The sequence below is a fragment of the Micrasema longulum genome, unplaced genomic scaffold, assembly GCF_059751315.1.
Source record: "Micrasema longulum isolate JH-2025_06_02 unplaced genomic scaffold, ASM5975131v1 h1tg000454l, whole genome shotgun sequence".
NCBI lineage: Eukaryota > Metazoa > Arthropoda > Insecta > Trichoptera > Brachycentridae > Micrasema > Micrasema longulum.
Window position 1 is genome coordinate 78,664 of NW_028277653.1, and position 288,358 is coordinate 367,021.

General features: G+C 32.8%; 6 protein-coding genes and 1 long non-coding RNA gene across 8 annotated transcripts; 3 read left to right on the top strand and 4 right to left on the bottom strand.

Annotated features, from left to right (window-relative positions):
• Positions 1–4,700: 4,700 nt before the first annotated feature.
• Positions 4,701–204,626, bottom strand: fz (frizzled class receptor). Of its 2 annotated transcripts, none has more exons than XM_088226668.1 (2): positions 202,939–204,626; positions 4,701–5,984 (listed from the first exon to the last, which is right to left on the bottom strand). In XM_088226668.1, exons 1-2 carry the CDS (start codon positions 204,113–204,115, stop codon positions 5,467–5,469), a joined length of 1,695 nt encoding a protein of 564 aa, XP_088082794.1. In that variant the 5' UTR covers positions 204,116–204,626; the 3' UTR covers positions 4,701–5,466. The 2 variants fall into 2 exon arrangements, with proteins under 2 accessions (XP_088082794.1, XP_088082795.1); XM_088226669.1 differs by lacking the exon at positions 4,701–5,984 and adding an exon at positions 70,775–71,183.
• On the top strand, positions 14,070–14,681 carry LOC148281475 (uncharacterized). Its single transcript, XM_088226654.1, is given in 4 exon segments — positions 14,070–14,125; positions 14,264–14,373; positions 14,376–14,420; positions 14,503–14,681. Coding segments are annotated over 4 exon segments (390 nt in total).
• LOC148281476 (uncharacterized) lies at positions 193,350–195,885 on the bottom strand. The gene is made up of 2 exons (XR_015822348.1): positions 194,631–195,885; positions 193,350–194,056 (listed from the first exon to the last, which is right to left on the bottom strand). It is a non-coding gene; the product is annotated as an uncharacterized LOC148281476 (long non-coding RNA).
• Positions 204,627–206,602: 1,976 nt separating the features above from the next.
• On the bottom strand, positions 206,603–218,138 carry LOC148281477 (2',5'-phosphodiesterase 12). Its single transcript, XM_088226670.1, has 8 exons — positions 217,261–218,138; positions 216,115–216,238; positions 213,561–213,700; positions 213,231–213,393; positions 212,611–212,899; positions 208,608–208,728; positions 206,831–206,982; positions 206,603–206,726 (listed from the first exon to the last, which is right to left on the bottom strand). The coding sequence occupies exons 1-8, from the start codon at positions 217,946–217,948 to the stop codon at positions 206,619–206,621; spliced, it is 1,785 nt and encodes a 594-aa protein (XP_088082796.1). The 5' UTR covers positions 217,949–218,138; the 3' UTR covers positions 206,603–206,618.
• A 2,514-nt stretch (positions 218,139–220,652) lies between these two features.
• Positions 220,653–230,493, top strand: ida (anaphase promoting complex subunit 5 ida). The gene is made up of 13 exons (XM_088226672.1): positions 220,653–220,984; positions 221,075–221,157; positions 221,242–221,458; positions 222,867–223,000; positions 224,189–224,298; positions 224,451–224,610; positions 225,436–225,632; positions 225,995–226,250; positions 226,898–227,048; positions 227,534–227,725; positions 229,565–230,008; positions 230,087–230,247; positions 230,338–230,493. Exons 1-13 carry the CDS (start codon positions 220,849–220,851, stop codon positions 230,455–230,457), a joined length of 2,361 nt encoding a protein of 786 aa, XP_088082798.1. The 5' UTR covers positions 220,653–220,848; the 3' UTR covers positions 230,458–230,493.
• On the bottom strand, positions 230,481–242,483 carry IntS2 (integrator complex subunit 2). The gene is made up of 8 exons (XM_088226671.1): positions 242,024–242,483; positions 240,901–241,283; positions 239,972–240,186; positions 235,927–236,156; positions 234,501–234,625; positions 234,264–234,336; positions 232,607–232,790; positions 230,481–232,530 (listed from the first exon to the last, which is right to left on the bottom strand). Exons 1-8 carry the CDS (start codon positions 242,302–242,304, stop codon positions 230,602–230,604), a joined length of 3,420 nt encoding a protein of 1,139 aa, XP_088082797.1. The 5' UTR covers positions 242,305–242,483; the 3' UTR covers positions 230,481–230,601.
• A 13,074-nt stretch (positions 242,484–255,557) lies between these two features.
• LOC148281480 (uncharacterized) lies at positions 255,558–273,800 on the top strand. The gene is made up of 2 exons (XM_088226653.1): positions 255,558–255,702; positions 273,260–273,800. Exon 2 carries the CDS (start codon positions 273,450–273,452, stop codon positions 273,798–273,800), a length of 351 nt encoding a protein of 116 aa, XP_088082779.1. The 5' UTR covers positions 255,558–255,702; positions 273,260–273,449.
• Positions 273,801–288,358: the final 14,558 nt, after the last annotated feature.

The window sequence follows — 288,358 nt, forward strand, 5'->3', positions numbered from 1 at the left end:
AAGTTTTATTGAATCCCCAGGGGTCTTTTGTCTACTAACATTTTAACAAACTCACAATATTGTAACTCAAGTTATGGGTTTAAAGTTCAAAGGTTTATGATTTGTTTGCAACTGAACTTTTTAAAAATATTATACACATAAAAATACTTTGTGTTTTGTTTTTATGATTATATTTTTTACACTTTGTTAAACGCATAAGCCGTGGAGACAATAAATAAATAATTATTAACAATTATTTTTAACCGAGATGGAAACCTTATTAGGTAGAAATATAGAAGTACATGCACTCACGTATCATCGGTGGTTTAAATGATTACTTTACACACTGTGTAACATTCACCTCTCTACTTACGTTAGGAAATGTCTGTTTTTATGTAAACTAACTAAGCTGGGCCCCGATTACAATGGAAAGTGAACATTTATCTTCAATTATATCTACAAAGTGAAATTAAGTTTTCTGCGTGAAAAGCAGAATATGCTTACATTTTTTTCTTTTAAACGTGTTCAATTGTAGGTTACCGATGAAGATACTTTGAATATACTCATTTTCGTACACAAGTATTGATTTTTCTTTAGAGAGTCGAAGATGACTCTGTTACCTTCCCATTGTAATCGGGGCCCTGAAACCTTTATAAGTGTAGGTGAAAATTTATCGAATTTAACCCCACTGTATTCGTTGTCCCTTTCACTGTGCGTTTGGCAAATTGTATGGAAAGCTAGCGTTGGACATTTTCATTTTTCCATTATTTCCTTTCAAATTCAAGAGAGATTTTTCCGAAAAATAGTAAAGTTTGTTAAATTTTTTGTAGACAAAGACTGCTTTTCACCCCCCAAGGAATCATAGGCTGGAGCAGATGGAAGAAATATGGATGTTCAAACATAGGCTTGATACTTAAACCAGCCAATGACAGATAATAAGTCCTGTAAATACCTATACTTCTATATTCCCTCCTTAAAAGTGTTCTCTATCTCTTTTGTAAAACATCAATAATTATTTTTAATTTACGAAAAATAAAAGGCAATATATTTTACACAAAAATGTTTATTAGCCCTAAAATTTGTACGCTGACTAAACAAATTAAAAATAATCCCCACTTTATATTACCACAGTAGGACACGGCACATTCATCATTATAAAACTCATTCTGAAATTTAACATGCATACAAGGATATAATATGTAGTTTATTTATTATACAAGTATAAACATTCGGCAGAGTAACTGCCTTTACCAAAGATCAGACAACTTCAGCGTCAAATACAAGTAAATTTGTCTTTATATTTAAAAATAGTATCTTGTGACATTATTCTAGTTTAATTTACAATAAAATACACATTTATTTTATGAATTTTTAATTTCTTTTACGATTTAAAAATTATTTTTGTTGGGTGGTTGAAAGCAGCAGCAGTGAAAAAATCATAAACATATTTTAGACGAATATCTTACTTCTACGAATAATATGTTCTTATATTTAATTCAAGGTTTGAAAATGTTTATTTTAGGATTCATCAAAAAATGTAAAATCGCATTGTGTGAACATTTAAATATGTTAAATTGTTTTCTTATTTTTGATTCTGATTCTGGAAAGCTACGATTTTCATATGCAAAACCTTATAAATTACTGAATGAAAATAATAAACTTAAAAATACACTGGACCATCTTTTCACACGGTTTCGAAATAACAAGGCACAAAAATACTGAACATTAATTTAACAATGCGTAAAAGTTTTACTAACGAAATTAATTTTGGAATTCTTTACATTGCTCTTTTACTTACTAGGCGTATAAAAATGATAGTGATAGTTCAGTAGAATTACATTTTTTCCCCGATTTTTAAAAGTAATTTGTCATGCTATATTTTTCAATAAAATTAAAACAAAGTAAACAATAAAATGTTTAATATATTTTTAAATACCGATTTTGTTTTTATGCAAGGTATACTTTTTCACACGGTACTGTGTGGAATGTATAACTATAGTAAAAAGAGGTTCCGGTGCATATTAAAAAATGACAACATTTGTTTTTTTTTTTAGTAATAAAAGATGTTTAGTTTAAATAAAAAGAGTTTGATAACTTATTGATTTCAGTTCTAAAGGTTTAAGTTGGTAAATAAAAGGTATTTTTATACAAATCTTTGATTTTGTGAAATTCTGTTTACATGAAATAGAAAAAAAAATGGATGCATTCAGTGTTGTGACAAAAGCGACTGACTTGAAACAAAAAGACTAATATTTTTTAAAAACAAATTTGCAATTTCTTTTGGTAAAATTAAAAAGATAACTATTTTTGTGAAACGCAAATAATTAGATAAAAATATACATTATTATATTGTAACATAAAACATAATACTACATCATAAAGTAACTGTGTGATTATATTGGAAAAATACTAAGAGTAAAAGAGTATTACAAAAATAAATTTAAAAAACGTAGAGAAAAATAAAATTAACTAAAAATAATTTTAAAAATGTGAATAGAATAAACAAGCCATAAAAAGTACAGTATTTACTTTTTATCTTATATTTTAATTTAGTCAGTTTTCATTTTAATCAAACGAAAGCATTACAATGGATACACAATATTTCTGGTGAAACAAAATATGAATAAAATTATATCCGTGAATATTGTTTGAAAAAATGGCATATTTTAAAACAAATGAATTTGCGAATTACATGTTTAAGTATGATACACATTATTACACAAAAATGTATACCAACTAGGACAATATTGAAAAAAGGTTTCCGTGTTTTTTTTTTTGTGTTTAGCACAAATAATTTGGCACATAAAAAGAACTATTTCAAGAAAACGAGAATTAAAAAAATATTGTTTAAACCTACTTTATTTACAAAAAGAACATATTCTTAAAAAGTAAATTGATTTGCAAATCAAAATAATCACTAAAATTAACACGACGACTTGTTTTCTTAAAGATTACTATTTACAAATAATTGGTGTTCTATACAGTGACAGAAGATAAAGGAAAAAATAGAATAATGCTAAATAATTATTAATATAGTTAGATATTTAAATCACTAAATTATGTAATGAATATGTTAGATAAAATCTCAGATGGTTGAAACTGTGGCAGTCTACTTGTAAAAAATATGTTTTATAATTTACAAAGTGATAGATTATTTTATGAGATGGGATACAATGATCTAAAAAATCTTTTTTGAAATGCAAATTAGGGACTGGTATTTATTTAATATACCCCCTGCAACACATTTGTATAAATACGATAATTCAGTACTATATTTGTATCAAAATCTGCATTGCAACATATTAATAATAAAGGTTACTATATTTTATAAACAAGAAATAAAAATAATACTGTTCAAGTTTGATGAATAGTTTCTCCCAAAGTATGTATTATTTAATTAATAAGCAACAAGTTGATAACTATAAATATGCCAGATTCGCAACAAAATTAATTGGGGTTTTTTAAAAACGTTGCAAATATAAATATTTTTTATCAATTAAAATTGACAATATTATAGCAAAGCTCGAGGATTTCACTTCAATGGACGTCTAATTCATATATAAATATCTATAACTTACAATGTATTGTACACTTTTAAGCCTAATAAAGATTTAAAAATAATTATACATTTATTATTTGGATGAACCCATTTCAATTGATTATTTTATTTACATCTATGCACCAAATACACGGTGTAGTCTTTATTAATTAAACTTACGAAGAATTTGGCCACATTCAATGGAGTAAAAATTCTTCAAAATATTTTTTAATAAAACATTGGTTAGTAAAAAAATGACTCGATAGCACTTTATTATAATGCCTACATATAAAATTGTTATAAAATATAAAAAAAGTTTGTGCGGGGGATAACGTTTTTCGATAAATAAGTATGTATATTATATACTATTGTCAGTTAAATGCTCGTAGCTGTCATGACAGTAAGGTAATTGTAATCAATTCTTGAAGTAATGATCAGTATCAAACCAAAATTTAAGTCGTATAGTAAAATGTTCCCTTAGTGAATTTCGACAAGAGTAGATAATACAATTTTGAATTTCAGTTCACTTCGCTTTTACGTAAAAGCAGTCAATAGCCAAACTGATTTGACTGAATTCAGTCTTTCAAAAGAGTAAACGAATATGACTTTTTGGACAAACCGTTACTCTTAATGATTCGTGGAAATAATACATATTTACTTCGAAAATATATTTTGAATTGGACAAAAAAACGATCTGTGTATCTTTAAATACCATGCCACCATTTGCTGTAAAACATCTCAATAACCATAATTTTTAAAGGCATTACAAAGCACAATTCATTTTCGATGTCACTGTCAATTTATTTTCAAAATCGTCAACAGTCCGTATTTATTTACACTACAATATCGCCTCACTTTACTTACAATCGCAAAATGGCAAATATTTTTCACAAACAATATTAAGTCACAAAGCACCTCCATAGAGAATCGGTATGAAAAATGCACCGCCAAAAATATTTTATGAAGGTAAACAATTTGTATATTACAATAACAAAATAAAATAATTTAGCATTTGCGAAATCGTCCATCACTCAAATATTTTCCTTAAGTCTTTTATCTGTACGAAACTTCGACGAAACAAACGCATTCGTTTTTAGTTTCATACCAGTAGAAGGGTACCGAAAAAATGGGCTACTTGTGCGATCTGATGATTTAACACGCTTTCGTTAAATTATTTGATAAATTTGTTATTTTTGTTCAACAACAGTTCAATTACAGTAGTAAAATACAACACAAAATACCCAGGTTTGAAAAAAAACACTTTTATTATTGTGATCGCATCGAAAATCAAATCCGAAACCCCTGTACGTGTGTCTAAGCCATATATGAACTAACGGAAATCATCACATTTACGAAAGAGTGTGAAAGCAGTACAATTAAATTAATATATATGAATCATCATAAAGTACTTCAAACTGGCATTGCGACCCCGGGGGATTTTTTTAAATATTAAATTAAAAAAGGGAATATTTCCTATAATATTTCAATTTGAAGGGCCATTTATAACGAGCTAATAACTCATTATTAGAAAATATGAACCAAGTTGTGGCCGAGGGGGGTACGAACTTTGAACCGCTGATCCGTGAGTGCGCGACATTATTTATTTATCTAAATTTTTAATTACAAAGAACAAGTACTTTGGCGGACTTCTTGCTGAAAGCAATTTCTTTCAGCCAACCGAAGTGAGAGTAAATGAGTGACATTCGTCACGGGACCACAATTTAAGACGCCCGCATAACGCAAGGGACTAGCTTCATTCCCGGTTATATAAATAAACTAATAAGATGTTTCTCAATAATTTGTGTTCTATTATATCATTCATTATTGTTACTTGATCCGTCGAGGTGCAAAAAAAAAATTGCGGAGGCTTATTATTTTATGCTTCTGTTTTTTTTAACATTACAAGTGCGTGGATAATTTCATTAATAAGATTATTTTAGGCACCAGAATCATACGTAAGACTCCACCCTTCGTCCCTGTATCCTGTCGAAGAACTGCCTCCAGGAGACGATGGTCTTCCCCGAGCAGATCCAGAAGCTGGACGTGATGCCGACGATCATCGCCATGAGGTACTTGATCATGAAGACGGCGAAGATTGGGCGGGAGGGGGGCGCGCTTGACGAGGGGCAGGGGATGCTGTAGGGGGAGCGGGAGCACATGTCTCGGTGCCACGTGGCCATCCAGCCGGCCAGCTGCGCCTGCTCGTAGAACAGGCACGCCAGCACGACGAGCGCGGGCACGGTGTACAGCACGCTGAAGATGCCGATGCGGATCATGAGCTTCTCCAGCTTGTCGGTCTTGGTGCCGTCGTGCTTCATGACGGTGCGGATGCGGAAGAGGGAGACGAAGCCCGCCAGCAGAAAGACGGTCCCCAGGGCGAGGTACACGCACAGCGGGGCCAGCACGAAGCCTCGCAGTGCCTCGGCGTCCCATAGCCCTACGTAGCACACCCCGGACAGTATGTCACCTGCAAAGGTAAAAACAAAACTCAAATTAAACACAGTAGACATTTTTTATTCGAATTCACTGTACAGTGACCGGCCGAAACAAGATTTTCAGTCGAAACCGAAACTTATTTGAGTGAGTCGGAAGTCTCACCAAAACGCCCAAAATTAGGCCTTAAAATAACATTGAACATTGAAACATAAGTAAATATATCGTAAAAAGGTATACTAAACAATTTTTTCAAATGTCTCTTAACAGTTCTGTGAGTGAAATAGCACTAGAATCCTGAACGAGTGTAAAATCGACTCCATGGTAAAAATATTTTTTTACTACTTATTAGAAGCATAAAAAATATTTTTTAATTTATAATTTTGAATTCCAACGAAAACGATCATTGCGTTGGCCACACACCTAATGCGTCACGATTGATGTAAATTTTAAACTTTGTTTGTGAACGTTTAAATTTAAATAGAACATCGCCAGAAATCTTGACGTCACAATTATCAAGCGCAAACATGTCGCGTTTTTGTAGGGACATAATCATTTCTTTTTAAAAGCTATGAATCGAAACATTTCTTCATAATATCCATATTGATTTTGAAAAAACAATTTATTTTTCTAAATCCATTTCATATATTTATATTATATGATAAGAATAAAAAAAAGATAAATACGAGTGTGGTTATTTTAATTTCAATATATTTGAATTTTGTGCTCATTCATTCGTGAAAATTTAAAAACAGTGCAAGATCAAAATAAAAATTAATGAAGTCAAGCATTTGGTAGCGCCGAAACGTGAAATTGACCTTCAAAAGTGAACGAAAATACTTAAATAAAAATAAATACAAGAAAATCTCCATCAAATTGAATAGATGTGCATTAAAAACAGAAAGGAGAAATAAAATAATCATAGTTATAGTTAATTTTCTCAAGCAAAGTGGTATTAAAAAATATATATATATATTATTATTATTATTATTATGGATAACTTATATAGCGCCATTTTCGTAATAAAATATCTCAAGGGCGCTTTACATAGTGATTTTATTGTTAAATTAATTTAATTGAAGCTTTTAAATTTGTAATTTAATTAAAATAATTTATTTTGTTGTCACATGCTACGGATTTATTCGAATGATTTAGAGAACAGGTGGGGTTTTTTTCAATATGTTAACTATAGACGCACGCAACGATCCATGGAAAGACAGGTGCTCGGTGTATGTCTAAGAGACGGAATAAGAAATGAAGAAATAAGGCGCCGAACCGGAGTCGTGAATATCATGGATCTTGCAGCGAAATTAAAATAGCATTGAGCAGGACACTTGGCGAGGCTCAATGATGGCAGATTGGCCCCACGAATAATAAAGTAGAGACCATGGGCAAACAGAAGAAGTGTTGGAAGGCCACAGAAAAGATGGGTCGATGGCATTTCCTCGATAGCCGGTAAAACATGGATGATGAAAGCGGGTGATAGGAAGGAATGGAGACGTTTGGAGGAGGCCGCCATGCAGCAGTGGAGAGAACAAGACTGAAGAAGAAGAAGAAGAAGAAGAAGACCTATAGATACAATTATTCAGCTGAATCACATGGGTTGGTTTATTATAAAATAAACAATGTTATCCTATCAACTGAGTTATCAGATTGTATACAGTCATCCATCAATTAAAAATATTATTCCTCTTCAGTGGTCGTCTCCCCGAGAAATGTTAATTACGTATTATGTATGTTATATGTTGATATTATCCAGTGTTGACTGGAGATCTAATTGGTAAAACTCCAACTATCCGGATTAATGAGTGCAAGATTTTATTGCTTTTAAAATAATACAGCGAATTGGAATCACATTAAACACTTACAAACATGTCCTCCAGCAAAGTTCATTGCGCAATTAAATTAAAATGAAAAACATCTCCTTTATTTTTTATTCTCTGATAACGATTTGGATACTTGGCAATCCAGATGACTGGAGTTCGGATAAAGGGAGTTCTACTGTACATAAACCTAATGTATAAAAATGTAGATTTAAAGAAAGGAAATGTTGATAGTCAAAGTTGCAATTATGCCGTTTAGTTTAGTTTAGAAATAATAATGCAGATTCGTCAAGGAATATCTATAATATGTAATTTACAATTTTAAAACCAAATTTTAAAACAAATTTAGGTAAAACTCATATAACACTAGATTAATTCATTATTATGTATGTCACAGAAATATATTTTAAACAATACGTGCAAAATAAAAGTGTTATTTTAAAAGCAAATGTGTAATTTATTGCAAACCAATATGTTTCTATGATAGAAAAAGAAATTTTTTATCAAATAAAAAAAAACAATTTATTTATTTATCAAAAAAATTAAAATATTCGCGTTCCCAAATATTTCGATTTTGAAAGCCATTTTCAACGAGTTATTAATAACAAAATAGGAATCAACTTTTGGTAGAGTGGGGTTTGAACCTTGGACCTTTAATCCGTGAGTCCGCGACACTAGCCACGGAACCACAAACCGATTAAAAAAAAATATTGAATATGTTTTATAGGCAGAAATACACAATGCAAAAAGTACAAAATAAAAAACAAAACGATATACCACACCAAAAAAGAGACAAGATTTTGTGTTTGGTGTGGGATTTTTAATAACGTTGTTATTTATGGACTTACGATTCAATAACCGGCTAGCATATTTATGAAAACTTTGTTGGTACATTATTTATTTTAGCTGAACATTCATTTTCAACGATTTTATCAAAGTATTAAGTAATATGAATCAAGTCACATCTTTGGAATTAAAATATTACAAAAATAAATGATCGACTTGAGCATTCTGCATTCTGTGAGTAATAAAACCCCATCAAAATATGAAACCGAGGATGAGAGTAATATTGTATTACGGAATTATACGACATGGCTCATTAGTCGGATTGTAAATAACGTCCGTTGAATACATCGCGGAATACAAGCGACATTTGCAAGCGTGTCGATTTAAATAGTTTTTTTACGCGAAAGAATCTCGATCGAGATAATAAGGAATAAATTAGCATTAATCAGTTGGGAATTTATTGGTAAATCGTGGGTTGGCCTGACGTATTATTTAAAACTGTTTTTAAAAAACGAATTCATTCGTATAAATTTTCCAATATACCAAAATGTTGCCAGTGAAAATACAAGCCAAAGACTTTTCTTTCCTTTATTAGGGCCTTCTACCAAAGTATGATAACATCGACCAAAAAAAGTTACATTAATTTACAATAAACGTAAGAACAACACGAATAACAATAGACAACAAAAATATAAGTACAAGAATAATATAAAATAATAATTGAAACAATGAACATATAACTAAACTAACAAAATTCCAACATAAATTGAAATAGGCACTAAAAGAAAAAACCCACCAAAAACCTGATAGCGCCTATTTAACAGAAAAGAGAAGAAAAAGAGAAAGAAGAACTTATAGTTAAATACAATTAACATTTTCACATTCAAAATTTTGACAGCTACCAGCTAATGTTTACCTTCTAGTCCTATTTCAAATTCTCAACTCACTCTTTGATGCGCCTGAACTACTGAGTTCAATAAAATTAAATACCCCAACTAGAAACCTCAGACAAAGTTTACTTTTTCATACCGATAACCATAGAACTAACAAGGGTTTTCATTCCCCTAGGCCCAGAATTCTTAGGTCTGCCAACAAACATCCCAGTCTTGATTTCCTTGATAACAAATTGTCTTCTTTCATATGATCACTGAATCAAATTCAATTATAAATACCTCTCTTCCGCTTCCACTCCTACAAAGTCTACTATATACCATTGTGTCTTTCTACTTTCTTTTATAATAATTTTATATGAATACATATGTCCTTAAAATTGTCCACTGGGCGTATATATAAATAAATCAAATAAAATAAAACAAGTATACAGAAAAAAATACAAACTGAGGAAATTATCTCTTTTTCACATCAATGATTGCATATGTATTGTGATTTGCCATCATTTGTTTTTTTTTCGAATTATCGAAGACAACGCAATATTTGCTATGTATCTTAGATGAACATAGTAAAGGAATAACGTGTCGATTTATCATGTCATTGTATTAAGGAAGGAGTTTTTTTTTTCCTTTACCACAACAGGCCAGGATGCCCAATTACAGTGATGAATTACAGCACAGAACACCCAAGCTTGAAGAAAATCACATTAAATATTTGTGTTCTCACCGGGAATCGAAGCCAGAACCTTCCGTTTGTGATTCAAGCGTCTTGACCTCTACACCACGGAGGCCACCAAGTTTTCTTAGTTTTACACTCAAGTCCTTCGAGAACACTCAAAAGTTAAAATCGCATTGCGAGAAGAGCTTCCATGAGACATGAGACTCGAGACATTTCCAATAACAAGACTCTCGAGATGCTAGTATCAAAATTTCGGAATCGAAATCGAAAACGCTATCTAGGGGGTAAATAACGCGTTGCTATCACGTAATTTACAAACAAATTAAAAATATAACGATGCCGATATCATATCGTATAATATTATTATGAAAATGAAGGCAAAATTTGAACATCTTAGTGATAGCGCAGGCAACACTAAGGATCCAAAGCAAGAGGCACTCTCACCAGGTCAAACCTGCCTTTTTTAATTAGACTGAGGCCAAATCAGTGCGGTACTGTTCGAATGTATGCTATAACTGCATATGTTTTCTCTAAGCTCTGTCTGAAACATGATGGCTGTTGATTGCTAGCCGACTTTACTCTTAACTAGTTTTTGATTTAACAAAAAAAAAAAAGTTATTTTAGTTAGTCTATTGTGATGTTTAATGATATAGGAATAGTTGGTTGGTATGTTCTATATTCATTTTTAAAAAAACATTAAAAGTATGCTATGTTGGGATTTATTTTCTAGATGCGCTATTTTTTTACACGAATTATCGGTAGTATCGAATAGTCTAGAAATTTCGAGACTTGGTCTCCGAGTCTCGTCTTAGTCTCGAGACTCAAATTTGTGTCGAGACTGGAAGCCCTAGTCATACGCATTATGAAAATAATATCTTTCTCTCTCGAGCTCAGACGCGCTTATGAGCGTGACATAGACAACTATTGCTTTGTTAGTTGCGAATGATATGGTAATAAAATTTACACAGGATGCTTCTGCGTTCGTCTGAATTTTGCTGTGATTCTTAATGGTAAAAATATAATAATATGTATTCGATGTATATATATTCTATGGATTAAAAACACTCGATTATCTTGTGCTGGCTCTTTCGCAAAACTTACAGAAAAACATTTTTAATATACAGAATATTGATTTTAAAAAATCTTGATATTATATTGAATGTTTTTAAAAATCTCTTTTGGATTAGAGCGAAAAAAAACAATCATTTTAAAAAATGGCATATATTTATTTATTTTTAAACAAGCTTGTTTTTTATTTAATATTTTGTCCGCATTATAATAATAATTAATACACTAATTATAGTGTACAGTACAAATTATATTGGAGAAAATATGCGTGTATTTATTTTTATAAGTATTTATATTTGTATTATATTTTCATTATTAACTTTATACACTTGTTGAAAACGGTTATTGGTTCTGAGTTTATACACTATATCTGTTTGTTAACTATAAATATGTATATAGACATGTTGGTTTCCCAAATAAAATAAAATAAAATACAGACTTATTGATAAACAATAAAGATAGCACATTTGGTTAAAATTTAATAAAACCTTTTTTTTATCATCATCCTGTAGATTTTAAATGCGTTAGTGTGAGTTTTGCGAACGCGCCAGCTTTAGTTAAACAACCAGTATGCTACGTACATATTTAAGGAGTTATTGTAGTACGGTGTATGGCGAACTGTCCTCTACAAACAATATCCGCGTGATGGTCCAATGGTTTACTATCCATTGAATACTGTTAAAGAATCATACGTTTTAGTTTCGAGTCCCCGGAAAGAAATTATATTGCATAAAATATGCTTCCCTAGCCTAAACGAGCGAATATTCGTGATCGTTTTCTGCTGGATTGTACGCAAGAGACAAACGCGTCTCACGCTTGCTCAGCGTGACCGGCAAAGCTTTCTTTGTTGTTTCTGCTGTGCCAAATCCCTAATAGGATCTCCATAGGAACGTTCCAGGGTCTCGATTATGATGGAAAGATAAAGACGTCATACCTTCACCTTGAAGGTATAGTTGAAGATACATTCCCTCTAGCGATTGTAAAAATATACTACCGACCCTCACCTTTAAGTTTTGGGTAAGTACATCGATATGAATCAAGAGGAAGCGTACGTCACGGTACACATATCTACGCTCTAAAATGACATAGATTCAGTATGACGTCATAGTTGAAGATAAAAGTCTCCCGTCCGACTACAAGGGTATAGTAACCATATATAGATAACCATCAAGTTTTGTTGTAAGTACATCATTTTATACCGACGGGTCTAGAACCCTTCGATACGTTTATCTACGCATTTAGTGTCAAAAATTTTGTTCCACCGAGGAATTTTTCCTTTAATTGTGATTTATTAAATTTTTTAATCGTTTTGAGGTTGGCACTTTTTTTCTTGAAAGCCTATTAAAAATATGAGAGAGAAACAAGCGAGTTTTAAGTTTAATTAAATTCCGACATAACTGTCACTTTAATAAAACGAACGCCTAGATATGAAAATAATGTCGCTAGGTTCTGTCTTATTAACAAATAAGAGTATCTAGGCGTCAGACACAAATTATATGAGTCAAAGAGTTACCAGTCTAAAAACATAATTTAGTTAATATATTTTTTCCATCTATTTTACAATCTTTCCGAGTGTATGTATCGAGACGTTAAAGGAGCCGGCTTTGTAGTCGATCGGTAGATACATACAGACGATCGTTAAGCGTACCGTCTAGGTAATTTCCAAAAGTCATGCAAAATTCATGTTCAAGCGAGCATTTTTTGCTTGAATCGGGATTTGTTGGAGTTTATAATTGCTTTAAAGTGAGCACTTTTTATTACAGAAGCCTATTTAAAATATAAATGAGAATTATTTTTAATGTTAATGACGTAAGGAACGCGGACTAATTGTTTGCGGTCATTCCATTGGCTTGTTTCGATCATATGATGTCTTTATGACAAGTAGGAAGAACATACCGAGGTAAGATACAGATAGTGCAGAAGTTAAGTATACCGTTTCGATATATACAGATGAAGATAGCATTCATAATCGAGGCACAGGTGGCGGAAGACTGTCTACGCACGAGTCGTATCCGGGCGTGATTACCTGAGGCATGGACGAAGATGAAGATTTTTTGACGAGTACAATACAAATATGATGCACGGCCTCACAATATTCATTTTCTTAGATTCTCTAACAAAACTATTCGTCACGTCTGAGTATGATGATCACGTGATGAGTCCGGGTATGGCATATTTCACACCTCAGTAAAAATACACACTGCACGACAAAATAAAATGAGGTGGATTGATATTTATCGTGTTATAACTGTTTTGTATAAATGTAAAGGAAGCGAGGTCTGTATGTAAAGACAGAGTGATATGGGCACTGGCAACACCAAGTACCGAGCCCATCAAAATACCGACCTAACAAGACACCAACTGCGGCGAAACGGAAACGTAAATCAGGTTCTCTCTGTTCAAGCTGAATTTTGCGGGCAGAATGGGCCCGTTCAGAGTACAGGCGCAATCAGTTATTTCTAGTCTTAAGAGTAATAATTTATAAGATGGTCATTGTTTGAGAATGACCGCGTTCAAAAGTTTTTAAAAAAGTTAGTGTGTCATAAAGCTATCAACCCGTCAAATAGTAAATCTAGAATTCTGTCTTTTTTTAGCATGTGATATTTTTTTTAATAATTTATTTTGTATACTAAACGCAAAATCTATTTTCTGAATTATGACTATTTTGTCGGAGGTGTATGCGTTGTCATGTGTGCTGACATTTGTGATTATACACAAATCTTTATCCATGGTTATGTTATATTTTTTCTATTTTTTATGTCTTCTGTCATTCTGTCTTCTTCATTATAATATTATCGTAAATGTTATGTTTTTGTTTTCATGTTTAACTTAATATACTAAATTATTTATACCAATAATCTAAGCTATAATACATGGCCAACAAACGGTTACTGCGGGAATACAAGCGCTCCCTTAAAAAAATTCAAACGCATACAAAAAGTCTCGGTATAAGTGACAGTGAATTTGAAAACATCTTCGAAAATTGTTTAAAAAATGTAACATCCAAAGATAGCCTTAGCATTTAAACTGTTTTGAAGAAATATTTAATATTGCGGCTTTTGTGCAGTATTAGTTTTATTATTTTGTTGTTTTACTCCATACACTTTCCGTTCGATGGTAAACCATTCAGCTTATTTTTTTGTGAAATTACAGAATTCATTTATCCAGGTTTAAGATTGGGATTATATCAATACCAATTATATACGCTTTTCCATCCTTGGCGGGTTAATATCTTTTGATTAAAATTTACTTAATGAAGTAGTGATATTACAACAAATTAGTTTAATATTTTTTTACTATTTTTAGAGCTGTATGATGAAACATGTCTCATACAAAATCCTTATTTCCATATCACAGATATGAATTGTTGGCCATGTAACTCCATATCATATGTCGCTGAGCTAAGAAAAATTGATTCTGATCCGAATTCATCACCTCCGTTCTTATTATTATTATGGATAACTTATATAGCGCCATTTTCGTAACAAGGGCGCTTTACATAGTGATTCTTTTAAATGTGTAATTTAATTAAAATAATTTATTTTATTGTCACATGCTACGGATTTATTCAAATGATTTAGAGAACAAGTGGGTTTTAAGTTTTTTCCGAAACATCACTTCACTTTCACAGCCTCGCACCTCTGCTGGGAGAGCATTCCATGCCATAGGGCCTGCGACCGCAAATGCGCGTTCACTAAATTTAGTGCGCTGTTTGCGTAGAGGTATAATAACTTTTCCTCTCGCCGTAGACGTAGCTGATCTAATCGTTAGACGCCTGTCAGCTAGTTCATCTTATACAAGGCAAGTGGAATTTAATAGTAATATTATTGAATATCTTTTTATTTTATATTAATATATTTTTTGAAACAATATTTTTTAAGAGTCCTCCTCACTGTTTTGGGGAGGACTGTAGTGTTAAAAAATAAATATTTTATGTATTTCATGTCATTAATTTTTTTTTTCTTCTATCCTAATTTTCTTCGTCAATATTTAGATTTCTTATTTTAAATATTTATTTATTATTTATTTACGTACTTATTCAGTCCATTTAATGATAGTACAACACATTCCCTTATAATACATACAGGTGCAATTGAAATAAAATACATCTATAGAAAATGAAAGTTTTTATTGTTTGTTATCTGTTAACTCAACTTTATGAAGAAGCATATTAAAGAATTCGGCAGCAAAATAATTTTCGGACCTTTGTCCAAATGTTGTATTAGAGGGACGAATATTGACCATGATATTATTTCTTGCCCTTGTTATATCTATCGATAGGGACACGCCGACTAAAACACAACTGATAAAATGCCATACCCGTCAACCAATTTTTTGTTGTTCGTTTTATTCTTCAATTGATAGACTTCTTTTTAATTGGCCACCGTCACCACCTCAACGTCCCTCAATTTTCTCTGGGCCTTTCACCGCACCCCTGAAGGCCTTCAGCGTCCACAAAGGGGCGTTGTCGCCCACTTTAAGAAATCCTGTTCTAGTGCCGTAATCAAGAGAGAAAATACGAGAATACGTGTATATAAAGACCACACATCCTCTTAAGTCCATCAAATATGATAATAAAACTTCGAAACAGATTTATGCATGTTAGTTTCGTATTCACCGGGCGAGTAAAAAAAAAAACGGATTCAACATTCGACAAAGCAGTTAATCTCACGCGAGTTTAGTCGGAATTATTATCTAATTTTCTACGGTGTCAAGGTCGATTATATCTAGCATAATATCCTTTTAATTCAAATAAATAATATGCAAGTAGATGGTGTTATTATAGCTTAGGTAATGCCTCGGGCACTTGGCTAAATACAAGTGGCGTATAGACAGAATCGAAGCGATTAATTTGAACTGGTTTCGTGAGAAATAAGTTTATTTAAAACTGGCGCTGCGTTAGTGCGGTCATGTTTGAGTAATCGATATAATTGGATAGAATAATGATTGGGAAAAGAAGTGTTAGTGTGTGAGAGAAAAACGGATTGAGATAAATCTTTTGCGTAAAATGAAATAAATTACAATTCACTGTAGATAAACACTATAAATATATATATACTTTCCGCCTAGGCAGTGTAAAAATTAACACGTATTAGAGAAATATCACGTTTTTTAAAATTACATTTAAGTAATAAGGGTCTATGAAATACTGTCCAGTATTATTTTTTATTATTTGTTAATGTAATATTTCTAGAATTATTTTGTTTATTCTGATTCTGCTTTATTTTTATTATCGTAAGTCTACGGTGAAAAATGTTGAAGTCAACGGAATATAATTTAAAGATAAATGTATTCGATAAAACCTTGCACATAACAAAAGCAAGGTACAAATAATTTGCAACTACAAAAAAAAAAAAAAATACTGTCCAGTAAAAAAGATAAATAAATGCTACTTATTAGTAGCATTAAAAGTATTTTTAAATTTGTGATTTTGAATTTCCGCAAAAACGGTCATTGCATTGGCCACGCCCTTAATACGTCATGATTCATGTTAATTTTCAACTTTGTTCCTAACCATTCAAACTTTTATGGAACATCGTCACGAATCTTGACGTCACAACTATCAAGGCCAAACATGTCGCGTTTTTCTAGCTATATATTTTTTTACAATTTCTTTTTAAAGTTATATATGAAAACATTTCTCCACAATATCCATATTGATTTTAAAAATGCAATTAATTATTCTAATTCCATTTTATGTAATTCTATCGGTATTCGTAACATGTGATATTTCCCTATGTGGTTCAGTTCATATCTTAATGAGAGAGAATATGCAGTTGTGTTCCAAGGTAAAAGCTCAACCAACTTTCGGGTGTCTAGAGGAGTGCCTCAAGGGTCAGTACTCGGACCACTCCTCTATCTCCTTTACACTAAAGATATGGAGAACATTATCAAAGAATGTGGATTGTGGTCTCACTGCTACGCAGATGATACTCAGATTTATTTTTATTACAAACCAGGCGAGAGAAGTGTGCTTGTCAATTTAATTGATGGATGCATCGAAAAAATAGCAAACTGGATGGCTGAAAACAGACTAACATTAAACCTATCAAAAACTGAACAACTATGGGTCGCTTCAGCCAGACGACAGAATTTGATCCAGGATACAGCCCTACCCAATGTAGGGAGTACCGCTTTACCCACCGTTAAACTACTGGGAGTTTTACTCAATTCTGACGTTTCTCTTGACGCTCAAATTAGTAGAACGATAAGTTCATGCTTCTACCAGCTGAGACAAATTAAATGCATACGCAAAAATTTGCCGGTTGATGCCGCCCGTCAATTAATAAATGCGTTTGTAGTGTCTAGAGTCGATTATTGTAATGGTATCTATGCAGGTCTACCAATGAACAAAATGACTCGCCTACAATCTGTATTGAATGCCGCAGCGAGACTTATTTTCGGAATTTCTAAGTTCAGTCATATCACTCCACTACTTCGGGAACTACACTGGCTATGTTTTCCACAGGGGGTCGAATACAAACTCTGTCGGCTTATGTATAAGTCACTGCACAACTTTGCTCCGGAATATCTAAGGGAACTATGCATTCCAGATGAACTAGCTGACAGGCGTCTAACGCTTAGATCAGCTACGTCTACGGCGAGAGGAAAAGTTATTATACCTCTACGCAAACAGCGCACTAAATTTAGTGAACGCGCATTTGCGGTCGCAGGCCCTATGGCATGGAATGCTCTCCCAGCAGAGGTGCGAGGCAGTTAAAGTGAAGTGATGTTTCGGAAAAAACTTAAAACCCACTTGTTCTCTAAATCATTTGAATTAATCCGTAGCATGGGACAACAAAATAAATTATTTAAATTAAATTACAAATTTAAAAGAATCACTATGTAAAGCGCCCTTGAGGTATTTTGTTACGAAAATGGCGCTATATAAGTTATCCATAATAATAATAATAATAATAATAATCTAAAATAATTTTGAATTCTATAAATTGTTTCTATACATTAGAGAACGTTTTCTTCACATAAACTATTTTTTTTTAAAGCCGAAGCAATAATGAGGAAGTTCAGTGTTTTTTCAATTATTTTTTCATTCATTAACGGACTATCATACTAAGCAATAAAAAAAAGGTTTTTTATGTATTATATTTGCAATTTGAAATTACTCCGCCCGTGGTAAAGTCACGAGTTGTCGTCGGTGTATTGTACTATCATTTCAAAGTAGAGCCTCGCAGCGTCAAAATACACTAAACTTCGGTAAAAATGGCTACCCGGAAACCGGAAATCTATCATGCCACATAAAAACGCTGTAATTGATTGGTTGATTCACATAAACTTGTGCGTCGTTCAAAGTGCGTTAATTTTTATGAATTTTTCATACATTTTTGAGAAATTTCACCGTGGAATTAAATGCTCTAATTTTTAACGCGTGTAAGAAAACATTTATTATATCCAATTTCCCTTAGCACCAAAATTCTGAATTGTTTTAAAATATATAAATTTAAAAACGGAAATAAAATTGAGTCGAAGCGGAGTTAGCTTTGGCTCAAATGTTGTTAAGGAAAATAGTACAAAAATTAGATGAATGTATATTTTTCAGCTTTTTTATGTCAAGGTAGTTTATTGTATTATCTTAAAAACAATATTTTTTTTTTTAAAAGAAAAAAAAATATTAGCGTTCTTATGATTTACCCAAATATTTCCATTTTGGTGGCCATTTTCAACGAGTTGTATAACTCACTATTAGAAAATGGAAATCAAGTTGGGGTCGAGTGGGGTTCGAACCTCGGAACTCTGATCCGTGAGTCCGCAACACTAGCCACGGGACCACAACCCGATTTCAATATTTCCCGTTTTTGACAGTTGACACTGTTGACAGTATTGAACATAAAAAAAATATTGGACGATTCGACTTTAGGTTACCCCGATTACGATTATCTTTTTTAAAAGTAAGTTTGCTAAGTTAATATTACTAAATTATATGTGTTTTATAATAATACTGATTTAAACATGTAATTTTTAATATCTTTCTACTTTTGTTGAATATAAAGCTAAATAAATTTGCTTAATATTATCATGTGCCTATAACACAACATATGTGTATTTACGATTATTACTATTAACACTTATTTTTTAAATCTTTTTATACCACGGAAATAAATTTAAAATGACTTTTAATTAACAAGTTTCCAGAATCAGAAAACAACATTCTCATTAGTACAATTAATTTCGTTTTCTAAATCGTGCAATACGGAAAGTAAAACTTGATTGGCCGGCAAAAAGTAATCAATATGAAACTTGTATTCCTTATGTAAAAAAAGGAATTATCAAATGCCATTTGCCATCAGCCTCTCATTGATATTTATGTTACAATATTTATTTTTGTATTTTTAAATATTATGTATGTTTCCAGTTTCCATTAGGTTGTATCCCAACTCAACATAGCGCTTTTTGTCTCATAGAGTTTGGGATACGTTACTATTTTATGTAATATACGTAGGAACTTTGTAATACATTTATAAATAAATAAAAAAAATATGTTTAAGAATGTGTTAAAGCCTTTAGCATTAGGCTATCATACATGTGGTACCGGGTTCAATTCCTGACAAAGCCGACATGAAATATTGATTTAAATAATATTTGGGATATTTTTCTTTAATGAAATGAACAAAGATAATAAAAAGTACAGTCAGGAATACAATATATTTAAGAAAGAAGTAAAAAAATACATCTTTAATTCTTTTTTATGTAACACTGTTTGAAAACATCGTTAATATCTTTTTTGTAATTTATATATGTTATTTAAAAAATATTATTGATTAAAATAAAATAATCTATTCTAAGACGTCACTCCCCATTATGTACACAAGAATTGTTTATTTCTTTTACGTAATGGGAAACGTTAATGTAAATATATGTATTTGATTATTGTAAAAAATTGTATTTAGTTGTAATATTGTATTTTAATTTGTTATCAATAATTTTTTTTTTAAAAAGAGCCCCTGCAATGGATTTGAAGTATAACCCTAGTGAACTTGATATCATCTAAAAATTGATCGAGATACGTTGTAATTGGTGTATTAATTGAGTTCCTTATGCACCGTTTGCAGCGGATAAAAGTAAAAAGAAAAACAAGTTCTGTGTCTGTGCGTATTAAGAATAAGAATACAGTCCTATGTGTGAAATAGAACCAGGATCCAGGACGAGTGCTTTCGACTCGACGGCTACTATTAGGAAAAATCGTGAATACTAAAATCGACCAGAGATAGATTCGCCTCGTAGTGTGGTGGTTGGCGCATTTGCCTACCATGATTGAGGGCACGGGTTCGATTCGTCAAAGGTCAACATTAAATATTGATAAGAAATGTGTTTCTACACACCAACATTTTATGTTCCTGGAATGACACTTGAAGTGCAAGGCTGATCAGCTTACCTCTATGCAATAGATTATTCATTTTAATTTTATTTATATAAACTGCACGTTGTGCCTTTTACATGTAAGATAAAAATCCATGATTGGGTGTGATTGATATACGCGGCATTTAATGTACCCATGCAGTGCCCTATGCACCATCGGGTGTAGACAGAGGGGTATGATGATGATGATTTTTTAAAAAAATTATTTAAAAACTAAGTCTTGACATCATGTCGTTTTATTAAGGAATTATCGCATTGCATTAAACGAATATATATTTTGTAACGACAAACAAACAAACAAACCATCACGCCGTTTCCCCGTAGGGGTAGGCAGGGATGATAGAACGCCAAATCACTCTGTCTTTGCATACAGACCTCGCTTCCTCTACATTCACACATCTTCTCATGCACGCACGCCGCTTATTTCTATTCTTGACAAGTCCATCTTTGAGTATTTGATGGACTTGATCGTGCTATGTCTTTCTCGGTCCTGCTCGTTTTCTGCATCCATCAAAATTCACATCTTAGATCCTTTCAGCCGTTCTTTCGCTGTCCATTCGCTCTGCATGTCCAAACCGACGCAGCACCCCTTTCTTAAATCTGTCAATAGTGCATGTCTCAGCCTTACACAGTTGACGGCTCTCGACATTTGTGCACCTATCATACATCGTTTTACCGCACAGTCACCCGAGGGATCGCATTTCGACAGCATTTACCCTACTTTCATAATTATTTTTCCAATTCCATACTATTCTAGTTCTAGAAACTATTCACAAAATGCTTATCTTAACATCAAACTACATAAGAATAATTGTCTTCAGAGTGTTCATTGTAATTGCCCAATATTGGATAGGACAGACAATGTCAAATACTTAGGAGTTAATATTGATATAAATTTAAAGTGGAAACAGCAGATTGAAAATATTACTAACAAACTTTAAAGACTAACGTATATATTCAAAACAATTCGAAGTATAAATAATGTACAGGAACTTTCAAAGATTTATTTTGCACTGTGCCAATCAATTTTGGAGTACGGTTTAATCGGTTGGGGTGGTGCGAGTGACACAGTTTTAAATAGTATATTTGTTGCACAAAAATCCATAATTAAAATAATACTCAGAGTCCCGATACAGACATCTACTGAAGAAATATTTAAAAAATCACAACTTATGACACCAAAACAATTATACGCTAAAACAACACTCACTTACAGATTCAAAAACTACTATTACTCAAATGAAAGACATTACCCCTACAATACATCACAAACAAATAATATAATCACTAGATCCTCAAACAAATAAAAACTAATACCACTTTCGGACAAAGGGATTTTGAGTATTATTTAATTAAAATCTATAACCTACTTCAACTATCTATTAAAACAATTAGTAACGAAAAAAATTTTGAAAAAGGCTATATAAAATGGATAGTGAAGCTAGGTAGAAGTAAAATGGATTATCTCATTCGCCCAAACCAATTTTGAATCGACCGCTCCACAAGCGAATAGCTTATGTTAGGTTTTTGCTATTTTCATTGTGCGTTTTGTAATATTAATAATATATATGTACATATATACCTCGTTTTTAAAACTGTGAATATTTTGTTAATTATCTCTGTTTATTAAGTTAGTCCTCTTTGTTTATTCTCAAAAAAGTATATTGTTAAGTGTCCTCGGCACGGGTAACCCCACTGGGGTTACATTATTTTTATTATTAATTAAAGTTTGTAAGAGAAAAATATGAATAAATACATTAAATAAAATACTTCGCTCTCATACATTAGAGTTGGCACATGAAATAAATATTATGTATCAAGTAGGTCTCGTTGGTAAGTATGTAGAAATGCGGAAACACTAAATTACCACGGTAAAAAGATAAAAAATCTTTCAGAGAAGATGCTTATATATATTACACATTTAAACTAGGTAATCGAAATGATAGGTGGGCAAGTATATTAAAAATAATAGTGTCAGGCTAACTAACTTGTTTTTCGTGCGTTGATTACAATCTTTGTGCCGATTTTATGTTACATCTCATACATTCCACAATTCAATTTAATGAGTTTCATTATGCCTATCATTAACGCTCCGGTGTAAAGCGTTAGGTGTCCGATATATTCTAAACTGGGCAATTAAAAGTAGTATCAGAATGAATTAAACATAACTAAAATTAATCATAATTACAATTAAAAACTGAAGAGAGGAAGCCGAAGTCAGGCGGTCTGATGACGTTTCGTGAACGAAACTAATATAAAGATTTACACATTTTTTATTTACCTTTGTGCCATTTTTATTGAAAATACTAACCTATGAATAATATAATTATTAAATGTATAATTCAAGTTTATATTCAATTTTATATACTTAGATTTTGAACACCTCAAGTTGGATTTTACATATTTAAAATTATTACATAAGTAGGTTTATAAATTAATTTGTAAACTTCCAAGGGCCAATGTAAGATTCCGTTTCTTTTTGCTTTTAAAAACAAGGGTCAAAATCTATTTTTTTGCAACAGAGAGTAATAACATTTGTAAGAAGGGAATATGTAAGTCTAGGCATTTACAGGGCTTATGACTTGTCATTGGCTGGTTTAAGTGGCCACTTAACACACTGTTTAATATTCACTATTGTGCCTATGTTTAAACATCCCCATTTTCTCAACTCTTCCATCAGTTGACTTTTTTTTTGGACTACAACAGGCCAAGAGGCCCAATTACAGTGGTGAATTACACCACGGTACACCCAGGCTTGAGAATAATTACATTTGAACTTTTGTGTTCTCACCGGGAATCGAACCCGGAACCTTCCGTGTGTGAGTCGAGCGTCTTGATCACTACACCACGGAGGTCGCGTGTAATCAAAGAGCTGAAACTGTTGCTGGTGAGATTCATCCGGCTGAGTTGAGGAAATGTGGATGTTTGAACAAAGGCAGAATAGTGAATGTTACACAGTCTGTAACGTGGCCAGTTAAACCTGCCAATGACATGTCATAATCCCTGTACATGCCTAGACTTCCATATCCCCTTCTCAAAAGTGTTTTCCCTCTCTGTTGCAACAAATTTAGATCTAAATAACTCCCTAGGGAGGAAATCCAGACAGTCTGCAAACATTTGGACATACTCAAAACATTGTTGATTTAACATTTATGATTTCAGAAAAATGCAAAATGTTGGCTACGAGCTCACCCAGATGCTTACGGGTCATGGTGGCTTCATGAGCTACCTGCATCGCTTCAAGCTCTCAGAGATCGACAGCTGCCCATGCGACGATGAAACTCCTCAAGATGTCCCTCACCTGTTGATGCATTGCCCCTTTTTCAGCTTTCAAAGACAACAGCTGGAGGCGCGATGCAGAGGCCTGGGTGAAGATCTATGCGACATCCCATCGGTGATAGGTAATAAAGAACTCACACGAGAGGTAGTATCATACATGATAAATATAGCGCAGGAAATTGGTAAAATAAAGCAAAGTAGGGAACAAAATGCCCAACACTCCTCTAGTGGAACGGAAGGCCTGTTGACTACTGCCAACAGGCCGGCTTCTCCTGAAGAGTTTTAAGTGGTTTCCTCTCCACGTGAGCAAATGCTGAGAAGTTCCTGATTAGCCCACATTAATATATCCCTCCTGATCCCAATAGTTTAGATACATTTTAAGATATTTAATTGCAGAAAAATCCACTTTTTGAAATATAAACCTTGTATATTATAAGCAAGGTAAATAATAAAGCAACTCCCATATAAAAAAAAAAAAAAAAAAAAAAACATTGTTGAGGGTCAATATCAATTAATTAAAATATAGAACGTATTTATACTTTAAGTAAAACAATTTTTATGTATTAATTTCACCAAATACCAAATTATCTCCATCATTCCTTATCCGCACCTAATGGTGCATAGGATACTGCATTGGTACACAAACCGCAGCGTATCTTGATCATTTTTGTTACATGGCGGTAAGATATCAGTCTTAAGTTTCAGGTGCCAGTCTAGGGACTAAGTATTTCAAGTGCAAAAGCACCTTTTTAAATAAATATTTCATGTCAACCGCGTCGGAAATCGAACCCGAGACATCTTGAATGGTAGGCAAAAATGCGCTGACCACTACACCGCGATGCCGACATACCAACAATGCCATAAAATAACTTATATAATACTCTCCTATACAGTTTTTTTGATTGGCCCTTTTTATGACAAAAATCTCGACAACGGATATATAAATATTTTAGATAGATACTAGGAAAATTATAAATATTTAAAAATTAATACTTACATAAGTCATTAATTTATTTTTAAATAACCTCTTATAGTTCAACAATGTTTGATTATGTCCAAATGCTTGCAGACTGGCTGGATTTCTGCTGGGCTGGACTTCACAAAAGTCAACAGATGGAAGAGTTGAGGAAATGTGGATGTTCAAACATGGGCAGAATGATGAATGTTACACAGTGTGTAAAGTGGCCACTTTAACCAGCCAACGACAGGTCATAAGCCCTGTAAAAGCCTAGACTTCCATATTCCCTTCTCAATTTTTTTTTCTCCTCTCTGTTGAAATAAATTTAAAACTCTTATAGTGTTTATGAATATGTAGTATACCATTATTTTTGTTCAGTTTCTTGTACGTATGCTTCTTCATATAACTGTGGTAATTGGCTTAGACCGTATATATAATAAATAAGTAGATAAGACACTTTTAAAAAACCAAAACATTCATATTAAATTCACCTGACTGAAGACTTTTATATGAATATTTGTTACACGAAAGTTATATTAAAATAAAGATACCTACGTATTAAAAAAATATTGCTTCTTTTTTCATAACGAATTACATAATACATATATTTTTTTAAATGTTATTATTGATATAAAACTTGTATATCTTAATATGTAGGAATTAATAAGTAGTTTGGTTAATTCAAATGTGTTGCAACAAACACGATTTCAAAATTCGTAATTTAATTAAGTTTCTGAACAAGTTTATCAACTAAAAGATAATAATATAAACAAGTGATTATTACTGATGATAAATTTTGCTGTTATTCAATCAACGGGGCAGAGAATAAGGTCAGATATTTCCAATTAAAAAAGTAAAACAAATCTACATAGTTACATACCTGGTTAGTATATCACGTGCAAGTACAACTCACGTTGAGTAAATCGTGTTTTGCCAAGAAAGAAACTTAAAAAAATATCTTATTTCTCGTAGTTCACGGGGGAAAGTTACAGTTACGTGTTTTTTTGTGAGAATCAACGTTGATTGCAATGTTTATTATGTCACCCGGAAGTTACGTCATAATGTCGTATTAGAATGTATCATTTAAGCAGATTTCACTATTTAAAATATCTTACTAATTACATTTATACTAACTAATTTTACATTTATCTACTTACCTAAAATGGTGCATGTAACATGGTACATCAATGTAAAAGCTTAGTAAATTGAGTTTTTTTTACTTATTTCTCTTGGTGGAACTGCATTTAAATTCTAATAAATTAAATACGTAAGACTTTATACACTAGCTTGAAGATGTCGGTCGGTGACGACGAAACCCGGTCACTGGTGAAAATTATAAATAAAAGTGGAATTAAACTTAATAGTATTTTTATAATAATAATTATTGAAAGCTTGGTGTTAGGTCTACGATTTCTTTTTAGAAAAATACTGTTTCATTTTTAAAATAAAATTTTAAATGACAAAAACTACAAAGACAGTAAAATAAAATACTAAAGTTAGTATGTGACCTACCCTATCTAACAGCAACTAAAGAACTTTTTAAACAAACTAAACAATTAAATGTAACTGAACTCTTTAAACTAGAATCCTTAAAATTTATTCATAAATTAGCCACTGAGATAATTGTACACGAAGAACTAAAACTTGAAAAAAACTGTAGTAAACATGAACACAATACGAGAATATCAGAAAAATATCATATACAACATTTTAAAATGAGAAAAGGACAATCGAGACTAATAAACCATGGACTGAAATTATACAATAAACTACCAGACAAAACTAAACAAAAGACTTGACAACCTTTACAAAAGATGTTAAAAATATTATTATTAACAGTAGAATGTGAATTTTAAAAGTAAAAATATTTTGTTAAATGTATGTTACCCGTAAGGGTTTATCAATGAAAAATAAAAAAAATACATACGTTTTGCGGATATATATATTTTTTTTATATACTAAATCCCAACAAAAACATTTATAAACTGCAGAGCATCTTATTTTAATAAAGGCGAAGTGATGAGTTTAACGATACAATTTAGTTGGAAAAAAAGTCAGTGTTCGTTCGTATGTAGTGGGAACAAGAGCGAAATACGATTTTAATTGCGTTAAAGTGAGATACATATACGAGATACGAACATATTTACGAAATGAAAGAGTGACAAGATAGGGTCACAACCGTAAACCAAGAAAACAATAAATTGTTATGCAACAAATTACCCCTGGTTCGAATTTCGATTCCTAACAGTAATGAGCTAGATCAGTGTTTTTTTATATTGGTTTTATTTGTTAATAGAATATCAAACTAAACGAAACTTTTTTTTCTCAATATTTGTATGTATAGCATTATCAGCGATGTGATTTTTTAAAGTTTAGTAATTTTTAAATTACTCCGCCCGTGACGTCACAAATCCTTGTTGGTGAGTTCTGCTGACTGGTGAGTTGGCTTCCCGGATACCGGAAATATATCACAACTATAATCGGTTAATTCGGAAGAACTTGTGACGTTTAAATAAGTATTTTTTTCATGCATTTTCGAGAAACTTCACCATACAATTAAATATTCTTATTTTTACCGCGTATAAGAAAACATTTTTCAAATCCAATTTCCCGTAGCACTGAATTTCCTGTTTAGCAGCCCGATTATGGGTGAATTTGGGTACCATTGGCGACACATGTATTACATTTTGTTAGAAACTTCGTCGATAAAATATCCGCAGATGAGTTCATAATAATTTTGCCGGATTGGAATCTTACTAGGGGTGATAAATCTGTAATTAATTTTAATTTACGATTTTGCATCAATCCAATCCGATGTGAATAATAAATGTCACAGAGAAACCTAATTCTGTCAGGTAATTAATTAATTTTACTATCGAGATTGTTAGGAGAATGAGGCCATCGACGACTCCAAATAATTGACTCTTTATCAGATAGTAAGTATACAACCGTTATTTTGGCGCGGATTAAGATGACCTCGTGAATCGGTTCCTCAAAGTACAAGGGGGACATGTTCAAATTATTACATTTCTTAGATTTAGTTTTGGTTTGACCAACCACTTTGAAGGATCAATAAAATTATAATTCATTGACTTCAAAAAATATCTATCGAATATAATTCATTGAATTATTGAACACCGTATGTATTAATAATGAGGAAGTTTAGGTGCTACGGGAAATAATATACATTTTTTTTGCACGCGGTAAAAATTAGAGCATTAAATTGTGCGGCAAAGTTTTTCGAAAATGTATGAAAAAAACAATAAAAACGAACTGAACAATGTTTGAATATGTCCAAATGCTTGCAGACTGGCTGGATTTCCTCCCTAGAGAGTTATTTATATTTTAATTTATTTCAACAGAAACGGTCACTTAAGTAGCCACTGAAACCAGCCAATGACAGGTCATTCTCAAAAATGTTTTTCCTCTCTGTTGAAATAAATTTAAAAACGAACTGCTTTATTTTTTATTTATTTTAATACTTCACAAGGAAATATTATATAATTTAATTAACAGTGTATTCCTCATTTGGAAAACCCATGCTGAGGAAGACATTTTACAATTTCAGTGTGTGATTTATAGTATGTATATATTTTTACTATATTAGATAGTATAATATATATTTATTAAAAGGTAAGTGATAATATGTATTGAGAAAAGGTTTTCTGGTATAGATGTCTTGAATACTCAGCTTTAAGGCTACCTAATATTCCCAAATGCTCGAAGTTTGCGCCCGCGGCAAGGCGATTAGGTGTCCATGTTCGTCATGTTGAAAAGGCTATAAACTGTAAAGCTAACAGCATCCACAGCTGATACAATCGCCCAATATTATATATAATTTCCTCGCCGCCAGATCACAGAAAGTGATTAATTCAAATGACCAGCATTTTTATACAATTATTAAAGCAGTCGGCATAATGGAGGAGAGGAGTGACGAAGTTAAATGTTGATAGAGATGGGACATTCGGCCAATGTTCGGTGTTTGCACTGTTTGCTCGACTCGCGGTCACATAAATTAAATAACACAAAAAACACAAATACACCGAGGAAGACGTTAATATAAAAAAAGATTTTTATATTTTGACACCATGCAGATTAGTTAATAATTTATGTGCACATTTAAACTGTCCAATCGAAAAAATAATGTTAAGAGTATACATTTGGGTATAGATTCAGCGTCAGAGAAAATGTGTTTTTCTTGTAAATTAAGCATTTCAATAATATTGTGTGGGAGGTAATCCTATTTTTCTTACAAACATACTTGTAAAATAACGCCAATATATTATTTATCTAAATATCAAAAGCTAACTGAGAACTCTGATAAAAATGAACTACGAATTCTAAAAGACGTGAATAATATTACTTTTTGAAACAATTATATATTACAATTCGATATGCCATGCCTAATAAGCGCTGGCCGCAGCCGGCAGCGTCACAATTGGAGGTGCTAAAAAAATGAAACAGGTATATTTCCAAAACAGTTTCACATAAAAAACTGTTATTTTAAAACAGCTATTTTTTTTAAGGGCTTAAAATGTTTTTATAAACATATAAAAGAAAAAACTAAAAAAAACAGTTCAGAGCAGAGTGGCTTGTAATAAGTAACAGTTTAATTATTTTTTATGAAACTGTTGCAGATGCTTGTACTAGGTTTTATATCGACGTCGTTCTAAGCTGTTATTTAGAAACAGTTTTGCGAAACAAATTAATTAGTGAAACAGTAACAGTTACCGCTACTCCTATTAATTAACCAAAACGCACATATCTAATCACAACGGATCTGAGTAATAATACGCCGCAGCCGAAAGGACGGCATTGCGCTCTATTGCATAGAACAAAGGCGTTGCAAATTTTTGGTTTAACAGACGTGTAACGGACGGATTCTCGACCCGAGTACGGGCCGTCGTTTTGCTGTAAATTATAGCTAACTTTGTGATTGATAATCCTAGAATAATTGTTGTCCGTCTGGGCGGCTCTGCGGCGGTAGCGCCTTATTACTCTGTGCAGCGTATAGTAATTACGTCATGAATTCAGTAATCCGATGGACAGCTCAAACAGCTCAGTCAAATAACCACGGAAACAATTGCGTGATGGAATGGATGGATGCAGGGAATTATCCGAATGGGAGACATTCGTGTGCATCTCACGTGTCAGTGGAAATTGCGCGTCGCAAAATGCACAGACATCAGACGTGTCAAAATTCTTGTTAATTTAAAAATGAGCGCACCTTTACAAACCAAACAAATAATGGACTTGAACGAGTTTAGAAAGATACTTACATAATAAATATGTTTAAAGTAAGAAAACGTTAAAAATCAATCGACTTGCGAAGAAAGAACGCGTAATTAAACAAATATATATCGAATCTAAGTTCGATCCGTAATAATTACTGATGGTCGACATCGAAGGCATTATAATATTTCCCTTTATAGTCGGATAATATAACTGGAAGATTTTAATAAAACGTAAATGAAGGCTTTTTACATATTATGTAGATACTTATAAGATAAACTTCGAATTCCATAATGACCTTAATTAGAAATAAGTCAACCCTATTATGAACATTTAAAGAAATAAAGGATTACTTACTTTACATTACTTGTAAATTGCTGTAATAAATATGTAAAAAAAATATAAAAAATACAGTATTTTTTACCTAGTTTTATATTCATTGATCTTGTCAAAATGAGCCATACAAATATCACGAGATCAATTGAAGACATGAGTTGATGAAGGCGTTATGTCGCAAATAAAAAAAAAAGTACTTTCTTACGTGGGTGAAGAGTTTATTTATAAATATTATTAATAATTATTACTGTGGATAATATAGCGCAATTTTTGTGAAAATCGCCTCAAGGGCGCTGTACAATAAATGTCCCAACACATAGTGCATGGACGGTTAGGATTTTAGTTCCTCATATTTTTAAATATAAAACTAATGCTTGCCAAAATTCTTATATATGTAGAACTTGCAATCTGTATAACAATAAATTTAACCATATTGATATTAATAATATAACATGCAACAATTTTAGAAAAGTAATTGAAAATCAATTTATGTTTCACTAATTTTTTTTTATTTTTTATTTTTTTAAAAATATGTTTTTTAATATTCTCTTATATAATATCTTATTTAACCGAAATACCTACCTGTGCAGTTACATTGTGTATGGATATGTACATGTGCATGTGTATGTGAGTTTGATATTTGGTTAATTATTATAAAAACTTTATTTTATTTTAGTTTTTGAGTTTTTTATTTTATTTTTTATAATTATTATTTTCTTCAATTAAGTTGTTCTTCTTATAAGGCTCAATAATTATCGCAAATGTTATACTCGCTGCATATGTATGTATACTTATTATTATGTTATCCGCACTGTAAAATGTACATACATATCTAAATTTAATATCTATTCTTAACTTCTTATTAGTAATATTTATCTTTTAGCTTACGAGAAGGCCTGTAATTGGATCTTAATATATAATTTGACCTACACTGTAATTAATAAATATTGTAATCTGTTGGCTTTCCAAAAAAAAAAAAAAAAGTTTCCAATTATAATATAATTTAATAATAGATAAAAGATAGGAGCTAGATTACAGCACGTTTTGCAGCTACATAGCGTATGAACGATATGAAACCTAGCCCAATTACATTTTTTTTAAATTGTTCTTTGGTATTTCGTTTAATTGAAAAAGTTTATAAATAAGAGCTGGATATAACACATCCTGCAGATACAGAGCGCACAGACGATTGGAATTTTAAACCCGATTTATGAATTTAAAATTTGGAATAATTTGTCAATTTATGACATTTACACACAGAAGCTAGTTTGACGAACGTCTTGCAGCTATAAAGCGCATTGACGAATGTCATTATAGAAACCTAACAATGATTAAAATAAAAATATATACATTAGGCAGAGTTAAAAGTTATCTAAGTGTTCACGATAAAAAATATAAAAAAATAACACGTAAAGCCCGATGATTGAAAAAATAACACAGGTAATAAAGCACTGTTTTCACATATTATATTACTGTTTTAGTATTTGAAATTTTAACCCGACATATTTTTGCTTTTCGTTTTTGTCACACAACACTTTTTTCCACTCATGCCTTGAATTATTTTGTTTATAATTTAGGGATATAATTTCAGAAATTATAGCGAATATGAAATAGCTCTATTTAAAAAAAATAAACGCAGTTAATTTCAAAAGATTATTTTTTACAGCCGGTAATGACAGTGCTTGGGAGGATAAAGGTACCAATGTTTATAAAAATGAGCGCTCAGTAAAAGGATACTGTTATTGAACGTAGTTATGCAGAAAGCAGCCAGCCATAGAAAAGTAAAACTGAGATAATAGCACTTTTTAAAAAGAGTGAATAATCAAATCTACACAACAGTCGGAATATTTTTTACTTTGACGAATGATAAATAATATATACATTCGTTTATTTTTTTTAATGCAAAAAATAATTTAATTATGTATTTTCTTTTAAAGTTTTAATGATTTTTAAAGTCTAGCTGACCACACGACCTAAGATGTGCATTTTGCAGAAAACAGACAGCCCTAGTAAAAGTCCGATGTATGTTGTGTCATTTTGTATTATTTTGTATTGAACATGTTATTTTATATTTATATCAGGGTACTTAATTGTATAGAATCACTTAATTTATTTGTAATAAACATTTAAAACAATTAAATTATGTGTCAAAGAAATTTTGGTAATATTTTTAAAGTCTGGCTGACCACACAACCTAAAATATACATTTGGCAGAAAACGGCCAGATCTAATATTGAATTATGATGCTTTATTCAAACTTTGAATGAGGTGACATTTTGTATTGAATTTTTTTTTTTAAATAAATGAATTTATAAAATTAAAATACTAATGTATTAATCCAGGCACCGTGGCTAAAGTATAAATGACAGGCGCCGTGGCGCAGTTGGCTAGACGGCCAACTGTGAAACTGGCGTCGCGGGATCGATTCCCGCCAGGTGCAAAAAAAAATCCAAAAAAGATTTTTTCCTCAATTGGTCTGGGTATTTTTAATTACTTCCCTCCATATCCCATGGATCCCAACTGCTGACAAGCCTCAAATTTTAGCGAGTAATTCCTTTAAAAATAAAAATCCACTTTAATTTATTTAAGAGAACTAGATTTCTGGGGGTATTAATCTTCCCATCAGCATCTACATCTACCTGTAAGATTTTTCTAACGCTGAGGGTGTTTTCTGCAAATTAAGAAATTCCATTTTTGCGATCAACACAATTTTCAGAAGATGATTAATAATAGATTGATTATTGGAGTTTTAAGTATGAAAGCTGTCTGGCTGTTTTAAGCAGGACATAGAATCCGAAACCCTCGTGGTTAAGTGAACAGCGCGTTTGCCTACCATGCAAGAGGTTTTTTATCTCTGTTTAAATCACGTCTGAAGAAACATCTCCTTTCTCTTCCTTAATCTCTCCTCCTTTCCTTTTTCCTCTTTTTTCCTTTTTCCCATTGAGTAATAGTTTTGATTTAAGGTAATTTATAAACAAAAACGTTTATTCCTATTTTTATAAATCTTTAACTTTTTAATCTTTTTTTTCTATTGAATATGTTCTGTAACTTGAATTATAAAAATAAAACTTTTATTTTATGGGTTGGCAATAAGCCCGCCAACGTACAATTAACATTATGGACAAAAAGTTAAATAAAAAAATAAATAAAAAAGAGATATCGGGTTCGATTCCCGACACGGTTGACATAAAATAATTATTTTTAAAACTGTGTTTTTACACTAGAATATTTCCTAGTCCCTGGACTAGCACTTGGGGTGGTATTCCGAACGTAGAAGCCCGCGTAGAAAACGCATTTTGAACGCGTATTTAAGTACTAAATACACGCTAACCGAGCGATCTCTTCGCGAGCAGTTCCGTTCAGAATACCAGCCCTGTGCCTCGATTATGAACGCTATCTTCATCTGTATATATTGAGACATTATACTTAACTTCTGTACTATCTGTATCTTACCTCGGTATGTTCTACCTACTTGTCATATCGACATCATATGATCGAAACAAGCCATTGGAATGACCGCAAACAATTAGTCCGCGTTCCTTACGTCATTAACATTTAAAATAGTTTTAATTTATATTTTAAATAGGCTTCTGTAATAAAAAGTGCTCACTCTAAAGCGATTATAAACTCCAATAAATCCCAATTCAAGCAAAAAATCCTCGCTTGAACATGAATTTTGCATGTTTTTTGTAAATCACCTAGACGGTACGCATAACGATCGTCTGTATGTATCTACCGATCGACTACAAAGCCGGCTCCTTTAACGTCTCGATACATACACTCGGAAAGATAGTAAAACAGAAAAAATATAATAACTAAATTATTTTTTTAGAGTGGTAACTTTCTGACTCATATAATCTGTGTCTGACGCCTAGATACTTTTATTTGTTTGGACAGAACCTAGCGACATTATTTTCACATCTAGGCGTTCGTTTTATTAAAGTGACAGTTATGTCAGAATTTAATTCGACTTCAAAACTTACTTATTTCTCTCTCACACTTTTAACGGGCTTTTACGAAAAAAAGTGCCAACCTCAAAACGATTAAAATTTTAATAAATCATAATTAAAGGAAAAAATTCTCCGTGGAACAAAATTTTTGACACTTTTAATGCGTAGATAAACGTATCGAGAGGTTCTAGACCCGTCGGTTTAAACCGATGTACATTCATCAAAACTTGATGGTGGGGGTATCGGTACTATACCTTTGTAGTCGGTGGGGAGACTTTTATCTTCAACTATGACGTCATACCGAAGCAATGTCATTTTAGAGCGTAGATATGTGTACCGTGACGTACGCTTCCCCTTGTTTCATATCGATGTACCTATCCAAAACTTGAAGGTGCGGGGTCGGTAGTATATCTTTATAATCGCTGAAGGGAATTTATCTTCAACTATACCGTCAAGGTGAAGGTATGACGTCTTTATTTTCCCATCATAATCGAGGCCCCGAAGCGTAAGATTGATTATTTTACCTTCATGTAAAAAAAAATGATCAAGATACGCTGTGATTGGTGTACCAATGCAGCGCCCTATGCACTACTGGGTGCGGAGAGGGAATGATGATGATGTATCCGAAAACACAATTTTGTTTTTTCAAAATTGTGGACTGGCTGCTTTCTGTATAACCATGTTTAATTCCTCCACGAGTCGCACCTCCAATTCAGTTCATTTTATGCATGAATATGGCAGTGCGTGCAAGTCACAATGAATCTCATAATACTAAACATTATTCCGCTACTTAGAGAGACTAGCAAGTAGCGGACATGCAACGCTGAAACACCGTAAGTATTTATATCATACAAATCACGCAAAAAAGGAAAATGTCAGTCTAAAAGGGAAACCAAACACATTGAAAGTAACGTTAAAGATGTTTGAACTAAAGAGACACCTTTCGGGGTTAACACGTAGGCAGTTGTGAGTAATATTTAGTCGTATAAAGGGTAAATGTCAGTCTAAGTAAACTAAAATACATCGATAGTAAAGTAGTTAAATAATGAGGAAGTTCAGTGTCTTTTTTTTCTCTTTTGTTTGTTAATATTTTTTTTAATTTTTGTATTTCTGAAAAAACTCCGCGTGTGACGTCAGAGGTTGTTCTTTGACAGTTCTTTCGATTGGTTCGTTTACGGTGACCAAACCGGATATCCTTCAAAGCTCTCATATCATTGAATAGTTCGTATGAACTAGTGACGTCATTCAAAGTAGTGCGTTTTATTAAAATATTTATTCTTTTTTACGTACTTTTTCAAGAAATTTTGCAGTACAATTAAATGCTCTAATTTTTACCGCGCGCAAGAAAATATTTTTTGTATCCAATTCCCCGTAGGGCTGAAGTTCCTCATTCGTTCGAACCAGAAGAAACCTTTTGGGGCGTGTTAACATAAGCGATGAATTTTCAGATTTTTGATATATAAACGTTATATTTTGTCGACCACGTAGTCAGAGCGTTAGCCTGCCAGGGTCTCGGGTCGAATCACGACATGATAGACATAAAATATTTATTTAAAAATATGTTTTTACACCTGAATATTTTATAGTCTGACGCCTGAAGCGTAAGACTGATAATCTTACCTTTATGTAACGAAAAAATCACGATACGCTGCGGTTGATGTACCAATGCAGTGCTCTATGCCAGGTGCGGAGAGGGAATGATGATGAATATTTTTTTAGAGTATGTATTTCCAAATGTAAACCCCCCGGGGAGTTTATCAACATTGCTATTTTGCAACAGCCTGCAATATTGCAATTTTATTTTAATTGCAATATTTTTTATTTTAGTTTATAAGTGAATTTTTAACAAGATAACAATACAATATCACTTCAACTTGACGAAAATCAAATAAAAACTGTGAGATAAAGATAACTGTAGAAAAAATTTAATGAAATAATATTTTTTAAATGTTATCCCACCCTACTTACGTCTCATACTGACGTAAGTAATTTTATTTTATTACTGAACAAATGCAGCAATCAATAGGTGAATACCACTGACTTGTTGTAAGTTTTTTATTTTAGAAATCAAACACTGATTTGAGTCTACTGAAAACTTTATTTTATTTTTACAAATATAAAAATAAAAACTTCGTGACAATTGTTTCGCCTTATTAGGGCATTTTCAAACGAATGTCATTTTCAAACAAATGTCATTCGTTTGAAAATGCCCTAATAAGGCGAAACAATTGTCACGAAGTTTTTTTTTTTTTTTTTTTATATTTGTAAAAATAAAATAAAGTTTTCAGTAGACTCAAATCAGTGTTTGATTTCTAATATTATAAGTTTACATATCTTAATCGTTCGTCAATTGCAGTATGCACTTTATATAAAAACTAGCGAATACTGTGCTAATAAATATTTTATATCAATCTTGTGTTTAATGGAATTAAATACAAGATTGACGACATAGACAATTTAAGTAAAAACAAACTTAATATTTTTCAAAGATGTTTGGTGTTAGCACAACTTAAAAAAAATGACTTTTTAGTATGTATCATTGGATTTACACAAATCTTTTTTTCAATTTATGTTTTTGATTATTAACTTCGTATATTAAATTGTATTTCGTTTGGCTAAAATCATTAACTAAATAAGACAATATAAACTAGCCACTAGGTTCAAACATAACGCAACTTATAGTTCAAATTTATTGTAATTTGGTGGTAATAGCAGCAAATATAAAAAAATTATCTAATCATCTTACTCCAAAAATTACGTACATTAATTAACATGGACATCATTTATACGGGGTGTTCTTTAAACCCTAATACATCCGAAACGATGATCAGTATAGGCAAAAAGACATATTAGCATATTTAAAAAAATATTTAGAACGAAGATAATTTTTAAAAATAAAATATTTAAAAAAAACAAATGGTTGCGTACTTCTGCAGGGGAGAAGCGAGGGGGGCGCGGCCGTGCGGATGACGGTGCATCAGACTCCCCCCTCCCCCCACCTCGTTTCTCCCCTGCAGAAGTAAGCAACCATTTGTTTTTTATCTATATTTTATTTTTAAAGATTTTAGTCGTTCTAAATATGTATTTTGATGTGCCAATATGTATTCTTGTTCATACTGATCATCGTGGATTCGGATGTGACAGGGTTTAAAGAACATCCTATATATGAAGCTGCAGTAAACATCGGATCATTCACTTCAATTGAAATGAACTGAATAGACACGTGTTTCGATCGCAATCATACCATTGCCATTCGTAATAGTGAGTGACAGGAGACAAGGACTCGTGCAATTCGTTAAACAGGACTTATGTGGCAACACTTTACTTGCCATTACCGAGGAAGCATACAACCGTAAACAACCATTTGTAGAAAAACGATTTGGTAACATAAAACCTCTCGATCCCAATGAAGAAAAAAACATATTATTGTGTGGATAAATTAACTTATAAAACTTATAATTTTACGAACTATTAATGAGTTTAAATCATTGGGTAAATAATATTGACCTTATAAAAACGCACTATTTCATTAAATGGATTGGTTGGTGTTAGCTAAATCTGAAGTCAAATTATTTTAAAAACTCAAGTAAGAATCCTCATTTATAACTCAAGTTAGAATTCTCGAGCGCATAATGCGTAGAGCATTTATTGCACCGTACGAAAATTGGAGTCTATCTTGATCATTATGATGAATCAAACGTCATAAAATAATCCCGCGAAATATCTATATGAATTGAATAATAATAAAAAATGGTTCCAGCTCATTTTTAAAAATTTATTTTTTATTTTTATTTTTATTTATTAAGGAAAAACAACAATTGTTATATGAGAATACAAAATATACAAAATATAAAAAAATAGTACATACATCCAGTTAAAGTTTTTCACAAATATAATGAGAGAACATTATAAGACATCAGAAAAAAAGAGCTCGTAAGAAGGTTAAGGGGTGAGTAAATAGAGTGGAGGAGAGGGATTTTCATAATATAGTTGACAAATTTTAAATTTTGATATTATAATAAAATAAACACAATTAAAGGAACATAAACTTATAAAAATCAACAAATAGAAGAATTGAAAATGTAATGTCCAAATTGGAACGGTGGTGGATATTACAGTGTGTAAATTTATTAGCCAATTACAGAGCCCTGTCATTTTACAAAAACATAGGAGCCTTTACATAATGCAAAATCTGGAACAATATTACATATGAGCCCATTGCAAGTGATATTTTAAAAGTGAAGTAAACCCATTACTTATATTACATTTATAAAATCAGTATAATTAAAATACCTTTTTTTCTGGTCTTTATGAACAAAACATACACGTTAATTCATCAAAACGGTTTAGTAAAAAAAATAAGGCGAAAAGCTCAGAGTTAAAACTTAAAATTTTTAGAATACAAAAGTTTGACCATTTTGTCAGTTAGTTCAACATCACCCGCAATCCTGCAATGGGCTTATATAATGTCTCGACTCTCGACGTTCTGTCTCAACTCGATCATAAATAGGTAATCAAAATATAAAATAAACAATCAGACATAAAAATAAAATAAAATCATAAAGCATCCATATAATTCAAAGAACATGAAACAGTTAAGAGTGCCATTATTTGTATTGAGTATTGGCCATTGGAGGTGGTTAATTATTGGTGATACACATCCCCGTTACGCAACTCCAGATGAATTACATCCTCCCAAATATGGCAGTTCCTTGACTTATACAGTAATGGAAACGCTGAAGAAGATACAGAGAAAAACTTGGCCGGTATCCACTAGAACCATTACATACATAAATAGGTAGGCTGGGAAGGTCCGTTTCTTTGTATCACTGGTCTCAATGGTCGAGTATGCGATCTATCCGTTATCCACTCGAGAAATAATTAATTTTATGTTATGATGATTGATTTGGCGTGTGGCAGCATGATTTTTTACTGTATTCACTTCTAATGGCACATAGTGCACCGCTATGGAATAATGAACCATTTTAGTGAAAGTGGTATTATTCACTTCTTCTCATCTTTTTAATACACTGTCATATAAAAAACTCAGAAACAGGTTTTTATTTTATCAGATGCCTCCTTAGAACCTTAACCATGCTTGATGTCCACGCCTGACAGTTCATGTCTGAACTACGGGACGCGGACCTGACTTGAGAGGACACAATGGAGTTTACTGCAGATAAAGCAGCTAAAGTTAACTCCAGATAAAAGCAGCCCGAAAAAATAAAGAGATTCCGATTTGTCTGAAAGGGAAAACATATGAATCATGTTTACTGCCAGTGACTACATACGCATTAGAGAGCATGGCCCTTACAAAAAGAAATGTAGAAAAACTTAAATGCACACAGCGATCCGTGGAAAGATCCATGCTCGGAATAAGCCTAAGAGACAGAATAATAAATGAGGAAATTAGGAACAGAACCGGAAGAGCGGATATCGTGGATCGCGTAGCTAGACTGAAGTGGCAATGGACGGGACATGTTGCCAGACAAGACCCCACAAGATGGACCCCTAAAATTTGATGATTACTTTGGGAGAATAAGAGAGGCATCGGAAGACTTAAAAAATATGGTCCGACGACATAGCCGCTGTGGGGGGTAAAAATTGGCTGCAAGCAGCAACCGACCGAAAGAAATGGAAGGATCTGGAAGAGGCCTATACCCAGCAGTGGAGGACAGAAGGTCGAAGAAGAAGAAAGAGAATCCCGGAGAGATTTCGTGAATACCAAGTGGTATCCACGAGGAAGCAAACATGGATTAAGAAAGTAAGTCAAATACAAAGGCAAGTGGGTATATCGTCGCTTCAGCTCGTTTTTGCCCAACAGACCAAAACAAAAATCTGCAGAAATAGAGCTTAAAGGTTTTTTTTACGAAATTGGCATAAATAATGACCACAAATTAAGACAAAATTCGTTAAAAAACACCTTAAACAATTATTTTTTAAAAAAACATTTTAATTTGATAAATAAAAGCTTTCTTAGACCTGTACACTTAACTCAATTTAGTTAAAAATGGTCTGTTGGACAAAAATGAACTAAAGCAACGATGGTATTTTATAAGAATTAACGTATTAAAAAGATTTTAGACATAATATTATGTACTGCAGTTAGAGAAATATTTTTTATGAACCATTTTTCTGAATTCAACATCGCTTGTCATTATTTGATTTAAAACCAGTCAAGATATTATTTGACTTTTTATTGGCTGACAACTGAAAACTGGCCAGAGAAAGAAATGACAGTGAACTTTAATACACAAAAAATACTAAGTAGATGTGAACTGATAAAAATGATATAATCTATTTGTCGCAAGATAATTTCATGTCTCTCTTGTAGATGGTATAATCGGATGTATGCGGAAGATTATCAAAAGTTATTTTGTTGGTTGGATGGAACTCATAATCGATAATAATCAATGTAAACCAGTAAAACGAACCTAGGATTATATAAAAATAAAAACACGAGTTTAATACTGATAACAAGGAGCATGAAAACTTTCAAGAATTATCCATAATCAGGTCTAGAATACGAAGTGTTTTATTATTTATTTGACCTAAATAACATGTTATTCCACAAAATAAATGCCACAACAATAAATATACGTGAAAGTCAAAAATATAAAAATTGTTCATTCAAAACGGTTTACCTTTAAATTCCACGATTATATTCATTATTTTTTATACTATTTACCTTTTGACACTTCTTAAATATTTGTAAATAATTTTTGGTCCAACTGTTACTGTTAATTTATTTTTTAAATGCTATAATTGGACTAAAAACTAAACTCTACTTACTTGTATGTATATTTAATGATGTATTTTCACTTTAATTATGTAAAGGAACACTAAGTGCCGTTTATTTCAATTCCCTTCCTATTCTCTTTTCAAAAATGTTTTCCCTCTTTTGCGTAAAAATCAGTCAAAATAACTCCCTAGGGGGGAAATCCAGCCTGACTAGAAACATTTGAACATACTCAAAGCATTGTTGATAAAATTAACTGGTAAAAGAAAAAAATTTAAAATTTAAAATTTAAAAAAAGTTTTCAGGCGTTGCCTAGTCTAACCCACGATAAAGGTTTAAGCTCTTTTAGTTTTTATTTCAGCTCGTAAAACACACTTAATCACTTAAACCAGCCAATGAAAAGTCATATATATATATTTGGATAATTTGTATAGCGCCGTTTTTGTGAAAATCACCTCAAGGGCGCTGTACAATAAATAAATATCCCACCACGTCTTGCAGCTACAGAGCGCATGGACGGTTGGGATTCTTGTTCCTCGTCTCCAATTATGATGTACAGGAGCTAGATTACAGCACGTCTTGCAGCTACAGAGCGCATAGACAATAAGAAATCTAGCACCTATTCACATTTTTTATTTGACAATAAAGTTTAGAGATTTAGTGATATTTAATAGTTAATAACGTTTACCTTAACACAGTAGAAATATGGGATTTCCTGTTGTTTTATTTAATTCTAAAGTTTATCTTAATTATTAAAAGAATTTAGTTAAAATTAATCAGATTGCCTTGTAATATTATGTTGAGAGGAAGGGGTATATTTAAAAATGAAAGGGTGCTTGATTAAAATTCCCATGTAGGTTTTATAGTTCTTAACAATTAAAGGATAACAATCCTTATAATTAAACAAATATTAAACGCATATCTTAAATTAATTCTTAATATTACGAACAAATATTAAACGTATATTACGGACATAAGCCCTGTTAATGTCTAGACTTCGATATTCCCATCTCAAAAATGTTTTCCCTCTGTTGCAACAAATTTAGATAAATGAAATAATATAATATTACTGATGATATAAACTTGATCCTAAAACTTTTATACTGACAAAGAAATTGCTAAGGAATACACATGGGTTACACACATACGTAATAATTATTAATTTGATACAGATTACATAATATCTTTTTTGAGGAACGTATAAAAGGCGTTATTTCGTACATAATCTGATGCATTTACGTATATTAGATATAAATTGTATACGTATTGTGAGTGTCTTTTAAATATTTCTCGAGTATAAACTCTAACGTCTCTATTAATTTGCATTCCTTTTTAAATTGCCTCTTATTGTAAGTCTATTATGTAAAAGGAAGCCTCCATTACTCCTCATGGTGCCCGAGACAACTTCCTTAATAGTCTAATTAATTATTCCGACAGTATTCACTTTAAATTCTCGGATTATTTTGCTAAGCTGGACATCGCAAGACGCGAGATATTCATTTTCCTCTAAGTAAAAACAACAAGAATTTAAAATAGTGATTAAAAGTAAAAATAGAGTTGCTAGCAGATTCACACATTTTCTTTTTCTTAATTTGTATTTTTTAGCAACCTTAACTATAAACGAACAATGTATGGCGTTTCAAAGTATTTATTTAGCGCAACTTTGAAGAGTAAAAAATAACTCATCTGAAACTACATAAAATACCAAATAATCGATTAATTCGAATATCACTATTTTGTTTCATAGAAAAATGTCAACAATCGCTATCTAATTTAAATAACGATTTGCTTAAAGGTACCAAATTGCGTTTTTTTCTTAGATGATAGAACGGAAGCAGTATTTTTTTTACTATGCCGATCTTGAGCTTTTATAAAATGCTATTTAATAAAGTTTTTTTTTGTAAATAAAAAGCTTTAAAATAACAGTCGATCCGTTTAATAAACAAAGGAAATTATATTTTTATAGTTAATGTAAACTTTACGTGAAAATAAAGTAACAGATTACATGTTTTTAGTAAATTTTATGTCTTGTTTGTCACTTTCCGCTGTTCCCATTACTTTTAAAAGAAGAAGATGTGTTGTAAAATTAAATCGTTCTTACAATATATCTGTACCTCAGAGGCAGACGGATGCAAATTCCGAATTCGATGAAACGACATTTCGAATTTTGTATCCAGTTTATGATAATGTGCATTGATTTTGAAGAAACGTAAGTCTTATAATGAAAGAAACAAAGTGTTAAGATTCTGAAAATTCAAATTCATGCTATAAATTATTAGAAATCACTAAAAGAAAGCAGATTCTTTAGGCATGTTTTGAACATTTGACGTTTGGATTTGCATCCGTCTGCCTCTGAGGTACAGATATATTTTGTGAAAATGTTATAGGGCATATTCTGTAGAAAGTGAAGAAGCGAACGATGGTATTACCAATATGCCATTTTGATCCAAGACATAGCTTTCAGATCAAACGAAGACGAGAATTGACTAAATGTTATTGAACAACAACCTTTCACGATTATTTTAGAAATTCAAGTCGAATTAAGATGTTTACACGTGATATAAATATATTTCTACAAAATAAACCTTATTTTATAATTAAATGCGCTTTTTAATAATACAAAAGGTTCTTTTAAATGCACGCTTTTACTTTTTAATTACATTACAACAAAAAATAAAGATTTTGGAACACAAAGTGCCTTGGTGGGATTTTAGTTATAGTATAAGTGTAATGTGTATCTTGATGCTGATCAATATTTTTGTAAAAAAAAACTGTTTCTCTGTTAAGAAGCTATCTACATATTATTACAGATGTACTGTATGTACTAAATAAAGTCACGAAACTATCAACATTCTAATTCTCTCAAAATATTTGTAGATCTCTTTATCATGCTCACTGCCTGGCTTAAATGTGACACACTAGATCATGCTGACCATACATTATATTGTCCAAACTTAGCCTAAACAACGGTTTCTGAAATTGTTAAGTTAAGATAATATGAGGGTCATTCATAAAATAAGGTTTCCATATATTTTTTTAAATATACAGCTTTATTGTTTTCCTTAGCATTATACATCATTTTAAAACTTACTCTATTTTAAAATGTAATTTCAAAAAAAGAAAATCAAGTTATGATGTTGCGCCTTAAATCCGCAGCCTATAATATGCAGGTTATGTGCAGTTCTGTATGTAGCCACATAATAAATGTACACTGTATGGGTAACTATGGTTGTATTATATATTATAATGTGCAACTGTGAGACCAATATTCAAAAGTAGATATATTTTTGATAATATGTATTACATTTACATTTTTAGTCAATTATAAGTTTTGTCTGATTAGATATTTTATGTTGTGTATAATTTTGATGTGACAACATTTACAATAACAATATTATGTGGAAGCCTCTAATTGGACTTTATGATATGTATTTATGATATAATTGAATCTTATAAATGTCTGTTGGCTTTCCAATGAAATATATATTTTTTTAAATAAATAAATATTGAATGCCAATCCATAAGGGCTTTGTAAGCCTGTCAATTGAATTTAAAAGAACAGTAGGTACCGCAATATTTCACTGTTACCGGACTCACTGGACAGGCAACTGAAGCGTAAAACTGATCATACCTTCTTGTAAAAAAATATCAAAATACGCAGAATTTAGTGCACCAAAGCAGTTCCGCACGTACAATTAGGTGTGGATAAGGTATGATGGTGAAGATATGTCAAAATACGTGTTTTTATTTTATTTTATTATTTCTTAACGCCCATAAGACTTTTACACAATATAAGTTATATAATACATTGGTACAAAAACAACACACAAAACAGCACAGTAGAATAGTGACTATTATTAGGTCTAACTAAAAAGTTTTCTAATTTTACGAAATCGTAGACGAATATTATCAATTGATAAAATCATATAAATTATTTCGAAATTCCGTCAGTATTTTCATTAACATCTATTGATTCCTGAAATAAATGGCCTGGGTGGTCCAGAAAAGTAATTAATTGATATAAGTACGTAATGTAATGGTCGTAATAATAACATATTCAATAGAGATATGCCCATATTTTTTGCCAATTCGGATTTATATAATATGCTGCAAATAATTGCGCGTAATCATGAATAATTAATTAATATTCATAACTCGTATAATGAAACTGTGATGAGAAAAAGCGTATTATTTGTATCGTCCTTTTGATATCCGCTTAGGAAATACGCCCGCTTAATAATACGGGTAGTATGCAGGTGCAGGTACCTGAGTATCGGGTACCGATTATGAAGGAGATAAAAACATGGTAATATATTGGTTCACCGAGCCCCTGAGCTCCATATCATAGGCCAACATTGGGCTTTTAATCCCATGAAAATAAGTAGTAAGTGACTAGGATATACATTATTTTACTGCAGGAAATTTATAAGAAAAGCCGTCTACAATTCGATAACGGTGGGTCACTTAAGCGGCAACATGACCTATCTCTTTTTTGCACTTTACAGGGAAGACAAAAAACTGAAAAAGATATATATACAAACTAATACCACTTTCGGACAAAGGGATTTTGAGTATTATTCAATTAAAATCTATAACCTACTTCCACTGTCTATTAAAACAATTAGTAACGAGAAAATGTTTAAAAAGGCTATAAAAAAATGGATAGTGTAGTGGAGCTAGGTAGAAGTAAAATGGGTTGTCTCATTCGCCCAAACCAATATTGAATCAACCGCTCCACAAGTGATATAAATAATATAGATGTACATATATACCTAGTTTTTAAAACTGTGAATATTTTGTTAATTATCTCTGTTTATTAAGTTAGTCTTCTTTGTTTATTCTCTAATGTAAAAACATTTCAAAAAAGTATATTGTTAAGTGTCCTCGGCACCCAGTGAGGACACATTATTTTTATTATTAATTATAGTTTGTAAGAGAAAAATATGAATTGTCTTGAAAATTTTGATTTGTCATGTTAATATGAGTCGATTTGTAACGCCTCTAGTGGGAGTTTGTCAAAACTGAGTATGCAGATGCAGGTCGATTCAATGCTTTTTACATACTTATCTCAATCTGGTAAAAACGTGAGATCGGTCATGTTGCGGCTTAAGCGACGGGTACCTTAGACTTAGATAGTGATGATCATCATTTTCATTCTGTGTTAAATGTTAATGAAACAAAAATTCACTCCTATATAATATTATTTCTGTTGTTTTATTGTTCACATAAAACTATATTTACAAATAATGTATGTTCAATTGGAAGAAAAAACATGATTATTTTTTCAAGTGCCGTAAATACATCATTCTGATTCAGTGCCGACAAGATCATCCTTTATTTTAAATGAATACATATTTATTCTTACAATGGGGAAAACAAAAAAGTCAAAAGGTACACAATATAAATGGTAATAATGAAATATCACATACTACGAATACCGATAAAAATATATGAAATGGATCAATAATAGTGATTTGTATTTTCAAAATCAATATGAATATTATGGAGAAATGTTGTCATACATAAATTTAAAAAGTCATTTTTTTAAAATACGTCGCTAGAAAAACGCGACATGTTTGGCCTTGATAGTTGTGACGTCAAGATTCGTCACAATGTTCTAAACAAATTTGAATGATCAGGAACAAATAAACATGAATCGTGACGTATTAGAGGCGTGGCCAATGGAATGGGCGTTTTTGCGGGAATTCAAGATTACAAATTTATAAATATTTTTTATGCTACTGATAAGCAACAAAAAATATTTTTTTTTATGGACAGTATTTCATAGACTTTTATTCCTTTAAAAATGTAAAAAAAAGTTATATTTCCATATTATGGTTGCTATTTCACTAGGTATAACCTGTTCAGAGATAGCTAGCATTATTTCGATTATATTTTTACAAAAAAATACATTTAACAAATAAACTCCCAAGATACGATACTTACAAAAACCAATATAAAACATGATTTTAATTAGTTTAAATAAATTTCCGCCAAAATTTGAGAAACTTAAAATACTGTAAGGCAAAAAGCGGAAGTTGTTCAAAAGAGGGAAAATAATGTTATCATGCATCATTCTTATACATGCCCTTCGATTGGGTCTACTTTTGAGAAGGCAGACTTGAGATTTTGGTTTACGAAAGTTAGTACGTATTTATCTACATATTAACAAAAGTATTTACATATATTCGTCCTATAATTTGCCCAAATTTTTTTAGGGACCATTTTAAACGAGTTGTAAATAACTCACTATTAGAACACGGGAATCAAGCTGTGGTAGAGCGGGGTGCAAACCTCGGACCTTTGATCGGGAGTCCGCGACACTAGCCACCGGACCACAATCTGATTTTGCACAATCGACACTTTGCCCTTTATATTACTTCAAATTTCAGCCGAGAATATAATACAAGAGTATGAAAAAATCTAATAACGTTTCAGAATAGGTAGATCAGGGTGCATTGAGATGTATCGAATAAATTCGGTTCTGTAATAAGACGTAATTTAAATAAAGTATAAATAATTATTACTCGTACTACAGTGTAAACGGTCAAAGGATGTTTCAATAGTTTTTTCAATACAATAAGTATGGGTATAGACAAAAATATTCCCTGCCCACTGAGAATGTTCTAACATAGAAACAAAATAATAAGCGACCTATTAATAAAGCGTATTAAAGATAGGTATCTAGTTTGAATACCGCAATTTTTTAGATCGGTTTACAGGGAACATAATTACATGTATGGAGACAGTGATTAAAGATCTGTTTATTAGTCTTTGACCGAAGGGAAATACGTTTTTTATGCTTTGGTAACATTTTAATAGCGCATTTTTTAATTAGATACAAAAACATGTCTACCTCCGTGACCGCAGCATCCACATAGTACAATAAAATTACATAGAGTGGATTGATTTTTATTGTATTAGGTATTTAAACAAAGTATATAATATAATGGCAGACAAACGCAAAAACCAGAGACCGAGTAATTTCCACTGGATTTTTTAAAAAAGTAGTAAGTATATAAATAAAATTAAAATAAATTGTATTAATTCAACCCTGCCGTGTCGATTTGTACAACTGGTGTGAAATGGACCAGCGGGCACTCTCAATTAAAAATCCTAAAAAAAAGAAGAGATTAGTCAGGTTCGTTTTTGATTCCCGATAAGATTAACGTGAAATATTTATGTCAAGTATGTTTATTCAAGGTAGTATTTTAGTCTTTGGGGTAGCACCTGAAGCGCATGATCATTTTGCCTTCATGCATATATGTAACAAATAATGATCGAGATACGCTACGTTTGTAGTGCAAATACTGTGAATGCAGTGTCCTGTATATTCTTTGGTTGCGGGTAGGGAAATGAGCATGATAATGAACCAATTTGTCAATTATTTGTTGCGTTCGTTGCCTAGTATGTGAAATAATTCAGTCAGACGAATCTCTTCACAACAATAAAGGTTTCAGCTCTTTGACTTCACTAAAATCAACAGATGGAAGAATTGAAGAAATATGGATGTTCAAACATAGGCAAAATGGTGAATGTTACACAGTGTGTAAAGTGGCCACTTAAACCAGCCAATGACAGGTCATAAGCCCTGTAAATGCCTTGACTTCCATATTCCCTTATTTAAGGTATTCTCCGTACCTGTTGTAATTTGTTAATTATTTAATATTTCATGCAAATGAATAGGTGTTTTTCCCGTATCTGGGCCTCGATTATGATGGGAAGATAAAGACGTTATACCTTCACCTTGACGGTATAGTTAAAGATAAATTTCCTCTAGCGATTATAAAGATATACTACCGACCTTCAAGTTTTGGGTAGGTACATCGATATAAAACAAGGGGAAGCGTACGTCACGGTACACATATCTACGCTCTAAAATGACAGAGCTTCCAAGTAGTAGGCCTTGTGGAGCTTCAGTATGACGTCATATTTGAAGATAAAAGTATCCCGACCGACTATAAAGGGTACACTACCGATATTTCCACCATCAAGTTTTGATGTAAGTACATCCGTTTATACCGACGGGTCTAGAACCCTTCGATACGTTTATTTACGCATTGAAAGTGTCATAATTTTTATTTCACCGAGTAATTTTACCTTTGATTATGATTTATTAAAATTTTTAATCGTTTTGAGGTTGGCACTTTTTTTCTTAAAAGCCTATTAAAAATATAAGAGAGAAATAAGTAAATTTTGAAATCGAATTAAATTCCGACATAACTGTCACGTTAATAAAACGAACGCCTAGATGTGAAAATAATGTCGCTAAGTTTTGTGCTATTAAAAAATAAGAGTATCTAGGCGTTAGAAAGTTACTACTATAAAAAAATCATTTAGTTATTATATTTTTTCCATCTGTTTTACTATCTTTCCGAGTGTAAGTATCGAGACGTTAAAGGAGCCGGCTTTGTAGTCGATACAGACGAGATACATACAGACGATAGTTAAGCGAACCGTCTAGGTGATTTACAAAAGTCATGCAAAATTCATGTTCAAGCGAACATTTTTTGCTTGAATTGGGATTTATTGGAGTTTAAAATCGCTTTGAAGTGAGCACTTTTTATTACAGAAGCCTATTTAAACTATAAATGAGAACTATTTTTAATGTTAATGACGTAAGGAATGCGGACTAATTGTTTGCGGTCATTCCATTGGCTTGTTTCGATCATATGATGTCAGTATGACAAGTAGGTAGAACATACCGAGGTAAGATACAGATAGTACAGAAGTTAAATATACGAGGCACTGGGGTGCTATTCTAAACCGCTCTTGCGGAACGAGAAAACTTTTTTTCTCGGGTGTTTTGTGTGTAAATTATGAGATAATACGGCCGCGAGGGTGTTTGGAACACCAGCCGCGGTCTCGAGTTAAAATTCTGATGTATAAAATTGAATCGAGTGAAGATTAGTCCACCTCTCTTGGTTTACTGGTTTAAGATTTTGCCTGCCATGCCTGATGCTCTGGGTTCTATTTCCGGCAAGGTCGACATGAAATAAGTAATGATGAAAGAGGCGATTTTAACTGTAGTATAGCATATATGTATAGTAATACTGATTATCTTGCCTGTATTTAATAAATTATCAAGATACGCTGGACAATTCAGTAAAAAAGTATGATATACTTTTAATTAATTAAAGGTGATTTACATAAAAATAGTGTACTTGTGATTCAGGCCGTGTGTTAAGAAAATTACTGTTTCTTTGATCTTAAAATATGAGCGATTTTATATTATATACCTTTGTATGGTATACCCTTTTGATAATATAACTGAGAAATGGCTTGAATGACAAGACAATAACTTCCAAACAGTAATAATTTGTAATTAGAGTATGAGAAAAAAGTGATCTTAATTCAAAATGTCTTTTTGTTAGTTAAATACTAGTGTAATTATATACTAATAAGGCTCCTATGTGAATTATGTACAGTTTAAATTTATATACATTAGCTAAATAAGACAGGTAATAAAAATATTTAATAATTAATATTGTTTATTAATTTATAAAAAAAACCAACTAAGTTTAACATATAAAAATATGAAATTCAGTCTTTTGTCTATGAACATTTGGACAAATTTAAATATTGTATAAATATAACATTTTAAATAAAATAATAAGAAGTAACCAGGAGGAACTTCAGCCCTACGGAAAATTGGACACAAAAAATGTTTTCTTGCGCGCGGTAAAAATTAGAGCATTAAATTATACGGCAGTTTAAATATATTCAAAAATTTAAATATATTTTAATAAAACTGAACTACTTTGAACGACGTCATTAGTTAATTGGAATTAACCAATAATAAGAGATTTCCGGTCAACGGTACGTCAACGGACCAATCGGCAGAACCGACTAAGAAGAAGCGGAAGAGAACTTGAGACGTCACACGCAGAGTAATTTCAGAAATACAAAACTTTAAAAAATCATAGCGCTGATAAAACGACACATAAAAATAAAAGTTTAATAGTCTTAACAAATAATAATAATAATAAAAAAACACCGAACTTCCTCATTAAAACTAAAATAAATAATGCTATTTAAAGTTAAAATAATACTTATATTATTACATATATTAAAACATAAGTTATTATAGGACACAGAGCTCTTGGTCTCTTAGAGTTAGAGATACGTTATTATATTTCTTGTAATATGTATCTTTATACGAATTAATAAATAAATAAAAAAAAATATATAAATATATATATAGAGGAACTTCAGCCCTACGGGAAATTGGATACAAAAAATGTTTTCTTTCGCGGGGTAAAAATTAGAGCATTAAATTGTATCGCAAAGTTTCTTAAAAATGTACAGAAAAAATAATAAAAAATATTTTGATAAAAACGCACTACTTTAAATGACGTCACTGGTTCATGTGAATCAACCTATGATCTGAGAGCTATGGAAGATTTCCGGTCTGCTTGTCGCTTCTGGACCAACGGGAAGAACTGAATGAGAATAAGCGGAAATGAACCTCTGACGTTACACGCGGAGTTATTTCAGAAATACAAAACTTTGAAAAATCGTAGCGCCGATAATACGATATATAAAAATTAAAAAAAAAAAAATTGACATAGTTTAACAGTCTATTAACAAATATTTTTTTTTTTAAAACCACTGAACTTCCTCATTACAATGGAATTCCATCGACATTTGTTAATTACGAACTAAAATCGATAGTTATACTATTTTTAAAGAACAGCTAAAATAAACATTGTAAAATGAAGATTAAATACATCACCATAGCTTTCCACATCTAATGATGCATAGGGCACTGAATTGGTACGACAATTGCCGCGTATCTTGATCATTTTGTTACATGAATGTAAGATGATCAGCCTTACGCTTCAGATGCCAGTCCAGGGACTATGAAATATTCTAATGTAAAAACACATTTTTAAATAAATATTTGATGTCAACCATGCCGGAAATCGAACCCGAGACCTCTTGCATGGTAGGCGAACGAGCTGACGACCACATCACGACGCCGTTTAAACATCCACATCCAAAAAATGTTTTCCCTCTCTAGGAAAATCCAACCTGTCTACAAGCATTTGGACATGCTCTAAACATTGTTGGAATATCATGGTATTATGAATAAAAATTCATTTTTATTATAATGTTTAGTATTAACGATTCATAAATGTGTCTATTTTATGGGGTTATTTCTTTTTTTTTAAATTAGTGGATATCGAGAAACGTTTAAATGTGTATGAAGTTATAAAATCAAATTCATTGGTTAAGATATTTTGGTTACTAACAATCGAAAAAATGATGAATTTTTTACACGGTGTCACAATACAAAATATTGTTGATAAAAGAAATAATTTTTTTAATGTTTTGTTTCCAGGATTAAATTTGTATGGGATTGCGGTCACTTTTCTTCAGTAAATTACTGTCTCAATAAAGCTTAGTTACATTATTACAAAGCCATTATTATTGGGGAGCCAATTTTGTGGTCAGCGTGCACAAATAGACAATAAATCAGAAACTCAAAATACTGCAACTGATTTCAAACGAGTTGATTTTATGACTGTTGATTACACACTGCCGTTTGATCGTGGAGTAATATAAACTCAAACGTATATGCTGGATACATACTTACTATTTTATGCACTATAAGTTCAGTATTTATTGCCTTGTTAGTATAAAAACTTATAAACCTGGCATAAAGTTACGTCTAGGCATACTGGTAGAATAACGATGGTAATACCATCCTTATTATGGTGGTGGAATAAGAATGGTATTCCCATCTTTATTCTATCACAATGCCTAGGCGTAAGTTTATACCAGCTTTATAAGTAAGGCCCCAAATGTTAAAGAGATATAATATTAAAACTAACATACATTCATATGAGGACCCTAGTATCAAAGTCGGAAAATCGTCTTTTTTTTAATGTTTTTTTTTTTATTGGTTATGATAGAAAAAAATATTTTCTTTTCACCAAACTAAAGATCATAAGCCCTGTAAGTGCCTAGACTTCCATATTCCCTTCTCAAAAATGTTTTCCCTTTTTGTTGAAATAAATTTAAATATGAATCTTTTGTCGAAATTTTGCAGGATTGCACAAAGGTGGCTGAATTTCGCTGATGCAGCCGTCAATTTCCTCCTTCTGGGCGTAGGTGGTCGTGAACTTGTTGGCATAAACCTAAGACTAAAAAAACCCTAAAGAAAATAGTCCAATGACGTTAAATCGCATGATCTGGGCGGCCAATTCTGGTAACTAAAACGGGAACTTAAATATGAATAACTCCCTAGGGAGGAAATCCAGCCAGTCTGCAAGCATTTAGACATACTCAAACATTGTTGCATTAACTACCTGGTAAAAGAAGAAGTATAAAAATTGGAAAATTGTTTTCAAGCGTTGCCTAGTAGGTGATTTGGTTCAGCCGGATGAATCTCACCCACGTGATAAAGGTTTCAGCTCTTTTACTTCACAAAAGTCAACAGATGGAAGAGTTGAGGAAATGTGGATGTTCAAACACGGACAGAATGGTGAATGTTACACAGCGTGCAGGTCATAAGCCCTGTAAATGCCTAGACTTCTATATTCCCTTCTCAGAAATGTTTTCCCTCTCTGTTGAAATGAATTTAAGGATACGTACACTAAAAATTATTTGCGTAATATCAAACGGACATTTACTCAAAAGCGTTGAATTCACAAAAAGCAGAGAGGATTAGGTATAAGAAAAAAAAATTATATCGAGTATAATGTAATAATTCCCGGACCTCGGTTGATATTACAGCTCAAGACGCAGACGCCTGCGGTCGGCCGACGGCCAGCGGCCAGCGGCCATCGGCCGCGCGACAGACATTCGACACTTCCCTTCATATAGTTACAAGTTACGACCAATCACCTACATTCTGGGAGTAGACATTACATTTTGCATTCACCGTATCGTATCGCGTAACGAGCTTGCCTGGTACTCGACTCCGTAAAGCACAAAATACGTACGTCGCAACTGACGTGGGAACCCGAGGTGGAACCTGCCGTTATCCACACCCGTCATTAACACGGCTTCTTGTAATTTCGTGGTAATTTAACACCACCAATCAGGTATGGGTTTTTTCATACATAAAAAGTGTAACAACTCGATCACTGATCAGGCGTGAAACAAAGGCAGGAATGTGAACAATTTTTAGGTTAATATTATATGACAGAGGGCTGAACCACATTCATTTTCATTTCATTGTTAGATGCAATTTCAAGGCAGAAATTTAAAACTAATTTACTAAACGAATATCGTTTAAAATTATTTTTCATATAATTGAATGAATTAAGAAGAATTTAATCTATTTATTTGTCCTTATCCTAAGTTGAGGTAGAACAAACGGAATATTTGGACGGATTGTTGGATATGGAACTACCAAACACTTTAATCCAAACTTGAAACGTTTCATCCCTTGGTATTAGAATTCACATTAAGATGCGCTTTTCTCTTAACAGCACAAGTAATAGTCGAATATTGTAAAACGAATGTCTTCAGCATTCTTTACCAATATAATAACCATTATTTTATATTTTATTTATTTGTAAGTGTGTACACGGCATAAATGTCTATTATAAACATACATACATTTAACATAACAGTGTTTTATTACATAATTATGAAATAATATAATAACAATATATCTATACATATTACACAGTTGTTTTATACATTTTTCTATATAATAACTTTGGGATTAAATACTTAACATACTTAGGTAACATATGTATATTTTTTAATAATAATAAAAATAAAGATAACGCGGTATATTCGAAATAGCAAAAATAATAAATAATTGATTTGTTGGTATTGTTGCAATGTATATTGAATGCCCTAGGTATAAATTTATTAACCGAGGGGAATTTTCTATTTATAGAGGTAAACCAGATACATTTGAAATAAAGTTGAATTTACAAATATAACATACAAAACAAAACAACAACAGAGCTTTGACAAAACATTTTCTGACGAACTAACTATGCATGTTTTTTACCTAACCTATGGGATAAAAAAAACTGACATCGATTTTGTTATTTTTTACTACCCGACATCGGATGGATATACCGGATCTCACTTTCTATTTCATTTAAAAAACAAATGCTGATTGTTAATGTTAAAATACTTTTTAAACACCATTATTAATTATAAAATTAGTATGCTAAAATTTTTGGTACCATATGCATGATCGTTGAATGCAGCCCTGGTGTAAATAAACAACCTTAGTAACTATGGGTAAGTTTTCGTGTCACTACTTTTAAAAATATTTTACTCTATAGGGCGCGTCTATGTATAATTATGTCAATGGTAACAGGATAGAGATAGTGATATGGCGTTCTATCCTCTCGGCCTACCCCCACGGGGAAACGGCGTGATGGTTTGTTGGTTTGTTTATTTGTTTGTTTGTAACCGGATATATTTGATTTCTATATATCCAGATATTTCTATATAAGCTATACTCCTTGTTCAAAGAAAGAAATGATGAAAAATACGATGAGAGGAGATTATGTGGTTAAACCACCTCAATTAACAGCGATGAAACGTTAGCTGAAGGCTGAGCGTTTGGCTTTATATGGTGTAAAACAGTTTCTAGAGAGATGTGAAGGCAATGTTCAATGCTTATGACGATTTTGACTGAATGTACCTTAGGTATTGCAGAATTCTCTTTGAGATTTTGCGTAGTGTGAAAAATGCTATTGTGTATTTTACATGTCTATTGAGTGTGAAAATTAGTATGCAGATAAGATTTTGATGGGCTTTATTTTACGTCCAGCAACAGGACGTGTTGTAATTTGAGATATAATGGTGGTTTATTAAGACAGAATCTCGTTTCGAAATGCAAATAACTACCTACTATAATTTTAAATATCTACTTTAACAAGGGGATAATTTCAATGAAAACAGAGTTTATAAAATCAGAAAAATTAGCACTTAAGCATATGTAATTTTCTAAATTTTCTATTCAAAACAGTTTCGCTATCAACATTTAAATATGTATGTGTATAAAACATGCAAGTGTATGCAATATGTATATGTAATATATAGTATCTGTGCATTTTCCCGGGCAATAAGAAAATCGATACTGCAACACCCTCCCCCGTATCAATAGGTAAAGTGACTCCCTGTCAAGGGTGGTCAACGAACGACGTATTGCGATATTATTATTCGATGACCAATAGGACTCGAGCAAGCCTCCGAGTTAGTGATATAAACAGATTGTTTAGGCAAAAGCGTAGATTGTTACAGAAACAAAATTAATTAGTACTTGATAATCTGTATCATGAAGGAAAAAAATAGGATCCAGCACAACTGTGCGTGTTTTTTTTTTGCACCACAACAGGTTGGAAAGCCTACAGAACACCCAGGCTTGAAAACCATATTATTTCTTTGTGTTTTTACCCGGAGTCCAACACGGAACCTTCCGTGCGTAGGTCGAGTGGCTTAATCACTACACCACGGAGGCCATGTTGGTAATATACTAACATATATGGAGATGCATTTTTTTACGACCGCATTTTGTAAGACGTCAGTTAGTAACACAATAGACGCAGCGATGCTGTCTGATCGTATCTGCGTCTCCGGTCATACAAACGTAACGAAAACAGGGCGGCACATAGCAAAGGATGTGGAGTTTATCTTATGGCAAGTTAAAAAAATATATACGAATAAAATGGACGCTTTTGCTCCAGACCAGGTTTTTTGCGGACCGATTTCTTAAGTTTCTGCGGTGTCTACTTCCACCCCACCGGTTGGCCGTCACCCATTGTTAGCCGGCTTCCTCTGATGGATCCAGGTTATGGCTGTGCAGCTCGGCCGAAGAATCATTTGACCTTGTTACGACAATACAATGTAATGAAACCGAGAGATATTCGTTGCAAGAATTGTCATATGGGGGGAATTGATCAAAATCTCGGAGCTATTCAAGAACGAGAAAGACACAAAGCACACATTAAAAACATTGTTACTGGGGAAAGAGTTATGTATCGTCGCCTTAATTTAAATACAACGTATTTAAATTTATTTCAACAGAGAGGGAAAAAGTTTTCGAGAAGGGAATATGGAAGTCTAGGCACTTTTTCCCTCTCTGTTGAAATAAATTTAAATACGAACAACTCCCTAGGGAGGAAATCCAGCCAGTCTGCAAGCATTTGGACATAATCAAACATTGTTAAATACAACGTATTTACGCCACGAAGCCGACATTGATATACTCATACTTACATTTTAGTATTGATATACTTACGAGTTTATATACATATGTATACAATACTATTTTGAATTCATAAACTTTTCTGCTCACACAAATTTCAAATACACATTAGGTCATGATATTCACAACTACAAAACGCGTAACTCTGGGAATCTTCATGTATCTAAGTTTCGCTCAACGAAATTCGGCAAAAGGTCTCTGGAAAATATTGACCATTCCGAATTTAATAAACTGCCCGAAGAGCTAAAACACGAAAAGTCAAATAGCAAATCCAAAAGTGTCGCAACTAAAAAATATTACTTAAATCTTTTTGATAGTGATAGTTATTAATGTAATTTATGTAGATGGTGTAAAGTACTGTGTTTTATGTTTCTTATATTATGTTTTCTTAATATTTTGGATGTATTAACTATGTATGATATTATGTATTGTCACAAAAATATTTTTTTTTTTTATGTACGGTTCCAAATGAGTTTTTTTTATTTACTCCCGGGAGTATAAAATCTACTATATGTATTATATGTTTTAATTATAAAAAATACATTTTTTTTTTTTTAATATATTGAATGACGTTTTATAAAAAAAATCGCCATTAAACTACGAGATTGCTGATTTCTTTTCAAAAAATATAATTTGACAAGGGTGCAATTATATAGACAGGAGTATTCGACAAGGGTGCACTTATAGACAGGTTGGTTGTAACACTCCGAAGGTAATATAAAAAGGGAGATAAAAATAAAATAAAGTTGACTCTCGAATCTGTTATTGCATAAGCCCATGAGATTTGTAAGTGTCAGGATTGTTTTGATGTTGGTATACCCTTTTATTCAGAGTCACGAAAGTTCAGTAGGGGACAGGATTCAGTATGATTCGTTCATGGAACAGCCTTAACAGGGTCAGGCGCGGCACCGGGAGATGTGCAGACATGATGCACAAATCGGGGAATATACCCTCACCGGCCTAGATCTGGACCTCTAAATTTTATTTAGTTTTTTTTCGCATTTTCATGTTTTTTATTTCCTGTCATGCACTAAATAAAAAAGTAGGGGATAGATCTCGCACGTGGCTACGTTGTACCATTAAATACCACCGAGAATATTCATAGTGATTGCCATTCCAATGGGTGACTGTTTGGCCTATACAATACCTATACAATGTTGCAAAGCAAGAGTCATTTATGGTGATCCAGATTACATGGCGCTTTTCTATTTTAAATGCAAGGCCGAGGAACAATAAAAATGTTAACTAGGTCCATATGGGGTGAGTCACCATAACACCCTCCAGAGGGGATGCACCCCCGATCTAACAACATTATCCATTCGCCTCGAGGGGTGCACAATGGGATTCCTCAACATTCGATATTTAAAAAAAGAAGCGAATCTAAAATTGCGATCTTAAAAGGTTTTAAATAACGTGGGCATTAGAATTGATTTGAAACTCTAAGGGTCATTCTATAATAATTATTTCGAAGTATTGTATTTTTCTATAGCTATGTATGGCCTAGCACATGTTTAATTAATTTTAAAATGTTTTTTGTTCCTTGAAAAAGCTTAGTAAACTATTTTAATTAGTACTTTTTACAACAATGTTTTGATTAGGTACGTCCACATGTTTGTAGCCATGCTGGATTTCACTCCCTAGGGAGTTATTAAGATGTAAATTTATTGCAAAAGCAGGGGAAAACATTTTTAAAAATGAAAATATGCAAGTCTGTGAGCACTGTAAATGTCTAGACTTCCACGACTTAAAAATATTTTCCCTCTCTGTTGCGATACATTTTATTACTTTTTACGTCCACTTGTAAACAAATTCATGAGTTTTTTAAATATTTTTAGATCTCCTGTTTCATGTACCAATAAGTAAAACATCGTATGTTAAAAATGCTTTTTTTCGTAGGACTTTTTCAATGTACAATACAAAATTTAAAAATATAGATTACACAAACATCACTCTGTCAGATTTAAAATTCACACTAAAAATGTATTATGTAACTTAGTAGACATTATAATAATAAATATGTACATCTCTCCTCCCCTCCTTATCCTCTCTTCAAGCATTTTTGTCCTTATCCCGCCCAATTTACAGTAACTTAATGTTCTTAAAATAAATATTAAAAAATCTTTGATTATTGAGTACATGAAAATAACATTTTTATATGCATAAATTGTATGTATTTATTTGATATGTAATATATTTTCTTTACTAACTTTGTATACTATGTGGAAATCTTATAGTTATTAGTTCTGAGTTTATACACTATATCTGTTTGTTTACTAAAAATTTGTATGTAGAACTGTTGATTTCCCAAATAAAATAAAATAAAATATTGTTTTTACTGTTTGGCATCACATCATCAGTAACATATTTTTGTTGGGTTGGGTCTATTAATTTCCATAATTTTCAAATAAATTCATTCGTATCATAAAATAAATGACTTATTGTACACTTACACGTATCTTCTACCTACGAATGTGCTTTGTATGGTATGAAAATAATAACCCGGTAATAAAAAAAAAGTAACAATTATTTATTCTAAATGAATATGAGAAACACTGTTTTAATAGCGCTGACGCAGTACAATTTGCACCCCAAATAGCTGAAATAGTTTGAAGATATCAAATTTTCTTGGGGGCAGATTGCAGCCGAGAAAAACTGCAATTTCTCAATAGCAAGTCGGGGGCGAGGGTGCGGGTAAGAGGCGGAGCGATTCGCAGACGCAGTGACGATACAATAAACATTGATTAAATAATATATATTACTAGCGGATCCGACAGACGCTGTCCTGCCCGAACGTTGGCTTGCCTGTTATTACCTTGGAAAAATACTTTTTATTGATAAATAGGTACCTAGGTAGGTACTTGTTTATGGTTGAATTCCAAAACATAAAATAATTTATTTTAAATAAAGAATTATTTTTGCAAACGTCAAACTCTGCTCTTCTCTGCACTTTATTCATGAAAAATGTATTTAATGTCAATATTATTTTAGTTAATATTATTTTAGTTTTACCAAAAATCCAGTAAAAATAAATAAATGGAAATTCTTTCCTCCGGGGCTCAAGTATAAGAAATGTAAGGAAAGAAACTGATTGGGATCCATAAAAAGCGAATGTTGTTCGTAAACATTCAAAAACAAACTTTTTTTAACACAAAAAAATAACACCCTTCAATTTTTTTTAATATGCATTCTCGTCAAATGCAACCCCGGTAGGTCGTTGAAAAAAATATTTATGCTTCTAACTTTTTTTTACAGATTCGATAGAAAATTTAAATATCTACGAACACGCGCGGCACAAAGCTCTACATTTCGCTGAAAATTGCACTAAATCGGTTAAGCAGTTTAGGAGGAGTTCAATGAACCACTTAGTGCAGATATGGAAATGATGATAATGATGAATGAAGCTTTGTATGCCTCATATTAAATACATTCGGTGTCTAATATGATGTATGTGTATGTTTTATTTGAGAATAAACCTGCGTGGTCATATTTCTCCCTGTTCGGTCGAGTTTCCATTTTACATCTCGTCGAGTTACACGCTGGCGTTGGACACTCAATATGGGGAACGTGTCTTGTGTCTTGTGTCTTGTATACGTTGATGGTGGGAAAAGTGTCGTGTATCTAAAACTCGCAACTCGGATTTAATAACGCCGAGCGAAACGTTATATAAGTGTGTCAACTGAGACACTGCCGTATTAGCAACGTAATACATAATAGCCATGAGAACTTGGCGCAATATAAGTGCATTCAGTTTACACGGGTAATGTGACAAATGACTTGTGTAATACCGATGGCGATGGATCAGTAAAGTTCCTCTTCTATTTGCAATAATAGATTATTATAAATTACAACTTTCCTTTAATTTGTTTCATTACATTACATTTTTTACATTACATTTTTTTGCACCACAACAGGCCAGGAGGCCTAATTACAGTGGTGAATTACATCACAGAGCACCCAGGCTTGAAAAAATCACATTTAAATTTTTTGTGTTCTCACCGGGAATCGAACCCGGAACCTTCCGTGCGTGAGTCAAGCGTCTTGACCACTACACCACGGAGGCCGCCAATTACTTGCCCCATTAGGTAGCCATGTATCGAGCCAGGAATTTTTCTTTTTTTCAGTTGAGTCAGTGGGTATTCAATACACTATATTATTAATGAAGTTTTTTATTAATTGCTCCGATAGGTCCACAATCCATATTTTTATTTCTATTTTTTTATCTTTTAATTCCCTGGGCTTTTGCGGCAAGCCGTTGAAGATCCGAAGACCTCGTTTTCGTTTGTATGTAAGTATGCTTTGTTTTATCTTTTAGAATCTGAAACAGTGACTTTTAAAAAGTTGAAATTACTGTTGAAAGCTTTATCGACGAATAAAGACGATAAATAAAACGAAAAAAATATTTGATAGCAACAGTTTTGAATAAAGCTAACTTATAAGATCAGTAACAGAAATGTGCATTTTGCATCGACAAATTACATTAAGGTTTTCCGGCTTCGCCACTATAAAAAAATGAAAGATTGCGTAATGTATAGCATATACCTACTTATTATTTTTATAAACAACCATTTATGTTTAATTTATTTATTATCATATTGTATACTAAAATTATACATTTATGCAACGTTGCTTTGACTATCTAACTAGGGTTATTTACCCCGTTCTAAGCCAGTCAAATATATATATTATATAAGAAACAGTAATCATTACATAGAAAAATAAGTAAAGGTATTAGACATTGTGAAAAACATAGTAAAATACATGGTTAAAAAAACAGTAAAAAACATGGTTAAAAAAACGTAGTAAAAAAATTAATAAAGTGTTTTAAAACTCAGTAAAATCTATATATATAATATAATATAATACAAATAAATAAGTGGAAGTGTACAAAGTGTTTTTTAATTCATATATAAATATAAGTTATTACATCATTATAATATAAGGATTTTTTTCAATTTTTGATATCTATCGTATTCTTCCAGTGTTTTTTTTTTAATGTTCCACTAACAGGCCATTCCTAAGGGCCGATTGCATCGACAAAAGTTAAGTTAAAGTCAGGGCTAAAGTCAAATAAAAGTTACTTTTATGTCAAAATGCGTTGCATCAAAAAAAGTTAACTAAATATTAACAAAAAAGTTACTTTTATTTAACCGGCCGCTAGGGGGCCGTTTAAAGTTAAGTTTAAAGTTAAATGCGATCTGCCATCTGTCAAAAAAGCGTCGTGAGTGTTGAAATCCATTGATCGATCTGTGAAAAGTTGCACAAAATGTCAATTTTATCTGATTTTTCGTCTTCCGATGACGAATTAATCATCGAGTGTATTCTAAACCGAAAAAAAAACTGTTCAAACCACGAACGGACCATTTTTTGTTGGAAGAGTCCGACTTTATCGCAATATTTCGAATGTCAAAAAGTAAAGAACTATTAATTATTTGAATTTTTAATTGTTAATTATTTTTCAAAACACGGGACTTGATCATCAGCGGGCGTGGTGTAAAATAAATCTAAATCATCACTGTATTTAAATGCTGTTTATTTATTTTTAAATAGAGCTAGATTGAACTCAGCTAACTCTTTCTGGGCATTTAAGGCTGCCATAGTTGCTCGAAAAATGTCATTTTTTTGCTCTATTTCTAGAGTAAAAAGTTCTTCATTTTGTTTTAGCTTTTGCTCTTTTAATTTTTTATCTAGTTCAAAAAGGACGATGTCCCATTTGTTCTTTTCTTCTCCGAATGCGCAGTGTTGCTTCGCCCTTTCGCACACACTGAAAATTGGAACGAAATTTAAACGTTTGTGCCCAAAGACGCGTCGCGGGGCATGTGTATTGATACATGTAAATAAACAAGTACGTGCTTGCGCAAAAATCCCAACAATTTTTAGGGTGAAACTTGAACCTTTACAGTGGCAACATTCTTAACTTTAACTTAACTAAAATAATGTTGATGCAATGGAATTTTTCAGTTACCAGATTTTGAGCCTTAACTAAGTTTAAATATTTAACTTTAAACTAAATTTATACCAACTTTGATGCAACCGGCCCTTAGTGAGGTTTTTGTTTGTTTATGTGATAGTGTATTTTGTATTTGTAACATTTATGGTAAAAAAATACCTTTTCAAATAATAAATAAAATAAAATAATAAAAATACTCAAATTAATTTTTAGTAAAATACGTGCTTCATACAATTGAACATGCTTTATTGGTGATGCTATATTGAGTCTCCAGATTTAAAGTCGTGTATAAATAGTAACTAGGTAGTAGGTAGATACTAGATAGCAGGAAAATCTTAACACAAATTTGAGTTAGTCAAATTAACCGTACACCTTAAATTTAAATAAAATACTCGTCTATTTTCTCAACTTATCTGAAGAGTAACGTTAGAAGCCACCATGCATTGGAAGATCATTGCCTCGAGGCAGCAGATACAAACGTTGATTTATGACATTATTTCGACAAACGGATGTAGCGAGTTTGGGCTGGGGATTCTGTTAAATCCAAGAGGATATTACAACGATTTAATTATGGATATCGTAATTTATGACACGTTTTCTCATTACATGTTTACGGGTGCGAAAACGCCTAAATATATGAATGATTCGGCGGAAATGTTTAAGCTCATCAGGTATAAAAAATAAAGCTAAATAGATAAACGGTGATTATGGTGAACTTAAACTACCAATCGGAAATAGCCAGATAAAAACGCACGTCAAAACACAGTCGAACCTGGATATGAGAGACTCGGGCTGGTACTCTGAACGGTGTAGCGCGCGAATCGCTCTGTTAGCGTGTATTAAGCACGTAAATACGCGTTGAAAATGAGTTCTCTACGCGCGCTTTTGTCTGAATCTTCTCTACCCCGAGGGAGTGGTAAATTTGGGGATTTTTATAATGCGACGACATTTCGCTTCATGTAATTGCCACACTGACGATTAAACGTCAAATTATGTGTAAAAATGTTTAAAAAACGGGTAAAAACAAATACAGTTTGGTCAATTCAACCTAATTAAGTGTTATAATGTTCTAAATGAAAATCATCGCATTTGATTTCTAGTGTTCATATTTATTTGACGTTTAACTATCAGTGTGGCCAGATATGAAGGAAAGTGTAAACGCATGCAAAAAATAAATATACCTAAATTAATAATGTTTCCAATAATCATGTGTTCATTGTACTATACGACATTTCTTAGGCATCCAGATGTTTACTAACTGAGATGGATATGTTCTCATCATCACTATGGCAGCATCATCTGCATGGGATGTGATGTTAATGAATCTCCCTTAGTAGATTCACTACTTTTTTTTATTTTTATAAGCGTTTTATATATATATTTTTTCTGCTTGTGTAAGAAAAGGTTTTAGGCGTATATATTGTTGTGATATATTTAGTTATAAAGGTGCTAAACTTGCTTTGTTTCTTTGTTGTTCTCAATATGTGTTATTTTCTAAATGTTAATATTATTTATTGTCCCGAATTGAGTTGTTGTAACTCCTGGGAATGTAATTCAACGTATTATAGAGAAGATATAGAATACCACCCCTAGACATGAGAGGTACCTCTTCAAAAGAGAGCTGGGTTAAGGTCCCGTCTCCGATATGTGGTTCGAATCCCGGTTATATTGCTATAACTCAATGTAATTTTAACGCCTAGATATTCTGTGACATAATTTTACCAGCCGCGATTTTACGAAACAAACTACATGCACGGATTTATAGTACAGTTACGAAAAAAGGAAAAGTACGGTACATAGTAAATACCTACCTGCCTACTAATTGGTGATACTCAACTAAATATTTTTTGTGAGATTTTTTAATTTCTGAAGGCACGTTACTTAGAAAGTCGAAAATGACTACACGAATTGATACGGTACTGTAATGGAGTAAACAAAACAAAAAAAAATCAGGAGCCACGCTGTGTTCACATAATTATTGTAGCTGACCGTACAGTACATGTAGGTACTCAATAAAATTAAGCTTTTTCAAATTAGATTCGCTCGCCAAAAGTGGTACAAATCATGAAATTAAAAATAATTGCCCATAGCAATAAACAGTTTCCTCAATATGGACATTTATGATTTATGGTACGACGTCATATTGAATTTTCTCGTAATTAAAGATCGAGTGAATAAATAAAAAAATAACCATGTTATAAATTGTTACTGGTGATTTAAAAAACGTGTCGGTTAATAAAATTTATGGCTCTATACGAGATGCAACGGTGATTAATTTCATATCCCCGAGTCCCGTGTGGTCAGAGTGTCTTACTTGAAGTTTCCTCATCATAATAGGGTATTATTAACTACCCTTACTCCATATCCGGGCACAGGGTTGAGCAGACACAATGGATTTCGTCGAAATTATAAAAATGTCTATATGCTCATAAGAAGACAGTTCTGTGTAGAGATAATTCATTAGAATGAATCAGGATATGGGCACTACCATCGATGACGGGAACTATTTTCGCCTATCTCTATTATTAATGTAATACTGGAAATGTATGATTCATTCAATGAATTCATTCGATTATTTTCATCCCTAGTTTTGTGTGTGAAATAGAACCGAACCCTGGACGAGTCCGTTCGACTCGATAGCTGATCTCAAGTAAATATCCGGAATAAGGAAATCGACTGGAGATGAGTCCACCTCGTAGTGTTGTGGTTGGCGCGTTCACTTACCATATTTGAGGCCGACATCCAAAATTTATTAAAAAAAAGATTCTACAACGCAATATTTCATGTTCCCGGACTGATGCCTGAAACGTAAGGCTAATCTCCTTAGCTTCATATAACAGATGAACGATATACGCTGCATTTAATGTAATACTGCAGTGCCTTATGCACCATAGGATGCGGACAGGGGTATAATGATATGCTTAACAGTATTAGGTAGGTACACTAGGTCACACTTAACTACTACTACTACAAACATCACGCCATTTCTCGTAGGGGTAGGCAGAGAGAATGGACCGTCACACACGTTTATCCTGGCATATATTCCTAGCTTCTTCCACATTCATACATCTTGTCATACATGCCCTTCGGTTATGCCTGCTTTTGACATGACCAGACTTAAGATTTTGGTTTATCTGATCATGCCACGTCTTCCTTGGTCGTCCTCGTCTCACGTTACCGTTCAATTTCGCCATATATACTTGTTTTACCATTCTTTCGTCATCCATTTGTTCTACGTGACCCAACCATCTCAGAGACCCTTTCTTAATATTATAATTTACATTAAAGCATTAAATTTTAAAAAAAGAGATATGGTATCTTCGTCCTAATGACTTACCTACATACTTCCATTTTGAGACCATTTTCAGAGTCGGAAACAAAACAAACAAACCCTCACGCCGTTTCTCCGCAAGGATAAGCAGAGAGGATAGAACGCCACATCGCTCTATCTTTGCATACAGATCTCGCTTCCTCTACATTCATACATCTTCTCATGCACGCGCGCCGGTAATTCCTACTTTTGAGATGTCCATCTTCAAATATTTGTTGGATTTGGTCACAAAAGTCTACGATGTATGCAGGGGAAGAGATTTGCTGATGAATGTTGATAAATCGAATGTGATGGTTTTTGAAAGAAATAAAAGTATGACTAAATGTGAAATCACTGTGAATGGGACTAAAACAGGTAGAGACATTTGTGTATTTAGGAAGTATGTTTACTAAGGATGGAATGACTGAGAAAGATATTGAAAAGAGGGTGAGTGCCGGGAACAGAGTAAACGGTGCACTGAAATCAACCCTGGCAAATAAATGTTTGTCGTAAGAGGTAAAATTAGCCGTTCACAATTGAGTCCTGGTCTCGACTCTGATGTATGGGAGTGAAGTGTGGACCTGGAAAAACAGGGATAAAAGAAGACTGAATGCTGTCGAAATGCGATCCCTTAGGTGAATGTGTGGTTAAACTATGTACGATGGCTGCACATATGTTGATATCCGTACATAATGTAAGGCTGAGATAAGCATTATTGACAAAATCAAGAAAGGAGATTTGCGTTGGTTTGGATATGTAGAGCTAATGGACAGCGAAAGAACGGCTAAAAATATTAACAATGCGAATGTTGATGGATGCAGAAATAGAGGAAGACCGAGAAAGACATGGCATGACCAAATTTGAGGTAGAGCGGGGTAGAAACATCGGACCTCTGATCCGCGAGTCCGCAGCACTAAAGAATTATTATACCGTTTGTAGATAATGCGCAACAAATTTGCCAACCCTGAATGTGCAGCAAGCGTCATATTATGTAGGTATGATAATGAATAGTAATATTTACAGAGACGAACTTATCTCGATGGGAGATGAATAAGAATGCTGGATAAATTACATCTGAGCACGACTTTAAAGCCTTACAAGGAGAATAGAAACAATTAAGAATAATGTTTAAAATAAAAACATTAAGTGAGCTTTTGTATATGCCTTTAAAATATTGCAATTTGATCGCCATTTTAAAAGTAAAATGTAAAAATAATGTTGTTAATTTTTCGATTAGCTTTTCCAGTAAAGCGAATTTAACGTACCCGTTAGGCGCGTGCGGTGAATATTATCAGTAGGGATGCTGACAAAAAATGTCTTTACTTTTTGTAGGCATGATAGTACATAGGTATAGTAAAGGTAAATTAATGCTGTCAGTGCTAAAAATCATTTTTATAAAATTGATACTTTTCATTTTTTTTCAAGCAAGAATAACATACACGTATTCTGAAATTGATAGTAAGAACTTAAGAAATTTTAAATAAATGACCACTTTCTGCGTGACTCGTTTCTTTTAAACAAAAAATCGAAAGCTTAACAATAGGAGCAGGTGAAAACTTTTTATGTTGAGAAAATTGCTGAACATTTGTGCGGGAACTATAAAGATAAACCGGGAAAATTAATAATTCATCGTACCCATTGCAATTATTAACATTACTGTCGTTAAAACGCAGTTAACTACGTAATAATGTCAAACAAGAAAACTACGCGACTTCGAGATGGATCGTTGCCAGTCCATAAAATAATCATAAAAAAAGCCAACAACAACAACAAACCATCACGCCACATCGCCTTATCTTTGCAGACAGATCTCGCTTCCTCTACATTCATACATCATCTCGTGTACGCGCGCCGATTTTTCCGACTTTTGACATATCCATCTTCGAGTATTTGTTGGATTTGGTAATGCCATGTCTTTCTCGGTCTTCCTCTGTTTCTGCATCCAACAACATTTCCACTGTAAATATTTTGGCCGTTCTTTCGCTGTCCATTCACTCTACACGTCCAAACCGACGCAGAGCTCCTTTCTTGATTTTGTCAATAGTGCTTATCTCAGCCTTAGATAATTTATGGATCTCAACATTTTTGAATACATCGTTAATTGTTTTACCACAAATTCGCATCGCGTTTCGACAGCATTCAGCCTACTTTCATTCCCGATTTTCCAAGTCCATACTTCGCTCCGGAGTCGGGACTGGTACTCTATTGTGAACTGCTAATTTTGCCTCTTGCGACAAACATTTATTTTAATAAAAGTCAATATAATATAACAAATCTATTTATGTTCGCAAAAAGTTTTTATAAAAATAAAATAATAAAAAATCTTCAACCATCCAACACAAAAATAACGAAGCATGAAAACAAGCGGATATTTCTTGCTTTTTCATGTCGCTTGGTAACTTTTTTCTTTCCACAGACGATATGTTCATCCAGGATATTGAACACTCAAATTTTTAAATAACAAACGGATAGTCAAAAATTAACATTTTGATACGTATATTATGTAGATTGTATACCATGCGATCGTGGAATAACGCTTGTATACATATTAGTACGAGATATTCTGATGAAGATACCAGGAAGCTGTAATTACCCTGATGGACAGGTACTGTAGTTATTAGATAATCAATTATATTCTGAAATGAAATACGTAACATGTCAAGCTGAGGCATTGAAAATGGTGGCCACATTACGAAGGTTGTTAGCCAGATTTATTATACTAGTCGAATCGTAAATAATATTACAATTTATTACTAAAATTAAATTTCAGTATCAAAAAACCAGTTCCATGTTAAAAGGTTCTTTTAATCAATTTCAATAACATTTTATTAGCATATTATATTATATTTACACCAGTATCAGTTTAAGATAGAAATTATTTCGAATAATTCATCTTGGATACATTTAGGGTCAGTTGCACCAAAAAACATAGTTAAATAAAGTTTAAAGTTAAATAAAATAGTTGCGTTTTCGTCAATGTAAAATGTCGGTCTCGTGCTGTAATGGTCAGCGCGTTTGCCTACCATGCAAGCGGTCTCGGGTTCGACTCCCGACATGGTTGATATAAAATATTTATTAGAAGGGGTGTTTTCACACTAGAAGATTTCATAATCCCTGGACTGGTACCTGAAGCGTAAGTCCGATCATCTCACCTTCGTGTAGCAAAATCGATCGAGATATGCTGCGATTGGTGTACCAATCCAGAGCCCTATGTACCATTAGGTGCGAAAGGGGAATGATGTTATAATGAAAAACGTAAAATGGGTGGCATGAAAAAAGTAAAATAACATCACTCATTTTTCCCATTTTGACGAAAACGCAGTAATTATTTAACTTTAACCTTTATTTAACTTTAACCTTTATTTAACTTTAACCTTTATTAAACTTAAGTTTTTATGGTGCAACTGGGAATGTTAAAACCAGCAGAAAATAAAACTATACAAAATACGTCTGTGATCGATTGCATTTCATTTATATGTCAGAGTTACACTGTACCGGAGTTGGGTTGACACGTACAAGTAATAATATTGAAAATAATATACGAGTCGTTTATTTCCAAAACCAGCTATTTATTTATTTATTTGTTGTGGATAACTTATATAGCGCCATTTTCGTAATAAAATACCTCAAGGGCGCTTTACATGGTGATTCTATTGTTAAGTTAATTTAATTGAAGCTTTTAAATTTGTAATTTAATTAAAATAATTTATTTTGTTGTCACGTGCTACGGATTTATTCAAATGATTTAGAGAACAAGTGGGTTTTAAGTTTTTTCCGAAACATCACTTCACTTTCACAGCCTCGCACCTCTGCTGGGAGAGCATTCCATGCCATAGGGCCTGCGACCGCTATCTCCCTATAGCCGTCGTAGTTTTGGAAATAGACGACTCATATAGAGAAATTCACGAGCGTCATATTGATTTTATACTCGTATCACACTATCACACACAAAGTAAAAGTTTGGGAATCAATATAGTAAAACAAAAGATGATTTTAGTTGGGATCTCTAAGTAGTTATATACAAATATTAACTAACGTTTATTAAAATGATTGGCCACAAATTTAATGCTTTAAATAAAAACAACGTGGTCGTTATTCATTGCTCAAGAAATTATACATTTCATTAGAAATTTAAGTAAATAATAATCGGATGGAAAAAAAGGGGAATTTGGAGTTGGGAAGCAGTTTTTAATCCATATGCTCCACCTGTTGGGGGAGTTATCATTTTTATGTTTTTCCACAAAAACATATATTTTTGCGTTTTTTTTTATTTTTTATTATTTGGTCTCAGAGTCAATATGATAATAAAACGTATTAGATTTTTATCTGGATTTTACTGTTTTAGGCTGGCAGTGACCGTGTGAAGTTTCGATGAGTTTCGCCAATTTCTATCGAAATTCAACCAGGCAGCGTCATAACACAATACCACATTCCTTCCGCGGACCATGAACGTAGACTCCGTTCATAGGTACGTGCGTATTACGTACATTCTTATTAGATCAATGGGAAAACACATTTTTTATAGAATTTACCTAATGTAATTATAAAATGTAAAAATGGAAACCAAAAGAATGAATAAGTACGTAAATTAAAAATGTTACCATAATCCAATTGTTACTTTTGTGACTGCCATTCACGATGAGAAGTTTATCAACACAACTCAACTTACCTGAAACAAAATACAAAAAAAATATTAATAAAGACCACTTTCAGCTTAATTTATTACATAATATAAAAATATCATATAGGTAATGTTAGTTATAGTTAGGTTCAAATACGTATTTATTATGTGTGAATTCTACGTTTCATTTTTTATAATGACAATACCAATAACGTATTGTAGGTAAATTTACCTTATTTAATACAAAAAATTACACGACACAAATTTATAATATTATTTATATCACTACAGAGATGGGTAGAATTTTTGTTTCAAGATTATGGATATTCGAGCGTTTACAGGGCTTATGACCTGTCATAGGTTGGGTTCAAGTGGCCACTTTTATGTAGAATTCTACAACATTCCCCATTCCGCTTATTAGCGAATATCCATATCGGTGACATTTTTGGTTTTTGTATATATGTCATGAAACAAGGAAAGCTTTCGCTAGCGCGTTTGGAGCGCCATCTACTGTGATTGTGAATTGTGTATTGTGAAATAATATTGTGTAAAGAAGATCTGGTCAAAAATTAAGTAAAAATAAATTGCAGAGTCATCTGCAGGCGATTACTAGTAATTAATTTAACTCGGATAGAGTCTTAGCTACATAAATAAAGTAATTTGCTTTAATACTTAACCTCAATATCAAATACATAGATGGCGCTCCAAACGCGCTAGCGAAAGCTTTCCTTGTTTCATGACATATATACAAAAACCAAAAATGTCACCGATATGGATATTCGCTAATAAGCGGAATGGGGAATGTTGTAGAATTCTACATAAAAGTGGCCACTTGAACCCAACCTATGACAGGTCATAAGCCCTGTAAACGCTCGAATATCCATAATCTTGAAACAAAAATTCTACCCATCTCTGTAGTGATATAAATAATAATATACCTACTCCCCCTTGGGATAAAACCCAGAATTGTGTGTGTATAAATATTTAAATATATATACACATACCAAAAATAATATTGTGCAAATTTATAATATTTAAGTTTGGTTTTTGTGAACGATAATAATTCGTAAAAGATCAATGTCTACATATTGACAAATTAGTTAAGTACCAAAAAAAGTTTTAAAAAATCCTTTATTTCACGGGATTTATCCTATCCGGCCGTCCTTACGAAGAGTGCCGTAATCTAGCATTTTGGATGACATTTTGTTAAATACATATTCGGAATCACAAAGAAAAGATATTTATTTTAGTCTTACAAACGTATCAATATCCACCAGGAACCAAGAAATTCGGGAAGCAAAACTGCAGTAATCAGATTTTCAGTTCATAATTATCTTGGTTTCATTTAAGTTTAATTATTCTTTATACGAAAACCAAATTAATATCTTAGTTTTTTCCCTTCTTTTGAAACATGGGATAATATAGTGATGACATGCATAGTATTAAAACTACAACAAAAACTAAATTATAGGTCACCGCTTTCGTCATCTTGTTTACCATAAAGCTAGGGTTTCCTAGGACAGCGGTGCCCGTATCTTAACGGCCGTAGTGAACGGTGATGCGGTGGACTGCCGTTTTAACGGTGACTAGAGTGTGGTTTCCTAGGAAAACAGTGTTAAACGGTGTTGATAACACCGTTTTCATAGGAAACCACTCTCTCGGCACCGTTACGACGGTTATCCACCGCATCACCGTTCACTACGGCCGTTAAGATACGGGCACCGCTGTCCTAGGAAACCCTAGCTTAAGGGATGCTATCTTTGTTTAGTTTCTTATCGTTTACTTTTTGTGCTGTTGCATGCTCACTAAACTTGCTAGTTCTTTGCTCGATGTATTACTATTGTATTTTTTTGTGGTAAACTTTGAAAAATCATTTTTATGTGTAAATTTGTTGCAACACAGAAGGAAAACATTTTTGAGAATGAAATATTGAAATCTAGACATTTACAGGGCTTATGACCTGTCATTGGAATCTCACCTACATGATAAAGGTTTCAGCTCTTTTACTTTACAAAAGTCAAAAGATGAAAGAGTTGAGGAAATGTGGATGTTAAAAGAACAGGCAGAATGGTGAATGTTACAACCAGCCAATGACAGTTCATAACCCCTGTAAATCGGGTTGTGATCCCGTGGCTAGTGTCTCGGACTCACGGACCAAAGGCCCGTGGTTCGAATCCCACTCTACCCCAACTTAATTCCATTTTCTAAAAGTGAGTTATTTACAACTCGTTGAAAATGGCTCTCAAAATTAAATATTTGGGTAAATCATAAGAACGCAAATATTTCTTTAAAAAAAAAAAAAATACCTAGACGTCCACATTCCCTTCTCAAAAATGTTTTCCCTCTCTGTTGCAACAAATTTAGATAGAATTTAGAAAATCCAGCCAGTCTGCAAACATTTGGACATAATGAAATTATTTTTTTATTGCTGGAATTCCACTTGTCGATGCGATGCGCTTTGGAGCAACAAGACTTTATGTGATGCTAGCTTTCAAATTATATCTAAAATAAAATTAAACTGTAAAAAGGGTCTAGATTTTTAGCCGCCCATGCGGCTGCGGGACATGTAATCTAGGTTAATTTTGTAAACGATTATTTATAAATAAAAACACTTCTTACTCATTTGTGCAGCGTAAATGGGGGCTAGATTTCTAAACGTCCGTGCGCTATGTAGCTGCAAGACGTGTTGTAATCTAGCTCGTGTATAATTATTATTAAAATGTAATATTAATGGAAATGGGGGACTAGAATCCTAATAGCCTATGCGCTTTGTAGCTGCGAGGCGTGATGAGATGTTTAATGTACAGCGCCCTTGAGGTGATTTTCATAAAAATGGCTCTATATAAATTAATCTAAATAAATAAATTTAAAAAAAAATTTTACCGCGTTTTTCTCAGAAACATATCTGACTGAGTTATTGCGCTCTTCATGCGGAGGGCAGTATTGGGTTGGAGATCCTTTTTGACCACATCCTGTGGTTGCTAAGGCAAATAAGATCACGTGCAACGTGCAACCGACCATTCACAAACATCATTACGGCTACAAGTTTGTAAAACTTATTAGGTATCGGCTATGTAAGACGATCTCTTATCTGGGAGATTCAGTCAACCGAAAGATATCAAACAAAGATATATTCGAGGCAAGTTGATTCAACATGAGAAACATCGGATAAAAATTAATAAAATAAATATATTGATTCTCGCGGTGAACGCTACGTGCTACCAAAAATAAAAGCAAACTGCACAAAATACAAACGCTGCTTTTTTAATTTATGGCTTATGACAGAGGTCGGCAAACTGCGGCTCGCGAGCCACATGCGGCTCTTTAGCCACTTGACCGCGGCTCTTTAGCCACTTGACCGCGGCTCGCACGGCGCAAGTTTCACCCTTATTTCATTAATTTATTTCGTCTACCGGTTTGTAAGAAGAACTTTAAGGATTATTGCCACTGAAAGTTCCAACACGTGGCGAGAATATTGCAAATGCTGTCATTAAATGCATGGAAAAACATCATATTAAACTCGTTAAAATTGTTTTAATGATGCAGATGGGGCAAAATGTTTTTTTTTTCAAAAATATTTACAAAATAGTCTTAAATTAAAGTCCTGCTGAGTTGCATACATACAACTCGTCAGCAGGTTCTTATAAATTGCATCGATTATTCACACTTAACCTACATTAACAATAATTTTACTTGAAAAACATTACATATTACGTTATCAAAAAAACTATCACTAAAATCCTTAAAATATAGCTTGATTAGAATGACAGGTGTCAAACTAATTTTATTAGTGATGGGAAATTACTGATCACTGATCAAATCGATTTTATCAGTTATTTCATGCAATCGTGAAACTCTGTTTCCGAAAATTGATATAATAAACGCAAAAACAAGCCTATTATAGTGTGTTTAACACAATTATTCACCAAAAAATGAAACATTTACACTTTTTTCATAAACAACATCAAATGAATTATTTCTTTATTAGATCAATTTACATTGATAAATTTGTCCCATCTCTAATGTTTTTGCAAAATGATGTAATCTTGTAAGAACGTCGTTAATAATTAGGTTTATTTGAGTTTTCTTTTAGATTTAAAGCTGATTTTATAAATTAATGTTGATTTATGTTTCAAGCATTGTATTAAAAAAATAAATTATCACGCCAGATACAAATGATTTTTCGCATGTCAATATAAATAACTCATTTGACGTTACTACAAAGTTATGTCGTCACTTTTTCTGACAACTGTCATTCTAATCATTTTAGATTTTAAAGACTATGATACAAAAAACTTTTTTCTATTAACCATAATTTAAGCAAACGTCTCACTCCTGTATTAAACTCAGTATTTTTAATATTGTTTGGTAACATGTTCAATATTTTTGGTAAATTGTAGTGTCCTTTTGCCATATTTATTGCAATATCTAGTAACAGCTAGCCCTTTCATACTAGTAAACCTGGTGTTGTAATCATGTACCAACTTGTGTTTATACTCGGAGCGCGACGCATGCTGACAAATTAACTGTACCAGAGTAGAGCCCTAACAGATAATTTATTTACAGATTTATACATCAATGATATTGAAATATTGTGACCCTGGCGGTATACATCTTTATGTAGTAGCAATTTGTTCATAGAATTTTGCAAAGTTTGAATAAAATTAATATTAGTTTCACTTGATAACCCCCGGGAAGTTATAGCGCATCGTATAATTGATTCAGAGAGAGATAAATAAATAATTCATAAAGTATTAACAGAGACATAATATTTTAATATATACATTCTATTACTTATTGCTCTTAATCGCTTACACAATTTTCTAATATGTACATCCCATTTAAAATTATAATCTATAGTTAAACCTAAATAAACATACTGCTCAATATTTTCACACATGCACGGTTGCATAATATAACTATGGATACACGTATAGTTATGTGATAAGATTGACGGTGTTGTGTGAGTTTTGTGATCTTATGTGCATAAGTTTGGTTTTCTTTGAGTCAATTATTAAACCTGCGTCATGGGACCATTTTTGCAGGCTTAAAAAGTCTTCTTGCAATAATTTCTATGCAGTTTTGAGATCCTTGTGAGACACAACTAAAGCAGTATCATCGGCGTATACATAGTGTTTGACTTTGTTAAATAGTCAATGCATGACTGTCACATATATTATATACAATGTAGGGCCCAATATTGATCCTTGTGGCACCCCCGAAGAAACGTGTTCTGTTTCACTTTTTTCATCTAATACTTTGACACATATTTTTCTATTAGTTAAATATTTTTTGAAAAGTTTTGAAAGGTTTCCTCTGATTCCAATGTCATTTAATGTGTCTATTAATTTTGAATGGTTAATTGTATCAAATGCCTTTAAATTATCGATAAATAGAACAAGGGTGTGATATTTTTTATTTAATTCATTATTTATTCCATTTGAAAAATCTTGTAATATCAATTCCGTACTACTTTTCTTTTGGAAACCATATTGATTTTGATATATTATAGAAAATTTTGATAAATAAATAATTAATTTTTGAGCTGTGTATTTTTCTTTTGCTATGTATTTTTTCAATAACAGGTAAAATACTTATTGGTCGATAGTTACTAATGTCTGAATGTTTACCACTTTTATATGTGGGTCTGACTATACTATATTTAAGTAATTCTGGTATTTCCGTTTGGAGTATAATGCAATTAATTACATGTGTTAATACTGGTCCTAATAAAATTAAATGTGATTATTATAACTTGCACATTAAAAAAAGGTTATTATGATTAAATATATATATAAGGGTAAACAAGGTGAATGTGAAGAGATCAAGTGTAATTACGTTGAAGAGTAAAAAAATAAATTACGTTTATAACAAGACACACTTATAATTAAAGATCACCCTTAAATGAGTTAGTAAATGTACGCACGAGTACATAACGTAGTATATTATTTATAAATTTGTGTAATTCATCACACTTGCATATATTAAACGAAAAAGGGAAATCATCAATCATTTTAAACACTCATATAAATAATATAACATATCATCAACAACATTTCTTATATTTTATTAACTTGTGGAAACGAGAAATAATTGTTAGATTGTAATTGCAAAAATCGATGAGAAAAATGCGTGATTTTTTTATCTCGACAGTTAGGAAAATATACCAAGCATATAATATCTGTACCTGTGAGGATAAACCACTTTTTGCTGTTTTGAAGTTAAAAATTCAGAAATTATCGCAATTAGTTATTTTACATGTGAATAAAACACCCAAGTCCACTTTTGATATAAATGCTTTTTTAAGTTGAAATAAAAATCAATTGACCACTTTATTTTAATGCAAAAAACACCAATCGTCTCAGATACGCTATTTTAATATGTACTATTATTATCAAAATAATTATCATTTTACATTAAAAGCTCTGCATAGATTGAATTTTTTTTTTTCGTTCAAAAGTTATGTTTTGAAAATCGCACAATCACAAAATCTTGTTTTCAGAACATTTCGTTTAATGTGACTGCTGTGTTTTATCATTTAAGGGACAGATATAATATTATTATATCAACAAAATTATGAAAATAATTTAAGTCCTCTTTGCGCTAAGTAACAAAAAATCTTATGACCCACAAAAAATTTCCATCTGCGAAACGAAGAAGTACTATAAAAAGTATTTCACCATAAATCATTGTAAAGAACACCCACACTATTATTTGTCATTTTGATGTATGGGACGATAATAGGTATGCAGATAGTTCTAACACGCCTTAAAATATGTCTTTATTATTTAGCGAATAGAAAATGTTAAATTTTCGAGAAATTCTTTTGTGTTGTAATGTATCGAGTTATGATACGAATGATATTTTATTGGTAACCACTTCTGAAGCTCGATTCTAAAAGTTAAAAAAAATATCGAAATTTTTCATATATCTTAGTATTTTAATGAAATTGCATATAATTTTATTTTTATTTAAAAAAGAAACGTACGTCAACAATTTGCACCCCCCCCTCCGTCTAGAGCGCCACAATTTAAAATGCATAAAACTGAGAAAAATGACTTAGAAGATTTTGACATTTGCAAATTTTGACCACAGATCAATATAAAACAATGTACTCAATATAAATATACTGTAATATATGTATTCAATAACAAAAATAATTTATAAAAAAAAATGTTACGACTATAAATAAATATAAGGTTAGAATGCCATTATGCACACGTATGCGGTTTTAATAAACTTTTTAGTTATGACAGTTTGGTACAGTGTTCCAAATTCTATTAAATGTCGTACTTAACTCAAAAAACGTTTTTTTTACGTACGGCGCCCTTGAATGGAGGAGGTGCGAATTATGTTAAGTTTTTGTAAGAATAAACAATGTTTTTTTTAATCTTATTTGTAAAAAAAAACTTCAGTGGTTAGATTTGTTTTTAAGAAAAAATATAATTTTTTAATGATAATTTTGCTAAATTATTTACATAATGTAACAATCTTAAAGTAATGACCTAATAGGGTCGCCCATATGGAGAAAAGCCTATCTATGATTATTGAGCATGAAGTTAGCAACAGATTACAGCAATACAACGAGCCGGGTTGAGAATTGCAAGCGCTAACCAAAACCATCCGTTACACGTTTGTTGTTAAACTAAAAACGAAACTAATACCAAACCAAAAATTTGGAACGCTTTTGTTCTATACAATAGAGCCTAGGAGCTTCTCTAGAGAATTATTTCTTTTCGATGCTGTGCGAAATAAGTGCAAAATTAGTAAGTGCTAAACACGGCATAACAACCCGAAATACAACTATCTTTAGATCATATTTTCTTATTGGATATTTCTGTTGACTAAATACGTAAAAGTATAATCGATGAAGGAAATGAATTAATACAATTTGTTGGAGACATTTTAGCTGATTTTTACATGTACGAGTATACATTATCCAACATCTTCAAGCCACGTGCTTGGAATGCTCGATAAATGCAGAGAATGTACCGGCCATATTGCAATAACTCAGACTTTATCACTTGTACAATGTTTTAACTACTCAGCGAAGTGTTTCTCGAAACAAGTCCTTTTCATAATGTGTGCTGGTATCTACTTAATAAGTAAAATAAAAACAAATTCTAAGCTACGCTCAAGATTCCCGATGGCGCAGTCCGTTCCGCTTGCCGAGTTCGCCTTTCGGTTGCTGCGGCAGGTGGGGTACCCGAGTAGAACAGGTTTGGCCCCCTTAGGACACATCCTCAACATATCTTTACCTACCTATCTGACAGCCATTTAAATACTAAATCAGATTTAAGCGCGGGCTAGGATAACCGATGTTTTCCTCAAAAAAAATATAAACACGAAGCATTCAAAAATAATAAATATGAATCTGTACGTGGATCACAGATTTCAGAGTAATTGTTAGTTATAATTTAAAATATATACGTTTCTAGTATATAATTGGTCAAAACGAAATGCCGATTATTCAACTCTTGTATAAAGCTCAGAACACCAAACTTCTGAGTTTTGAGAGTAAGTACTCGAGGAGAATATTAGAAGTCCGAGAACGGACGCAGCAGCCTTTGGACCTGGCTCGGACACGTGCTGCGCATGCCTAAGGAGAACCTAAACTCACGTTGCCTATTCTTAAAACCTGCGGACTCACGCCGTTCTGGAAGGCAGTCAATGACGATCTTTCGACTTTATTCGGCGGAACTAAGGGGCGCTGGATTGACGTGGGAGGAGGCGAGAGTGCTGGAGGTAACTGGTGATGTCCACATGCTCCAGTTTGAAGTGGATGTGGAAAATAAGAAGATAATTTGAAATATACCCTCGACCTGATGTAGTTGGTCAGTAGTTAGTGCGCTAAGGGGGAAATAGAAAATGTTGGTATTTCATTACCAAATTATTGCATTATATCTAGTAAACGACCGAAATAAGATTTTCAGGCGAAACCTAAACCGAATTTCGGCCTTGTTCTAGTTTCGGCAGAAACCGAAATTCATTCAATTGAATTAAAAGCCAGTTAAAAACGGACAAAATTATGCGTTTTTATTGTTAAAAGGTGTTAAATAAAATACACAATGAAATAAAAGGCAAAAATTCAATGATTCAATTTGTTCATTTTTAGCGCTATTTGGTTCGCCGTTGTGTTGTACATATAACTTATATGTAACAGATCTTTAACGTACGCTATAAACTTATTAACTATAAAGGAATGACAAAAATATAAATCTAAAACTTCTTAGAACTCACGAGAACTTGTCACGAGGCCTTAGATGCATCCGAGTGCAGCCGACCGTAATCCGACACATCCCGACCGCAGGTTTCGGCTGAACCGAATTTCCGGCCGATTTTTGACCGAAACCGAAGCAGAAACTTGTTTCATCGGCCGAAACCGAAACTTCGGTCGGTCACTAATTATAGCCCTAGGATTCCAAAGCAATAATTGACAGATCATCTTTCCTTCTTGACTAGTCAATCCAACAAGATAATCCAGCATTAACTGCGGGTAAGACTAAACAGATATTTATAGCAAAAATATTGCCGCACCTAAAAATGAAATACTCGTAATTACAGTACGTACTTACTTCTATATTCATTAAATGAATTTGATTACACAAGTTTTTAGAAGTCAAAGTCAAACCCCGTGACAGGCGTTAAGCTTTAATTATTATGGTAGTCGAAAACATAACAATGAATTCTAGCACCCACTCGAAATAATGTGCAAATACTTTCATTTATATTCATTAAAAATATGCAAATATTATGCGCCTTAACCCTTTGCTCCCTGAACATAGATTAAGAAGAGGATTTTCTTTTTCTTTTCGAATCATGTTATTTATAGCTTGAAAGCGATTACATATTTTACTTGTTTTTTTTCAAAATATGCACAAAAAAATAGTGATACAAATTTGTACAGGCAGGAAATTGCAATACTAAAAGTTATTATTTCTCCAATACATTTTTTTAAATTTATTGTTTTTATATGGGAGTTGAATTATCTTTTACCGCGCTTATAATATACAAGGTTTATATTTCAAAAAGAGGATTTTTCTGCATTACATTACTTTATTTTAGCTCAACTGTTGGGACCAGGAAGGATATTCTAGTGTGGGCCAATCAGGAATCCGATACATTTTTTTTAATAAATGAAAAACTACAGAAAACATTAGAAAAAGAAGAACTTAATTGCTATCATAATTACAATATTGAAGTTTGTGAAGGAGTAGTAATTTTACACAACGAAGCGGGTAAAAGCTCTACGCAAAACTGATGCCTACATTCCTAGGAGTCATTTTTTGGAGCTAATTACGACTTTTTCGTTTTTTTAATGGCCTTTTCACCCCTCAACTCGGGTGTTCGGGCCAAAATTACGTGCTTCAAAATGGCCGTAACTACTTCAAAATGTCAAAATATGTACCGACAAGATGCATCAAATACAGTTTAAAAACGAAAAATATATGGAAATGAATACTAACCAACGCAACGTTAAAATCATAAAATAGTAAACTGTTAAGTTTAAATCAGAATTTTGTCAAAAGGTAAACAAGGTATACCAATTATTGCGCATATTGATCAACGAGTTGATAACAAACATGATTTGTGTTCGGTTTCCAGTAACAATATTACAATAAACAGTAACTGTGGTCTAATAAAAAAAATGTTTATGATCGGATATTGGGAATGATCACATCGCTACATTAATCAGCTACATACTAACTTATTCATGGTTATAAATGGAAGAGGCAGGGGGTTCAAGTAATTACGTTGAAGGAAAACGAGTAATGATTGATACAGGTAAGAAAATAAGGATGCGTAAGGTAAATTATTTGAAAGGTGAAAAGATAAAGAGCCATTCTATTTGGAGTGATGATGAATGCAACGTAATATTTTAGAAGGAACTGCTCGGGCTTGGCTTATTCAAGAAAAAATCAATATTACATATATTATTACATAATAATTCTTTCGTTTTATTCGTAGAACAAATTGCCATAAACGAAAATATTCATAGATGCTCCACTAAAAGAAATTTAATAATAAATCAATCTCTGACACCAACAAACGGTAATAAAAGGGATAAAAGTAGAATTAAGTTTAACGCAAAAAATATTATTATTATTATGTAGAGGTAAATTGCTTAGTAAGTATTATATTGCTCCAAAAATGTATAGTTTATATAATATAAATAAGATAGGTAAACATAAATTAAATATGTATAAACGTAAATACGTAGCGTGTAAAACTGTCGGAACATTTTTTTAATTATCTCTGTGTATAGTCTTCTTTGTTCATTCTTACATGTGAAAAAATATATATTTTTAATGTATATTGGTAAGTGTCTTCGGCACGGGTAACCCCAGTGAGGTCACATTGTTTTAATTATTAATATTAGTTTATTAAGGAGAAGAAAAAAAAATACAAAATAATAAATTAATTTAATTGGGTAAACATGAAGATTTAATACACTAGAAGCCAGCCAGCAAAACAATGCCGATAGGTATGAGACCTGCGTACATTCCGCATCTGCCGACCCGAATTTTTTACCTAATTTTGCAGTTTTGATAAACTATGGATACGTGTGCTTGACAAAACATTTCAGGTTGATAAATTTAGATCGTGCACAGATCCCGACATAAGACCCACGTTCGAAACACATTATAGAAATTAACATCCAGATGCTGCCAAGGCTTATGACGCCGCGTCTCGTGATTTTAAAACCTAAATTTTAAAAAAAAGTTAAGATTTTTGTTCTACTAACCGAGATAGATATGTTCTAATCATCATGAATTGCCACTGCCACTATGGTTGCATCATCTGTATAGCATATGATGTTAACGACTTTATCTCCCTTAGTTTTAGATTTACTACTTCCTTCATCCTTAAAGGGGTTTTTATTTATTTGTTTTGTTTGCGTAAGAAATGGTTTTCGACTTTAATGTTGCTGTTTTATGTTTAGTCATGCTTAACTTGTTTTGTTTCTTTGTTAATCTTAATATGTGCTTTAAAAAAAAAAGTAATATTATTTAAGTCCCGAATTGAGTAGTAGTAACTCCCGGGAATGTAATTAATATGTATTATACTTTTTAAAATACTTTGTACCGTATGATTAAAAAATAAATAAATAAATAATTAGGAAATCTTTTTTATATGCCATAAATACTGACGGTTTATACGTGATTTGTTGTACTATAGTTTTTGGGAGATATTTATGTTATTATAAAAGAATAAACGTGTTACAGTAATAACAACGTTTTTATTTTATAATGAATCATCGTGAAGCACGTAATCAAGTTCACAAACAGGATACTTTTTTATACATTAGCTATATATGTTTTCAACAGTCTGCAATTGAATGCCCCGTGACATGATAATCAGAAAAGATCCGCTCGTCCTTATGAAATACACCAGAATCGACGGGCGGAAGATATAATCAGTCGCAATGTGGTTTAAGTGCAAATTATCTAACTAAACTGCTCAAGAATAGCCGAGGGTACAGAAAACCTGTTACATTGAAACTGTACTACGGCTCGGGACCGTTACCACTCATTTCGGTATCCGATAGTCGTAATTAGATAAGTAAGTACTCGGAGTTAATTCGCGAAATTGTAGTTTGGTGTAACAGATTTTCTATCGAGAATTGCCGAGAGGGGGTGGGCTATACGCTATACGCTGTACGCTATACGGTACCACGCGTTAATGAGACAACAATCGACGAGTTTTCTAATCCGAATCTTTCAATCACTCAGTACGCATAATTAATTAATGTGTAGCTCGTTAAAACGTACATAACTATCTGTGAGATTTTTTCAGAGATGATTCAACCGAGCCACAAATAAAGCGTTCAACAAAACGTGGAGGTAGATACTTTATACATTACGAATAGAATCTTATTTTTTCCGTCTGGGTCTATCCATTGCAGGATATATGCATGTAGGTGTGTCTCAAGGTCGGTAACTTGCTTCAGTTTGTTGCTATTTAGATCTAAATCTTGACTTGACAAAATCTTGACAAAACCGCTCATACACGCGTTTGTGTAATATTCATGTAAAAAAGTGAATTGAACAGGAATGTTGCGTCTCATAAAATGAAATAATACGGACCAAAATGGACACCGAGTCGTTGGAACAATAGTCCCCCAGTCTACACACGTGCGTTTCCAGAAATTATCAAGCAGCCAGTGGACCACATGGTGACGGTATCTACCTACTGTCTACAAAAGATTCTCTTCGGACATCTATCTCCCTTTGTTAATCATGGAGTTGATACAGTGCTATATTTATTTAGTTTTTTATTGCTTACTTCTTGGCATGAACACTTGACAAACTTACTACTATGCTCTATTTTTGTAAATTTATTGATATCATTTTAACTTTGCTGGAATTCCACTCGTCCATGCGCTTTGAAGCTGCACGATGATTGGTTATCTAGCTTTCATGTATCAACTTTAAAATACCTAAATTTTGTAAATGGGGTCTAGAATCGTCTATGCGCTTAGTAGCTGCAAGACGTGTTGTAATCTTACTCCTTTTTCATATTTTTTTTTTAGTATCATTAATACACTAAATTTATTTGTCAATTTTTAAAATGTGTAAATGGGGGCTAAATTCCTAACTGTCTATGCGCTCTATAGCTGCAAGACGTCCTGTAATCTAGCTCCTATCTGTTATAATTTTTGATTGATCTTAATTGAAAACGAGGAACTAGAATCCCAACCGTCCATGCGCTCTGTAGCTGCAAGACGTACTGGGATATTTATTAATTGTACAGCGCCCTTGAGGTGATTTTCACAAAAATGGCGCTATATAAATTATCCAACTATATATATATCTCGGCAATATTTTTCCAAGTCACTCTATGGCATCTTCAGACATACGGGCTATAGATTTTTGTGGTGTTTCTTTATCACATCCACCGCAAAATTTAGAGCAATTAGTGACTTATGGATAATTATTTCATAAAATAAATTAGGTTTAAAAAAGTAAGGGCGTATTTTGTATTAAGACTACATAATTTCTAATACTTTTGCGCTGGTTGGAATTTACAGTGGTTGTAATTATTTCCGAACTTTAGTTACGATCGGTAAAATCTTTTTAAAAAGGTTTTTTTTTTAAGGAATAACCCGCTAAGCCTCTATTTTGAGGCTTGTCAGCAGGTGGGATAGAGTGGATATGGAAGGAGGTAATGAAAAATACACCACAACACCCAGACCAATCGAGAAAAAAAAAATTCTTGGATTTTTTCTTGCAACTGGTGGGAATCGAACCCGCGACGCCAGTTTCACAGATAGCCGTCTAATGAACTGTTCCACGGCGCCTGTCTTAACCATCTCTATAGAAATATCTATAAATCTAATATGAATTTGTTCATCTCTCTAACGTAAAATTGTCTTGCGTTTACATAATCTATTATTATTAAAACTAACCAGTTTGCTTTAGATTAAGATATTTTTCATTTATGAGGCGGATCGTTGGGTTTAAAACACTTCCTGGATGGGAGCATAATATTATCTCATTACTGGAAATCCCGGAGCCGGTTCTAAATACGGTAACAGTTATTGTTGGCTCGTGTTATGCCTCCGGAACTACCCCAACCTACAATATCAAATTACGAAACAGGGGCATGTAATGATAACAGACAAAGTTAAATAGGTAGTGCATTCGGGTACGCAGAAAATTGATGTCAATTCTAATGAATAAAATATATTTTGTTAAAGAAATAGCAAATAAATTTCCCATTAACATTCCTTGCTTTTTTAATGCGGTAGCAGTGGCGTCTTTGATACCAAATTTTAAGTGAAGCTCAAATTTTAAGGATAAGTATAATATGCATAAATATTCAGTAGGTACCTATAGTAAATAAGACAGTACGGACCATGTTTGTAGGCATCTTTGAGCATTTTTATATTGGTTGCTAGTTTTTTATCTTCATAATGTGTTGTTATAATGCGAATTAAAATACATATTAGGCACTGGTAAATAGCAATAATTTCTTAGTGAGGCTCAGTCTCACTTGCTTCATATGTTCCTTCGTCCCTGTGCGGTAGGGTTGTTGTTGTCCGGTATTATACGTGTATATGTCGGAATTTGGGCAACTGTTTCAGTGCAATTTGTTATATAAATAACACATTTATAGTTTCGGGAAAGTACGTTTGCTATCGATACGATGGGTGTCAACCAGGGCTCCGATTACAATGGGAAGTTATCAGAGTTATCTTTGACTGTCTATAAAGAAAAGCCGATATTTGTGTACGAAAATGAGTATATTTGCATGAACATTTAAAGTATCTTTGTCAGTAACCTATAATTGAACATGTTTAGAAGAAAAAATGTATGCATATGCTGCTTTTCATATGGACCACTTAATTTTACTTTGTAGATAAATGTTAACTTCCCTTGCAATCGGGGTGACACTATGAACCGCAATAAATTACAGTTTTAACACCCTATATGGGATTATAACGATTTAATGAATAAAAATAAATTGTTAAGAATTTAATTTACAGCACAATTAGCAGTTCAGCCCTAGACTGCAGCACGTATTGACGAATGAAAATTACTTAAAAACATAAATGTACAATTACTCAATCAAATTAATTTATTGATGAATGCATTTAACTGGTGCATATTACTGATACACCATTATGCACAATAATGATTGGAATCTGATGCAATAAATTAAATTTACTTTATTTTAGATCCATGCAACATCTAATGGACAAGTTCTATTTAACTATTGAATTTAAAGTTATCCCTAGCGGATTTATTAGGTTTAGAATAAAGCTCCCAAAAAAATAGAAATGCGCCGGTAATGAAACAAGCAAAATATAATACCTACAAATTATTGCAAGGTACTTTAGCGGGGAATCACGACATCTTATTACGGAACATATAATATACATAATGAAGAGTATTGTTTAATATGATCATTGCTATTAATCAACTTTCTCCAAATCGAATTGATAAGTCAGAAAATACTTCAAGCCAATCGCAATCTATTGATACACATCTGCCATATGGACTAGGAATAGAACAGAGAAACGGCCAGAGAGGAAGTAAATGATTGGCCAAGAACCGAGAGTAAATGAGATCACTGACCTCAGCATCCGTCTGATTAGAGTATTGTTACTGAGAAAAGGGATAAGCGAACTCTCTCGTGACCCGGCCAGGTCGCGTCACCTTTCATTCTAAGGATTTAAATTATTTGTGTATGGATATTTGCAAAATAACGCAGAGCTTGGTACTCTATTAACTCTTAAAAGACTGTGGTAAATAATCCCTTTGCGCGCGGTGACGTAACATCGTGTTACTACTAGTAAAAGACGGAATATTCTTAAGTTCAGACATTTGAAAAAAATGAAAAACATGGAGAGATACTGTTTAATAATTCCTTTTCCATAACCAATGCGAATAAACATATAATTTAGCCCTGTTATAGCAAATAAATTAAAAATCACAAATACGCCGCTCATGTTACGCGCGTGCACCCCCCATCATTGTCATTAACCGACTGAAGGCTAACTCTGTTTTAGACGACACCCACCGCAGAACAGCGTCTCTGTCTTCCTTGTTACAACTTATATCTTCGTGCTCTCTCTTGTATAAGGTATCTGTATAGATGTGTTGCTGAATTAGCGGACATTTATTCTTCGCGTAGCAAGGATAAATACTTTTTGTATAAACATTAAGCATAGTTATATAAAATTTACTTTCCACGTCGGGTGTGAAAATGTCCATTTGAAGATTACAAAAAATACGAATTCATCATTCAAAAAAATAAGAGAGATATATCAAGTCTTGTGTCTTATGTCGACTAGTGTGACATCACAGCTACACAAGAGATAAGAAAAAAATACGCAGGCGCAATGAAGAAGTTCAGCCCTGCGGGACATTGGGTATAAACAATGTTTTCTTTTCGCTGTAATAATTATAGCATTAAAATGTACTGCAAAATTTCTTGAAAATGTGTGAATTTTTAATTAAAAAAATAAAAATTAAAACGAACTACTTTAAACGACGTCACTAGTTAATACGAATCAACCAATAATAAGAGGGTTGTGAAAGATTTCTGGTTAACGGTACGTCAACGGACCAATCGGCAGAACTGACCGAGATGAAGCGGAAGGGAACTTGAAACATAATTTTATTTTACTTTTTATATTTACAAAAAAGTAAAGCATGCTTCGTTTACATTTCTTGAATTTTGCTTATTTTTTAGTAATAGACTGAATCAGTGGCCCTATTCTGTAACTAATTCGTTTCGTAAATTCATTCGTATCGCATGAGAGAGAACGAGAGCAAAAAACGATTTTGATTGCGTTAGACTTAGGTGGATATACATATGATGAAAGAACGAACTTATGAAACGAAATTGTGGCAAAATAAGCCTGCTGAAGCGAAGACTGAGCATCTTGCATTCATGCATCAAATTATCAAGATACACTGCAAGTTGAGTACCAGGGCATCAATGGATGCAGACAGGGAAATGATGATGATCTTTGATTATTTTAACATGGCTTGATTTTTGCCATAAATTGTTATCTTATATATAAGATTTAGAAAACCTACAATGTATCTTTATTGTCGTTGTATTTTTTCTTTCTTCCAAATTTATAACATTTCTTGACTTAAATTTTAACAAAAAGGTTTCGAAAGTAGGTATAAACTATTTTTTATTGTTTTTAAAACCAAACTTCTTACCAAGCTTTTTCCTGTACCCCTTTCAATATAATTACAAGTTTAAAATTTTTATACTTACGCACCCACACACACGCACCCTCTCCCTCATTCATTCCCACACACACATGTACCCTCTCCCTCATTCATTCACGCATACACACATTCACATACACACATGAATACAAACGTTCACACATACAAATACGTAAACTCTTTTCTTATTTATTATGTATTATTAGATTTACAGTGGATTTTTTAAATTGGCTCTAGTATTGTTAAAATATTTCTAATTCCCAAAAAATCCCAAATAAAATAAAATAAAATAATTTATTTTATAATATTGTTCAAAGAACACTGTGATAATGTATGAAAATATTACTATGCTTGAAAAAATATATTTGAGTTGTGTATACCATAAAATAAATAAATAAAATAAAATTCCTTTATTTATTTATTTATTTTTGCACCACAACAGGCCAGGAGGCCCAATTACAGTGGTGAATTACATCACAGAACACGCAGGCTTGAGAAAAATCACACTGTAATGTTTGTGTTTTCACCGGGAATCGAACCCGGAACCTTTCGTGTGTGAGTCAAATGTCTTGACCACTACACCACGGAGGCCGCCAAACGAGTACTATGCTTCGACGAAAATTGATTGGTATCTTTAGCTTTAATACCAAATACCAATACACTCGAATCAAAGCAATTTAAAAATAATGTTTTACTATGAAAAAAACAATTGATTTTTTTTACATCAGACGATCAGACATTAGAGGATTAGCGTAATACAATCAGTATTTCCTTAAATGCTAATGAATTATTGTACAAGAAAAAAATACCTCATAAGAACCAAGAATAGGAAATAAACGCCATTGTTCATTGTAATAAGTACGCCAAGCAGTTTTAAAATTAATATAAAATCTATTACATACTATTATACAAAGACCTATCTCCGTAAACCCCGTACACAATCAGACATATTCATTTGGAAGCATGTTTGTTTTTTTTTTAAGACATAGAAAGTTACGATACGACGAATAACCTTCGGTTCGATACATCAGTTTTTTTGCAGACAAACTTGTAGAACGAGTTTAAGTTGGTTTCTTTAAAAATTTCATAAGACTGCGTTGTTGAATGAACAATAGCATTGGGTATGTTTGATAGAATAATGTTGCTTGTAATGGGCTGTGGTTAAAGGTAGCAAACGCAGAAAAGTTAAGTATCCCTACGATATGGTGTGGGGCCAGGATGCTACTAAAGTGCGTGCTAAGTGCTGAACATGATACGAAATGATAATGTTAACCCATAAGTTTGTTTGAGTTGCCAGATATTCCCAGGAGAACATCGCGTGATGTTAGGATACGATATTGCTTTAATAAAATGCAAAACATCACGCCTTTAGAAGTGCGGTGATAACATTAGGTCCTACGCCTTACTAATAAAATTGTTTGTATTGTACTATAAATAATATCTAATTATATCAAATGGTTTTATTGCAAAATTTAGATAAGAAACCCATTGACTTATTTACAACAGGTTTATGGAGCATTTAACAATATGTAGGTTGATACCGTGACGCGATAATCTGATAATTACAAATTAAGCTAAATCATTATAAAAACGCATTCTAATAGTACAAATTAAGTTTACATTTATGTTGATCATGCGAAATGAAGGTTTCCTGAATATAATATTATTGAAAACTTTCAAAAGTAAAGGAAATTCCAGCTAAATCAACTACGTTCTTTTTAAGTGTATAGTTTTACCAAGTTTCACTTCAAAGAAAAACGATAAAGGAAGTTTGAACTCGTTACAAAATCAGAACACTTAAGATCAGCTACGAACAACCGACAATCAGGCGAAAACTCCTTTCAGTGTCTTGGGCGGCACTCATCAAACGAATTCAATCACCCTTAATTACGGTCGGATCAGATCTATCAATTATGGCTATCGACTATCTACAAACAATGATGACGAATCGAGAAAAAACACGACCGCCGTACTCGACATCGATAAAGTTTAATGGGTAAGAGAATTAGGAAAAAACTAGTGGATCATTTATGAAGGAACGATAGGATATCAAATACTTGAGCGGCATGGGTACTATATTTTTCTACTGTGTTTTTAAATACTGTATGAGCTTTCTTTTATTTATTTATTTAATTAAACGTACAACACAGCCAACAGCCAAAAGGAAAATATCACATACTACGAAAACCAATAAAAACGTATGAAATGGATTTGAAAAATTAATTGTGTTTTCAAAATCAATATGCATATTGTATAAAAATGTTTTTATACATAATTTAAAGAGAAAAATTCTTAAAATACATGTCTTTACAAAAACGCGACATGTTTGGCCTTGACAATTGTAACGTCAAGATTCGTGATGATGTTAAATTTTAATTGAAACGGTCACAAAGTTCAAGATTAAACCGAAGCGTGGCGTATTAGGGGCGTGGCAATGATCCGTTTTTGCGGGAATTAAAAATTATAAAAAAAAAATTTTTGCTACTAACAAGCACAAAAAAATAATTTTTCTACTCGACAGTATTTCATAGACCCTTATTAATTTTAAATTGTTTAAAAAAGTGATATTTCACAAACTGAAATAAAACAGTAACAATGTGAAAAAATAAACTTAACTACAATACAAACAAATCAGTAATATAAATTATGATACATAGTTAGAGAGGAAGAGTCTAACACTGGTTATCCCAGCATAGAAAAGATCCACTTCTCTCAGTAGGCTGTTCAACAGACCAAACATCCTCCTTATATTGTATTTCTTTATGCGTAAAAGTTTATGAGCGTTAAAATGAATAAAAGTAAAATAAATACGTGTGTATATATAGCTAGTCTTAAATATTTATTCGATTCGTAGTCGTGTAATAAACAATAGCAAATAAATAAAAAAACCAAATATAACATATTATACAGGACTTAAATATAAAATAGGACCATAACTATCAGTACAAGTAGTTAATGTTTGCAAGAAATAGTGTTCTTATTGCGTGGCGCAGTTAGTTTGACGGCCAACTGTGAAACTGGCGTCGCGGGATCGATTTCCGCCAGTTGCAAGAAGAAAAAACTAAAAAAGATCGTTTCTCTCCGACCTGCTGCCAAGCCTCTAAAACAGAGGCTTAGCGGGTTATTCCTTTTTTAAATGTTACAGACTGCATAAGTTATTTAAGTAAGTACAGCCTTTAAATAAATTGCATGAGAATTAGTTTTATAAATCATCGGCCTATTTTTCCGCTTTTATAAGTTAGATACTCGCAGAATTCTCGTTGGTTGGTTGGAAGAAATTTCCATTTAGCAGTAAGCTCGCCAATGTACAATTAACAATATGTACAAAAAGTAAAAAAAATAAATAAAGGGATACCACAATAATATAAAAATATATTATATTTGTTATCAAACCATCACGTGAACTATTGGTAATAAGTAATACAAAATAAAGCTTTTGGAATATGGGGAGGCAAAATTTTAAAAATACGTTTATTGTGGAATTTACTGTAAAGGTCAGCCAGTGGCTTATACTAGGTGAAACTAAGTAGACATCTTGAGTCGATGCTTGATTGCCGAGATGTATTGCAAGAATGTGAAAGGTCAAAACGTGTGGGTGTAAATATTATACACAATGGGAATGAACAGTTTTTTTTATCTGACAGTCATTCTCATAATCAAATTGATTTCATGGCGCGTTAAAAAGCGATAAAACTTTAGACGCAAAATATTACATAAAACGCAAATCTGTAAACGAAGTGTTTCGATACAGATTAAACTGTCATTCCTATTTTCAAAAAAATCATCTATTCAGTTCTTAGTTTCGTATTTCTTAGATCTGTTAACAGTTGATTGAACCGAGAAATGATCATTTATGTTGAGAATTTGTCATCTGGATAGCTTTATAGGGACAGTTAGAAGGAGGCTGTAAAGGATGTTTTCCCGTCAAATAAAACATCCACTGGCCAGTTAGGTTCAACTACATAATACTTGTGTGTAGTTTGATAACAGGGATCCACAAGGAAAGAAATTTGCTCGCTTCTGCGTAAGTTGTATTTTTGCATTAGCATTCAGGATGTTTTGATCAATGTTCATACGCTCTTTTTAGAATTTGTATTTTCTGCGACAAGCATGAAATTGGCTTATTTCGGTTTAAATTTCACGGAATATAAATGTAATTAGTAATTTATTTGTATAGGAGTAGGAAATATCAGCTGCTTTAAACTCTTTGTCAAGAAAGGAAATAACTGCGAATATATACGGCTATCACAGTCCCGTAATTAAATGAACTGTCTGAATTTCTTAAAACAATACGCTGAAGATCTTGATTATTAACCCTTCTCTTACTGTGTTTAAAAAAATCCATGCGTTCCGGTGCTGTTAGTCCACGCATAAAAACATAAAAATGAGGGATTTAAAATCTGAAAAGTGGAACATTCACAGGTAATTGCTTTAATTTGCATATTTGAGTCAAAAGTAATAATATTTCAAATATATAATCGGGAAAAACATGAAAAAACCATTTGCTAACGCTGAAAGTGCGAGCAAGCGAAGCTCCGAGAGCAACTGTGTTTTAAGGCAGTGGTACAGGCTAACGTAACGCGTAAATTGTCTCTCGCTCACGAACATATCTATGGCACCGATAGTGAGACGTAAAGAGTGTTTGAGAATGTCGTATATTCGATACTCTTTTACTTCATCGCCGCGACAATGTGACACATTGGTAAGCTTTTGATCGTATAGGTGATTTATCTCTAATTTCTGAAGGAAATTTTTTTTTTCTGTGTCAATAAGCACATATTAATAATTAATTATTAATCGATACGTAAATGCATAACGAAGGAATGCCGAAAATCTTAACCCAGCATTTATAATATTTACAGATATGTAAAAGTTATCAGATGCTATTGTACTAGCTACACGTCACTGCGAGGGAGATCTAATGAACACGGCAAGAGAGTAATCAAGAAATATAATAAACAATTATTCGACTTAAAATACTTATTATGTTCACGTGACATCAACCCGATACTCAAGAATCTACAATTAAGGTTCTAATTGCCAATACCATCTTCCGTTATGTCGCTTGCAAACGCAAGGAGCAGGAAATAAAAATATAAATACTATCATATTGTTGTCTCTATTTACTAAGCCTAAGAAAAAATGTGATCATAGATAGCAAATAAAACATAGGTACATGAGACGGAAAATAACGGTTATGAAAAAAAAACCACCAAAATCCGTCACCTAAATTTACGACAGAAAATGTGCTATCGCTTACTACATATTATGATATGTGCTTTATTTAATGTGGGTAATAGGAACAAAGTATAATATGTATGACTTTTAACATGGTGCGTGTTGTCTGGAACTCTAGTCTATACTCGGTCAAGACGAATTGCCGTTTATTCAACTCCCGTATAATGCCAGTTCTCCTATATGGGTGTAAATCTTGGCACCTTACAAAAGCCCAGAACACAGAACTTCTGAGTTTTGAGAGTAAGTGCTTGACGAGAATATTAGGTATAAGGTGGTTCGATTTTATAACTAACATTTAAGTCCGAGAACGGACGCAGCAGGAGGATGCGGATGCGGCAGTGGAACCGGCTTGGACACGTGCTGCACCTGCCTCGAGAGAACCTAAACTCAAGTTGCCTCTTCTTTAAACATGCGGGCTCTCGCCGTCCTGGAAGGCCGTCGATGACGATCTTTCGATTTTATTCGGCGGAACAAAGGGGCGCTGGATTGACGTGGGAGGAGGCGAAAGTACTGGCTGGCGACAGGGTCTCCTGGAGGCAACTGGTGATGTCCACATGCTCCACTTAGGAGCGAATGTGGAAAGGAAGAGAAAGAAGAAGACACCATGTATTTGAATTACACTCTGAATATTGAGATTTTAACACAAAATCGATAAAATGTTCAAGGAATTGAAATGTACAAAAACCTAACTAAAGGTTTTGATTTTGGAAAAAAAAGATGAATACTCAATGATCAGACAAAAAGATGTTCCACAGATACCTGATATATGAACCCGGAGGCGTTGTGGGTTCATATATTTTGCAATTTGCAGTCGATGTATTTATTATTTTTATTAATTTATTATTAGATTGAATATAAAAAGGAACTTCCCACGGAAGATCTGCTCTACTGCAGACTCGGCACCTCTTTATCTTTACGAGTTTACAGCACTATATAAAAGAAGTAATAATATTAAAAAGATACAGCTTTTATATGAACTTGTCGATTCAACTTTGGATTGGATAAAATAACGAGAGGCAACATAAGTAATGGTTATTAATTTAATTAGTGCAAAATGGGGATTTATTAATGCAATTCAATTGTGTACGGATAGATAATATATTTCTTTCAAATATGCAGTTTCAATTTATTTCCAATATTGCTTACTAATAAATGCCGTTATAAATATTTAAAGTTTTTATACTACGTAATTAATGAGAGCGATGTATTTTCCTTCGTGGTTTAATAGGAGATTTATTTATTGTGTATGCAGATAATTTGTAGAATCCCATATTAAAATTTGGTAAGGTACCCAAAATAAAACACTTTTTATTGCATTTAATTCTACTTTAATTTTTTTAGTATAATATGTGATGCGTTTCGACTTGTTAAAATCTATATATATCCCTTTATAGACTCAATAACTACTGGACCAATTAACATGCAATTTTCGAAAAACAATCTAATTTACGTGAATTTGTTTGTAAATAATAATATCTTCAATATGTTCATCAGAAAAAAGTTAGGAGCGAATATGTGTTTTTCATCGAACTTCCAGGGTTGCATTCGATTAAAAAGCATATTCCATAAAAATCGGAGGATGTTGTTTTTTTGTTTAATCAAAAAGTTTGTATTTTAACGTTTACAAACATAAATGATTTTTATTGGACACTGAATTGATTGATTTCCTTACAATTTATTAATTTCTACATATTAACTTATTTTTAATGGATTTTTAGTAATGCTTAAATAATTTTAATTGACGTTTGACACATTTTTGAAAAAACGGGTTCATACACAAAATGCACCACCGTTGGTAAGTAGCGCAGAGTTCGACATTTGCAAAAAGAATTCTATATTAAAAAATAATTATTTTATGTTAGGAAATTCAACCATAAAAAGTACCTAGTTATCTAATTAAATTCAATATTTGAATATTTCTAATTAATTTTAATTTTTTGAATTCAATCATAAACAAGTACCTTGGTACGTAATTATCAATAAAAGTATTTTTCCTTTTATCCGGACAGTTTTTGCACGCCTTCAGGACACAGTCATTTTTATCTTCTTTTGGTTTCGAATTAAATGTCAAGCTCACGTCAAAACAAGGCTGGCGATTAAATAATGACTAAATTTGTTTGTTCTATTAAGTTTGGCATGGGTTGAGTGTCATAATTTTAGAGGGCTCAGGGTAAATCGCGCTCTGACTTATCTTCATTAGCACGTTTTCTTGTATTTTTTCCTTGGATTATGGCACTAGAGCCGTGATTTTGCACTTTGCACAATTTTGATTTGAGCACGGCGAGGCCTCTTAGCCAATCACACGAGGAGATAAAACGAAAAACGAACCTATATCACGAATACATGAATAACTCAAAAAAGTCCAAAATAAATAACGTGTGTCCTTATTTACGAAAAAACGTTTGTTCGACCAGCTAATAGCAGGCAAGCCAACGTTCGGGCAGGACAACGTCTGTCGGGTCCGCTAGTAATAAACAAATAAAAGTGTTTTTACTAACAAGACATGTAAATTGTATAAAATTAAACAATATGAATCACTTCTAAATTAAAACGATTAAACTAAGAATATAGATAAAATAATGTTATACTCGTACATACTTATAAATCAACGAGAAACTAAAAATTGAAGTTAAGCACTTATGGAAGTTCAACATTTTTATCTATAAATGGTGATGTATCCAGCGTGTGTAAAATGTAAAATATAGAGTAAATAGAAAACCGTCATTCATATTAATACAAGTTATTAAATAATTCATCGATGCTCTGATAGCTTTCTTGCGAGAAAGTGCAATTTCCGTCAATGGTAAGAAATTATATTAGAAATGATACTTGGCACGTGACTTGCATTTAATAAATGCTAAACCTAGGACGAAAAACAGTTAGCAGTAATGACATGGCCTAGTGGTCAGATAAGTGGGTGAAACGGCATATCAAATTCATTATTCTATGGTAAATTACTAATTATTTTAATTGTGTTGGTCGAGTCGTGAAGAAAGAAACCAAGATTAAAGCGCGAATATCTTATCCAAGTAGTTAGACTCAATTGAGTTCTTTTTAGTGTTGAACTTATGACTAAAATAGCGTGAGGATTCCCCATTTACGTTACAAATACTTTTATTTGGAAAAAAAAAGAATACACGAGTTCTTATTATTTACTAAAATATTTAAATTTTCAGAGCATTTTCTAAAAGCCGTAAAAAACTATTGGTGAAAAAATTTAAATCGAGTTGTGGTAGTGATATTTCAACCTCAGACCTTCGGTCCGTGAGTCCAACATACTATCACGGGACCACAACCCGGTTTAAAAAATATATAATTAGATAGTAATATATAAAAGCGGATTTCTGCAAAATAATAAACATAATATCATTATTGTACCCTCGGAGTACTAATTCACTAAAGCTTAAATAGAAGCCCTTTCGCTCTATTGCAAAGAACACGTTCCAAATTTTTGGTTTGGTTTTTAGTTTAACAACAAACGTGTAACGAACCGTTTCGGTTTGCGCTTGCAATATTCGACCTGAGTACCTACGGCCCGTTTTATTTCTGTAATCTGTAACTAACTTCGTGGTTGATAATCGTAGATTGTTTTCTGTACGTGTATGGGCGACTCTATTAGCCAGTGGCGTATTATTACTCTAAGACTGTACCCTATATAAATTATTGTAGTAGTATTTTATTTTCGGCTAATGAAGAAGAAAAAAAAACTTACTGTTCTACAAAATAAAGCAATGAAAATTATTTTATGAAATAAAAGATGCACAAAAATTAATGCTAAGACAAACAAAAACTATAAAAGTACCAGGCTCGTGCGGCGAATATCAGTAGGATGCTAACAAAAAAACATGTCTTCACTTTCTATAAAGTGCGTATTATATTACGAAAAAAATGCTGTATAAGTTTTCTACAAGTCCTTAAAACTCGAGATGTTCTTCAATTTTGGCCAAATTTTAATAATCTACTTAATAACTCTAATCTTTAATAAAACTAATAACAACGTTTTATTTTCTTAATAATTTATAATGAAGTGTTACGAAGTGAATGCCGATTCAATTAACAATAAAGTTCCTTGTAATCAAAAATACGTTTTTTATTAATATTTTGAGTTACAGGTGATGTACAATCATAAAATATTTTTTATTTAATAGGATGTCTGTCCTCCTTTTGCTTTTATAACAGCCTTAACACGTTTTGGCATGAAATCAATTAAACTTCGGCATTTTTCTTTTATTCTGTCATCTCGAAACCACATCTGATTAACAGCTCATATCATCTTTATCTTAGTGGTGCAGTACAATTTTTGTATCGTAGATTAACAAATCGCCCACAAAATTTCTATAGGGTTAAGGTCAGGTGAATTTCCAGGCCAGTCTAAAAGAGTTATCTTTATATCATTGAAATACTTAAGCATAAACTTCGATTCGTGACAAGGAGCTAAGTCCTGTTGGAATACAACCCCACCATTAGGACAACATTTACTCAGTTCTGTAATCAAGTGCTGCTCCAATAAAGCTTTATACTTTAGGTTGTTCATCATTCCTTCTATTGGTATCACGAGAAAGTGGGTCTCAACTGAAAACGGCACCTTCCTCCAGTCTTCTACAGTCTATTTGGTATATTTTCTAGCCCAAATGAGCTTTTGCTTCATCATACGTGCCGTCAAGAGTTGTTTCTCCTGTGGTCGAATGGCTTTTTTTTCCAGATGCAATGAGTCTTCTTCGTATTGTTGAGTCATGTATCATCATCCCAGTGGCTGCCAAATCTCGTTGAAGTTCGTAACTTGTTTTTCTGGGGGTTTAACTTACTATTTCTGATTAAAGATATTTCATCTCGGACATTAGTTTTCCGGTTTCTTCCACATTTTCCGATTCTCTTTGCTTTAACTGACCCTGTTTCTCTTTTCTGCTTAATAATCTTGCTGACTGCTTCCTGACTCACAAAACATTCATTTGCAATCTCCTTCTGAGTCATTAATGTATGTTCACTTAAGGTTATAATCTTTTCTCTTTTCCTCGGCGTGATATCCATGATTTTAACCAACTTAAAAACACTGTTTAATATGCAAGCAATTTATAAAATTAGTCCTTTATTGAAAAAATAAAAAACAATATTTTGTTACCATCTGTGGTACACCAACAAACACCAATATGAGCTCTCAAAAGATTAATGAACTGTAAGTCATAATTTTTGGCACTAAACAACTGCCAAATTGACATATGAGTGTTGCTATATGTAAAAAATGACAAAAATTACTTTTATTCCATTAATTCGCACAATATTGAATTACCAAAGAAGATACTTCAAACTTTCATACAAATGTACACATTTTTGTATATTAATATCGATTCTACTTTACACTGTCGCGCGGCCCTGGACGTTCACAAATTGTGTATGTACTAGGCAAATAAATATGTTTAGAAGAGAATCGACTGTCGAAGAAAATATTTCATTTTACTTATCAAAATATTGTATTAAAAAATCTTGATTCTTGATTATTTATTTAGTTGTTGTGAGTGTGTTCCCAAACAGATTAATGTTACCGATTCTCGAATATGATCTCAATCGCAATCTTATTTATTGGGAGCCATTAAGTTAGATGCGGTCATAAAAGTCGTCCGCACTCATCACTCATGGTGAAATTACTGTGCCTAAAGGTTATGTAGGCAAAGCTGATAGCTTCAAATGCATACATTTTACGCGTTATAAAAAATAAATTTCAATCAATGCTAAATGGTGCGGTGGTGAGTTAATCGACGTTAAGCCTAACCATTTATTAAATACAATAATACTGTAATATTATGGAATATCAGGTCCATCTAAAGTAAGGCTAATTAAGCAGATCTCTAGTATAATTTGATATCAAATTCAATTTATGTTTCCTAGACAGAATATTTTTTTTAATAAATTATGCTATTAAGTTGCTCTACGTACAGGCGAATTAAGAATAGAGTTCTCGGCATCCATAGCCAGGAGCCCCGAGATTGATTCCTGGAAAGGTTGACACGAAATATTGATTGGAAAGGTGGTTCTACACTGCAATATTTTTATGCTCCTGGACTGGAACCTGGAGCATAAGGCTGATCCTTACCTTCATGTAGAGCCCTACGCACCAACAGGTGTAGACAGGAGTATACCGATGATGATTATGTTGCTTTGAAAATACAATAATGTAAAGAAAAATAAAATAACAATAAATTGATCATCATTAGAAAATAACTTAAAAACACATTTTTGACGGGTTTGTTGGCGGGTTGCTAAAATTTAAACACCGGGGTATTAACATTATCATTTTCTTAAAGGTAAACAAAAAACGAAGTAATCACGGAATTCGTGACGACACAAGTAAAAGTAATATGGCCAATAGTCACCTACGAGCATAGTGCCAATTTCATAAAATGTTGTTGTCTCAAAGGTGCTCGTAATGGACTTTTTATCTCTGGCTCATTTGCCATCGTTGGCGCGGTCGACTCGCAAAAAGAATTTAAACGATTGTCGCATTTGGGTATAATACACTAACAAGGGGGCCACTCTAATTCGCGCCACGGAGCTATCCGTTGCGGGTTCGATTACCCGTGAAATACGATTACCCGCCGTTCAAACGCGAGGCAGGCGGAAACAATAGTAGCGCAGCCAACGGCGGATCGAAGGAACGGATAAGCGGGATTCGAAAGCGTTCCACTGAAATATTATTACGAAATAACAAATTGAGATTATAAACAAAGGACGTCGAGAAAATTGCGTTGAAATATTTATTTAACACTTTATGTACATGTTTTTATTTACCTTTTTTATATTAACTTTATATGCTACCACTCTCATACTCTGTTTGAAACAATAAATTTATTGTCAGGCGGTTTATGTTAGGGAGGTTCTAACAAAGAACATCATTCACACTTCGTACAAAAAAAACCTAAGAAAAAAAAGGCCGGCCAGTAAAAAAAAAGTTTGTATCTTGTAGATAATGACATTTTGAACAAGAGTTACTGTGGCAACAAAAAGCTACGAGTAATCATCGAAGTGTTATTTGATAATGAAATAATAAAAATTGGGAACGACTGGACAATTTTTTCTTAATTACTAAAGAAAAAATATATAAATAAGTACAGATATGTGCTTTCAGGGATAATACTAAATATATATATGTATATATTTAGTATTATACCACTAATCCTACTAATATTATTGCTACTAATGTAACGACCCATGTTTTGTATGATCGTGAACAGACAGGTAGTAACATATTTATTTGGGAGATATTTTAGCGTTGTTTTTCTTGATAATTCAACTAGTATATTTATTTTATTTTATTTTATTAGGTAATTCAACAAAGATACATACTAGAAAACATACAATTTAAAAGCATTCGTCGAAATAATTTAACATGCATGTATATCTTCAATTATAGAATTACACAAAATAGATTTATACGTTAAGTTGTAATACAATTTTTTAAATATTTTTGTTTATACAGGATACAATGCAATAAAAAATAAGTTGTACGTGTGTACTTATTGAATAAGATTTATTCCTAAGAGATTATTCGCAAAAGCTGAGAGAGTATAATGAAAAATGACAATTTTATTGTTTCGGCAGTATATATTATATTCCCGACACATGCGGGCCATAGGTGTGTGGTATGTAGCATTATTTGAAAACAAAGGCAGTTTAAATATTTCCCGATGTCTGAGTGTTCTCAATCCTCCATTTATTTGTATTTTATTTAGAAGGTTAGTATCTACTTTGTAGTTTAATATTTTATACAGAAATTTTATATCGAAAACAACGCGGCGTTTATGTTTTATATGTAGATGATTTCATGATTTATCCGGTTTTTAACGTAAAATAAGATTTGATTAGTTAGTCGTAGACTTTTGCTGTCTTAATAAAACATGTCCAAGACATTGTTTGCCACAAAATATATATATTTTTTTAATGACCGGCACTTCAATTTTTAAGTACGTTTTGAATGATCTCCTTTTTGGTCTTCAGTAAAAAAAAATAGAACCCAACAAAATATTACAACAAGATGTGCAATGAGCATAAACTTTAGGGTACCTCAAATCAGATCTGCCTTTTTTAAAGGCATTTTACAGTTTTGGGCCCCAGGGTTTTTAACATCTTGGACCCTGACGTAGGGGCGTCTGTCAGTTACAATGTTTATGAAAAGATGGTGAGCAGGTGGATAAAGAGTAGACCTTTTTAGATACTGTAAATTATACTATGACAATAAATTGTGTTTTAATTTTCAAACATCTCGTTCGTTTTATTTATATTTTTGTTTTTGTTTTGCAATTTACATTTGTTTTTATTTTCTTATCATTATTAGTATTTACATTTAAATTGGATTTTTTTAAAAATTTTTAATAAAAGGAATATTTATAATTTAAATTTATGCTTAAAATTTTGTTATTATCGGAATGTTTTCTAGTTTTTAAAAATTATTATTATTGATTTAAATAGTTTAACTCTTAAAGCCCGCCGGGTAAAAAACATACGCACGTGACAGTAGTGTGTCAGAATAGAGCCAGTTTTAAAGGTTGCCTTTCGGGCATTTTTTTGTAAGTTGTTTAGTATTATTTTACCATCGAAATTTAACAAAGAAACGTGTAATTAAGTTTAGTGTTCGATTTTTCAGGATTTTGTAAAATTAAAATTTTATATATCTGAGCGCACCGAAATGACTTTTTACGTAATCAATAAGTTTCAATACTACTAGGACTAATCGGACCCATCTACGATGGGTATGCGTTAAGCATCATTTAATGAAAAAAGAACACGTAAAAAAGAAGGTCCTGCCACGGGAATTTCCTAGCTAGTCAGGATCTGAAACAATGAACCTCTGTACATTTTAAAACTGTGAAATAAATAAATATACAATTTATTTACATAAAAGGGCGGGCATATTGCCTTAAGACAATTTCTTCCTACCTACCGAAACCGTTCAGTTTGAGAAAATAAGAAGTATGTGGACATACGTCATATTTAAGGTATTAATACAGAATCTTATAATTTTATACAAAATTTGAAACAAAAATAAACTAAAAATCTACACTATACTATGAAGAGAAGAGAGTGGATGGAAAGGAACGGCGAAGGAGAAAGGAAAAACTCAAAAATTTAGATAGCGACATTTCAATCTTGATTGACATTAGTGGGTACTTTACTCCACAATCGAGCAGCTACTATTGTGGCAAAACATTAGAGCGGTGAATGGGTATTAAAAGGGTTATCTCGTTACTATTGTGTAGTTATAACATGTTGCATTCGATCTGCGCGATCTACCGATAATAATCAACACTCGACACTGCACTGCATTAGGTCGGAGGAGGGATTGGTGGGAATAACAAGAAATCGTGATAACTGATCATACAGCATGATATTATAATCGAAGGATTTTGTTCTATTTTGTTAATATTTTTGGTTCATTTACACCAGTGGTGGCCAGCATTTTGTATTTCATGGTATCATGATGGTGTTCTAGTTTGCTTTCATGTTTTTTTTCGAAAATTCTGTATAATTTTAGAGTTAATAATTGTATATACAAATGTCACGGACTTGTAAAATATTGTTGTTTGTATATTTGTTAATTTGTTTAAATTTAATGTTGTGCACACAGTGCTATGTTAATATAAATCTAGACAATATTACGAACAAAAAATAAACATATTCTAAAGGCTTTGTTTCTGTAACATTGTCAATTTGTTTAAGTTTTCTTAGTACGTTACTCGTATAAAAATCAATACATGATTTTTTTTAAAAGTTTGTTATTTATTGTACCTTACATTTATTAAAAAATAAAAGATGACAATAAAATACTTAAAAAATCGTAACAAAGATTATTCACCAATAGACAATAGACATACCCGTTTCCGCACATTTGGTACGACATCACGTTGATCGCTTGAGGTATCCAAGGCTGTTATAATATTTCCATCCAAACAAAAAAAAAAACATTACTATTACGATCATGTTTAATTAATGACAATTTTGAAAATCTTTTTTAATGTACTGCGCTATTTTTAAAAATGTGTAAAAAGAGGTTCCGCATACTGTCATTTAATTTTATTCATATTTTTTAGTAAACATGTTATTTTCCTATTATTTGTTTTATTATTTATTATTACGAAAACCATTTTCAGGAGAGGTGTACAATTTTGGATTTTGTCTAAAGGAAGAGACCATTGCAGGAGACTGCTGCGAGACGTTGAATAGATTTATATATAGTACTATTGTATATATTAAGCGTGTTGTCAAGATGTGTATTGAAATTTATGTTTATGTAATAATTTTTATTTGTAGTATTCTTTAATTATATTCATGCTTCCACTTTCTATTTTTGTTGTATCCGTACTCAACACGAAGCTCTTGGCTTCATAGAGTTAGGGATACGTTAGTATTTTTTTAGTAGACTGATATGCATTCGATTTTCTTTTCGAGGATTTTCACCTGAGACTAGCCACATAGTCGAAAACACTTCTCGAGGGTTCTAGTTCTATTTCATACACATGACTCTATCATTCGTCCGCCCGGACATGGAACAAAACATCAACCCAATTCAAGGTGAAGAATTTTTCCAAAAAAATGTATTAAAAAATGCACTACTAGTAAATTAAGAAGGAAAAAAAAACAGTTATCGATTTCATGGTATAATGATTATATCCTTTTATTCCTTGTGTATATTTACGTAAATAAACGCTACAGAGTAGATATAAAAAGGCAATTATTATGTAAATAATTCAAAAATCATTCGTGTTCAGCACGTTTATAACGACAAAAAACACAAAGTAGCTTAAGTCGATTAGGTATGTGGTTAAAGTATGCTCTTTTGTCCAATCGTTAGTAGCTGAGCGGAAAGACAAAAAAGTCATAATCTGTAACGAAACAGTAGATAAAAAAAAGCGGTTTTCGGACGTAAATCGACCTAAACGGAGTGTTAAGTAACGTATTGCAAATTATCACAATATTGTGTTTGAAGAGAAAAAAACAATACCCTTAATCGTTTTGAAGTGACCCATAGAAAAAGTCCACAGAAGCATATTTAAAATACGAGAGCGAAATACTTTAATTATAATTTAGCATTGAACGCGAAGTAAAGTTTCAATCTCACTTATTGGTTGAACTCGATGATATGAAGTCTGAGATGACGTAATGGAAACGCGCATTGACATGTAGGTAGATCAAAATTCACCACACCGAGGGAGGTAGAGATAGTGGAAAAAGTTAAATATACTGTCTCGGTATGTACCGATTAATACAGCGTTTGTAATCGCGGCTCAGATTACATTTCACTCGACTGCTATGTCATGTTGCTTATAATAATATCAAGTTGTTCCGTCTGTGTTCAGTTCTGCGTGTGAAATAGAACCAGAATCTTGGACGAGTGTTTTTGACTCGATGGCTACTCTCAGGTACGATTCTCGGAAAATTGTATCGAGTGATGAAATGTCTGCTTCGCAGTGTATAAGTAATTGGCACGTTCGCCTACTATGATTGAGGTCGAGAGGTCGTTTCCTGGAAAGGTTGATGCGAAATATTTGTTTTTAAAGGTGGTTTCCCACTGGAATATTTTACTGGCACCCGACGCGTAAGACTGATCACGTGATAACTTTACCTTCATGTAACATATGATTCAGTGCCTTGAGCACCATCAGGTGCGGACAGGGGCTTGATGATGTCATGTTTCATCATAGCACCTCTTGCCGTAAATTTTTGGCAGAATTTTTTGTAACGAGATTAAAATCTGTTGAATTAAAATAAGAATCGGGTTGTGGTCTCGTGGCTAGTGTTGCGGACTCGCGGACTCGCGGATCAGAGGTCCGAGGTTCGAACCCCACTATACCCCAACTTGATTTCCATTTTCTAATATTGAGTTATTTTTAACTCGTTGAAAATGGCCACCAAAATTAAAATATTTTGGTATATTATAAGAACGGTAATATTTAAATAAAATAATCAAAAATATACATATTATACGATAAAAGTAAATCCACCCTATGTTATTTTATCGGCCCGGGTGGATTCTTTCTGTGGTGCGAAAACGGCCATACGGTTTACATTGATAATATGTATGGCATCGCGTAATATTGATATTGTACTGACGTCATTGGGTGGGGGTAGCTGGGCAAAGGTGCACGTGGAGAACACGTGATCTGCTGATAAAAAAGGGGATTACGAAGAGTAGTGGATGCTCATAGTTACAATAATTACCCCCTAGACCGCGTATAATCAAAATTATGTAACGAATCTAATCTAGCAGTAAGGGTTGCGACAAATGACTAACTAAGCATTATTTAAAAAATAATTCAGAAAGCAGAATTTTAAGAACAATGACCTTTTAAGTAAAAAAAAGTCTACAAGAGTTGACACAACAGCAGAAAACCAATAAATGAATAAAATAGAAGGAAAAATAAATATATACCAAATAAAATCGTTGGTTTCCAGATTAATAAAGCTGTGTCATGTATTCTGCTTACTTAGGAACATCTTGGACATTGGCACTCTCAGAACTGTGTATTTTGATCTTTTCCAGTCAGTGGCAACCTATGGTATAGTGGGCTGGGGAGGTTGCTTTGCGTCTACCATGAACCCCCTAATAAACGTACAAAAAATACTACTAAGAGTGATGCTGCAATGTCCCCTCACTTTTCCATCTGAGACATTGTTCCAATTCATGAAGGTACTGGGCATTAGACAATTTTTTTTAAAAGAGACATTTACACTTTTCTGGTCATGCAGCTACAAGAGTAGATCACAGCAGAATGCTCGTACGAGGTTTTACTGAAATTTGAATTATTTAATTCCAAAAACACATACGACGTTTACTCAGAGGAATTTATCTTTTGTGGCCCCAAGAGTGTTCAATGTCCTGGATGACCATATTAAGTTCTCCAAAACGAAAGCCATTTTCAGAAAGAGTGTACAAGTCTGGATTTTGTCTAAGGGAAGATACCATTCAGGAGACTGCTGCGAGATATTGCATAGATTTATATACTAATAAGCGAGTTGTCCAGACGCCCTTAATATATGTATGCTTATGTAACAGTATTTAATTTTGCTATTATTTAATTATGTACGTTCTTCCATTTTCCATTATGTTGTATCCCAACTCAACACAGGGCCCTTGCTCTGATAGAGTTTGGGATACGTTATTATTATATTTTTTGTAATATGTATGTATTTGTTTACATAAATATATATTTTTTAAAAAAAAAATACAGCAGTTCTTCTTCTTATGCATTTATTGGCCTTTTCACCTCCCTACTGGCGTGTTTTAGAGCACGGCCCGCGACTTATATTTGTGAGGCCCGCAAATAGCCACTTTTCAACACTCCTCAGTTGACATATTTTAGTTTCAGGTTCAGTGCCGAAATACGGCGTTTAATGGCAAAAAAAAGAAAATACATGCATTTCTAAATAATAAAAAACAAGTATTTGACATCGAATTGAAATGCAAGAAAATAATCATGGCAGCTTCACTAGATACAAAAATACCTGTTTTAAACATATTTACCTAGTCGCATTAATGCAGTACATGAACATTATTCCATAATTAACATAGGGGAAAACTTAAAAAATACATTCTAAATTACTATTGCTGGAAAAAAGTGATTGGATGCGTCGCAATTTGAAAAAGTAGGTGTAAGGAAGAATCCATCATCCATAGACATACAAATAAATAAATAGATAATAGAAATCCATTTAAGGCGCGTTGAAGCGGAACCTTGTCATATCCTGAGATGATTTATGGGATAGACAGGGTACATAATCATAAAATAAGTTACGTAAGGAAGGGATTTATTTAAAAAGAAAAGATGAACTAAGAACTGAAAAGAGTTACTGCGTCGCGTACTGTTTAAGTTCACGGGATGAATAATGACAAACTATCGGATATGTTAAGCGATGTTCGTGGAAATCGAAAAGTAATGAGGTGAGTCTGTCACCTAAATTTAGACCTAATGCCTACCTAGGCCACATGACCACAAAAACCACGGTCTTATACAGTAATTAATGATAATAGAAATTCAAAGGAAATAATTAAAATCACAAAATTACACGTTAGAGCATAGCGTGTCGTAATCTGACGTTACAAATAATAATTTATCATTTATAATTAAAGTGTTTTCCCGCGAATTCCTTTTTCTAATATTAATAATGTACAATGTCTATTACAAACAATTATATTAAGTACATTTTAACTATCTGAAATAAAACAATTAATGATTGAGTTAATATTATTTTATGATATGTACCCAAGTTATTGTAAACACGTATGGGCGATTATGACAAATTACTTATAAATATGTAGGAGTCAAGAGTCACTGACATTTTTATAATGAAAGTATTCAAAACATCATGTTGTATGATATTCGAACACATTGTCAATAAAACTGTGTCAAAGTGTAGGTAGATACGTTAGAAACAATATAATCACTCAAAATCACTAAGAAAAATTGTTTACTACACATTGTTTTTTACAAAATATGTGACAGGTTATAAAATAGATTCTAAACTATGATTACAAACATAGAATCAAGAATAGTCCAGAAGGAGCGTAGAATCATATTTAAATACATCGGACTGTGTCCAAAAATCCCCCCACTTTGCCACACTTTCGCCGCGCGCATTCGTGAAGTCGCTGCGTAATGTTGCCAGATGGGAAAAAATATAAACAAAACACAAATGTAAGGTAAAAAAAGAAGCAATTTGTTCATTTTTCTAAAAATGTATTGTGCACGCGAAAACATTGACAGAGTAGATAAGTAAAGGGTTATTTAATAGGAGTAATTGAATCAATGAACTTTGGACTTTAAATGTAAAACAAATTTTATTTTACATAAAACGGATATTTTTATATCATATTAAATAATATTTGATGTTTTAAAGATAATGTTGGTCAAATGTCCACCACGGCGTTGTTTAATCCAAAGTCCAATTTTCATTAGTTCTCTCATTAGATGAGAAAAGTAGGGTAAAACAATTTACTACCCTGGCAACACTAACGAAATGTCATTTTTTTAAATGAAATTTTGGATGTAAAAATAATTCAATTTTTAAGTAATGCATTTGCTAATTTTTGCACATAAAATGTGATCCCATACGGTTTCTTAAAGATCCCAGCAGTATTTCTATACTTTAAAACGACACAACACGGCATAGTTGAATTCAAATTGAGAGTTGTGTACCGAGCGACGTCTACAAAGTAACTAATGGGTCAAAACGGAAAACTACTCGTTTAATAGTAGTTGAGTCGCCTTCTGTTTGATGCGTGTATGTGGCTTCTGGACTATTCTTAATTCTATGATTACAAATATAAAAATACTAATTTTCTTAGATTACTGAAAGTGATAAATCAATTTATATTCATGGAATTCATTTGCTTTCACTTTAACGAGAAAAATGAAGTCCGATATTCGCAATTAGTCGATAGTAAAACTCGCGAAAGATCGTTAAACGCACTTTTTTCTTTTTAGTTGTCACATTCCTTTTGCATCAGTTCACTGTTATCCAGGACTTGTTCTAAACGCAAATGGCGACTGCCTGAAAAAATAGAATTAAATAATTGCTTATGTAAATAAAGAACTGAAATTGCAGATAATGTTAGTTTAATAGTTATTAATTTTGCCAAGCTACGCAAGCGTCCCGCTTCTCTACATCTCCACTGGCAGTCCATAAAAGTCACCTACCGCAGTTCCTTACAAGGCCATCAGAACATCGTTAGTCAAGTTGGTGTTGGAATTGTTATTTCTGCCGATACTTTTAGAAGTCGCGTGCTCGAGAGCACTTTGATATAAAGCCACGCCACTTTCTGCGATCCTGATACATGAATTCCTCTGCCTAGGGTAAGGGATAGGTAAATTGAATTATTTTCATGCAAAAGTGCAGTATATTTCAATATGTTCGCCGTTCCATAATTATTAAGCATGGAATTTCATTAAAGTGGGTAATTTTTTTTATTTTTTTTAATTAGCTGGGTAATACGTAAAAGTGGTGTCAGTTGACTGTTGATTGAGTTGTTGATTGGGACGCCAATCTTACAATACAGGCTTACGGAAGGAAATCTTTAAAAAAAAAAAAAACAACCATTATCAAAATAAAACAATAAAATTACAATACTGTTGATTGAATCGGCATTCACTTCGTAACACTTCATTATAAATTATTATTAACATAAAACTTTGTTAAAAGTTTTACAATTTTTTTATTTTTTTACAAGAAGATCATGTTTTCATATCTACTTTAGATAACTATCCATATATATGCTAACACCTAAGATAAGGATAAAAAAACCCCCCGCTTTAAGTTTCACCGATTAATTTTTTTTTTTACTTCTACTATTACCATCACACCATTTCCCCGTAGGGGTAGGCAGAGAGAATGGACCGCCATACACGTCTATCCTATCATACATTCCTAGCTTCTTCCACATTCATACATTTTGTCATACATGCCCTTCGGTTCTGTCTGGTTTTGACATGACCAGACGTAAGATTTTGGTTTATCTGATCATGCCACGTCTTCCTTGGTCGTCCTCGTCTTACGTTACCGTTCATTTTCGCCATATATACTTGTTTTACCATTCTTTCGTCGTCCATTCGTTCTACGTGACCAAACCATTTCAGAGACCCTTTGTTAATCTTATCAATTATACTTGACTCAGATTTACACTCTCGCCTGATTTCATCTCGCATGAATAAAAATTGTGTTACACTAATAAAATTTTTCATAATAATTTAATAAAATTACATGTTTTAATCATTTAGCTGTAAGAAAAATTGCAGGTACGCGAAATCTACGTACCGTCAACTAAATTATCAAACCACTCAAAAAAACTATTTATTTTATAGTTTATTATATGGTAGCTTATGTGTAAATATTTTAATATTTCATATATTTTCATGTATTTCAAAAATAAATTTATACATTATTACTTGTACTATATACATGTACATTCTGATCTTTCCGGCTGTTCATTTTTATCTGTTATTCATTGTTTTTATAATGTAAATAATATTATTAAGTTAGTATAAACATAATCTTCACCAACAAGCTACAGAAAAAAGCTTGGTCGGATTTTAGTTTTAGTAAAAATGCAAGTGATTTTTTTTTTAAATTGTAAAAATGTATAATTATACTTTTAAATAAAAAAATAAAAAATATTAAATAAAAAAAAAAAATAATAAAAATTTCTTGTAATCTACCAAGTATTTCGATTTTATAATTGTAGTTTCATACCTCTTTATTTAATATATTATTGAGTTTTTAAATAATATAATATAAAGCATTTTTTACCGAAGAAATCTCTATTTGTGAAATGTTTACATAAGAGGTTTTAGAATTTAGTTAAAGATATATGCTTGTAGATTTCACGTACCTAATTGATGGGTAGAATTTATGTGATTAGATAAATAGACGTTTGCCATTTGAATTCCAGTGTTCCATATATCTAAATACGTACAGTAACATTGAACGATTCTCGTTCTGGTTGAAAAATAACCATGAAAACTTATCTAACAATTGTAATTGGTCTGCAAAGTCCCGTGGACCGATTAGTTAGAACGGAGAAAATAGTACGCTCTTTGAGAGAGCAAACCGAGACGAAGAGAAAATTGTCGACTAACCACTTAGAGCGGTGTAGACTTTTCTCTTGAAACTTGGGGGTGATTGACAGGATAGTGGAGCTAACAGTAAGAAAAATCCGGTCTGTATGCGATTTATGTGCGCACTGGACAAAGAGGTGCAGAAAAAATTAAGACATACTATCTATAGGCAATGGTGCGAGAATGAACTCTTTTGCAATTGGGTTCTCTTTTGTTTATTTAATTAAAAATAATCTTTATATCCTGTCAACAGTAATTATAATAACACTAATAATAATAATAGACGAAGAAGAATTCTTTATGTAAATACTATATCCACAAATGTATCCAAATTTTTACCAAATAATATCAAACCTGCTTTTTATACAAATAACAATATTGGTTAATTATTGTTTAATAATAAAGACCAATTAAAATGCAATTCTCGTCCTTATGTTTACGTTGGAAGAACATAAATAAATGTTGATATTCGTGTTAAAGAACATAATATGAGGTGTCTTCACAATAATAATTTCTCTGAATTCGCAAATCTTCTAATCAATTTAAATCGCGACTTTAATAAAAATATAGGAGTTAAAATATTAAATACAAATAATAAAGGGTTAAAAGTAAATAATATGGAAATATTTCACATTAGGAAAGCTTTAAAAAATAATGTTCCTTTGATCAATATAATAATCAAACAAACCTTCAATATAGTATTTTATACGATGTTCAACTGTAATGGTCACCCTATTAAACCTATTGAGCTCACCTCCTCCCTCCATCCCCTCTACCATTATTCAATGATTTCTCAAACAAAATATAATATTTTCATAATTTAATCAGTGCACGTGCTTATTAAAATGAATGCCGTGTTGGTTTTATATTTTTGTGCAACAACTATGGTGAAGGTGTATGGTGGGTTTTGCATGTTGGGTTAATTGGTGTCCTGACGAAGAGACGGGCACGTCTCGAAACCGGTAGACATAGAAAAGTCGGTAAGTGGTTATTTAAAAATATTTAATAACATTTAGTAAAAATAATGAATACTGCTTCGCGTAAGCATTGCTAAATATATTTTTAGAGTATTTAAGTAGATTAGTAGTACGTACTCGTAGATTATTATTTAAACAAAGTTATATTGCCTATTTCACAGGTAATATGTTTTCAGATTCAATAATTTAGCACACAGTTTATATATTATAGGGCACAATATTGTCAAAGGATATTGACTATCGTATTTATACAAAAGTTTATAATGAAATAAAAAAGATGAAAATTATTGGATTTATTGACTGTATTTTCTTACCATCTATCTCTGAATAATTTGGGCGTTACCTTGCATCGCCAATGTATGACGAGTGACGAGAAACAGACCCCACCTTCGGTCCGTTTGAAGAAGTTATCCCTTTGAAGTTTGTATTTGTATTTACGAGATGGAAATAATCTTCCTCACCGCGGGCGCGGTGCGCGGCTCAGTTCAAGGCGAGTATGCGGGGTGATAATCATCGCACCAGCTCAACTGGTTTAGAGGAATAACGACAGGGAAAACAATAAGACTGCGACACGGTATCACTTCAATCGATGAAATATAATAGGTTTGATTTATAATGCGTAATAATTCGACGAAAAGGGAAAAGCGATAGAAATTGTTTGAATATCATTTCTCTTCATTTTTAAGTAGGAACATGTACATATGTACGAGTATGTCTGAGTTTATGACGAATGAAAGCATGGGACTCAGGCTATAGGTAAGTAAATACAAGAAATAAGTATTTATTCCATCTGCCAGTCTGTAGCACTAACTATGCAACACTCTTTCCTCTATCGTTCTTGCTCTAACTATAATGCTTTTTTTTCATCTATTGATATTTTTAACACGCCCCTTAATTTATTTAAAAATAAATTAAGACTCGTTCTTTCTGGCTGCGATACGATCCCACTTGCCATTTATTAATGCTCACACTTACACACACCTGAACACTTACTCCCACACAAATACACCTAAACACTTACTCCCACACAAATACACCTAAACACTTACTCCCACACAAATACACCTCTACACTTACTCTTATACAAATACACATAAACACACCCTTTTGTTGTACCACAATTTAATATGTATGATTTTTATTTCGAAACTTCACTGGTCTGTCTTAAAACCGTATATTTTTAATGTTATTATATCATTGTCGACTGTTTGTTTCTGTAAAATAAATAAACAAAAAGAACGTTTGGGTATTTAGCAAAGAATTGTGATATTTATATTTTTTAACGGATTTAAATTGATATTTTTTTTAAAATTTGATTTATTTATTCATATAAAGATACATATTACTAATAAAATAGTAACGTTACACTAACTCTATGAGGCGAAGAGCCCTGAGTTGAGTTGGGATGCAACAAAATAAAAAGTGGAAGCATGCATATTATTAATCATCATCATTATTCCCTTTCCGCACCTAATAGGGCATAGGGCACTGCATTGGTACACCAATCGCAGCGTATCTTGATATTTTTTTCGTTATTCGAAGATAAGATGATCAGTCTTACGCTTCAGGTACCGGTCCAGGGCTATAAAATATTCTGGTGTGAAAACACCCTTTTGAATAAATATTTCACCCATTACAGAGAACCATTACACCACGAGACCGATATTATCAAATAAAAATTATTACATAAACATCTGGACAACACGCTTAATAATACTATAAATAAATCTAGGCAATGTCTCGCAGCAGTCTCCTGCAATGGTCTCTTCCCTTAGACCACATTCAAACTTGATGGGGACTAGATTACAACATGTCCCGTATTATTTTGAAGTAAATAAAATCATTTCCGATACTGTAGTTTAGCAGTATAAGATCTGTTTTAAAATTTGTCCGTAAACTGTGAATCAAATGCGGAAAAAATAAATATGAAATACAATTTTACAATTATAAATCATTTTGACAATTCGGTGGGTGATAATATAAATACAAAATTAATTCCATAGAAATATACAGATATAAGTGAATTATTTAATGATAGTGTCACCAGAAGTCAAAATCTGCTATTTATTAAACCTTCTAAGAGCAACTTTTGTTTTTATGTCCAGAATGTGTAGATTAGTCAATTCGTCACACGACTTGGAATTCTTTGGGATAGATCTTCCGGCTTTTCGAAGATCTCTTCGCGACTAAAACAGTGTGGGATGAAGTTGAATTGACATGGTTTAGCTCAAAGTCTTATGTCTTTAGTTTTTATGAATATATTGTTGTGTTGCCCTTGTTTTATGTTATTTTTGTTCAGTTTCTGGTACTTTTGTTTCTTTATGTAACTGTTGTATTTGACTTAGGTCGTATATACAGGGTGTTCATTAAACCTTGTCACATCCGAATCTACGATGATCAGTATGATCAGGAAGCGCATTAAAATATTTTTAGAACAAATATATATTTTTTTTAATATATAAAAAAAAGAAATGGTTGCTTACTTCTAAAGGGCAGAAACGAGGAGGGGGAGGGGGGAGTCTGATACTGCGCCGCGCTCCCTTCACTTCTCCTTTGCAGAAGTAAGCAACCATTTGTTTTTTTAAATATTCTATTTAAAAAAAAAATATTTGTCCAAAATATTTTTTTATATATGCTAATATGTCTTCTTGCCCACACTGATCATTGTGGTTTCGGATGTGACAGGGTTAAAAGAACACCCTGTATAATAAATAAATAGTAAAATTCGTAAGTCACCAAAAAGTTGTAAATAATACTGATGATTGGAATACCCCACAGATGAATCTCAAAAAATTCACGAGTGGTGCAATAAAAATAATCTGTTTCTCAATATAAATAAATGCCAGGTTATTTCCATTATCAAAACTAAGAAACCTTTTATTCAACAATTTTAGAACCATGCAAAAATTTAAAGAGTTTATTTTATTAAGGATCTTGGCATAATTTTTAATGATAAACTTACATTTATCAAACATATTGGCAAGATCTCAAACGAGGCGCTAAGTATGTTGGGATTTATCTGCAGGGCTACTAGCAAATTTAAAAATATCACACCAATCAAGTCACTTTATTGCTTCCCGGTTAGAAGTCGCCTAGAATAATATATATTTCTCTAGTCTGGTCGCCCCATTAAAGCGTACGAGTAGATTCTGATTCACCCGAGCGCATCCAGAAGGAATTTCTAAAATATATTAATTTTATACTACATATTCCAGCAGCTTTATTTCATTATAATCAATTGTTATCTTTGGCAAATAATTTTAAACTTTTCGGTAGAAAAAATCTAACAGACCTAATATTACTTTATAAAATTATAAATTTATTTATTGACTGTCCAGATTTGCTGGAGTTGGTGTGTCTACATACCCACCACAGATCTCCTTTTTGTTCTGCAAGTTTTAGAACCAACTATCACATGCACTCGCCTCCGGCGGCCTCCGTGGTGTAGTGGTCAAGACGCTTGACTCACGAACGGAAGGTTCCGGGTTCGATTCCCAGTGAGAACACAAAAATTAAAAATGTGATTTTTCCCAAGCCTGGTTGTTCTGTAATGTAATTCACCACTGTAATTGGGCCTCCTGGCCTGTTGTGGTGCAAAAAAAAGAAATAAAATGAAAAAAAAAAGTCTCTAGGCTCCACAGATATGGAAATCAGTATGAAGATACGGCTGATAAATATATTTGGTTCTGGACTTGATAGTCATAAAACGAGTCTGATTTCTTTTTTTCTCGCAATATAATTCATGAAAAAAAAAATAACGGTAAAAAAATAAATAAAATACAATACAATAATTAAATAAAAGCAGAAACAGGATATTCATTCGTATGGATTGTAATTTCATGGTGAAGCAATACAGGTAATTACAGATCACGAATATAACCTCAAAAAGTCGATGATCTATTACAAAAATGATTATTGTACTTTTTTTTCACGGTAAAATTACCATTCATTTAAGTGAGTACTTACCAGCAGTTGCTGCTCTTATTATCAGCGTTTATTTAAAATACGACTTGATAATGGAGAATTGATAATTGCCGAGATTTGCGCGTGAAATGCCAATTTTGAGGCTTCACGTAATATGGTTGCGAACTAAATAAGTTCATATTTTACAGAGTCAATTTTTACTCCAAAGATGAGTGAGTGGTCAGGCGTGTCGCTTTTACGAGTAAATACTAAATACCAAGACGCAAAATATTTTTACAGTACTAAATATTTATATATTTAGTTAAAAAACCTACTAGGACAAGACGATGTCAGGTAAAAATAAATGAGAATAAGTTAGTTAAATTATCATTTTTGACCTATTCAACACTAGAATTTTTCTTACTTCTTTTCTTAATTGCGAATGATTTTTTAGTTTAATATTACAATATACTTGAATGTAAAAAATGAATAAAAGACGTTTTTCCGAGTATTCGAGTGTTTCACTAAAAACCGGAAGCTTCTCACAAAAAGCTTGTTTACCATTTTACAATAATTTATAAATATACGCATACTAACGTTCGTTAACGTGTATAGTAATGGAAATAGTTTTAAATATTCATATTTACCTAAAACATAAAAAAAAACAGACAAATAAATCAAAACTTCGTGAGTTTATTTTGGCACACGTTTCAGAAGGCAAACATTGATCTTGCCAAAATAATCTTGAGTGATTTCGACAAAGACCCGTATTAAAATGAAAAGTATTACGATAAAGAATTTAATGTAAAATGTATAAAGGAAATTCAAATAATTCAAAAGATAAAATAATTATGTTGGTTATTATCTTAGAGCAGTGGTCTCCAAACTCAATAAGGATGTGGAGCTTCTTTCAGAGATTGAACTTGTCTGGTGAGCTACCTATACATATTCCCTGTTTATAGTTTTTTATCATTGGCCCTTATTTTATTTTATTAGGTAATTCAACAAAGATAAATACTAGAAAACCTACAGTTTGAAAGCATTCGTCGATACAATTTTAAATGCATATATATCTTCAATTTTAGATTTTTAAAGATGTAGTACATTTTTTCTATACATGATACAATGCAAAAAAAAAAGTTGTTCGTGTGAACTTATGAAATAAGATTTATTCCTAAGAGATTATTCGCAAAAACTGAGAGAGTATCATAAAAAATGTCAATTTTATTGTTTCGGCAGTATATATTATATTCCCGACACATGCGGGCCATAGGTGTGTGGTATGTAGCATTATTTGAAAACAAAGGCAGTTTAATTATCATAATATATTTAAATTAGTTTGAATAAATTAGAACATCAGATTAACAATAAAACATAAAATGCGTACATTAAATATTTATTTATAATCAAAATAATACTTGAAAATAGGGGTGAATAAAAATTAAAGTTAAAATAGTTAAAAAGAATGGCATTCACTTTCCTCCACCTTGTAACTCCCATCCGAATGCAATTATTAAGATTTAAATCTGTGAGTCTGTTTCTATATTTACTCTTAACAACCTCCATAATGCAAAACGTTGACAGCAACCTTTAAACCATTTCTTTGAAATTTAGCACATTTTTTATTTATTTTCGGAGCTAAATAATCAATTTCACTAGGCAAATTTAATATTCTACGCGAGCCACCGAAAAAGCCTCGGCGAGCTACCGGTAGCTTACGAGCTACCGTGTGGCGATCACTGCCTTAGAGCAATAACACGCCACTGGCTAGAGTCGCCCATGCGGAGAAAAACCATTCAATGATTATAAACTAAGAAGTTAGCTACAGATTACAGCAATACAACGAGCCGTAGGTACTCATGTCGAGAATTGCAAGCGCAAACCGAAAGCGTCCGTGAAACGTTTGTTGTTAAACTAAAAACCAAACCGAAATTTGGAATGCTTTTGTTCTATGTAATAGAGCTAAAGGGCTTCTCTAGTGAATTATTACTCTGTGGTTATTATGTTACCGATGGCAACTGAATATTTCACACAAATAATTCAAATTTGAGATGGAAAATATGAGGAAATCTCTTGCCTTCCCCTGTAAATTGAGTAAAAATTTTGATTTAAAGTAATTTATAAACAAATACGTTTATATATCTTTCACTTTTTAATCTTTTTTTTCTATTAAATATGTTCTGTAAGTTGAATTATAAAAATAAATTAATAAATAATAATAAATAATAATTTTGATTTAAAGTAATTTATAAACAAATACGTTTATATATCTTTAACTTTTAATTTTTTTTTTCCTATTGAATATGTTCTGTAAGTTGAATTATAAAAATAAAGCTTTTATTTTATTGGTTGGTTGGAAGAAATTGCCAGTTGGCAATAAGCCCGCCAATGTACAAATAACACTATGTACAAAAAGTTAACTAAATAAATAAATTAAGAGACAGTTATTTTATTTGATATTCTAAGACATGGCAGGACCAAATAAAGATGTAATACTTGAAGGTGGACATATTAAAGGCGGAATAATCATCGTGCGCGCATAAGGTATGAAGAGAACCGATGGCGATGGAGACAGTGGTGTAGCGTTCTATCCTCTCTGTCTATCTTTGGCGTGATGGTCTGTTTGTTTGCTTGTTCAATTATGATTCTAAGTATTTTTTTTAATGCAAAATAAATATAAAACTTCTCTTAATATTGAATGTAAAAAATTTCATCATGAAAAATACAAGTTTTTCAGGTCTCTACTGCATGCAACTTCGATAGGGTTTTAAGTGATTTTCTAGCCTTCGGCCAAGTTGACACTAAGTGTGAAGGTATGTCCGCCGTGTATATAATTCAAATACTTACACGTACAAATTGTATGGACACGAACGACATAATGTAGCGCTTCGTGTTTACTAAGCAATCTCTAAAAAGCGAATCGGGAGCAGAAATGGAATCCATTAGAATCCCTTTAGAGAACAGTTGCTTTATTTTAAAATTATGCAAGAACGTTAATTTGAGACTCGCGAGGATTTTGCAAAAAACTAACCGACCACAAAGGAACCTGTAATGATTATTCTCGGCTGACTGATGTCCGTAATTGGGGTAAAGGTACGGCGACATTAAAATAACTATTTAGTCGGCATATTTAATCAGAATTTATATTATCAACAAGTGTGCAAGTACAAACAATAAAAATAACAACAACCAACCGTCACGCCGATTCTCAGTAGGGGTAGGCAGAGAGGATAGAACGCCATATCACTCTGTCTTTGCATACATACCTCCGCTTCCTCTACATTCAAACATCTCATGCACGCACGCCGATTATTCCTACTCTTGACATGTCCATCTTCAAGTATTTGATGAACCTGATCATGCCATGACTTTCTCGGTCTTCCTCGTTTTATGCATCCATCAACATTCGCATCGTACATCTTTTCAGCTGTTCTTTCGCTGTCCATTCGCTCTACATGTCCAAACCAAAGCAGCATCCCTTTCTTGATTCTGTCGATAATGCATGTCTCAGCCTTACACAGTTCACGGATCTCACATTTGTGCACCTACCATACATCGTTTTACCGCAAATTCGCCCGAGGGATCGCATTTCGATAGCATTCAACCTACTTTCATCATTATTTTTTCAATTCCATACTTCGCTCTCATTCATTAGAGTCGGCACTAGAACTCCATTGTGAACTGCTAGTTTTGCCTCCTGCGATAAACATTTGTTAGCCAAATTAGATTTCAGTGCACCGTTTACCCTGTTCCCGGCACTCACCCTCCTTTCAATATGTTTCTCAGTCTTTCCATCCCTAGTAAACATACTTCCTAGATACACAAATTCTTCTACCTGATTCAGAATATCTCCGTTTACACTGATCTCACATTTAGTTATATTTTCATCCCTTTCAAAAACCATCACTTTCGATTTATCAACATTCATAAGCAAATAGCTTTTCTTGCACACATCGTAGACTTTTGTTACCAAGAATTGCAGGTCTTTTTGCTGCTAGCAAGAAGCACGGCATCATCAGCATACCGAAGACAGTTAACAATAACAATATTTTATTATTATTAAATGTGCATCGTATAAAACAAGACACCCTTAAAAATCCAAAAAATAATTTAATTTTTAGCACCTGACGTTGCAAACATTTTTTCTCTTAAAAAATAACCCATGCATGTTTTTTGTCAATATGGTTAAAATGGTTGCATTAAGATCGAACGACCCGTTTTATCAATTTTTACGAAAATGCAAAAAATATCTTTAAACTTTACTTTCTGCGGTGCAAGGGGGGCCCTTAGATTCCTTTAGACGAGGGTTTGGGAGGGAGGTAGAGGGAGGAGACACCAGCTGAAGAATCGTTACATGGTTAGAACATCAGAAGTCTACACCAGACGTGACTGAAATAGCCAACTCACCGGGGCGGATTGGAGACAGGGACAGACGAGGATCTGTCTGGACACTGTAATGCCGGTTCACAATACTTATTCCTGGACCACTTGGGTAAGGATTGAAAAAAGATATAAAAAATATCGACATATATTTCAATAGACACAGACAACTACTTGTAAAAGTGTGTTTACTAGGGATGGAAAGACTGAGAAAAATATTGAAAGGAGGGTGAGTGCCGGGAACAGGGTGAACGGTGCACTGAAATCTAATTTGGCAAACAAATGTTTATCGCAGGAGGCAAAACTAGCAATTCACAATGGAGTTCTAGTACCGACTCTCATGTATGGGAGCGAAGTATAAAATTGGAAAAATAATGATGAAAGTAGGTTAATGCTGTCAAGTTGCGAGCCCTCAGGCGAATGTGTGGTAAAATGATGCATGATAGGTGCACAAATGTCGAGATCCATGAACTGTGTAAGGCTGAGACATGCATTATCGACAGAATCAAGAAAGGGGTTTTGCGTCGATTTGGACATGCAGAGCGAATGAACAGCGAAAGAACGGCTAAAAGGATCTACGATGCGAATGTTGATGGATGCAGAAAACTCAGAAGACAGAGAAAGAAAGACATGGCACGATCAAGTCCATCAAATACTTGCAGATGGACATGTCAAGAGTAAGGATAATCGGCGTGCGTGCATGAGAAGACGTATGAATGTAGAGGAAGCGAGGTCTGTATGCAAAGACACAGTGATATGGCGTTCTATCCTATCTGCCTACCCCTACGGGGAAACGGCGTGATGGTTTCTTTGTCAGAGAACTTTTTCAAGAAGGAAGTATGGAAGTCACTGTCTAAATATTTTTTCATTGTTATATGTACTACACGAAAAAAAATACAAAATTGATTTAAGTCATAGTATAATGATCGCTTACTTAAACCAGCGAATGACAGTTCATACGTCGTTAGCCCCGCCCCGTTAACGTCTTAACCTCAATATTCCCTTCTCAAAGAGGTTTTTCGTCTTTGTTGCACTAATAATAATATTAATAATAATGTTTGGATAATTTATATAGCGCCATTTTTGTGAAAATCACCTCAAGGGCGCTGTACAATAAATAAATATCCCAACACGTCTTGCAGCTACAGAGCGCATGGACGGTTGGGATTCTAGTTCCTCGTCTCCAATTATGATATATATGAGCTAGATAGCAGAACGTCTTGCAGCTACAGAGCGCATGGACAATAAGAAATCTAGCCCCTACTTACATTTTTATTTTAAAATAAATTATTTGACAATGAAGTTTAGAGTTTAAGTGATATTTTAAATTATTTATTTCGATCGAAACCCTGATAATATAATATATAAAATAACTGACGGTATTCCTAGAAGGCAACAAAGAATCGAGAAGTAATTTATCTGAATCGAACGTTAGGGTCACTTTTCCTTGAATTACACTCGTTAGGACAATGGCCAATGGTCCTAATTTATTTGAAGAGCTTTCGACCGGAAATTTCATTAGACACTTAATACCTACATTTATCGAAGGCTATTGAATCGTCAATACATAAAACTAACAGGGTCGAACGAACAAAAGGATTGACAATTTATTTGTTTGTGAAAAAAACAACAGTTTTTACATACATCAAATACAGAAAATAAGGATATATAAAAACAGTGATGTAAGCTATTTATTAAGCACATTGTAGGTATTGAAATAAAAGTAATTAAAAAAACTAAGAAATGTTAGAAATTTAGAAATCGCAAATAAAAATAAAATGAAAATATACCATACATTATAATAATAAAATAAATATAAAAAAATTAAAAAAACAAAATAAAATAAACAAATTACAACAGGGATGGAGAATACCTTAAAGTAGGGAATATGGAAGTCTAGGCATTTACAGGGCTTATGACGTGTCGTTGGCTGGTTTAAGTGGCCACTTTACACACTGTGTAACATTCACCATTTTGCCTATGTTTGAACATCCATATTTCCTTAATTCATCAATTTGTTGATTTTGCCAACGACAGGTCATAAGCCCTACTTTAAGGTATTCTCCATCCCTGTTGTAATTTGTTAATCTTAATGACTCTCGAGGGGGTGAAATCCAGTCTTTTGTCTACAAACGTTTGAACAAACTCAAATATTGTAACAAAATAAAAAAAAATTAAAGAATAGGAAAAAAACAGTTACATAAACATATTGTAGAAGGTACATAACATAATAATAAACATACATATTTCCTGACATCGAAGAACTAAACAGGCGTACTGTCTATAAGGAATCTTCTATGTTTCGTATAGGAGAGATGAGTAATCGTCGTCCATCTTTCAAAAAGGCGTATCTTGGTTTTTGTCGAAATTGAGTTATGAACATTTTAATAAAAATAAAGTTATATTTATGGAATAAATGGGCATCATACTGTCTTAAAATTCGGCGGCCTCCGTGGTGTAGAGGTCAAGACGCTTGACTCACGCACGGAAGGTTCCGGGTTCGATTCCCGGTGGGAACACAAAAATTAAAAATGCGATTTTTCTCAAGCCTGGGTGCTCTGTGATGTAATTCACCACTGTAATTAGGCCTCCTGGCCTGTTGTGGTGCAAAAAAATGTAAAAAAAAATAGTATATTTTTTAAGACACCAGCAAAATACAGTAAGAATATTTTTTATATTATTTTTAAAGGCGAAAATTTTCCAAACAAATTCTTAAAAAATCGTCTCAAAAGTTGACAAATTAATGTCTGCGTGACCGGAGAGAACGGTATTATAATAATGCCATGCTCTAAAGAAAAAAATCGTTTTTTTCTTGAGTTAGTCCTAGTTACTGGCACATTAAATGTGCTTTGGAGTCTTGTTTTGTTGGGTATAAGATATTCTAAAAAACTTGTAAGTAAAGGGCAATCTATGACGTTGTTAACAAGTTTAAATAGAAATAATTGTATTTATTGAAACAAACATAAAATACACAAGACACGTAAAAACCAACAATACGTAAGTTCAGTGTTTTTTTTATTATTGATTATTTGTTAAAAGACTATCAAACAAAGCCAAGTGTTGGGACTAAAACTCCGTTGTGCACTGCCAGTTTAGCTTCGATTGACATATTTTTATTAGAAATTACTGTGCTTAGTGCTCCGTTCATTTTGTTGCCCGCATTCACTCTTCTTTCAACATCTTTTTCTACTCTTCCATCTCTTGAAAACATGCTTCCCAGGTACACAAATTCTTCTACTTGCTCGAGACATTCGTTGTTTGCATTAAAACTAGTGATATAAAAATGTATGTACCTTAAATATTGAGTTGTAAATATTTTAATTAACTAAGTTAATCATAAAAACTAAATAAAATAAATTAATCACAAAAAAAATATTTAAAAAATTTTGATAAAGCCAAATTGCTTCGTTAATAAAGTCTTTTGTACAATAGGGTATGTATGACATGAGTCATATTTTTCCAAAACCCGCTATCTCCTTATGTCGGCCATGGGGAGATAGAGGGTTTTGAAAATAGACGACTTACATTGTAAAAATGATATCTATAAACAACAGATTATTATTAATCTGAATATCAATCAATCTTATCATATTTGAGAAATCAATCGAGACTGAACTTTGTGACCGCGAATATTGAAGGTAAAAACATCTGTCACAATAATAAATTGAAAACGATTTAACGTCGTAAAATTCACAGGTACATCTGTATATTACCACGGTTATCATTCTTCCATTGTTGTGACAGGTCATCTTTTAAATTTATGAATAAAAAATGAACGCGGTATATTAAATCCAACAAAGGAACCGCTGGAATTTAGACCCCTGGGGACCTTGTTGGGCCCGCTCACAGTCAGTTATAATATATACCAGTCAGTACCAGACGAACCTAACACGAGAACAAGACTCGTCTCGTTTGGGCTATCTGATCTCTGCTTCGGCTAACCACGCTTGACAGCTTCATAAAATAATGAAAATTATTTATTAAATTGCAAAACTACCATTATTCGATATTCATTTAATAATTATCAATCAATATTAAATCAAAATAAGTATGATTATAAGCGCATTATGCGATTTCCGATCCCGTCGACTTACAGTTTTTAATTTAAATGTAAGGTAGACATTAAAAAAAACTTTATTAAGATATTAATATGAACCTGCTATAGTGAAAGCAGTCTTTTTTATTATGCAAAGTTTCACTTTTATTTTGCATTGCAGCATGCTTTTTTTTGTTTCTAGATGTATTAAAAAAAAGTGTTGATTATTTTAAAAAGTATTACTTCCCATGTTTGTACTTAGCTGAATAATTTTTGCTAATGCCCCTTGGGCGTATTGTAAAATTAAATAAATAAATAAAATAAAATATACGGTTTTAACAGATTGACAAGCAAGCAATATGGTTTTATCAGCGGAACTATAAAGCACCTCAATATTATGTATCTTTTTTGGGTGATACCGTGTATGTTGGATTTGATCCGACGTTTCGGCTACCATTGCAGGAGCCATCTTCAGGGAAAACTGTATCCAACATACACGGTATCACCCAAAAAAGATACATAATATTGATAACAGTGACCGTGAAAACCTTCGCACTTATAAAGCACCTGTTGCAAAATCAATTTGGATTAGTACAGCATTCAATGAAAGTGAGGGCCTTACTCATAAACTTGGTATAAAGTTACGCCTAGGCCTATATGAGAATACCATCCTTATTAGAGTGGTAGAATAGGGATGGTATTCCCACCCTTATTCTACCACTGTGGCTAGGCGTAACTTTATACCCGGTTTATAAGTAAAGCGCTGAGTTTTTATGTTATACGGTAAACGACTTCGGTAGTACTTGTGCAGGTGCCAGGATGTCGTAAGTCGTCAGTCGTCAGTCATCAGTATTAGCAAGGTGGGGGTAGGCAAGGTGCAAACGTTTCTCGGGTAAAGGCTAACCCGCTAACCAGACGAGGTGATCGGGGATGGAGGCGGTAAGTAAAGTGTTGATGGCTAGTTTTTGTGCTGACGACCGAGAACCTTTAATCGGACGCAAATTACAGGAAATATTCTCACGTGCCGTATTAAAGAGCAATACTATTTGCTTTGTCGCGTTATCCGCTCTGAATCCTCGATAGTTTATTTATTTAACAGTTTATATACATATACAATTTATATACATATACATATAGGGGCGGGCATATTGCCTTAAGGCGATTTCTTCCTACCTACCTAAAACTTGATTTGATTTTGATTTATTTAATATTTTTGCACCGCAATAGGCCAAGAGGCCCAATTACAGTGGTGAATTACAGCACATAACACTCAGGCTTGAGAAAAATTACATTGCAATTTTTGTGTTTTCACCAGGAATCGAACCCGGAACCTTCCGTGTGTGAGTCAAGCATCTTGACCACAACACCACGGAGGCCGCCTCCACAGGCCGAAACCATTCAGTTTGAGAAAATTACAAGGACATGGACATATTCTAGGTAATTATACAGAATGTTATTAAATATTTGTATGTAACCACTTACAGACTTTTCTATGTCTACCGGTTTCGAGACGTGCCCGTCTCTTTAACGTCTTTATCGTCGTCTAATTAAATTAACATGCAAAACCTAACATAAAACCAACACGACATGCATTCTAATAAGCGACCCTTACATGCACTGATAAGGTTATGAAAATATTTTATATTGTGGGAGAAAAGGTTAAAAAAAGAAGGGCGTGAGTTTAATAGGTACAGAGTGGCCATTACAATGGATCATCGTATAACAGGCTATACTGAAAGGTTGTTTAATTATTGATCAAAGTTACATTATTTTTAAAGCTTTCCTAAGGTGAAATATTTCCATATTATTCATTTTAACCCCTTACTATTTGCATGTAAGATTTTTACTCCGGTATCTTTATTAAATTCACGATTAAAATTGATGAGGTGATTTGCGAATTCGGAGAAATTGTTATTGTCAAATGTTTGACCACAAAGTTAGAGCTTTTAATATTAATAATAATTATACAAACTCCTCTAATTTTAGACAAAATTTAAAGCAAAAATTAACAAAAAATGTACACTATACTATGAAGAGGGGAGAGGGAATGGGAAGAAAAAAGAAGGAGAAAGGTACAACTCAAACATTTGGATAGTGAAATTTCAATCTTGATTTGAATGTTAATAAAGAAGGGGCGTCTCTAACATTAATGGGTAGATTATTCCACAATGAAGCAGCTACTACTGTGAAAGTGATATCCAACGATGATTTTTAAGAAAGAAAAAAAAACAGGTATTTTTTGTAGATGCCAATGATGAAGTAGAATATCATATTTTGGCGGTTCCATGTTGCCTTTACCTTCCACACATCAGTTATGCTTTTTTTTATACAAAGCAGACATTATTTTACTATCACGTGAGTTGGTAAAATAATAGTACCATTTGTGATGCAGTACACAGTTGCGTAATTAGTTCATAATAAGAAAATAAAGTCTTCGGATTTCGGTACGCGTTAACGGCATTGATAAAATAAAACTGTAGAACGTGAAGTAGGTAAGTTATTGTGAACATTCGGGATCTGATCGGTGTAGAAGCCAAAATGTTTTTTTTTTAAATAAATAAATAAGTCAGGAAAATTATTTAAATTATGGATCATAAAGCGTGTTTAGGATCGTTTAGTCAAAACAAGTATGGAAACATTAATAAACTTCGGCTACCTATTCCCCGAACCGATTGTATAAATTTAATTCTAAGATATGGATGTGTGAGCATATAAATATATAATTTACGGTGAACTCGTTTGATATAGTAATGATTATTATTAAAACTAAAGTTTGGTATGACCATTTATATAATAAGTACTAAATGGAATTCAAAACATAAAACTAAAATATTTTTTTTTCTCAATTTACAATGGTATATAATATATCAAATTAAACAAAATAAAGTCATAAAACCGCAAATTGAATATAATATCTTGAAATAATATATATACGAGTATCCGGTAAGTAGTGTATGTACTATATCTATAAAATAATGGTACCTAGAAAGTCAGTTTTAATAATAATATGAGCTTTTAAAAATATTAAATGTTAGTTCCTAAAATCAAAGGTGAAGAGAGTTTTATAATACCTACGTCATGATAGTAATTAAAACCCCTTAGAAAATTATGCTTTTTTATATCAGAACCCTCGGGACTCACTAAAAATATTCGATTTACGTTATTTATTCATAATTTATTCTCGGTGGAATTCCAGATAATATTTTGTTTTGTATAAAAAATATTTCAACACTTAAGGTTACATAAATTTACTATTCTGAAGATGCCCATAAGAGGGTAAAAGCGCTAATTAGTAAACTATTTAAGAGCTAGGCAACACAGACCATTTGTTCTTCCTGAATGCAGGACAAATTGACACCGTTGATGATGCATGTGGGGAGAATGATTGATCTGTTGAACAGCCTACCGAGGGAGGTGGATATTTTCCATACTGAGATTACCATCTTCAGGTTCTTCCTCTCTAACTATTTATCGTAATGTGTATTAGTGACTTATTCGTCTTTGTTTACTATTTTTATGGACTAAATGTAGGACCTAAATAATCAATTGTGCTTTTGTCCGTGTCTTTGTAATTACCTAATTATATAATTGATGTACATTGTAATTGGCAGTAGAGCTATATAACTAACTAACTAACCATCACGCCATTTCCCCAGAGGGGTAGGCAGAGAGGATAGAACGCCACACCACTCTGTCCTAGCACACTTCCTTTGCTTCCTTCACATTCATACATCTTCTCATGCACGCACGTCGAATATTCCGACTTTTCACATGACCACTTTCAAGAATTTGTTGTACTTGATCATGCCATGTCTTTCTTGGCCTTCCTCGACTTCTACAACCAGACACATTCGCATCATAAATCTTTTTAGCCGTTCTTTCATCATTCATTCGCTCCACATGACCGAACCATCGCAAAAGACCTTTCTTAATTTTGTCGATAATGCTTAACTCAGCCTTGCATTCTGCTCTAATTTCGACATTAGGGCACCTATCATACATTGTTTTTCCGCACATTCGCCTGAGGGATCGCATTTCAACAGCATTCAGTCTACTTTCGTCCCTTTTTTTCCAACTCCATGCTTCGCTTCCATACATTAGGGTTGGTACCAGAACTCCATTATGAACTGCTAATTTAGCCTCTTGCGATAAACACTTATTTGCTACGACAGACTTTAAGGCACCATTAACTCTGTTACCGGCACTAACCCTCCTTTCAATATCCTTGTCCATATTTCCATCTCTAGTAAACATACTACCCAGATATACAAATTCTTCGACCTGTTTCAAACTATCTCCATTTACTACAATCTTACATTCAGTCATAGTTACATTTCTTTCAAAGACCATGACGTTCGACTTTTGCACATTCATTAGCAAATCACTCTCCTTGCACACTTCGTAAACCTTTGTAACCAAGGATTGCAGTTCCTCTTCGCTGTCAGCTAGGAGGACTGCGTCATCGGCGTACAGAAGGCAACTGACTGCTATATCGTACATTTAAATAAATAAATAAAAATAAACGAAAGTGTGCAAAGTATTTTAATTCATAACTTACATGAAAAAGTGTAAGTTATTACAACACTACGAATAGTTTAATTACTTTAATTTGATAAAAAGCACACTTCCTTCTTGAAGATTTCAAAGAAATATATTCATTTAAGTATTAGCAATTCAAATATTTAAAATATTAGCAGTTGTAATGAAGATTGATACATTGGACATAATTAATAAATTATAACAGTTCTACTAAAAGTGAACCGACGTTTATTGATAAATACATAATATTTTGAATACCTGCCTTCTAATAACATACAAAATGACAAATCAAACCGCTCATACACGCGTTTGTGTAATATTCATGTAGAAAAATTAGTTGAACAGGAATGTTGCGTCTCAACGAAATAATACGAACCAAAATGGACACCAAGTCGTTGGAACAATAGGCCAAGTCCCTCAGTAACTACACATGTGCGTTTCCAGAAATTATCAAGAACCCAGTCGGCCACATGGCGACGGTATCTACCTACTGTCTGCAAAAGCTTCTCTTCGGACATCTATCTCCTTTTGTTAACCATAAAGTTGAAACAGTGATTTATTTATTTAGTTTTTTATTGTCCACTTCTTGGCGTGAACATTTGACAAATTAACTACTATGCTCTATGTTTACGTTTATTTTTTGTAAATTTATTGATACTAATTTTATCTTGCTAGAATTTCACTCGTCCATGCGCTTTGTAGCTGCGCAATGATTGGTTATCAAGCTTCCATGTATCAACTAAAAAATACCTATTTTTTTGTAAATGTGGTCAGAATTCCAATCGTCCATGAGCTTTGTAGCTGCAAGACGTGTTGTAATCTTACTCTTTTTTATTATTCATATAATTATTATTTTTAAATATCATTAATACACTAAATTTATTTGTCAATTTTAACATGTATAAATGGGGGCTAGATTTCTTACCGTCCATGCGCTCTGTAGCTGCAAGACGTGCTGTAATCTAGCTCCCATCTGTTATAATTTTTAACTGATCTCAATTGGAAACTAGGAACTAGAATCCCAACCGTCCATCTGCAGCTGCAAGACGTAATAGGATATTTATTTATTGTACAGCGCCCTTGAGGTGATTTTCACAAAAATAGCGCAATATAAATTATCCAACTATATATATATATATATATTGGCATTGTTCGCAATTGTTGTTTATATAATAATATGTTATGGAATATAACGTAGCATGGCATAAGGTATTACCCAATAAATTAAATTCATTAATGGTCCATTTATGTAGCTACATAAAAAAACTTGTTAGGAAAAATGAGCAGTTACGAGGGTTCAATAGTATTTGTGCTATTCAGTAGAAAATAAAACAAAGTGCATTTAACAATTTTAAGTACAATTCCATGTCTCCAGAAGTTCAACAAGAATCTGAAGAAGAATGTAGTGTCTGGGTATAGAAATATTTCAAGTATACAGGGTCGTAATGTTGAAATTTTATCTTAAGGTAAAATAAGAATTTATATACAAGTAACTGAAATATTTGGTTCTAAATTTATTGCAACAGAGAGGGAAAACATTTTTGAGAAGGGAATATGGAAGTCTAGGCATTAGCTCTACCAATAAATAAAATGACTCGATTACAGTCTGTATTGAATGCCGCAGCGAGACTCATTTTGGAATCTCTAAGTTCAGTCATATTACTCCACTACTTCGGGATTTACACTGGCTACGTTTACCACAGAGGGTAGAATACAAACTCTGTTGGCTTTTGTATATGTGTCACTGCACAACTCTGCTCCAGAATATCTAAGGGAACTCTGCATTCCAGATGAACTAGCTGACAGACGTCTTATGCTTAGATCAGCTACATCAACGTCAAAGAAAAAGCAATTATACCTCTACGCAAACAGCGCACTAAATTTGGCGAACGCGCATTTGCGGTCGCAGGCCCTACGGTATGGAATGCTCTCCCAGCAGAGGTCCGATACTGTGAGAGTGAAGTGATGTTTCTGAAAAAACTTAAAACCCACTTGTTCTCTAAATCATTTGAATAAATTCTTAGCATGTGGTGACAGAGTACATTATTTTTCTTAAATTAAAAAGTTAAAATTAAATTTATATCTTTATATAGTCACTTTGTAAAGCGACCTTGAGGTATTATATTACGAAAATGGCGCTTTATAAGTTATCCATAATAATTATTATTATGATAACAGGGCTTATGACCTGTTATTGGCTGGTTTAAGTGGCCACTTTACACACTATGTTACATTCAGCATTCTGCCTATGTTTAAACATCCACATTTCCTTAACTCTTGTATTTGTAGACTTTTGTGATGATGTAAATGACGGGCCATAAGCCCTGTAAATACCTAGACTCCCATATTCCCTTCTCAAAAATGTTTTCCCTCACTGTTGCAACAAATTTGGTCTAAATAACTACCTAGGGAGGAAATCCAGACAGTTTGCAAACATTTGGACATACTCAAAACATTGTTGAAAATATCTGGGTTCAAATGGTACCTACTCGAATGCTTAGTTCTCAGTTACGAGTACTTAAAAGGTGAAAGCGATCGAAGATAAACAACTATTTTACAGGTATTCGAAGTACGCGTCTTGAACATTTCATGAGATAATTTTAAAAAAATGGTCATGTCCACTTTTGTTAAATTTGAGTATAGGTTCTAAAGTTTCTATATTAGAATATAACACAATGAAGGACTTGACCAAATTAGAAATTTAGCAATTTTAAAACATTAAATTTATGTGCAAATACAAGTGATATTGATGCATTTAAAGCCTATGCTCGAAAATTAATGTACAAAGATATTCTGAAAAACTCTGCACTTGACCATTTTTGAAGATTACCTCCTGATTTATTTGAGAAATGGAATATTTTTAAAAATAAGATTAAATCGTTGCAAGGCAAATATTTTTAAAAACGCATTTCTTGTGCGGTTATGAGAAACAGAGCATTATATCGCACATTTAGGACGAAAACGACTCAACTCAAAAAATCAACTTTTCGGGAAACTACAAAAGAATAAAGTAATTGTGACACCTTCGTATTCATTCGTCGATTGTTTCGTATTTTTCGAAGTAAGCACCAAATTTTGAGTTAAAAATTATACCGAAGGCATTCAGCAATTAACCTATGAAAAAAAGTCTAGTAAAAATAAATTATTATAAGTTTAAACGAGACATTTATTTAATGAGTCATTATTAGATTGAAAAAATACAAACAAACAAATGCACTTTGATAAATGAGATAATGACATAATTTTTTGTTTTTTTTTTTTCACGAAATGACATAAATTTAAATAAGTCACTAAGATTATCGGTAAGTCGGAACGAAACATTCACAAAGCTGAATTGGCTATATGTTTGTCCGCGTTGCGTCCTCCACACAGCAATATAAACAAAACACTAATAGCGTCGCTTCCATACTGACACGGAACGTAAATTCTCTGAGTAACAAAGGGACCGATGTAGCGGTTTTGTCATATTCCCACATTATTTTATTAAATGCAGAAAGATGGATAGTGTTCATTGAAGTCGTTTTATGATCTTTTCTAGTTAAGTCGTTTTCGTTCTAAAGGTGCGATATATCGACGGCCGGCGTGAATTACCGCCAATCTATTAAAAAAATCCAGGAGACAGTAAAAACTGTTTTTGAAATCGCATCTAACACATTATTTACTACGATTCGCGGTAATGTTCTTTACAAAGCACGCCTTATATTGGTCCCACGCGTATTGAATGATTAGGGACGTTCAATAAGAGTTAATAAGAGTTTAAAAGAAACATAATATTTTACAAAATTGTAGATTAAGGTTAATGCACGCCGACCGACGACATTATAATAGACATCCAGACACGATTTTTCTCTCAGTTACCTGTTACGGACACGATGCGGTTGCGTTTTTAAAATATCGATGGCCCAGACTTCGACTGTCCTGTCCAATATTAGTCAGCTATAAACTACCAGTCAGACGATAGGAATTCTGTGTGCTTTCTGCCGATCTGTTGTAAAACGTTCGCTGGGGAGATGGAGAACCACGAGGGGCTTCTTTGTTCTAAAGGCCAACTGGTTTTCGGTTTTAATTATTCACAGGCGAGCCTTCTACGAATGAATACCTCCAATGCAACCAAATGCCAAAAATCATTTATCGTCGGTGCTAATAGTTTAAAGAAATCTTACTTAACATTTATAATAATAATAAATCTTTACTAACTATAATATAACAAACAAATGAACCATCACGCCGTTTCTCCGTAGGGGTAGGCAGAGAGGATAGAACGCCATATCACTCTATCTTGGTATACAAACCTCGCTTCCTCTACATTCATGCATCTTCTCATGCACGCACGCCGATTATTCCTACTTTTGACATGTCCATCTTCAAGTATTTGATGCACTTGATCGTGCCATGTCTTTCTCATTTCTTCTCTTCTTCATCTTTCTTTCTCAACATTCGCATCGTAGATCTTTTAGCCGTTCTTTCGCTGTCCTTTCGCTCGACATGTCCAAACCTACGCAGCACCCCTCTCTCGATTCTGTCGATAATGTAGTGATAATAATGCCTCAGCCTTTCACACTTTACGGATCTCGACATTCTATAATATACATTCTATAAAGAAGATTATACTATATACAGTATAACTCCAACTATCCGAATCATGGGGACCGGACCCCATTCGGATTTTTTCCAAAAAAGGGGACTTTAATTAATTGACTGAAAAGCTAACACTTCTACATGTTAAGCGTAGTTACAAGTGCTGCAGATTAGTACAGTTTGTACGACAGTGAGAAGTTGCATATGGTCACACTCGAGAGGACACTCCATCCACTTCAACGCAGTTTTAAGGCCGGAAAATGCTTCACTAGCTGATGGTCCCGTGTCTGCTTCGACTTTAATGTCATCTTTTTCTCTTACACTTTCAATAAGTTCATCATTATTTAGAATTTGAAACCCAGGGTCTGACGAATCACACACCGTCCACTCTCCTTTATCTTCAGCACTGACTTCTGAATTCCTTAAATGATTCTCCGGTCTCTTCCCTTCCTTTTCTTGAGCTTCTATGCCTTTCAACTTGTTCCACGCACGTCTTAATGAGACTGCCTTAACCAACCTCCAAGCTTGCAAACGAACAGTGGTGGAAGAGAGGACGATTCGGGGAGCGAATGAAAATAGTACGCGTTGACAGAATCGTTGTTTTGCGAATCGCAGTACGTTTCCGTCATGATGTTTATTCTGAAAGCGATTCGGATAGTCGGATTACGGATAATTTGAGTTTTAATGTACCACCCTTTATATCCACTTCAGCACGTTATTTAATTTTTTCACGTATGCTGATTATAACATATTTTTCATAACTTATTATACGTAAAATAGATTTTATTTATGTATTGTACAGTGTGTAAAGCAATGTTTTTTTTTATCTGCGAAGGACTAACTTACCGGATGTTTTAAGTATGTGAATTTAAAAAACGAATTAAAGAAACACCACCACATTTTTCTGCCATTCTCTTGGTTCTGCTTATTGCCAGTCGTTGTGATTAATATAACATAGGATCGATTTAATTCAAAAGCCATAAAATAAGGATTCCTAACCATACGAAACCTAGATCTGTATGAAGAAGTGTGGCAACTGAATTTATAATTAAGTTGCCGGTGCAAGTTCGCCATAACAAATCACAAAGAAGACAAATTGCTCGGCAGAATGTAGAATATCTACTCGTAGACCAGGTTTATTAATTAATCTAAGAATCAAGAAGGGGTTTAGTGATTTTATACGGATTAATTAGTTCGACGGAGTATCGAGAGAAAAACGATCCCGCAAAGATGATACATTATATTTGTACGCTTCAGATTCAACGCAGCGTGGAATAGAAATAACGTATTAAATATCCAGTTAGTGTATGGATGGTGTGTTGTGACTATCTCTGCTAGGGTACGTATTTAATATAATGTTAAAATTTGGAGTAGTATTTAGTACAACTTCATGAAAATTCTAGTTGTAGGTTCTGCAGTAGGGATGACACTCCATTCATATCAAGTCTGAGGGTGATGCAATGTGTCACGGAAGAATATGCATTATTACAACCGCAGTTGGAACAGGAACGACGTGAGAGCGCTCGCCCCCCACTTAAAAGCCCGAGACCTGGGCCCGGAAAGCTAAATCAATATTCAAACATTAAAGCACTCGCCTCTCATCTCTGGTTACTCGAAGAAGTTTTTAAAGGAAAGGGAATTGTCACAATAGACCTTTAGGGTCGAAGTGACATCAGGAGTCTATAAGGCCCTGATTCTCAATCGCAAAGTATGATTCTATTATCAAAGAAAACTCCTAAAAACCGGAGATTTCACAATGAAAACATGCATTTCTTTATGTCGTTTGTGCTGTAATGCTCCGCAGTGATGAGTCTTCTTGGCCTAAAACGTGAGGGTAAGTAGTATTTTAAAATTCGAATTTCAACGACAATATTTATGTATTTACTCATCAAATAAAGGAAGTACGAATGCCCTTAAAATTTGACTGTATGCGACGATAGTGTCAAAATTATCTTCATATTCATCTTTAAAAAAATATTTAATAACTGAATTAGCTCGAGCAATGTATTAATGCTGATTTCCGAGAACTGTAAAAACATTAACGGAGAAAACCCCGCAAAGATTGCTCAATGATAAAAAAAATACTGATACACGCTTATCTCCGTGCAAACAGACATGCGGATTAAATTATTTTAAAGAAGATCTTTTGAATTTTATACCGACCGGGTTTATTGACTGAAAGGAGGAAGTCTGAAATCGGAAATCGAGTAGTGAATTATGTAAGTAGATAGCGGTGATAATAAGAGGAAAAATTACCGATATGTTAAAATATTGAAGTTTACAAGATACAGATCATATAATAGTAGTGCAGCAACTGCCACTTTAAATACAAAATTCAATGTCAAAATTATACACTACGACAGCGTTCAATAGTATTTTCACCCAAGCAGCAAATTCATTAAAACGTTTTTGCCTCAAAACACAAGTAATTGTGCAAGAACACCTGAACGAAACATGGACTATCGGGGAAGCAAACCAATTATGTCCGCTTCGAAACTTCGTGTTGTTTTTACCTTAGAAATTGTTGCCAAAATGAACATCAAAAATACTGGTTTTCAAGCGAAAATTTCCATACAAAATTTAAACCCGACAGTTAACCCATAAGATTGCACCCCAGTGATAGGTTATTACAGTCTTCAGACATGAGTCGTCATAACACGGTTCGCAAATATTATTTACAGCATAGTTTAGTCAGTGGTCAATATTCATCGTTCAACAATTACAGGAAATTATATTCTGCCTCTGTACGAATTGCCGAAATAAAAAAATTGAATACGTTACCTCGAGTGTTATGTAAATAGCAGTTGTAAAAACCAGCTTACCTGTGAACAAGAAAAGGAAACATTAATAAAACAAACATTGGACCAGGTATGTTAATTAATAAAATCAAAACGTATTAATTTAAATATTTACATAAGTCTACCAAAAAGTTAAATACGTACGCAATATACCTACGTATATAATATTATGTATGTAATCTTTCGATCAAAATAATTCAATTTAAAAGGTGATGAATGAACAACTGAGTTGAAAGGGTAGATACTTATAATAAAGTTTATTTTAATATGTTCTGATGTGTAAATAATGTTTATTAATCTATTTAATATAGCTTATTGGTACGGGAATCGCTTTGAGGTTACAGTAGGTAGATAAGAGATACAAAAAAACTTTAGAGAAATGCGCCTTTGAAAACGTTTTACGAACACTCGTCATAAGATTTTCTCAGAAAAATGAGCCAATACTGCAAACAATGCAGAGTACCTACGGTACCCTACAACTCAATTGTGTGAAGTATGGCACTCTGGCACTCCATTAACGATAGCATTTCTAAAATGGCGTCTATTTGTGTGTCGTAATTACAATTTTAATGGAAACTATTTTTACACTCAATGTTGAAGCTCAAAGCAAACTTGATCGGGATTCTTTTGCTTCGCGTCCGAGGAATCGACAAAGATGAATAAGATATTAGAGTCACAAGTTCGTGAATCGTAAAATAGTAATGACGGCGGACTTCGTCCGAAACATGTCGTGTGTAACTGGCGGAAGTAATTCAAAATAATAATAAAAACTGGGAAGGTAAAGAGGTATTCCATAAAAAGGTAGGGGACAACCTGACATTCATCTCCTGTGGGTACAGAAGTTTTTGATCGCGGGTACCCCTGTCAGTGGACATCTTTTGCCGAGGACTTTCCTGAGCACTGAATATACGTCTACTGTATCGCTTTAGCTTGATGAGGTAAAATTCTTAAATAACCACAGTTTGAGTAGGTATGAGTGGTGGCAAAAGTTGGTTTGCAACCAGTAGGTTTCGGGTAAATCTGCTGCTTTTGGGTGCGCCACCGGTATATACAATATTCTCTATCAATGTCGACATAAAGGGCTTTGAACTTGTACACGATGAGGGGCGTTTTAGAGCGACAGTGAAAGGGACATTGAAATTTGCAAACGTAAATATTTGTTCGCGGTTATCCTTACTGAATTTAGTCAGCAGAGAAAGAAATGCAATCAATTCGTAATGGGAAAAAATGCTTGCTTGAATTAGTGAATCCGAAGAAAGTCATTTAATCTTTAAAACGGATTCGGGTATGTGTATGCTTTCAATGTGGGTACAAAGAAATATTTTGTTTAAATTTAAATATATATTATGTTTCCAAATCGAGTGGTTTTGTAATCTCGCCACGTTGAAATATTCGATAAACACAGAACCCAACACGTTCTATGGGATCTTTCGAAAAAAATAGATTGGATCCGAAGTCCGAAGACCCTTTTTGATTCAAAATAGATACAGTCGAGTCGACCCGCCCCTTCGTTATAATACGTAATATAATATATTTTATAACCTTTTAGGTCCGTGAAACATTTTTTTTAATGAATGGTACTTCATTAAACGGACCATCTATTTAAGGTATGACAGCAAAATAAATTAAATGGAATCACGTGAATTAGATTTCGATAAAAAATATAGAAGAATTCACAACGAACATTCATTATAAAATTTATGGTTTAGTTGAATTGTTTTTATTTGACCATCAAGCGGTTTCGCGTAAGCGGGCACAAAACAAAAATTTGGATTGCCTTTAAAAAAAATTGTGCTAACCACACCTTCTCTCTTTATATTTAGTAGAATCAGAAGCAGCCGCCATTATACATTTTTAAGAGAACGTAAGTACGAGTATAGTAAATATAAGTAAGTATCGTTGTTTTATTCGGTCTAGATTGAACAGTTTTGATTAGATGTTATACAAGCAACCAAATACCCTCAGGGCAGTAATAATCAAGCTACGAATCGCGTGATTACAAATGCGAAAGGCTACTAGTCTTTTCTATTCATAATAAAACAAAGATAATACAAGTTCTGATGACCGCCTCTATCCTTCTTAATCCCATTGTTCAGCGAATCGCCAAGGTGAATAATCGGATTTCGGCGCATTAGCACCATAAGGGGATCTGATGGGAATAAGAACACGGTGTTTATGATATTACGGAGTCCACGATTCAAATTACAGTCTCACAAGTCATCAGCATGGAAGGCGTGAGTCGTGAAGTACGTGCCGTCCTGTTCCCGCAGAGGGGAGAAACGAAACGTGCTCTGAGATAAATGGACAGTATCAACACCTGCTAATGCAAAGTGGATTACCTGTTTATTATACTAATTAACGCGAGAATTCATTAAACATCAACCCAGGGTCCGATTTTGAATTACTCGTGACAAATATTTAGTCAATTCGAACTTCCCACACGAAAACTTATTTATTTAGTTAAATTCAAATAGACTGAACCGATAAATCTGCTAAAAGATGTTGAAGACCGGGGCACAGTGTTCTTTACAATCTGAACGGAACTGGAAAGTTTTATTCTACGTGGATTTACATTAGCAAAGTTTACATGTAAATAGTAAAAATGTACTAAATAGTGAAATTACCATAAGAAGCAGACATAATATCTACGAATAAAATAAAATTATATAAATAAAACATAATATAATAAGCATAAACTTATAAATGTATATAAACTAATAATTGTACCTTAATTATTGTAATAATGCATATTAAATTAAATAAATTTTAAAAAGACATCTGTAAAATATTCATACTCAATGTCATGTATCAAAACGTCACAAAATATACACTCACGTATTTCAGAAAAAAGTACAAATAATTAATTAAAATTATCTAGAATGAAGTGAAAACTAATCAATTATCCCAAGATGCCAGCTTTTATATTCACAAAACAACTTTCAACTCTTACGCCGTATAATTAAAACGGATTCGATAAATTTTAATTAACTGTGTAAACGAGATAATAGGTTGACATAAATTTGATTGTGGATGTAATTTTGTCATTAAAAAGTGTATTAATCTTAGGATTTGGCAAACCGCACACGATGTTAAATATATTTACGACGATAATGCTGATAGGAGAAATGTAAAAGAGTTTTAATTTTTTTTTCAAAGAGAAAAGAAACGTTTTGACAATACGCGATTGAGTATTTCCGGTGACCAAAGTCATTATTTACTGTATTGAAGATAAACATAACATTGCAGAGTTTATTAATTAGAAGCGTTTCATAGATATAAATAATTTTCATGAATTGTTAAATTTACAAACGTATTTTCAAAAATGGTTTTATTGGCCCATATTTTTCTTTAAATGTAAGATCGACCGAGGCAAGTAAATTAAAAAAATATTACAACACTGACGTAGCTAAAACCTTAGTGATAACATGACTTATAAGATTTCTCTGAATGTTTTGACCATGACAAAGGTAAGCCACCACAAAAAAAAATAGCATAATATTACCTAGGAAGTCAAATGTTTAGTCGTCTCACATAGAAACCGCTATGCAATATGGTAAACTGAAATACGAGCACCGAACACAGTTCACTAGAATTTTAAACCCAAATCGCGCCATTTACTGTTACTTGAACCAAGTTGAAACAGTGTTACACACAAAAGTGCACTCTCGTTACCTTGGGACGGCCTATACAAAAAAGTAAGAAGTTCAATGAGTAATGAAAATCCGTAGACCAGAGACGTTTAGTCTTATACAAAACGTTGAATAAATCAGGTTATATTTAAAACAATTGTTCCTAGAAGGTACAATAACAGCCTCAAAGGAAAGGAGGGATGATAATTGAAATTGAGGAATGATTTTGTAATTAACGTTTTTTTATATTTGCGATAACAATCCATGCTAATATTCTAAATGCGAAAATGTGTTTGTTTGTTTGTGTTTCGTTCACGTCTCAACGGAGCGACCGATTGACATAATTTTTTGCATAGGGATAGCCGGAGAGGTAAGAGGTAAAATAGGATACTTATTTTTCAACCAGAATTAAAAAAGTACAATGAAAAAATATATACATATCAACAATGAGCAACATTGTTTGAAAATGAGTAGGCGGTAGGGGTGTCAAAAACAGACAATTTGAAATCAATTCTTTAAATTTCTAAAATTTACTTACTTTATATATTGTTAGTTTAGTTAAATTATCATTCCACTGGGAAAATTCTAATTTAAACGGCCGATTTAGACATACCGCAGTGTGCTTCTGAGGGTATAAACCATTTTAATTTTGAGTTATTATATTTCGACCGGTTTCGAGGATTCATACGATACATAACGCATGTAATTCCAAGTAAGAAAAAGGCCTGACTCTTGACGATGAGGTTGCGATTTCGAAACCGGTCGACGTATATGTAACTCAACATTAAAGTTGTTTGAACAAATTTATAAATGAAAGTGTAAAATGTCATACCACGAAGTGAAAAACATTTTTAATATTAAAAATATTTTTTGCTTCTCAAGACGAGCGTTTTTGACTGGATAATTTCAGGTAAAAATTCTAAAATAGAAAAGCGAATGGAGATAGTTCCGCCTTGTGGACTAAGTAATAAGCGCGTTTTCCTACAATTCGTGAGGTCTTGGATTCGATTCCCGGCAAGTTCGATGTGAAGTAGTGATTTAAAGGGGTGTTTTTACACTGCGATATTCATAGTTCCAGGACATGTATCTAAAGCGTGAGACTGACATATTGCTTTCATATTGCTGCCATAATAGGTCTGTTAATGTGTTAGCAAATGTAATATTTAAAATGATAAATAAATGTCTGTATACATGTATATGTATATGCATTTTTAGATGCGGACAGGGGTAAATAAATAATAAGGTATATTAAGTATAAGATGTATTTTTTTTTTAAAGCGAAAATACGTGTTGTAACAAATCTAGACCTAAAAGCGAAAATCAATATAAATATAAAAAGACACCGAGAAACCTTTGTCCTCGGAATTTGTTCCCACGAAATAAAGATAACGAGAAAGGTGTGATTGTGATTGGGAATTGGAACCCGCGACCCTTAAAATAAAGCCATAACAATAAAATCAAATGGTTTAACTTTAAATAAGAAATTATTTGAATTTTAAACCGAAGATGTGAGAAATTCAGCCGTTTGTAAATTGGTACTTTAATAATGACATCACACAAAGTCATAAAACCGGCATTTTATACTAAAAAGCGTAACTTAAATAAAAATCGAAAAAAATAATGCATGAAATAAATAATTAACGCCGTGTCACGTGACTTAACCTATTTTATTTGGGCAGATCATTAAACCCTACATTTTATAGGTAATAATAAATTATAAGAAATACGATTTTATTGCATAAAATATACCTTGAATTATTATTCCTAACATTTTATCACAATTAACAATAATATTAAAATCCATATTTTAAATACTAACTTTCTAATTGACATAAAAAATCGTTTATATTCAACTATCAATTTTATTATGGATAACTTATATACCGCCATTTCCATAATAAGGCCTCAAGGGCGCTTTACAAAATGATTTTTTGAATCTTAATTTAATTTAAAAGATATGATTAGAGTAAAACAATTATTTATTTATTTTATCACATGATATGTATTTATTCAAAATTATTTAGAAAACAGGTGGGTTTTAAGTTTTTTGTGACACATCACATTTATTATCTGCTTCGCACCTCGGTTAGGAGGGCTTTTGCATGCCAAAAAGTGCACTGGCTGCGTACAAGCGTAATAATTTCCTATCGCCGTAGATGTAGCTGATCTAAAAGTAAGACGCCTGTCAGCTAGTTCATCTGGAATACATAGTTCTTTTAGATATTCCGGAGCAGAGTAGTGTAGTGACTTATACATACATAAGCCAATAGAGTTTGTATTCCACCCTTTTTGGAAAACGTAGCCAGTGTAATTCCCGAAGTAGTGCAGCGATATGACTGAACTTAGAGATTCCAAAAATAAGTCTCGCTGCGGCGTTTAAGGCTGTAGTCTAGTAAAATGAACGCAAAATTAGGAAATCATACGATTTTGCCATTTTAAAACGAATGTTTTTTTTAATCGCGCAATAATAAAAAAATATAAATTAGATAAAAACAATTTTTTTTAAGGTATTTCTGTTAAAAAATATACTTAAAAGTTTTATGTAACTGAAATATTATTACTTTTAGAACGGCAGATTACGCTATTTGAAATTTAGACTAAACTGAGGTATCTGGGATCTCAATAAAGACTAAGTATTAAACTAAAATTTGTTGTAATAATATAAAAATAATAAATTGAACATGAAAGTAACCGAAGCCAAATTTTTATTTTTTGACTTTGAAAAGAAATACAAGCATTTTAAATCACATACATTTTTGTGACATTTTCCTTTATTTCTACGTAAAATGTGCCTTTGGTAATACTTATTTAATTTAAAACAACACCTTATTTACGTTTTTATGACCTTCATACTTGCCCATACCGAAAACGATCTGAAGGTCATAAAAAAGTCAATCAGATATTGTTTTGAATGGAATATTACAACCAGAATTATCTTTTTTTTTATTTAAAAAAAAGATAATACAATTCTATAAAAAATGTTTCAACTAAAGTATTTCAATAAATTTTATTTTTTAATTGAAATGGCGTAATCTGCCGGTCTAAAAGTAATTATATTTTATTTACATAAAACAAGTATTTTTTTAACAGAAATACCTTTAAAAAATATCGTTTTCATCTCATTTAAGTTTTTTTATTTTTTATTATTGTGTGATTAAAAAAAAACATTCGTTTTAAAATGGAAAAATCGTATGATTTACTAATTTTGCGTTCGTTTTACCAGACTGTAGCCTTTACAGACTGTAGGGGAGTCAATGAAGAAGGTTATACAAGAAAATATTTTCGTATTTAATTTTTGACAAGACCTGTAAGTATAAGAATTCTGGGCGTTTATTTATAATCAAATTTGTATTTTTTTAAAATATATAGATACTGCTATTCATTATCATGGTTATTAATAAATTTCTATAGTAGTAAGTTGCAATTACATACTTATTATTGGATTGAAGGTAATTATTTTTAAAATATTTATCTACGCATGTATTTTCTTAATCGGGTTGTAGTTGTGGTCTCGAACTCACGGATCAAAGGCCCGGGGTTCGCACCCCGTTTTACCACGTCTTGATTCCAAGTTTTTGATAGCGGGTTATTTACAACTCGTTGAAAATGGCCTCCAAAATTAAAATATATGGCGAAATCATAAGAACGCAAACAATTACTGTAGACAGGAGTCACAGGTAATAAAAAAAAAACAAAATAGTGTGTTTTGATAAATATATCATTAGTTGGGAAGGAATTCGTTTGTGTACTTTCTCTGTTTCATTGTCATTACTCGAGATAGAAGAGAATGACAAACTTGGGAAAACTGTGATGACAAGTCGTGGGAATAATATAATTAATGATACAAATAACGACAAAAAACGGAATCATAAATAATAATTTGAATTTTAAGAATGTGATAGTTATCTTTCTTAAGTAGGTAATTAGTCAGAAAATTTATTCAAACGGGAAAATAATCCATCAAAATTCAAAGATTTTTAGAAAAAGATAAAACTTAAAGACCACTGAGAAAAAATATAGAATATAAAATCAAATTTAGACAGTTAAAAATTATGGCTGAGCGTATTTTTTTTCGAAAGTTCGATACCAATCTTATTAATTCTTTTCGTTTATATATAAATAATTATTTTAGTTCGTAATAATTTGTTTTAATATATTTACTATGCATAATATCAAGTAATAATATTTTTCCCCTCTCTCCCTTGCAGCATTTTATATTGCCGCCGACGATATATATATGAAATTAATGTAAGGAACAAAGTACAGGTAGTGTGTTATTTCTATCTGGGTCTTGCGTATAAACCTGGTATAAGTATACGTAAGCATAGTGGTAGAAATTTCTACCACTCTTTACTCATAACTTTATAAAAAGTTTATAAGTTAGACCCTTTAAGGCTACGAGGAAACGTCAATGGAACAAAAAGTACTCAATCATCAGCGACTATCGTTATATTTGTAATGTCACTGAAAACCATGTGTTCTGTCATTTGCAATCGCAGCAAACGCAATAGTAAAAAAAAGTAAAGAGAAAAAAAGAATAACGGAAAAGGCGAACAAGGAGTAAAATTAAAAAGCAGAATTAAAAGTACTCTAAATTGTACTGGATTTAATTTCGTAAAACTTTTAAAATATAATAACAAAGTTACCCAAAGTGAATGCGTATGGTATATGATGTAATTATACGTAGGTATTATATAGAGGATATTCAGTGTTATGGCGGAACGTGGGCGACATTCCACTTGGCAAATTTTTTTTATTTGTCACAACAATGTCGCAATAAAAAGTAAGATAAGATTACAAATTACAAGCAATGCCATTATTTGATACTCAATGACACGAGCAATAATGGAATCAAAAGCGTATTATGCGAATATATTGCATATTTCTCAAGTAGCTGATTATACATATATAGTTTAAAACTAGTTGAATTACTGGTATAGGTTAGGTACTTGCGTAAAAACGTCAAAAAGAAAACTTTTCATTAGGATAAACAAATAAAATAAAACTATTTTTAGTTTTAATTTGTATATCATATTAATGCCTTAGAGTTGAGTAATAACACGCTACCGGCTTGAGTCGCCCATACGGAAAAAAAAACATTCTGTGATTGTTGACCGCGAAGTTAACTACAGATTACAGCAATACAACGGGCAGTAGGTACTTGGGTTAAGAATTGCAAGCGCTAATCGAAACCGTCCATTACACGTTTGTTGTTAAACTAAAAACCAAACTAAAACCAAAACAAAATTTGGAACGCCTTTGTTCTAAATACAGCTAAAGGGCTTTTCTAGTCAATTATTACTCCGAGTATAATACAGAGTATAACACATATGAATTACATTTCCAGGAGTAACTACAACTCAATTCAGGACTCAACTAATTATCATACTTTTTTTCAGTGATTAAAAACAAATATGTTTTTTTTTTAAATTGTATTATTGTATATTACGAGTACGGTGAAGTTGATATATTTCGTCTGTTTTTATATAAATATAGGTTAAGTATTCAAAAGGTTATAAATTAATTTGTATAAAATTTCTTAATATTGTTCTTTATTTACTATTTTGTTTTTTCATGTATCTCTATAATTATGTATAAACTTATATGTATGTATATGTATGTGTGTATGTTTTCATATGTAAATTTATTAAATATTTTTCTATGTACCCTATACCTATGTTGGTACATTTCCTGATTTTTACTTATTATTGAATCTATTAGCTTTTCTTATGTTATCTTTAATTTTAACTTAATTTACATACTTATGTTTCACTGCTGCACTTGAATGTAATTTCTAATATATGTTAAAGCCCGTAGGGCGTGTAAGTAAATAAATAAATAAATAATAATGAATAACTACAAAATTAGTGCTTTAAATAGAATTGTAGGATAAACAGAGTTTATTTCATATTTATGAGATCGTGTTATTAAGAGGTAATTTACCGGTAGGTACCGAGGGTTGACTTTATAAACACGATAGTATAAATAATTGCAATTAAATATTATAACATTAATATTACACGATCGTGTACATTTATATCAGTACAATGGCAAGGGTTTCGTAGTCTCGGAGTCAAAGAACGAGAATATTATCTGGAATAATATTAGAACACAGTAAAATGATGTCCTCTTGGCGCAGGATAGTGAACCTAATAACACATACACCGTCAGACTAGATTATCAAAGCCGGATCGTGAATAGCGATCTTAAGTTCCATGAGAATTCGCATCACGAACTGAATATGAGATACCCCGAGTTCTTATATTTAACCCTGGTTCCCTCAAAGTACGCTTAACTGCAAACCAGCTCGACGAGTGTGGAATTTATACATTTTTAATCAGCCAGTTAAAGATAACTGCATACTGAACGAATGGGCCTATATCTGTGCGATTCTGGAGCAATTTCACTTAATCTTTATTTATGACGTCAGCACATGTCCCGTTATTTTTCTCGTTTCTCGTTTGTTTTCCACTTTTGCGTAATTTATTCGAATTTCAGTGATTCCTGTAGGCTTTCGCCGTTTGTGCGATGTCGTGAGTGAACAGACTATCCGGCATTGTTTGCAGTGTGTTCGAATGGTATCTTATGTACGTGAGGTTTAATATATTATACACAAAAAATATACGACAGTTTCATAATAAATTGATCAGCTAGCGTGGTGTTAGTGAAAATGATAGATAATAATTAAAGAAACAAAGGAGAATGCAATAAATAGATGAATACAAACACTGAATAAGTAAGGCGACGGCGAATCACACATTCTTAAAATGAATATCTGTCTCTGCATTGGAATTGAAAGTCAACACATAAAGTAATCTCAATTTTTCGGTTTAAAAAGTTGAATACAATATATTTTTAACATCTCTAAAAACTACAGGTTACTGATGAAGATATTTTAAGTTTTCGTACAAATATGCACATCTTCAAAATTACCGAAGATAACTATCTCTACTTCCCATTGCAATAAGGGCCCCGAATGAAATGTAAAAATAATTTTATTTTGGTGTAAAAATTAAATATTACACAGTATTTAACCGAATTTAAAATAACAGGATCACCGATACAAAAAATTAAGTGCAAAATCGCCAAATAAATAAATAAATTGGATTTCGAAATCAAGTAAAACAACACATGATTGGATTAATTCCATTTATGGTATTTATTGATAATTCTCGATTGATTATATTTCCCACCCTCATTTACCTATTCGCATCCATTTAATGTATGTATTTTAGATAGTTGTACAAATAAAATCTGAACGCCTAGTTATATCTTTAGTAATAAACAATATTTATATAAATAAAAAAATTAAATCATCCAAGACCTGGAGAATGGTACACTACACAACGAAGCGGACTTTTCATGATTTTTTACCCATGAGTGTCCATCGAGTCGAAAACACTCGTCCAGGGTTTGGGTTCTGTTTCAAACAGAGCACTGTACTGTTCATCTTATTGCCATGAAGATATTCTTCAACACATTCGCCATGCCTTTCGGATATATATAACTTACAATTAACTAACAATACGTAATTTCAAGGAAGTTGCTTAAATCTCAGAAGACATAATATTCAGATGCTTAACCAGAAAGCTGGCATTGAAACTTATAAGGTGAAGCACTGTAAATGACATTCTGTTTTGAACAATAGAGTCGTAGGAATGAAATCATGCCAAAACAGAACAAGTCAGCTGGCGCGATGTTTGCCGTTTGCCTCACAGCAAGGCTTAATGTAACTCTGTAAATAGATATAATTCTTATAATCAGGGAGCTGATGCAGAATGTCGGTGATGTAGGAAGCGAGCCACTAATTGGTTTCCCTCGTTAATTAGAACGGGAGCTCAGTCTACACTATACACTAGCTTTACGGGTGGGAATATTAATTAACTGTTTGAAACTCAAGAATACCTATCCGAGAGTAAAAAAGTAATTATATTATTGTATAAAATTATGAACTGTCTCATTGATGCCCCTGAAATTCTGCAAAAGATTCTTTTTAACGTTCCCACCCGTAGACTAAGAAATAATGAAATGCTTTTCCTCGGTCACTACAGGACCAATTATGGTGCACAGTCGCCTTTGCCCAGAATGATCAGGCGGGTGAACGATCATCAAGATCTTGATTATTATGGTGTAAGGATGTCTTTCTTTACAAATCAGCTAAAGAATCTGTATAGTTAGCCTATGCTTTTTACTTAATCTAAAAAATCTATCATCTGTCTTTGCTGCTTATTTCTGTTCCTTATATTTTTTTATTCCTTTGTAAAAATTTCTTTTAATTGTAATGTTTATAATGGACTTTGTCCGTAAATAAATAAATAAATAAATAAATAATGAAGGAAGTTTTATAATTTAACAATACAAAACTGATAGTTAGATAAGCAACCATAAATAAACACGAATCTAGTCATTCAAATGGAATAAAAACGTTCGATCCTTTTAATAGTTTCGAGTAGGTACATTTTACTAATTGGATTTTTAACAATTTTAGAACTTCAATCGTAGCATGAAAGTTACCAAGCTATATGAAAAGCACTCGTGTACACGGGAATAATATGGTTTCATCGAAATAAATTAGCATACATAATACGTAACAAGAACCCAGGCAGTACCGAGAGATTGGAAAACCAGATTTGAAGTGACATCACAGTATTCTTTACGGATTCACTAATTTGGATAATGTCATGCATTATGGATAAATTTATTGTTTGATTCTTCCCAAAATAACGATAAATTAACTATGCGTGTGGTATCTGGTTTAAATGATCACGAATCTTTAATTCAAAAGTGTAAAATTAAACATTTAGTTCTTTTTTGGTGAGGGGATGATAAGAGAAAAAATAACAGTGAGAAGAGACATTTAATTTATATCAAATGAGTCAAAGGAAAATAATGATGATTTTCACGTCTATGAGGTAGTTTTCCAAAGTGACGTATGTAGGTACCTACTATTGCGTAAAAACATTTTTGTATTTCTTTTAAACGTAAATAAGAATAATGAATAGAAATTCATAAGAATTAATGAGGATTTATTGATTCACTTCGAATGGAACTAAGATTTGCGAAACGAGAAAAGGGCAATTTAAAATTAATTACAAAATAATGATCTCATCAGGCAAATAATTTGACATAAAAGTTAATAATCGTAAATAAACTGGACTCGGTAGGCGAAAGTTCACAAAAATGACAAGCGGGCTCGTATAATGTACAGTTCATCGGGTTTACTTTTAGGGCGGTGATGTTACATGAATAATTTATGGGGGCTTAATTAATGCCGAGAAAGCTGTACAAATTAACGGCCTTTTAGAGTTTCACCAGAATAATGACGTGGTTCGAAGTACTAAGTACAAAAGCGGAATTTGTTTTGAAAAAATAATTCAAAGTGGGCAACGAAAGAATTACGATGTTAAGACATTAGAAGCTTTTAGGGAGTTTAAATGTGAAAAGATAAAAACAGAGGCTTAGAACCTACAGAAAACTGTTTTAGAAAACAGAAGATGGTAGGCAGGTACTGGAAACTAGTTACAAGTATTATTTGTTGGGGAAAAGCTCATTTAAGCAGATAGTATAATTATGATATACAAAGTCCAATCAAAAATAAAATATTTTATAAGGTATTTAAGTATGTATGTAAGTAACCTGACGCACTAAAAGATTATGAACTAACTAACGTATTTTCAAAACGGTACAAACAATTCTGTGTTTTGGGTCTAACAGGCCAATGTCATATTTATTAATTTTTTTCAAATAAAAAAGTATACATATTTTACAATTTTATATACACACACACATATGTGATAGTGTTTTTTATAATTGATAACAGTTTTATACACTTTAAACAGTTTATTACAACATCACAAATTCGCTGTAAATTTACTCTCCTGTAATGTTGTGATTTACGACATTGGCTCTTTTAGACCCAAGCTACAGAATAAATTTGTTTTTGTGTGTGAACTTCACACATTTGCCTTAGTTGTAGTTAGTGCATTTGGCTACCATGCGCGAGGTACCGGGTATCGTTCCCGTTAAGGTCGACCTGAAATATTTATTTAAAAAGGTTTTTTTGTTTAATTGTCTAGTATCTGTAGAACAAGACTCTCTTACATTCGTGTAACTAAAATAAATACTCAATAGACTTAAAATATTCATCCCAATATATAAATACAAAATGATAAGTCAATCCTCAAACCACTCTCATACACACGTTTGTCTAATAATAATGTAAAAAATAAATAAAATTGAGCGGGAATTTCATACTTATTATAAAACGAAATAATGCAAACTAAAATGGATACAAAGTCGTTGGAACAATAGGCTTCTTTGCCCCCTCCGGCAACTACACGTGGACCGGACCATCTTCTAGGAATTAAACAAACAACATGTGTTTGCACTTGTGCGACAGCGACTAGTGACTACCCAAAATTTTACGAAATTTACGAAAGCTACCCTTCGGATATTTTTATGAGTTATGTTATCCATAGTGTTGAAGTGCTTTATCTGTTTAGTTTTTTATTGTTTACTTTTTAGCACGAACACTTTATAAATTAACTATTATGCTCAATGTTTGTTTTTGTAAATTTATTGATAATTTTAAGTGGCCAGAATTTCACTCGTCCATGCACTTTGTAGCTGCAAGACGATTAGTAATCTATCTTCAATAGGTAAATGTTATCAAATATCCAAATTTAGTAAATGAGGTCTAGAATTCTAACCGTCCATGCGCTCAGTAGCTGCAAGACTTGTTGTAATCTAACTTCTATTTTTATAAATTGTTTTTTTTTTTTGAAATATCACTAAATCTCTAAACTTTATTGTCAAATAAAAAATGTAAATAGATTTCTTACTGTCTATGCGCTCTGTAGCTGCAAGTCGTGCTGTAATCTAGCTCCTGTATATCATAATTGGAGACGAGGAACAAGAATCCCAACCATCCATGCGCTCTGTAGCTGCAAGACGTGGTGGAATATTTATTTATTGTACAGCGCCCTTGAGGTGATTTTAACAAAAACGGCGCTATATAAATTATCCAAATATAAATAAATAAATAACAAATGATCGAGATACGCTGCAATCGGCGTACCATTGAACCAAAAATGAAAAAATCGATATGATCATTGCGTCGCGTTATAGGGAATAAAAACATCACGTATTTTATATTGTACGCTGGGTCTGTAGTAAGGCACAAGTTAAGCGGTATATTGTTTAATTTTCACGTACTTACTGAATAAAATATAGTAAGAAATCCCGCTTGTCCTCACGAGTCGTGCAGAAGATATGTGCTTCCTTACGAAATTGCAGGATGAATAATAAATGAAGAAGACCCTACCCGTTTAGCGTACCCAGAAGAAGGTAGTAAGCGCCTTACCCATACAACACGGGATTTAAATAATGTCAACTGAATTTCTACGGTCACGACGGTCTTGACCAACACAAAAGACGTCGATTTCTCGTTCCACACGAATATATTCTTGAAATGCGGATATTTTATTGATTTTTTTTGCACCACAACAGGCCAGGAGTCCCAATTAGATGCAGTTGTGAATTACAGCACGGCACCACCGAGGCTTAAAAATAGCATTTAGCGATAAATAAAACGGAAAATGGGAATAATCCTGTTTCTGTTACTTTGACTACAATATCTAAGAGTTTATAATAGAATTGCAAATTTAATCTTGGGAAATTTTCTTTTCACAGGTCTACGAACTGCGATCTGTAGGAAAAACTGCCAACATGATAATTGAATAAGGAGGTGATAACTCACAGATGCGAAAAGAGAAGAAACATATAAGGGAAAGAGCAAGGAGGTAGATGGATGTTGGATCCTCCCTAATTGGATCTTGTTTGCTTTCCGCCCTACCAATCCGCCCTCTCCACTTATATGCAAAGACCGTGTGCATGTACACGAATATGTACATACACACGTACACATTACGGAATCTATATCGACACCTTACATTAAAAATGTTCTATTTATTTTTTTATATTAGAAAGTGATTAAAAAAATTGTACTCGTAAAACTCAAATCTTATTATGTACAATGACAACTATTTTTCAATGAAATAAGCAGCAAATTTAATATCTATCATAATATTAAACAAACGGAATTCATATCGTCACCTTAACTTGTAAAACTCATGTAAGTCGACAAATGGTCAAAAATTATATTTTGGCGTTTTCCGTTAGGACTTCAAATAATATATGTGTGAAAGATTTGTATATTCGTACAGTGTTGCATTATTAAAAAAAAAGCTTCACAATTCGCTACTAAAGAAAAGTGTTTTTACTTTCCCCCGAACAGAGGTAAGTTATACGAAATGTATAAGTTAGGCCGACGATATATTAAAATGATTACGGAAGTACAGACAAGTAGACAAAAATATTGATTCAAAAGTCACATGTTATATTGAAATTCGTATTTTCTAACTAACTAACTAACTAACTAACCATCACGCCATTTCCCCGGAGGGGTAGGCAGAGAGGATAGAACGCCACACCACTCTGTCCTGGCACACTTCCTTTGCTTCCTTCACATTCATACATCTTCTCATGCACGCACGTCGATTATTCCGACTTTTCACATGACCACTTTCAAGAATTTGTTGTACTTGATCATGCCATGTCTTTCTCGGCCTTCCTCGACTTCTACAACCAGACACATTCGCATCATAAATCTTTTTAGCCGTTCTTCCATCATTCATTCGCTCCACATGACCGAACCATCGCAAAAGACCTTTCTTAATTTTGTCGATAATGCTTAACTCAGCCTTGCATTCTGCTCTAATTTCGACATTAGGGCACCTATCATACATTGTTTTTCCGCACATTCGCCTGAGGGATCGCATTTCAACAGCATTCAGTCTACTTTCGTCCCTTTTTTTTCAACTCCATGCTTCGCTTCCATACATTAGGGTTGGTACCAGAACTCCATTATGAACTGCTAATTTAGCCTCTTGCGATAGACACTTATTTGCTACGACAGACTTTAAGGCACCATTAACTCTGTTACCGGCACTAACCCTCCTTTCAATATCCTTGTCCATATTTCCATCTCTAGTAAACATACTACCCAGATATACAAATTCTTCGACCTGTTTCAAACTATCTCCATTTACTACAATCTTACATTCAGTCATAGTTACATTTCTTTCAAAGACCATGACGTTCGACTTTTGCACATTCATTAGCAAATCACTCTCCTTGCACACTTCGTAAACCTTTGTAACCAAGGATTGCAGTTCCTCTTCGCTGTCAGCTAGGAGGACTGCGTCATCGGCGTACAGAAGGCAACTGACAGTTAGATTACTCATTTTCGCTCCCACATATTTTCTAAATACGACAAATTGCAATTTTATAGTAATTAATTTATACACTTTCTTCATCTTATCCGGACATAATTTATTGTGCGTAAGACACTGTATTGGTACATGAATTCAAGCAGCATATCTCTTATAAATTAGAAACACAAAAGAAATATGAGCAGTCTTACGTTTTAGATGGCAGTCCAAATGATAGTATAAAAACATATGTGTATATTTTAAATGAGGACAATATTGGGAATCAAATCCGAGACCTCGTAACATGGTAAACTTTATATTGATCACTACACCAAAAGACAAACATACGTTTTAGAGGAAAAAAATCAAGTGGATGAAAAACCATATCAATTTTAAATATATTCCTCGAGAAAGTTAAGTGTTTTTTTTGTTGTTATTATAATTATGTACTACTATATCCTAGGTATCAAACAAAGTCATTAAAAAAAATATATTTTTATGTATCGTATTATCAGCGCTACGATGTTTTTAAGTTTTGGGATTTTGCAATTACTCCGCCTGTGACGTCTCAAGCTCGCTACGGTGAGTCGTCCCGATTGGTGGGCTGGCTTCCCAGTAACCGAAAATGTATCACAACACTCTGTCGTTGGTTGATTTCGGAGAACTAGTAGCGTCGTTCCGAGTGGTTAATTTTTATCAAAATCGTTTTTATTATTTTTTTCATACATTTTCGAAAAACATACAATTAAATGCGCTTATTTTAACCGCGCGTAAAAAAACATTTTTCATATCCAATTTCCCGTTTTACTGAACATCCTCATTATTATTGCAATTTATAACCGATGTATGTTTTTGAACATATTTTTTTTATTGAACCATTTCAAAGTAATGTAACGATATGTTTGCGCCGGGTCCAAGTGGACATTTTGGGTGCCTCGAGGGAAAAAGCCACGTGTATAATTACATTTATCTCTCCCAAAAGTGCGGGCAGATTCCCATAGTATTTTACTGCCGTAAGGAGGCGTCAGCTTCCGCCGTCATCGCCAAACTGAACAGGAGAATTATGATGATTTTATCACCGTGTTACAAGTAAGTATTATGATAGGTATAACTACAACCACTTTATTTAGCACTCTGTGTGTGCAAGGCAAATATCTAATTTATTTTGCGTACGGCCGTTTTCACACCGCAGTGAAAATCCACCACATACTCAAAACATTGTTGAAAGTGCTATTTTAATTGCAGAAAAATCATCATTAAGTTCAACGTAACATTATTTTGTGATTTAAATTCGGCGGAATACCCACTTAGCAATTACGACAGCCCACTCTTATATTTGCATTTTGAAAAACGGTACGATAAAGAGATGCCACGAGCAGGTCCTTATTAAATAAGATATATAATTTTTTGTGTAATAATTTTTTTTTTTTTTCATGATTTAGTACTCGGTATTCGGCCGAATATTAAACAAAGTAGCCGAACAGGCGGAATACTGAATAGAAGCTGAATATTCGTGGCATCTCTAGTGAATGTTTTCCAGGCAACTCCTTTTAAGCATTCTTGGCCAACGCCCTGCTCCATCATGAGACCAGAATGCAAACAATGCATACATGAATGTACCTCATACTCTTTAGCTATAAATTTGCCGCTCTGCAGTCAAGTGGTATGCTCGTATATCAAATAGTTTGTATTATAGTAATTATTATGAAATACAGTAACATCCCCAATGAATAGAAGTGCTAGTGTAGCGTAGAGATAAAATCGTTGGGCTTCAAGGTGTAGAGATGCCGGGTTAAATTTTTGACTGATTTATAATTTTATTTGCATTTCATTAGCCTGGACTGGTATCTTGTTGGAATCGAAGGATAACTAGCTAATATTATTTACGAGTATATAATATATTTATGTTTATTTATTGAAAAAAAAATGGTGACAAAATAAAGTAAAAAATTGCAAATAGTTTGTACATACATAATTCATAATAACGTTTCTACCTCTCTAATAGAGTGAAAACTCGTGTTTAGAGAGGGAGTCCGTTTTAGATTTATTTATATATATATATTTCAGTATTATATTGAATTTTTACTATTTTACTGGTCAAGGTAACGTTTTGATTACTGCACAATAAGTTTTTCTGGGTTGTAATGCCGTGTGCCGTTCGTACTATTTATCGATATTTCGGATCGCATTACAGCGTCCATCATCGTGAAAAAAAATTGTTTTAAGCACTCAAAAATCATATTTTTCAAAACGGAGCAGTGAAATGGAATGAAAATAAAATGTTATTGCTTTTCACAACTTTAAATTTAAAGACGCTTGACAAAAATAACTACTGAGTGAAGTTTAAATGCCAAAAGATATATGCAGCTTCATTGATTGATAAAAATCCATGTGAAAAAATGCAAAAATGTTTGTCAAACAAACTAACAAACAATCACGTCGTTTCCCCGGGGTTGGCAGAGAGGATAGAACGCCATATCACCCTGTCTTTGCATACAGACCTCGCTTCCTCTTCTCATGCACGCACGCCGATTATTCCTACTCTTGACATGTCCATCTTCAAGTATTTGATGGACTTGATCGTGCCATGTCTTTCTCGGTCTTCCGCGTTTTCTGCATCCATCAACATTCGCATCGTAGATTCTTTTAGCCGTTCTTTCGCTGTCCATTCTCTCTTCATGTCCAAACCGACGCAGCACCCCGTCCTTGATTCTGTCGATAATGCATGTCTCAGCCTTGCATAGTTCACGGATCTCGACATTTGTGCACCTATTGTACATAGTTTTACCACACATTCGCTCGAGGGATCGCATTTTGGCAGCATTTAATCTACTTTCACAATTATTTTTTCCAATTCCATACTTCGCTCCCATACATAAGAGTTGGCACTAGAACTCCATTGTAAACTGCTTGTGTAGCTTTAAAACCGATGGGTAGAAAAAATAAAAATAAGCGGTAAAAATGAAATGGTTTTATATTATTTTTTTTTAATGATAAAAATACTAAACACTAAACTAGTTTAATAAGTAATATTAATTTTTAAACCAGATAATTTTTATCTTCGAGTAATAATCGGTCAGGATAAGTTCAATCCACCCGTTTATGCACAATCATAAAGAAGAGAGAAAGTCAAAAAAGAAAATCGTGGAAAGAAAAACCCAATTATTTAAAGTAAATGTTGCGTAGAAACTTGTTTTCACTTCAATGTACACATAAAAAATGATAAATCATTGATTATTTTTTACTAATTAAAGTAGTTTACGCGAAATCGTCACAACATGTTACCAAGTAAACGCGGTAATAAATTTAGTTGGTTATACGGATTCGCTAAATTCTCGTTTCTACATAGTTAACAAACAAGTTAATTAAATTTCAGCCTAGTGCCTCGCCAAAGCAATGCTACCACTGATTGGCAAATTTATGTAAAATGGTAGAAAGTTTACATAACGCAATTAAGCCATTTCAAATATTAAATTTAATTAATGGTCGCCAACGGAGAAAATTCATTTCAGAATAATTGAAAACGTCCATAACAATTTCCATAAACGAATTTAAAACCAGTAGATCACAAATATTGTAATAAAGCTGTAACAACATCATTCAAACAATTAGAAACGACATACGTCTATTATCTTTACCTGCTAGTAATGAGAATATAATTATTGAAGACCATTTATTGTCGGATTATGTCACGTTTTAGTAATTACGTTTGAAATTTAAGATTGATTATTACACAAATAAAATTTGCATTTAATTAATTTAATAATTTCTTTCTTTCATTTGAAATGAAAACAATTAGTCTTTTCAGATTTGTCAACCGCGCCCGCTGGAGTCGTGTCCAAACGTGCTCCGTCCCTTGGTAAACTGCGCAAATTATTTGGGTTTTTTTTTTCAGGGTGTTGTGTTGGAAATTTTTCATCTTAAATTCCTCGGTAAGTTAGCGAGTTTATAATTGAAGAGTTGTGGCATTTGGCACGAAAAAGGTCGACCCAGTGCATCGAGGCGACCAACCATCAACTTACGAAGAACTGAGGGATATTTTAAAAGGTAGGAACATCGATCAATTAATACATAAACGCGCCCTATAAAGTAAAATATTTTTTAAAGCAGTGTCACGAAAACGTTCGCATAGTTACCGAGTTTGTTTCTTTAAACCAGGGCTGCATTCAACGAGCATGCATACACTACCAAAAATTGGAGGATACCCATTTTTGGTACATAAAAAAGTTTGTATTTTCGTTCACAATCAACATTCGTTTTTGGTTGATTACAATCAGATTCGTTCCTTAAATTCCTTATAATTATGATCAATTTATTTCTTATCACTGGATTTTCGGGAAAGAAAAAATAATATTAACATTTATTATATTTTGAAAATGTATTCCTATTAGTGTACCCCTTTAAGTAAGAAAAGCTTCGCTATTGCGCTGCTGGGCGTAGTTTGACGTTTACAAAAGATATAAATTTTTTAAAATATGAATTATTTTAAGCTTTCTTAATCACTTATGAACAAAAATTTACCAATAAAAAATTAACACAATTATTTTTACAATCTTTGTCCGAGACGTTTTTACACGCTTTCATGACACAAGCAGGCACTTCGGCTGGCCTGGTCACAGCGACTAAATACGCGTTGGGCATCACTGAGCGTTTGGGCATCACTGAGCGTTTGGGCATCAGTTAAATGCCTTTAGTAAGTTTTGAAGGCTCAGGGCGCGTCTATGTGATCAAAATCAAATTGGTCGATGGATAGGAAGGTGTTTTTGGTTAAACACTCTCTGGTCTTTCGAGAAACCCTCGAAGTTTACACAGCTTAATGAGCAATCTACATATTTTTAAGATCTCGTAGGCCATACCTTCGGCGGTAAAATTTCAGAAATACTGGATTCTTGTACTGATGTTTCAATTGAACCTTAAATTACAATATTACTGAGCCTTGTTGTAGACTTAAGTGGTGCTAAAAATGCGTTCTAAGATATTTACAAATTGAGATATGCACGTGTACTTAATGATTACTTACTTGATATACGATTTTTAAGGTTTTGATAAGTTAAGTATTTATGCATTTGAAATGAAATAAACCAATATTGTCAAACGTTTACTACAAGTCGAGAATCAAAGCATATCATGTTAGCGCAACGTACTAATCGTCACTCACGGAGGCGTGCGCATTGTATGTAATAATGAAAGAGGAAAATCATTTTAATTATTACAATATAAAAAGTACTATTCAAAGCATAAAATAATGCGGAAATAGACAATAGGAATGATCTATATACACATTTTCTAGGGATAAATACGATCGTGTGAAAAAACGGCTTCCAGGACTATTGAGAAAATTATTGACAATAGCACCTACGTACTATGTACGCCTAATAATATGCGTATTAACCGTTGCATCAAATAAAGCAGTTACTTTTTGGCTGTTTTAAGTTATGGCAGAAGTAAAATAAATAAAAAGTATACGAAAACACTAACGATAATATACTTTCACGTAAGCACATAACTTTTTAAATATAATAATTATGAGCAGAACTCTATATTATGTATCTTTTTTGGGTGATACCGTGTATGTTGGATTTGATCCGACGTTTCGGCTACCATTGCAGGAGCCATCTTCAGGGAAAACTGTGTGTTTTATAGAGAAATGTATGTGTTTAAGTACTATTAGTTTGTACCGTGTCACAGTCAGCAGTAGGCACATTTCTTGTTTTGTAGGAAAGAATAATTATGTTTATGTACTAGTAATTTGTACTGTGTCGCAGCCGGCAGTAGGCACATTTCTATTCGTTTTTGTCATATGTAGTGCTGGGAACCATGTTGAATTTAATTTAAGCCCGTCGTCTTTGTTTATATTTAATTTAAATTTTATTTATGTTCCCAGCACTACATATGACAAAAACGAATAGAAATGTGCCTACTGCCGGCTGTGACACAGTACAAATTACTAGTACATAAACATAATTATTCTTTCCTACAAAACAAGAAATGTGCCTACTGCTGACTGTGACACGGTACAAACTAATAGTACTTAAACACATACATTTCTCTATAAAACACACAGTTTTCCCTGAAGATGGCTCCTGCAATGGTAGCCGAAACGTCGGATCAAATCCAACATACACGGTATCACCCAAAAAAGATACATAATATTGATAACAGTGACCGTGAAAACCTTCGCACCTATTTAGCAGAACTCTAATTCACAAAACAGATTTATATTAATTTGTGATAAAAATATAAAATGCATACGGTTATATATATATATATGTTTGGATAATTTATATAGCGCCATTTTTGTGAAAATCACCTCAAGGGCGCTGATACGGTTATACATACCTACTCTTATTTATTTTTACATAAACGGCATAAATTGCCTTTAACATATATTGAACATAAATATGAAAAAAAAAAAAATAACAAAAAATTATAAAATTGCATAACTATAACAATTAAAGTAGGTAAATACACATAAGCAACCAAAAATATTAACGAAATAAATACATAAATATGAAAAAAACAAAAAAAAGGAAAAACATTTTTAAATATAAAGATAAGTTTAAGAATAATATTGCGAAATAAAAAAAGAAATCAGACTCGTTTTATAGCTATCAAGTCCAGAACCAAATATATCAGCCTTGTCCTCATACTAATAGCCATATCTACGGAGCCTAGGGATAGGCGAGTGCATGTAATAGTTGGTCCTAGAACTTGCAGAACAAAAAGGAGATATGTGGCGGGTATGTCGACCAGGTACACGGAAACACACCAACTCCAGCAAATCAGGACAGTCAATTAATGAATTGATCACTTGAAGACCTGTAATAAAATTGGGCCTAAGCACCAGAAAAGTGAAAAAAAGTTACAAGGGTTTAAAGATATACTCAGTTTTTTTGGTATACAGCATATATTTTTTAATTCTTTAAAATGTGTACAAATGTGTAAGAAATAAGTTTAGTGAAAATTATATAATAAAATGTTATTTTAAAAGGGTATAAAATAACAAAGTAATTGAGAAGGCCTTAAGACCAACTGCTATTTCATTAGTCAGGCCTAAGTGCCTAGCGTAAAAACATAAAATAGGGCCTATCACCAACATCCATTAAAATGTCTGATTTTTAATTCAAGGATGCGTAAAACTAATAATTTTGAACAAAAAAATACATCATTTATAATGTAGGTATGTAAATTAAAAATAATAATTATTAATCAATGGAAAAAGATATCTATCATAACTCTCTACTGGAAAAGATTTTTGTCGAAATTTTTGTGTTCTTCAGAAGGCATATACTCGATCATGTTGAGTAAATCTTTTTTTTTTCGTCCGTGATCCGGCTTTGGTAATCTAGTTGGCGTAGTTTATAGGTTTTTATATCGCCAATTAATTTATTTATTTTTAAATTTTATTTATTTATTACTTGTCTTAGCTCGTGAATAGTGGTTTTCTTGTCGTGGAAACAATTTAACATGCCCGATGACTTGGTTTTCGTCTTCAAGATCGAATTTTCGATATTTTTTCTTATTACCCCTTTTTCGGTGAGGATAGTCTCTCTGCGTTTTTTTCTCTATTAGTTGGACTCGAATATCTTAATACTTATTCCAAATATATCAATAAAAGTGGCACGACAGACATTGACTACTTGACCATTGTCATTAGGGACAGTGTAATAAACAGTACACTGCCTTTTGCTTTCTAATGGGTTTTTGTATTTCCCATTTCTCCGTCTTTTAATGTTTGAAATATGGAATTATCCCATTAAATATGCACTTTGCTTCAACCAGTCACCAGCTTCGTAAAATTATTTATGCAACTGCAGTTTTTGATCATAAAGAAGACTTTTAGTCATTCTGGCACTTGCAAGTGAACTGAAAAAAAAGTCAACTTTACGGAGGACTGTCAAAAATTACCCTAAATGCCACTTTCTAAGGTTAACATACAAGCAACACTACAAATTATTTACCTGGGTGAATATGTATTTCACTTTTGACATTTCGACAAGCCGTATTTTTATCGCTTTCTTGCCAAAAAATAAATATTCACCCACCTATCTGATAATTTCGCAGGAGTAATTAGGAAAATGCCCAATGTTTCTTATAAATTAAGCCATAAAGCTATTAATCTTCTAAATTATATATAAAATACATTCTAAATTATACATGAATTTTAGTTAAAACGTTTGAATAAAATTTGTAAAATTTGGTATAACGGGGTCAATATTACAGCTATAAATATAGAAAAATCTTTTTAAAATCTCAGAATAAATAAGGCAAAGTATCATGCAAATGAACATAAAATACTCCGCTATTTTTAAAATTTTAGTAATTCACTCAAAGATTGTATTTTAAGCCGATATTTTTCCATACTAAAATAATTGAAATATCAGACGCCGTGCAATTCGAAAACGAAATTTGCCGACAATTATTTGGAATTCCCCATACAAACATAAAATTTTTGACAGTCGGTTCTTCATTTAAAAAATGGCAGAAAATATCACTCACGGTGATCGTGTTCACTCGATTTCTCCTCCCAGGCTACGTGCTTTGACCCCTGTGCACCTCAGACATCGTTTGCACATCCCTAGATTCTGAACGCTAGTTGAAACTTGTCAAAAATTTGTCAAAACAGATTTTTAAAAACAAATCGACTTACCGAAGTATTCGGAGGACTTATTGCTGGTACAATCACATTTTTAGTGGAACAATATTGTTTCCCTTGGGCTTTTAACTTTTTATTTTCACTTAACTTATTAAAACCACTTCTTTTCCGCTTTGTTGTAAAAGGCGTATCCGGATCACAAGTCTCGCGTCCAGCCATTTTGTATGAAATGCTTAGCGCTGCGATTAATCACGTACGCCCTTATATGCGTTAATGGGTATTGTACTTAGGTTCCATCCCATAATCATGACTTCAGATTGATATAAAATATTTTTTTCTGGTACATAAGTTCTAATTTGTGTTATTGGCGTAGGCATATAGAACATTTCCTCATACTCAACGTCATTTTTTATTTTTTGGTATTTAAGCCCTATTTTATTACAGGTCTTCACTTCATAAAGTAATATTAGGTCAGTTAAGATTCTTCTATCAGAAAGTCTATATTAAAGATACTTAAACAAAACCGATTAGTGATTAGTTTTGAGCGCGGATCGTTTTGAATATTTTATGAGTGCCTAAACAAGATAACAATAGACACCGCCAAGAGCGGAAAGGTGAGTGGTCCACAGTGCACAGTCCATAGCGGGAAGACGCCAGATTATTCTTACAAGTAAAGATGATGAGCTCTCTCCCCGGGGTCTGATACTCAAGAGCGATAAGGAAACAGCAGATACTTTAGGTCCAAATACCTGTCATGCAATCAATGACCTCTTGAGCGGCTCGAGCTTTGCAAGAACCGATGCATTATGTTCCCGATTGATATTAAAACGGAAAAAGAGACTGATACTTGATTTCAATAAAATACATAGTAAAACTAATAGTAGTGTTTTTTGTAAAAAATTAAGATGACTTATATTAAGTTGGCCATAATACCTCAGGGTGAATACCCCGAGATCTCTTGGAAGATAGTATTGAAGATGTCCGACAAGATGCTTTATAGTGTAATATTGAAACAGGGAAAAGAAACGATACATTTTATGACGATATAAGTCAGGCAAATTGTGCAATTTACTGCACTGTGAGCAACGCACTGAAATTAAAGATATGTTTTGGTTTTGTCATTATAATGCATAGTAAAATATATGTAGGTATTTTGTGACGAAATCAAACAGAAATAAAAGCTTCTAAATATCAATAATATGACACATTCGCAAAGGCTACTCGCGAAGTATGCCTTGGGTATATTTGTAAAGGCGGTTTATGATGAAGTCTTGAGATGATGTATTTGTATCCCCGGCGCATCTTTCAACAGATACACGCATCATTTTGTCGTTTGATTTAACGACACTCGCTTAGGTATCCATGCGCGTGCGTCCTAAGCTTATGCAGGCAGAAGGATACTCGTATCTTCCAGGCTTTTGCAGGATACACAAGTCTCGGTCTAGGAGGCTTAGGCTCGATAAACCGGCTCCTCAAGAGACAGTTTTTCTTTTCGTACAAGACGGAACAGGATGTAATGACCACAATTACCATACTGCGAACATGCTAGCTCCATAAATATTAAAGATCTCCGATTGAATCAGTTTCATTTTACAAGGAAAGACATTGTTGGAAAGATGAATTGAAGAGTCGTTACAGGTAACGTTCGATCCGGGTGCCCATTAGGCATCAGTAGCTCAATCACAAAAAACTATCGACGTGCTAATAAGCGACGTGATAATAATTTCTCACTATGGTTGTTTATCGTATTCGCGATCACAATGCAACATCTGTAACCAGCTAATATTAAATGTCAAAATATTTACGTTTCGCGAAGCATAATCCTGCTGCGCAATCACATATTTGAAGTTTACTGGTTTAAATATGGAAAATATTCCAAAACTGCTATTTTTATTTATTATGCTTTCCATTGCATTAAGCCGGCGGTTGGCAAGCCAAATGTCAAGAAAAGCAGTCGCCATAGTAATTGTCCTCCTTACTTTTTTGCAAATGCAATATATTGCATTTTTTTTATAGTAAACGCCGATTTTTCGCCAGTGAACTGTATTTATTTACGAAGAAAACAAAAAACAAACCGACACGAGCGTTGACTTTGAGACTACACACGCGTTGACTTATGACTGCGATAACTTAAGCATGTTCATTATTTTTATCGCATTGTGATCACACAAATGCTTAGCATGTTTTTAAGCACGTCGATACGTTATTTGTGATTGAGCTACAGGTCTGGTAGGTACCAGACAGGTACTGAAACTTATTCATGACTGGGTCGATTCCCAGTACGCGCATTATCTAAATTCCGTGTATAGACATACACTGGAATCCACGAAAACATACTTTTTGCTTATTCGCTGGTTATACACAATATTCGTGTCTTCCTTACACAGTATTCGTGTCTTCCTTGCATACAAGATGCTATTTTAGTTGATTATAAAAATAATTGGAGCGAAATTGGATACGTGAGTTGTATCCAAAATGAAAAAGGTAATTCTTCGTTAAATGTGATGCAGGCCGAGTTCTGAGAAGAAATGAAATAACTATTAAATACGTACGCGAATAATTCAAAAAGTCGATTAAAATAATCTGGTTATCACATCAAAGTTAAACGTCTATGGTGCGATCGCGAATTGGATTAAGCCAATCGGATTTTCTCTGTGCAAAAATATGCAATTAGGATTTTTGCATGAAGTTTCGTCGAGAGCATAATATTATCAACGATGCCGACGAATGTAACTAAAAATTTCATGCAAATTTACCAATTTTGGTATGGAAAGTCGAGTTGAAAATGGCATTTTCAAAATAACGGGGACCTGAACGAAAAACGAAAAGTTTAAAGGATTTTTACGTTTAATTTAGCGCGGGGAGATTATATCGTCACCAGAAGAATAACTAACAAGGGAACGACTATTTTCCTTGGCCGGGTCGTGACTAATTGTATCAAGCAGACAGGAACTTTAACCCGAGGCAGCAGCATAACATGGAGCATGTTTCCCCAGTATAATATGAACGTAAATCTTGCGGCTTGTGGTGTGTCATAAGTGGTGACGCGGGTTGTCAAGATACAAAACTGGATGTTAGATATATACTAGTATTTATAGCCTTCTAGGACAGCTCCGACATCTCGGTTTGATCTACTGTATCTTTCACGACTATTCACAACATGTTTTGTTCGCAGCAGATCAAATCACACATGGGATGGAGCAAAAAAAAAGTATTTATACACTATCCACAAAGAGGAAAGACAAAATAATAACAAATAAATGAACGCCTTCGCAAAGCACCGCTTAGTAGTCCCGCAAAGTGAAATTTAAATTTAAAAACACGAATTCGACAGTGTCATTAGCACGAGGGCCAAGGAACATAAATAGAAATATTGCATACGAGTATTATGTCAGGCTTGGGGTATAATAACACACGCGCTAGTATGCTCGTTAATCCCTCTAGACGTGTGATTACAGTACCTACTCGTACAAAGTGTATCCTTTTATTTAACAGCCATAAATCAGAGTCGAACGAGCGGCCCGCAGTTCGAGAGAGGCGGTCGTTCACCTCCAATCAGGCGGCAGAGTTTTAATACAAGTTTGGTACATACTGACTACCTTTTGGGAAGAAGACACAACCTAAATTTCAAAGCTTAGGCCCGTTTGATCAATTTCCCTTAAACAGCTAACAGCACAGCCAGCAGTAACAATTAATGCACGGCACGGGTAACCCCAGTGAGATCACATTATTTTATTGTTGATCTTTGTTTATAATGGAAAAAAAAAAAAAAAAAAAATTATTGCACACAAATACAAACAATTATATTTGAAATCGGTACACGATATGCAATATCGAAGTCTCGTATGAGTCCTTTAATAATTGATCTCACAAAATATGTTTGCGACTTGTTATTCGGTTGGTTGGTATGTTTGCCGTTTAGCATTTGATAAGTTGTTATTGATAAAAATATAAAAAGTCTAGCAATATATTAGAGGTTACCGCCTACATGCATTTACACATAATAATTTTTCTCTTTTCTTTTTTTAATTCCATGATTAATATAGGCATAATTTTATTCCATAATTTGAAAATAAAATTACGAACAAATCTAGGCACGTGTTGGTTTTAAATGTGTAGAGCTATAGATGACGATAGAAAGAAATACGGATGTGTGAAGGGCCGAGTCGTGGAACAAAAAGTGGCGGCATTTTAGGACTATGATATGAATATGTACGAGTGTGTGAACAAGCATTGCAGGTTCTGTTTGCACACAAATAAGCGTGGCACTCGACAAACAGACTTGAACATATGATAATCACGTAAAATGTTGTTTATTGTGATTAGCATTAACATGAAAAGACCCCCCCGCCAATATAAATTATTTACATATACATTATGCGTAAATGCGTATTATCATACAGTCTTAATAATTAAAAAAAATGTATGGAAGCTGAGGAATGTGTCATGCATCAGAGTATAATATTATTATATCGTCGCCGTTCAGGCAAGTCACTAACTCAAAAAACACAATTTTGAGAAATCGCAATTCGAAAGTTTGGAGCTAGGAAAATCTGATTTTTGTGTATTGTGAGTTTTATTATTTGTTTATTTTTTCAAGTTACAGTACATTACAAATTAATTTTCTACAGTATGATATTATCAACAAAAAAAACATATTACAAAAAATACATCTAAGACTAATGAAGAGACCGCAATTTGGAAATAAGTTCCACAAAGACTTCGACGTCTGAGCGTGGGTCATTCCTTTAATTAAATGTTTTATTATTCTGTAATTATAGTCCATTATTTTACATGATATAACAAGCCTACAAGGAAACTAATTTACACAGAGATACATAAGTTTTGTAGTTTATAAGCAAATGGAAAAATTACGCTTTTTTTACAGAAAAAAGAAAAACAACATTTTATGTATACAGCACAATTCTTTCGTGTCATTTTTATAAATTGCAATGGTACATTTTCTTTCAGATACATTCTCATATTTCTGGAAGGTTTTTAATGTGTCAAGGTTGCTAAAATTAGGTTTAGTGACTCTTGCTTGTTATGGACAGGGCAGCCCAAAAGAGTTAGTGACTGGAAGGAAATGTTTTTTTAACATGTTTATTGTTTTACTTCACAAAAACTTTAAACAAAAAATAATAATGTTTTTAGGAAATAGTTTAAAAAATTTAAAAACCTGCTTTAACTGCCAATAAATTCCATCTGCCTTTAGTGATTTATGCTTGTTGAGTCGTCACACCACTTTTTTTTATAAACAATGTTGATAAGCAACTTTTTTCTAACGAGGTAACCATAGTGACTTTCGCCTCTAAAATAAAGGACAATTTTACGCTTTGAATGGCATAACATATATATAGTGACTTTTGTCTGAACGACGAGGATATTTTCCCTTTTTAAAACCATATTATCAAACATGTTTTGAGTACATTAAAATGTTTATAGAAAGGCTGGATTTCACTCCCTAGGAAGTTGAGATCTAAAATGACTTATTTGGATCATATTATGAAAACTAAAATTACATTGTATTGATGTGAAAGTACACACATATAAACGAAATAATACATTTGTCACTCCGGAACGTGCCTGTGGGCTAATGGAATGGCTATAATAAGCACAAAAAAGTAATTATTTTTTAATGTACATATTAAGAACTGACCAATAATCATATTAAGTTAGGTACGCGATGGAAAAATAAATGAAATCAAAGCAGTTTTAATCCAATCTTTGTAGACGAGACGAGGGAGGAAATCCAGCCTGTCTACAAACATTTCGACATACTCAAAACATTGTTGATCAATATTTCACAGTTGGCGAACATTAAAAAAAAAAGTCGAGTGCATAATTCAGATATTTTATAAATTTTATTTTATTTATTTATTTTATTCATACAAATATATATATATATATTACAAAAAAAAATGACGTGTTCTTAACTCTATGGGGTCAAGAACCCTGCGTTGAGTTGGGAAACAACATAATGGAAAGTGGAAGAATGTACATTATTCAACAATGCCAAAACTTACAATTAAAAATCAAAACATGAACACATTTTTTAAATAAACATCTGGACAACATATATATTGGAATATTTGTTCGTTAGAAAGTTTTTTAATTCTCTCATATGTATTTTACCAAAAATATACGCTGTACCTAAGTAGGAGAGTCGAGAAGATTAACCGATATAAAAAAAACCTTAGTTTAGTTTTCAAAAAGGCGCTAAACAACAACAAACCATCACGCCGTTTCCCCGTAGGAGTACGCATAGATGATAGAACGCCACAACACTCTATTTTTGCAAACAGATCTCGCTTCCTCTACATTCATACATCTTGTCATGCACGCGCGCTGATTATTCCGACTTTTGACATATCCATCTTCAAGTATTTGTTGGACTATATCGTGCCATGTCTTTCTCGGTCTTTCTCTTTTTCTTAATCCATCAACATTAGCATTGTAAACATTCTTAGCCGTTCTTTCGCTGCCCATTCGCTCTAAATGTCCAAACCAGCGCAGAGCGCCTTTCTTGATTTTGTCGATAATGCTTGTCAAAGCCTTACATAATGTACGGATCTCAACATTTGTGCATCTATCGTACATAGTTTTACCACACATTAGCCTGAGAGATCGCATTTCGACAGCATTAAAAAAGGCGCTAAAAGAATGAAAAAACTTACCTACTTAATAATAATCTATAAGATAAGATTCAAAGCCTATTATTATGTTCATAAAGATGAATGAACATGTTCATGGAGAAATATTTTCGGTTCAAGATTTAAAAAAAGACTTACATACTTAATTAAGCATATTTATTGCCGGAAATTACGATATGCAAAAAACCTGGGATGAACCAACACGGGAAATAGGTACATATATTATATTATTATTACAATCATAATGATATTGCGTAGTTTATAGTTTATCGTTATTACTATATTTTGAGTTTGTCCAATTGCTAGTAGAAAAGGTATTTATATTTGTTTTTTATTACATATTTTACAATACTATTTAAGTTTGGGTAACATCATGTATTCTTAGCACATATATTTACTTTATATTTATATATGAATGATTATTAAATTCTTACATTTAAATAGCTATGCATTTATAATTCAGTAGTCTCAGTTTTTTTTTGTTATTGTTATATTAGTATAGAACTAGTTATACTTTAATACATAAAAAATCTCCACCTTAGAAAAGGCTGAGCCCCGTTAGATGGATACTATCCTAAAACGAGGACGCTCCGTATTTATTTTCTAATTCACTAGTTTTATATAGATTATTTGGTATGAAATGTTATGTATACTTATTTATGCAATAAATTTATTAAATAAATAAAAGACTGGATTTTACCCCTTAGGGAGTTGTTTAGATTAACAAATAACAATAGAGAATATGGCCATTTGAATCAGCCAACGGCAAGTCATAAGCTATTATTTGTTAATTGTCATCATTTTTTAAAAATATGTAGACGGGATTTTCAAGCATTAAGTTAAATATGTTTGTATTTTTGATCGAAATTTGCCCCCCCAAAATCCTCGGGGCTGACCGTTGGTGCAACTTGTTCTACTCACTGGGGCCGCGATTATGATGGGAAGCTAAGTACGTCATACCTTCACCTTGACGGTATAGGCAACGCTTGAAAACCATTTTCCAATTTTTATACTTCTTCTTTTACCAGGTAGTTAATTCAACGTTTGTTCAATGTTTAAGTATGTCCAAATGCTTGCAGACTGGCTGGATTTCATCCCTAGAAAGTTGTTCATATTTTAATTTATTTCAACAGAGTTGAATAACTCCCTCAATAACTCAAACATTGTTGAATTAACTACCTGGTAAAAGAAGAAGTATAAAAATTTAAAAATTGTTTTTAAGCGTTGCCTAGTAGGTGATTTGGTTCAGCCGGATGAATCTCACTCACATGATTAAGGTTTCAGCTCTTTTACTTCACAAAAGTCAACAGATGGAAGAGTTGAGGAAATGTGGATGTTCAAACATGGGCAGAATGGTGAATGTTACACTGTGTTAAGTGGCCACTTAAACCAGCCAATGACAGGTCACAATCCCTGTAAATGCCTAGACTTCCATATTACCTTCTCAAAAATGTTTTCCCTCTCTGTTGAAATAAATTTCAATATGAATAACTCCCTAGGGATGAAATCCAGCCAGTCTGCAAGCATTTGGACATACTCAAACATTGTTAAGTTCATTTCGTTTAGTTTGGAGGTTTTTGGCATCAAAATACCACGCTTCCCAGACGTGTTGGCGAGTCTGGATTCAGCCGCCCTTAACATAGGGAACAGACGCTGTTTGCAACCCCCCACTCTAAGTCAGACGCTACAAGCGGGTGATAGGAAGGAATGGAGACGTTTGCAAGAGGCCTTTATCAAGCAGTGGAAGAGAACAAGGCTGAATATGTTCAATGTAAGGTTCAGACGAAAACTTATCTTAGGTGTATGTTTTGTAAATTTTAATTGATAACTGGTACACGTGAATTTTATTGTATGTCAATTAAACCAAACAAAAATTATCTTATCATGATTACGGATAAAATAACGGTCATAAAAATTTAACGTATATTACAGTAATTCATTATAATAAAATATAAGCCACGAAACATTAACGAGCCAAAAAAAGGATTGGTGGGATTTAGTTTTTAACAATATTAAACTATTTATGTTATTTTAATTATTTATTTTATTTTATAAACATTTTATATAAAAATTTATAATACAAACATATTTGACTTAAGATTAAAAAAAAAAAAAAAACAAAAATTTCCTTTTACCCAAGGTTTATAAAAAAATGAAACCTAAAAATTATACAACATATTCAGTAGAAAGTTTAAACAATTTTAGAATAAATGAAAAAACAAATCAAATAATAAAATATTTTTAGTTAATGTAACAAGAAAATCGTCAGTACTGTTATATACAGAGAGGCAAATTGAACAAAAAATGATGATGATGATTGTAAATTTGTATTTTCATATTTAATAATATTTATTTTAAAAATATGTTCAAGTTTACTGAACGCTTCAACAACAATGATTTTGTTAAAAGAACAATAAAATTCTTTATGATTCTCTAATTTGTTCATAAGGCACCATTTTGTTGAAATCGGGAAATATTACATACTACAAATACCGATAAAAATATATGAAATGGATTTAGAACAATTAATTGCATTTTCAAAATCAATATGGATATTGTGGAGAAATATTTTCATACCGAACGACTTATGGTCTCCCGATAATGAATAATTGTGGGGTTTTACATGTAGTTGGGAATAATGTACCATTTTCTAAATTATTCGTTTCATTACTGTTCCACACTTTGACCTACCAAATTTGTAAGCCGCTTTATACAATTATTTGTTAAACTTAATAATGCCACGCAATTGTGTGTATAATCCAGACAACTTTTGTTACGCGAGTGGAGAAGTGAAATTTCAAGCCTCAAAAAAAAACCCTAATTCTAAAAAAAAGGTGAAAATTTGAAGATCAGGATAAAGATTGGGCTCCGTATCTGCTGTTTTATTGAGAAATTTCATTTAGATATCAGCCATATTGAATCGCCCTGCAAGGGAAAATAAAAAGAAAAGTTTGCAAATTACTACTGGGACCTCCAAAAAACAAGCCAGCAGAGAAATACAGGTAAAATCTAATAAAAATATATTTCGTGAATAAACCATGATATTAATACCCGTATGCAGAGACAAAACTTAAGGTGAGGAAAGTACATTCTAATTTCAAATGCAAAAAATAACCCGAAGGTGAAGACAATAGAATGTACTTTCCTCACCTTAAGGTTTGTCTATGCATACGGGTATAAGTACCTACATTACTCCCTAGTATATCAAATTTCTGAAATTTCTAAGCAGATTCTAAATTAACAGGAAAATTTCTAAAAGAATCACCTTATTTAGTACAATATTTTGAGATTGTCCAAATGTTTGTAGACCAGGTCATAAGCCCTGTAAATGCATAGACTTCTTTATTTCCTTCTCTAAAATGTTCTCCATCTCTGTTGTCATTTGTTAACCTTATTTAGTTCTTGTAACATTTAAAAAGTTTAATTTTGTCGATCAGTTTAGTAAAATGACAAGTTGATTGCAATATACCATAAGAAAATAGGAAAATACCTTTATTTATATAAAATGTTATTCATAACAGTGTTTTTTTGCAAATGCACCTTGGGCTAGTTGTGATTGAAAAAAAAATGTGTAAAGCAAACAGTATGGGAAGTATAAGTAAATTTTATATCAGAGAGACATCACCTCATCCATATCAACAGAATTCGTTTTGCAGCCTCGCTGCGTTGACATGAAATAAGTTAATCGATGTTTGCAGAAATTTTGATTAACATGATTATAAATTACAACCCTCTACAGCAGCACCACCAAAGGCAAGATATTTCTGTAAATTGGAAGATAAAACAGTCTAGTCTGGCACCGTCTGCGATATTAATTTATTTACTAAAATTCATAATTTATGATATTTTTAATACCATCGAAACATTTATCAAAAATAATCTTAGCCAGTTTTTTATTAAACTACGAGTAAAATAAACAACATTTTAAAAATTAAATTCTTAGACATTAATCCTGAGTTATCGATCATGATTTAAGTCCGAGTTAATGGGAGATTAGGTTGTATTATTATGTTTCAAAATTCTCTGAAAACCAAGGAATAAACGTGGGTATTTATTTAGTCAGAATCGCTTCTATGAACATTAAGATTTAGGCGATTACCTTTCGCTCAGAGATGAAATTATATATGCAGATAAAACGTTCTATTCTCTGAAATTAACTGGCGGATTGACACATTAAAAAGTATAAAAACAATAAGTGTTGGAATAGTCACTCGTGAAACCGAATCACAGGTTCGTGATGCCGGCCCATAAAACACGTTTTCGGAAGCACGTTAAGGCTATTTCCGTGGACCATAAACTACTCCGAGAAAGTTTTTTCACACTACAATTTAGATTTAATTTATGGTTCAGTCAATAATTTATGGTCAGTCTGGATATTTTTCATACAAAGTAAAGGTATTTTTCAAAGTTTTAACTTAAGTAATCTCCTTCAAGACGGGCACGCAGGTATACGTTGTAAGTACGATAACCGTTCTTTGAATTACTAGAAAAGAAAACATTTGCACAAAAAATGGGTGAATTATGAGGGGTATTACTTTATTACTTCCCTCGCAAATGTTTGGACTAGCATGAGCGGGTATAAAACAACAATATTTTACTCATTAGATTTTTGTTCCATATTAAGAGTAATTAAAAAGAAAAATTTTATCTATTCCGAGTAGGTATAGATAGAAATACCACAAACGATTGTCGCCGATTACGCAAAAGCTGTGCCAGTCTTTCGTGCCAGGCATCTTTTGCGCTGGTAAAAGAATTGCATAAAATATTGTGTTGGAGAAATATTTTTACAAGATAATTATTTTTATGGTAATCTAAAATTGCTAACTCATGCAAAGAAGCAAATTGTAACCACACACGATAAATACATTATGCTCGCTTAATGCGCTATACGCCACGAAGCGATGCAATATTTAGGTAATCATGAATGGATCAATCGAAGTCGGTAAAGGTTTTACCGTTTATTGTTTGATGAATAAGAAATATGTATATGTTACCAGGGTGGAAGGATTTAAGGTGGTTTGTGGTCTCGTGGCCAGTGTTGCGGACTCGCGGATCAGAGGTCCGAGTTATTTACAACTCGTTGGTCCCCAAAATTGAAATATTTGGGAAAATCATAAAAACGCATTAAAAAAAAAAAAGATACCTATACTAAATATAACAAACAGTATGTAAGTCGGGGTCTATGTTCAAGGCGCACGGAAGGAATGCGGTAGTGTGTTGTGACGCTGTCCGATTGAGTTTAAGTCCGATTCACAGCCGCTTTGATAACTTAAAAAAATCTTAAATTTAAATATGACCTGAAAGAGAAATAACAAAACGAAACTCTTAGGGTGTTTTGTGAAAATATTTACGCAGAGGAAAATACAGAAGTACAAAGGGAAATAGGGGCTGAAGAACCCCATTAGAGAAACTAGAGTAAGACCCTTGAACTAGAAGGCAGTTGTATGCAGCTCACTCTTATCCGGGTATGCGAGGGTTGGGAATATTCAAACTGAAACGGCAACCGAACTAACTTGAACTCAGTCGAGTCCTTTGGTTTGGAGTCAAAATGGCTTTAATGAATAAATACAACACAGAAACGGGGTGGGTATTTGAAAGAGCAGACAGAGTAGTAGGTGTATGATGAAGGGTTAAATCACAATTAAAATGTGCATATATATTTATTGTTTAAATCGGTATATTTATAAACAAAAGAAGACAAAGCTGCAGTGTTTTTTTATGTGTAATTGTAATTTGCTTTATGTTGTAGTTTTTCCCATAATATTAGAATTGGGGAAGAGTTGTCAACAAGACGTCAGAATGCATATATATGTGTGTATTTTACGTCTTGTATGTACATTGCCCAATGTGAAATACTATTTTTATTGATTAATATTTAGTAATATTTGTTTAGGTAGTTATGTCTTATATTTCCAAAATCAAAGGGTTTGGCATATATTTTTACCGATATATATATTTTTAAAATTTATAAATTAATGATAATACCTAATGAGTTAAATTCTTTATGTGCTTTACGTAGCAGTAAGTATGATTATTGAGACTTAATTCTGGCCTACATTTTTGCTTCATGTTAATGCTAAAAATGAGTTAAAACCAGTGGTCAAAACAAATTTCAGCCTGTATTACATATTATCCAAAATGTCGGTAAAGGAGTCTAGTCATAATGTACATTCAATTTACATTGTTGATTTAAATGTGATAGGTACTAAAAAACTTTTTTGATTACATAACATAAAACAACTTATTTTTGGTTTGCGAGCTGACCCAATACCTATCTGCTAAAAACTTTAGAATATTATGTCAAAAAAAGGTGGGATCCAATGACATAAAACCGGGCTTTGAAAACATTTCTCTAGGTTGTCTCATTAGATATTCATGTCAATAATTATAACAGGTTACAAAAATAAGAGGAGAAATTTGAATAAAATAACAGAAGACGGAAAGAAAAATGAAATGTAATTAATAAAATGAAGAAAAATTATTGAAACAAATTAATGCAATAGTTCAGAAATTCAGCCAACACCTTGGAGAATTCACTCTATACCTGATATAAAATTGTATAGAGATTCAAATAATAATACTATTTTGAATAGATTTTAGGTAAAACCTATCATAAAGCGTAAATCTATAAAAAATATTTTATACAATTTGTCAACAGCTTCGAGACACATTTTTTCACAAGATTTTCTTATGTTGCTGCTTCAATTTTTATTAAAATGAACTAAAGAAATAAAGGTCTATTATGTTCCCTCTAATTACAAATAAGATCAACACCGGTCAATATTGGAGTTAAATATATTTTAGTGTGTCAGTAACGAAAGCAAAATCTGTATGTGTTAAGCATTTTAAAATTTAATTAACTTGATTTTTTAATATTTTTTAAAAATAAAAGTAAAACAAATCTATCTCTTTTATATATCAGATTAAGCCACGAAGTAGGTTAGCATTAAAGTCTGATAATAGTATATATATTTTTTTAGATAAAAATATTCCGTTTAAAATGTTGGTCATCAATTCTAAAGAGTATTGTTTAATAAAATAATGCTCGCATTTAGATTCGCTATACGATTTTTCCAAATAAACTAGTAATTTAATTGGATAAACGGAGGATTAATTTTAATATGAGCGCGCCTACAGAGTGGGAAATGGACCAGAAAATACGATTAAAACAACCTTCGTTTTAGTCAAGACATAAAATAAAGAGGCCCTTGATCAACATGAGGATTCACCGTAGAAGACATTGTTCGCGTAAAGTCAGTCAAGTGATCCCTTTTAGAAGCGAAAGCAGAATGAACGCGTATGTGATGAAACAGAAATCTCCGGATCAGTCGCTACAAAGGAGCTTCGTAAAGTGAAGTTTATAGTTAGAGCAGAGGCATAATACCGATCTGAGATTAAATCTCAGGGCGAGAATGGAAGAGAGGAGACTCAAACTAGACGAAGAAAGACGATAAAGATAAAAAGGTGGCGGTTAATGGATGGTTACATGACAGGCGAATTGATAGTAAAAGCACATTAAGAAGAAAACCAGATAAAATAGTAACGAATTGGGAAATTACACGCTTAATCGATCACGAATCAAACAACATAAGTAAGAAGTGTGGAAAACGATAAAAACGTCACAATATCTGGTGGGCCGGTAAATAACTAAAACCGTGAGAAATTTCAATTGTGTAAAAAAACATTTGCTCCCATTTATATTACCTACACGAAATAAATTTCGCTAAAAAAACAATACACTTACATAATAGTGAAATGGAAAAACAAGATTTGTAATATTTTACGAGAGTTTAACGCGATTGTCTAATGTTCGAAAAGTTCCTTTCAGTAAGCTATTTATTTACTGACACAAATGAAATGAAAAGTTTTCAAGACACAAATCCGACAAATATGAAGGTAGCATCAATAGAACTCCAACCGAAAAGCGAACTGTGAAATTTAACGATGAAATGAAACCATAATAAAGAGAGAACTGTTTGAAGTAACCGCTGCTGTTTACATGCCGTTTTCATTTTTCTAACATAACAAAGAAACCTTTGAGTGTCGGAGATGTGGTAGAGTCAGCCATTTTACTTTGAATGTTTTCTGCTTTATGCGTAGCAGGGCTCTGCGAAACATAACGAGAATCTAATTTGGAAATATGTATTTTGAATCGAGACTTAAAGCTACATTTAGCATCAATGCTTTATTTTTTTTTTTTTTTGTAGTTGCAAATTATTTGTACCTTGCTTTTGTTATGTGCAAGGTTTTATCGAATACATTTATCTTTAAATTATATTCCGTTGACTTCAACATTTTTCACCGTAGACTTACAATAATAAAAATAAAGCAGAATCATAATAAACAAAATAATTCTAGAAATATTACATTAACAAATAATAAAAAATAAAAAATCGTAAAAGTTGGACACAAAAAAAACAAAAGGAGCTAGATACCACCATTGAATAACTTAGCCTGCTTGATCGTCCCTGTAATGAATCGAACGGTCTCTCTTCGTGTATCATTACAGTTCAGGAGCTCAGCTAGGTTATTAGTCGCAGCAATCCGAGTGTTTATTTTGCATTCAAGCTCCCACCTCGGCCTATCAAACATTGGACAGTATACAAGAAGATGTTCCACAGTCTGCTCAGTGATGCCATCACATGGACAGCAACTATCGTCTCGCAGCCCAAAGCGATGCAGATATTCCCTCATGCATCCATGTCCCGAGAGAGCCTGAGTTAATTCATATGTAGGCGTTTCATGCTTCCAAAATGTTTTGGCCTGCTTTATTAGAAACAATATAATATTTTGTTCGGCTCAGGTTTAGTATTTCAGAATAAAATATTTATTTAAAAGCTTTCTCATATGTAAGGTCCTAAGTCTCTTAACAGTTTATATGGAAAACATTTTTATGTATAATAATTTCCGTAAAACACAGCGGAAGAAAGACATGCAAATAAACACATTGTTGATCACTATAAAATATAATAACTGTAATATGTGGATACTATTTTTAATAAGGTTGAACGCGTACGGGCTGTACTGATTTAAAAAAAAAGTATTAAAATTGACCTACTTCGCGAGTCCACTTGCGTAAGAATAAAGGTATTTTAAAGATTTCGTGGAGCCCTAAGTTTTCTCGTTATTTGTTTTACCTTTTCATATCAAGCTGGTTACATTCTTTCCTGGAACAATAAGCATTTCTGGAAATGTCTGAAAGGACACGGGAGGGCATTTTATTCAAATGAAATGCGTTCTTTTGGCGGCAGAATGAGCTACTCGGTGTGAGGAGAGGTGGGGAGAAATCACATGGAATCGCAAAAGGTTTTTTGTTGTCATAATATTCTAAGAAAACAGACCACAACGAAAATATAAAGATTTTGCTTAAAAGGGCTCCCGCGGTGTAATGGCTAAGACGCATGCCACAGTACAGGGTTTTCGGGTTCGATTCCCGCTGAGATCACAACAACAAATGAATCGAGTAAATGGGATTTTTCTTGAACCTGCGTATTTAGTAGTATAATTTATCACTGTAATGAGGAAATTCAGTGGTTTTGAAAAAAAATAATATTTATTAATAGACTATTAAACTAAGTTAAAATTGTTTTTTTCAATTTTTATACCTCGTATTATCAGCGCTACAATTTTTTAGTTTTGTATTTCTGAAATAACTCCGCGTGTAACGTCAGAGGTTCATTTCCGCTTATTATCATTCAGTTCTTCCCATTGGTCCAGAAGCGACAAGCAGACCGGAAATCTTCCATAGCTCCCAGATCATAGGTTGATTCACATGAACCAGTGACGTCATTCAAAGTTGTGCATTTTTATTATTTTTTCCGTACATTTTCAAGAAACTTTGCCATACAATTTAATGCTCTAATTTTGACCCCGCGCAAAAAAAATATTTTTTGTATCCCATTTCCCGTAGGGCTGAAGTTCCTCATTGGGGAGTTTGACCTGTTGTAAATAGTTTACCTGGGTCTCAGGTACGCGTGGCTTATTTATGTACGCGTTTAGCAAAGAACGAAAAAGAACTACGCATATAAATAATTTGAAACTATAATAATTATAATTATCGCCAGGATTAAATCAAACTGCTTAAATGTAGCTAAGGTAACACCGTAAATAAATCTTATCTTCATGTAGAAGACAGTGAATACAGTGTTGTATGTTGGAGCGAACTCTTAATGAGGATGCATTCTTATACCACGCACGGGAATGTTCGAACAATGATATGATAAGGATTACGAAAACGCATTGGCGCGGCGTCCCTGCACTAGGGTTACGTGTGCGTGCGGACCGAACGGGGAGTACAATTGCATTTTGTTAGGAATTCCCTAGATTTTGACTCTAAAAGCATTGAACGAAATATTCCTATACAACAGTAAGAAATAATGTCGTTCTACCGCGGCGAGGACACCACAAACGTCATAGATGTAAAGCTGTTTTTCAGCTTTTAGCAGAAAATAAATACGTCTTTGAAACCTGGATCACGCACGACAAGGTATGGTCTAAGGTCTCTGCTGTACCCTGCTTGAAGTGAGTACAACAGGCAACCGGAGTCAGAGTATAGAACGCCAAAAAATGACTATATTCATTTAAAAAAATATTATGTGAGGAGGTACGTGGAAGGTGAAATTTAGTTTTAAGTTCTTCTTTTTCCTCGGATATTTCTTTCTTACTATATGTAAATGTTTAATATCAATTATTAATTAAATTATGAATTATTATTATGAATTGTTTTAATTTATTGGTATTACATACTTGCTTGCTATCTTATTTCAGTTTTATGTACATATTATTACTTGTTACTATATTATTATTAATACCATACCTTTATGTAAATATTATTCTGCCCCAAAATGAGTTTGTTGTAACTCCTGGGAGTACAAAAAAAATAATTGTATGATGTAAAAAATAAAAAATCCTTACTATTCTTACATATAATGATGAATTCATCCTCAGGGGCGGTATCCTAAACGCTTTCGTGTGCACAGAGAACGCTTTTTATAGCTTATTAAGTATGTAAACGTAAATACGCGCTAAAAAGCGTTCTCTACGCTAGCGAAAGCGTTAAGAATACCAGCCCAGATGAGGGGTTGTTATTAACGAAAAGCGCACTGTATAACGTAAAACGAATATCATTCAATTTTGTACAAAGTTGGAGCATTTGACTAAAGGAAAGAAGCACGGGAATGGACCTACCTTTGGTGCGTTGAGAATATTTGTCAATATTGGTGCACTGGGTGATGAAAGTTCGCTATGATTATGATATTTAACGATTTATGATTAACAACTTTCACAACGACGCGCGACGATTCCAAGAATTCTTATGCAATGTGATGGTAACGTCAAAATTTTGCTTATAATGTTTCAAATCCAAATGTAATATTTTTATAAATCTTCTATCTTGAAGTTAGGTAGGTACTATAAGGATGGGTCAAGGGAAGGATGGGAAAGAAGGGTAATCGGCCAGGAATAATATCGATAAAAGCTAATTTATACTAAACAGCTGTAATATAATTACCCGTTTCCTCACCCTTAATACCAACTTATATATGAGCAACAATACAGGCCTTTATGTTTGTTGATAGAACCCGCGGGAGGCAACTACATAAGTTCGAAACTCAAAACTAAAAGTGACACACAAACATTTTTGATAAATTCAAACGGCAAATATACATAAATAATTTATAAAAATGCAAACAAAATATTACATAAATTCAACGCTACGAACGAAAATATCAGGAATGGATGTAGTATTTAAGTACTGTTTATAAAAAAAAAACTAAAATATAATGTAGATTGAGTTGGGTCACAGGAATGTAGGAGAGAAAGGAATGGCTGAGTGTGAGTACATGTGAGATGAAAGAGCCGACACCTCACACGCTCACCGCTCATCATGATCGGAATAATCTATCAAACACTATCGGGATAATCCTATATTCCTCTACGTTCACCTGTGTCCAGGCCGTCAAGGGACGCTCGAAGATTAGATTAACCACATACACGTATACACACTAGCAAATAATGGTATTCACTAAGTGATCAGACAAGGATATTAATCTAAATTTAGAGGGAGTTCAACTAGCCAACACGTTGAACTGAGCTATCTCAATTCCTTCAACGAACAGCCTAACCATTCAATTGAATTCCGGCATTTAATGAACAGCCTAGCTGCTCGATTGAGTGGCTGATTTAACTATTTGGCGGCGATATATTATAAATGTCTACAAGTATTAAAGGTACTTGAACCGTTAAATTTAGAAAATAAATAAATAACAAATGGCAAAAAGCCCACTTATGTACAAATTGTCTGCCTCGTAGTGTAATGATCAGCACGTTTGCCTACCATGCAAGAGGTCTCGGGTTTGATTCCCGATATGAAATATTTTTTAAAATTGAGTTTTTACACTAAAAATATTTCATAGTCCCTGGACTAGTACCTGAAGCGTGAGACTGATCATCTTACCTTCATGTAACAAAAATGATCAAGATACAATATTTTACCTTCTTTTGCCATTGTTTGTTAGATACATTAATCCATTAAAACCGCTGGTTTGGTCAGTCGATATTTTTATTAGTAGGTATTAAATGCAATCCTGTGGCACTGTAGAGAATGAAAGAAATGTGTTTTTGAATGCCAGAATCAGAACAGCTTTATCAATTTAAAAAAATATATATTTACGATTAACTGTGGAACATTAAGTAATAAACAATCTAATGAGCGCCTATGTAATGACAAAGTCCAACATAAGAAAATATTTTTTGTGGGTTAATTTTCATGCGTTTGTTTGCGATGCAATAAATTATCGCAAGTGAAACCTCGTAAATACGAAGGCCCAGCATAGGATCGGTACATTTGGAACCGATACTTACCATAATTGACCGAATTTAGAAGGTGGTCAAGCGGAAAATAGGAAAATGCAGACGATCACTATCGGACACGCTATTACTTACCTTACCATACAAAAAGCGAAAGTAAAAAAGAATGCATTGCGTTATAAAGGGTGGCTTCGAATGAAAATCAACCATTGAGAACTATGTGTAATTACGCAATCTAATATAGTTATAAAAATATTTCATATAGAATAATAATTAATAAAAAAAGAAGAGGTAAATCAATGTACTTGTTATCGTTGAAATTTTAAATACAAAAAGATAAATTATAGATTTAACTTTCAAGTCAATTCAATTTATTTATTTTGAATATAACTTATAAATTACAAAAATATATTCAATTCGTATATATTAAAAAAAAGAAAAAAAAATACACGAATGAGACTCGTGTCAAAGTAGTAGAAGAATCCTGCCCCGGAAAACCCCTTCGGATACATGGAACAGATCAATATCCAGAGCGATGATGTTCAGCATAGCGGTAGCCCTTCCAACAGGCATAACCATAGGCAGGTTGGTCCTGAATATCGGAATATGAAACAATCTATGCTGACGCTGTATTAGGTAATTATCAGGAACATACAAACGAATGCTCATCATAATTTCAGAATTATCGATCATACCGCGCAACAATCGATAAAAATGTGTAGTCAAATACACATTCCTTCTAGTCTCTAAACTTTACTATTTTATAACAGATAATTTATATTTTCGTTTGCTAAAAAACTACATAATATGAGCTCTAATTATATATATGTATATTTTTTATTGTCATATCATTTACATAAAATTATACATTTATACGAAGTTCCTTTGACTGGTCTAACTAGGGTTATTTAGCCCGTTCTAAGACAGTAAAAAAAAAGTAATACATAGAAAAAATAAATAAAGTAGTAGACATAGTGGAAATATAGTGAAAAAGATAAGTCAAAAACAAACACAGTAAAAAATGTAGTAAAAACAAAATACATAGTAAAAGTCATAGCAAAAAAACATCGTAAAATACGCAGTAAAAACAAAAACATAGTAGACATAATTTAAAAAAATACATATTTAGTAAAAAACATAGTAAAAACGGTAAAGAGTAATGAGGAACTCCAAAAATTCAATCAATATTCAAGGCTAACTTGGCCGTTCGCAGTTATTTTTATATAAAGCTCTATTTACTTTTGAGTATTTTAATATTCTAACAATTCATTAAATTTGAGTACGAACTTTTATTTGTATCTGATTTATTTCATAAATGTGATTTGTTCAGCATAAAAAATTCAATAATTCATAACTTCTAAGACACGTAGGATTTTCGTAAGCTCATGGCCCGATTCCAACTATAGGGGCTATTTGAGTTAGTTTATTTGAATTTCTTCGATACACCGGAACCTGAACCCGGGACCTAGAAACTAGAAAGCAAACGAGAGAAATTTATATAATTTTTGAAGATTTAAAAATAACGTTCACAAGCTGCTGTCGCCTTTTTATTTTATGAAGTCACACTGTCTTGTCATAAGCTTGTCGAAAAGTAACATTGTAAAAACCTATTTTTAAAAAATACGCTTCACATTGCAAGAAAGTTCATCCGTCAACACCCTCAAACAGGTATGTATAAGGAAATACCAAGCCACACTTTTGTACTAGATTTTATTTAAATTAACACAAACACATACATACAATATTGTATAGATCTATTGAACGTAGTTATGCAGAAAGCCGCCAGTCCACAATTTTGAAAAAATGAGATATTGGTGTTATCGGGTGCAGTGAGGTCAATTCTATGTTTAGCTAAAAACAGCCACACCGCTTTTATACAAAAAACTGTGATAATCACCTTCTAAAATAGTGTCGATCACAAAAACGGCTTTTTTTCAATTCGTAGAAAACACCCACAGCACTCGAAAATCTTACAATACTTTAAAAATCATTCTAACTAGTCAAAAAGATAATACTATTCTTGTTTGTAATATAAAAAATCCATATTTTCATTGTTTATTATTTGTCAAAGTCAAAAACATTCCAACTGTTCGGTAGATTTGATTATTGACTCTTTTCATAAAAATGCTATTATTTCAGTTTCTCTTTTCTATGGCTGGCTGCTTTCTGCATGACTACGTTCGATTGTAGACAGCTGTTAAACGCCTGGATCTCGATTTTTCCGTTATATTAAACTTTGAATGTCTGGAAAAATGTGTTGTAGAATAATATCGACTGAAAAAATAAAGAATGATACTGTCGAGAGTCGAGTTCGAAACACGCGGATCATATCTTGTCAGTTGAACGAAAGTATCCGAAAATGCATTCCATTATTTATCAGACAGAAACATGAACACACAAACACGCGCGTGAAGGGAGGCAGTTTGGCGGTCGTCCGACGGTAGATGGGACGGGGTTCAAGAAACTGCCGCCTAAAATAAAACGGGAAAATAAATCTCGAGAAATTATGATGTTTTTTTCGACAAAGTTAAACCTGGGGAGTTGGCAATGTCGCCGTATCGGTGTCAGTGATACGGACACGGCAGGAACGCTGAAAATAACGTACAGACAAACTTGGTTATCGGAAGTTCTCGTCGCTCTCAGTCAGATGGGGTAGTATTTATTTTTTCTTAATCTTTTATTTACACGTTCAACACCTTTAACGAGTGCACTTTTATTCCCCAAAATTAATTAGTTAGGGAAAATTGCACCATAGAAAAATAAGTTAAAACGTTAAATCATTGTGGGGTACTCGTTAAAATGGTTGCATAAAAAAAGTATCTAACAACACATTTGACCCATTTTGACGAAAATGCAACAAAAATTTAACTTATTTTTTGTAACATAACTTTTTATGATGCAACTGGCCCTTACTAGGAAAACCTTTATTTGAAATGTACAACAACAACAACAAACCATCACGCCGTTTCCCCGTAGGGGTAGGCAGAGAGGATAGAACGCCATAACACTCTATCTTGGCATACAGACCTCGCTTCCTCTACATTTATACATCTTCTTATGCACGCACGCCGATTATTCCTACTTTTAACATGTCCATCTTCAAGTATTTGATGGACTTGATCGTGAAAAATGTGATCCTTTAAATTTCCTGGAAAATTGTCAGAATAAGAATTTTAAGCATATAACTACTTAAATCTACGAATCTTTCCGCTATGCTTTAATTTGGGTGAAACTAAATTATTAGAATTATCTAATTCGAACAAATTGACTGATATAACAAAATATTAAAGGCACCGCTACGATCAAACTTATTTATTTTACAGAAACAAACAGTCGACAATGATATAATAACACATAAAAGTCGTTTTTTTTTTAATATTTTTTTTTTTTTTTTTAATTAAATTGAAAACATATTATACATAATTTTATATAATATTACCAAGGAGTGTAAAAAAAATCATTTAGGGACATACGGATAACAATATTTATTTAAAGACGTTTTTATATTTTAAACTATAACATTATTTACAAAACAGAATAAAAATTATGATACACTACAAATTAAAAGGGTAGGAAAAATAAAGACAGACCGGCGAAGTTTCTAAATAAAAATCATACATATTAAATTGTGTTTGTGTGCATTTGTGTGGGAGTAAGTGTTCAGGTGTGTAAGTGTGAGCACCATTAAATAGCAAGCCAGAAAGAATGAGTCCTAATTTATTTTTAAATAAATTAAGGGGCGTGTTAAAAATATCAATAGATGAAAAAAAAGCATTATAGTTAGAGCAAGAACGATAGAGGACAGACTGGCAGATGGAATAAATACTTATTTCTTGTCACGCGAAAGGGGACATAATAATAATTTTGGAGAGTAGGTAAAAGAGTTTACTTTATTATTTAATAACTTATTTAAATAGCATAATTCAGATATAGTGCGTCTATTTTCAAGGGTAAAAATCCATTTTGTTTAGCAGATTGGCTGGTTATGTGATTTTAGAAAGAATTATGCTCAAAAAGGTCATAACAAAGAAAGTTTTTAGATTCAGGTGAGATCGTTATAAAAGCGTTTGACTGTTTAATAGCATTATTACCTTAGGGGAGATGTCATTTCTGCTACACACTTATTATAGACTCCCACGTTCAGTTCATACTACAGGTATTATTTTGCATATTCGTAAGCCATGTAGGAAGCGGGTAATAATACGCTCTGCTTGCAGTCAAGTGTCAACTTCCACAACTGTATCTTTGGAATCTATTCATGAAATCTGAGAATAAGCGAGGCAACTTTACATCAAAAATACGAGAAATTGTTGAACATTGAAAAGTTCTACACTTAAAGCATGTTACAAACGAGCCACCAGTATTTTCTTCGTCATTTGATTGTTCAATGTTCCAGATTCGCATATATGGTATTTATCTCCGCAAGAAATTTGCCAAGACATATATATTTTTTTAATTTTATTTATTCACACTCTTTATCAAAATACAATTCCATGTTCACTTTGCCCAGCTAACAAGGGTACATACCCCGTTCCAAGCTAGGCAATTACATTTTAATATATTATAATAGTTAACAAATTAATATAGAGCACAGACAAACAAAATATAAACTTATTCGGATACACATTTTGATTCATATACATACAGACATACATATATATACACACGTATATATAAATATACACATATATACACATGTACATACACACACACGTACATACACCCATGCACATACACATACATAAAAACATAGACAATTTATATATGGAGCATATTGATGTACGGTTGTGAGACATGGTGTCTTACTGAAAGAGGTAAAAAAAAAGACTAGAAGCCTTTGAGATTTAGTGCTTCAGAAGAATATTAGGAATTTCCTGGAGAGACCACATCACTAATGACTAGGTGATCAAAAGAGTCGAAGGGAGGCACCTAATCAAATTATGCGCAATGAGGGTCTCCTACATGACATAATAGAGTGAATGGCTGAGGGGACAAATTACAGAGGGCGCCCCCGACGGAAGTATTTGGAGCAAGTGTGCGAGGATTTGAACTGGGCCTTGTATATCGAGCTGAAGAGGGCTGCAAAGAATACAGACCAGTAGAAGACGAGATGCAGGACTTTGCTGCAAACCAATCCTCAGGATTGAGACTGCTAAGAAGAAGAAGGTATTTATGGAAAGGAGGATTCGAGCAATGATTGGCGTATTTATTGACGTGTTACGTCCAAAAGTTTATGTAAAGTCAATATTTTCGTCTGAAAGTTATTGGACTTGAAGGCATCGTAAAATTTAAATTGTCACCATAAGCATTTGGGAAGAATACATTTATTTATTTATTAGTTTATACATACATTGTTACAAAAATGGCACAAAAACACTCTGGCAAATTCTGCTTGTACTAGGAGTAGGCTCAGTATATGAAGGGTCGGCAAGCCAGAAATATTAGTATGCCTAATGTTGCAATCGGTTCCTATATGGGCAAATGCCTGTTCTAAGAAACCGATTTATTGCGGCAAATATGGTTTTCGAATACGTTTCCTATTAATAAAAATAATATTGAAGAAATAGAAAAACAGTGATAGCCCAAAAGAGAAGAAAATTTATTTGGCTTTATTTACTTGGGTTTAATTGATCCATAAAGACAGGCATTTGTGTTGTAATCTTACTCTTTTTTATTATTCATATTATTTTTTATTTTTTTTAGTATCATTAATACACTAAATTTATTTGTCAATTTTTAAAATGTGTAAATGGGAGCTACATTTCTAACTGTCTATGCGCTCTGTAGCTGCAAGACGTCCTGTAATCTAGCTCCTATCTGTTATAATTTTTTATTAATAATAATTGAAAACGAGGAACTAGAATCCCAACCGTCCATGCGCTCTGTAGCTGCAAGACGTACTGGGATATTTATTAATTGTACAGCGCCCTTGAGGTGATTTTCACAAAAATGGCGCTATATAAATTATCCAACAATATATATATATTTTATATTAAACTTAAAAGTCATAATACCGAACGCCCCCAAAAGCAATTTAAGCACAGATATAATAATTAAAAATGGTACTGGTACTGAAGTACTAACGTGAAGATCCCGAAGAAAATTATTTTGAATATTACATTAACTACTTCTAATACCGAAGTCATGTAGAGGTTGGAAGAAAGGATATTGTTAACAATATCGTATCAATTTGCACAAATGTTTCGTACTTTATTTTACGGTACCCACTTACCGCAAGTGCATAAAATTTTTAAACACAAATGCTTAAAATATAAATAACAGGTATATTATATTATTTTGTCTCAGTAAAGTTGGAGATCGTGACCCCTGGGACCTTAAACCCCTTGTACTGTGTACTATTTATGTCTCTTCTTTACCGTATGACGTTGGGCCGTTTATAGAATTTGTATCCATGGATATTTACGTACGAGTACAATAGAAGTACAAAGCTTTCTCTCTAACGAATTATAAATGACTTAAGAAGGACAAAACGTGAAATAAAATAGTAAAAATCACAATAACTTCATCAGTTAAGTGTATCGAAGTGTTTTATGTATTTTAAGTTAGTTTGACAATGGGGAAGTTCAGTGCTACGAAAAATTGGAAAATTATTAAAAATGTTTTCTTAGACGCGGTAAAAAAAAATTGCATTTAATTGTGCCTACTGCTAGTTTCTCGAAAATGTATGAAAAAATGGTTTTAATAAAAATTATTGTTAATTGAATCGACATTCACTTCGTAACATTTCATTATAAATTATGGGGGAGTGCTCTCCCGAAACTGTAGTAGTGTTCTTGTAAAAGAATAAAAAATGTGTATTTTCATAAAATTAATAAAAATTGACTACTCTGAAACGTCACAAGTAAATTTGAACACGTGTTTACAATAACAAGTCATTAAAGCGTTGGTATGTTGTGATAGATTTCCTGTTTCCGGGCCAGTAATTTTTTTCAACGTTTTGCGTATTTTGACATTTTTAGCAGATATATGTGGGAAAAACTAACTGACTTGATCTCGTGACGTCGCGGGCGGTGTAATTTCCAAGTTTCGGTGAGGATTTTCAGAATTACAAAACTTTAATAAATCGTAGGGATGATAATAGGAACGATACATAAAAATAATAAATGTTTCGGGTTAGCTCGACATATATACAGCTATCACTCGACTTACGACCGCGATTGGGTCCGGAAAACAGGTCGTAAGTCGGAACGTGCAATAATTTCCTGTACTTGCGCTGCGTGATGATATTATCATACGACGAAAATGAAATAGCGTGTCACCGTCATTTATCGGGGTTCTATGTTTCTTTAAATAAATTAAATATTAAAATAAAATGCTTTTTTTCCAGAATAGAGTTTTGAAATTTACCATACTTAAAAATACAATTTCTAACATTTCTTGACTTAAATTTTAACAAAAAGGTTTCGAAAGTAGGTATTAACTATTTTATTTTTTTTATAATTAAACTTCTAACCAAGCTTTTTCCTGTACCCTTTTCAATTTAGTTACAAGTTTAATTTTTTTTTTATACTTACGCACCCACATACACGCATACTCTCCATCATTCATTCCCACACACACATGTACCCTCTCCCTCATTCAATCACGCATACACACATTCACATACACACACATGAATACAAACGTTCACACATACAATTACGTAAACTCTTTTCTCATATATATTATGTATTATAAGATTTACAGTGGATTTTTTTTATTGGCTCTAGTATTGTTAGTATATTTCTACTTATTTGTTTATGTAATAGCTGTAAAAAATCCCAAATAAAATAAAATAAATAAAAAAAATATTATTTTGGGTCGGTCTGTGGTTGAATAATCATTACCTTGCGAATCTCGATTTATTGTAGTAGCGCAGGCGAACAACTGATCGCGGATTGTGGTCGTAAAGTCGAACAGTCGTAAGTCGCATAGGTCGTAAGTCGACGAATAGCTGTGTGTATTTTTTTAAACCACTGAAATTCTTCATTTCACTGTTTCGGTTATGTTCGTCCCGGACATATCTACAAGTACTATCTACCGGTACATATCTTACCCTTTGTTTTTTCTATTATCACTTGTGTACTCACTCAAGAAAGGGGGCATTAAAAGAAGCGGGAACTCAAAGAGTACTCTGGCTCTACTAGAGAGTAAATAAGCTGCCCCCGCCACCGCTGCCGAGTGTTCAATGTTTGGTAAAGTTATATGGAATTGACTTAGTACACACTTGGTCGGCGCCGGGGCTTTATTATTGTGTAATGTGTCTGTCAGGGCGCGAAGATATTGTTGGAAATGCATAATATAAAATCTAGGTACCTAAATACTATTTTATAGCGGGAATTCGGAAGAAAAAATAGTATACTCAAAACTAGAAAGGGTTGGGAATAAGTGGCGCCAGTTGGCGATACCTAAAACTTCCTCTTGATTGTAACATAAAATTTACTCAACTTTTTGTTCAATATATTAGTGTAAATAAACTAGGTCCAATTATTGGAATAATGAGAAGAACAGAAGTCTTTGATAAAAGTACAAAATTAATGATATACAATGCTTTTATACTTCCACACTTTGTATATGGATTAATAATATGGTCGCAATGTAGTTAAAAGATGCAAGAATCAATACAAAGAACAATGAATAAAGCACTTAAAGTAATCAACAATATTTTGAGTTTATGTAGTATGTCCAAATTTTTGTAGACAAGAACTGGATTCAACTCCCTGGGGAGCTGTTTATATTAACATATTACAACAGAGATGAATAACATTTAAGAAAAGGTAATATGGAAGTCTAGGCATCTACAGGGCTTATGACCTGTCAATGACTGGTTTAAGTGGCCACTTTACACACTGTGTAACATTCACCATTCTGCCCATATTTGAACATCTATATTCCTTCAATTCTTTCATCTGTTGATGTTTGTGAAGTTCTTTAACTTCTTTGACTTTGAAAAAAAATTGCATGAAAAAAAAAAGTTTTATTACGACTTTAATAAATAATTCGTTTTAAACAGTGAATTTAAGAAGTTTTAAAATGAATAATTGTTGTATTAAAAATATCTATATCTCAAGTAAATTTGTTGGCTAAGGAATTTAAACGCGGAATTGGAGAGTTTCGTGCATAGTTAGTACCTACGTATGTAGTTGGAAACAACTCCGTACTTCTAGTGACTCGATTCGGTATTTTAAAGTTAATAAGATTCAAAAGTTCACAACAATCGAGCTCCGAATTAAATAAAAAATAAATTTTTAAAAATAAATAAAATAAACATATATATATAATACTTATTTATTTATTTGATTATCGGGAATCGGTTAAACGACTGGGTTTTGTGATTACATCGCACCGCACTGCAGAAGTCTCGCGAAGGGGGGCCTTGGGTAACGGAAATTGACGTGAAATCAACTCACATATTCTACAAGGCGTCGCGTCGCATCCGGACGGAAAATGAAAAATGCCGTGAAAACGGATTCCATTACATTCATATAATACACCCAACACCCACTTCTAAAGAAGACACCCGATCTTGCAATATATTTCTTTCGGTTCACTCGAACGAGCCGCCGAAAAAGAGATTTCGTGAAGGAAGGAAAATTACAAAGCTTGAAATTGAAGGTGAAATAATATTGGCAATAAAATGCTATCAACTCGAGATACCTACACCTATCTGATCAAAGCAAAGGTGGAAAATAGCGGATGCGTGAAGTCAATAAAATATGTGTTCAGTGAACGAGAAACACACGACTGTTAAAATATAAATATATGAAAAATAGCACAAGTAAATGACAGGTGATTTCATTTTATATTCATTTTCAATTCTGGAACAAATAAGATAAGAGATAAACTTTTTCTTAGCTTATCTATTTTTTTATTATTTATTTTACTATATACATTAAACATAACAGTGTTCTACACAAAACTATAAAATAATATAAACAAAAAAAAACACAAAAAACAAAACAAACCATCACCCCGTTTCTCCGTAAGGGTAGGCAGAGAGGATAGAACGCCACAACACTCTATATTTGCATACAGATCTCGCTTCCTCTACATTCATACATCTTCTCATGCACGCGCGCCGATTATTCCGACTTTTGACATTTCCATCTTTAAGTATTTGTTGGATTTGGTCATGCCATGTCTTTCTCGGTCTTCCTCTATTTCTGCATCCATCAACATTCGCATTGTAAATATTCTTAGCCGTTCTCTCGCTGTCCATTCGTTCTACATGTCCAAACCAGCGCAGAGCTCCTTTCTTGATTTTGTCGATAATGATTGTCTCAGCCTTACATAATGTACGGATCTCAACATTTGTGCAATATAAAAACAATATATATAAAACAAGGGGTAAAAAAAAAGATAAGATTACCAATGAGGAGAAAAACAGAATCTCAAAACTCATTGTACAAGGGATTGAAGCTGTACAATGAGTTACCTGAAGAAATAAAGGAAATAGAAAACATCTAAATATATAAATTAATTTGAAAAAAATATGTTATTGAGAAATTTTGATAAAAAGATTGTAATATTATTAAAAGTTTATATTAGTTCTTAAGATGTTATGAACTAACTTGATAACTCATTAATAAATAAATATAGTTAAGAAGTTTAAAAATTGGAAAATAGTTTTCAGGTTTCATTTGTTTTATATATATTTTATTTTAATGAATAACTACAAAGTTAGTGCTTCGAATATAAATTTTATAAATAAATAAAGCAAATACTCCAATTTTGAAAGTAGGAAAATAATAATTAAGTTGTAGTAGAGCAAAGTTTGAAGTTCAAGTCCGTGAAAGTACCACTGGGCCACAACCCGTCTCAAAGTTTCATTTTTTTATGTTTGTTATGACTTACTCGTATATATATATATTTCTATTCATTTTTGAGCATTCATGCATATTTTTTCCTCGAGAAAAATGGTTTCAAAATAAAAATATTTGGGTATATTGCGAGAGTAATAGTATTTCTTTAAAGAGTGAAAAAGACAATTGCATGTCTGCTTGACCTTTCAGGAAGATTCGTTGAGTAATTAAATGTGTGTATTACGGCCTAATAAAATAGTGCACAATTGCAGCTAATTTAGTTAAAGTACACCTCCAGGACGACTCGAAATAGTCCCGCGTCCCGCCATTCTGGAATATTGCCAGTACAAAACATTTCACTTTATTCCATTGGACAAGTAGTGTTTCGCTTGTTTACGCTGCCATCTAATACCGCTAAAACGAGAATATGCAAAGTGCATAATAAATAATAATTATAACAGGATTGCGTACTACAGTTCTAACATGCTGATCTTTTCTTTTATTTACCTCTGTATAATTTCTTGGTGAACAATATTTAAATGATGTTTTCAAACATTTTCTAGTCGGCGAATCAATTCAGAATGATCTCACCTGCTCGTCATCGTTTACATAGTAACACCGCTTATGTCAATTTTTCAAAGATTTTCAGGAGGGACAAAAAAACTTTTTGTTGAATAACAAATTGCTGATTTGTAAAAAAAAGGTCAAATTGTATTTTTGGATTAGCAATCTTGAGAAGTCAAAACAATTATCTAAACTAAATCACGCGATTGCGCACGCTTAATTTTAAAAGGACGTTTACGCGTGGATAATACGATATTATCACCACTATCTCGTGCGGCCGCATTGTCCTCGTGTGAACGCGCATGGACAGGACCTTATGACCATAGCGATTTGCTCGACGTGTACGTGCGTTCCCGCGCATTTTTCTTTGCTAAAATGGCGGCAGAAAAAAACCTTTAATTATTTAGTTCGTCCAATTCCAAAACATCTTGGTATAAAATAAACAATATTTTTCGTGAACTCGCTGGGAATAAACGCTGTCGTGTATTCATTTTCGCAGCGCTCGCGTGTGAATTGCGGCCGAATTTTCGTTCCATCGTTCTGTCCTGCGCGGTCGAGGCTGTTTACGGACCTGGGAGAAGACAATATCGTCCTATCTATTGTATTGACCACATGTAAACGATACTTAAGCGATGATAATTTTAGCTGCCTAGATTATTTTAGAAATCAACATATTAAAGTGTGTGGCCCATTTTGCACGTATCGTCTAAATTCACACGTCACGGAAAAATTAGGGTGGATCGACATTTATTATATTAGTTTGCATTTATTTGAAATTTAATCAGCGGCTACTCTTAGGTAAAAATATCCTGCTAAAGTAAATCAAGTAGAGATCAGTGAAGTGGTTATTGGGTCCACTGTATTGAATGCCGCAGCGAGACTTATTTTCGGAATCTCTAAGTTCAGTCACATCACTCCACTACTTCGGGAACTACACTGGCTACGTTTTCCACAGAGGATCGAATACAAACTCTGTTGGCTTATGTATAAGTCACTGCACAACTCGGCTCCGGAATATCTAAGGGAACTATGCATTCCAGATGAACTAGCTGACAGGCGTCTCACGCTAAGATCAGCTACGTCTACGGCGAGAGGAAAAGTTATTATACCTCTACGCAAATAGCGCACTAAATTTGGTGAGCGCGCATTTGCGGTCGCAGGCCCTATTGCATGGAATGCTCTCCCGGCAGAGGTGCGAGGCTGTGAAAGTGAAGTGATGTTTCGGAAAAAACTTAAAACCCACTTGTTCTCTAAATCATTTGAATAAATCCGTAGCACGTGACAACAAAATAAAATATTTTAATTAAATTACAAATTTAAAAGCTTCAATTAAATTAACTTAACAATAGAATCACCATGTAAAGCGCCCTTGAGGTATTTTATTACGAAAATGGCGCTATATAAGTTATCCACAATAAAAAAAATAAAAACTGTATATTATTTTATCGCGCAATGTGGATTTTTACCATTATGTGCAATAAGTCTATGTAGCCGGTGTGTAAAATTGTTGTTGTTTAACCAGCCAGTTTCAATTGTCTATAAAAATAATTTTCTGTGTGAGAAATTAAATAGGCATACAATTTTTTTTTTGAAGCATGTTCCATTATAGGCAACTGACGAAGAAACTTAGTTTTTTTATATAAGGAGAAATGTTTACGTACATAAATTTAAGGAATATTTTTTTTACATACGTCACGAGAAAAACGCGACATGTTTGTCCTTGATGGTTGTGACGTCAAGATTCGTGAAAATGTTCTAAACAAATTTGAATGATCAGGAACAAATAAACATGAATCGTGGCGTATTAGGGGCGTGGCCAATGGAATGGCCGTTTTTGCGGGAATTCAAAATTGCAAATTTAAAAAAAAAAATTATGCTACTAATAACTAACGATAAATTATTTTTTTACTGGACAGTATTTCATAGACCTTTATTACTTTAAAAAGGTAAAATAAGGTGATATTTATCTATTCTTTAGGCAACAAAAAAATTATAGAGAGTTGAAGATAACTTTGTTAACTTGGCGTTGTAATTAAGGCCCCGCTGAACTTCTAAAGGGATTCTCAGTCTATCTATAATTTCTAAGAACTCCGTTATAAGTTACTTTGTATAAAGAATGCAATGTTTATAAAATGTTGCACTTTACAGTCGCAGGTTGCAATAAACCCGATCATTTACTTAAACTATGTACGCCACTCGCTTCTTACTAACACTTTTCTGTTCAATTTTCTGAGCCAATTAATATAATCAACTTCCTCAATAGAAAGAAAATTCCAATTCGCGTTTTTGATACCTGTAGTTGACATCGTCTTAAGCTGTTCTACGATCAAATTAACTTTCAATAACATTTTGCCCCAGGTAGGTATGTCAGGTAGGGAATCAACTTCTCTGTTGGTGTTATGCCGGAAATCAAAACATAAATAATTTCAAAATCATTTTCATTTAAATGCCTAGTAAGTAATACTCACTCGCGTACAATTATATGTCAAGTATGCATTCCTTCTGCAGATTTCTAAAAGATAAATCAATCCGGTGTTTACTGATATACCCTAGTTCGCTCGCACCTAGAGTATTCCTCTGTTATCTGGTTTCCATATTATGATGTTCACATCAAAAATATTGAATCAGTTCAACATCGATTTTTAAGAAATATAGGCTAGAGGTTAGGGCTTATTCAGAGACCAATTTACGTATAATGGTTAGAAACTAGCTTAAATATATCTTATCTTCAAGACCGTTGAAATAAATTCGACATTCTAGGTCTATTTAAAATTAGCAACTCACTCTTTGATGCACCTGAACTACTGAGCTCAATAAAATTAAATACACCAACTAGAAACCTCAGACAAAACATACTCTTTCATACCGATAACCATAGAACTAACTATGGTTTTCATGCCCCTATGCCCAGAATTCTTAGGTCTGCCAACAAACATACCAGTCTTGATTTCTTTGATAACAAGTTGTCTTCTTTCATATGATCACTGAATCAAATTCAATTATAAACACCTCTCCCCCGCTTCCACTCCCACCAAGTCTACCATATACCATTGTCCTTTTATATTTTCATTTATAATAATTTTCTATGTCTAAAATGACCTTAAAAATGCCCATTGGGCGCATATAAAAATAAATAAATTCATATGTAGTAAAAAGCTCAAGAAATAAATACCTATTAAATATTTTATACAACTTTATTATAAATATTAATACAACAATAACGGTGATAAAAAAAATAACTAGGTAGTTTTCTGGTGTAAAAAAAGTTCACAGAGAATAATATTATTTTTTTAAAAATGAATTGACAATATTCTCAGTATTAAGATAACTGGTCAGAATTAAAAAAAGAAAATTGATTATAAAGTTTATTTTTATATTTCATACACTTTATTACTAATTATGAAATGAAAATCGTTGCGTAAGACCTGATTTATTATTAAAATATTTATCTTAAAAACAATTTTTTATAATAAAATCACGATCGGTTGTGTTGTTGATATTATGTACAAGTGAGTGCGATTGCACCGGGACAATATGCAAAGCCATCTGGTGGTCTACCATTATACAACTCTTGTATCCTTTGATGCAAGATCTTACATATTTATAAGTATAAAATAATCCCCAGTAAACAACACCACGACTGGTCCCAGAAACGGGTTCTGAGAATGTCCACTCGTTGGAGAGACAAAATATAAATATAATAAGGTTATAATACTTTAGTATAATAATTGTTATATGTGCGCGATATAAAACTTCTGCAACAAAAACAAATTATTGAATATTAATTGTAATATATTAATTGATCGGATTAATGAATAGTGAAACGTGTGCAATAGGATGTAAAATAATTACAGTGTCGGTACATGTATTTGTAGGTTTACCAAAGTAAGTTTGTAGGTTTACCAAATTAATCCAAAAACGATGCTTTTCTTTTTTTTTTACCTCACTGGACAAAACTCGTGTCGAGGCATTCATTTACTTGTGCACATTGTGTTCGTTCCTAGTTATTAAAGTTGTTATAAAATAAATTCTTAAAAATAATTTCCAACGACCGGTTTTAAAGCTAAACAAGCTTCTTTCTCAAGGTATACTTAACTAATAAATTCTTTCCTATTTTATTTTATCAGTATGCTGCCAATGAGCTTAATAAATCAAGTCTTAAAATAAAATAAAAATAGTGGTTAAAAACAAAGTTGTTATTATTTATTTTATTATAATGAATAACCACAAAGTTAGTGCTTCAAATATAAAATGTTTAATAGTGGTTATCTGAATAATATTTTATTTTTGTTTTTGTTTTCTGTTTACTTTTTATGCTGTTGCATCATATGCACACTCGCCAAACTTACTACTTACTGCTCGACGTACTTCATTTTTTGTAATTTAAAAAAAATCATTTTTATGTTGCTAGAACGCAGCTGCCTTTGTATATAGATGTTTGATAATATTAGCTTTCATGTTATGTAAATTAAATTTATTACAAAATTACTTCTAACTTAATCTTTAACTAGAAGTGGGGTCTAAATTTCTAACTGTCAAAACACTTGTATATTGTAATCGCTCATGCGCTCTGTAGCTGCAAGACATATTTTTGAGATGAGGAAATAAAAACCCAACCGCTTGCACCTATGCGTTGTAGCTGCGGAACGTGTTGGGTGTTGGGATGTTTATTGTACAGCGCCTTTGAGGTGATTTTTTACAAAAATGGCGCTATAAAAATTATCCGGAATGAAGAAATAAATATGCATATACATACATATTCACAGAATTTACATAAATAGTTTTTTTTATTATTAAAAAATAATAGTAATAATATAAGCGCAACAAAGTACGTGTTTAGCTTAACTAGACAATGGCGGGATTTCCACATCCCTTCATCTCTCTGAGATACTAAAGTACTCATTCGTAAGAAAATATTTTATTCGTTCGGTAGATTGTTGGATACTATTTCATATATCGTCGTTGCAACGGCAATGTCTGTTGAGTGTTTTTTTAAAGTATTTTTATTTCTCATTGAGATTAAATAATTTCGTTTCAACAAAATATACTTAAATATTTTTTCAAAATAAAATTACGCCATCATTAAAAAAATATGCAAAAAAAACCATTATCAAAATTAACATTTTTTTTATAAATCTCCGTAACAACTTGTACAATATTTTGAGTTTGTCAAAATTTGTTTGCTTTACATAAAATACGTACGCCCCCATCTTGAATATTGCACTGCTATCTGGTCTCCTGTTTATAAATTAAATATTAATAGAATCGAGAATGTTCAAAAAAAATTCCTGAAAAAACTAGAATATAAATTTCATTTGCATTTTCCAAATTATTTAGCTTCATTAAAATTTTATAACCTTGTTTCATTAGCACACAGAAGAGATATGTTTGATCAGATCCTGCTTTATAAAATTGTCAATAATAAATTCGATTCCCCGGAACTCATTAATCTACTTGCTTACCGTGTCCCCTCCAGGCCAACTAGACTCTCTGATATTTTCTATATTCGTAAATTTAAAACTAATCATCGGAAACATTCTACAATCCCTCGTATATGTGAAACATTTAACAAAAAATTTAATAGTCTTGATATATTTAACACTCCATACAATATGTACAGAAGAGAATTAATAGGCTTGATTCATGCTCTTCATTCATAATTCGTTTAATCAATAAATCAAATGCAATTTTCCACTCTCACTTTCCTTCAATCATCCTTTACCACTCCTTATCAATTTCCTTCTTTTCCTTTCCACTATCTCCTTGTTTTGTCCATATTTATCTTATTTTAATATATAGTATATTTATTATTTATATAGTTTAAACTTCAAACCGTCGTCGCTTTATTACAGTATTATTTAGTGAATACATATAATTGGATGGCAGGCCCTACTATGTTTACATTTTATATATATATATATTTTTTTAAATATTCATTTAACCTGTACATCTGTTTGTATTCTAAATAAATAAAATAAAATAAAATAAAATTTTTGTAGACAAGGACTGGATTCTACTCCCTGGGGAGCTGTTTATATTAACATAAGGCGTTGCCTAGTCTAGTATGTAGGAGAAATAATTCAATTAGATGAATCTCACCCGCGTAAATAATGGCTTTAGCTCTTTAACTTCACAAACATCAACAGATGAAAGAATTGAAGGAATATAGATGTTCAAATATGGGCAGAATGGTGAATGTTACACAGTGTGTAAAGTGGCCACTTAAACCAGCCATTGACAGGTCATAAGCCCTGTAGATGCCTAGACGTCTATATAAGCTTCACTTAAATGTTCTTCATCTCTGTTGTAATATGTTAACTTATGCAATGTTGCTTAACAGATCGTTTTTTTTTTTTCATGTCAAGAGTTTAAATAAATGTTTCAGTAAATACACATTGAAAAAGAACACATTTTTTTTGTAACGGATTAAAGTCTTAAAATTGAGTTTATTTCAGCCCTCCAGATCATTTTTGAAAATTACAGATGGTCCTCTCTGTCACCTGAATACCGAGATATTGCCGGCGCTGTATCGAAGAACAACGGCGCGTGTGATTTTCTTCAACTTTACGAGAGAGCGGTTTGAATTTTTTTCCACAACTTGATAAGTGCAAAAGTATACCATTTGATACTTGGGTAAGTTACATATAATTTTTTTTATCGAACTTGAAAAAAAGAAGACTTTATATAACTATTTCAATATCAAATATAAAAGTCAATGTCCCATTTTTCGCACATCCGTCGTTGTTCTACGATCCCGACGATATGTAGGTACTTAACCTAGGCGTAGTTAATATTTATTGCACGGTTTCTTTTTAAAATATAATATTCTAAGAAATATTAGTATGTATTTCATTTATTTATTTGAAGAAAATAACAACCATTATATTAAAAAAAACAGTATGTAAATACTAAGTTTATTTGTAAAAATAAACCAAAATTATAGGCCAATGAGGAAGTTCAGTGGTTTTTTTCAAATGTTTTATTCGTTAATAGACTGTTAAACTAAGTCAAATTTTTTTTTTTTTAATTTTTACATATCGTATTATCGGCGCTACGACTTTTTAAAGTTTTGTATTTCTGAAATAACTCCGCGTGTGACGTCAGAGGTTCATTTCCGCTTATTCCCATTCAGTTCTTCCTATTGGTCCAGAAGCGACAAGCAGACCGGAAATCTTCCATAGCTCTCAGATCATAGGTTGATTCACATGAACCAATGACGTCATTTAAAGTAGTGCGTTTTTATTAAAATATATTTTTTTTTTTTTCTGTACATTTTCAAGAAACTTTGCCGTACAATTTAATGCTCTAATTTTCACCCCGCGTAAGAAAACATTTTTTGTATCCAATTTCCCGTAGGGCTGAAGTTCCTCATTATAGTTTTCTATGAACAACTAAATACTTCATCATCATTATCATTCCATTTCCGAACCTAATGGTGCATAGGGCACTGCATGGGTACACCAATTGCAGCGTATCTTGATCATTTTTGTTACGTGAAGGTAAGATGATCAGTCTAACGTTTCAGGTACCTGTTCAGGGACTATGAAATATTCTAGTGTAAAAACACCCTTTTAAATAAATATTTCATATCAACCGTGTCGGGAAGCGAACCCGAGACCTCTTGCATAATGCGAAAATATAAGGGGAAAAAAGGCGTACCCGTGTAAAGCCACTGCGCATCATTCCACTCGTAAAAAATGAAATATTACAATAATAAATAAATAGAACATATGAAAAGAAAAAGTTTTTTGATTACTCGGTCTTAAAATAATTTTATATTATGTTCATAATTTATTGTCGTGTATATATGTAAATATTATACACACACATTAAAACTTAAATGTTATTCTACAATATTTTGAACGCACTTAGCCGGCTATATGTTTTACTTTCGCTACGTGTATTTTCACTGACGATTTCTCTGATCTATTATTTAGCCAAGTACGAGAGCTTTATAAACAATTAGCTGATGTGATGATAAAATGACAATATTTCCATAGAGCATAGAGTTTCTGATTGTTCAGAATCCAGAAACCCGTCGAGATGAAATTAATAACGACGTGAACAATAAACTTCATAAGTGAATGCTAGAAATCCCGCGGAGAGAGATGAAGACATTAAGATGCCATCGTCTCAGAACTGCTGGCTTATGGCGTAAAGCTGTGACATTTATATACCTGAGGCCGTGGGTAGTATTATTACATTTCTCAAAACCCAATGTAATCCGACTGTGATAACTAAACTTATTTCAACCATCTTGAAACTGATCGGTTTTTAGAATGGTGTAGAGTAGTGTGTAATTTTAGAGGAGCATGTTTTTTTATCGTATAATTTCATGTATATTTCGTTGCTTCGTTGATATTGAGGTAATTTATACTTCTGCAACCCTGATAAGTTTTATCAATAACTTATAGATATTTTTATTAGGTTTTTACGTACACAAATTGTAATATTAGTATAAATATTTAAGTAACTTTCGTCGGTTGGGTCCGTGTTCTAGAAAAAAAAACACATCTAAATTACAAATCATACTATCGAAGGTATTCAATTTTCCTTGCGGAAAATTCTAATGAACTCTCGATAAATCTCCAATACTTTCCAGTCACCGTTTTTTTTCTTTCTCAGTTTTGACTCACACACGGAAGGTTCCGGGTTCGATTCCCGGTAAGAACACAAAAGTTAAAAATGTGATTTTTCTCAAGCCTGGGTGTTCTGTGATGTAATTCACCACTGTAATTCGGCCTCCTGGTCTGTTGTGGTGCAAAAAAACAACCCTTTTGACTTTTCTTGGCAATGTATCCCTATAGGATACACATGATCTATTTTATTCTCACGAACTAAAACACTAGTAGAATAGTATTCAGTCAAAACTACTTGACCATATTTAGTTTGGCAGAAACTTAAACAGATTTTTTTTTTTATTCTGAAGCCTTTTCAACCATCAAACGAGTAAAAAAATATGTTTTCGTTCTGCCAAGATAAGGGTTAAGTTCTCAGCCGACGTGCGACGATTTGACTTACAATGCAGGACCTTCGGGATCTTATTCCCTGCGCAAAAAAGGTTCTCCATCTCTGTTTTAATATGTTAAATAATTAGTTATGCAAAGATAAACATACTTGCGTGCACTTATGATTTAATTTCCGAAATAAGTAGGTATATTATATACCTAACAGAAATTTGGCTGCACGTGCATCTTTTTGGCTTATTTTGTTAATTTCTACAAGTGCAGAAAAATATATTTTTGCAAAAAGATTTGTTCAATACCTCAGTAAAATAATAATTCCGCAACCGGTCAAAATTTAGGGATTATTACGAAGTTTATACTTAATACGGAGTTAACGCGTGACGTTATGATTTCTGATTTCATGGTTCTAAAGTAGCTGCTGTTTGCTGCTGCTAGCAACTACTAATAACTTCATCACGAAACCACACGATTATTATAAACAATTGGATTTACTGCCGTATGAAAATCTGCGTCTAAAACGAATGCAAATAAACGCTAATTACTACGTACCTAATCTTAAATTGGAAAAGGTGTGTAGAAGTTATTATTTAGATTCCGCTTTTATCGGAATTCAATATCTCGAGGAAGAAAATGAAACTTTTTCCTGCAGTCGGTACCTAGTACCCATTACCCAGTGCCCAGACTGGCTAGCTGGCTAGCAGTCCTAGCTCCTGGCGCGACGGTCGCATGGCGCGGCGCATAAACCTAACTCAAACAAAGGCAGAACGACTCACCGTCAACTTTTCCCGTGGCGAGAATGGATATGGTCTTGATTGCCGGCACAGCCCACGCCGCGAGGTGGAAGTACTGGGAGTTGGCCTCGATGGCTTCGTGACCCCACTTCAGGCCCGCGGCCAGGAACCAAGTCAGAGTCAGCACCACCCACCAAATGCTGGACGCCATACTGAAGAAGTACAGCACCATGAACAGGATGGTGCACAGCTCGCGCTTGGTGCCTTGCGTGATGATGGGGACCATGCGCAGTCGGTCCACGGTGACGGGGGCGGGGAAGGGCCCGCTGCAGCTGACGGAGTCCCCCGCCGCCCACCCGGCCGCGTAGGCCAGCGCCACCAGCAGGTAGCACACGGACAGGAAGATGATGGGCCGCTCGGGGTAGCGGAAGCGCTCGGGGTCGATCAGGAACGTGAGCACCGTGAACAGGCAGCTCGCCGCGCACACGGCGCCCCACGCGCCCACCCACGTGCGCGAGATGCGGCGCTGCTGCTCCGTGAAAAACATGGCGTCGCACGGCGCGCCGCAGTCCGGCTCCGCCTCGTCCCCGAGCTTCAGCGCGTAGTCCAGTCCCTTGGGCACCCGCAGCTGCATGGGACACACGAACCCGTAGTCTCTCGCGCCCGGCGGGGGGCTCTGCCCGCGGAACTCCACGAGCGGGCGGCGCGGCGCTCCCCGCTCGGGACTGCGCCCCGCGGTGCGCTCCGCTTCCGTGGCGTTCCTGCCCACGCAGATGGCCTCGCTGGCCTCCGGGTACCGCGAGCACTCCAAGTTCTCCGGCCACGGGAAGTCGAAGTTCCGCATGAGCGTCTCGCAGTTCGTGCGCGCCGAGATGCAGAGCTGCCGGCAGGGCGGGATCAGCTCGTCCAGGATGGTACACACGGGGGCGTACAGCGAGCACATGAAGAACTGGAAGTCCGGAGAACATCCCACCTTCATCAGGGAGGCAAACTGGTGCAAGTCTTTGCCCGCCTCCTCCTGCTTGGCGTGGTTCAGGAGATTGGGCATCATGGTCTGGTTGTAAGGGAGCTTCTGACACAGCGGAATCGTGATAGGCTCGCAGCGGCCGTGGTGAGGCAGACCGGCATCCCCACTTATCACCGTCTCCTTAACTCCTCCGCGGCCTGCGGATCCACCCCCTAGAAGAAGACTCGCCACACATATTAGTAGCCACCGCATCACTGACACTGTATTTTGTAAGATCTTGTATCCAAAACACCACCTGTTAGATGAAATTTATCACAGTTCACAACGCGAACCTTTCATATCGCCACTTGTCAACATTCAATTAAAGAAATATATTTTACAACACTTTTATACCGAAATTACATATTCTAACATAAATAAAAACAAAATAAAAAGTTTTGCTTCACGGCGCGCCAAGTACAACAAAGCGCGGAGCGCGACACGAGAAACATAAACAACCGCTGTCATGCGTCCACTGAACTGACGTACGAGCGCATGGTATAGGAAATTTGGACTTTACGAAAGCAGTGCCATCTGGTTAAAAATATTGAAAATTCATCTTTTATGGCTGCTGTGTTGTTCAAGTTGAATGTTAGTTCTACGAACACGATCCGTGGTATTAGGCACCATAAACAATAACAGGAACACCAACATAACACAAAACGCTCGATTTTGAAATAAAAAACAAAATCCGCATATGACTATAGTGATTTAAAAAAAAAAAAAAAAATTACAGTCAATTTCTAATGTAACAAGCAGGAGTTGGGAGAAATATTTAGTCGCGTTCATAAGGCATTTTAATTATTTTTTTAGGTGAGTAGAAACAATTAAAACTGTCGGTTAATATATCATAATACATAATAATTACCCATATGCCCTGAAGTATAATTAAATAGATATCACGCTTCATAGAACGATTGGTTGAAATTATGCTCCTAAAAATGATCGTCGTCGCGTGAACACTGCCTTGTAAAACGCGAGTAGAGTAAAAAAACTACTTGTCTATGCTAGTTTTGTACCCTCGCTGCTTCACGTTTAGCGACTATAAGCTAGGTTCCGGAACTTAGGTTGAATAGAACACAATACGGGTGATTAGAACTGTATCATCACCTGTGTTTTTTAACAATAATTTTTCTAAATGGAAATAGTATAGTATTAAGAATGAGTTTCGAACATTTTTACCTAATATTATTATTTGAAATTTATTTTACAATAACAATGGTAAGCGGTAGAATCCTATATAGGTAAGACTCCCCATCAAATGACCCCACTTTTCACAATTTAAATAGTAGGTACTCTTACACCATTCCCCATCAGGGGTGGTGTTTTAATTTGAGAAGTGGTTAAAATTTTGTTCATATTTTTTTTAGTACTAGGATGTGGGTAACCAAGTCAGCCACTAGATACAATCGAAAATCAGCTAGCCGATTTGTAAACATTTTTTATAAATTCGACATTAGATACATATACTTCATTTTTTACTGTCTGTTTTCTCTTTTATGGCATAAAAAATAAGTTTATACAAATCAACACATCGGTCATTTAAAAAGCCTGTGTGCGTCAGTGTCTGACCCACGGGTCATAGGTTATAGTCATCACTGCGCTAGAGTGGTTAATTTGGGATTTTAATTTTTTCCACGTGACTACACTTTGCTTCATATATGGCTATGGCTACAGTGATGATAAAACATCAAATAATTACAAACAAGTGAACATGATGATTTTCATTTAGAACATTATTGCGACCCAAAACGCTTAATTAAGTTATTTGAACAAAATTATTATTTTTAGTTTTTCACGTTTTTCAAACAGTTTTGTACATCATTTGACGTTGAATGATCAATGTGGCATTTTGCTTAATATATATGAAAAAGAAGATTCAGTATAGCAGCCATCTTATAATTCATTTGGCAAGCATAAAGTATGATTGTTTTTGTAATTATCAATTGAAATAAAACTAGTTTTACTATGGAAGTAATAAATGTGAATAATAAAAATTATTAAAAAAACAAATTAATAACCATTCTTTACTGTATAACCCTAAAAACTCTAAACAAACAGGCGTAACGGGGTGACTGTCCTGTGGATATAAGTGGAGATAATAAAATAATTAGTCATACATGTGGGGAAAAAAAAACATTTAAGATTAACTTTTGTGACGGAACATCCTAAAGCGATTTATTTTATGTAAATAAAAATAATAAGTTATGTTTTGCAATAAATTAGTATTTTAAATTGTATTGTAAATAGTATTGAAATTATGCAATATAAACAATTTTACAAATATAAAATGGTGATTTTAAACAATTGTTATATTTTACCAGCATTGATTATTTTTAAAAGTTGAAAAGTTTTAACCCGATATTTATACATATATGGATCGGCAGATCTTGACAATTTTAAGATATTGAAACCAAAGAAATGCGGTATGCCAGAAGGTCTTCAAGATTTGACTGATGCAGATGAACTACATAGCAGCGGTTGTGGTACCAGCTTCAGCGTCGGTTTACAATGGACCGATGTGGGATGATAAGGCAGTATGTGGGTTATGAATTTTTGAATGAATGCTATTAGAAAACATATATTTTTACTGAATTCTTCATGTGTATAAAAAACACCGTCTTATATTCTACATCCCTTATTCCTTACATTTATCAGCCTTCTAACTTGGTCTTTTTAACAATACAAAAATAAAACAAATAAATCTTAAACTTTTTTATTTAAATTCCATATCTGCGATTAATGCTATATGATCCGATGGAAATACAATGCTAGGCAAAGCTGTATGCTGTGTTAGTTCTTCTATACTCGGTAAAGGAACAATCTGAAAATAAAGTAATACAAATAATTTATTTCACATTAATAAACTAATAACTAAAACATGAATAATTACAGTGTCAATTTGTTATGCAAAAAAAATCTGACTACCTGTGTTACTTTTAAATTTTCTTTATCATGAAATATGTAGTCCAGGCAATCAGCAAATCCAACTGTGTAGTTAGTGAATTCTGGAGTTCCACATGCACTGGAGAGTGCCAACGATTGAGTTAAGGTAACATTACTTAAAGCTTCTGCTTCATCTGAAATTTAAACATTATTATGCTTAACAATTCACACAGAGGACAGGATGCATATTTATTAATACCCGATGCATCACCCGTTCAGGATGTTTCAGGATCCGCCTGAAGTGGCTTTGTGTACCTATAGCAGACGTGTTGGACGGAGACACCTGACGCGTTATCCACCTCAGTAACAACCGAAACAAACTGAATTCTTTTATGAGAAATATATGGCGTAGCCGAGATACTATAATGAGAATGCTTATGTTGACTGACATTAAGGCTGTAGTCTGGTAAAACGCACGCAAAATGAGGAAATCATACGATTTTGCCATTTTAAAATGAATGTTTTATTTTAATCACGCAATAATAAAAAAGAAAAAAAAACATAAATCGGATAAAAAGAATATGTTTAAAGGTATTTCTGATAAAAAATATACTTGAAAGTTTTATGTAACTAAAATATAATTACTTTTAGACCAGCAGACAGCACCGACCGAAAACGATTAGGGCTGGTCTGATGGTCATAAAAAAGTCAGTAAGATATTGTTTTAAATTGAATATTACAACCAGAATCATCTTATTTTTTCAAAAAAAGAGAATACAATTCTATAAAAAAAGATTTTAACTAAAGTATATCAATTTTTTATATTTTTTGAAGTATTACCGAAGGCATAATTTTAAGTAGAAATAAAGGAAAATGTCACAAAAATGTATGTGATTTAAAATGCTTATATTTCTTTTCAAAAACAAAAAAGTTAAATTTGGCTTCGGCCACTTTCATGTTCAATTTATTACAACAAATTTTAGTTCAATACTTAGTCTTATTGAAATCCCAGATACCTAAGTTTAGTCTAAGTTTTAAATGGCGTAATCTGCCGGTCTAAAAATAATTATAATTTAGTTATATAAAACTTTTAAGTATATTTTTTAGCAGAAATACCTTTAAAAAATATTTTTTTTATCTAATTTATGTTTTTTTATTATTGCATGATTAAAAAAAAACATTCGTTTTAAAATGGAAAAAACGTATGATTTCCTCATTTTGCGTGCGTTTTACCAGACTACAGCCTTAACAGGTACTACTCAGGGGCGATTTCATGGCATTACAAAATCGAAAAGTGCAAATTAATAACGAGCGCCTAAGTGATTCCAAAACATCCCAAATGGGAGATATATTTACAATGATTTTATCTTCGAAGAAAGTTTAAAATCCTTTGTATATATACATCAATTTAAATATTTTATTTTTTATTATTTGATTGAAATAAAAGTACCCACATAGGCAGGTACTTTTATTTGCTACTCGGTACATAGATAGTGTATTTTTTAAGTTCCCAAATTCATATTCAGAGCATTTGGCAACACGAGTGTGAACATTTTAAAATTCATTTAGTATTTAAAGTTACTTATTCTCAAAATTGTCACATATAGAGTAGACGGCAGGCAATGGTAACAATTAAATTACAAGCAATATCAGCTTATGAATTGATATTTCATGAAACTAAATACACTAATAAAAATATCATTAACTAATAAAAATAAGTTTATTTTATAGGGCACGGGGGATTCTCATGGTCTGTTTTCAAATTTTCATTAGCAAGCAAGCAAATAAAAAAAATTTAATTAAAAACTATAATACATACTACTTTTCCAGTCTTCTAAATCACTCGGAGCAACACCAGTTGTGTACAATTTGAAGATTCCACAAGACGGTACACTGTTAAAGTCACCACAGAGTACTAACGATATCCGCTTTCCAGGCATCTAACAGAGGAACAGAAATAATATAAAATGTACTATAAAAGTCCCAGGCATGTTATTATAAATGACTGCTGAATCAATAGTCAACTTGAGTTTTCTGCAAGAAAATTTGTATAAAATTTCGAGTTGTTTATGTCGTGTTTTTTTAGTTTTTTATATTTATTTATTTATATATAGGCCCAATGGGCATTTTTATGGACACATTTACACATAGAAAATTATTATAACAAAATTAGAAAGACTCGATGGTTTATAGGAGACTTTGTGGGAGTGGAAGCGGGAGAGAGGTGTTTATAATTGAATTTGATTCAGTGATCGTTTGAAAGAAGACAACTTGTTTTCAAAGAAATCAAGACTGGTATGTTTGTTGGCAGACCTAAGAATTCTGGGCATAGGGGAATGAAAACCATAGTTAGTTCTATGGTTATCGGTATGAAAGAGTAAGTTTTGTCTGAGGTTTCTAGTTGGGATATTTAATTTTATTGAGCTCAGTAGTTCAGGCGCATCAAAGAGTGAGTTGAGAATTTTAGATAGGACTATAAGGTCGGATTTATTTCGACGGTCTTGAAGAGAAGATATATTCAAGGTAGTTTCTAACTCATTATACGTATATAGGTCTCTGGATAAGCCCAACCTCCAGCCTATCTTTCTTAAAAATCGATGTTGAACTGATTCAATATTCTTGATGTGAACATCATAATACGGAGACCAGATAACAGAGGAATACTCTGGGTGCGGGCGAACTAGGGAACAGAAGAGAGTTTTAAGGGTATTGATATTTTTGAAGTCAGCTGTATATATATATATATAGTTGGATAATTTATATAGCGCCATTTTTGTGAAAATCACCTCAAGGGCGCTGTACAATTAATAAATATCCCAGTACATCTTGCAGCTACAGAGCGCATGGACGGCTGTGCTTCTGTTAATTAATAAACCCAAGAAGTTTTAAGGATTTATTGATAACATGTTCAATATGAATTGTAAAAGAAAATTTAGTGTCAAGTATAATACCCAAATCTCGTATACTAGACACAGATGATAATATTTCAGCGTTCAGTGAGTAGCAGTGGCGAGCGGTGAGTTTTTAGATTGGTAAACTGCAAAAATTCTGATAAAATGTCTATAGCGGTAGTTTGGCACATAAAAAAAGGTCTATTTGATAAATAATATATAACAAATGGCACTTGTGGCTAATAGTTTCAGTTAAAATATATTCTATTTTAATCCGCACATCTAATTTTGAAAAAAATGCATTAAAAAAACATAATTGCAAAAAACTGGACTATTTTATGTTTGATAAATAATCTATAAAAAATGACACTAGTTCCTGATAGTTTCAGTTGAAATGTTTTTTATTTAACACAAACATTTAATTAACAAAAAATGAATTTAAAAAAAAAACATGATTGCAAAAAACTGGACTATTTTATATTTGATAAATAATCTATAATAACAAATGACACTAGCGGCTAATAGTTTCAGTTGAAATATTTTCTAATTTAACACAAACATTTAATAAACAAACAAAAAAATATTCAAATTAAAAAATTTAATTTAAATTCCTAAATTCATGGTCAAAATAGCTTTGTCTTCAAAGGTGTAAAAAATTATAATAATCTTCCCGATTAACTAAAAACTATTAAAAATAATATATTGATAAATAAATTCAAAGTTAATCTAAATAAATTATTTGAACACATGTAAAAACAACATTAAATTCTAATTAGTATGAATGTTGTTTTATGTTTTTTCTTTATATTTCCTATGTTTTTATTTTTCTTTCTCATGTAATCGTATTTAAAATTATATAAACTCCTATACATAAACAACTAAAACAGTGTAAGTCACTCTCCAAGCACAAGAATTAGTCTCTTTTTTTGGAGAGTTACAGTGATAACATTTACTAGATGTGTAAAAGTAGATATGTTCAGAATTTTACAAAAACATGTACTCTTTATGAAATTTATTAATAAAAAAAAAATATTTAAAAAAAAACATAATTGCAAAAAACTGGAACCCCGCGAAGATTCGAACGCCAACCGTAGTCTTGAAGTAAAACACTATTTCTTAGTAAATAATGATAAAATCTAAATTATTTAAAAGTATTCCCCACCGAAAACGATAGTTCACTAATATGTAATTGCCTTTTTACTTTTTAGAATCATTCTTTCATCGATTTTTATATCACTTAAATATTCACAAAACGGTGTAAGTTATACATTTTACTATTCTTTATGCATAATTTACTCTTGACACTATTCAATTTTAATTTACTAGTAACATTTTTATCATAACTCAAACATTCTTTTTTAAAATTATATGGATACTGAAGAATAACCTATAACTGTCATCGTCCGTTAAAAACCTTATATATTTCATGTATATTTTATTCTTGTTTAGCAAATCTTTGTTTTTGAAAACTCACTTAAGTATTCATACTGATACTAAGGATTAAAATGTAAATTCGTAATATTATGTATTTTACAACAAATTAACTTATAAATCACCGTACAGGACTTAAGTATTATCCTAATCTAACTTCTATGTTATCTCCTCATACACATATTCGTTATCTCCTTTTCACATTATACGGGTGCGTATAATACTATCTCACTTGCACTGTCTTAAGTGAAGCAGTTTTATTTTAAAGAATAATAGCCCTTATAAAGGAGTGTTGAAAGACCAAATTGCATTTAGGGAAGCTGCAAGATTTTACTGTAATCATAAGTAAATTTTTTCTAAGGTAAATCTGAAATTTGAAGTTTGGAGACGTAATGTATTTCATGTTTTATCTTTGAGCTACGCAAGCTTCTGTAATCCGGTAGTAATAATTTTGGCCGATAGAGGTGTAGCTTGCTCGCTGTTATTCCATACATCATATTCCATTGATGTAAATTGATTAACCCAAGAAATGCAATGTATGATTATTAGGCGGGGCAAACTAAGGAGCCAGAAAGGTGAGAGGCAGGCTTATGGAAATAAGTGCATGTTGCACAAATTGGGTCTATATTTATTTCATCGCAATTATCACGATTGTGGCCCATTAAAGTGCAATGAGAGCATGTAGGTGCTTCAGATTGGCATTTTAAAGCAGTATGTCCATAAAGCTGGCATTTACCACATTTTAAGGTATCAACCCAGTCTCTGACCTTGTGGAGTTGCCAATCTATAGCAAGTTTAGAGAATGATATCAGTGAATGTCGTACAGAAGGGGGATTATATATATTTGGACCCCTGTATTTAGTAGCCTTACGTGTCATGTACAAGGCTAAGGTACTCGGAAAAAAACGTTTTTGTTTGTCTTGGAAATGGGATGTTCGATCACTGATTTTGGTTTATTACCTTTATGAGTCCAATCACCATTAGATACCAATTTCTTATATATATGTAAGTATGTATAACAATAAATAATAATAAAAGTAATCAAAGATTAATAAAAAATACAAAAATATTTTAAAATTAAAGGTTATACTTATAAGTAAGTACAGTTTATTTTGATGTTAAATATGATTAGTTCAGATTATTTTTTATGTTTATGTCGTGTTACAAACATTCAATTTATTGAGAAAATATGAAAATTGACTTATTAAAAATATGAATTAGCAATATTGACTCGACTTAGATTATTTTTATTCAGTCAGGATAGGCCACTAATTGGTACCCAAAATGCAGAAAACTCCGATCAATCACATAAAATTGGATGATCGGTGTTATACTTCAAATGCCAGTTAGAGGCTATCAAATCTTGCATTGAAGAAACTTCTCATAATTATTTTATGTCAACATCATCAGATATTAAAACTGGGATCTCATGTATGGTGGCTAAATGTGGCAAGCGAGCTAGCGAAATGCTGATAGAAAGAATATCAAATTACAGTTTACCTTTTTTTTGGTTTCCTCGATATGATGTTGGAGCCACATTATTACTAGTCCTCCCTGCATCAACCTCACATGGTCAGAATCAGGGTGGAAGTACAAGTGAGTGTTACCAATGAGTAGAATTTCATCAGGCTTATCCAACGACTCCAATAAAACACCCTGGACTGCTGTCGTTCGTCCCTCCAGTCGAGATACAAACTTTTCATTGTCGCAAATCAAATTCCATGTTGAAATAAATATCGGAGATGTTTTAATTGCTTCTCCGAGTATGCAAGAGAAGCTGTCTAACTGCCTAGAAATATGAAAGAATTTATTGAGCTTGTATGATTTTTTACTTCTTGGGTACTTAGTTATAGAAATAATTCGTAATAAATTAAATACACTATAGCACTCAAAACTAGTAGTAGTAATATGATGTTCAATAAAATCAAGTTGCCTGCTAGTAAAAATACTATAATTTGTCTTAATAAATCGTGCACATTTATTGTTTTGTGATTTAAAATATGATAAAATTCAATATTCTTAAATTTGAAACTAAGAAATCATAATGTAAATTATAAAGTAAAATTAAGTGCCGTAACAGAAAAAAATAAATAAACAGACATTACTAAACATGGACTAACTTGAATCGATCTGTCCTGTAGAAACATGATAGACCTTCTGCTACCTGGCCTCCTTTCTTACAGTAAACTCCGGCATAACGATGATCATTTAACAATGGAGTTAAACTTAAGTCAAATATCTTGTTATCAACTTCTTGTAAGCAAATTATATCGCTGTTATAACCTGTAAAAGATACAAATTCATAAAAAAATAAAAGTGTGACAACAATAATATGATGTAACACAATCAAATTTAAGACACTTTATAACCACAGTCATATTTTCTTGTAAGATTAGTAAGATCTCAAATATAAAAACTATTTTCAAGAAAATACATAGAAAAATATATACCTAAAATCTCCTTGAATATAAGTTGCTTTCTGTAATCCATTTGTAGAGCATATGGGGGACAATACGGATGGAGGGACGCTCGTGTGAAATCAGAATCACAATAAAGATCGGCCAATATATTGTAGGAAACAACCCTGAATCTATAACAATAATTATTTATTTATTTTATTAGGTAAACAAACAGTATGTACACATATATTGCCAATTTCTTTGTATATTAGTGTAAGAAACTCATGCACACACCAAAAAAATTGTTTACACTTAATACAATAATTTTAATTATGTTCAATATAATAAATGTAAAAGAAACGAAATGAAAAAATATGTATATAATAATAATAATAAATATCTGCTTCTCTCAAAATTTCTATGATTTTTGACCTAAATTTACATACATTGTCACAAAAAATATCAGCCTTGGTAAATATATTGTTATATTGGTCGCATATTCTAGGTATTGTAGATTGTTTAAAATAGTTTGTTGATGCCTTTTCAGTGTAAAACAGAAGATTTTGTCTTGTCGGTCTAGATGGCACACGGAATGGAAGTCTTTCAAGTAGGTTTGGAGAATCAATTTTATTATTTATTAATTTGAATAAAAATAACTGGTCTAACATTATTCTTCGATTTTTAAGAGAGTTTATTCCATGGTACTGCATACTTTCAGCATGATTAGAAAAGTTAATGTTTAACCGGTAGTCGACCTGTTTAAAAAAAAAATTGTTGGACCCTTTCTAGTCTATTTATACTTACATTATAGTAAGGTGACCAAATAGGAGTACAGTATTCTAGCTGGGGACGAAGAGATTTAATGCAGGCGTAAATTTTTATGTCATCAGCAAAAGAGATGAATTTACAATATTTAAAACATTTGTTTATGTCATAAGTATGTGCATTAAATAGTAGAGGGCCTAGGTGAGAACCCTGTGGTACACCAGAAGGTATGGTTACAAATTATATGCTTATTTTTTACGTACGCGGGCAGTATTGCTTCAAACTGTCAAACGCTCTGTCGTTATTTTAATAATTGTTTTACGTATTTAGTGCTAATTACATCAAAATTAATTATGCCGACTTGTGCCATGAAAGGATGTTCCAATAGAACCGGAAAAGGGAGAAAACGCTTCAGTTATCACAGGTATTTATCAAATATTATAAATTTTCACATTAATACGTTTTTTTGGTAGTTTTCAATATAAATGCACCACAAACATTTACTATCATTTAAGCAATGATTATAGCATTTGTTTCTGTGTAATTCAAATACATTATACATAGGATTTATGTAATTTAAATCATTTAAATCCAAATATTTCTTTAAATGTTCAAGAAATTCAAACTCCTATTACTATTACCTTTTACCGAGTCATTCTTTCCGAGGAAATAATTCTATCTTTTTTTATCTCACTGAAAGAATGTGAAAAATTAAATAAATAAATAATATATTTTGGAATTAGAGACCCCGTTTAACCAGTTTTTAAAGATGTAATTTACAACCTGCCGTCAGAGTGAGACAACATTTCAACAAATTGGTTAATTTTCAAAATCAATAAATTTACTTTATTGCATTTTTACTTTTTTATTATAATTGCATATTTGTTTATTAAATTAATTTATGTAGTCAACAATGTGATTGATAATGTTTATTATTGCTTATTTTTATTGTACTCCCTACTCCCATACCAATTTCTGTATAAATTCGCCGTGCATTTGTGACAACCCTGTTTTATAAACATTTGGAAACGAAAGACGTCTTCACTAAACATACAACCACGCCCCCTTTTCATAAATTCTTACAATCTTTGGACTAGTACGGACTCTAAGATGTATATACTCTAAGGTCGAAATACTGAATCGACAATTTTAAATGTGTTTCGTAGCTACCAATTTAGAAAAAAAAGAACGCAATAAAATTTATATTTTTACAACCCTGAGATTATTATTTTAAAAAAAAAGTTAAATTATAAAAATACCATCAATAATAGCATAAATACTATCAATTACAAAACGGTGGTTAAGACATTGAGATATAATATATAGAGATGACACTCCATACAAATCCGAGCTAATAAGTCATCCCCAAAGGAAAGGGAATGACCAGCGGAGGGAGCAAGTGTTGCCATTTCATATCATGTCGACTTTGGCAGGCAAAACACGTATTACAGTAAAAAGCATGTACTGTTTACATCGGTTTACTGTAAGTTATATTCAGTATGTCGCTCCCTTCCGCATACGCATCACCTTTGTTTGCCGTTTCACTATTCGCCCAACTAATGGTAAAAGGTTATACCATCGCTTTGTGCAGTATTAAGATACTGCGTACATATAGGCATTTTAGTAATTGCGAGGAGACAAAGGTTTAAAAGTAGCCGGGGACTGCTCACAACAGACTAAAGTCCATTCTATCAAACATATGCCAATTGGTCGCAGGTTGAGGGACCATATTTGGAACGCTCATGCTTACTCTAGTTATATACCTCAGTGAATCAAAAAAAATAAGCAAGTAACTATCAATATTTATGTGTTACATTAATAAACTAAAAGTATTACTCGCCTATTGCCAGAAAGATTTTCTTGAGTAAAAGAATGTCTGTTTTCAAAGGGGCAAAATCCCGGACCTGCTTCAACAGTAGATTGAGAAAATGTTTCCATTTCAGGCCCAAATGTAGGTCCATTACCTGAAGGCAATAATTTGATAGAGCAATAAGTACCCTCAGTGCACATTAATTCATTTTTAGACTTTTATTGAAAGAATACACACTAATAAGGACAAAACACAGAAGTTTAAGTATAATAATAATATTTGACCGATTTATATAGCGCCATTTTTGTGAAAAATCACCTCAAGGGCGCTTTACGGGAGGGTATGATAAACTAAAGAAGTGAGATTTTAGTTGGGATCTGAACTGACTGGGACTGTCGATGATTCGTAAGTTTGAAGGCAACTGGTTCCAGGCAGAGGGGCCGGCAACGTGCACATAGTTGATTTTAAAGAACAAAACAACAAAAAAAAATTACAGTCAATTATGTAGTCACCACTAAAAAAATGCATTTATAAAATAGAGATTCCATTTTGACAACCCAAATTTTTAATATATTCATCCACAAAATCGAGCAATTATTGGCCCACAAGAGAAAAATGCCAATAAGCAAAATAATGGTGTTCTCGTTTGTACATACTTTTAAGTTTAACGGTCAAATAATATTTTTTATTGAGAATGTCAAGTTAGTGTTCTCACCAGAAAAAAATAATTTATGTTTCTCGAGGAGAAAATTAGATAACATTAAAATCATGATACACATTCAGATTAAATTTAAATTATGATGAATACAGGCGATTAATATTAAGTTAACCAAAAGTCACATTAAGTTGATGTACATGAACTGCTTAGCAATATATTTTTCAACAGCTTTTCAAGTAGTGGTAAAGGAAAAAAGTTTTGTTGTCATTCTTTCATCATTATTATCCAGTAAAAGACAGAAGGAAAATGCATCATCATTTTAATTATAAAATATTATTATAATTAAAATGCAGATCCACCAAGACATGTCAGTAGAAAAACTCAATATCTTATGAAGGAAAAAAGAAGAATATGTGAATATGCAAATATGGCGACGATTGTTATTTCTTCAGCTATATAAATGTTAGTGGTGTTTTTATATAAGGTCTATGTGGGGAGGAGATAAACTTATTGTTTACCTGGAGTACACACTAACTTCAGGCGTTTTCCGATATCAGAATTGGTTGTGAAATAAGTGTATCCTTCGCCAACTTTTTCCCATTCGGCTTTTGACGTATTGTTTCCATCAGTAACAGCAGAATACCAGTGGAAAGTGCTGTCGTTTCTTTTTAAAAAATATCCTTCAAATTTGTTTGGATAAACTGGGAAACCAGCTAGAATGCTGCTTGGTAAAGAAATACAAGTAATCCATGGAGCATTCACGATAATATCGAAACGATTGTCTAGTACATGTAACTTTGTATCAATTTCTCTTAACGCTTCAACACAGTTAACATCTTTGGATATTTCTTCTCCATTAAGAATGAGCTTTGCATCAACACAAATAGATGAAGGTTCAGCTTCATTATGACTGTTTTTGTTTTTTTTGTGTTTTTTTTTGGAAACGATTTTTTCAACGTTTGTTGTAATTCTATTAAGCAAATTGCCGACAGTTTCTGCACTTTGTCTTATAAAATTAAACTGTCTGTTTACATTGAATTTTGGATCAACGAAAATGAAATTAAGCTCATAATTTGCATCTCCTTTGACATACCGCAAGTAAGCCTTATTCATATTGCCGGATTTTTCTGGAGATAATTTGATATTATAATTGAATCTTATAAAACTGAAAAATAAATCACTTTTACGAAATAATCGGAGTCTCATATCAGATTAAAGAAATTGAGCTTAAAAAAAGAAATAATGACTATGATGTAAATTCAATTTGTGTTGTCAAATAAATTATTATTAATTTTGAGGTTATAAAATGAAAATTTCAAACATTTTATCTAACTCGGTGGCAAGTGGCAGCGACCAGCGACATATTGAATATTGACCAGAGACTATATTGACTATTGACGTTTGACGTTTGGCACTGTATAGAGTTGTTATAGTGTTGGAAAAAAATCTGTGACTTTCCTCACATATATTTTATAATAAAAGATTTTCGGAAAAGAAGTAATGTATGTTGGTAGATGGAGTAATAAGGTATATGAAAAAAATCATTTAGAAAATTGAAACACCGCAGGTTTCTGAATTTTTTTTTATTAAAGTCGAAAATTTCAAACCACTTTTTTAAAATTAAAAAAAGGTAAATTGACGAATTTCGTCTTTTAATAAATAAATTTAAAAAAAACACGTGACTCGTTGCTGATAGTTATATAGCTTAATTATTTTAAGATGTACTTTTTTTGTAATTAAAATTCTATGTAAATATACGTATGGAAAAATAAACAAAAAAATAAAATAAAAACATAATATTATATCTAATTTAATAAATATTTTAAACATTTTTTTTTAACATCTGCTACCCGCTGTTTGCATTATTTTTATAAAATTTACTTATAACAAAAATATACAAATATAACAGAGTATTAACGCAAGCACATTTTTTAAATATTAAATTTTTTTAAGTCATGACGTACTGTTACCGGTTACAATTACAGGAAACCTTGGAAAATAATCTTTTAAACACGATAATGCGTTCGTGATACGCTGTTTTGTTCTGGAATGTAATCGTGGAATATTGATGTTCTGTCAACCATCCCATAATGTTGTATTATTTTTGTGTATGAGTTTTTACTATTTATAGCGTTTTTGAAAAGCGTATACTGTGGCATCATAATCAAAATAGCAAAGTACTTTTTTCTTTCAGATTAGACTACTGGTATACTAGAAAAAACTCCCATTGTTTTCTTTTTCATATACACAACATCCAACACGGATTATAAAAAATATATGTCACGTTTGGTTAAAGTTTAGTTAAACCTTTTAAAAATCAACAACCTGTAGATTTTAAACGTGTTTGTGTAAGTTTTGCGAACGCGACAGTTAAATTAATCGACCAGTAAATAAATGTTTGTTGCATGTAGCAAAGACAAACATGGGCAATACAATAATGCTATACAATATATTCATAAACACGATAAACATGTAAGATTTTGAGCTAAACCATGCCAATCTATCTTCATCCAATGTTTTAGTGGCTATGAGATCTATCAAAAGCCGTAAGATCTGTCCCAAAAAATAACAAGTTGTGTGACGAATACTTGAGGCTAGTATTTATCACAAACCGATATTAAATTGAATTGCCAAAAATAATAAAGACTTCCAGCTAAAAAATATTGACTAATCTACATATTCTGGACAATGGAGCATAAAAACTGCTATTAGAAGATTTAACTTTTATTTATTTATTTAAAACACACTTTTACAGAAAAATATACTTATTCGATCTTATACTTCTTCAATCTTATCTTAAGTTGAGTTATAAAATAAACATAAAAAAAATAAAATATAATAAAGCCAAACAATAATATTTATGTACTATATATTAAGTACATTGGCACTGCTAAACAAATCATATAGACTGATTATCAGCAGCGCTGTATGTATTAAATGGGTTTAATTTAAATATAAAATATAGCAACAGATAAAAATAAATTCCTTCTCGTTTCAGCCGACATACTCATAGGTAAATCAACTTAATTTAAAATAAGATACCGACATACATATTGTTTTGAAATTCATTCTGCTATTCTACTGTACACATTTATGGCAAATAAAGTTTGACGACAATGCTGCCTACCAACACAGAATAACCATTTTTTGACGTTGATTTCAAAATCGGATATCTACTCATTGGTGTAGTATTAAAAAATCACTTATCTGTCAATCAACCAATAAAAGGCCAGTATTTGGGTCACATAAATATAAACGGTTGTTAAAAGTTGTTGATAAAAAAGCCCAAAATATTCCTAAGGTAGGTTAATAACAAAATTTGTAAGATCCCACTAACGTCTCCTCGAAATATCGAGGATGATTAGACCTTAAGTCTATTTTGTTTGAATTAAAAAATATGGTACCTAATATATATGTGCATAAATGACAAAGTTACCGATGGTGGACCCTCGCTACACTCACGATTCTAGCCAGTTTTTATTTTATGTTATATTATAAACATAGATATTTTATCAAAACTGTGTTTTCTTTCTTGAGATAATTATGTGGGGAATCGAAACTTTGTTTTCTCTCCATTTGGGTAATTTGATTTAGATTTTTGGGGAATTTGGAAAATTAAAATTAGCAACGCTGTTAGTATTATAAAATAGATACCGTAGCCAAAAGCATCGCGGGTGTATACGCAGTACGAACCTAATTTCGTATCGTAGTGGGTTGATCTTATTTGGGATCGAGAATAGATACTCTAGTCGGTATGTCGGTATTGGTAAACGGGTCGTAAGCAAAACCACCTCTAGAGGGGGTTGTGTCGTAAGTTAAACTTAAACTTCCCTTCTATTTCTGACGAATTATCTATCAAGTTTACGTTTTAGTTTCTGGTTATATTATAGTAAATATATAGTCTCTGGTTGAGTTAATGTCTAATTGTCTAATTTATCTTTGACTTTTGTTTGGTCTACAGTCTTTTATGATATTGAAAATTTTTATTTTGAATTACTACTTTTGTGGGTTACTAAAAATGATAAAAATTTCCATTCAAAATAGTTTTCCAGTCTAGATTAAAAACGATTTATTTTATTAAACTTTTTACTTCTTCAAACCGCAAAATGGCTTTCTCAACAATGGATAACCAAGATTTTTTCAATTTGAATGGCGGCAAAAAGAATAATGTTGAAAACGTCACATCCCACAAAATTGCAGTTATTGCTTTTATAAGGGAATATTGCTTATTAAAAAGGAAAGGTAGTTACAATAAACTCGTAAGAAAATATTTACCCAGGGATTTATTTTCATCCTTCAATTAATGTAAATGCGTATTTAATGATATTTCAGCTCAAGACATGATGGTGTTTGATTTTACAATGTCACCTAAATATCGTATAGATTTTTGTATGCTGGTTTTGAAACTCATACAGGTTTGGACTGTTTAAGATTACTAACAGTCTTCTTGATCGTATTGTAATGTGTTTCAACGAATACTCAATGTTGGTTTTTTTCAGTCACCTGACTTAGAATTCAAGGAACTAGAAGCCCTTTTGACATCCGGGAAGTATAATTTATTGAGTGCTCATTTGCAAAATTTCTGCCTTCGTTTGAAGCAGATATATGAAGATGGAGTTAATGCCCTTATTGATTGCGTCTCTAACGCTGTTGAGAGGCTGATGGTGGAAGAGACACCTGAAACAAGTGTCTTCATTAGCAAGAGTAGTGTTGCAGGTATAAAACTATTTGTCATCATCATTCGCACCGTGGTTTGACATTCCTAAAGAAGTCAAACAGGGACTATTAATGTCACCACGGCTGTTAAACTATAAATAGGTAGTCGTTGACTTACGACCTAGCGGCTTATGATTGTTCGACTTTACGACCACAATCCGCTCTCAGTTAACTGTCTGCCTAAGCGTGAAAAAATGGTCTGAGCATTTTTCAACCTCTTTTGAAATGTCTAAAAAAAGAAAAATTAAAATTTACCAATCTCCAGGGCCCCCATTACAATGGGAAGTCAACATTTATCTTCAATTTTATCTACAAAGTAAAATTAAGTTTTCTGTATGAAATGCAGAATATGCATTCAATTTTTTCTTCTAAACATGTTAAATTATAGGTTTCCGATGAAGATACTTTAAATGTTCATACAAATATACTCATTTTCGTACACAAATATCGGTTTTTCTTTATAGACAGTCGAAGATAACTCTGTTAACTTCCCATTGAAATCGGGGCCCAGAAAGGGTATTGAAAACAAAAACATAGCAAAACTCGATAAAGGAAAGTGATGCATACACAAATAGAGTACATGGCGAAAACGGGCTCATTGCCTTTTTTCAATTTTCGATATATTAATACCGTATTTTCTCCTAAATATTTATAAGCCATCAAAATATGTCTGTTTGCCTTATAAACTAAAGGAAAACATATGGGGTCATGGCTGGCAAAAGAATAGTCAATGATGCGACTTGCCGCATTAAACTTGTTTTTTTCTGTTTAAAGGAGTTTTTTTTTTCTTTAATTTTTTATGGCTTTTCCCCCTCCCAGTTGGGGGTGTTCTAGCCAGTGTTGAGTCTTCGTTTTTTTTTGTTTATTTAGATATGTACACATGTGTCAGTATATACATGTTAGTTAATATTTTGACAATTTTACATAGAATTTTAAATACTTGTTTATTGGGTGGGGGACAGGAGAGTTAGAATATGAGTTGGGTCGGAGGGGTCGGATAGGAAATCAGGATAACAATCATTAATGGGGGACCCAAAAAAAACATGGTTTATATCTTCTTCCTCAAGCTGACATTTGCACACGACAGAGTCCCGGACATGGATTCTGAACAGGTGAGAACCATTGCAGCAGTGCCCGATGTGCATTCTGCAAATGGAGGATGTTTCAAACGTGTTCAGAATCACTTTGGAAAACCAAGGTTTTTTTTTTAAATTTAAAGTAGTTGTTTGCTAATTTTTTTTTGTGATTGTATTAAAAAATATGTTTTACATCATTTGAAAATATATTTTGTTAAATACATTAAGCCAGTGTCTCACAAATAAGGTTTTTATTCTTCTGTACTGTAGTTCAGATTTAATTTTAAAAGTTAAAAAATATGTGAATTTAATATTCAACATTAATTTATCAGGAATATTTATAAGACGAATGATGGTATTCTTGGATAAACTCTCATTCTCTCAAGTTACTTCCGTCTACCGCTCTTTTTGTTCTTATTATGAGAGTGGAAGGCCAGGAGCTCTCATGCGATGTATCAGTAAAGATGTGAGTATATATTTTATATTTCTAAATAACTCGAGTCATTAAATTTGTCAAAGCTGTTAAGTTTATTCTACAGCAAAAAAAATAATATTTTTCTGTTAATAGATTTTACTTTGTTTAAAATCAATATAAGAATACTTTCTGTGGATTAGATACAAAAATGTTTTCTTACGTGCGGAATTAGAATTAGAGCATTCAGTTTTACAGTAAAGTTTCTTGAAAATGCATAATTTTTTTTAAAAATAAAAATAAACTACATTGAACAATGTCACCTGTTCATATGAATCAACCAATGATAAGAGAGTTGCGAAAGATTTCCGGTTTCCGGTAAGTTAACGAACCAATTGGCAGAATTGACCTAGAAGAAGTGGAAGAGAACTTGAGACGACACACGCGGAGTAATTTCAGAAATACGAAACTTAAAAAAAATCATAATGCTGATAATACGATACGTAAAAATTAAAAAAAAATCTTTTTCTTCAGTTTAATAGTCTATTAACCCTTACCGGTCCAATGTCGATTCTCATTCGACATTGATTTTTTTCATATATCATACTTTGGAAAATTATAGAAACTATTTTTTTCATTTAAAAAATAAAAACTCTATTTGTTGTAAAAACGAGATTTATTTTTGAAATGTACATAGTAATGGCCTTATTATCTATATTTTATAATTTTCCAAAGTATGAAATATGGAAAAGATCGATGTCGAATGAGATTCGACATTGGACCGGTAAGGGTTAACAAATAATAAAAAAAACCACTGAACTTCCTCATTAAATGCTCTAATTTTGACTATGTGTAAGAAAATCTATTTTATATCCTATTTCCCATAGCACTAACTTCCTTATTACCGTTTGTTTAAAATGCAGCACTATTGATTTTACAAAACAAAATATATAAATGTAAATAGTTTAATAAATCGAGTTGTGGTCTTGTGGCTAGTGTCTAGGACTCACGGACCAAAGGTCCGTGGTTCGAATCCCACTCTACCCCAACTCGATTCCATTTTATAATAGTGAGTTATTTACAACTCGTTGAAAATGGCCCTCAAAATTAAATATTTGGGTAAATCATAAGAACGCAAATATTTCTTTTTTCAAAAAAAAATAAAAAGTTAAAATTTACAAAGTTAATGTGTACAATGTCCGTCAAATATCGGCGAATAATGGGCATTTTTTCTTGTTGAAGAAATTGAATGCATCGGAAACTTCCCCAGATGTTGCGATGACCAATGAAGAGAAAAAGTTTTTCGCAAGCATGGAGGGCTCCAGAAAGAAGATACTATTTGACAGAGACAGGTATATTTCAATTGTCAACTTCATTCTCCTATAATCCTAGTATTTTTCTATAAAAACAGTATCTAGTTTTGGTGAATTAAGTTAAATTAGCAAGTTTAAATATTACTGAACATTACCTTAAATTCTCAAAGTTTTTTATAATTTTTTTGTAGTGGATTTGAGCACTGTCAGTGGTCCCGAAAACAAGCAGAGCTGGTGACCGCACGGCAGGCTGCTCTACTCCAGGGAGGAGAACCTCGGGCCTTATCTCCTCCCAGATTACAAAACACCATTTCACAAATATTAAGGGACAATCCTGACTACGCGGAAGCTGTAAGAATCCATGTTTCATGAGAATTTTCATTAATATGTATACTTAAATTAAATTGTGGTCAAAAGCCAAACATTAGGATACTAAGCCTTTACAAACATTTGACAGTTCTTATTTAATTTTTTTATCAAAATAAAAGACAAGTGATATTTAAAACCACAAATTTGGAGTAACTAGTGACTGGTTTCATTGTTTGAGCGATATATGGAAATTTGTGAATTCAAGTATCAGTCATATTTTATAAATATAAATTGTGACTGATACTTGAATTTAATGGTTTAAACATAAATAATGTATTTAATTTTTATTACGTTTAATAAACCACCATCAATCTTATTTAAATTATCTTCAGTTAAATTCTTTGTCAAATTAAGAATAAAATACAGCTTCCTTGAAGAATCTCACGAATAAAAATAAAACTGGTCATATTTTGTTATTAATAAAACATTAAAAAAACAATGTCTGTGGCAAAACTTTGTCTTCAAAAAAAAAATCAGCATTTGCTCTTTCTATCATATTTTAAATTGTTAATTGCAATAGTTTTTGTTGTGGTCAACCTTTCTTTTCTTTGACTTAAAAGTTAAAGAGTTGTTCCTGCATTACATGGTCAAGATACTTTAGTTTTGTGCCGCTTTACAATATTAAGGAGCTGACTATTATCAACTATTTTTAAGCCTATCATGATATTCTTCTCGTTTTAAAAAATTGTGTGCAGTAAAATCATTTTTGTATTGTTCAAATCGATTTGCGGTGACTTTTTGTAGAGGTAAGATTTTTCAAAGTACCATGAATTGAAAGATGTAATTATATTACACTATTATTTTCAGCATTTTCTAAGCTTCTTGAACTGTCTTCGTTCCCGAGAGTTGTGCGGTGCAATGGACAGTTTGTACAGCTGTTTCGATCGTAGTGTTTCGAATTTACTTCCCGCTAACAACACTCCATCTAATTACTCCGACAGAAACAGAATATTCCGATATGCATCATTGAATCTGGCAATATTGCATGCTCAGTTCGGACACAAGTAATTATTATACTCACTAATTTTATTATTTCAAGGTTTTGTCATAAAAACATAAAAAGACAGCCATAAAAAAATCCTTTGTGATAATATTTTTATTGTTTTTACATTTCAAAATTGTATATATATATTTTCATGATATTTAAAGTGCTGTGTTGACTCTCGTTTCACCCTGATACAGTTGAATAAAAACATTTTTTTTTTGCCTTTTTTTGCAGACAACAAATAATATCCTATTAAAAGGATAAGTAGCCTAAAAAAAATATTGAACAGTGCCTTTGAGATGTCTCATAACAATTACAGTAGATAAATTGACCGTCAGGATTATTTTGTTACTTAAAAACGCATTATATATATTTTTTAAGGGAGCAATGTCTCTCTGCCCTGAAGGAGGCCATGGTAATGTGTCAGGAGGCGGGGGACTCGGCCTGTCTGCAGCAAGCAGCTTGCTGGGCATGGAGGGGGGGTGGCGCGGGGACTGGGGGCCCCCCTCGGGCGCCACTGTCCACAGCCGCCCCCTCCTCGGCCGCACCCCCCGCCCGCCACAGGGCGGCATTGGCCGCTCAGGCCTTCGTCCAGCATGGAGCAGTGAGAAAGGCAATACCAGCCCATCTTATAGCTGTAAGTCTGCTAATGTTGTTCGTAAAAAAATCTGAATTAGTGTCACAAGAAACTATTTTTGGCATGGAAACATCCAAGTGCATGTTTCTGAAAATCATTATCAAGTAATATTCTTCAATGATTCTTCAATTCAGGTGATTCTAAATAAAAATATGAAACTAATTATTCATAGATGGCGCATTTATATTTTTTTATTGAAAAATGCCATTTTTATGTTTATTTTCAATGGAAATTTTACAAAACTTGGTTTGCGAAAACTTTACATTATATTGATAATAAGATAAGTTATTTTTTGATTTTTACACAATTTTGTGAAAAGGACATAAATTATATTGTTATGGTATTTGTTACAATCTATATAGTGTTAAGTTTCCGCAAACCAAGTTTTGTAAAATTTCCATTGAAAATAAATGTGAAAATGGCATTTTTCAATAAAAAAATTTAAAAGCTCCATCTATGAATAAAATTACCATCATATTTTCGTTTAGGATCACCTTAATGATTTTGTCTGGTAGAACTACTGAAAATATTCCTATTAAGCAAAATAATTTGGAGAAATTTCACCTACATCAATTGAGGTTTCACCTGCCTTCTTTTTATGCATACTTTTTACTCTTTTTACACTTTTAACTCGACCCCTTTTTCAGTTAATGATGAAGGGTGATGTGGTCCATTGTCAGAACTCCATGACGGATCTAATGCAGACTAGTTTAGCCAACCGCGCAGCACTTTGGGCATTTTATGGGAAATCTGAACTTTCATCCATTTGCTGTCAGCTTTTACTCAATTTAAATACAGGTCGGTATAGTTGTTTTAATTTCATATTTATTTGCAAACCTATTTGAATAAAATTTTGCCAGGAGTCATCTGTTTTGCAAAATGTTTAATCAGAATTCCTCACAAATGTTGTTTTTCTAAAAAGTTGTCTAGAATTGGATTCTCAAGCAGAGATTTAAGTAAAAGGTTTCTTGATTGTAGTCTGAATATCATATCGTCGGTAATCCTGCAATACTGCGTACATTGATCTTCTTGGCAGGGAAACCTGAAATGCGTTTTCAAAGAAACCAACATTAATTAGAGTAAAAATAGCATTAATTTAAAACTAACAACTCTTAGTCCCTTTAACAAATTTATTGCAGTAAAATATTTTCATAAAAAAAACAGGTTATGTGGTATTGCAATATCAACGGCGTTATGTATGTTTTTTAAAAAATACAGTTTGTTTACAATAGACAATACTTATGTTATTTTTACAATATCTTTATATTTTGTTTCATCCCCAGGCGGAGAGTGGGATAGTGAATCATCATGCCTGGCGGCGTGTGGAACGGCCCAAGCTCTCGCTGCTGCAGGACAGCGGAACCACGCCGCAACTGTCCTCCAGCATGCACGCACACGAGCTCCCTCACCTCCACACTCAAGGATTTGGATGAGAACTCAGCACCTGATCACCGCACAGTATGCTCTCATGGCTGGTATGTACCTGTATACTTATTGAGTAATTAATCATAATCACTATATTCCCTTATTAACTGAGAGCTCATTCAAGAAAATTAGAATAGCTAAAATAATACAATCTTAATCCTGCGAAAAATTATGTTATTAATGGCAGATATGTCTTTATTTAATAAAATACACATTATTACAATATTAATACATTATAAAAAGAAAACAAAGTATTAAAACATATTTTGTCCCGATAAACTATTAAATACAGTAAAACCTCTATTTTACGTTTTTCAAGGGAGCAACAAAAAAAGTGTAAAACTGAGGAAAACGCTCAAGTGAGGAAATGAAAAATGTATGGAAAAAATGAAATTACATAAAAATATAATTATTGTACTAGACTATACAAAATATACAGCAGAAAAATTGTAAAAACTGACATCATTGGGGATTATGAATATTGAATTATTTATATTTAACCTATGATTTAATTAAAAATATTTTGTATTTTTTCAATCAATACTAATCTATAATGTGTTTTTTGTAATTGAATTAAAAAAAAAAAACATGCATAAATACTTTAATGTAGGTACTTAACCTTAAAAACACTAAAATAAATATTTGAATTTGCATAAAATGATTTTTTCCCGAAATATTGGGAAATTTAAATCATATGGTATCACTTTTTTAGTATGGCACGCTTCAACTGTCATTTACATTGCGGAAAAATTGTTTTACACTTTTATGATAACTGTTTAAACTATCTTCTTTTCACGTTATGTTTATAACTTCAAATAATTTTTCTATTACCACATTTTTAATCTTTTTGCATCCTAATGTATTGATGTAGACTTTTTTCTTCCTAAATTATATTGCACCTATTTTGAATTTAGTTTGAGACAATAATTTTTAATATTTTTTTTATTTACCTCAATTTTATTCTCCATTCACGCGGCGAGCTCGACTCGTCTTTTGACAGACCGAATGAATTTTGAAAAATTTTCAACGTAAAACCGAGGTTATGAAAAACGTAAAAAACTTCAATTGGGGGGAATATTTCAATGATAATGAATGGAAGAAAACAGTACCTAAATATTTCGGCATAAAAAGCGGGAAAACGTTAAATTGAGGAACATAAAAACGAAGTTTTACTGTAATAGTTTGTCATCGGGTAAATGATGGTGGATGTGTATAATGGTTTAACTCAAGAGATAGCACAACACCACCCAAGCATCATATATTATATTCGTGAAAATACCAGATTAATAATAAAATAATAAGGCGCTGTGGCGCAGTTGGTTAGACGACTAACTGTGAAACTGGCGTCGCGGGTTCGATTCCCGCCAGTTGAAAGAAAAAAATCCAAGAAAGATTTTTTTCTCAATCGGTCTGGGTGTTGTGGTGTATTTTTCATTACCTCCTTCCATATCGCCTCCTATCCTAGAAGCTTAGCGGGTTATTTCTTTAGGCTAATTTCAGATGACCGCGCGGTTAGTAGTTCCGCAAGATCATACTAAATAGTGTTTATTGTCTACATAACCGCGCGCGAGATCTTTCATCGCGCGGGTCCGCGCAGCAGCGCATGGTACAAGTTCTACAAACTTGTATCGACCTGTACAGTTGATCCGCGCGGTTTGAGAAGACGATATTGTGTCTATTGACTACCGCGCGTACATATCCTGTCATGTGAATGCTCTGAACTTATAAAAATAGGGGCATATCAGCTTATAGCTGCTTGCCCCTTTCTGTTGTAATTTCCTACCAGTGGTGGTTCAACAATTTGGTGTGGAAAATAAAATTATTGATTGTGTTAAATCTACTGTTAATTGTGTTAAATCTACTGTTAATTGTTTTAAACTTATTTTTAGGTAAATGGCAAGAAGCCGAACAGGCCGCTTACCAATTAGCGTCCTTAGATCGTTGGGAAAGTCAGCTGATTAAGGCCGAAATACATTTCCATAGAGGAGAACCTGTGTACGCTATGGCTTGCCTAAATGATGTATTAGACCACTGTCGTTCGGAAGAAGACAGCCAACTGTATTTAACCCTTCGTATAAAGGCAATGGCGCTTTGGGCCCAGGTGGAGAATTCTTCTAGCGCAATAAATAAAACATCATCGAGTAGCATTATTCTTTTAAACAAAGCACTCTCGTTGGCTCTGGATAACTTTTTAGACTACCAGGCAGCCATTGTAGAAATGCATGTCGCTAACATACAGCTACAACTGGGATGTGTTACAAATGCTCTAGCAGTTGTGCAAGTTGTCTTAGCTACCATCATGACACACGGAGGGCCGTTTGATCAAGCGAGAGGTGAGTCAATGTATTATGTAACGATATCTGCCCCCATTTATGTATATATATTTCTACCAATTACATATTTTTATTTAGCAATGTTGCTGTATGTCAAGTGCCGTATAGCATCCGCACCAAAGGCAGGAGAAGTAAGGAAAAAAGTGATGTTACTGTGTTCTGATCTTTTGGAGAATGTCAAACAAAAGTTTAATCAAGTTGAAGCCATCAGTAGACTAAAGGATGTTATCTACTTACAGGTAAAATATGTTTTATTAAATATCATACATCCATATTTTTTGGTCTTGTTCTCATTTTTTACTGTCGTTATTTTACATTGAAAATTTAAGGCACAACTTCACCATGAAATAGGGAATATTGCTGGACGAAATAAGTGTGCATTGGAATACCGACAATTAGATGAGCAGCACCCCACAAAACAAAGTAACTCTCTTTTAACATGTTTTTGAGATTAAAATAAACAAACAAAAAATTACATATGTTTTTTTATTACCAGTCTTAACATAACACAATGTTTACAGGCACTAAACAAAATCTTAAATTACAAATGTATATACAAATAAATACCCATATATGTAGGTATAGTTTTTTTTTCAATAAAGCTTGTCATTAAGCACAGCTTTCTTAATTATCTCATTCATGGTATGTTGGATATCTCTACACAATACTTCAGCCATGAGTACTTTAGTTTTCTCTTGCATCTTAGACTGTGTGTACGCGAGTTCCCCAGAAATGCTGACATCGTTCCACGAGTGGCCGAGCGATGCCTGAGATTCACACACTCTCCCTAATTGCATCAGGAGTGAGGTTATGTCCTCTAAAAGAGGGGGGAAAGCCGTGCAAATTCTCACCAAGGAAGGAAGAACTGGCTGGAATAGATCCACGCGTAGGTCACATGGAAGAACAGATAGTAATACTGATAGAGTGTTAACGCAGAGTCGAGCTATGGACATCGCTTTCGGTAGGGCATACTGAATAGAAACATGGGATACGAGGTCTATAGCAAACACCTGCTTCTCTAAAGAAGCTTGACTCAATAATTCAGGGATAAAGTCGAGACAGATGTGCATAGAGGGAATTCCTTGAACAGTCACAGGAAGGAGTTCTCTGGGGTAACCTTGAAAATGTACCAACTTGGCCAGAGATGGTTCTGCTATAAATATCTGATGGAGAAATGAACAGACTATACTCCTAACTTCCCGAAGAGACCACATCAGTTCAGGATGGGTCTTGTCCTGAGCCGTCTCCAAGCACGCTTCCAGTAATATTTGCAAAGCTGCACTTTCCTGTGCAGCTACCAAAGCATTTTTTAGTTCGTCTCTCTCCAAGTCTGATGTTAATTGTCCAGTTTTTTCTATCAAAGGCTTATCGTGCAAATGCCTGGCTAGTTGACTTCTGGACGCAGCGAGACTCGCTTCTAATATTCTCAGGACTATTTTTAATATGGGACCGGATCTGAACACTCTCACGTCGCATCTTAACACTTGCAGGGGATCTACTAAAATATTTTCTTGCGTAAGTATAACGTTCCTCGAAGTACTATTTATATTTAAAAGCGCATTGATCGACATTACCCATAAACAACGAGGCAGGACTGTATTCAATCTAAGCCAGACCTGCCGATACATCTCTTGGATATGTCTAGAAACTTTATCTCCCAAAATAGTTTTAAAGTAAAATACAAATGTTTCGGCAAACGGCCAAATATCAGTTGGATTTTTCATTAACATTTGTTTTAAAACTTTTCCAGTTTTTGAGGGGCTAGTTTCAATACCGGTGAATGCTTCTATGATTGACATTTCAGTCAAGCCGTTGTCTTGGGAGGTCGAGGGTTGCTGAGCGTCTCCGAATATGTGGTCATCCATCCAGTCGTCCACCAGGGAGAGATGGGGGAAATGTGTCGCTAACAATTTGAGTAGAGGACTGAATAATCCACCATAGCTTAGTTGGTCCCTTTGCGCTTGATGCAGTAAGTATTTGATTGGGAGTTCTGACAAGAAAGCTGTAGAATAACACTTGATGTTACGTCCACTGGAAATGTGAGAAGCGGTGTTAGTAAGCCGAACGTCTTCGTACAACAGGAGATAATAAAGAAGAAGTAGTTGAGATGTTAGACTTGGTTTTTCTATTTGAACTTCATCTGTGAGGTTGGAATCTATTTCCATTTCAGACAAGTTGTATACCTTCTTCTTACTATCAAAGTGTGCACCAAATACGGAGTTGCGGAAAACATTTCTAATTTCTTCTTCTGTGATGGGTTCATTAACGTATTCCACAGCCCCTTTTGTGCTGTTAAATAATATGGAATTAACGTAGACTTCCACAAGATTGGGAAGTACTGGGTGCAGAGGGGATGTGGAATTACAGATCTGCTTGTAAATCCAACTCTTAATTGGGACTTTGTGTTTAGAGAATGCTCGTGACTTTAGTAGTTGGTGTATACAGTGCACGGGAAGATATCCGGGGATGTTTCCATTCAGGTTGGCTGTAACCGGCACCTTCACAGCGTGAGCTGTCACCACCTGAATAAACCAAAATATAATTAACAAAAAATTGATGTATTAAGACAGAACTTTTTGTTTATGTATCGAAATGTACCTGTTCTGTGAATATCTCCTGAGTGAAGACTTGCTTGATACGAGTCATGTTATTGGGGCGAATGGGAACTTTCATGCCTAGAGTGGAGCAGACGAGGTCACAGATAGCCGACAGCTGGTTGGAGTGGAAGTGGATGGCCATCAGTAAGAGCATCTCACCGAAGGATGCCGTCACACCAGAGGCACTGGAATATATATAATATATTGACTTACGCTGGAATTTCTCTTCCCTTTTTCCTAACAATTATCCATCATAATCACTAACTTTGTGAGGTTAAAATGAATCACATGCTTTGGCTAGTCTAGAAAAAATCTTTTGTTATAACTATTATTTATTGCAGTGTTTTTCATCCTTTTTGAATAAGCGACCCTCTTACGAGTAGAAAAACATCTGGTGATCCCCTCCCCTTCGCCAGGACCAGCTTTTGCCTTGTTTAGGGGGTCGCAGTCATAAGCAATGTAAAAGTTAAGGTCCTGGAGGTGGGGGGGTAGTGATATATTTCTTAGGATCTGGTGCTACCCCCCCTCCCAGGATGCCAGATTTTTATCCCATAATTTTTTACTTTTGTCTTGCTTGGGGCCGTGATCCACAGGTTGAAAAAAAACTGATTTATTGTACAGAAAAAAAACTAATAAATATTTGTAAGGAGTGTAGGTATGTTGTAGGTAACAACATATTATCTTAAGTCCTCTGCATACCCACATATCCTGGCAAGCTCATTCTAGATTTGACTCTCCAACTAAAGTCATAAGCTTAGAGCCCAACTACTAGTAATATTTATTAGAGTTATAATAAACTAGAATAAATACTATTCAGCATCTTCAATACCACGCAAGAATCTAACCATGGTATACAAAACAAGATCTCTTTTACTTTACAATTATTGTGATGAAATCATAGAGGCATCTGCTTAACTAAATCACCTTTGTCCTAACTCTGATCAATTAAAGTAATTTTGGAACGGTTTTTAGAAAAAAGATGAATCTTTAATTCACCGGGTTTCTGGCACAAGTCTGTAACTACAAATTTTAACCAAAAAAATATACATTTTATTTTATTTTATTTGGGAAATCAACAGTTCTACATACATATTTATAGTAAACAAATAGATATAGTGTATAAACTCAGAACTAATAACAGATTTCCACATAGTATATAAAGTTATTAAAGAAAATATATTACATATCAAATAAATACATATAATTTATACATATAAAAATGTTATTTTCATGTACTCGTAAATATTTTTTAATAATCAAAAAAATTTTTATATTTATTTTAAGAACATTAAGTTACTGTAAATTGAGCGGGATTAGGACAAGAATGCTTGAAGAGAGGATAAGGAGGGGAAGGGAGATGTACATATTTATTATTATAATGTCTACTAAGTTACATAATGCATTTTTAGTGTAAATTTTTAATCTGACAGAGTGATGTTTGTGTAATCTATATTTTTAAATTTTGTATTGTACACTGAAAAAGTCCTACGAAAAAAAGCATTTTTAACATACGATGTTTTTCTAACATAATATGTAACTTGTGATTTTATTTGAATTGTTGATATGGAATGAGTTTTTAACTTTAATATATGTATGTAATATTTCACAATAAATCAAATGTTAGTTAACAACTTGTGCCAGAAACCCCATGAAATTACCTTTCAAAGTAAGCCTCTTCTTTGACGAGCCATTGAACCCATTCTATGGCCTTTTTCTCATGTTCCGGTAAAGCTAAAATAAAAATAATAAACTTTAATTCTACATTTTATATGTTTTAACATAATGTGCGAGACTGCAGAGATTTATATAATAATTTTTATGGCTACATACAAATTAAAATCTACTTTTTACAATTTTCGCAATTGTCTTAGTTACTGAGATATGATGAAATGTACCAATTAGTGAGGGGCAGGCGATGATCATACACAGGCTGAGAGACACAAATCTTACTCCAGCGGGTGTGGGTGGTGGCTTGGAAGTTACCAAGCGGATAAGGCAGGCTACCTCTTCATCTTGGAATCTGAAACAAATTATATCATTTATTTGTTCACACATATAAATAATGTATATTTATAAAAATAAATTATGCATGGATGTCCAAACACAGGCAAAACGGTGAATATTAAAAAGTAATAAGTTCCTTCCAAACTCCTTACCCGACTCCTCATCCTATGCATTCCTGACCTCATTTCTAAGTAATACATTTTATATGTACAAGTCTGCCCACTGACAGAGCTGTACAGAAAAAAAGGTAAAAGCTGTACCAACTGTTTTTGGTCAGCTAAAAGACATTGCTTAAGCTTAAGCTTAAGCCTTGTAAATCTACACTTTCAAATTCTTTCTCAAATGTGTTTTCCATCTCTTTTGTAGTATAGGTAAAATATATATACTATATTATGATCTTCACATTATTTTCCACATAAAAAATATTAAATCAGTTCAACATCGATTTTTAAGAAAGATAGTCTGAAAAGTGAATATACATATCGACGCAAGTTACCAAGCGACATGCAGCAACTTAGCAGAAGAGCCAATGAAAGTTTTTTTTAAATTAATAAAATGATATCCTTTATTAATAAAAAAAAAATAAACCTTTAATTGGCACTTCTGTAAAGTGACTTAAAAAGTAAACTTTTTCCTTTCTAGTGTCGATATGATGAACTAGAAACTATCTTAAATGTATCTTTTCTTCAAAAATACATCTGATCTGTTAGTTCTATTAAAAATTCTCATTTTACTTTTTGATTGCCCTTTTATTCCTACAAGACAAAATTTACTTTTTCATACTAAAAACTAAAGAACTAATTATGATTTTCACTCCGCCTTGCTTAGATTTCTTAGGTCTGCCAACAAATATCCCAGTTTTATTTTATTTGATAACTGCGTTCAGTTGGCTCGACATTGGCACGTGTGGCAGTGTTTTGAAGGAAATCACACTGAAGTATGGTGAGATTGACGCTGATTTTGATTGTGAAGAACCATTACTGACCATATTATTTATTTCGAGAGCTATATCGCAAATCTCCACAGCTGGATAAGGGGTCTAATGTTTCTCCAAACTTTTCCACTCCTTTCCATCATCCGCTATTACCAAAACAATATGTAACCAAGAATGTTATTAAAAAAAAAATGAATAAAGATTTTAAAGCAATTTTTAATACCATATTATTTCCTTAATTTTTTAAACCTTTTTTAATTCAATTTTGGGTATATTTAAATTGCTGTTTTTAAAGTTTATGGAATGCATCCAATTTTTCTATGCAAGTCATTGCTCTTTTTGCGGAGCGCATCTACCACACAAAAAAAGGTTTGAGTACTAACTTGATGCCCGCTATCCCTCTAAACGCGCAGTAAAGTCGCAGCAGGGCTGAGGCCTGCAGAGCCCGCTCGGGGCGCAGCGCGGCGGCGCGCAGGCGGCGCAGCAGCTCGGTGCGGAGTCGCGTGGCCCCCGCGCTGCCCTCGCGCCGCTTGCCGCCTCCGCGCAGGAAGGCGGCCACCCAGCTGCGCGCCGCCTGCTCGCTGCCAAGCAGGAGGCCTGACACAAACGCCACCTGTGGACATATATTTTATTTTAAAATTTATTCTTTACATATTGTCCCCTTGAATACAAAGCAAGTTATTTTTTGAGATTATGATTTGATATTTTTCAGAGAACAAACTAGCATCTATCTCTGTCGTAGAAATTGTTGATAGAAAAGAGATAAAACACATTTTTCGTATAAAGTTTCATATTGGGTTGAGGAATACGTTTCTAGCATTTTATGTTTTCGTTTGTCCTAATACGATTTGTTTGCTGTTGGGCAAAGTGTTTATATTTATTCGAAAGAGCTCTTTCTGCTCTACAAAACTGTGCTAATCATTGTTTTGAATAATTTAATTTTTAGAGATACGCCAAAGCTGAGACTCAAGCAAGACCTCCACCCGAAGAAGACCATGATCTAAGTTTATTTATTTATTTTACACTTTATATACATATAAATGCTCGAGAGAAACAGTATGGTCGACAAGGAACTTTATATTGCCCAACTGCGCTGCGTAAATGAGGCAATTCAGCTGAAGAGACCCGATCCACAAGACCAAACCATTCTCCATCACGACAACGCCAGGTTCCCTGTTGCACAAGCTGTCAAAGCCGCACTCCAAGAGCTCGAGTGGGGGGTTCTTCAGCATCCGCCATACTCTCCAGATCTGGCGCCAAGCGATTACCCCCTGTTCCGCTCAATGTCGAATCAAATGAGGGGTATTACCTTCAACTGCAGAGAGGATATTAAAAACTGGCTCAACAGCTTCTTTGACACCAGGCCGGGCGATTTTTTGCGGAACGGGATCAACCAATTGGTCGAGAGGCGGGAGCAGGTCGTAAACAGCAATGGCGAATATATAATTGATTAATTTATTGTTATAATTATTGTTTTTTGTTCAAATAAAACTCTTTGATAAAAACGCTACAAACTTATTTCTCAAATTAATATATTATATATACCTTGGAATGCAGCATAAGTCAATAGTTAATATTTGTTTGGATAAAACACTTAAAAATCATGTATACTTTAAAAATAAAATATTTGGTTAAAAAAATTACTACCAAACAATACAAAATTACTGATTTTTAGAAGTATTTTTTGTCTCCCGTTAAGTTGTCATGTAAAGATTTACGTTGTATTCAAATGAAGGTGACTATTAATAGAGTTTTACTAATTTATTTTCTGTATTTAAAAAAAAATATCTATATATATTTAAGAAAAACAATAGTAATATAAAAATATAATATATAAAAAATAGTACATACATCCAGTTAAAAGTTTTTCACAAATATAATGAGAGAACATGTTACACAGTAAAGAGAAAAAAGAGCAAGAAGGTTAAGGGATGAGGAAATAGAGTGGAGGAGTGGAGGAGAGGGATTTTCATAATATTGTTGACTGATTCAAAATTTTGATATAATAACATGAACATAATTAACGGTGCATAAACTTATCACAAATGTTTCCGGATTGTTGTCCGTAGGACAGTTTTGTATGGGCTAGTATGAATGAACAAATCGTCAACAAGAATTTCCTTTTCTCACTGGTCCGTTTTACAGCGTGTCGTTAACAATGGACCATGTCCATAAATTAATAAATAACAAAGGCCCTGAAAAAACCTATGCACCAATAGTAGTGTTTTAATTTTTTGAGTTGTAAGTTTAAAAATAAAAGCTTTACTCAAGAAAATTAATAAAATCTTTTTAATAAATTCATTCTTTCGAGTAAAGAAATCTGGTGACCCTCCAGGATGTTTATTTTATCACACTATATGTTGTATGTCACAGATTTCAATGACGATGCACCTATTACATTTTCTTTCTATTTTCTACTTAGACCATATTATTATTAATCGAAAAGTCAAAGTGCCTACAAGACAGGAGCGAACGCAGAGGGCCATCAGTAGCAAGATAATAAGATTAAGACGCCATGCTTAAAATGAAATTTAATTTGTGTCTTCTAGACGAAGAGAAAATTAGAATATTCAGAGCTGGGACAAGGGAAGTTTGGAAATTGTTAGTGACATTCGCCACATTCTACCATTCTTCAATGGTGGACATAAAAATTCAAAAGAGAAACAGACTCAAATTAGAAAATAATTTGAGTCATCATTCCCTTTCCACACCTAATGGTGCATAAGGCACTGGATTGGTACACCAATCACAGCACAGCTTGATCATTTTTGTTACACGAATTTACGATAAACAGTCTGGAAGGCAAACGCGTTGACCATTACACCACGAGGCCGAATTTGGATACTTGTGTCTTAAAAATAGAATCACAATTTGATAAACTGTCAAAAAAATAAAAAAACATACGGCCTTCATATTCTTGACATTATATTTTTACTATAGTGTATGGCTCTAAAACTCTTACTTTTTTACTTGTACCATGCTTGCAACTGCGGCCCCTCAAGCGAGGCTTTGTTTGTTTGTTTAATTCACATAAAATTTCATATTTTTTCTTTTCTACATGAAAAGAACCTTTGCGACCCCCCTGGGGACAGCGACCCACAGATTAATCACTCACCTAGATGATGTGGCTGAGATGCTGTCCGAAATTCATATAATTGTTATTACTTTATATTTAAATTCGTTTATTTAAACTCTTTTATTCCCATAAATCATGATTGACAACCCCTGCTTGCACTTGTATATAACGTAGAAATTTGTTTAGTCTACCACCAGTCGCATGCCACGATGAAACCCGATCACTGGCAAAAATTATAAATAAAACAACTTCAACAGTGTAAGTCACTCTCCAAGCACAAGAGTTAGTAACTTTTTTTGGAGAGTTACAGTGGTAACATTTACTAGATGTATAAAAATAGATTTGTATAGAATTTGAAGAAAACATGTACCTTTTATGAAATTTATTATTAAAAATAAAAAAAAAGTGGAATAAAACTATATACGTATTTATATTATTATTATACTAATCTATTTATTGAACAGGTGTGGTTATGTACATAGAAATTAAGCTGTACTATTTTTCATCTTTCTTGCTTTGAATACAGTAAATGAGTAGTTTGGATGGCAAAAATAAACTTTTTTCATAATTTATATAGGGTAAACCACCTTAATTCTTTTCCTTATCCATACCATAATGAGGAAATTAAATTTGTACAAAAAAACCTTAGTTAAATTACATAAATTTTATTTATATTTTGTACATTTTGTTGTTCAATATACTCATGCACGTTTAAAGGATATACCTACTTCTTCTTTTTTTATCTTTTTAATTTTAAATGCACATAGTGATTTATTTTTTATAACCTGTAAGCGTGTTCTTGTATGAAACTGAAATATGTACTTTTTGTAAGGTAAAACGCACTGTGTGCCGAGTAAAATAATTCAATGATAATATTGTCAGTACTCCATCAAAGTGAAGTGCAATTTGAGTGTAGAAGTGACTAAAAATATAATAGAAAACGTGTAACCTAGCTATCGCGTCCAATCATAGAGCGTTAAAGTGGTTTGATTGTTTACAGTATTAATCCACAGAAAGTGGTTTGGTGGGATTTTAGTGACTTTTAAAAATAAGTGAAATTTTAAAAGTGTAAAAATGTATATTGATGAAAATAAAAAAAACATATTTTTAATACTCACAAGCTTGACATTCATTACACAATGAGTTATTCTGGGTTATTATGCCGTGTGTTGTTCATACTCTTTCGATGTTTCGGATCACATTACAGCGTACCTTTTTAGTCAGGATACACAGATATTATAGCTTTGTAAAGCGTGTCCCCTAAAACGAGTGATTGTTTGCCCATTTATGCATTACTTGCCTAAATCTAATAGAAAAATTAATTATGTGCTGGAAAACAAAGTTGGACTTGCCACATCACTGTGAGTAGAGGAAGCATCCGCCGCGGCGTGGTCCAGGGTGATGGAGATGGCCAGGGCCGGCAGACGGCAGGCGTCGGCGCACCGTGCGCGCACTGCCAGGGCGTGTCCAGGGGCCATCGCACACAGGCGCGCTAGGGCTGCGCTGCGGACGCCCCCTGCTCCCTCCTCCTCACTGCGGTCCGCGTTCCACACCAAGTGAGAAACCACTAGAAATGTGAAATATGGAAATTGATTTATCTTTATAGCATTTAAATTTTTAAACCAATATAATTTTTACAAAGCTAAATTTGCAAATATTTGCTTCTTTTTGAAGGATGATGCTTTTGGAAAGGGATTCCTCGTTTTTTAAAAAATTAACTCGTGAAATTCCTCAGAACTGTTACTAAGTAGCTTGAAGTAATACTTTTTTTTAAATAAATTTTTTGAGTTCTAATTGTTTACCCAAATATTTAAATTTTCAGACCATTTATTATAAGTCGTGCATAACTAACTTGCATAATTTGCTATTGTTCACTGCTGATATTATTCCTATAAAACATTTTTTTGTAAAATGTTCTTTGAACCGTTGATGTATAAATAAATATATAACTTGTGTTGAAAAAATGGGAATTGAGTTGTGGTAGAGTGGAGTTTGAACCTCGAACCTTTGATCCCTGAGTCTACAACACTACCACGGGATCACAACCCAGTTCAAATGTCGCATTTAGTTTGATCATAATTAATCCACTTATTTATTATTATTTTTTCCACCAAAACCGCCCAGAAGGCTCAATTACAGTGGTAAATTACAGCCAGTCTTGCGGAAAATTACATTTACTAGTGTTTTCACCGAGAATTGAACTAGGAGTCTTCTAGAATAGAGTAAGCGTCTCAGCCACTACAATTTTTTAAATTAAAAAAATTACGAAGTATGTGGATACCTTCTTTAAAACTGTCAGGCATGTTGGCGACCACCCAACAGATAATAGCCGGTCCCTTGTTCACATACAGAAGAGTCTCGCAGATGTCTGTAATGTTAAGAAGAACGGGCAATTCCGCGAGGCAGATACAAATAACATCCGAGATTTCCTCTAAATACACATCACTGTCAAACAGCTCGGATGGCTTTATAGAAATGTCTCCAGTGTTCTGCGGGCTCGCCTTGCTCTGGTTGTACTCTGAGATCTGCGCCTGTAGCTGCAGAAGCTCAGCAAGAACTAGTCGCACGCGTCGCGTGGAGTCAGAACGCTCAAATTCATTACTCAAACCGTTGACAACACCCTGAATAAGGAATGACTCTTGACGGGAAGAACCAGGCTTTTGTCTAGAAAAAAATAAAAAGATGTAAATTATGGAATATTCTTCTTCTTCTTAGTTTTTTATTGGCTTTTTCACCTCCCAACTGGGTGTTCTAGCCAGTGTCGAGTTTCAGATTATACTTAGTTAAATATTTACACATGTGTTAGTACTATATACAAGTTAGTGTGTTAGTATTTAATATTACATACACTATACACATGTAACTTGATACCATTTATAGCTACATATTTACATAAAATTATAACAAATGTTTATTGGGACAGGTCGGATAGGAACTCAGAATAACAATCATTTATGGGGCATCCAAAAAAACATGATTTAGATCTTCCACCTCAAGCTGACATTTACACATGGCAGAGTCCCAGACATGGATTCTGAACAGGTGGGAACCATTACAACAGTGCCCAACGCGCATTCTGCAAATGGAAGATGTCTCAAATTTGTTCAGAATCACTTTGGAAAACCGAGGATTTTCTGTTGCATTTGGTTTCAATAGGAAAAGATGTCTTCCCTTGGTTTGGGAGGAGGCTACCCAATATTCTTGCCATGTGCGAAGTTGCTTCTCCTTTGACCAAACGATGAGATCACCTACTGGTTATGGTATATTCAAACACGGCTATAAATAATTTATATAAATTCCAGTCATTGAGATCATTTCAAAAATATTTTAGAGTAAACTTTATTTGAGGTTATATGACAGATAATAAAAATTGTGAAAATTTAGCCAACCATATTTTCACATACCTCATTTGCTGTTCCTTTTTCAAATCGTGTTCCAGGGCATGGAATTCTATGGATAACAGGGAGACCATCGAGTTGACCAGCTCTACACCGGCAAGCAAAGTCAAAATGTCTTTCTTTGCTTCGGCGCAATATTTTGGTAACTCCACTGGTGATATCAAAGCCATTCGAACAAGACATGGTAAAATAGGACGAATATCTTCAGCTGTAAATTTCATCAGCTCTTCAATATTTAAACTTTCAATCGCCTCAAATACATGAGGCGCTACGGGTTTAAGAAACATTTTTTAACTAGTTATGCACGTTTTATAAACTATATAGTGTGTGAATTATATGAAAAAACATTATTGGCATTACAACTTAATGTATTTTACATCAAGTTGGCAGAATTATTATGAAAAATAGCCTAATAGATTCACGAATTCTCAACTCGGAACACTGACGTTTGCCGAAAACTGAAAACAAAGTTTGTCTTTATCAAATTGTCAATAAATTTATCTATGGTGAACGACTATCCAATGATACGAGGTGCTAGTAGTGAAATGATTGATTAAAATTAAAATTATTATAATTTTTTCTCATGTAAAAATCCTGAAAAAGGAAATTGAGTGGATAAAAGTCCGGCTCGTGGTTTTGTACTTGGCACGTTTATCAACCATGCTCGAGGTCTCGGGATCGTTGACATCGAATAATTGGTGGATTTTTTCAAAATTTTCAATTAAAAAAAAAAAAAACAAATATTTTAAAGGTGGTTTTACACTACAACATTTTTTTTCATTTGGTGTTGTAATTGTCAAACGTAGTACTCAAATGCAGTACCCACGTATGAAATGTCACATCCTGAATACTTGAGTTTTTCTTTTCTCCTCCCTCTTTCCTTCTCCTTTACCCCCTCCCCTCTTCTTAGTATAGTGTAGATATTTAGTTTATTTTTTATTTCTTAAAAAAATTATACATATTATGTTTATCAATATTTTGTTTTATAATGAAAATATTATAACATACCAACAATATGTTCATATACCACTGATTTTCTCAGATTGAAAGGTTTGGGTAGGTAGAAACAAATTTCCTTAAACCAATATGCCTACTGTCATGCATATATATGTAAGCTGTGTATTTATTTATTTTATTTATTTACTTAAAAACATTATTTGAGACATAAGTCCCAACTCCATGGGACAAACAGTTTGTTGTCGAGTTGACACAGACACAAAAGTATATAATCACAAATATTGTATAGGATCAGAAACACAACAATAATAATAACAATAAAAAAACCAATACATGGCACATCAATATGGTAAACATTAAACGTATATAAAGTGTTTAAGTAAATATTTTTTTTAGTTTAATCAAACATTCTGAGCATCTGAGTAATTTGAATTTACCTTCGGTGAGTGGACATTGGGAGATTACTATTTGAATTATTTTGAAAAAATCACGAATTTAAAAAGTTACTAACCAATCGAAAATAGATAATAGGTAATGAAGTTTTTTTTCTAACCTATGCTGGGAATCGAACCAGAGAAAAACTTAACAACACGCCAAGCACTACCTGCACCACGCACGAGGCGGAAGTAATTATATATGTATGCATGCAGGTGGATAAATATTAATAATGTTTATTTTTTTCTTTACGATGACGTTTATCTAAGAACAGCTGAAATGAGACAACAGTTATGTGCGTACTAAGAATTAATATAAGAACTCAGTCCATTCAATCGATTCGTTGTGAATTTGCCATTGACACAAAATGCAAATTGGCTCAATTTGCTCTGCTTGTAATCGTCTCGTATGATGCGAGGCCATTTTCAGCAAATTGATCTTGGTTGAAAAACGCAGCATACAAAACAACGGCTTGTTGCATACTTAATTCTCTAATGTGATTAGAATATTTACACGAAAGAAAAATATACTTAATTAATTTTCCGTCAATTTTGTCGAGTGATCTGAAGTTTAAAAAACATGTTTTCATACATCAAATATGTCATTAAAAGAGGATGGGTTATTTGAACAATGTTTATATTAAAAAATGTAATTAAAATTATCATAGTAATTATAATTTAAACAATCAAATAATAAACAATATTTAAGGGTTGTTTGTAGATAAAGGCTGGATTTCACAGATAGGGAGTTATTAAAATTGACATATTACAATAGCGATGGAAAACATTTTACAGAAATAAATATGGAAGTCTAGGCATTTATGAATCTCACCCACACCAATAAAGGTTTCAGCTCTTTAAATTCACAAAAAATCAAGCAAGAAATTTCCTTTCTAGTTTCTGTGAGGATTAAAAAAGTGATAGGTAGGTTTGTGTCTGGATTGAAAAGGTTAATGTTTTACGCCAATAGGCAATAAAAATGGTTAGGTAATTGTGCGGTTCAGGGCAAATCGATTTGAAAATGAATTAAAATAGAAAAGCGCGTCAGCTGTCAAACACACTAAGAGTTAAAAATGGCCAGGGAATAAGTTAAAACTTTAATCATTCAATTCGCCTATAGGCGCCATCATTCATTGCGGGTCGTTAGTACATAATTAAAGCATTAAAAAAAATTATAAATATTGGAATCCGTGTTCGGGCTGAGTCTAAAATATGTAGATTCAGAATCCTGAACGGGTGCGCTCTACTCGATGTAATGGCTCTTCTCAGGTAAAAAATGTTAAAATGAAAAAGTAAATTAAGTGGAGATACAAAGGTTCGGTCCGCCTCGTAGCATAAGTTCGACATGAAAAAATTAAAATGTCAATGATTTCTGCAGTTTGAAATTTTTTTTTTCAAAGTTCACAGTAAAAGTACCTTATACAGATTTCATTGATTAGGTTGTCATCATGAGTCGTGTTCGTCTTATTCCAAATTTAAAAAAAGTAAAACAAAATGGTAGATGTTATGTCATTCGAAATTAAATTTTCTGCTCTACGAGATATCGAAATTGCTTTTATGTTACATATATTATTTTATTTGGTTGCAAGCCTTCAAAATGGAATATCAAGTACACGAAAGTGAGCATTTTCAACACCTTTTTCTGCTCGCGTTTAATCTAGGAATAAAGCTTCCAATGCTGCTCGCGATATTTGCGCAGTGTACGGTGAAGATGCTGTGAATTATTGACCAATTTGTTGTAATTTTTTTTTGTTGCGTCTCCTTTTCTCTTTATTTGGAAAAATGGACACAACTTATAATGGCCCAATATGTATTCGTATATTATAGTATTTCGCACAGTATATTTAGGAGAGACCATCGTTCCCACTCACTTCTGTTCACTGTACTTCATAGTCCTAACGCACCTATATACCTCCGTGAAAAATGTCAACGCAAATCAGTTAATAGTTTACCTCTTCGTTCTTATTATCAAAGCACCCTCTTAATACTCGTACTTATCCACAATGCGGAACTTCAGCCCTCCGGGAAATTGGATACAAAAAATGTGTTCTTGCGCGCGGTAAAAATTAGAGCATTCAATTGTACGGCAAAGTTTCTTGAAAATGTACGAAAAAAATATTTTAATAAACACGCACTATTTTAAACGACGTCACTGGTTCATATGAACCAACCAATGATATGAGAGCTGTGAAGGATATCCGGTTTGCTTAGCATAAACGAACCAATCAGGACAACTGACAGATAAGAACCTCTGATGTTACACACGGAGTTATTTCAGAAATACAAAACTTTAAAAAATTTTAGCGCTGATAATACGATATATAAAAATAAAAGATGAACATTTTTGGCTTAGTTGAATAGTCTATTAACATTTAAAAAAAAAACACCAAACTTCCTCATTCCTCTTTCTTCTCTAACTCATATAGTGTCCATGCGGCTCGACTGTGGAATCATCTCCCATCCACTATCAAAAATGTTACTACAGTATCACTGTTTAAATCACGTCTGGAGAAACATCTTCTTTCTTTTCCTTTATCTCTCCTCCTTTCCTCTTTCCTCTTTATTCTCTTTGTCTATTGAGTAATAGTATTGATTTCAGGTAATCTATGTATAAATACAGTTATTTCTAGTTTTGCATATCATTAGCTTATTTATTTTTATTCTATATAAATAAAACATTGATTTTATTGGTTGGTTGGAAGAAATTGCCATTTGGCAATAAGCCCGCCAATGTTCAATTGACATTATGTACAAAAAGTTAAATATAACAAATAAAAAAATTGGTTAGGTACCCAAAATGAAATACTTTTACTTAATTCTCCTTTTTTTTATTATATAAAATATTAAAAAAGATAATGAAGTTTTTATTACAGGAAGAGAAATTTCAATGAGATATTCTGGATTTTGATATTCCTAAATTTAACATCAAACAGTAATCTGCTATCACAAATAAACGGGTAAATCAAACAGATATAATACAGTACCCATTTAAATTTTTCTGTTTATTTCTCGTGAGCAAAAATACGAGATTTGACAAATTAAAAGTCCATTTGCTCAATATTGTACGTTGAATGTTTTTGACATTTGGCCAGTTTTTTAAAATACAAATACGTTTTGTGAAAATCTTCTTCTTCTTCATCGTTTTTTATGGCCTTTTCACCTCTCAATTCGGGTGTTCTGGCCAGTGTCGAGTTTTTTTTTTTTTTTTTTTACATATTTAGACATGTGTTAGTAATATATTATACAAGTTAGTAAGTTAGTATTAATATAATATACACATATAATAATACAACATATTTACAGCAGGGTGCCCACTTGGCCCCTCTTCTATTTAATCTGTTTGTTAATGATGCTGCTAATGTTTTTTCTTTTACAAAATTCTGGCTTTTTGCTGACGATAACAAGATACTTAAGCTAATTAAAAATATTGATGACTGTGTCAGACTCCAAGAAGACATAAATGCATTTCATACTTGGTGCAAAACTAATAACATGGAACTTAACATCGATAAATGCAAAATTATTTCATACCATAAATGTAAACATCCTTTTATTTTTGATTATAAACTTAATGGCCAAGTTCTTTCGATTGTCACCTCTATAAGAGATCTTGGAGTGATCCTAGATAATAAACTAACTTTTCTGGAACACTTTGATAATATAGTAAACAGATCCTTAAAAATTTTAGGCTTTATTAATAGAACTACGTCTGATTTCCAAAGTATGCTTACACTTAAAACACTTTATTGCTCTTTAGTTCGCCCTATTCTTGAATATGCATCTGTAATCTGGTCCCCTCATTATGCTGTTCATATCAAGCGCCTTGAATCAGTTCAACATCGTTTTATAAGAAAAATTGCATGGAAGATGGGATTGGAAAGAGGAGACTATTCATATTCTGATATGGAGAGGTTTTTAAGCATATCAAGTCTTGAAAAACGCAGATGCATTGCAGATATAATCTGCATGTATAAAATTATGAACTGTCTCATTGATGCCCCTGAAATTTTGCAAAAGATTCTTTTTAACGTTCCCACCCGTAGACTAAGAAATAATGAAATGCTTTTCCTCGGTCACTACAGGACCAATTATGGTGCACAGTCGCCTTTGCCCAGAATGATCAGGCGGGTGAACGATCATCAAGATCTTGATTATTATGGTGTAAGGATGTCTTTCTTTACAAATCAGCTAAAGAATCTGTATAGTTAGCCTATGCTTTTTACTTAATCTAAAAAATCTATCATCTGTCTTTGCTGATTATTTCTGTTCCTTATATTTTTTTATTCCTTTGTAAAAATTTCTTTTAATTGTAATGTTTATAATGGACTTTGTCCGTAAATAAATAAATAAATAAATAAATAAATAAATAAACACCATTTATAACTAGATATTTATAAAGAATTTATTTAAATTTATTTCAAAAGAGAAGGAAAACGTTTTTGAGAAGGGAATATGGAAGTCTAGGCATTTACAGGGCTTATGACCTGTCATTGGCTGGTTTAAGAGGCCACTTTACACAATGTGTAACATTCACCATTCTGCCCATGTTTGAACATCCACATTTCCTCAACTCTTCCATCTGTTGACTTTTGTGAAGTTAAAAAGCTTTTTTCTTCTCTGTTGAAATATATTTAAATATAAACAACTCCCTAGGCAGGAAATCCAGCCAGTCTGCAAGCATTTGGACACACTCAAACATTATAGAATTTATTGATATTAATTTTAAATACATGTTTATTGGGTGGGGACAGGAGAGTTAGAATATGAATAGGGAATGGGATATTAATATCAGAGAGGTCGGATAGGAAATCAGGATAACAATCATTTATGGGGCATCCAAAAAAAATATGGTTTAAATCTTCCTCATCAAGCTGACATTTGCAAATGACAGAGTCCCGGACATGGATTCTGAACAGGTGAGAACCATTGCAGCAGTGCCCAATGCGCATTCTGCATATGGAGGATGTCTCAAACTTGTTCAGAATCACTTTGGAAAACCAAGGCTTTTCTGTTACGTTTGGCTTCAGTTGGAGAAGATGTCTACCCTTGGCTAAAGGAAGGTGATAATAGATTTTAGTGTTGTGAATAACCGAATAAATGTGATAGTGTTGAGAATAATCGAATTTTTCAAAAAAATTCCAATGCAATCGTGTTTTAAATTGAAACTAAAAATTCGTTTTTCTAATAAACATTTGAACGTTTGATAAGGGGTTCTTAATACGTCACCTTAAAATTTGGTCAAGTATCCAAAATAAAATACTTTTATTGGATTAAATTCTACTTTTATTTAATAAAATATATACTAGAGTAAGGACATAATGTCCTAAGAAGACGAAACGCGTCACACTACATCACTTCAGTTCGTTTTTGTCCAACATACCAAAACACAAATCTGCAGATATAGAGCTCAAAAAATTTTTTTACAAAAGAGGAATAAATAATGACTACAAATTAATTTATTATAGAAATAAAAGACGAGTGATAGTTTTAATCCACAAATTTGGAATATCCTGTGACCGGTTTCATCGCTTTTGCGACATCTTCGAGACTGGTCAGAATGTGGATTAAAGTATCACTCGTCTTTTATTTCTATAATAAATTACAATGAACTTTCATCGATAATTTTCACTCACTACAAATTAATACAAAATTCGTTAAAAAACCCGTAAAAAGTTTTTTTTTTTTTTTCATTTGAATTTTATAAATAAAGGCTTTCTCATAACTTCTATACACTTAACTCATTTTCATTAAAAATAGTCTGTTGGACAAAAATGAACTAAAGCGACGACCTTACACTATTGTCTATCTAAAAAACAAAAGAAATCCAATACAAGTAATTCATTTGGATACCTTACCAAATTTTAATATGGAATTCTACAAATTATCTTCATTTATTTTTACACAACCGGCGTAAATTGCCCTTAACTTGAACGTAAATATGAAGAAAAAAATACATAGGTATGTACTTATATAAACATACATATATAAATATAACAATAGTAACAAGTAGGTAAATACACACAAATAACCAAAAATATTAACGAAATATATACATAAATATGAAAAAGTAAACAAGAAAAACATTTATAAACATGGAGAAAAGTTTAAGAATTATATTGCGAGAGAAAGAAAAATCAGACTCGTTTTATAACTATTAAGTCCAGAAACAAATATATCAGCCTTGTCTTCATACTGATTACCATATCTGAGGAGCCTAGGGATAGGCGAGTGCATGTGATAGTTGTTCCTAGAACTTGCAGAACAAAAATGAGATATGTGGTGGGTATGTAGACCGGGTACACGGAAACACACCAACTCCAGCAAATCTGGACAGTCAATGAATGAATTGATCTCTTTATAAAGTAATATTAGGTCTGTTAGGATTCTTCTATCGGAAAGTTTTGTAAGATTTGCCAAAGATAACAATTGATTATAATTAAACAACACTTATCAACACAATAAATAAAGGATACAATCTTGAATAAATACAGAATATATGTACGCAGATGTATTGCAGATACGTATAATTTGATGTAAAGCTTCGGCAAGGAATAGTCATGTTCTGAAACCGGTCGGCATATTAAATTAAATTTAGCGATTTTACACAAAATAAATACGTGTTAAATTATTAAAATGTTCAAAATGTCTAAAGCCTGAGGCGGCTCTGTCGATAGACTTAAGCACTATTTATAAATACTGTCTATATGTGTCTTAAATTCACATCACCAAAATTATCTGACGATAAAACTACAGATTTTTATTCAACTCAATCGGATAATATTAAAAGGTTTATATATGACGCTTGCGTTGCCATCTAATAAATTAAAACGATTTGAACCTTTTTCGATCGATTCTTCTAGCGCTTGATTTATGAAGACCGGCAAAACACCAGTGGAAATGGAAAACCGATTGGAAAATTTGGACCCTAGTGAAGTTAGACTAGAGAAAATTGTAGTATTTATTAATAAATTGAACATAATTATTAAAGATATAGTTTTTTTTCGTATCAGACTTTAAAAACATATGTAAATCATTTGATTAAAAACGTAAATATTTTTTACTTGTTTGATAAAATTCCTGAAAAAAATGTATCTCCTACGTATTGTTACTGTTTTCCAACTTCAAGGACCGGGTCCTCCTCGAAAGTCAGGGAACGTGTACGAGTTTGGGTTTTGTATAAGGGAAGAGATCATTGCAGGAGGCCGTTGCGAGATATTGCATAGGTGAGTACATACTCATATATGTATGTATTTTAAATGAACACATTCGAAAGTATGATATCAATTATTATATTTAGTCCACATTAAATAAATACGTGTTCATTATTATTTTTGTGTTTCGGTTTACATAAATTGTGGAAACCGAATTTACCAACAGTGGTGCATTTTGTGTATAAATCCGTTTTCCCAAAATTTTATTTTTTTGCTTGAATTTGTAATCTTAGGGAGACTGGAAAGTCTCCAAACTCAATAAGTAAGAAACGCGATATAAACAGAGTGATGAGATGCGATTCAAATCATCCTGGTACCCAATAATAAATTGGTTACAAAAAAGCGCACACTGCGAAACGACACAGATTTCAGACACAAGAGAAGTACTAAAAAAACCTATTAAAACTAAAAGATTAAAGCAAAAAACTACATGCACCCTATCTAGATAAAATAAAAATGAATGAAAACAAAGACACGTCAAATTTAATTTATCAAATCAAAATATTGCTGTGATATATCAAAATTACATTAAAAAATACGTGTACTTTGAAGGAATACTAAAGATTCGATCCTGTCTTCATATCATCTAACGTATCCCTAGTTCATATCTAGAGATTAAATCCTGGAGGAATTTCTTTTTCTCGCATGCCTATTATGGACAGACAGGTGGCGGGGAGGGAGATGGCGGGGAAAAGTGGAGGAGTAGAATATTTACCCCTTCCCTTTAAAAATTCCCAACCACCCTTTATCAAATACATACCAATCTAGAATGTGCCAAACTCCTGGAAATATAGGGGCACTTTACGAATAAGCCGTAGCAATGTCGAGTTGCGTGTTTGTCACGCAAATAATTACGTACGCTTTTCTACAATTGAATTGAATTTATGAGTTCTGCGTGATGTGTGAGTTGGTGAACCCTCTTCATAAGGAAGATTATTGTTCCGTTACGATATTTTACAGTTTTAGTTAAGATGAACGAGAGTATTATTTATAGAACATCGTATATATATTGCAATGTAGCGTGGAGTTAAAAATAACTTCAAGGTACGCTTAGGAAAAAGTTACACAAATGTAGAGTTAACTTAAAAAAACTTGATGAAAATGTATATTTGTATTTATAAATGCGTTTTTAAGATTTGAGGACACCAGCAATAGGTTTTATGAGAAAAAATGAGGAATTATTAAAATTAATTTAAACTGACCCAACACATATAGGCAAGTAAATAAAACAAGTAGAAATGAACAAAATATATGTTGAAACTACTTCAACAATTAATAAAAGCATGGAGAATATATATATATTTTTTAATGGGAGTTGTTTATTTTTTGCTTCGCTTATTATATACTGAAAAAGGTATGTTCCTTCTAACTGCTCTAACTATTGTGTTAGGATCTGGCGGGAAGTCGGCTGTGGCTTTGTTAAGGAACTTTTCTTAATTTGCTTGATGCAGAGGAAACCACAGAAAACTAATTCAGGAGAAGCCGGACTATTGGCGGACACCAATAGACCTTCCGTTCCAATAAGACAGTTTTCGGCATTTTGTGTCCTTCTTTTGTTTATTTAAATTATTATTGCCTTTACAATTTCACCCGCATATTATAGGATTAACTCTCGCGATAAGTTCTCACTGTTATGATATCTTCCAGATTTTAATTCAGATTTCTACATCGCGCCTCTATCTGCATTCGCTCTAAGCTAAAACAGGTTTTTGGCAAAATCAGGAACTGCATTCTTGAGGGAACGTCGCAAGCCTATTCATCTGCGTTTTCATTAACTTTCCGCAGAGTCTTCTTATCTAAACTATAAACACATTATATCATCATGATTTTAGTTTTAGTATGTCAGGAAAATTGCAAACGATGGAATCAATGTCTTGTCTATTAAAATTTTAATGTGCCCTTTGTCTTTATAAATATATATAATTTTAGACGAAAATCAATGAGGATTGACGAAAATACAATAATTTGGTACGAGCAACACTAACAAGAACAGTTTTATAAAATGCCGTTGCCAAATTGGTGCACATGTAAAAATGGTGGCAATGTGTTGATCTCATACATAAATTAAAAAATCCATTAGTGACATTATGTTAATAAATGCCGAAACGAGAATAGTAAAATAAATGACGAACAGCTGCGCATAGAATAATTTATATTCATGAAAATACCTTACGTTCAATATTATGTAAGTAAATTCAGAATTGTGAATTTAAATGCTGCTCCAATAAACTATTATGGCTACTTGGGTTTCAACGGGTGTGATTATGAGGTTACGCATTGAACCAAATATTAACATTTATTGCTATATTTCTTCTTTTGACGTTTAAAATATTTTTTCTTCTTTGTATACCTACATGTCGCATTATTTTTTTAACGAGTAAATTGACTATTTTTTAGCTTTAGAAAAGGCTCTTGTCTAATTACGCGGTAAATTTTGAATTTCAAATGTCGAAAAATCTACATATATAATGCTGAATGTTTTTTTTTCTCCCAGACATATTATGTAAATATAAACAAATAAACGTTATAATGCTATCGTATATTGCTCTGTGTCCAAGCGGACGAAGAATATGTATGTGTTATACAACCAGAACTCTGGACGAGTGTTTTCGACTCGATGGCTGCACTCCGGTAAAAATCCTTAAATAGGAAATCGAGTGCAGTAAGTCCGCCTTGTAATGAATTGGTTAGCGTGTTTACCTATAATTCCCGAGGTTTTAGGTTCGATTCCTGGCGGTGGACGTAAATGTAGGTCAAAAAGGTGATTCTACACTGCAATATGATGTTTCTGAGTCGCATACCATAAGGCTGTTAAAAAAGATTATGAAATGGGAAAAAACATATGTAAAGAAAAAAAAAAACAAAATTCAAGCAGAAGGTTAAGAAATATGTATTAAATAACTTGTAAATGAAATATATGAACATTGTTATTATTAAAGCATACATAAGAATATGTTTATGAGTGCCCTATTTCAAATTTAAAAATAAAAATAAAGAAACAAAAAAAAAAACTAAATGTGTCTGGACCGGCACCTGAAGCGTAAGACTGATCACCTTACTGCGCTTGGAGTACTGATACAGTGCCCTATGCACCACTCTTGACGGTGACAATATTTATTTACGTTAGTTAATTATGATACGTGAAAAAAAAATCGACGATCGTGACGATCTTCTAAAATAAACATAAACTCATATACTGGAACATTTCCAAAATTATAAAATAAAATACATATGTAATTTCCATTTCCTGATATAATTTATCTACTCCAGCGTTCGCAATAACGTATAGAGATGTTCTAGTCGAAAAATTATGATTTCAAGATAAAAACCTGAATTACAGTGTTCTTCGCCATATCTTTGTTATCTTTTCATGAACTTAAAAGATTTGGAATAATTCATGGTCTGATATTATTGCGATTGTCGTTTAAAAACTACTGACTTTGATTTGTCTCCAGAATATTTTTAGATAACACGTCAAAGAAGTTAAAAAAATGATTTTAATATGGTATTATTACACCGAATCGTGTTATTTGCGCACGCGGATTATATTAATTAGTCTAAAACGTGGTAAAAGTTTTATAAATGTTTTTAAAAAATAATTTTGATAACCTGTACATTATAAAGTAAAAGTTAGTACGATGCATAATGTGGTGAATTAGTGGTACTGGTTTTATTTTCGGGTAACCTAAAAAATATTTTCAAACGTGATTCATTTTGTATTATTTTGTTATGTGAGAACTACGTAATAAACTCTTTTTTACAATATTTCATTGTGGTCTTGAGAAAAATAAAATTATGGTGACAAATGAAAAGTTTTATCATTTTGTAATGACTACCTTTTGAGAAAACAAAAAAATAAGAAATAAGGTTTTCATTATAAAGAAATGAACACCTCATTAGTTCATTGCATTTGTGTGCCCATTAAACATATAAATTATACGTGCCGGTAAAGTGTTCTATTAATGTATTTGTTCTTATACATATCTTATATTGATCCAATTTCTTGGATTTTCATGGCCATTTATTCAGATGGAAATGTTGTTTTCATTAGTTATTGTGTCCCGCGGTTTAAACTCTTCACAGAGCAGCATCCATCAGCAGGATTTATATTGTGTGGGTATTTGTACAGATTGACACGCTGCACACATCCTAAGTATATAAGGTTATACAAAAATCCACACAGATTATGGTTGCACGGTGCAATATAATTCGTAACATAGGCGAAGACTACAAACCACACACAACACAACACAGACATATAAAGTTTGCGATCTAGACTCACATTATCTTACATTTTGATTAGTAAGATTATATAATTATGATTAAGTCAATTGAATTTTAACTGTAGTTTTCACAAGCATTACATACAATATATGGTTCCTCAGAAAAAATAGTACTATGGTAAATTAATTAAATCTACAGGTTTCTAGTGTCACTGACTAATATTCCCGAATAATCACACACGATTTAAAATTTAAATACGAATAACAAAAGATAATAAATTAGTTTATAATTGTTCGAAAAATCAGTTTGAAGATCTGAATTCTGGTAGTCATAAACAAATGAATTCAGCGCTGTAAACGAGAAAATATATAAAGAGTTATGTTACAATGTAACCGGTCTTGAAAACAGAAAATAACAATTTAAAATCAATTTTAAATTTAAGAACTAGTCTAAAATTAAATGAATAGGCACCACACCTAAACGTTAACGTACAATAAAATAATGGAGATAATAAAAAACAGATAAGATGATTTTAAATTCTATTCACACATGTGATTGTTAGTGACCGGAATTAGAATCACGGATCATTAGTAAAAGCATTAATTGTCCCACCTGATTCAGCGGCGGCCATCGCGCGGCCCTTCACGCCTGCGCCGGGACGCCTCTCCCTCCCGCGTGTAAACCAGGAGGCAGTCGGCGCTAGTCGCTTATCCGCGCGTCTCGCGTACCACGCCGTCAAAACTGAAAACATCAACCCTTATGTCAGTCATCAAAACAAAATTAAAATCAAACACAAATTAAGTGCCGTATTGTGCTGAAAGTGACTCCGGTAATTCAGTGAACGTTCGATATTTATGTGGTAATATTTCGCGACCGTTCTGTGTCTTAGAATATTCTTTGTCATGTGATGTTTCTTGGTTTTTCTCAAGATCTTTCTTGTGAAATTCGCGACTACGTTAAGGTTGTTAGTATATTGTATTGTTTTACTCTGTTTGAGAATGGATTACGAGTACGTTCGGTTTTAATAACAGTTATTATTTTGTTTGATCAACAATTTCCCGCGCGATGTTATTTCAACACGATCGCACTGAAGTTACATCTCGAGTAATCAGCATTATAACTTTTGCTCAAATTCTTGTGAGTTATTAGTAATTGCAAAAATATTAAAAACTTAATGATTGAATAAATTGTAGAAAAAAAAGCGGATAAGATTTTACAATAATAACTTTACTTTTTCTTACATTAGAAGGATAAAATAAAGTTAAATAACTTCATAAATAAAGCATTTTGTTGTTTATAAATCGTTTTTTGTGGTTTCGCTCGCTATCTAAGACGAAAATAACTTTAAGCAATAACTCTTTGGCACAAAAATAACATTTACTCAAGAAAATCGCATGAAACACTATTATTTGTTTTAAACGAAACATTAAAAACATAAAAGTCAGATTTTCATGAGAATAATAAGACATAAATTAGAAAACGAATATGAGAATAAAACAATTAATACGCAGGTTCTAGCGCAATATATATGTTTTCCAGTTACATAATTAAAAAGCGATATTTAGAACTTTTATATCATCAAATGAAATTATACGGATTCTCACTGAAAACGGTTTTACGACTGTATAAAGTAAAGCCATACCGGTTTCTGGGCTGTTGTATTATTTACCATAGAAATAAAGCGAATTCTGTGGAGACTTGAATGGAATTTTATTTCAATGGACTGAGAATGCACAAAAGATTTAAAAAGTCTTCCATTAACAAAATAAAGTCTTTTAAATATAGACTGCATTCGATTTTTTCATAAATAAATAGCACCTTTTTATAAAATTTTCTGTCTACAAATCACTTGTTGAATTATTGTTACAATTTACGCATCTTTGGGTTGTCTGCAACTTTTGATAAATCTACATCCACTTCGTAGTGTTTAACTTGACATGTACATAATATCTTGACAAAGTTAGAACACTCTTCAGAAGTCTAAGCATTTATAGAGCTTATTAGTTTGTATAGTGATCATTTTATCCACTGCGTTACATCTACAAATATGCAATTAAACATCCCTATCTCTATGATAAATTAATTATCCAACGGCAGGTAATAAACTCCGCAAATTTCCAACCTCTTCGTATTTTCTTCTCCAAGAAGAATGTCAAATTCTGTTGAGATGTCTTTGAGTCTCGATAAAATATCATCATCTTCACCAAACCCTTATCTGCACCCGATGGTCCATAGGGCACTGCGTCGGTAGAATAAATGTGGCGTGCCTCGATTGTCTGTCAAAGGAAGGTAAGGTCATAATAATAAAATATTTTGTTTTGAACCTCCCGGGATTCGAGCCCAGGACCTCGACCATGATAAGCGAACGTGCCAACCACTACAGTGCAAGGCGAATTGTTTTCCATTCGAATATCTTTTTCAGGATTTTTATCCGCCCGGACACATTCAATAAAATATCTTGACGGTTAAATCCAGAATTTGTTTACAAATACTCGGACGAATTCAGATGATTGATTTACATAGAAACATATTTTTCTAATTCTAAACGGGTTGTGGTCCCGTGGTTAGTGTTAAGGACTCGCGGATCAGAGTTCTGAGGTTCGAACCCTACTCTCTCTCTATGACCCAACTTGATTCCCATTTTCTAACAGTGGCTAAATTAAAATATTTGGGTAAATCATAAGAACGTAAAGACCTCTTTTTAAAAAAATAATATTTTCTTTAGAAGAGTAATACTAAAGATGTTTAATGCATATTTTTTTGCTAAATGTAGAAAAATATTGTAAATGTTTTACCTTAATCGAAGACGCTTGATTGGTAAAAGCTCTTAATTATCCATAAATACATTTTTAAATTTCAACCAATGAAATATGGTTGAGATTTGTATCAAAATCATTAATGAGTTTTTATAAGCAGCAACCTATATCAAAAAGTATTATAAAAAGTATATAAAATTAAAAATCTAGTTGTTATTGCAAATATGATTAACCTTTTAGGATTTTAAAACGATAGATTAAAAACCAAAAAACCCTTTGAGAACGGAGTAATCGTTTTGGCTTTATAGAAGGTGGAATTCCACTTGCATTTATTATGGTATTTATTCCTGGCTGCTTCCATTTTCGCACATTTGTTCATTTGACCAAAAATGACATACATATGAAACCAGAGATAAAAATGATAAGACTCGCAATAAGGAAGAAAACGGAGTCTAAAAACAGGGCAAGAAATTGAATGTTGAGCTCCTTGAAGAAATAAAAAAAATAGAAGGGATTTAAATATTAAAAATCAATAAAAAAAGACCACATCTTTTCTCTTTAAGGTAACAATCCACTCATTCTTGTCCTAGGTCATTTTTTTCATATCTGTGTAGCTGCTACACTCGGTACATATAGGCGTCTCTTGGGCGACCTCTGTAGTTTCTGCCATCAGCCATTCCCTCTGCGTCAATAATAAGCAGGCCCGGGTGCCTGATGTTTTGACCGATCTTACTTAATCCCTCGCCCTTCCGGATGTGATCCGACCAATGGACGCTGTCCCACATTTCAAAAGCAGCTAGTCGTCTGCACTCATTCTGGCTAATGGTCCGTATTTCGCAGCCGTACAGCAGCACACTCTAGACAAGGTCTTGATTAGATTTTTTCAATCCCTAATATGAATGTTAGGTGGTTAAAATATTTTCGTCTTTTAAGGCAGTTTTAGCCTGCCGCATCCTGATTAAGATTTCTGTCTTCAATTTCCTACCATGAGTTATTCTGCTGCTCAGAAATTGACATGTTTAATGCTGATGCCACCCAGAGCATCACATGCGGATCTATTGTCTCGATCGAGAAGCACACATTTTGTTTATGTAAATTATATGTTTCAATAAACGACAAACCTTTTTATTTTTGGTATTGCCTCGGGTAATTTATATTGATCGATCGAAGTTTCGGTTTCACTCAGTTTCGACCGAAAATTGTGAAACCTTTCTTCGGGATGTGTCGGATAACGTTCGACTGTACTCGGGTGTATCTTATAGGTCGTAACCCAACCGGCTGACCGTTCATTTTTGTAATTTCTTTATAGGTAATAAGTTTATGTTTTTATACAGTACATTAAAGAACTGTTACTATGTTATATGTATTATATAACAACGAACCAAAATGTTTGACGTGTACACTTTTAGCAGCAACCCCCAGATATACATAATATATTAAATACCTTACATATTATGCTTTCCTGATACTCGACCGTATTTTCAGAACTTAATAACATTTTACCACATATACGTAAGTGTTCATTAATATTGCATAATTCTATTTCGCACATATCCCATAATGAAGGATCGCTAGCAGAACTGAACACTTGAGAATGTCTAAGAAATTTTTGTCCCCGCTTCACACAATCTTCTTCACTCTTAACCCAATTTTCATTGCTTTCCTCACATGAAAATGCTTTCGCGAAAAGAAAAATAAATTAAACCGAATCACATTTAAATGTTAATCTTCTGATGGTTTTAAAAGTTTAAAAGTAACCTAATTTAATTATCATAATTATTTCCCTATCTAAACCCAGTAGTGTAGAGGGTGCTGCATTATCCTAATCATTTTTGTTACTTGAAAGGTAAGGTCATCAGCCTTACGCTTTAGGTACCGGTCTAAGAACATGTTATTATTATTAATGGAATATTGCAGAGTGTAACATTAAATCCAATATTATTATTTTTTTATTTGAAATTTATTTATTAACTGTTTGTTACATTCATTTTACAAAAATAATACATAATTTTTTATTTATACTCTGTTGTTCATAATCATATTTTTAAACCTTTTGAAAAGTTTGTCTGAGTCTTTTGTTTAGTTTTGTCTGGTAGTTTATTGTATAATTTCAGTCCCTGATTTATTAGTCTCGATTGTCCTTGTCTTTTTTTGGAATGTTGTATGTGATTTGTTCTGATATTCTTGTATTATGTCCATGTTTATTACTATCATATTATCATCCTGCCAGAAATCGAACCTAGGACCATAAGAATGGTACTACACAATGAGGCGGACTTACCTGCATTCTATTTTCTTTTTCAGGACTTTTACCTGAGAGTAGCCAACGGGTCGAAAAGACTCGTCCAAGATTATCATTCTAATTCACACACAGAACAGAAAAACATGATTTAAACGAACGGTATAATTCATGGCAAATAAAAATGAGAAATATATAACAAAAGGCTAAGTTTTGTCTATTTGTGACGGAGATAAATTAATAAACATTTTTTACTAAGATTTTTTTTTAAGAACAATGACAAACAGTTTTTCTCCTGCAAAAGTTACTTTAGATACCAATGTAATTAGAATTCTGTTATTTTAATTATAAGATGTAAACGGATAATTGTTTTTTTATGCATTATATTTTAAAATACGGGTTGTGATTGCATCGTATTAATCTATTGGCCCGCATTAAAAACTTCATAAATGCATTGTTTGAATATTTTGTCTAACCTGCATTTAAATAACTGTGTGAACAATGCAATTCACGGTAGGTTAATTAATATAGGTACAAGTATATTTTTAATGTGTCAACATTATATTTATATTCAATAAACGATTAAAAATGTTTGAACACCCGGAAATATGCAAATTGAAGAGTTATCGATTTATAATTGCAAAATACAATTGGATTAAAAAATTCAAATATTCCACAAAATATTAAGTGTTAATTGAATATTAAAAAAAACTAATTTCTTAAGTTAGCTTATATTACAATGATTATATAAACTAATAATTACATTTCTATTCACATCATCTTACAGTAAACATAACATTTCTTTTTTAATTCATTTAAACTCTTTTCATTCTTCATACATTCTGGCATCTCTTTATATATTTTTAAACCTATGATGCAATTTTGGGATTCCGTTTTTTTTAAATGACGGCCTTATTCGATTTTTATTTATAGTAATATACTGACGGACATTTTCATTTAACACAATTTTAATAATGAAGTTAGTTACATATTATCTTATTAAGTGTTAGCTTCACTTAATGGCTCCATTTGTTTAAATTTGGTATACACATTTTTCAGGGCCAGACCGCGAAACTTCAGAGGAAAATTTGATTTGACTTGAAAAAAAATCTTAATAATTTTTTTCCAAAAAAGTCATTAAAAAAAAATAAATTGTAATCATAAAATGTAGTTAATCCTTAATTTATCGGACAAGTAGTCCCTCCACAAACCCCTACCCCTTCCTACCCAGCCGCTTCCCTTGTCCGCTTCTAGTGCATATCTCTTCGTTGGTCAAATACGTTTTTATCGCATTTTTTTTGTGATAGGGGGTTTTGCGGAAGGGATGCTAGTCTGAGGAATTGAAAATTTACTCTAATTTGAGAACTTAATTATTTTTTTTTTAAATTACTTTTTGGAAAAAAAATATATGGATTTTTTATAAAGCTTACCATGAGGAATGTTTTTCTGAAGTTTCGCGGTCTGGCCCCGAAAAACCGTGTATGGTACTGTTAAAATAATACGAAATAAGATTCATTCGTAAATTATACCTTGATAAAGAAGCTTGTGTAGCTTTGAAACGGGTCAGTAGAAAAAAAATAAGTGGTTAAAAACAACGTTGTTTTATATTATTTTTTAGAAATATCTTTACTTTACTTTTTTTAACAAATCTCGTTGTATGAGTATAATTTTTCTAGAGAGAATATTCGGGAGTCGTTAACAAAGAAATACCTAGTTTATAGATCGGATATCACCTTTGCAATCACGGAGTTGTACGGCATCCATTTTAAAGCCTCTCATAATTTCACGGATTTCAGCCCCCTCCAACATACTTGTCAGAACAGTTGTTCCAATACATAAAGGTGTTGGATATGAGACAACTGTACCTAAAAGAAGCACTTACACATTTCTGGTCGAACAATAAGGGGAGGTCTCAACAACCCGTACGACTTTTGCTCAGAGACATCTCTCATTGATCGCACCGAGAGTGTTCAATATTTTGGAAGAACGTATTAAGCTCTCGAGGACAAGAACTAATTTCAAGAAAGGAGTTAAGGACTGGATTTTCCTTAGTGGGAGGGATTTAAGTAGAAAACTCTTTGATGATTTTATAAATTAAAAAAAAAAAAAATTGTTTCCGATCCTATATTTGTGGTGATATACTCATGTGTCTGTGTCATATAATTGTTCGTCCCATCTCAACACAGGACTTTTAGTCCCATGAAGTTGGGACATACTTGTATGTTTCAAATAATGTATAATAAACTTATTTATGTAAACAAATAATGTTTACAAGTTGAAAATGGCTCCAAAATAGAATTTTTGAGGCATATAACTATAAGAAATAGTTAATTAATAAAAAGTAATATAATAGGATACGTGAACGTACATTTTTAAGACGACGGTGTTTAATAATGTACTTACAATTACATTATCTCTGTAATGGGTGGGGTTGTACAACTTGTTTCTATGTAATTTAATAAGAAAATACTTACATGGTTTGTTTCTTAAATGTCAGTAATGATCATAAACCACGAGTCTATCCAACAACGTTTTCTAAGAAAAAAGGTATGGTTGCTTGGATTGCAAAGGGGTAATTATTTAATTAATTTACTTAATCTGTTTAAATTTATTTCAACAGAGAGGGAAATTTTTTGAGAAGGGGATATGGAAGTCTAGACATTTACAGGTCTTAGACCTGTTATTGGCTGGTTTAAGTGGCCACTTTACACACTGTGTAACATTCACCATTCTGCCCATGTTTGAGCATCCACATTTCCTCAAATCTTCCATCTGTTGACTTTTGTGAAGTAAAAGAGCTGAAACCTTTATCACGTGGGTGAGATTCATCCGGCTGAACCAAATCACCTACTAGGCAACGCCTGAAAACAATTTTCCATTTTTTATACTTCTTCTTTTACCAGGTAGTAATTCAACAATGTTTGAGGGGGATATGGAAGTCTAGGCATTTACAGGGCTTATGATCTGTCATTGGCTGGTTTAAGTGGCCAAGTGTTCCATATCCCCTTCTCAAAAATTTTCCCTCTCTGTTGAAATAAATTTAAATATGAAAAACTCCCTAGGGAGGAAATCCAGCCAGTCTGCAAGCATTTGGACATAATCAAACATTGTACTTAATCTGTCTTTATTGGAGAAACGTAGAACGTAGAACCTTATATGCATTTAAAAAATACTTAATGCTATAATTGATGTCTCATCTCTGTTGCAATCAATTTCCTTTCATGTTCGTTCGAATTGTTTAATTGCAACTTTTGTTGTCATTATAAACCTGTAGATGAAAGGAACCGTGCTTTCCGAAACTAGTAACGCTTTAAAATAAACTAAAGTATTGTTTCAATTATATATTTAAACTTACAGTTGGTTACGACACACGACGACAACGAATCTTTCTTGGCTCTTGCCACATAAAAACCCGTTGATTTTAAAGATGAAATTAACTGGTAAACGAAACCCTGAAGGTAAAATTAATGTGGTTGTATTATAATTAAAAGGTAAAGAAAACCCCCTCGTTTCTGGTTGACACGTGTTTAGGTTGTTCATTATATGAGTTTAATTAATTTTTGGTGGGCATGTATAAAGCTGTGTAATGGTAGATGACAGAGAACTATCGCGTATGTAAATTAAACTTTGCCTTGCCCCCGTGTTGTTCCGCTGATAACTAATTACGTATAACAAATAAACTGGCGTCGTTGGATGGCTCTATAAATAACACATACATCTAGAATGTTTGGCGTAATCATTCATCTAAGTGGGTTTGCATTAAATATACTGAATTGAGTTGATTGATTCAGAAGATAGTCAACCAATGTGCTTTCTATAACCGTGATCAACAAGGGAAAAAACAACAAACCATCACTCCCCATATCACTCTAAATTGGTGCGTAGGTTTTTACAGTCACTATTTTTTAATATGTATTTTTTTAGGTGATCCCGTGTATGTTGGATTCGTTCCGACGTTTCGGCGACCATTGCAGGAGCCATCTTCAGGATAAACTGCGTGTTATGTAGAAAAAAATATGCTAGTACTTTGTAACGTGTCGCAGTCGGCAGTGGACACATTCCGTGTCGTTTTTAGTGCCGGAAACCACGCTGAGTTTAATTTCAGTATGCCGCTTTTATTATTATTTTAAAGAGGCAATTGAAATACAAAAACACCCAAATAACACAAGCAGAGACGACGGGTTGAAATTAAACTCAACATGGTTCTCGGCACTACACACTACAAAAATGACAAGGAATGTGTATACTGCCGACTGCGACACGGTACAAACTACTAGTACCTGAACACATATTTTTTTCTACATAACCCACAGTTTACCCTGAAGGTGACTCCTGCAACTTACACAGAATCAACAAAAAATATACATTCCCATATCACTCCGGCTTTGCATTCAGAACTTGTTTCCTATACATTCACACATCTTCGGATGCACGCGTGCCGATAATTTTGACTTTTGCAAATCAAACTTTAACTATTTGTTGGATTAAGTTTTGCCATGTCTTTCTCAAATACGAACTCAAGGGGTAATCTCAGTTGAAAATACTGAAATCAGAAATTGAGTAGAAATAAGTCTTCCTCGTAGTGTAGTTATTGTCGTGTAGGATTTTGGTTGTTGTGGGGTGTGGAGCTCCTACCCCAGTTGGTGACAGAACATGATTGATGTTCCAAAGTGGGTTTATTGCACGTTGAATAAGATACAGCGCTTGGTTGCGTAGCTCCAGCATAATAACGACATTGGTTTGAACTGGCAGCACAGACTTCATGCTGGAACTGAGTGACTGCGTGGAGCTGACTTAGTTGGGCTGACTGATGTTACCACGCCCTGTGGTCTCTTTAAAGACTGCGTTCTTTTGTTATTCATGTTTCCATGGCGGGGACAAAGTAAATATACTTCAGTACGTTGCTCTTATGCAGACGGATGTCTTATGTGCTGTTGGTCTTGCAGAATATAATGTATTGGATCAAAAAGAAAACGCTGATTTTCTTCTTCGGTCGTTGCTCTATATTTCAGATAAAATCATTGCACATGTGTATGTCATCGAATTACGGGCTATGATCTCCACAGTTGTATTCGCTTACCATGCTTGAGGTCCCGGAATCAATTTCTGGTAGGGTGGACGTGAAGTATTTGTTTTAAAGGTGGTTTTACACTGTGATATTTCACTATCCGTGGGCTGGCATCTGAAGCGTAAGACTGATCACCTTACTTCAAATTTAACAAAACCGATGCTGTGATTGGAGTACTAATGCCATTCGCGTCACTGGATGCTGATGATGCAAATTTGAAGAATTTATTAAAGCAATTTAGGTTTTTGTTTGTGTTACAATAGACCTAATTTTCAGTACAGAATCTGGGTATCTAAGATATTGATTTTGAAAAGCCTTACAATGTACGTATCTACAGTAGGAACATTGTCTGAACCCTAATGTCAGTGTAATAATGTTCAGTCGACATGAAGTCCGATACATATCTTCGTGCAAGTTACTTTAAATCGAATACGACAGGGCAATTCACATATGTATACAGTATGTATGGGAATATATTTTGTGATTTTCCCGATACGAGGAAAATGTTTCTAACATCTATTATATTATGGGAATCAGTAACACATTATGGCTTTCTTAATGAAAACATATTTGATGTGGACGTTTTGTAAATAGTTTCAGTTAAAACATGAGTGTATGAAAATTTTGTTTTATTAGTAAATTAAATTATTACAATTAAATAAATAATATTTTCAGAACGTTGCCTACGTTAAATAATTCAACAAAATATTACAATGAAAGCAATTAATAAAAATCTCAGTGCAAGAACCCATAACGTAAAAATCTTTTTTGTGATTTCACAATAATTACAAAACCGACTATTCCACGGAAAGTTGGCTATGACCCGCGCTGAGTTGTGACATACACAAACTAATAAATAACGAAATGTAATGAATCGTACTATAAAATATAACTATCATTTATAATAATGTAATGTGCCAAAATTGTATTTACAACAATTTACAATACTTAACATAATAACAAGATAATTATAATAAAATATGAATGTGAGATAGTTAACCTATGTGAAAATATAGTATTCATAATCTACTCCAAATAATTTAGTGATCGGAGAGCCTTTTGCACACTTCAAAGTTCGATTATCTGAGAATAATATGTTCTTCACATATATTTCACTGTTGCTTTTAGCTAGTGATGTACTAAATTATTAGCTTGAAAAATATTATTATTTTCAATCAACTTCTTCTTCAGTTTTATTCTCTCCACTGCTGGATAAAGGCCTCTTCCATTTCTTCCTATCACCCGGTTTCATCATCCATGTTTTACCGGCTCTCGAGGCAATGTCATCGACCCATCTTTTCTGTGACCTTCCGACACTTCTTTTGTTTGCCCATGGTCTCCACTTTATTATTCTGCGTGTTCACCTGTCATCATTTTGCCTCGCTAAGTGTCCTGCCCACTGCCATTTTAATTATGCAGCACAATCCATGATATCTATGACTCCGGTTCGGCGCCTTATTTCTTAATTTCTTATTCTGTCTCTTAGACTTATACCGAGCATCTGTCTTTTCATAGATCGTTGCGTGCATTTTAGTTTCTGGCTACTTTTCTGTGTTACAGACATGGTTTCTAGTCCGTATGTCGTCACCAGCAATATACACGATTCATAGGCTTGTCTTTTTAAGCATATAAAGGGACTCGCTTATTTAAAAAAATATTTTAGTTTGCCGAAAGCAACCCAACTTAGTCCTTTTATTTTCGGCAACTCCACTATCTGGTTATCTTAAACAAGTGTGATTTTGTATCCTAGATATATGTATTCATCAACCACTTCGATTGTATTATTGTCAATGAAATTGTCTCTTTGTTGGACTCATAATCTTTGTTTTATGAATATTCATTTCCAAACCAAACCGAGTAGCGAATAAAAATCACAATTAATAAAATAAAAACATTAATAGTATCAAATAATTTGATTATTTCTTCCAAATTTTTATACTGTTGGTTAACTGCATTAGACAGGCCAATTATACTCTCTCTCAGATATTTATAATGGCTTTATAAAATAGGAAAGATGTCTGCCGATAAAGAAGTAAGAAATAGGTCAGATTAAATAGATGTGTCATAGAAGAGTGTAAATAAATTCGGATATTGGATTTATTTCCCGCGGGATAAAATGAAGTTTATTTTTAAAGTTTACTTTATTGCGGCATTTCTAAAAATATAACATTAAAGCGGGCATAAGTCTTGATTTATGTAAATGTACTTCCTACGCTGATAAGTAAAGATGACTTCGGCTTTTTGAAGTATAACTGATTCAGAAAAAACTAAAATTATCTTAGCACTTCTTTTCGGTGACCAATTCATTTCGTTTCACATCAGCCGGAACACTTTTTGGTAGAGAACCAACACGCATAGCTAAACGTGTTTCTGAGTCTTGTCAAGTTAAACTCTTCTCTATTGTATACTCAGAGTAGATAAATATTTATTTTTTATCGATGTTTTGAAAGTTAAATAAAATCACATTTTTCTTAAGTCCAATAATGTGATCGAATGAAATTATTATAGATTAGGACACGTAACCGAAAAAGCTAGGATAGAGGAAAGAAAATTAGTCTAGCCGGTGAATTTTTCGTCAAAATGTCAACTAACTTACTTTCGTAAAAGCCACATCATTAATAAAAATATAAGGTAGGTATATATTGGCAGTTAAAGTAACGGTATTTTATACGAATATTTAAAAAATAACAATAAAAACGAATCTTATTTAAAAATATAATGTTTTGTTTATCAGAAGTCATTGTAAATTGTAAATGAGAAAATGGGAAAGGTACCTTAACGTGGTCTCCGAATCGTTAATTTGTGAGTATTTATTTATGTACTGAATTTATTAATTTATATATTCATTCAAAATTAAATATTAATGAACTTATAAAGGCTTTTTAGGCTGTGCGCGTGTCAAGCCATAATAATGAATAATAAAAAATACGTGATAAAATTAAATTAAATAAATTTTAATGACATAAGATTCAATAGAATAACAATCCAGAAAAACAAAGTATAAATAATAAATAATGAAATTCCAAAGAAGACTATGTAAAAAAAAAAAACAAATTTAATTATTAAAATACAAACTATACAGCTTCAGATTCATACATTATCAATTATAAAAAATAATAGTACCTATTATTGAAATCAAAAGAAAAAAAAAAAAAACATAGAATTAGGAATAGTTCAGAAGGGAGCGTAGGATCATATTTGAATACATCGGACTGTGTCAAAAAATCCCAACACTTCCAATCCCAAGTCGCCGCCTAATGTTGCCAGATCACGAAAAATATTATCATAACACAAATGTAAGATAATTATATTGAAACAAAAGGCAAATTTATTAATTTCTCTAAAATTTTATTGTACACGCGGAATCATTGATTGACACAACAGAGTAGATAGCTAAAGAGTTATTTCATAACAGTAATTTAATTAATGGAGTTTGAATTTAAAAAACGTATATTTTTATGTCATGTTGAATAATGTTTGATGTTTTAAAGATAATGTCAGTCGAATGTCCGCCTCGGTATTGTTTAATCCGAGAAGTCTAATATTCATAAGTTCTCTCATTAGATGAGTGAAGTAGCATAAAACATTTGACTTCACACTAACAAATGTCCATTTTGTTTTCTTTGACAATCTGACAGATAGAAAAATAATTAAATTTTTAAATAATGCATTTGCCACTTACACATTAAATGTGATTCCATTCTGTTTCTTTAAGATCCTGGCAGTATTTCTACACTTTAAAACGACACAACACGGCATAGTTGAATAAAAATCGGGAGTTGCGTTCTAAGCGACGTCTACAAATAAACTAATGGGTTAAGTTACTAATAAACTTAAAAGACTAACGTATATATTCAAAACAATTCGAAATATAATTAATGTACAGGAATCTTCAAAGATCTATTTTGCATTGTGCCAATCAATTTTGGAGTACAGTATAATCGGTTGAGGTGGTGCGAGTGACACAGTTTTCAATAGTGTATTTGTTGCACAAAAATCCATAGTTAAAATAATACTCTAAGTCCCGATACAGACATCTACGGATGAAATATTCTACAAATAACAACTTATGACACCAAAACAATTATACGTTAAAACAATACTCACTTACAGATTCAAAAACTACTCTTACTCAAATAAAAGACATAACAAACTAATACCACTTTCGGACAAAGGAATTTTGAGTATTATTCAATTAAAATCTATAACCTACTTCCACTATCTATTAAAACAATAAGTAACGAGAAAATGTTTAAAAAGGCTATAAAAAAAATAGGTTTTTGTTATTTTCATTGTGCGTTTTGTAATATAAATAATATAGATGTACATAAATACCTAGTTTTTAAAATCTGAATAATTTGTTAATTTTCTCTGTTTATTAAGTTAGTCTTCTTTGTTTATTTTCAACCGTAAAAACATTTCAAAAAAGTATATTGTTAAGTGTCCTCGGCACGGATAACCCTAGTGAGGTCACATTATTTTTATTATTGTTTATAGTTTGTTAGAGTAAAATATGAATAAATAAAAATGTATAACTACTCCTTTAAGAGTAGTTGAGTCACCTTCAGTTTGATGCGCGTATGCGGTTTCTGGAATATTCTTAATTATATGATAAAAACATAATTGAAATGATAATTGAGATATGGTTTCTAGAAACTAACTCTTAACTGTATGTAGTAAGAAATGAGAGTAATAAATAATATTTAAGTTTGTAAGTGAAAATTCTTGATGGAAGTTCATTGTAATTTATTGTATAAATAAAAGACGAGTGATACTTTAATCCACAAATTTGGAATATCCAGTGACCGGTTTCATCGCTTTCGCGACATTTTCGAGACTGGTCAGTCCAGACCAGTCCAGACCAGACCTCGTATTACTCGTCTTTTATTTATATAATAAATAATATGCCAAATAACAGTTAGTACTAAATTTAAAAATACACAATTAAAAAGATTATGTGAACAGTCTACTACTACTACTACTACTACCATCACGCCATTTCCCCGTAGGGGTAGGCAGAGAGAATGGACCGCCACACACTTCTATCCTGGCATACACTCCTAGCCTCTTCCACATTCATACATCTTTTCATACATGCCCTTCGGTTCTGTCTGCTTTTGACATGACCAGACTTAAGATTTTGGTTTATCTGATCATGCCACGTCTTCCTTGGTCGTCCTCGTCTAACGTTGCCGTTCATTTTTGCCATATATACTTGTTTTACCATTCTCTCGTCGTCCATTCGTTCTACGTGACCAAACCATCTCAGAGACCCTTTCTTAATCTTATTAATTATACTTGTCTCAGATTTACACTCTCGCCTGATTTGATCATTCGTAACCCTGTCATACATTGATTTCCCACACATTCGTCTAAGAGATCGCATTAGTCTTGTAAATTGATATAATGTATTCATATTTTGCGTAAACTCTTTCTTTGAGCAGTAAGTAAAATTGAATAAAATTTATGGCGACGATAATATTAATATTCGTAAATTTTCGAAGTTTTCCGTATTTATTAGGAAACTTGGTATTGAAAGTCATAATAAAATCAGATCTTAAAAATCAAACGATGACTACACTAACCAGACGAGGCATATCTCGACTTGATCTAATAATATTTTTATACAACCCAAAGGGTTTATTAAAATTAGAAATAAGTAAAAATGTTTTTAAAAGCACGTCAATATTCTAATGAAATTTATTAAATTATGAGCGCTGTGACATTAAAGTGGAAAAATAGTGAGCAACAATAAATTATTGACGAAAATGAGTGCGGAAGACAGAGTTAGCATTGAGAGTTGCCGTAATAAACGAAAATAATGATTTATCCCGCGTCAACTACATGGCTGCTGATGGATGGGTAATGAGAAGCCTTTTGTAAATAATAATTCTCGAACGGAAAACATGTTTTTCAATTTTCGCGAAGTAAAATGTAAATCTATCGATGACGCTACGCGACGTCCATGCTGATGTCGGCAGTAATGCATTGTTTTATTTTAAATTTATATTACCTTATACGATAATTTAACACTTCTCATATTCATAATAACATAAATATTTTTTACAACAATCTTTTGAGTATGTCCAAATATTTGTAGACAAGCTAGATTTCCTCCCTAGGGAGCTATTTACATCCAAATTAGTTGCAACACAAAAAGAAAAAAAATGCAAAGGGAATATGGAAGTCTATGCATTTACAGGGCTTAAGACCTGTCATTGGCTGATTTAAGTGGCCACTTTACACACTGTGTAACATTCACCATTATGGCTATGTTTGAACATCCACATTTCCTCAAATCTTCCATCTGTTGACTTTTGTGAAGTAAAAGAGCTGGAACCCTTATTATGTGGGGTAGATTCATCCGGCTGAACCAATTCACCTACTAGGCAACGCCTGAAACAATATTCCATTTTTTATACTCCTTCTTTGATAAAGGTTTCAACATTTTTACTTCACAAAAGTTGACTGATGGCACAGTTGAGAAAATGTGGATGTTTAAATATTGTCAAAATGGTGAATGTTACACAGGATGACAGGTCGTAAGCCCTGTAAATGCCTAGACTTCCATTTTCCCTTCTCAAAAACCTCTCTGATGCAACAAATTTAGATATTTTTTTATGCTTGTCCTTTGTTTTTGCATTCACGGGTGTTCGATAACTATTATGTCTATTTGCGGATGTTTTGTAAAAAAAATGCTTTGAAAATATACGTTGCGTTGTAATAATAAGTAATTAAAAAAAATACATTTTTATTTGATAGCGAAATTTTTGATATCATCAAACGTTATTTGGTGACCAAATAAATAAAACGCGGACAACGAAAACGCTTTGTTTGTGACGCGTTTTGTCTCACGAAGACATCGTAATACCTATTAATTAATCAACCACCATTAAAAAAAGTATAAATAAAACGCGCATTTCAAAAGAATTTTATTCTTCATAATGACTAACAATAATTATTGGGTAAAGCCGTAATCAGAATTGTCAGACTTGTGGACCTTTTTTTAATTCTTTATAATTAGAATGCTTTTATAGAGATCAATTCTTATTCTTATTCTTAGAGGGGGAGGAGTCAGTGCTATTTAAGCTCTTGACGTCTCTGCGACCTGTGAAGATCTATTATGACGGGTCCCCGTTAATAGTTCTCGCCCTCAAAGTCCGGGTCTATGAAGAGCCTAGCTGCTGTGTGGAAGGCGAGAGTTTACACTTTGCTAAATCTCCCCCTCCAAGCCCAGATCCGTAAAGTATCACGCTATTAGGTAGGGAGTGACCTCTTTAACATCTTTAAGTTTAACTAGTGGTCCCCCGAAGATGATGCTCCTTTTATGATGTAAAGCATCAGATTCACATAGAATGTGCACAGATATATCCTAATCTGCACTGGAGAACCTACATCTAGAAGTTTGGGAAAGGTTCATTCTAGTAAGGTGTTTGTTCAATCTAAAGTGCCCTCACTTGATTTCGGCTGAGGTTGAAGGCAAACCTTTGCGAGTACCCTTTTATCAGTTCCTTCGTATGGTGCTGACCGGGTACTTTTTGCCAGAGCATAACGATCTGCTTCCGGCAGAGCACATTTGGGCAACCCACAGAAGGGCTCAGGGCCTATTGGGGCTATCGAAACTCCCAACCTCGACAATTCATCAGCTGCCACGCTACCGTCGATGTTTGAGTGTCCAGGTACCCAAATTACTGTCACGTTGTTACACTCACCGACACAATTAATGACCCGTAGGCACCACAAGGTTAATTTAGAATTGATCACGACAGAGATCAGTGCCTTTAGAGTAGCCTGACTGTCTGAAAGAATATAAATTCTTTAGTTTTTGTATTGTCTGCGCAAGTTTTCATCTGCGCAGGCATAGAGTTCTGTTTAGAAGACAGTGAGATAGTGCCTCAGACTTGAAGCCATCAGTGTATCACACAATGTCTCCTTCCTTGTAAAGTAAGGAGTTATTGGGCAGCCATTGTTCCCCATCAGGTACAAGCACCATTAAATGCTTTTGGAAGTTGAATTCCATAGTCATAACATCCGATGGCATAGCTAACATCGGATTATCGATGAGGTATTGCTGAAAATTCCTCATAGTTTTAGATTTACAGTTGGTATTGCCCGACTCCATCGCACGTAGCAAAGTCATGCCCGCCTCCATCTGCACATGAATGTGCAAAGGATTTAGGCATACCATCGCTTCCATTTCTGTAGTTGGAGTAGAGCACATTGCTCCAGAGGCAATGCTACAGAATTCAGTTAAACAAATGAATAAATCGTTAATGTACAAATACACTTATTTTCTGCGTAAATAAATATTTGTTGTTTTAATTAAATTTTAAATCACCGATTATTTTTAAAGATATAATTTTAAAAACTATAACGAAGCATTTTAATTCTATTAATTGTGAATTGACATAAAACAATAAAATACTTTGCGTAACATAACAATTCACGGTGTGAAAATGTGCTTAAAGCGGTCGGATTTAACTTAAAGTGATTGTGAAAATAAATTTTCGGTATGAAAATTGTCGGGTTTGAAATGCGTTAAGATGGCGGAGGGCAAAGGCGATCCCGAGGGGGGCGCGGAGGGTCGCCCCCCGGCCGAGAAGGGCTTCCGCCCGTTCTCGGACCCGGCGCTGGAGCGGCTGTACCAGTCGTACTGCGTGGAGCAGAAGCGCTCCGGGCTGCAGTGCTTCATGTGGGCGGTGGTGCTGCTGGACGTGTACGCCTTGGCGGCGGGCCGCTGCTGGGCGGCGTGGGCCGGCGCGCTGGCGGCGGGCGTCGCGGCGTGCGGCGTGCTCCTGCTGGCCGGACGCCTGGTAAGGAAACACTCCGTTTCATTCAAATTATGGGAGACTCTAAGGGGGATGACCGACGTTTGTGGAATTCTCGCCTTTTAGATAATGCATACAATAGTTGATGACTTTGTATATTGTCAAAGAAGCCGAATGTCTCTGTGTATGAACTGAACAAATATTTTGTGCTGCTTTTTTCCATCAAAGGGAAAAAGTATTGCATTTCTGATATTTGGTGTTGTGATGTTACACCGTGAGTAACGTGGCCACTTAAACCAGCCAATGACAAGTTATTAGTGCTGTAAATGCCTTGGTTTCTAAACTCCGCTTTGGAAAATGTTTCTCCTTTCTGTTGCACAAAAAAAATATTGATATTATATCATCATCATCGTGATAGCCAACGTAACGTTGGGGGAGCCAACAAGGCACTTGAAGAAGAAAAAGTACCTCATTCTTAATCTTAGTGGTGGAAGACAGTGCTATGAAACCTCCTGACGTCACTGCAACCTGTGACGGGTTCCCGCAAATAGTTCTCGCCCTCCAAGCCTAGCTCTGTGAAGAGCCTGGCTACTGTGTGGAAGGCGAGAGTTAACATTTTGCTTAATCTGTCCCTCCAAGCCCAAATCCGTCAAGCATCGGGCTATTTGGTAGGGGGCGAGCTCTTTAATATCCTCAGGTTTAACCAGTGGTCCACGAGGATGAGGCTCCTTTTATGACGAAAAGCATTACATTTACATATAATGTGTATAAGTTTTTCCTTATCTGAACTGCAGAACCTACATCTAGAAGTTTCGGAAAGGTTTATTCTAGCAAGGTGTTTGTTCAATCTAAAGTGCCCTCACTTGATTTCAGCTGAGGTTGAAGGCAAACCTTTGCGAGTACCCTTTTATCAGTTTCTTCGTATGGTGCTGACCGGGTACTTTTTGCCAGAGCATAACGATCTGCTTCCGGCAGAGCACATTTGAGCAACCCACAGAAGGGCTCAGGGCCTATTGGGGCTATCTAAACTCCCAGCCTCGACAATTCATCAGCTGCCACGCTACCGTCGATGAAGTACCTTTATAATATTACATATTTATATGTTTATCGTCATCCCCCTTTCCGCACCTGTTGGTGTATAGGGCACTGCATTGGTAAACCAAGTGCAGCGGAGGTCATCTGTTACTAGGTAAGGTGACGAGTCTTACGCATCAGGTGACATGCATGTCCAGGAACAATGAAATGTTGTAGTTCAAAAAACTTTCCAAATCAATATTTCCACTCGATTTCTTTGGTCAGGATTGAGTCGAAAGCACTCGTTCAGGGGTCTGGTTCTATTTTACAAACTAGACTCTTTTTTGGAAAGTTCAACCTTCATTGTTCGTATTTTTTCTCAAAGTATGCTTTGTTATTGAATAAAGGTACTGTTTTCAAAATATATTAAAAAAACCTTCATCCCCGGATACAATGTAAAATTTTCACAATGCAAAAATTAATTAGTAAATAGACACTCTGCTTCCTAACTAAATGTATTTCAAAACATTTATGTTTGTAAGTGAAAATTCTTGATGGAAGTTCATTGTAATTTATTATATAAAATAAAAGACGAGGGTAAATTAAATTTAATTATTTTTGTCCTTAGGATCATTTACAAAGTGTTACAAGTTAACTAATGATTAGATATAATGATATTTGTAATGAGCTTAAGTGTTTTATTTATAATTTTTATTTTTTATTGTCCCATCCTTCGTGAATTTGATTTCATAAATTTATTTATTTATTTATTTATTTATTTATTTACGGACAAAGTCCATTATAAACATTACAATTAAAAGAAATTTTTACAAAGGAATAAAAAAATATAAGGAACAGAAATAAGCAGCAAAGACAGATGATAGATTTTTTAGATTAAGTAAAAAGCATAGGCTAACTATACAGATTCTTTAGCTGATTTGTAAAGAAAGACATCCTTACACCATAATAATCAAGATCTTGATGATCGTTCACCCGCCTGATCATTCTGGGCAAAGGCGACTGTGCACCATAATTGGTCCTGTAGTGACCGAGGAAAAGCATTTCATTATTTCTTAGTCTACGGGTGGGAACGTTAAAAAGAATCTTTTGCAAAATTTCAGGGGCATCAATGAGACAGTTCATAATTTTATACATGCAGATTATATCTGCAATGCATCTGCGTTTTTCAAGACTTGATATGCTTAAAAACCTCTCCATATCAGAATATGAATAGTCTCCTCTTTCCAATCCCATCTTCCATGCAATTTTTCTTATAAAACGATGTTGAACTGATTCAATAAATATAAATAATATAAATATATAATACTTAAATTCATTAGAAATATCATTATATCAACTCATTAGCTAACTTATAAGCATTTATAAATGATCCTTGAGACAAAAATAATTTAATTTAATTTACTCTCAGATGACTTTAATTTCTCTATCCTTACATTTGTTTTGTATAAATACAGTGGTGCCTCACACAACGAACTTAATTCGTTCCAGGAGCAAGTTCGTTATGCGAAAAGTTCGTTATGTGAAACGCGTTTTCCCATAACAATACATGTTAAAAAAAATAATTCGTTCTGTAGCATAAAATATGGTAAGATGACATAAAAAAAAGATAATTTTTTTGTTATTATTTTTATTTAGATACATCTAAAAACATAATGAAAAAAACACACATTTTTTAATTTTAAGAAATAATCGAATCTTGCACATCTTCATCCATTTTCCGCTTTTTGGCCGATGGTGCAGTGAAAAACCTGTCCAAAGTCGTTTGTTTCTCTCTTTTCTTCAACATCTGCCGGAAATAACGGACAAGAGTATCGGAGTACAGGTCGTTGATCCTGTTTGCTTCAGCGGAATCCGGATAAGGGGCATTGGTAAACTCCTGAACTGCTTTCCATTTGACCAGGATGTTCTTGATGTCAGCAGTTGGAATTGGTTGATTGTTTGATTGTTGCTCCTCGTTATCAGATGACGCTTCCCTTTGAGCATTGTCCTGTTGTTGGGCCAGAAGTGTTTGGAGCTCTTCAGTTGTCAGCTCTTCTTTGTGTTCCTCAATAAGCTCCTCTACATCCTCTTCCTTTACCTCTAATTCCAACCTTTGGGCCACTGTGATGATGTCCTTCACCACTTCTGTGTCATCAACTACTGCTTCTTCCTGAATCCACGAAGGCACAAGCATCTTCCAAGCAGAAATGAGGGTCCTTTGTGACACTTCTTCCCAGGCCTTCTGTATAAGTCGTATTGCCAAAAGGATATCAAATTTCTCCTTCCAAAACATTCGGATAGTCATATTGTCTCCACCAAACTCGCATTCTTCAAACACCTTATTAAAGAGGGCTCTAGTGTAGAGTTTTTTAAAGTTCGCAATAACTTGCTGATCCATTGGCTGGAGAATGGATGTGGTGTTTGGTGGCAAATACTGCACCTTGATAAAAGGATAATTTTCCTGCAATATTTCTTCTAGGTCTTTTGGGTGAGAAGGGGCATTGTCAAGTATCAGAAGGGCTTTGAGCGGCAGTTCTTTTTCCAACAAGAATTTCTTCACGGCAGGAGCAAAGGTTTCCAGAATCCATTCGTTGAAGATAACTTGGGTCACCCAGGCTTTTTGATTGGACTTCCAATGGACGGGCAATTTGGACTTAATAACGTTATTTTTCTTAAAAATTCTTGGATTTTCAGAGTGATAAACCAATAGAGGTTTGATCTTGAGGTCTCCGCTGGCATTAGACGAAATCATAAGGGTAAGTCTGTCCTTCATGGCTTTGTGTCCTGGCAATTTCTTCTCTTCTTTTGTAATGAAGGTTCTGCTCGGCATTCTTTTCCAGAAAAGACCCGTTTCATCGGCATTGAACACTTGTTGTGGGCAGTATCCTTCATCCATAATAAATTTTTGAAAGTTAATGGAGAACTTTTCTGCTTCTTTTTTATCAGCACTGCCAGCCTCACCATGCATATTAACGCTGTGGATTCCATACCTTTTCTTAAATCTAAAAAACCACCCCCTGCTGGCTTTGAAATCTTCTTTATTATCTTGATTGCTGCTACTTCCAGGGATGTTTTTCTTTAGATCTTCATAAATTATCTTGGCCTTGTGACAGATAATATCTTGGGTTGTTACGTCACCTTTCACCTGCCTGTCCTTAATCCAAATCGCTAATAGCCTCTCCATTTCCTCGTGGATTGAAGATCTATGTTTTTCATTAAATAGTTTTGATACTCCTTTGGCTACTTTGGCTGATTTTATTGCATCCTTGTTTGTCAAAATGGTGAAAATGGTGGTCTTGTTGAGGCCAAACTCTTTGACGAGGTCACACTGTTTTACCCCACATTCACTCCTTCTAATTATTTCCTGTTTCATTTCAAGAGAAATCACCTTCCTGCTTTTTTTAGAACCCATCATATAAAAAAAATGTTGAGTTTATCTTAAAAGGACGACTGCCGTGATACGTGTGCGATTTAATTCGTAATGAAGAACGATTGCTGCGATACGTGCGTAAGTTAAGCGTACTGCTCAGTGACTAACGACTGCCTGCGCGGAAGGATGCAATAAATCGGCAGTGATCGTGTGAAGTGGGCGACTTCGTTGTGTGAAGCGAAGTTCGTTGTGTGAAGCGTTCGCTGTGCGAGGCGTTCGTTATGCAAGGCACCACTGTACATTAAATTTCTTTATAAAGATACCAGTCTTGAAGATGTCGCGAAAGCAATGAAACCGGTCATCAGTGTGTCATTTTCCTTTTAAATTTTAAAAAAGAAATGGGAAATCACGATTGCCATGCTAACATTGATGTGGGGAAGAGATGCAAGGACTACGAATTGTGTGCCACCTTTCACCTCTTTGTTCAGTTTAATTATACGTCATTAATTAATATGATATAAAAAGTAGTAGATGTCCCTTTGAAAGTTTTATTTGTATTCATTATTTATTTATTTTAAAGAAACAAATGGTTAACAATGATATAATAACATGAAAACGACACGGTTTAAAGACAGACCAGCGAAGTTTCAAAATAAAAATCATACATATTAAATTATGGTACAGCAAAAGGGTGTGTCTTCAATGTATTTTTATGTTGTGTGTTTGTATTATTTATTTGTATGAGAGTAAGTGCAGAGGTGTGATTGTGTGTATTTGTGTGGGAGTAAGTCAACTGTGAGTAAGCATAAACATCATTAAATAGCAAGAAGGAGCGTATTGCAGCCAGAAAGAGAAAGTCTCAATTTATTTTTAAATAAATTAAAAGGCATGTTAAATACGTCAATATATGAAAAAAAAAGCATGATAGTTTGAGCAAAAACGATATAGGAAAGAGTGTTGTGCATAGTTAGGGCTACAGACTGGTAGATGGAATAGATACTTATTTCTTGTCACGCGAAAGGGACATTAAGATTAATTTTGGAGAGTAGGTTAAAAGAGTCTACTTAATTATTTAATGATTAAAATAAATAGCATAATGCAGATGTAGTGTGTCTATTTTCAAGGGTAAAAATTCCATTTTGTTTGGCAGATTGGCTGTAAGTGCAAAGCGTGTTATTGTTTTTATAATCTAGTTTTGTAAAAAAATTCGTTGAACATTTTCAATCCTTTCATCGTTTGTCGTGTATTGTGGGCTCCACACAACGAATGCGAATTCTAAGTTACTGCGTACAAAAGTGTTGTATAAAGTCTTCGGTGTATTTGTATGTAGTTATAATGAATGAATTTGTCGTCCTTAGCACCTGGGCGGGCGCGCGCTGGCCGCGGCGGGCTGGGCCGTGGGCGCGGCGCACGCGGCGCTGCACGCCGGCGTGGGCGGCGCGCGCCCCGCGCTGGCGTGGCCGCTGCTGCTCGTCTACCTCGGCTTCGTGGCGCTGCCGCTGCGCCTCCCGCACTGCCTGCTGCTCGGCGCGGCCACGGCGCTGCTCTACAGCGTCACGCTGCACATCTTCGAAACCGACCGGGAAGATCTACTGCTGCAGGTAATTTCACATTGTGTTGGTTATTTTTTGAAATCAGATGCAACAGGAACTTATTTATAATTGGATTTGTAAACAAGAACGTTGCCAGGTCTGGACGCTGTAATACGCCAGACCGTTAACAGAGGGCGCTGTCAAAACGAGAAAACAAGAGTGATTGTTGTTTTTACGCCGACAGCCTCCGATCTAATATGTGACGTTTAATTTCTAAATTTTAAATATTATTTATTTTATTTATTAAAAAATAACAAAAAAATAAATATTTACAAATAAACCAAAATTATAGGCCAATTATAGTTTTCTGTACATTACTAAATACAATGTCAAAAAAGAAGAAAAAAAGCGTACCTTTAAAAAGCCACTCCGCATCATTCCACACTAAAAAAATAATAAAATATTACAATAATAATGACATAATAAAATAAAAAAAACAAAAAAATTTTTTGTTTACTCAGAGTTAAAAATCCTATCGCCGGCGGATCCATACGAAGTAACCCCAGATCAGCCCACCCTCCTTTCTTCTTTCAAACAAATTAATTAATTACAATATTAAATAGTACAAAAAAAAATTAGGTAGGTACAGTTACATTAAATTATAATTATTATTTTCAATTAGGGTTCTAGCATTTTCTTTAAATTAGTTTAGAGTGAGGATATATATATCGATTTTAGTAAAAAACGTGTTATAATTATTAAGAATTCTGGGAAAAGATGCACTTGAAATACTAACATGAAACTATTGTTGCAGCCGAGTTGTACGTTGAGGGATACGAATTTTAATTTTCTCAAGCAGTTGAGGTAACAATTTAAGTTGTTATTGCATATTTTGTAAAGGAAGACGGTATCATTGATGATTCTTCTAGATTATAAGGTATTGATTTCGTGATGTACTGCAGTTTCTTATTAGTTAAATATTGACGATAGTTAAGGTGATTCAAATTTTTTTTTTGAATTCTTTCAATTCTTGAAATATATTTGGAATATTGAGGAGACCAGGCAGTGGAGCAATATTCAAGAATACTACGTGCATGTGAAAAATATAATGGTTTTAGTGTATGTGGATTGTTAAAAGGCTTACAGACTCTTATTATAAAGCCCAATGTTTTCTAAGCTTTAATTACTGTCTTCTTTATAAGTTCTTCATTTGTCAATTTTTTTATCCAAATATACACCAAAGTTACAAATACGGTCTACTTCAGTAATTTTGCATGCATTTATAAGGTAAAAGGATGGCATTATTATCTTATTTCTGGTAAAGGTCACTTTGGAGCATTTGGAGACATTTAACTAAAGTAAATTATCATTGCAATATTTAACGACCCTTTCTAAGTCTCTTTTTGAGATCGTTAATATCTTTTGAAAAAAAAATTTCGGTAAAAATTTTCATATCGGTGACGAACAAGGAAAAAATGGCAAATTCAAAGCAGTAAAAAATATCATTTATGTAAATATTAAAAAGAAGAGGACCTAGAATCGATCCCTGGGGAACTTCTGAGGGGGCACATTTAAATAAAAATACAAACCCAGCCACAACAACCAATTATTTATCTCACCATTGTAAATTCAATGAAAAATAAATTACGGGTTTAAAAAATATTACTTTAGGATAATCTAACACCAGATCAGATCCCGACAAACTTATGAAAAAATATTACAAATGAATAAGAAAATAAGCAAAAAAAAAATCAGAAATACATGCAAGTTTGTAATTTATTTTATTTTTTTCGTGTATTGCCAAATAGAATATACTCATGAGCGTACATGAATTATTCCAGAATGCAGTTGTTTTACAAATTACGCAGCTTAAAGAGACCTATGCAATTATGCATAAACTTTATATACGTGTACCTTTGTGTATAGATACAAAACATGAAATATTAGTCAATTAAATACAAAACTTTTTTTTAAATTTTCAATTTAGAGCCAGTTGCATAAAACAAGTTAATTTAAATAAAGTTAAAAAAATTGTTATGCATTTGTCAAAATGTGAAAAATAGTTTTTTTTTATTATTTTACTTTTTCATGCGAACTCTTTTGACCGTTTTGTAAAAACATTTCCTTCATTTTCTTTTATTTATTTTATTTTATTTTATTTTACTTTATTTTATTTTATTTTATTTTATTTTATTTTATTTTATTTTATTTTATTTTATTTTATTTTATTTTATTTTATTTTATTTTATTTTATTTTATTTTATTTTATTTTATTTTATTTTATTTTATTTTATTTTATTTTATTTTATTTTATTTTATTTTATTTTATTTTATTTTATTTTATTTTATTTTATTTTATTTTATTTTATTTTATTTTATTTTATTTTATTTTATTTTATTTTATTTTATTTTATTTTATTTTATTTTATTTTATTTTATTTTTTATTTTTTTATTTTATTTTATTTGTGTTTGTGAAATTAAAATTTAATGTCATTAAGATGCAATGACTGAATTATGATTTATGACAGTTTTTTTTAAAAATAAACCTTTTCAGAGTTCATTTCTCGCCGGTAGCGGGAGTACAGATCCACACGATGCGAGACGGTAAAATTAAGGCGGATTGTTTTTTTAAAATTTATTTTTTCCGCAAAAAATAAATCCACTGGATGTCAGTTGAACTTATGGTTTACTGACTAGTTTGTTTGATCGATAAAAATCTATGCACCCTTGGTAATTTTATTGTGATGATTTGTACGCTGGCTGATGCAGCAAACTTCCGTCGTCATTACCAAAGTACTTTCGAAACGACCCAAATTTTTACCGGACACGGAGCTATGAGAAGTTATCTATATGGGTTTAAATTAAGGAATGATGACTATTGTCCATGCGATGATATTTCTTCACAGAGTATCGAACATATGTACATATGTGTCGAACAAAGATGGAATATCCTTAACAGATATCTACACTACAGTTAAAAGTAGTTATCACGCGCCATTGTTCTTGAACTTCGCAACAATTGTGATTGGACTCATAAAGGTAATAAACCAAAATCAGTGATCGAACATTCCATTTCCAAGTCAAACAAAAACGATTTTTTCCGAGTACCTTAGCCTTGTATATGACACGTAAGGCTACTAAATACAGGGGTCCAACTTTATATATATATATATATACGTATATATATAAAGTTGATTTGTACGATCCGTCTGAAATAGGCAATCACCTCGAAAGAGGGCATTTTGCATTTTAATTAAATAATAAACCTATGTAGCATGGAAATAAAGAATTTATAATAAAAATCGAGAAAAATGCAGAATACTCTCGTGGGAGAATATTGGAGAGAGTTCTGCATTCCACACTTATATTACGCTTACATTTTATCTTATCTATATCTATCTTCCATAAAAGGTAATGTTCTTATGTGTGTATTCGATGGACTGAATAACTACTAAACCGATTTACGTGCGGTTTGCAGCGAAATGTAGATCTTTGCCAAGAGCACATTTATAGTTATTAAAATATTCAATTTATTTAATACTACTAACTACTTAATAATGAAAAGTTGCACCATCTTTTTTAACTTTATCCGAATGGTTTTTTTCGGTTTCAAATTAAATGTCAAAACCACATCAAAACCCGGATGGTGGTTAAAGAACGACTAATTACGCGTAGGACAGGACTGACCGTATGGGCATGAGTCATGTCATAATTTTAGTTTAAATTAAAATTGATACATGATTGAAGAATTATTGAATAATGAGTAATTTTAGCATGGTTTTTTTCGACAGAATTGCGGCGTCCGGTCCGTCATTTGGGTTCATGAAGGTCGCTTTAATGCTATGCGAAATATCATGCCGCATGTCGGCAAGAATCGCTTAAACATATTCATAACAATCCGGTCAACAAACAGATCACAGCTAGAGTATGCATCTGCAGTTTGAAGTCCTGATTATTACTGCAACTCATGATCTTGAACGAGTACAAAGAAAGTTTTCAAGACACATTCAATTTAAGTTAGGTCTACATGTCTCAGAAATAAATTATAAATCCCCGATGACTAATTTAAATTTACCATTACTGTCAAGCAGGAGGACAATAAATGATCTCTTGTTTATTTATAAATTATTAAATAACGAAATAGATTGCCCAGAACTGTTAACTTTAATAAACTGTCGTATTTCATATAGACCGACAAAACTAAATTTTTTGTTTTACATTAATCATCATGGTAGTAATTACTCATTGAATTCACCAATTATTTGCATGCAGCGACTTGCAAATCAATAGAGTGGTGGTTTAGATTTATTTTACACCATGCCGCTGGTGATCAAGTCCTTTGTTTTGAAAAAGAATTAACAATTAAAACTTCAAATAATGCTTACTTCTTCACCTTTGATTAAACTTTTAATTCTTGTATGCATAATTATTTTAAAAATTTATGGTTGTTTAGTATTAATATTTATATGAACCATAAAGTTAACTTTTTTACTTTCCCTTTAAAGAACTTTCTTTTTTTTTCTTTTCTCTTCTCTTCCTCTTTTTTAAAACTGTTTTTTTCTTTAATTTCCCCTTTTTTATGTTAATGTTAGGTAAATATTTATATTTGTTACAGATGTAATTTTCCCTTTTTTATATATAAATACTGTTTACCATTTTATACTTTCCTTGATGTTTGTGTTTATTTTAATATTATGTTATTTTTTGTTGTTTTTTTTTCCTGGTTTTATTGTAATAATGTAAAAGGTTCGTGAACCACAAATAAATAAACGAATACGTCCAGAAGAATATGCTAAATACCTGAAATATGTGATTTTTAGTTAAAGAAATTGAGAAGGTATGAAAACATAAGATAGGATCCTACTGACAGTAATTGCGCTATGAAGCTTGAAAATAACTCCATGATTTTATGGTTTCACAGCCGAAGGGGTAGTACGCATATCACGAAGGAAATTAGAAAACTTTCACTTGGCGGTCTTCAGTTACGAAGTATTCAAATCTTCAATAATTTAAATGATTCATCGTAGGTACTATCTACCAAATGTAATACCAAAACAATATTTAACTCCTTTACATTGCCTCTACTTAATATAACCTTCTGCCTATTCACCTTAATTCAATTTCTTACCGTCTACGAATTATAATCAAATTACACTAAAAAATCATTTCCTAAAATTATTTCTCGATAACCCTTGACTTATGTAAGTTAATGTTAAATAATAAATTATAATTTGTTTTTAAAAAGGTTTTCGAGATTTGTCCATTTTTGTTTTAATTGTGTTTAACTAAATATATTTTTATCTGATAATTTATTCATTTATTAATTTACACGCCCTACGGGCTTTTACATAAATTAGAAATACATTTAAGTGCAGCAGTAAAACATAAGTATGTACATTAAGTTAAAATTAAAGATAACATAAAAAAAAACTAAAAGATACAATAATAAGGAAATGTACCAAAATAGGGATATGGGTATAGGAAGATATTTAGTACGTTTACATATAAAAACATACACACATACATACAAATGCATATGCATACATACACACACACATATACACATAAGTATATAAATTATTATAAAGAAACATATAAAAAAAGTAAATAAATAACAATATTAAGAAATTTTATACATATTCATTTATGACCTTTTAAATACTTAATCTATAATTATATAAAGACAAACGAAATATATCCACTTTAACATACTCGTTACCTAGCCGGTGTAGTCTAGGTATTGGTGAATTGTAATAATAATTGTAACTGGAAGGATATTAAAAAAAATACTTTAGCTGCAGAGTATTTCGAACAAGTATTTTTATGCTGATAACACTAGTTAATAATCTTTAATTGTACCTATCAAAGAATGAGTTTGATAACTTGTGGGAATACAATTATGTATTGTACATTTTTGTATTTTGAAATGAAAAAAAAAACAAAAAAACCTCTACACCAAATAAACTCATTATTTACCCTTTCCTCCCCGCTTTGAGAGTAATTATCAAATCATTTGTATTATTATTTTTTTTGTAGTAATTACTTCCGCTTAAAATAGGAGTTTTACTATTAAAAAAATTCAAACATTCATCGCATCATCCATCAAACATTCAAGTGGCACTAACACAACGCTCCGTCAAAAGAGGACACTTTACAAGACAATAATAACTTCCGCAAGAAAAAAATTCTTACTTATTTTCTACCTCCAAAGACCACATATCAATGTTCAGTTTTAATTTGTAAATTATCATACTGTAGTTGCCAAATAAAATGCTTGCTTGCATACAATCTATTCTTAAAAATAACAACTAGTGGAAAACAAGTCGAAGCGGTGCGCCCAAAGAAATTTGAACTTTAAAAAATTAACGCAATTTTTTCCGACCGTGTTTTTATTTATTTTAAATATGATATTCACAAATTCGAAGAAGGATTTGGATTTTTGCTATAAAATAAATAGTAAAGTTACTTTAAGATTTAAAAAAAATACAACGAAATAATCTAAATTTTTGCAGCAGAGAGGAAAAACATTTTTGAGAGGAGAATATGGAAAATATAGAGATCCGTACATTATGTAAGGCAGAGATTAGCATTATCGACAAAATCAAGAAAAGAGCTCTGCGCTGGTTTAGACATGTAGAGCGAAAGAACGGCTAAGAAAATTTACAATGCGAATGTTGATGGATTCAGAAATAAAGAAAGACCGAGAAAGACATGGCATGACCAAATCCAACAAATACTTGAAGGTGGACATGTCAAAAGTCAGAATAACCGGCGCGCGTACATGAGAAGATGTATAATTGTGATGTGGATTGAAATGAGGAAGCGAGATCTGTATGCAAAGATAGACTGATGTGGCGTTCTATCCTCCCTACCTACTTTTACGGGAAAATGGCGTGATGGTTTGTTTAAATATGAAAGTCCAGGCATTTAAAGGGCTGAAGTAAGGGTTGAGTAAACTAACTGGTCTAAGAAGAAGTACAAAAATTGAAAAATTGTTTTCAGGCGTTGCTTAGTAGGTGAATTCGTTCAGCCGGATGAATCTCACCTACACGATACAGATTTCAGCTTATTTACTTCGCAAAAGTCAACAAATGGAAGAGTTGAGGAAATACATATGTTTAAATATGGGTAGAATGGTGAATGTTACTCAGCGTGTAAATTGGCCACTTAAACCAGCCAATAACAGATCTCAAGCCCTGTAAATGCCTAGACTTCACTTCACAATTTATTTGGTTATTTTCCCTCTCGGTTGCAAAATTTATATCTAAATAACTCCCTAAGTAGGAAATCCAGCCCGTGTATAAATATGTGGATCTACTCGGAATAAAAAAAACATTGTTGACAACGAAATAAACCCAAACTAATTGATCATAAATTACAAACCGTTGATTATGCGAATATTTTTTTTGTGGTAATTTGTACATTCGTATCTTATAATTGTGACGTCTGATTAATATTTTCTTAGAGCGAGGTTGAATAGACTGAAATTAATAAAATGGCTTAAGATTTTATTTTAATAATATACTCCAGCAGTTACCATAAATATTCCTCGAGTGGGAGAAAATCAACGCTCGATTTACAAACACAAAAAAAGTTTTACTGCACAAAAATAAAATATGAATTATTAGTCACTTGTAAAAATACGTAGGTTGATAGTGAAAATATTTGTTTTGTTTTGCTAAATTAATTTCAAGTTGGGTAAGCGAATTTATTTGTATAATAAATATAAAACAACTTTTTTAACCATGTATTTTAAAGTTTTTCTACCGACCGGTTTCAAAGCTACACAATATTTTTTATAAAGGTGTACTTAACGAATGAATTCTATCCTATGTTATTCTTTTTATTTTATTTTATTTTTATTTTTGCACCACAACAGGCCAGGAGGCCCAATTACAGTGGTGAATTACATCACAGAACACCCAGGCTTGAGGTTAATCTAATTTTTCAATTTTTGTGTTCTCACCGGGAATCGAACCGAGAACCTTCCGTGCGTGAGTCAAGCGTCTTGACCACTACACCACGGAGGCCACCGTTAAAAGTGATAACTAAATATTACGATACATATAGAGCTAACAAGTCAGGTCTTTTTGTCATGTTTTTCTAAATATGAGAAGTGTGAAGTAAGATGGATACGATCTTTAAAATTAGATAGGAGTGAACAAAAGGAAATATTGTTTATTTGGTTGGTATAATTTATTTTTTATTACAAGTTTCAAGTTTTCGAATTTAAATATTTTATTTTCAACACGAAGAACATTTAATCCAGTGTTTTTATTAAAATTGGAATTATTTTTATCAGACATTATCCGATGGTTTGCACATTCAGAAAAAATATTATTTTTTAGGCACTTTAAGAGTATTTAAAAAAAAATAAAAAATATTTGTTTATTTTTCCATACATTTATTTACATAGAATTTTAATTACAAAAATACACTTTAAAAAAACACATCTTAAAATTAAGCTATAACATAAATTGGAAAAATGCCCACAAAGACTTCAGCGTCTGAGCGTGGGCCATTGCTTTTTTAATTATGAATAAGTTTATAACGTATAAATGGTAATGGTTTATGGTATGACATAAAAAGAAAAGAAAAGAAAAGAAAAGAAAAGAAAAGAAAAGAAAAGAAAAGAAAAGAAAAGAAAAGAAAAGAAAAGAAAAGAAAAGAAAAGAAAAGAAAAGAAAAGAAAAGAAAAGAAAAGAAAAGAAAAGAAAAGAAAAGAAAAGAAAAGAAAAGAAAAGAAAAGAAAAGAAAAGAAAAGAAA

What these genes read in the sequence shown, in the direction of transcription:
- fz (XM_088226668.1), bottom strand. Translation starts at nt 204,115, where the DNA reads ATGCGGTGGCTACTAATATGTGTGGCGAGTCTTCTTCTAGGGGGTGGA. An exon ending in CGCCACGGGAAAAGTTGACG is followed by an intron (nt 5,985 to 202,938) that starts GTGAGTCGTTCT and finishes TTACCTTTGCAG; the next exon opens with GTGACATACTGTCCGGGGTG.
- LOC148281477 (XM_088226670.1), bottom strand. Translation starts at nt 217,948, where the DNA reads ATGAGACTCCGATTATTTCGTAAAAGTGATTTATTTTTCAGTTTTATA. An exon ending in GAAAATCTTTCTGGCAATAG is followed by an intron (nt 213,701 to 216,114) that starts GCGAGTAATACT and finishes TTATTGTTATAG; the next exon opens with ATTCAGGGTTGTTTCCTACA. An exon ending in TCGAGGAAACCAAAAAAAAG is followed by an intron (nt 208,729 to 212,610) that starts GTAAACTGTAAT and finishes TTCCTCTGTTAG; the next exon opens with ATGCCTGGAAAGCGGATATC.
- ida (XM_088226672.1), top strand. Translation starts at nt 220,849, where the DNA reads ATGGCTTTCTCAACAATGGATAACCAAGATTTTTTCAATTTGAATGGC. An exon ending in GCCGTTTGATCAAGCGAGAG is followed by an intron (nt 230,009 to 230,086) that starts GTGAGTCAATGT and finishes ATTTTTATTTAG; the next exon opens with CAATGTTGCTGTATGTCAAG. An exon ending in AGGATGTTATCTACTTACAG is followed by an intron (nt 230,248 to 230,337) that starts GTAAAATATGTT and finishes TGAAAATTTAAG; the next exon opens with GCACAACTTCACCATGAAAT.
- IntS2 (XM_088226671.1), bottom strand. Translation starts at nt 242,304, where the DNA reads ATGTTTCTTAAACCCGTAGCGCCTCATGTATTTGAGGCGATTGAAAGT. An exon ending in AAAAAGGAACAGCAAATGAG is followed by an intron (nt 241,284 to 242,023) that starts GTATGTGAAAAT and finishes ATTTTTTTCTAG; the next exon opens with ACAAAAGCCTGGTTCTTCCC. An exon ending in CGCCTGCCCCTCACTAATTG is followed by an intron (nt 234,337 to 234,500) that starts GTACATTTCATC and finishes TTTTTATTTTAG; the next exon opens with CTTTACCGGAACATGAGAAA.
- LOC148281480 (XM_088226653.1), top strand. Translation starts at nt 273,450, where the DNA reads ATGGCGGAGGGCAAAGGCGATCCCGAGGGGGGCGCGGAGGGTCGCCCC.